The 225,412-nt window shown below is 37.1% G+C and overlaps 12 protein-coding genes across 16 annotated transcripts; 9 read left to right on the top strand and 3 right to left on the bottom strand.

The window, feature by feature from the left end:
- Window positions 1-18,372: 18,372 nt before the first annotated feature.
- LOC128860689 (whirlin) lies at window positions 18,373-129,286 on the top strand. 2 transcript variants are annotated; one of them, XM_054098349.1, is made up of 15 exons: window positions 18,373-18,463; window positions 49,123-49,931; window positions 50,018-50,150; window positions 54,207-54,337; window positions 63,032-63,327; window positions 63,409-63,729; window positions 63,796-63,967; window positions 64,368-64,478; window positions 65,026-65,055; window positions 72,842-72,919; window positions 107,699-107,704; window positions 113,993-114,079; window positions 118,743-118,934; window positions 119,013-119,105; window positions 119,178-129,286. In XM_054098349.1, exons 2-15 carry the CDS (start codon window positions 49,134-49,136, stop codon window positions 119,304-119,306), a joined length of 2,577 nt encoding a protein of 858 aa, XP_053954324.1. In that variant the 5' UTR covers window positions 18,373-18,463; window positions 49,123-49,133; the 3' UTR covers window positions 119,307-129,286. The 2 variants fall into 2 exon arrangements, with proteins under 2 accessions (XP_053954324.1, XP_053954323.1); XM_054098348.1 differs by lacking the exons at window positions 107,699-107,704; window positions 113,993-114,079; window positions 118,743-118,934; window positions 119,013-119,105; window positions 119,178-129,286 and having other exon boundaries at window positions 63,044-63,327; window positions 72,842-73,069.
- LOC128860691 (uncharacterized) lies at window positions 74,001-101,554 on the bottom strand. 3 transcript variants are annotated; one of them, XM_054098351.1, is made up of 2 exons: window positions 101,188-101,525; window positions 74,001-74,748 (listed from the first exon to the last, which is right to left on the bottom strand). In XM_054098351.1, the coding sequence occupies exon 2, from the start codon at window positions 74,686-74,688 to the stop codon at window positions 74,458-74,460; it is 231 nt and encodes a 76-aa protein (XP_053954326.1). In that variant the 5' UTR covers window positions 74,689-74,748; window positions 101,188-101,525; the 3' UTR covers window positions 74,001-74,457. The 3 variants fall into 3 exon arrangements, 2 of the variants coding, with proteins under 2 accessions (XP_053954326.1, XP_053954327.1); XM_054098352.1 differs by lacking the exon at window positions 101,188-101,525 and adding an exon at window positions 78,125-78,186; XR_008454287.1 differs by lacking the exon at window positions 74,001-74,748 and adding an exon at window positions 78,672-78,808 and having other exon boundaries at window positions 101,188-101,554.
- On the top strand, window positions 119,406-124,419 carry LOC128861965 (serine/threonine-protein kinase fray2-like). The gene is made up of 2 exons (XM_054100340.1): window positions 119,406-120,427; window positions 124,359-124,419. Exons 1-2 carry the CDS (start codon window positions 119,406-119,408, stop codon window positions 124,417-124,419), a joined length of 1,083 nt encoding a protein of 360 aa, XP_053956315.1.
- A 284-nt stretch (window positions 129,287-129,570) lies between the features above and the next one.
- Window positions 129,571-131,849, top strand: LOC128860690 (tetratricopeptide repeat protein 36 homolog). Its single transcript, XM_054098350.1, has 3 exons — window positions 129,571-129,983; window positions 131,419-131,591; window positions 131,689-131,849. Exons 1-3 carry the CDS (start codon window positions 129,662-129,664, stop codon window positions 131,758-131,760), a joined length of 567 nt encoding a protein of 188 aa, XP_053954325.1. The 5' UTR covers window positions 129,571-129,661; the 3' UTR covers window positions 131,761-131,849.
- A 185-nt stretch (window positions 131,850-132,034) lies between these two features.
- On the top strand, window positions 132,035-135,514 carry LOC128861964 (uncharacterized protein DDB_G0283357-like). The gene is made up of 4 exons (XM_054100338.1): window positions 132,035-132,095; window positions 132,143-132,280; window positions 132,913-133,128; window positions 135,303-135,514. The coding sequence occupies exons 1-4, from the start codon at window positions 132,035-132,037 to the stop codon at window positions 135,512-135,514; spliced, it is 627 nt and encodes a 208-aa protein (XP_053956313.1).
- A 21,994-nt stretch (window positions 135,515-157,508) lies between these two features.
- Window positions 157,509-177,647, top strand: LOC128860687 (zinc finger protein sens). The gene is made up of 4 exons (XM_054098346.1): window positions 157,509-158,513; window positions 159,146-160,344; window positions 174,905-175,055; window positions 176,515-177,647. The coding sequence occupies exons 1-4, from the start codon at window positions 158,342-158,344 to the stop codon at window positions 176,730-176,732; spliced, it is 1,740 nt and encodes a 579-aa protein (XP_053954321.1). The 5' UTR covers window positions 157,509-158,341; the 3' UTR covers window positions 176,733-177,647.
- A 17,595-nt stretch (window positions 177,648-195,242) lies between these two features.
- LOC128860685 (glutactin-like) lies at window positions 195,243-197,618 on the bottom strand. Its single transcript, XM_054098343.1, has 7 exons — window positions 197,341-197,618; window positions 197,129-197,281; window positions 196,440-196,955; window positions 196,225-196,360; window positions 195,958-196,148; window positions 195,561-195,882; window positions 195,243-195,503 (listed from the first exon to the last, which is right to left on the bottom strand). The coding sequence occupies exons 1-7, from the start codon at window positions 197,563-197,565 to the stop codon at window positions 195,376-195,378; spliced, it is 1,671 nt and encodes a 556-aa protein (XP_053954318.1). The 5' UTR covers window positions 197,566-197,618; the 3' UTR covers window positions 195,243-195,375.
- A 2,815-nt stretch (window positions 197,619-200,433) lies between these two features.
- On the top strand, window positions 200,434-205,626 carry LOC128860684 (Golgi apparatus protein 1). 2 transcript variants are annotated; one of them, XM_054098342.1, is made up of 7 exons: window positions 200,434-201,329; window positions 202,072-203,166; window positions 203,233-203,745; window positions 203,893-204,261; window positions 204,331-204,700; window positions 204,775-204,881; window positions 204,974-205,626. In XM_054098342.1, the coding sequence occupies exons 1-7, from the start codon at window positions 200,637-200,639 to the stop codon at window positions 205,142-205,144; spliced, it is 3,318 nt and encodes a 1,105-aa protein (XP_053954317.1). In that variant the 5' UTR covers window positions 200,434-200,636; the 3' UTR covers window positions 205,145-205,626. The 2 variants fall into 2 exon arrangements, with proteins under 2 accessions (XP_053954317.1, XP_053954316.1); XM_054098341.1 differs by having other exon boundaries at window positions 203,233-203,757.
- Window positions 205,627-206,740: 1,114 nt separating this feature from the next.
- On the top strand, window positions 206,741-209,794 carry LOC128860681 (E3 ubiquitin-protein ligase NRDP1). Its single transcript, XM_054098339.1, has 6 exons — window positions 206,741-206,844; window positions 206,904-207,220; window positions 207,326-207,468; window positions 207,552-207,996; window positions 208,060-208,225; window positions 208,293-209,794. Exons 2-6 carry the CDS (start codon window positions 207,131-207,133, stop codon window positions 208,394-208,396), a joined length of 948 nt encoding a protein of 315 aa, XP_053954314.1. The 5' UTR covers window positions 206,741-206,844; window positions 206,904-207,130; the 3' UTR covers window positions 208,397-209,794.
- A 1,048-nt stretch (window positions 209,795-210,842) lies between these two features.
- LOC128860682 (uncharacterized) lies at window positions 210,843-212,009 on the top strand. The gene is made up of 2 exons (XM_054098340.1): window positions 210,843-211,129; window positions 211,228-212,009. The coding sequence occupies exons 1-2, from the start codon at window positions 211,024-211,026 to the stop codon at window positions 211,749-211,751; spliced, it is 630 nt and encodes a 209-aa protein (XP_053954315.1). The 5' UTR covers window positions 210,843-211,023; the 3' UTR covers window positions 211,752-212,009.
- Window positions 212,010-212,085: 76 nt separating this feature from the next.
- On the bottom strand, window positions 212,086-219,302 carry LOC128860680 (U5 small nuclear ribonucleoprotein 200 kDa helicase). The gene is made up of 9 exons (XM_054098338.1): window positions 219,119-219,302; window positions 218,544-219,001; window positions 218,245-218,479; window positions 216,501-218,180; window positions 213,369-216,432; window positions 213,133-213,307; window positions 212,774-213,056; window positions 212,459-212,701; window positions 212,086-212,383 (listed from the first exon to the last, which is right to left on the bottom strand). The coding sequence occupies exons 1-9, from the start codon at window positions 219,161-219,163 to the stop codon at window positions 212,141-212,143; spliced, it is 6,426 nt and encodes a 2,141-aa protein (XP_053954313.1). The 5' UTR covers window positions 219,164-219,302; the 3' UTR covers window positions 212,086-212,140.
- Window positions 219,303-220,801: 1,499 nt separating this feature from the next.
- On the top strand, window positions 220,802-223,865 carry LOC128860678 (phosphate carrier protein, mitochondrial). The gene is made up of 4 exons (XM_054098337.1): window positions 220,802-220,909; window positions 221,213-221,633; window positions 222,397-222,737; window positions 222,817-223,865. Exons 2-4 carry the CDS (start codon window positions 221,256-221,258, stop codon window positions 223,163-223,165), a joined length of 1,068 nt encoding a protein of 355 aa, XP_053954312.1. The 5' UTR covers window positions 220,802-220,909; window positions 221,213-221,255; the 3' UTR covers window positions 223,166-223,865.
- Window positions 223,866-225,412: the final 1,547 nt, after the last annotated feature.

Raw genomic sequence — 225,412 nt, 5'->3', positions numbered from 1 at the left:
TGCCATAGCGTTTGCCGCTATTAGAAAAATGTTTTTCTTAATTTTGGTCTTTCACCGAGATTCGAACCTACGTTGTCTCTGTGAATTCCGAATGATGGTCACGCACCAACCCATTCGGCTACGGCGGCCGCCTGTTTATATTTATTCCTTCTAAATAAAAAACAAATAAAACTACTCCTTCGCTGCTGCATGCACCCGCTATCCATGCAAATGACTTTCCATGCAAATATAAATGTGAATATGTATTTATGTTCTTATGTGTTTACGTATTAGATTTATGTGTAACCATAGAGTCATACAACCAGAAAATGCATTTTAGGAGTCTCAGTGCCCATTGAAGAGCACTAATTAGGGCATTTTGCCAAATTCTGTACGCAGGCACATTTTTACTTTTTTTGCGCCACTGATTGGCCACTGGCAATTCTGGCACCACAAATGTTGGCCGCTAATTACATGTTGCCCATATATTTTGGCTATTAAATACCAGTCTTGTGTAAGAATGTTAAATATGCAAGCAGACATTATTCATCAAATTAATAGGCACTTATAGAAAATAATATGTAATAATTACTAGTAGTTGGGTTGTAATAAAAAAGTAAGAATGAAAACAATAAATGAATGCAGCCGAAAGCCTCTGTAGATGGCACTGCGTTTCTTAGAGTTTTTATAATGATTTTTTTTTTGTAGAATAAAAAAATAAAGCATAAAAATAAATAAATGAAAACCATTAGTGTGCCTGCGAAAATGCGACGATTAACCGTTATACTTAGCAAATATACCGGTGGATACAAGCAATAACCACCTAACTGGACTTATTGCGAGACGGAATTGACAAACAAAAATGTATATATGCCTATTTACGTGCAACCTCTGTCTTCCTTAATATTTTTGTTTATATTTTTGACATAAAAACAGCCTCGTCTTGAAAGAACGATTTTCGACTTAGGCGGTTAATCCTTATTATGTCATAGATTTTTATTAGAGTTTTTTGTAGCAAATCCGTGAGTTAAAGTTATTTTCATTTTTTTTTTTTTTTTTTTTTTTTTTTTGTCGGGACAACTAGCAAGTGCAGCACTCAGACATTAATTGAGTCCATTGTACTACACTTGGATTCCCTTTTAATTTTCTTTAAATCTACCCGATCTCCGAAGAAATCTGAGTAGATCTTGTGGTGCCAAGGAGCCAAGATGGTCGCTTCTTAACACATCAGTGCCAAAGACCTCAAGACACACAGGAAGTGGTCCGCCGTCTCATCCTCCTCTTCACAAGCTGGGCAGAATACACTGTCTGAGATGCCCAACCTTTCCATGTGCTTTGACCACAGAAAGTGGCCCGTCATCAGTCCAACCAGCCGTCTGCACTCCCCTCTGCTTAATGACAGAAGGGTTTGCGACAGTCGATCGGACATGACAGGTAACATCAGTTTATTTTCATACTCAAACGCTATAATTTAGTGAAAAGAGGCATTTTTTTAATTTTTCCTGGATATACAGATAGTATTATTTTATTCGGCCAATTTTGATATATGCATTAATGCAATATTCAAATAATATTTTTCTAATTTTTCATTGAAACAATTTTCCCTGAGCTTCCATAAAAAGTAGTTTTGTGGTGAAATCGCTACAAAATTAACAGAAACAAAAAATTCATTAAATGAGATTTTGCACAGGGCATCCCTGGGAAGTTTTTTTTTCAATTTTTTTAATTTTTGATATTACTTGGAAGCCAAGATCGGCTAATTTGTTATTGCCTGAGGCCCTATGCCCCACCGGAGATGACAGTAATTGAGAAGAAGAAGAATTTGTTATTGTAAGATTAATAACAGAAAAAAAAGCTGACAGTAATTGAGAAGAAGAAGAATTTGTTATTGTAAGATTAATAACGGGGGAAAAAGCTCCCTGGGATAGCTGGCTACCAGGACATGGTGCAGATCCAAACTAATATAGTCAACTCCTGTAAGGAGGAGCTCAAATTTCTTGGACTTGCAGGTAACATTTCTCAGATCTGGGTTCCAGGAGATAGGAACATAGAGAGAAATAAAATTACTGATGAGCTTGCAGGAAGGGGCCCACTGAAGACCTCCTACCCCGGGAAATTGCACAGATTATTTCTCAGGAGACCGCAGAAAAGATGGAGCTCCCATTCTTCATTTGCTATTTCGAAAATTCTTTTCCACGCCGTTCAATTTCCAAACTCATACCTATGTTTACCGGTTATTGGACGATGGGCACACAAGTGATAAAGCCCATTTCACCATTTAACCACGGTGGCAGAAGCTGTGGGGACCTTTCAAAGAAGGAGACTGCTGAGCACTTTCCCTGTAAATACCCGAGCCTGACAGCTAGGCGATCAAGGCCATTTCTTCGACAGCCTGGGGCTGTCCTGCTTTAATGCTACTTGGGGAGTGCCAGAGTGGTAATTCAACCATTTCACTCTGGTTTAGTTATTTTTATTTAATTATGGCGCACGCGGACTTCAAAAATGATAAGCTTCAGACACGCGCTTTAAGGTCGAGCTGATATATGAACTCGCCTTAGTTTTCTCTGATCGATTTGCAATTTTGACACAATATTCTAGAGATATTTTAAATTTATTTAAAAGAAATTAAAAAAATATTTAAAACACCTTACCGCCTTAAATACACGACTTTGAATGGCCTTCTTGATATGTACATGGAGAAAAGGTAAAATGTACCTTCTAGTCGAAGAAGCAAGAAATAAAGAAATTTCTCGAATACTTAGTTGATATTTCTAGTAATAATATTTTTTAGTAAAACTAAAATAATTAAACCAGCCAATAGTGTTAAAGGCCTATTCGGATTTCGTGTGTGGTTGAATAGTCAAATTCCAGCTCGCACTAGTTTTTATACTGAAAGCTTTTAATATAATTTATGTCATAAACACTCATCGCCACATCTTTTAAAAATAGCTTTTCCGATTTTAAATAAAAAATACTCGAATTCTTACTCAAATTGTTTTAAATTGTCTATTTTCAAATATTTAGTTTTATTAAGCAAACTCTAGGCCACCCTCAGCGGTCCATTAACTTTTCCTGCACACTGTTATTAATTTCTACTGCACCTTCTACGCTTGCTGCAAAGCCTTTATGCATAAGTTCAGTCTTTGATTTTCGAAATTGGCAATGAAGTTTATTCACAACATTGTTGGCGTACTTACTTATCAACCTTTGGTGGCTCAGTTAAAGTAATCGTGTTTGTATAGGTTTTGGGGCCTGCATAGTATACAAGTTGTATGCTCTCTTGTCGGTGTTTATTTGTATTTGGTTTGGATTAGGTTGTACCTAAGAAAATGAAGGTTAAGGTGATTCATTCACGGCTAGCGGCATCAAGTGCAAGCGCGTGAATACTCGTGTAAGACATTGGGATTTCTAAACATATTTATGCAAATTTGGGCCAGAAATTATACTCACATCACAGTTTTAGATAAGTTTTGGTATTTATGATACTAATGCATGGCGCAATTTAAGTAGTAAACTTGGAAAGAAAATATGGAATAAAGTAGTTTTTCGGAAATTATTTTGGAAAATGCAAATAATTCAAGTAATTATGAATATAAAATAAATAATTCGGAACTTTCATAGCATTTTCTTATGACGAGCAGAAGATTGAATAAGAGCAAGACTGCTTCGACGAAATTCCCAAGTCACAAGGCTCAGCTGATTAATAAAAAAATAAAACGAGATTAATATATTTGTTTAGTTCAATTTTGTTTTTAATTTTGAGGTGTTTTTTTAAAGAAAAATTATGATTGTTGTTTTTTAATGAAGGGTAGAGTATAATTTTTGAGCATTTTTGCAGTGAAATTAGAGGAGGAGGTTAAAAAATATCGATCAGTAAACATTTTATACTCAATTTAAGTAAAAGTGCATTTTTCCCATGGGATTTCCATGGCAACTTTTAAAGGTATCGAACAAATTTTAGAAGGAGAAGGAAAGCTTCTTTGGCAACTGAAGTGTAATCAACTCACATACTTCAGATTCAATTGAAAATTACTCAGGGGGGAATTCTAAAAATCTACCTTCCCAAAATGTAAACAGCGCATGCTGCACTTCATCTTTATCAAAAAGTTCCCGGAATATATTTCAAAAATTTGAAATATAAGTTTATTCCTCAAAAGTGATATTATCGCCTTCAAAGTACTCCCAATAAACTGGAACGCTCCCTCCAGAATAACTCCTTGCCTTTTGTGGGGAGCCCTGAATTGATCCATTGTTTCATTACTTTATAAGAGTGAAAATGCTGATCGATCGCAGCAATCGTTAGTCAGAAGGTGTGACCTCTGGGGAGTGCGACAGGTAATGTAAGATCTCGCATTTCTGTATTTCAAAGCTCACAACCCATGAGTTTTCACTAGTTTCAGTCTCAGTCTAAGCACTTAGAAGTGTTCGATGAGCTTGAGCTGCAGTTTTTTTCGAATGGTAACTGAAAACCGAAGCTTCCCAGAATTTATGATAATTTGATAGAAAATCTGACAATTTTGACAGAGTATAAAGGCTTGAGACAGCCCAGATTATGCTCATAGATGTCTAAGTTTGTATGTGTAATACATAAACTACATATTCTGTTTGAACTAACGCTTGCCCCTGCAGTCGGCTATTGAAACAGTGCCTTCGGCGCAAGCAAGGCAATTTTATAAGAGTTTTAGTGTTAGGCACAGAAGTTGTATTTCCGAAAGTTCAAGAAAAGTGTGGCAGAAAATAAACATTCTCAAATTATATTGTTGCCTTGAAATATGAAGCTTGCGCAGAATTGAGTTTAAGAAACGACCTATTTGCAATCACTTAAGGGGGTAAAAATACAACTACTAATAGAAATGGGACTAGATGGCATTGAACAATTTCTATCACTTAAAATCTTTTATCACTTAAAAATCCTTTCCTCCATACATATCGACTACTATTTACTTACTTCAAGGATGCTTGTAAACCCCGGTGTTCTTCATGTATGCATGCGCGTTGGTATATACATACATACAAATATCTTCTTATGCATTTATTCAATTTCATTTGCATACACTTATAGGCTAGCAGTGCGCGAAAACTTTCTCTCACTACTTAATAAACTGATGGAATATATTTTCCATTTCTAAGAACATTGATCATATATTCAGAATTCTAAACGTTCCAGCAAATCCAGTGTCGCATCAACAAGGAAATCCTTTCAGAGTTACACAAGCAGATTGCAAAGTATTTCGTTTGCCAACCAACTATGCACATACATCCAAATACAAAAACAAATGTAATAGCAAATTCTTTCAATTTAAGCAAACAATTTTCTCTGACCTTTTCCAATTGAACGGCACGGCAGGCACGGGCAGGTTGACACGTACTCTTCTCCTTAAGCATTCAAGGCAGTACCTTTACAGAAGTGGCGCATTTGGCATCAGGAGTTGTTAGGCGGCATTTCTGCTACTTCTTCGCCATCCCAACGCCCACTTGTGTGCCACTCGGCCGCACTTCAATTAAACTTTGAAACTACGCAAGTGAACCCTCAATGACATACTCAACGCCGCGATTGCGATTACGAGTGCAATATTTGAAAGACGAGAGAAGATATTTAGTAACAACTGGTAACAACGGCAAGAACAAAAAAAAACATTATACTGCATATATGTATATACATATGTAAGAATGGCATGTGGAAAATGGGTTGTGGGTTGATGGGGCGTATGAGTGACTGACAGACTGACGTTGCAGTGATTCACTACTTCACAAGTTTGTTCGCTGCTCGTGATTGCACTTGTACGATTACGTGCATATATCCTTTAACATGCGCGTGTGTATGAGTACGTGAGTGTGTGTGGAGGGGGGAATTGCATTTGTAAGTGCCAGCTGCAGGTGAAAGAGGGTTAACCGTGACGTCATTATGAGCTGGTACACTTGTTTATTCATTCAAACACAGTAGTTAGCAAAAAGCAATGGCCTCAGTGCATGTGAGTGTGTACGAGTGTTACATAGTGTACGTGAATTAGTTTTTGTTGGCTTTGGCTTTGGTGTTGGTGTTGATGTTGCCGAGGGGGTGGCCCATTTAAGATTGCCCCAAAAAACTATTTCGTCATAAACAACAACTACACACATGTATACATACACTAACACAAAAAAGTATATACATTTACTTGTGTTTGTGTACTATTCTATACAACAACCCCACATACTTATGCGCAGACATGGAGGCACCTCAGTAATGGCCGAACACATACGCATTCACAAATGCACGCATATATGTGAAATAAAGCATGCTAACGCAACATAAAAAGAATCAACAACAACACCAAGCACTTCTAACGCTTACACCAAATATCATCAACAGCTATAAAGCAACAAAAATCAATAAAACCACAGACAATGTGACGCTGTCGAAAAATAGTTACTTATAATGAGGCGAGAGCGTCACAGTAATAACCAGAATATAGCAACAATAACAGCAACAACAGCAACAACTATATATCAGAAAGGATTGACACTAGTACATGTACGAGTGTAGGTATATAATTATGTTGCAAAACCCAAAAGAGCAGCGCATCGTGGTTTGAGGGAAGCAACCATAGAGTACAAATATTGGTGAGAGGGGAATTGTAAACTTCCGAATTTAAGAGCATTCGTTTTTGGAAATTGTTTCATTAGGAGATAATTCAACTAACACGTGGCACCATGCCGATATTCTTTACTTCGAAGGTTTTGTGCTTCACCAGTGACAGCTCAAAAATTTTAAATCATGTAAAACATTTCAGTTCATCTCTATTATTTGTATAGCTGGCGCCTCGTTTATTTTTTTTTGTCTATATAATTTATTTAAAATGAACTATAGAGGTTCTTACTGACTAAAACGATATCTTAGAACTAAAGTGGAAAAGCACTCAATAATTTAGAAAATACATTCTTGGGCAAAGAAAAATCGAGCAAAACAGAATTTGAAATATCGTTGAGTTCTCGAAGTGAACGCACCAATGGGGCATTTCTTTCCTAATTCGTACTGAGTGTTTTGGGATAGAAATTAAAAATTAAACGAAAACGAACGATTTCAACACTCCCGAAGCCATGCGCAAAAGACAAGGAAAGCAGAGTACTTCTGCTTTCGAGGGACTTAAGGGGTTATACGCAGTTATGAAGCAAATAAAAGACGGGTTGTCAAGGATTTATCCTGAAGAAACTTCAGAATATTTTAATTTGAAAATTTTTGGCGGTTATAAAAGCATCCTTCAAGAACGTAGCAAAATTTTTTATTTATGAAAATGTTGATTATAGAGCGCGCTGCAGGCGATTTCTGGAACCTCCTTTAAAAAAGACGATTTACGGTGTACATCGTAACTCAGGATTGGATTATCTGAAATCAAAAAACCAAACAAATTTTGTTAATATATTAGATTATCTAGTAATTAATCGTTCGGCTAATCAAAATAGTGAATTTTCACAAAATGGCAGCTTTTAAAAGAAATGATTTCGATTTTTACGTTAAAATTTGGCCGTAAATTGATTATAAAATGGAAAACAAGTATCAGATTTACAAAAGAAACGATTAATTAATAGAAAATGTATCTTTAAAGATTGAGTTAAAACGGTTGACCGATCAAACAAGCCGTTTTCGAGATATCGTGTACACCGACTTGAAAAATGCCGTTTTGAAAAAACACGTTTAAAGTTTCAATACCGGTTGAACGTGCCTTAAAACGTGCCGAGGCATCTCTACATATTTAGGTATAACTCCGAAAGTATTGCTTAGATCTACTTCAAATTTCGTGCGTATACTTTTGAATATATGTACATTACAAAAATGCAATAAAAAAAATCGATTTTTTTGAAAGTCATAACTGCGTATAACCCCTTAAGGTTAATAAAAAAAGGCAAAGGTTAATTGTATGGAGGGTTGGGAGTAGAGAAGTTGGAAGGAAAGTCGTTTGAATACTCCCAATTATGTCAATAGCACATAAGAATAAATATTATCAGACCAAATCGGCTAAGGGAAATGATTACCTTTGAATGTGCGGTAAAGTTAAGCCATGAACTACCAGCATATAAAAATTCTTGGAAATGAAATCACGCTCTACCAAGTCATAGGTAATAATACAAAGTGTGTCAGCCAGTTTGAGGTACCCACTTTTGAAGTTTTCTTATTGAAATTAAAAAAAAATGAAAAAAACTGTTTAACTGCCAAGTCTGCGTAATGCAAACGAATGTCATTGCTACCTGGCACAGTTTGTGCCATTACTCTATGTACCAAACTTGATTTGCTCTTTACATAATTTACTGTTATGTTTTATTCAAACTCTTCAAAATTTATCTGAATTCACTTTTTAGGGCTATGTGTATCACAATTTAATACCAATAGTGGTTGTTAGGCAATAATAAGACTACGCACTATTTGAGTGGGTCGCGGTATTAAATTTATGATTTTATTTATTTATTTATTTATTTATTTAATTAATTAATAGTCTAAAAATACAATATTTCTTACAGACTATGAAAACAGATTAATGCTGAATAAATTAATCAAAGTAAAATTAAACTTATAATTATATTAACTAGTTTCAATTGTAATGAGTGAAAGAAAAAGAATACATTTTTTATAATTTACAGAAGAAGATTAGATTAATACTAAGAATTTAGTTCAACAATTCATTTAGAACCAATTTGAAGTGATTCTTTGTGGAACAGAAATCCAGGCCAGTATGATTTGAAAGCGAATTAAAATCACCCAGAGTTCTAGAAATCGGAGCATTGGAAGCATAATTAGCTCGTGCCATCCCTAACCGGAAAAAATCATGATTCCGTAAACTTCGCTGAGGAATATTGAAATTGATTTTCTCGAGTAGCGATGGGGAGTCAATAACCCCGTTTATCAAATCGAAGAGGAAAGTAATGGAGAGAATAGTCCTTCTAATATCTAGTGATTTTAGATTTATAAGCAAGCACCGACTTTTATAGGATGGAATTGGATCAGTGAAATTTAAAGAACGCAATGCATTACGCACAAAAGCTTTCTGGACACGTTCAAGCCTACTAATATGACAAGCATAATATGGTCTCCAAATAAAGACGGCATATTCTAACTTGGAACGCACCAGAGACGTATACAACAACTTTAGAGTATATGGATCAACAAAGTCTGAACTAAAACGTCGAATAAACGCAAGTACGGAATAAGACTTTGAAATAGTGTGATTTAAATGTTTTTGAAAAGAGAATTTAGAATCAAATACCACACCAAGATCAGTAATTTCACTTCGATGAGATAAGCTAGAACCACAAATGTGGTAGGAAGTGGGTATAAGAGAACAAGATTTAGAATAAGAAATATAAAAACACTTGCTTATATTTAAATCTAACTTATTTCTTTTACACCAAGAATCAACGTTATCTAGATCAGATTGAAGGTTTAAAGAGTCCACTGTACTTGCAATCCTCGAGTATATCTTTAAATCATCGGCATACAAGAGAAAATTTGCGTTATTAAAACAACTAGAAATGTCATTAATAAAAAGTATAAAAAGTAAGGGGCCCAGTATACTTCCCTGAGGTACCCCAGAGGACGCAATGAAAGAAATAGATGACACACCATCAACATTTACAACACATTTCCGAGAGGAGAGATAGGATTTAATCCATTTTAAAAGAGTGGAATGGAATCCTATAGCACTCAATTTGGAAATTAAAACCCTGTGATTAACCTTATCAAATGCTTTTGAAAAGTCTGTGTACACAGCATCAACTTGAGTTTTTTTTTTAAACGATGATATACAATATTCAGAGAACACAGCAAGATTTGAAACAGTAGATCTACCTTTCATGAAGCCATGTTGGTCTACTGAAATATAACGACTAACTACGAAATAGATTTTATCTTTCACTATTAATTCAAATAATTTTGATACCGTGGATAATTTGGCAATTGGTCTATAATTAGTAATATTGTTTTTATTTCCACTTTTGAATACTGGATTAATGGTTGTTACTTTCCAGGCATCTATGAATTCTCCTCACTGTAATTCTCAACACGCTAATGAAATAATTTGTAGACATGAGTTTTGCACACTTCGAATGGCAGATTAACTCTCAACACTCCCTATTAACATAGCTATAGGGTGGGCCATGTATTATTATTATTAGAAGGCCATTACGCACTGCGACCAGAGTTGATCTATTGTGCAAGACCTATTTTTGTAACCCTAGAGTTTAAGGCTTTTTATAAATTTTAGCACTATTGTGGGTTTGTTGTTCCAAAGATTACATGGAGATACTACGATACCACCAAGGTGGTGAAGTCTTTGTCTGCCCAGCGCAGGACATTCACAAAGCACATGTTCTGAGCTTTCTATATCCATTTCGCAAAAGCGGCAGACATTGGTCTCTGATAGACCAATGTTATTTAAATGATACCTCAGGCTGCAGTGACCTGTGAGGTATCCTGTTAAAAGACGCAGATCTACTCTGTTTAGTGAGAGTAGCTTGTCTGATATTCCTTTGGTGGGCCATGTAAAATTTGCTTTCTGAATCGGCTATAAAAAAAATAATCAATATTTTTTCCAACTTTTTGTTTTATTTTGAAGATTGAACATTGTCATTTATGAATGAAAAATAATATGCCACGACTGGCTTTACAGTAGGCCATTCGATCAACCCAATTTTTAAGCACATTTTCGATTGTTTGGGCTCCAATTTCATGAATCGCAACTTCGATTTCGTGTTTTAAAGCATCAATCGTCTCCAGATAGTTCGCATAGCATTTGTCCTTAACGGCTCCCCACAAACAATAGTTCAACGGGCTTAAATCACAGCTCCGAGGCGGCCCATTGATATCGGAATTTCGGCTAATTATTCGGTTTTCAAAAACGGTAGCCAAAAGTTCGAGTGTAACTTTGGCAGTGTGACAAGTTGCACCGTCCTGTTGAAACCAAATGTCGTCCATGTCATCCTCTTCAATTTTTGGAAACAACTCGTTGAGCATGTCACGGTAACGCTCGCCATTTACTGTAACCGCGGCTCCTCGCTCATTTTTGAAAAAAAAAATGGCCCGATGATGCCGCCAGACCAAAAACCGCACCAAACAGTGACTCGTTATGGATGCATTTGCCTCTCTACAGTAACGTGTGGATTTTCTGAGCCCCAAATCCGACAATTTTGCTTATTGACGTAGCCACCGATGTGAAAATCAGAAAAGAAGAAGAAGACTCACAACTTTGGAAATAGGTTTTCAATATTTCCCAATTTTGTTCAAGCGTATAGCGTCTCATTTCGTAAATGTCAAACCTTCAAGTAAATTATGAACACATTTGACATGTCATTTGTGTTACCATTCTCAAAAAAATAGGTGGTTCAAAAAGCAAACGCTATATGGCCCACCTCAACAAGAATCTTGGATTGGAGCCACCTATGGGTTTTGAAGCAAAACTACTTATCGTTATTTTGGCAAATTTGAACGTCTATTGAAAACAAAGCAATGTTAAATGTTTTCTATTTTTTATAAACTGATACATTTTTTTATAAAACGTTCCAAGTAATACTCTTTATTTTTAGAGGATTAATAATAAGGGTAATTTTCTCAACCAACTTCTAATTTCGATATTAAGCCCAAAAATACATTTTCTTTCTCTCATGAATTTACTTAGCTTGTCGCCTGCCGTCTCCCTAATATTTTTAAGTTAGTTGATGTGCTGTTTACTGAATTTAAAAGACAAGAGTTAAGCAGTACTTCAAAGTTAGGCATAGTTTATAGGCTCGGTTGGTATACCTCCCTTTACTGGGTAGAAGAGAAAGCGGTACTTCGAGTGGAAATCTCGCACTACGACAGGACTTTTGAAATGAAGGAAATTCATTTGTTCTGTCAACTAAAAAAGTATTTTACGAAAACAACGGAAGGCATATTTGCAGCTTCCATTGTTCCATAAATTATTTATTATTATTATATAATATACATACATATGTATATTTTCATATTGCAAACGTTATTGTTAGAGTCCTTCAGCCAAGTTGCCCTTAACATCCAACGCCAGCTATAGAGCTTCATTACGCATTGCATCACCTTCACAAAATATTGCTTCTCCATCCGTACCAGCCATCTCCTTAGCTTTCCTTCTTCTATTGCTCCCCCTACCGCCTTCTCCCTCTCTCGCTCTACCGTGCTCATTCACACGTTCACTTTGGTTCGTCATTGATGGTTTTGCTTTTGATTTTGAGTTAATTGCAATGCAGCGGACGATGCTGTTTTGACATTTCGATTGCAGGCGAGTTCAATGTTTGATGCAGTATCCCAAATGAATTAAATTCAACAAGAACAAGAACAACAACGAAAAAGCAATGAAGCAATAAAGCAACAGCAGTGGTTGTGCCATCTAGAAACTATTATTTTCAAAGCACATGTTGCCAGCTGCAACGTGCAACAATGCGCAACACATCGCGATGTGGTTTGCAACTGCTTCTCTCCCACCACTCGATTAAAGCAGTTGATTGCCAGTGTAGATTTGTTGGTTGCATACTGGAAAGCAAAAAAACGTAAAAAAAGGAAAATTAAATTCCGCTGTTGTCAATAGCAACAAAATGTAAGTATGTAAATATTTCACGTTGGTGGGCATAGTCTCCGCATTTCCACATTACAGCTGGTCATCTGCCAATCGCTCTTCTGACATTCTCGCTATGCTTCCATATTTACAATTTCCTTTTCCTATTTCTCGCTGTTATCCTGCTCGTTGTTATGAAAGCTTTCCACCACTACGTTAACTCGTTGCCGCTCAGAGCTCAACAGTTATGACTTCTCACATTCATTTTCACTCTCTTGCTATATTTTCACCTGTGCGTACTTAGTGGGGGCTCAATTTGGATTAGGTCTCGAAGTATTGAGTGTAAGTGGGTCGAAAACGGTAATTGGTGGGGAGTTCTTACCATTAACAAGGGACAGTCGGAGGAGTTAAAGAAAATTAGAGCTCTAAAAAAGTGCTGTTAGAAAAATTATTCACGATTTGTTAGAACTATGCTGCTGTATACAAACATACATCTATTTTAAATCAAGATAGTGATTGAAATAACTTGTGTTTTAGAATGAAGCTAAAAATACTGCTTTCCAAACCTCCATCTAATAATAAAAATTAATTTTTCATACTCATATTTAATGAAGTGAGTGTAGCTTAATACACTTTTAGATAAAATTATCAAATCTAACTGCAAAACAAAAAACAACACTAACAATCTATGCTAAACTTGGTAGGCACTGATATCTGATAGCTTAAACACATTAAGGGTACAGATTTTTCCGGACCTCTTATATCTCTTAGCTGATATTGAAAAAGTTGCGATTTCGGCATCAACGCCCACTTGCCATCCCAAATCGTCCTAGTTATGCACTGACGAGATTTCTCTCTTCGTCAAATGCATCATAAATATTGCAACATAAATTGTTTTCTTCTTCAAAAACTGTCCTAGGGGAAGATTACAGACTTCTAGACTTTTGAGGACGAGACATCCAACTTCGGCATTTCTATATAAATTTCAGTGAATAAATTGATTGCAGTTTAAACTTATTGTACGATCAGCTTATTTTGTGTAGAATAGCAGGTGAGAGTGATTTTCAGATTGGTGAGAGATATTTCAATAGTACATTTCGAAAAATTTCGCTTTTCCCAGTGTACTCCCAGTAGACACTTACCAATAAGAAAATAACTTTTCACAAAACAGTATTCTAATAATCCGAAATAGTAGCCATTCGAACAAGCAACTGGCAGACAAATGGGCAGACAGGCATGCAGACGGCGAGGGGCCATTGAGCAGTCTAACAAAGCCAACGAAGAGTCAACGCCAGCCTCGCATAGCTCTCACTCAAGTGGCAAACGCGACAGGAAAGAGCTTTTTCTCGGTTGGAACTAGAATTACGCTATGGCCAAAGTAGTTGGAGTGGAGGAGCCTAACCGTTAAGACATGCATGCGATAGACGGCAATCCAAATTCGATGCAAAAAAATATGTGCTTGAAAAAAAATTAAAAAATCAGATGCAAATGTGTGTTTGTGTGGAAAGAAGTGTAAATTGAAAAGTCAAAGCAATAAAAAATTCAATAAATCAATGTAAAATTGCACGAAATGCATGCAACGTAAACGTGAATAAGCGAAGAAACGAGGAAACGTGTGTTGACGAGCGAGAAAAATGAAAAAAGGACATTTACGAGCGCGAGGACGCAACGCAGGCAATAAAAATTGTGACAGAAGTTAAAGAGGAATAGATACAAAGTTTCTATCAGCAGCAAGCAGTAGACAGCTACGCTAATAAAAAAGGAGGACGAGAGGCAGTCAAATTTCAAAAAGTGCTGTAAGAAGAGTGAAAACGATAGGCGCGGGCGAAGGCGCCCGTGAAGGCAGCGAAAGAACGAGAACGAAACCGAGCGGCTAAGGGGCGAATAGTGAAAGCGAGGTAGAATGCGGTGCTGCGCGCTCGAGGTGTACACCAGCTGAAACAAAGCTGCAGAGGCGCAGTGCCTGCTGCGAGGCGACACATCGTCTCCACTCCGTACAATCCCCTTAGCGCAGAAGAAAGAAAATAAAAAATCGCTGCAAATGTAAACGTGAAATGAGCAGCGCGACGTAATGAGCCAAAAATGAAGGAAATTAATAGGAAAATGCAAATTTGCAGAAAAAGACGGGAGTAGGCGAGGCAGATGAAAGGTTTGAGAAACTGGTAAAGATGGAAAAAATCACATTATTAGAAGTTTTTGGAAAGCCATGAAAATTGCGTTGCATGAATTCGGAAAAACCCTTGCGAAGGCTACGCTGGAACGAGAATGTTGTGCGAGTGAATAAGGAAGAATAGAGCTTTTTGGTTATAGTGAGGCACAGTTTTTGTAGGATTGTTGTGCAAAGTATATTCAAACTAAATACATTCTTGCACAAAAGTAATAAAGAAAGAACGCAAGCTACTCAAACAATAAATATCAATCAATTATGATCGGCGTGCATGAAAGCCCAAATGGGGAACAGAAAAGCTGTTAATGAATACACACACATACATGCCCCATTCAATTGCTTCTTCGTTGAGTAACCTTGACTGTGCATTGCGGGTATGTTGTATTGTCAGTGGTGAGGAGTAGATTCCGGGGGGCTTGCGGCGGTAAAATTAAACTGCTAAAATACCAAAAGATGTGATTGAAATTCTTCGCAATCGCAACCAAAGCAGTTGCAGGTACAGTCATATGTCGAACGGCCAAAAGTAGGCTATGTAAATTTTCAAATATACAAGCATCTACTTGAAAAGGAGGCTACCAAACAAACGCAAAGCACACACTTCCCTTAGTTGCACCAACTTGCTACTCTGGCAGGAAGTTAACCAGCAACAAGCAGCATCATAACGCTACCCACCCAACTCACTCCGATGACGCATTCCATCAGCAACAGTCTGCTGCAGAAGGTTATCTCGTTGCGTGAGGGTATATGTGCTACAAGCTGCTGTTCTCAGTACAAGTGTGGCTGCTTTTTTCCCGACGTCTACTCCGGTTGCAGTGTGAATGCTGAATGTGCAAGCAGAAGACGTGAATTCGAAGTAGCCAAGCAACTGAGGAGTCTGCAGCAGCCAAGAGAAGAAAGCCAAAGAAGAGGCGAAGAATACGCAGGGGCAAGTGAAGTAGCAGAAGCAACAACAGCTGCCCATAAGGACTACAAGGAACCTCGAAGCAATTCACAACAGCAGCAACTTGTATGCACCGAAAACACTGCGAAAGCGAGCCAACATTTCAGCGAACAGCGAATTCGGCTGTCCAATGAGCCTGTGCACCAGCGTGTCGCGGTCGCATTTAAACACGTCGGTGAGCGAATTTCGTTCTTTTTTGCACAACTTGAGCTACATTCAATATTCAAAAAAATTGGTGCATTGTCTTTGGTTATGTTAATATTTCTACTGCTGCTCCGTACAGTAGCAAATGCGACGAGTGAGAGAGCAGCGAGTACGTTGGCAATGGTTCACTTTCTACTGCTTTCACAGTTGCAATTTAACATTGTTGATAAAGAGATTGATGAGAGTGTGGTGAGTACGAATTTATCAAAGACAGCGGAAGCTAAAGAAAGTGATAAATGTGGCTATGTGAAACAAAACCAACACCACAAACAGCAGCAGTGTGTTTTAAAGAGTAGATGAAAAAACGTTAAAAATGAGAGCGAAGAAAGGACCAAGAGAGAAGAGTTGAGCAGAAACAGAAAAAACAGAAAAACAAAAAAAAGCAATAGGTCAGGAAAAGGCAAGATGAATAAAAAGTTGACGTAAGAAAAATGAGCAAAATACAATAAAATGAAAAGAATGGCAAATGCACAGCATTGTGCAGCGGATAGGGATATTAAAAAATACAAAAGTGTGGTGAATGTGAGAAAAAAAGTGTGAAAAGTTTAAAAAAAGATTATGGGATCAAAAAAATAAAAGTGAAGCATAAAAATAAAAGAACTAAAGTGAAAAAAGCGTAAAATTTGCTCATAAGAAGTGCATCAATAAAAAATAAAATATAAGGGAAGAAATTAACTAAACAAGAATTAATTCAACAATGTGAAATGTACTCTACGAAAGTGAGTTGAAGGAATTAAAAGTTCAAACCATTTGAAAAGTTAAAGCAAATTACGCTACAAAAATTATCTGGCATATATCGGAAAATGAAGTGATATTTAAAGTGTCGAATACCTATATGCCATTAATGAAAGCTTAACAAGTATTTCCGTTACAATAAAAAGCAAGCAGAATTACTTAAAAAATACTAACATAACTAAAAAAATATTTTCATTTAAGCACTTGCCATTTTGTTCAACTGCTACTACTACTCGTAACCTGTATAACCTGCTGCCAATTCCAAGCAATCCAAAAACACACGAAATTATCAAAATATATTAAAGCACCGCATGAAAGAAGAAAACAGTTAAAACCTTCGACTAGCACTATTTAAAATATCTACAACCTAAAATACATACCGGAGAACTTTCAAATTCTATAACAAAGTCTTTGAACTCTTAGTCATAAACTCTTTGAACTCTTAGTCAATTACAAAATATTCTTTCCTCTGATGCTAATCACTCCGTCGGTACGTTTTCAAGGATATTTCAAAATAACAAACACTACGTTGCCCAATGCATTGCAGCCAGCCAATAAGGGAGAAATGCACGGAAATTCAATGCCCATGAGGTTGGGAGTAGTGGCCTTGTAAAATCAAAATCCATTCCAATACCAACCGCCAACTAATTTTACGATCTATCTACCCATCTATTACTTGCTTGCCCTTTGGCGCAACACTGCGTCAGCATTTTTAAAATTGTTTAAGCCCTTGCTTGTCGTAAATAAAGTGCTACAAATAGCTGGAGCAACAACAACGAACAACGAACAAGAGCAGTTAGCAATCGTCGTGGTTGTCGTCTTGTAATTTGTTGTCGTCGCAGCAGTGATAAACATTAAATTTACAAAATCAGGAAACGTGTCAGTCAGTGGTCGCTGCATACCGTCGTTCAGCTGCTCGGTCAGTCAGTCAGCTAGTTGAGAATTGTAGTTGGCTGCAGCAGAACGGTGACAGTTGACGCTGTATCATTGTCCGACACGTCCGTTATGCTTGAAACCGGTGGCAAGTGGAAGTGAAGGCGGAAGGAAATAGGCAGGAAAGTAACACTTTGCATACCAACGGCAGGCGCTGAGGTAGTGCACTGCATGGTAGGATAACGGCAACGGTGCAACAACAACAAAAGCAACTAAGCTGGAAAAGCAGTAAAAGTTGCAAAAGTTACAGTTACAAAAATAACCGTAAAGTGAACAAGTGACTCATGCGAAAATAAGTGCACAATAGAAGTAAACAGCAACAACAGCAACAACAAAGGACGACCAGTAACGCAAGTAGGAGTAAAACAAGGTATTGCAATGTTCTTAAATTAACCAGAACAAATACATTTGAAATAGTTCAGCGATGCCGCGCTGCTGGTTTTATGATGGCAGCGAACCAAGCAAAGCAACCTACAAAAAAATTAAGAACACTTTCAACAAAAACTTTTGCAACAAAGAATTGGAAACTTTTGCGAGTTAAGCGTTTAATGAAAGCTTTCAGCAACCAAGCGTCGCCGAGTTGTCGTCACAAGTTGAAGAAGTTTCAATCAAAAGTAGCAACAACAACAACACAAATACTCCTCAACAATGGAAAAAATACTAATTTTGCTGAATTTGTTGAAAAGTAATCTGATAAAACAACAATGCAATAGAGAATAAAATGATAAGTGCAGTAATAAATTCACCAGAAGTTTTGAAAGAAACCAGACTTATAACAGTGAAAATTATGCCTAAGGCAGCAACCGTAACTTGAAAAAAACAAATACTTTAAAAAAATGCAGCTTACGAAAACAACATTAGTGAATAAAAATATTGTTGGTGAAAGCGGAAATAAGTAAAATAATAATAAATAACATAATAGGAGGAAAACAAGGCACATAAGTCAATCATAAATAAATTATTAAAATAATTAAGGTAAGTGATCACTGACAATATTTGTGTTAAGTTAGTTAGTTAAGTAGAAATCAAACTGCGGCAAAATTTGCAATTTATTATTATTATGATTTTTTTAGAACCAACACTAACGTTGTAGGTTGTCCATTCTCAATGGGCTTCAGCTAGCACATGGGCTGAAAAGTACCGAACACCTTCTTAGTTTTATTTATCAACGTTATTTCCATCAAGAAAAAAGTAATCATTCCAGCGTTGTTCTAACATTTCAACACCACTTTTGTAGAACGATTTATCTTTTGTCTCAAAATAGGCGTCAGTTTCAGCGATAACCTTTTCATTCGCACGAAATTTCCAACTGGCAAGCATTTTTATAGGGGTTTGAGCTGCCAGTATCTGGCGAATACGGTGGATGTGGGAGCAATTCGAAGTTCAATTCTTGTAGTTTTGCCATCATCAACACGTTCTTGTTTTTGGTCAGCAGTGAGCAAACGCGGCTCTCACTTTGAACAGAGTTTTCTCATAGTCCAATGCACATGCAATATAATTTATATAATCCATTACCTTTACGAGGTCAGCTAACTCACACAACTTCACTGTTCGATCATTCAAAACGATTTTGTGAATTTTTTTATGTTTTCTTGTGTTACCGCCTCCTTTGAACGTCCGCTACATTGTGCATCATCGGAGTCTCTACGACCGAGCTTTAGGTCAGCAACCCATCGTTTTATTGTTGTTTCTGATGAAGCGGAGTCCCCTTAACAATTTTCAAGCCATTACTTCGCTTGAAACGGTATTTTTTCCCACCAAGAAGCAGTGCAAAATTAAACACCAAATTCTTTTTCATCGATTGTTTTGAAATAACAAAAGTAACGTCACTCATCGCACAATAACTCACGAATTAATAAATGGAATATCATAAAATTTTAACAGCTGACTTTTAGGGTTATTATTAAGTGCAAAGGAGGTGAATGCAATAAAACTAGTACGATCTACATACATATGTGTTCGGCCCTTTAGGGACTTTTCAGCCCATGTGTTAATTTTATCCAATTTTTTCCAAGTTTTAAACCTATTTCTACGAAATCTTTGTATTTTTTCATTTACAAATAATCAATAAATCGCTGGCAGACAATACAAATTTATAATCGAAATATACCCTTTCTCTTAAAAAATAGTAAATTCGTAAACTACTATTTAATAAATAACTCACTTTTTTCCTATTGCTTAAAAAAGTCCATGCGCACAATACCTGACACCAGTTCTGATGGTACCAAGCAAGTTAGTCTATAACATTTGAAGATTAGTCCTAGATCGAACGAATTTCGCTTCCAATATTAATCGTTGTAAAATCCTAAAAAATGATTAAAGTATAAGACATGGCTGCTGACTACAAGATGACAAACTAATGAATGGAAAACTATAATTTTCGATAAAAAATGTATGTAGGTATATCAAATAAATGTATCTTAAATACTTGAGTGACCAAAAATGTGAATGCATTTCATAAATTTTCATCGGGTATGCATTGGAGTTCCCCCCTGTCGCCTTTCCATTCTTCTAAGATCTCTGGTATAGTGACATCTGTTGGTATACGCCGAGATCTTTTGCGGTGCGCTGTGACATCTGTTGGCAAGATCGTAAGCCATTCACAGTAAAATAGTTTTATATACAATATAATATTAAAGTTTCATGCTTATCGAATCAATGCAATAACGCATTTTATGGGAAAAATATTTAATTTAATTATTATTATTGCGTCCATTATTAATTATGAGTATAAACTTATATTTAATTTTGATTTTGAGGTGTGTTTATTTAGTTATATGCATTTATTCTCTAAGTGGGGAAAAGTTAATCTTTTTCTATTTCAATATAAATCCAACATTGATCATTAACAAGCCTTTGACGCCTTTGAAAGATTTCAGTTTCCTCCGCCGTGAGTGAAAAAATTAGTGTTTGAATGGGGAAAATTGAAAATTAAGTATATCAAAAAAGTAGGAAGTTTGAGGAATTTTCATATTCTCTCCTAATATAAATTTCAGTCACTGACCTTCTTTTGAACAACCTTTTCAAGCTGTAAGACGATGAAGGGGCTTTAAGTTCTTCGGTTTCCCCCTAAAATTGAACAAGATTTGATTTTTGACAAGTAGAATGCCTAATTTTTTTCTTTCTGGCGGCCGCCATTTGGAATTTGGAGTATGTTGGTTCGAATCTCCGTGAAACACCAAAATTAAGAAACAATTTTTCTAATACCGGCCAACCCTCGGCGGGCAATGCCAAACTTCCGACTGTATTTCTGCCATGAAAAAGCCACTCATAAAAAACTATCTGCCGTTCAGAGGTGGCTTAAAACTGAGGGACTTTCTATTTGTGCAACAACATCAATACGCACGCTTCGACCAAAGACCGAACAGAAGTGTACGCGCTCATTATTTATTTATATAATACTAGCTGACCCGGCGAACTTTGTTCCGCCCTAGAGACAATAAAAAATCAGATGTTTGATTTTATTAAGTAAATTTTTTTATTAATCGAGTATTTCAATGAAGCTTTAATAGATTGCACTCTTCAGTTAAGCACCTTGTGATACACGACATTTTTTGCTTTATTATCAGGTGCAAGAACAAACAACGCAGATGGTTTTCCGACCCGTTAACATGCCACATATAATTGACCATGTCAGAAACATTGATTTTCTAGATTCAGACCACAAACTTTCAAGGATTGGCCTTATGATTTGTTAATGGTCATGGTGAATACAAGACAGATCGGAAATTGAAGTCTTTTAAACTCAAACGGAAGATCGGTTGGGATCATCGGGATCCTCGGAATGAGAACTTCTTCACCTTCGAATTTTCCTTTGAGTATCGTCGCGTAAATCACATTGTTCATCAATTTATTTACCACCAAACGCGTACCGTTGCAAAGATTTAGTGGGCTTATGTTTCGAAGCATGATTACTACGGAGCCAACTTTTAGGTGTGAATTGTGCGGTGATAAGCCAGGCACATCCAAGGAGTTTAAAAATTCAATTGGATAGTTGGTGACTTCATCTTCATTTGTTACACAGTCAATGGATTTGAATGAATGCATTGTTCCAACGATATCATTTTGAATTATGTAGTTTAGGTCATCTACATCTTTATTCTTAGCCGCTAAAATTGCTCGCTCACTCAACCATTCATTATTTTTGTAGTTATTAATGATGTTTGGGAATACTTTATTGATAAGTTCGTCTTTCGGTGAGACAAAGTTACAGAAATTCTGAGGAAATGAAATCAATCCGCTCGATTCGTCGACAGGTACTCGAAAATTACCGATAGTCAGTAATTGCTCAGAGAAATCTTCAGTAGAAGTATCATTAACTAATGCAACTTGTTGTCAGCTGAAGTTTCTTCAGATAGCGTCATAGATTCGACGTCAGCAGCCGTTGATCTTGGAATTACTGGCAGTGTTTGGCGGAAGTCGCCAGACAGTAAAATCATTGCGCCTCCAAAAAAGTCAGTAATGGCAATTTCACTCTTCCACTAAGGCAGCACAATCCGGGCGTTTCTCCGGAAAACTTCAATGCGCCACAATACTCGCAAACAACGTTCATTGGCCCAATGCAAACGCTAGGATGCAAGCAGTAACCAGTGTTGCAATCATATCGAAACGCTGCTCGATTCAAATCAGCACTTGATAATTCTCCTCTTGTGCGACGAAAATTATCTACTTGTTGATCTCTGTTATTCGCTCGACGATTTCGCATTGCCAACCGAGCCGTTTCACGGACTGCCTCGCTATGCTCTTGTGATTGAGAAGCACGAAGTTGAGCCATACTAACGCGGCGCTCTTCACAGGCAATTCCTTGTGCTTTTTCAGTCGTTTCATTCGCAATGTTTCTTATCCTTCTTGCATTACGACTTTGTCGGGAAAGATTCGATTGTCTTGGTCACGGCATTGATAGTGATGATTCAAAGAAAATACAAATTACTGTGATTATATATTTCTGACAAAATTTATATTATCAAATTTTCTACTTAACCATAGACAAAATTACGTTTAGCGGTCATTTGCGTTTTGTTATTCCATATCAGATGCGTTTTTGTTATAGCACATTTTATAGTGACTCGAGTTATAAATAGTGTAACTAACATTACTTGCTTTTATATATATAGATGAATAAAATGATACAAAAAATATGGGAGATAAATTAAAGAAATGAAGCTATTAATTATTTGTTAAGATAAAATTTGCACTCAAATCGAGACACTTCGATTATCACTCATAACTCTGCCTAACTGAGAGAATAAAGCGTAAAATCTACTTGGTTTAAAAATCTTAATTTAAACATTTCTGACATGTACGAGTTAGCAGTTTGAGTTCCAAAGTTTCCGTTGGCAAAAATATACCAAAAAAACATCCGCACACCCAAAAAATAACCGCACAAGAATGCGATAAAGCAAATTTCGAGAGAGGAAAAGCTGTAGAGAGGTTGTAAATGACTCCAAAAAACTAAAGAACGTATTATTTATCGTGAAATTTTGTCCATTATCGCACATTGTTTTTGCCCGAGATGAAAACTGGAACTTAATACTCTTAAGAGTATTACGTACGAATTGGGTACGAATTCTTGTTCTTCTTGATTAGCGCGATAACCGCTTAAGCCGTTGATAAGAGCCTTATAAAGTGCTAGTTTTGTTCTTCGAGAGAGGATTTTAGCACTTGTTGGTTAGAAATTCTTTGTTGGATGTTACGGCTGACAGTGTTATCACCAATATCAATTAATGCTGGGGTAAGAATTATTATGTTAAAATAATCCAAGAAAATATACGACATTAAATTTGGTTGTAAATTTTCAAAAATGCTGTATGAAAATTGTGACGATTAGGCGCAAAACGGCAGGTGGTCCAATATTCTATAGCTCTTCGTCTTTCTCAATTGAAATATCGCATTCTTGTCTTTTTTTTTGGCTGTTACACGCTGAAATTGTTGAGTGTATCTTCTATGGTAGAATATCTGTCTTTACAGGTTGGTGCTTCTTGTGAATGGTAACTGGCTTCCATGAAAAGCCCTTTATAGTAGAAAGCCTCTTGACCCGCGAAATTAGAAGTGAATCCACATTCTCCGGACTAACTGCCGATTTTACGAACCCTGCTTTGATTTAATGCGGTTTTCCATCAACGTTTTTAAATTTTGAAAAGAAAAAACACTAGCTATTGGCACTAACACCTGACACCCTAACACCCATCGCGCGACCATAACCATGTTTATAGGTTCGCATTTGCACATTCACATAATTTATGTGACAGATGAAGGAAATAAACAGAAGACCCACAAACCAGTGAAATATGTGAATACCAAACAAAGGCGATACATAATGCATATTGTATTATTTGCGCAAATGCACGCATGTACATACATACATACATACAAATACATATGCCACATGTACGAGTAAAAGGTACATCGACCAATATGAATGTTACGTTAAGTGTAACTAACGTTTCGTCGGATGTTACACCTGTACGCAGTTAAATACTCATACGACATGTGGCATGTGTCTGACAATTCACGCACACATACTTACATGCATCACACATGTGCAAACTTACCGTTGTTATTAGTTGACATAATGGATGAAATGAGAATGCAAAGGCAAATGGACATAAAAGCGAACGAATAATGCATAGACGAGCGCACATACACACACACAATCGCAAGTATGCTTGGGTAATATCTAAACAGATGCGCATTGTATGTGCATTTGTGTGTACTCACCTACGTGCAGTACTCATTTGAAATGCTCGCTTGGCTGAGTGTCATTTCGCAACAGCGGCATTCGTCTGACGACCGGTGTAATAACGCATTCATGCAGAGCCTCCATTGTAGTTGCACAAACGAATAAACGAACAACTACTTCACACACATGAAACAATGAAATGAGAAATATTCGTGTATAACTTCAACATTCTTGTCCTATTTGTACAGCGTGTAACTAACTAACTAACTAACAGACTCCGCTACGACTACATATTTGCTCACATACATAAGGAAATTTCTTAGTTTAGCACGAATGTCCTTCGCATTCGGTGCTGGGCTATGCATTGCGGTGCCACTTAATTACTCTCTCACTTTTGTATTGCTATTGTTTTTTTGCCCTCTTTTTTTGCATTTCAGTAATGTTTCTTTATTGCGCCTACTTTTTCCAAACAATTCAACCTAAACTTGAACAATAAAATTAATTATCCAAGCAATACATTCCACTGTAGTCAAATAGTTCAACTTGTTTCTGCTTTAAGCGACTTTTTTCAGCAACATTCTTGTCGTTTGCTATGTATCCCATGTCCTCGGGTGCCATTATCTTTATTTAGCTTTCTTCTATTTTTCGTCTAAGTCTGTGCGTCGCACTTGTGCAAACATAGAGAAAAAACTACTTAGGAGCTACGCCTACTGTCTTTAATTTCTTCTACAAACGTGCAACGGGATATATAAAGAGTGAGCATCAGACTTCTTTGCAAAAATACTGTATAAACTAAGTGCAATACTTTTAAGTTATTTTTGCTTTATTGGAAAGATTAATTATGGAATAGATCTTCACTAAAATGGCTGTCTCGATTGGCATACTCAGAAAACACAATTTTCTGAGACTTAGTTCACGTACTCCCTGGGACGACATCACAAGCGCTGCGTTGGATTGGAATCCCCAAATAAATCAAATTATAATCTGTTTGTGGAGGCCCCAGGATCCACCTAGCAATCTCCAGAAAATATATAGGTCGTTGAAAGTTTCTGGCTTTATCTCACGAGTGCGTTAATCTGCACCAGGTTGATCTAAAAGTTACAGGAATATATTCAGAAAATTCCAAATATAAGTTTATTCCTCAGAAGTGATATTATCGCCTTCAAAGTTTTCCCCATAACTACAACGCACTGATGCCAGCGTGTGATCCAGCTCTCGAAACATTTCAGGAATTCTATTTTCGGTATAGCCATCAGAGCGGTTTTCCCTTACTTCCTTTCGGCTGCTGAAACGCGTTCCCCATAGTTTTTGACTAAATTACTCATAAACCTACGTCTCGCCTCCAGTAATGATGAGTTTGATGAATGTTGTGGCGGACTCAACTTGCCTTTGGCGATATCCACGAGGCTCCTTTTTTGCATGAAATTCAGGTCCTTCAGGTCCAAACTCAAATTATTAACTACAGTACAATGCCTTGGGCGCATCCATAAGCAGTAGTAATATCCTTTACCCGCTCTCTGATTGTTAATTTACGGTTATTGATCAACTTTTCTTTCACTTAATTGATGTTTTCATCAGTTTTCGATGTCGACGACCCGCTACTATGTTCGTCATCCTCGAAAAACTCACAATCTTTTTTGAACGATCTGCAGCGCTCATGTCACTCGTAAGTGGCTGTTTTCTTTAAACTATTATTGCCGAAACAGTTTCCCATTCTTTCTGAGATTTTCACACCATTGGATCCATTTTTAACGCACAATTTACTTTAAATATATTTAATATATTTTTAAAACTGTAAAAATCGAAAATATATACGTGCAGAGGTAATTCGATTTACTTCAGACGGCGCAAGTTTTACAAATGCCAAGCAATCGCGATACGATTTTTATAGGAACGTTAATCAGACCTGTGGCAACCTAACAAAAAACAAAAAAAAACACCTCTCAAATCAATCGGCTAGAGGAATCACTTGGCGGTGGTTGTATCCAGAACTTTTGTATCAAGGTGGTACTTCATCCGAAGTTGTTCCAATTTTTTAAATCCTTCCAGTTGTGGGATTCATCTTTAGGATCTGAGTCGTTACTGGATTATCTACATAATATAAATTTTTCATGACAATTCACAAATAAATTCCAATGGCATTGTCAAAACAGCTGATAACACAATAAGTGAAAACCCTCTTCGATGTTGAACAACGATTGCTTGCTTGGTGAGCTGGGTGGCATGGCACGTCATGCTGCTGAAACCAAAGGCTAAGCTCTCTTTACCAATATTAGTTCGTCCACAAAACTGCGGTAAATACGGCTCAGGGATCAAAATCTTATTCAACAACATCCCCGAAAAGTGTTGACTTCAAAATTCATACCAAACTTTTACTATCTGGGAATGTATTGTATGCATGTATATATTGGATTTTCAGTCATATAAAGATACTCCTATCTTCAGATGCATCAACTTTCTATATTAACATAGCCATCAAGATCAAAACGTATCTCGTTTAAAATTTCTTTTCAGTTCTTATAGTCCAATACGAATTTTTGAAATTTAAGTACGTTTATTTTCAACATTTTGAAACATTTTTAACCGTGAATCTATGGATTCGTACTGCGGATATATGATATTATTATATTGAGTTTCTGTAATTTCTTTATGCACAAAATAGCTGCCAATGCCAAAATAATATGTGACTTAAAAATAATCCAGATGATGGCCCCCCTATGCATTTCGCAGAAAAACTAAAATTCCTTAATTTTGTTTGCCGCGTTCTTAGTTATCCAATAGTTTGTGTCAACGTGCACTTCTTCGACAATGAGGAGACATTCAAGGTCATTATTTTTGGCTCAATACCGACTGTTCGCCCTGTGGGGTAGCTGAAAAGTTGGAAGTGTGAGAACGGAGCTATTTTCCAAGAAAACCAAAAATAGTTGGAAATAAATATGCTGCCAAAGTCTAATTAGCTTGAAATGACACAGCAAGCGTTCGTAGAATTATTTTACTAATCAGTTTACCCAGAAAAAGGGAAAATGTTTAGCTTGGAATTATTTAGGCGGTTTATTTGCTAAATTTTAAGCAAATTAAACGCTGCTTAGAAACTTTGTGAACTTATTTTGTGAAACCCACAGCGCAATTACCAGAAACACGAAATTTTCAAAATACATGCACAAATAATTTTACACAGCAGTACAAAGAACTTTCAAAGATAAGAGACCGCACAATTTTTGCTTATCTCATTTTATTTTACTGCGAAAGTTTTGCCATAAAAGCGTGTAAATTTCAGTGGAAAACAGCAATCGCGCTTGGTAATAAACAAAGAGACTGAAAAATTGAAGCTTACGATTAAATTTAACTAAATTTTGTGCACTGATTACGAGCTCGAGATTTTTATTTCTTGCCGTTCAAGCACTAATTTGGCCGCAGGGCTGATTGGAGTGAAGATGCGTTGAAATTTGAAATTGGAAATATTTTAAGATGGCGAAACTGAGATCGAGATTTTTAGTTCAAACACCGCTTGGCCGCAGGACTAATTGGAGTGAAGATGCGTTGAAATTTGAATTATATTTTAGATGGCAATACCTTAAGTCAGAATTCGTGCCACTGGTTACGTCATGCCACCTAAATGGGATCTAATAATCCAGTCCTTAAGGTATAAAATGTCCTACACGTTGTTGGCAACAGAGAAAGCGTTTTGGCAATGCCAGCCGAAATATGAATTGGCTCCAATTGATATTTCTAATTACCGTTAGTTTTGTGAAACTTTCTGAGGTCGATGGAAATATATTAACTTTTTTTTAAAGTAAATGGTTTTAGCTTATAATTAAACTTAAGTCTAACGGTAATTTACATATGTTAATCTAATTTATCTATTTCTCAGCCCGTTACGTAAGCTAGGTATCCCTAGCGAAGGAAAAATTTGGCTGTGGCTATGTCGAAATACCTCCACCAAACGGTTACTAGTTGCAAGGTTGTTCTTGGTGAAATGCTTTGGGACTATCTTCAAGGGCAATTCTAGTTTGTGGCCGGTCCGGAATAAATTGGGAAAATGGTACATATGAAGGCATAAAAGTGTATAAAAAAGTCGAAGAAAAGTTAAGTAAGGAATAACTTTTTCGAAAAAAGAGAGAGTCTCATTTAAGTTTAATTAACTTCATCCAAGGTTTCTCCAATTTGCTAAATTTTCCAATCGCTTGAATCCCGCCGCATAAAAATATTCCTTGTAGGTTTCTCTCCATAACAGTGTGCACCTGAATATTAATAAAGCAACATTGAATGTTAATTTTTTTCCTCTTCGCGAGTTCTTCTAGTCTTAAGCAAGCATAGAGTACAAACAATGTTTAGTTTTTGAAAGGAAATTTCAGCCCACTCAATCTTTCTAAGAAAATTGCTGCCTCATTGTGCACTGATCTTCAACATGTTCCGTTAGGACCACTAGAAAGGCTTTCACTATGAAATCCATATAACTGTTAGCTCTTACACGCATTTTTCGTTGCTGTTTTAAAGATGAGTTCATAACGCAAGTCTTCGGATTTATATTTGCAAATGTTCCATATTGACTCATAAGGAATAAATATTTGAAATATAGTGTACCCAAAATTCATCTTAAATGTTCCTAAAGCATTAGTTAGTTCACGCAGAGCTGTAAATGTCGAGTCATTGCTGACGTGAGCGCCTATTGTGAACATTTCCATATCAAGACGCTGAAGACTGAACTTGAGTATTCCAAAGTGTATGCATGACCCATAAGTCTCTCCTCTCTTTTGACGTGATAACGTCTTATAATTCGATTTAACAGGCTGCACGCACGAAAAAATGTGTCGTTACCTTGCTCATTAGTGTTACCTTGCTCTTTAGTGTTACCTTGCTCATATGTAATATAGTTACCTTGCTCATTAGTGTTACCTTGCTCTTTAGTGTTACCTTGCTCATTAGTGTTACCTTGCTCATTGCATTGTATGAACTGCAAGCGAAAGCGCAGAACGAACGACAAAGCAAACAAAGCAAACGAACGGCAACGTTCGACATCTTGCTCTCTCCTACTTAAGTGAGCGTATATATGTATGTATATGCGCATATGTACATATATAAATTCACGTATGTATTTGTATTTGCATATGCCTTCTTATTGATTATTATTAATTTGATTCACTTGAAGAATTTAAAATAAAACCAAGTTTGTTAATAATACCTGTTGTTTTAATGTTTTAATGTTATAATTATTAATTTTTTTATTATAAATATATGAAGGAAAAAATGTATTTTAATATTTGCCATATACCTTATAAGATATGTTGTCTATACTAATATTATAAAGAGGAAAACTTTGTTTGTTTGTAATGAATAGGCTCAAAACTACTGGACCGATTTTAAAAATTCTTTCACCATTCGAAAGCTACATCATCCACGAGTAACATGGATTATATTTTATTTTGGAAATAGGGCTCGAGATATAGGTCAAAACGTGGACCCGGGTAACCTTCGGATGTATACGTAAAATATGGGTATCAAATGGAAGCTGTTGGTGAATGCTTTAGTCCAGAGTATTTTTCATGCCGCTCCGTGACTAGGGTCTCGAGATAGAGACCAAAACGTGGACCCTAGAATGTGTTTGTACAATATGGATATCAAATTGAAGCTGTTGGTGAATGCTTTAGTACAGAGTATTTTTCATGCCGCTCCGTGACTGGGGTCTCGAGATATAGAACAAAACGTGGACCCGGGTAACCTTTGGTTGTGTATGTACAATATGGGTATCAAATGAAAGCTGTTGATAAGTGCTTTAATACGGGGTAATTTTCATACCTATTGATGACTAGGGTCTGGAAATATATGCCAAAACGTGGACCCGCCGTGTCTTTGCACCGAATTAAACCAAACTTACACACATTGTTAAGGAGGTATTGAAGATGGTTTCCGTATAGTTTGGATACCTATTGGTAGATAGGGTCTCGAGATATAGGTCAAAACGTGGACCCGGGTAACCTTCGGATGTGTATGTACAATATGGGTATCAAATGGAAGCTGTTGGTGAATGCTTTAGTTCAGAGTATTTCCATCCGCTCCGTGACTAGGGTCTCGAGATAGAGACCAAAACGTGGACCCTAGAATGTGTTTGTACAATATGGATATCAAATGAAAGCTGTTGATAAGTGCTTTAATACGGGGTAATTTTCATACCTATTGATGACTAGGGTCTGGAAATATATGCCAAAACGTGGACCCGCCGTGTCTTTGAACCGAATTAAACCAAACTTACACACATTGTTAAGTAGGTATTGAAGATGATTTCCGTATAGTTTGAATACCTATTGGTAGATAGGGTCTCGAGATATAGGTCAAAACGTGGACCCGGGTAACCTTCGGACGTGTATGTACAATATGAGTATCAAATGAAAGCTGTTGGTGAATGCTTTATGATATGTTATGTTATGTTATGTTATGTTATGTTATGTTATGTTATGTTATGTTATGTTATGTTATGTTATGTTATGTTATGTTATGTTATGTTATGTTATGTTATGTTATGTTATGTTATGTTATGTTATGTTATGTTATGTTATGTTATGTTATTTTATGTTATGTTATGTTATGTTATGTTATGTTATGTTATGTTATGTTATGTTATGTTATGTTATGTTATGTTATGTTATGTTATGTTATGTTATGTTATGTTATGTTATGTTATGTTATATTATGTTATGTTATGTTATGTTATGTTATGTTATGTTATGTTATGTTATGTTATGTTATGTTATGTTGTGTTGTGTTGTGTTCTGTTGTGTTAATGTTAACTCATTCTCTATATCCATACAAAATATCTATCAAACAAATAAAATTAAAATTTTCTTTTGAAAAATGCAACCATTCAATCAGTATTTTCTTATGACGTGATCACGTTAAACTATCGTCAGTAAACCGACTTTACAGACAACCTCTCTTTTTCATTAGAAAATCGATGCCTTGACCAGTGCCACACATGAATGACAAAAAATGTTTCCCGGTCTCGCCAATCTAACCAGTGACTATATCGCTTCTAGTCTCTAGTCCTATGAGGATCATGGTTTTAACTTTCTCGAAAACTCATGGTAAGAAGTGATCCCATGATTATATGACTTTGAATGATTTATAAAATTTGGTTACACTACAGCTTTTCTTTCCCAGGTTGAATATTTAAAAAATGGAGGCATGCGGGCTCGCTTAAAATTTTCTGTTATAGTATATTTATTGAGGCCAAAACGAAATATGAGCTTAAAAATACTCTGCAGCATTGCTGAAAATGTCAGTTAATATCTATTGTAAATGAAAAATAATGAAACTTTTCAAGAGAAGAACAAGAAAGACTGAATGCAATGCTTATTTGCACTAACACATTCGAAATGTCAATAAATGTTTTGATATTTCAGAGCAGTTAGAGAAATTGCAATTTGAGATTTTTTTAAATAAATAATTATTTCTTAGTATCAGGGCAGCTAATCCCCGTATTTGTTGCCTGCGGTCCATCTTTTACTGACAAAACTATCCAATAAGCAAATCGGCTGTTCACTAATTCGTGTAACAACCATCTGTCACACTACAATTTTGATCAGGATTAACTTCACCGGTAATCCCGATTAACGCCGCCGTCTATCTAGGCTATTATACGCAATTGAATATAGATCCGAGGCTAGATGATAAAAAAATTAGTTGCCGCTTAGAGAATTTCTCCTATTTTCCATTTTCACAATCGCATAAAAACACAAATAAACATTAAACATTCATATCAGCACACATCAGCTATTAAAGCAACTATTAATTCGAGTGCTCCACATTTCCTTAGTCAGAATTGGTTCACCAAATATAAATTTTTATACATGTAGGCCATCAAAAAGCAAAAATAAATAAACAGAGTCATACTCGGATGTTTCAAACAGTTCCGTATGTGCCTTACACAAACAATATTAATATCTCACGTATGTATAGGTAAGCACACACACATAAATCCACAACTTCTGTTGAGGTCCTACTACGAATTTACTTTGAATTTCGAAACGGCGATTAATACATTTGTAAAATCTCATTGAACTTGGCACTTCCACAAAAGTGGAAAGAAAAGAGTAGGCAACGAAAATCAACACTAAATAGGCACCAACACATATCCATTTCTTTTATTATATTCATGCAGCAGGCAAGTAGTAGTTAAATGGAAAATTAGAAGTCATCGCCCAACTCACTTCCTGCCGCTTACAGGCGCCTAAGAAAATGAGTATAATCTGTAATACTTTCTGCTTGCATAGATCGGAGAGAAGAGGTGTGCGAATGGGGAAAATTCTCCAATAGTACCGAGAGAGAAAAGACGTAAAATCCAACGAAGACCTAGCCTAAGTGGATAGACTGAGGGGCACCCGAGTACACTGATTGTTATGCTGCGTGTATGCGGGCCATTTGTATGTTTTTATTGTGCCACCAACTTTAATGTCAAGCATTTCCTGTATGCTAGTGCAGAGTGAAGGCTGCCGAGTGTTAGTGAGTCAGTAGCGGTCAGCATGAAGATGCGAGGAAACAAGGAATACATACAACGGAAATATGTAAGTTGAGGTTGGTTGAGTTGATTTGTATTCGAGTTTGCTGAGTTTGAGTTCAGTAGAATAGGATATGAATATTTGTTGTCGCTGGCAACGTACACGCATGCATATACGTACACTTTGGCGTACTTGTATACAAAAGTTTGTGCAAATACTTGCTGAAACTGTGTGTGTGTGTGTATGGAATTGTGTAAATACCCAAGCACCAGGCACATACATACATACGTGACGTAGAAATTTTGTAAAATATTACTGCCAAGCATGGAGACGAGCATTTTTTCTATTGCCTATACCCACATACATACGCACAAGTGTTCACTCGCTGTTATTTCTCAAGTCTTCAAACTCGTTGGCCGTCGGTATTTTCGTAGTGAAGAAAAGTGTGTGAGTTTGACCCACTTTCTAAAGTCACTGCCTTCCTCCTTAATGTCGTCACTTACATGCCATAATTTCGCTTGACATTCTCATACTTGACTGGCTGTATGTAAGTACATGTATGTATGCATGCTTGTGCTTGTGTACAAATTGATTCGGGCAAGCAAATCAATAGTTCTGGTAAACGTAACAAGATAGTCATGAATCAAATACGTAATAATAACCTTCAAGTATTAATTTCATTTTCACGCTTTGCTCGCTATGAGTGCACTACATATGCATAAATGCGGGTGTGCATTATCGCGTTCCATGTTTTTCGCCGTCTTGTTCAGTTTCACTTTTCTTGCACTATTAAAATTTATTTGCTATTTTTATGCCTCCACGCCAAGTGTTGTAAAGAAGGACAAGCGCCGCTGTTTAAAAGTCACAAAAGTAGGAACTACAACAGCCAACTGACTGCGAACTAAGTCTTTGCGAGAATTACACTGCTGCTTTCTCTCCCGCTTTCTTTTTTTTTTTTAATTAATTTGTGCTCTAAGTGCAAACTTTTTCAATAACGTCCCAATAAGCTTGCAAATGTGCCACAAGTGTGTTGCATCCAGGTGGTGAAGGTGGGACCTTTCTGTGGTGCTCACTCGCATGACCGCACAATTGTATGGAACTCTTTGCTGGAGTTAGTGCAAGAGGTGTACTAAGCCATTTAAGTGGCATAATTCATATTTTATGGCAACACTTAAGGTATGCGAGGGCACTTTCTTACAATAGCACAGAGAAAATTGAAAAACTGTTCGTTCTTTCAAGCACAAACAGCACACTCAGGATGCCATCTGAAGGCAGAACAGCACTCACATAAGCAAGGTAAACAGGGTAAATCTTCCTCGTTGGTATTTGTTGCCTCTCCCGTCAGTGCATGTAAGCACCGAGGTCAACTGATGTTACATCTTCGGAGGTCAGTGGTTATTTGGTGGACTGGTAGTAGTGCCATTCCTTTTTCACATTCGAGAAACCAATTGACCAGATGAAATGCATTGCTCTGTGCCGAGCGAAAAAATCGTCTGCAGTGAGATCTGAAAACTTCCAGGGTCCAGATTGCTAACAGTGTGATCCCTAATAGTCCTAGGCAAGTGGTTCGGCAAATGGTAATTATGAAACTAAAACTCTAGGGAAGGCAACTGATACATAGCGGTATTACTCCGCTTGGCAATCAAAGTGCCAAAGATGTCGTACGTTTTGATTATATCTTCATTGAGAGTATTCCAACGGGGATTTCGGCGGTCACCGCGGCCGAATGGATTAGTGACTACCATTCGGATGTGCACAGGTTCGAAACTTTGAGCATGGAACACGAAATGACAGAAAAAGTGTTTCTAATAGCAGTCACTCTTCAGCAGGCAATAAAAATCCTCCGAGTGAATTCCTGCCATAAAAAAGCTCCTCATAAAAAATCATGTGCCGTTCGGAGTTGGCTTTAAAACTGGAAGCGCCCCATTTGTGGAACAACATCAAGAAGCATGCCGCAAAAAGGGTGTAACCACCAATTATAATTATAGTACCGCTAAAAGCTATTTCCTATAAAAGTAACAGTGAAAGAGGCAATTAACATTTTCGTGTAACGAAGAGCTCTGCGTACGACCCTTGAACCGCATGTAGAACTAGCACAAATACCTTTAATTGCACCGCATCAACCCCACCATAGCCATTATCTGCGCTGCAGCTCTGAATGCGAAAGGGCTCTACATAACGGCAACGACCTTTTCACGGGCCCGCTTAAGCCCGCTGTAATACTTATTCGCCTTTGATTCTTTTCAGGCATTTTTTCTGCTCCTGTTATGAGACGCTCACAACACTTGACAGTTTCACCGAACTAAGTAACACTTCCTCGTACTGCTGGTGCAATATTCTCAACCTAAATAAAATCAGCTTCGAAAAATTTAAGAACCACCAACTAGTTTCAATTTCGTGGCTTCAAAAATTTAAATATATATAGTGTTTTCAGTGTTTCAGTTCCAAATTGAGAAAAAGCTTCCTTTCACATGCGCTTGAAAAAAATTACTTATCGCCGTGGTGGCTGGTGTTTGTATCATATATCGATAAAGAAGGAAGAAATTTGCGCAAAAGTGCATGAAAACCACTGTTACCCTATCTTGTGAGACTGCCACTTTCACACAAATACAGGTGTTAAATTACTAAATCGCAGGGCCGCATTCGACCCCAGTAACTTATATACATCTAATACACGTACATATATTTATAAGACTAACGCCTGCTTCATAGCAAATAGCCTAATTCCATTTCAAAGACTTCTGCGTATACCTACACACATAAATATCTTGTCCTGTACTCGAACACATTTAACCCTCTCACACCCATTGCAGGTTAAAGTGTGTGTGTAATGCATGTATAATCTCATAGCTCAACTCATTCAATTCATTCCCACCTGCGCATCTGTACTTCAATATTTTCTATTTTATTCCACTTTCTTTCATATTTACTGCGTCTTAAGTGATTTTTGCAACAAGGGGCGTTGAAGCCGCCACAGGCAGAGCGCACAGGTCAGAGCGACATTGCAGATGGCGTCCTTTTACTTATATCTATCTTCATATACCTTTACGAGGGTTGGCTGACGGCTGTATGTGATGCTGCATGAATGTATAAGTAAATTGCGAATATGTGTACGTCTTACACATAAATTTGTGGTTATGGTTGCGGCTGTGGCTGCAACGGCGGTGAAGCCGAAACCGAATCTAAAGCTGAAGCTGAGCCTGCCGGCGCATAAATAGAAAAGGATTATTTTCAATGTGCGAGAAAGTTGATTTTTCTTACTTTCACTAAGCTATAATGGGGTTGTTAAGATACCTATTTAAACAGTTGGCGCTTTTTTTTTGCTGAGCTACTATCGTATCGCTGTTGTTGTTTTCCTTACTTAAGGTTTAAATATATTCTGCATATTTTTTTATCTCCTGCAGATCTCTTTGGTGCGCACAGGTACTCTGTAAAATATGCAAGTTTATTTGCCTATGTAAAGTTGCAAAATGTATAGGGTATTCATGAAGGAATAGTAGGGAGCAAAGCTTAAAATCGAAATTCAGTACATGCGACCGACAGTCGACCATTCTACCTGGGTGTGCACGTAGCTACCACTCAGGCGCGTAAATGGGACATTAAAAATGGAAATATCCTACTATGCGATTGAATGCGTTTAGATGGCATAGCTTTTATCTAGTAAATATTTACTAAAAGTAAAATGGAATTTATATATTAAATTAAAAAAAAAACTACGGTCCTAAGCTTAAAAGTATACAAAACTAATAATAAAATCCATCCTTTCTTCTGCAAGTAGTTATTTGTTGCCATGATGACTGAATGACACCAATTCACTTTAAAATTGCAGGAGTTGTCAAGCTGTTGTCAAAGAGCTAAGTGTTGGATGAATGCATTTCTATTCTAATAGGCCGAACGAAGAGGCTTGGGCTACTATGGATTGCTTAAAAAGGGTACTTCAGATTTCAAATAATGGTCACCTTGCTCGTGTGTAAGCATCTGGCCGGCAACTCATAGGGATGAATGAAAGGAATGTTACGTAGTAAATAGGGTATTTATCAGAAAGCACGAAAACTGTAAAGAGCTTTTCACATATAGCTTTGCGGTATAGAGTTACCATATTATCTAAAAATATTTTACATATAAATATTTTACAATGCCTCAAGTGAAGCCTCACAAAGTATTTACTTTTTACAAACTCCCACTAATAAAAGTCCTAAGGTGTGATACCACACTTGGTGGCCAGTCCGAGACCGAGACGAGAGATAAATTGTTCACCGCAACGACGACGCAGTAAATCCATTGTTTCACGACCTGTACGGCTAGTAACGCCATTTTGTTGGAGGCAAATGTTGTGGAAATCACGGGCTTCACTTTTCGGCATCAAAAAGTCATATATCATGGAGCGATAATGTTCGCCATTCACTGTTACATTGGCGGCAGTCTCGTCCTTGAAGAAATATGGGGCCATGATTCGACCAGTCAATAGGCGATTATTTTCAATAGATTTAACGGCTGTTTTTGAATGGCTTCGGGTGGCTCTTCAACTCAAATATGACAATTTTGCTTGATTGCATTGAGCCCAAAATGGGCCTGAGCGCGCGATGAACACTTTTTACAGAGCGTCGATTTTCGAAATGAAGCGTAAGTCTTTCCATGATGAAATGTTAATAAATACTGAAAAAAATGATGTATTTAGTTTGACAGTAGTCACGTAGTCTGTCAAAAACCCCATCGGGAAAAGTATCTACAACCTGATTACCCTTTACTATGAAAGGCAGGCCAATATGAGACTAAACCAAACGAACTATATGTGGTTGGAGAAGGTTTTGGGGAAAGCGAAGAATAACGCTGTCAATACTAACCGCAGATGGAATCAGTAAGGGTATTAAATTTGTAAGAAAATTTGGTTTCCGATTCTAAGCGAATTGAAATTTATTTAACTAGTTTTAACTTCATCTTCTTTTGTGGTTCTGCGACCAGTTGCCATGACTTGACCCTTTCATTGCGCGTGTGGGCGCTTGCATTGCCCACGCAGTGGTGCCAAATGGAAGTTCGATCTAAATTACGCAAAATGTTTTTAAGTCCTCGGGTAAAATATATATAAATAAATGAAGTATGAAATTCAGTTTATACTTTAACTGTAAAAAAAGTTAATTTCATGCGCAAACAATAACCAAAAGTTGTAAAACTTCAAAAGACTTAGACATTTTCAAACCTAATCAAAACTTTGCCACAAAGTTTGGCAACTGTCCCAAAAATTGCTGCTATGTCGATAGAAATTTGCTTTTCTAATACCATTGCATTTGAGGTCTTTAGTCTTTATTTGCGTGTATTGACGGCGAGCAGCCAAGCCATAACTTTTAATTTAGTTCACACCTGTGCTTCATATTTTTCTACGTCGCCAAAAGAATAACCATTTTCATGTATAGGTAAACAAGCTGATAGAAAACTTGGAGCACTTATGAACATATGTATATATGTATGTACAAGTGTACAATATTTAGGCAAAGGAATTCAACTGTAGCACTCGCCTTTAAGTACGCGGCTATGAAATGCCCAGCTGCGTCTTTGATATCAAAGAAATGTTAAAAAATTAAAAAAAGGAATATTAAAGAGTGAATTGGAATATCCGTAAACGGTGTGCTGGTGAAATAAATTGTTTTTGAGGCAAAAAAACATAAAACATTTCAAATGAAAGGTTTGCATGGCGGCAATTCGGTTGTCAAGTGGAGGCAGACCCGGTCGAACAGGCAACCAACCACCAAATAAACCCACCAACTAAGGCGTATGGAACAAATTGTAAAAACAAATCCAAAAAAATAAACAGTTATACAGTTGGTTAGGGTACAGTTGGGGGTGGTGGTGCTGGCACCGTAGCAAAGCAACGGAATGACGCATAGGATGAGATACCATAGTAAAAAAGTAATAACTTTCGTGACATATAGCATTGTAGGCCAGCCAAACAAAGTCAGACACACAAACACGTGTGCGCACACACATAAATTCGTTCATGAATATTGCACATTCATAAGCGGAGATACACTCATTTCATACTCATAGAATTGACAACAGCAACAACGTCAGTCAACTTTTTGCCATGCCGCTTCAAATTATGCCGCGACATGCTATGCCACTCCATGCCACGTCTACTAGTACACATCAGTACACGAGCACTGTATTCGATATTACATAGACAAAGCACCATCCTTCCGTACTAGGTTGAGTAGTGAACTCCTGGCGTTTGTAGCCAGTTCATATGAAGCATGTCGTGGCGTTCTTGCCTGCGCGCTCCGCTTTTGACAGCAGATGTACATTGACGCGATTCGGGTGCCAATAGAGAGACAACCGTTATTTGAGTATCTAATTGTGCACGCGCCCGGAAGAAATGTGGAGATTGATGCCTGGCTGAACAGGTTTTCGATAGTCGAGACTGAATGTGAGAGCGAAATTATCATGCGAGTACTGAAAACAATAAAAAATATATAAATATAGATAAGACACAGTTCTCTCATAAGATTTTTGGAAAGGAAGTTACTCCTTGAGCTTATAATTTCTTGGAGATTATCTTAAAACGGGATATAAGAGCATAGTTCAAATAATTTTTATGAAACATTCACTCACCGATATTTGACACACGTACATATGTATATTATGTATGTCAGTATTCTTTTAATAATGTCGGAAGTAATGGAGAGCGGCCGCCGTAGCCGAATGGGTTGGTGCGTGACTACCATTCGGAATTTACAGAGAGAACGTAGGTTCGAATCTCGGTGAAACACCAAATTAAGAAAGACATTTTTCTCATAGCGGTCGCCCCTCGGAAAAAAATGCAGACCACCGAATGTATTTCTGCCATGAAAAAGCTTGTCATAAAAATATCTGCCGTTCGGAGTCAGCTTAAAACTGTAGGTCCATCCATTTGTGGAGCAACATCAAGACGCACACCACAAATAGGAGGAGGAGCTCGCCCAAACACCCAAAAAGTGTGTACGCGCCAATTATATGATATATATATATATAATGGAGAGCGGCAGTGATCTTACTGATCTACCATTTAATTTAGTAAGTCATTTCTTATTACAATATACGCAATATTTTTCATTTTTCAATATTTTTTCGTAAATTGTTTATGTTTTTTTCGTGTTTTCTTACATAACGATCAAAGTTCCAACTTTGTACAAAATCCCCCAAAACTTAACAAATTTCAAAAAATGTTCAACTTTTTAATCAACTTATTTAATTTCAGTATAACAAAGTGTAAGTTTAAAGTCGCTTAAAAATGACGTTGACTTTTGAAATTTTCATTTCTGCATGAAATCCAACTCTGCAGCAACTTGGCGCAAAGTCAAATAATTAACTACAACGTCCTGAGTGAATTCATAAGCCACGTTTTAGCCCTCTGCCAGCTCTCTGATGGTTATATATTGATGTTGTTTCACAAAATGGCGCAATCTCCAGTTTTAAGCCGACTTCGAACGGCAAAAGGGTTTGTCATGAGGAGCTTTTTCATGGCAGAAATACACTCGGAGGTTTGTCATTGCCTACCGAGGGACGACTGCTATTAGAAAAACTTTATCTATCAATTGGTTTTTCATGCGCGGGGTTTGAGCCTGTGAACTTCCGAATGGTAGTCACACACCAATGCATTCGGCTACGGTAGCCGCAGGAGTTTAGTATTGAGATTTATTTGGCGTAATTAACTTACTTTGATTGCATGAGAATACTTGACTATAACTCCCTTACTTGGGACCTTTCCATGGTGGGACTTATATACCCAAAGAGCATTTTATGTGAACGTTAAAAGCACTCATTAAAATAAGCTGGGGCATAACAAATGTGGTTACGCTAAGTTTTTATAATATGCACATAAAACTTTTTGAAGTTATTATTTTCCCCTCTATAATTTTGGTATTCCATGCATGCACGAGAACTTTCGTGTAGTCACTTTGGCGTGCGAGAAGTTCATTTCTGAAATATTTTATTTTTTCTAATATAAGTAACGAGCGGAATTTACCGGTGCTTTTTTCGCCAAATATATAAAAAAGCTGAAAAGAACATCGAGCAAAAATTCACAGTTTAGAATTTGTAGTTTCGTGCCTAACGACAGGCGGGCAGCCAAACATTCAATTGTTTCCTGTTGAAATATTTCTTTTCGCCTATACTAATGTATGTAAGTGCATATGTGTACAGTTATAAACAAGAATTCAACTTTTGCTCATACATTCTTCTTTCATTGTGTCCAAAATATTTTCTTTTTACCGAAATATTTATTGCATTTTGTTACATTTCCGAATGACTTTGTGATTCTGGTGCACGTCGTGAATACTTGTAATATCGCTCAAGCACGAGTGTCTGCTTCGTAGTATAACACAAGTATGTGTGGGTATGCAAGTGTATTTCACTTAAATTTGTTTGACTTGCTTTTATTTCACGTCCTGAAACATCGTAATGCATAATTTTAAATTAATGTACTCGCACGCACACGAGTACTGGATATCTTCTCTTTTACATAAATAGTAATTTATTATCATACGCATTGTTTGTATGTGGTTATTTTGCATCTTTATGTAAATGTAAGTCCTCGTTTCCGCAATCATATCCGTGCATCCGCTCTCCACATATCCACTTCCTGCGGGTGGTGCAGCGTTGCATGAAGTGGCTGTGGTATTACCAATTCGTAAATTAGTAGGCGGCCGCCAAATACCTGTAAATGGGAATAACTTTAACCGAAACACAAGCTTTTGCTAAGCAATCGTTCCTACAAACATACAGTGGCGAGCACAACTGAGACCAGGTTGAGTTTTTTACATTATTTTTTATGTTTTTCAAGATAGTATTTTTGTTACTTATGTTTAAATATTGTTCAGTTTTTAATCAGAACTATATAAGTCATACTTTCCAGCCTCATACAAAATTTAGCGCAAATAGGGGGAGGAGCTCGGCCAAATTTCCAAAGGGGTGTAAGCGCTAATTATTATTATTATTAACATTCACTAATGATTTTCAGGTGCTAATTCAGAAGCATTTTCAAAAACTTGCATTTGCTATTGACTGGAATGCAGTGTCAAAAAGTTTACTCGAAGTGTGAGAAAACTACGCTCGGAACAGTCTATGCCAAACTATGGCTTAAAGTCAGCAATTCTCTATACTTCTTTCTACAGTTGGGGAAACATGTCATGGCCTTGTTTGGTCACAGAGTCCAATGAGTTAATGGTAGCGTCTTTAAAGTCTTCCTTTATTTCTCTGTCTAGTCGCATTTTTATTAAAAGATCATGCACAGTTCCTTCGCAGGATATTCCACACTGTTAAGTACTAACACGCACTAACCTCCTCGACTTCCTCCGATTTTCAGTCGCCTGGAGCGCGTCATTGGACATGAAAGGTAACAAAGTGGTTGACCTGAAGTTTTTGTGGTGTACATTTACCATCCTTAGACTTACTTTAAGTAGAGCTTTCTTCACCTTTCTTAACAAAACTATAGAAAAGCACCTCCTTGTTTGCTCGAATTACCAGTAAACGTCTCCAAAGGGCACAAAATACCATGCTGCCGAAGTGCAAACCTCGAAGTAATCTAAGCGCTTCCATTTAAACCAACCTTGGGGAAAAAAAATTTCCTAGAACACCGAATCAATAATTATTCCGAACTCCGAATCAATAAAGCCGAAATAAAAGAAGAAACAACGCAATGCTTTCAAACCCATTTAAAATTAAATTTTTTCCGCAAAAGTTTCATGAATCGCGGTTCAATACAAACGCAAAGTTTTTGCCATTGTTATTCATGTAATTGTATTTTCCAGTTAAACAAAATCAATGTAACCCACTTACAGCGTGTGCATAAGGTACATCAGCAACTAGACAACAGCAACAGCAACAACAAGCATTGCAAATAATAATCAGCAAATATTGTCATCTCTGTCTTGTTTTCTTTTCCGCTCCTATGATGTGTTGACTTGTACAGAGATTTGTATTCAGGGTGCGGCATAAGGAATTGATTTTCGTTGTTGTTTTTATTACTTTTAATTTCTCTGTTATCTTCTGTTTTCAAATACTAACCGAGCTTCGCTATCTGGCCATCTGCCGCTGGTCGTCACGCACGGCAGTTCTTGTCAACCACAATGGCTCGCGGTAATCTTATACTTGCCTAACTATACATGTGTGTGTGTATGTGCGTTTAAAAGTACTATTGAATGCCTACATTTTGAGGTGGAGCCTAGAGTGGGGCTCATCCTACGACTGCGCTGAAGCTCAATGGCCTCTTGCCTCTTAAAGCTTGCCTGGCGATGGCGCCTTGTTTTTGACCTCAGCGTTCGAGTTCATTTTCCGTTTTTGAGTTCACAGTCGTGCAAGACGTCTTACTTGCAATTTGACTGCTTTCTCTACCTATTTACTGCTTTTTGCCAATCTTCGTATGCGGATGCATATAAATGTATATGCCTTTGTATGCATATTTTATTTTGCTTTTGTTTCTTTCTTTTTTTTTTGGCTTGCTTTTCACGTACAATTTTTTTCGTGGTTCTTTGGCTTGTAGTCACATCTATGCCTCTTTCTGCTTCATTAATATTTAATTAAAAAATCAATATATGTGTCGTGTAAGTCCCACATTTCTGCCATTTTTCTGGGCTCCTTGGTTTTACAAATAAAAAAGAAGGAAGGAAAAAAACATAGAATATGGAGCGCCTTTTCGACGCCTAACACATTTTCATTTTTACCGGAATGCTTTGTTAGCTGGTTATGGCATTAAACTGTATATTTTGCATGCAATTTCTTCAGTTTTTTTCTTTCATTTGACTTGCTGAGAAGCCTTTCCATTTCTAGGCGATTTGGTTAAGCTTTTCGTTATGTTTTGCTTCGCGTATCATTTTTATAAATGGTCGCTGCCATATCAGCACTGCTCTGCTATTTTCTTGTGGCACAGAAATTTATTGCTTCAAAATACTAGCTGCCGTTATTTCATACTGTTTTTTGTTTTTTTTGCTCATAAATTCTTAATGTAATACTGAAAAGTATGTCGAAACGCTTTCGGACTAATACTTGACTCTGCTGCGGTTGAATGCTTCTGTTGTTGAAGATTATCTGATGGTTTTTTAATTTCAATTTTTTAAAAGAAATATGAAATAACTCTCAGCAAAAAAAAGCATTTAGAGGATAATAAATTTGGCGAAAAACCAAGAAAAAAAATGCAAAGAAAAATTGTGGGCGTCAAGAATCCAAAAACAAAAAGTATTTACGTTGCGTTCACAAACAGATTCTACTCTCTTTTTTTAACTCAAGTTTTACAGATAAGCGACAATTTTCGAAATTTTTCAAATGTAATAACTGGTCTGTTTTCTAATTCATAAATGTACGAAATCCATGATTTAAATTCATACATCGATCATAATAAGGAACGTGGCTTGGCGAATATCGGAAATGGGGCACAACTTTTTATTTTTTTTTCTTTTTTCTCTTAATTGTTTTTCCTCAACATGTTGCTCACGCGCGCACGGCTTAACGACTAAGGATTACTTCTAAGAGTGCCTAAAGCGTCCTTATAATAACTGCCTCCGTCATGGTATAAAAATCATCGTCGGGGACTTCAACACCAACATGTCCAAGGATGGGCTTCTGGCTATACTGAAGCCTGAAGCTGATTGACCTCGCTTTGCTCCGAACATGTTGTCTATAACATCAGGCTATAACATAAAATTAATGAATAAAATAATTGATGCTGTTTAACACGAGGAAGAAATTACAGCTTCATTTAACTCAATTAGGAAGAATGAGAAGAACTTGTGAGCTTTGGACCACATTAAAAATGCTAAGATATCTTTAGTTTGTGTGCTTATCATACAAATATTCAGGGCGAACTCGAGACTTCTTCCTTTTTTTTCTTCTTCTTCAGTTGAAGAGCAAATCCTCTTATTCAACAATTAATGCAGTTACTACAAAAAAACAACTATTACAAAAATAATAATAAAAAATATATTTGTAAAAAATTATTATTAATTTTCGGTATTAATTATTATTATAATTTCGAATGGTGAACGTCCTGGTGGCCTCGCCGTCAGTGGTTAACCCATCATCGTGGCTTTGGCTAGTCGATGGTCAGGCATGTTTTGCACATGATTTTTCTACTCTCTTTTGCGTCTTCTGCTCCACCTGCCAATGTCTTGCATATCGCATATTTCTCTGACTTCTTCATGGCGTACCATGTCATGTGTTTGCTCGCCCATCTTTTGGCGTTGCTCCGTTATAACAGAAAGCAGTGTGCTAAAACTGCGCTTATTTTGGCTTAGTAGAGATTCTGTGTGCTTAGTATTGAGAGTCGGACCTAATTGTCGGGCGATTATGCAGGTGGTTTCGTAACATCATCTTTCATTCGCTGCTCTTACGATTTCTTCAAAAATAAGTAGCCTACATGTTCTTAAATGTTTAAATGTAGATATCATCTTCAGGTACCGCATCACACTGTAACAGTGTCACGGCTTTCATTACAGCCTGAAAGTTTAGTCTGACAGACACTACATTAGTCGGGAAGCAGAAAACTGAACGAGATCCCCAGATATTCGGAATATATGGACACCTCTGCCCACCCTGCCCTCGAAATTCGGAGATGGACCTGAAAGCAATCTAAAGCCAAATCCTTTCAGCTAGTCTTATGAAAAATGGAGCTACCATAAGAGTCTTAGCATATCATTAGGGTCTGCACATAGCACAGACTCTTTTATCAGCCGAAAGTTTCATCGCGCTAAACTACTTGGGCGCACACTATCAAAAACTATCAAAAAACATTAATAGCTGTATAACTTTATGTTATTTACTTAATAGTTACCCTTTCCTTCCCACTTCCTAATTGCTCTTTTTGTGAATAGTTATTTGTATAATTATTAGAAGCGCTAAAAGTACACTCGAAGTGTTATTTCCTTCAAGTTGTACTTTTTATTTTTTCTGGTTGCAAGGCAAACTCTCCTTCTACTTCCAGACTCTCACGTCGCTATCATTTACACGCAGCATTTACTCAAGCACTAAATATTCTTTTTTTTTTTTAATTTTCTTCATTAAACGGCAAGCATTGACGTTGGTGTGCTGGTATAGATTATGCAAATTTATGCGCAATTATCTCGCTCGTCCATTCACAAACCGACTCGCAGATGAACCTTTGAATAATTTGAATTTTTTGCTTCTCACTTCTCAATTGATTGCGCTTTCTCTTAAGTACGCATAGATATTTCTAAAGCGCAGATTTTAATTATGTTTTACATTTAATTTCCGTCTGTTTTTTCTGCTATTTTCCTTTTATATTTCATCAAGTAATTTCATTTTCCTTCGCGTGTACAATTAGTATTAATTTATGAATATATTTAATAATTAGTTTCTACATTATTATAATTGAAAAGAGCGCAAATAGCAATTGTCATTATAAGTATGACTCGTATTTGCATTTGCTAGCCGCGTGACTTGGCAGACCCAGGGATAATTGGTGTGTGCAACAAGTACGTCGCACTGACTTGGCATGCCAAGAAGGTGTAAGGTGGCAGCATTACGAGTAAAGGGCACACTCGCCTCTCTAGTAGCACCATTTTGTTCCACTCAAGCATGCTTACTACTAAATTTCACATTTTAAATGTCACGTTCGTGCTTTTTCGCGCTAAGCTGGCTGAGATTATTTGGATACAGTACATATTTAAACAGCAATATTAGCAGGGCAAGCAAAGCCAATCTAAATTTTATTAGACCACATAATGTTTGCGTTTCTATGCGGGGTATGTCACATTGTCCAAAGTCAAGCATTTACAATTGCGGTTTGCTTCACGAAGAGTTCAAATGCTTGCTGCTCGACCGGTTGTGCAGTGGGGCGTATGAGTAATATTTCGTCGGTACATAACAGCGACACTAGTCCTCTGGCAATTTTCAACTTAAAACACGCGAATGCAGCGCGTAAATCACAAAAGTATGTTATGCCCACCATTTTTATACTCACTATCAGCACAGGGAATTGCTCGGCGGCATTGTTGTTGCAGTTGTTGGTTACTACGGTTATATTGCTGCGGCTTTCGATGCACTGCGGCTATGCGGTTGTGTTGCATGTCATCTCGGTAGCCGCCGTTTGATAAATACTCCTATTGCAAGGCACAAGTTCTGCTCGTCTGTGAACTCGTGTGTGTGTGTAGGTACATGTGCCCATCATTTTGGCTTTCAAACGCATTGCAAGTGCTGCGTACGCCAAGCCCACACACTTTATAGTTCAAATGGAAAGCTCACGCATTTGGCTGCGGAGCCAAGAAAATGTAATAGTATAGGTGTTTGTAAACATACGCACTCGCAGTACTGATACAAATGTCTAAAATGCAGCAAAAGTTGAGCTCAGCACAGACAATAAATCCTTCGAGAGTGCTTTACTTCACTTTACACGCTTCACGCTTCACTCTGCGCGCTGCGATAGCTTTTTGTTACGCGGCTAATGCATATATATCTATGTGTATGTGAGTAAATGTGTGCGAGTGCTTGGTAGTTTGTATTTGCCTTCGCATTCGCTCATAACTAAGAAATTATTCAGCGCTTTTAATGTTCCAACAGATTGATTAAGCTGTTCTCTGCCCGCTTGGGACCTCTTAAACACTGGGTTAGGATGTCATGTTCGCACAACTACATAATACACACTTAAGTAAATACGAGTGCAAAGATTGGTTATGTTACCGTCTATGCATTTACTACTGCGCTGAGAATTGTGATGGTAAATAGTGTGGGTTTATTAGTGATTCATATCCAGATATATGGGTTTGACTTTTGATTGTACTAAGCGATGTTAAGTAGGTTAAAATTGAAAAAACGAAAATTATTTTTAAACTATTTTTTAATATTTCATCCACTTTTATAGTCCAGAAACTCAGAAATATTAGCATGACAGAAATTCGGAAACTTATTACATCACTCCAGTACTAACTTTGCATCTACATATGTGAATTACCTCAATTAGCATAATTATAAAACATATAGGGTAGACGAAGTTGTAATCTGGAATAATTTTCATTGCGCTCAAAGACTGTAGGAGAAAATTCTTTACATTGTGACCTCACCCGAATATTTTAACATGAAGAAGGTATCTGCATTACTAATAAATGAGTCGATGTCTAATAAAGTTGTGAGAATTTATACAAGAGAATTGGTAAGCGTGGGTAAATATCATTAATTGAAAGGTAGTCCCATTTTATTGGGACCTTAACTCTCGAGCCGAGTCTTTCCAGTCCGTGGATAAGTCCATAAGTTCCTGAAACTTAAAATGGTCGGCATTGCCACTTCAAAAAATCAAAATACACGTCAGAGGAATGTATGAGTTGGCATCATAAGCCACTGGTTCACTTAATTTCAGTGCGATTGTACCACTACGAGTTGCGATAAATACTTAGTATGGCATTGGATGATCAGCGAGTGAAAGTACAGACATCTGAATTGACTACAGTTGCTGTTTTTTTTGGAACAGTTTACTTAACGCTGCCAGTGTAGTATAGTCACCCATCGTCTTCGTCTAACTCATCTAACGGTAGGTCCAACGTACTGTTTTGATAAGTTGGGTGAAAAGGTGGTTAAAGGAACGCGGGTCTCGCGAGGCAACTGAAGCTCTTCGTTTGCAATGGGTGGTGGTTGGACTCCGATAACGGCATTCAAAGATTGAAGGCTTAGGAAGGTGGTCAGGGTATTCTGATGAATTTCGTTTAATGTCTGTCTACATACTGTCAGATCCAGTAGTTGCAGTTGTGCTTTGTCCTGGATCTCGCCGTTATAGTTGAAAAGATACCTCCTCACATGTCTGGGTTATAGCTCAGACTCTAGCAAATGTCTGCAGGCGTGATGCCTTCGGTGACTACAGTGTTATCATATGGCTCAGCACTTTTAAGAAATATAAGAGAAAATAAGAAATAAGAAATAATAATATTATGTTTCTTATGGTCCGGTAGACGAGAAGAGCACTCTCTTGTCAAATAAGTCTTACAAAATCTTGCGGAGACATCCCAGATGAAAATAAAAGTAATAACAAACTTGATGAGTGGACTTAATGTAACATAGGAAGGGAACAGAGACTGTATGTGACATCACAAACGAACCTAATACCATCCCATGAATTGGAGAAAACTACTTTCTTCGGCCATTCCAAGCTAATGAGAAGCTGCATTCCACCATTCTCTTTTCAGCTGCAAAACTTTTCATAAGACAAATTCATCCCCTTAGTTCTCTTGACAATCTATGACAGCCATATGAGAAGTTGTTTAAACTGTATTTAGTAATGTAATGTAATAATAATAATGTAATAGGGTTACGAATTTTTATGTTATTTTCCGCGGCACACTAAAAGGTCTTCTAAGCCCCTAAGAGCCTAATATTCGTATTTACTCTATTTTACAAGCTCAAATATAGTTCATATTTCTCATTGCACACTAGAAAATAAGCAAATATTCCGAAGCTCCAGCTCATTAATAACTCCTTAACTTATATTCATTTTGCAGTGTGTCTTGTAATGCGCCTTGGGGGCGGCTTACCATACGACGGCGACCCCCCGACAATGAGCGCAGCTGGAAATGATTATGCAGAATTATGCGATCTTGGACCCTCACGATGGAGTTCGCGTGGCTATTATTATGCACCTCCTGCACATGCGACCGCCTTGCATCCTAGTGCAGCGCCTGGCCTACAACAACCGCAATCCTCATCGAGCGTACCGACTGGCAGTTCAGCCGGCCTCAGTGCGCATCCACTGCGCACACCAAGCAGTTACGAGGCGGAAGACGTTTCGTTTGGTATGATAAGTCCACCGCCGGGCGTGATCGGTTCGTCGTCGGTTGGTCTTAGCGGTACATACGGCATTGGTTCGCGTATCGGCAATAGTACGAGTTCATTGCGTGGCGGCCGTTCTGGTCTCTATTACTCACCGCCCGGCACGTCGTATACGATTGTGGAACGGCCACATTCGCCACACTACTATTACAATACGGCAGGCGCGCCAACCAAAGGTGGTTCTTTGCCGGGTCGCGGTTCGTCATATCTATCAGCTTCAGCTACTAGCCACATGGCGGCCACCGGTGGTGGGGGCACACTGCCCAATTCAACGGCGACTATGGGTGGGCGTGCACACAGCAGCATGGGTATGGCAAATGGCAATAAAAAGCGACCGATCTCACCGGAGCAAGTGCTACGTATGTTTGGTGCGACACAGTCGTCTTCAGTTCCTACAAGCAGCTACCACTACAGCAACGGCATAAGAGATCGTACCGGACGACGCAGTCCGGCGAGTAGTCCACCTTCGACCACGCATCAGGTAGGTGAAAGAAGATGCAATTTTATTTATTTCTGTACGTTGGTGAGATTTTAGAATTACATGTGGGCTGTATTTTCTCTTTGCAGATGTATCGTGAGCGAGATCGAGATCGTAGTATAACGAATATTCATGAATTAACCACACGTACCATTAACATGTCGCGCGATCAACAGATCGACCATGGTTTTGGTATTTGTGTCAAGGGAGGAAAAGACTCAGGTAATTACAAAAACAAGAAAAAAGCAAATATTTACAAAAAAGCCATAGCCATGAAGCTCACACTGAAGTGCCCATTTCCCACAGAAATCTTTTCTGGGAATGTCTGTTAAATGTGAATCTTGCCAGGTTCCAAAATTTGTTAGAAATGCTTGTAATGTTGAATAATATCCACGAACTTTCTGCATCCGAGTTCGTTACTTTAAGCCTTTAATCCCGCTTTGATTTTCGTCCTTATTCAAACGCCTTCAGCTTTGGTCTGACCTTGATCGACGAAGATTGTCTTTCACTGCCTTTCATAGGTCCTCTAAAACGCTTCTTAGCACGTTTCAATATACAAGTACACTGCATACATACACATCTGAATAAGTGTGCATGTGCGGGTGATACAGTTGAATGTAATTCGATATTCTTTGTTTTCCTTTTGCGCTTTGACGTTTTTCCTTTGCATAGTAGTCAAGCAAGCAGACAGACCGAACATTCTTGTACATGAGTACACTGCGGCATTTCACAAATGCATAGAAGGGAAGCAAGCAGGGCAAGTAAAAACAATAATGCTGGCAACAACAAGAGTATTAACCACAAAAGTGCCAGCAACAACAAAAGTAATGCTCGTACGTACGTCAATTGCAGCAGCAGCACCAGCCACCAGCTACCAACCACCAGCAACCGGCACTACTGTTGTCGCTTTTTGTTTTTTATTTGGATTTGTGTGTGTTTGTCACCCTCTTTTGGTGTCCTTCAGTTATTGTTAACACACCCACACAAGCAAGCAAACAAAAACAAGCACGAAAGTCGCAGTGATATCGGAAAATACACATTGTGTAGCAAACAAGAACAAAGCAGAGCAACACAATTGCAACGAGCCGCAAAGACCGCAAAAAACGAGCGCGGGCCGAGTGTTGCAGCTGGGAGAGAAGGGCAAGCCCATATAAATACGTGCACCTATAATTACGTAAATATATATTATATTAATGCAGCGCCATACTTTGGTACTTACATACTTAACTTAATGCCAGTTATATTTATAACCGTACGGCGTTGTTGTAATTTTAAAATCAATAAATTTTATTATGGCTCGCAGGGGTTCGCTGTCATAGAAAAGACACCGCTCAGCTACATTACTTCAACTGTACTTAGTATTCGGGGCGAAAGTGCAATGATACTAAATATCTGTTACAAAGGCATTCATGCGCGTACATATATACATACAAATGTGTGAATCCATGGGTCTGCTTCGAAGCGGTTCAGCCACTATGGGCAGCGCGGCAGATAATTGTGACCCACGCACGCACAATTCCTGCCAACTTGAATGGCATACCAAGCTTGCAACTGTCATGAATGTGCATTCAACGGCAAAGAAGGCTTAAGGCTACATTTCTTATAGAGCAAACGGGTCACTCATACGCCGTGTTGCAGCGCAAAATGCACTACTGCACTTATTTCTTTATCCCACCACTGCCCCCAATTTCTTCTTCTTTAATGCGTGACAATTGCTGTCGCCTGCTTGCCATAATCTGAAGCGTTGCACTTACGTATTCCATTTTTAATTACTGCAATTTGATATAAATCGCAAAATCCAACCTGTTGGCCCAGTCAGCCACGAAATACAGTTGCGACCAGCGTCCGTTGGTTGGTGTCTGGTGACGGTTTAATTGAAAAGTATTTGAAGCAAAATACAATTTTTTTTGTCCTCATTGCTGAAGCTGTATACCACGAATATGAATTATCCTCATGGGAGCGTACTCACACATAGATACATTTACATGCAAGTGGGAAAATCCATCTGGCATTTATTGACCTATATATTGTTGTTTTTAAGCAATGTTATTGTGTTGAGGAAATTGAAATGTAGTTGATTTTAATTGTAGTAATAACTCCTTATTTAACAAACACTATTAACAACACCGATTGAAGCAACCACACCGAGCTCTTAAAGCCAATTGATTGAAAAGTGAATGCTGTATTGAAAAATAAAAACTAAAGGTGAACGATTTTATCGACTTTACAAACAGCGCTCTGGCTATCTGGCAAAATAATAACAGGGAGCTAAAAATAAATATTGGTACATAATCGTATGTCATTATTTAGGATGATTTTCATGTGCCCCCAGTTTTTTTTTTTGCATTTGAAGAAGCTTCCATCTTCTTTGTGACATGATATGATATATAACAAATCGCTCACACATAGTTGGTAAGCCAAGGATTTTGTTTTACAGTCGTTGGATAGAGTTGATGTACTTTTGGCTAGAGCATTTCCAAGTAAGCTTGAGCGTCTACCCTTGAGATAATATAGCTTATTTAGTGTCAAGTCAAGCTCTTTCTGTTTTTTCTTGACATGAGCTTTCCAGCGCAGTCGACGTACGGTATTATCGAAGCATCGATGAAGATTGATTTGCAGGTAGCTTTTTTTAGGAAAAACACTATGTGGGCAGGCTTACTTCTGGTTAGTTGTATTATCTGAGCCCATTAAGAAAAACGGCTGAACATACAATACTTTTCTTTCTTTTGCATAGCGCTTTTAATGGTGCTTACGAATCTGGTTATTTGAAATCAAACTGGTGAATGTGAATCAGACGTTTATTTTCAATGTTTGACAATAAATGAGTACTAAGCAAGACTATTTTTTTAAACAAGTTCGACATTACTGGTAACACAGATATTTACCAGTAAGATAACACATACATTGGCGTTTCGTTGGGTGATTTACAGGTTTAGGTGTCATGGTAACTTCGGAGGTACGTATCTCGTACGTAAGGTTAGGTTAGGTATATCTGACGATCTGAACAGATCACCCATAGATCACAAGGGTCCGGAGTGTTACCAGTGTTTTTGGGGTAATGTTAAGCATAGTTCGTGACAAATTTCTTGACGAGCTTTAATAAACAGTTTAAACTTTTGTCAACAATATCCTTCAGAGAGGAAGAGTATACCGATTCAAGGCAATTGTAACGAGTTTTACTTTGAGCAGGACTTTGGCAAAGGAGATGCTCTAGCGTACCCTTTTCTTCTTCGCATAAGTTACACGCGCCGCTCTGGACCAATCCCATTTTAGCTGCGTGAAATGGAGTGCACCAATGTCCCGTTAATACTCCAACCAGTACTTTACGTTCCTTCCTTGGGAGTGATAAATTAAAGTTCGTTGTTTTCGTACCTAAGGCTGAGGCACTGGTTAACGAAACTGGTCAAATAGTCAATGCAATTTTCAGCCGTTATTATTGTAAATCAAATCCGGAATACTTTTTTAACTTAATTTTGTTTATTTCCTTGCCAACTTCTTTTGGGGTCAGTGGAATAATATATTCATTGCGCTCAGCCACTTGAAACTTCCAGTTTCTTATACTAAAATATAAAATACTATAAAACGGCGTACCGGGCGTACATTTTTTTAATTCATATTAAAAAGTATGAAATTTTGATGCGCATTTTTTGAATTGTTGTAAGACCTATACAAAGCTAAAAACTTAAATCAACACCTCTGATACAAAATAAACTAAATTTTTTATAAAACAGTAATTTAAATTAGCTGGTCAACGGATGGTGATTTTATGATTTTGGTTTGGAGTACATAGTAGAGTCATTGGGTTTGAAATTATAAGGCTTTGAAAGCGATTAAGAATAACTTAGGGAAACATGTTATTGTAGAGTTCCCTGGTACACATATCGCTCGAGTCACAAAAAGTTTGATTTTTTTTGTTTTTCTTGGCATTCATTTGAAATGCTACTTAATGACAACCACTATGCTGATATTAAAATCATTTGAGTTAGTTGGAAATGTTTTCTCCATAAATTTTAAGGTAACCTCAATAGCTAACGTAAGGTATACGGGCATAAAACCCATATTCAATTGGGCATGAGAACCTAGTTTTCAATATACAAGCAACTGAAATTAATTTATTTCCTCTTATCTTTCACCACTTCTGCCTCATATCGCTTTCAATTACAAAACAATACCAATTGTGCATCTAATCACCTCAACGAACACGCAACTCAACGATTTAATAACTACACTAATACGCAACGGAAACGTGGTGATTGTGGGAATTGTGGCACACGACAGGATTAGGCGTCTATATCTCACGCATCGAAGAGAATTCAGTGGCAGAGCGCGCCGGCCTGCGCCCCGGTGATACAATCCTAGAGGTGAATGGTACGCCATTCACTTCAATAAATCACGAGGAGGCGTTAAAAGTGAGTATGATACCGGCTAGCAAATATTATCACCACTAACCTAAAACATATCTATAACCACTCGCTATATAATCGAGTAGTCAGCCAATCAATCAATCGAACTATCATGCCATCAAACAATCGATTGATCATTAAGCATAGACACATACAAACACATGCTCAAATACACACTGCATAGCTCATTCTTATAGCAAAAGTTCGCTGGAGTAGATTTGTAGCAAAAATTAGTGCATACATACACACACGCATTACATGACACTCAGTATTTTCATAATCAACCATTTAACAGCTTCAAGTACGCACACATGCGCACATACTATATACATGTATGGCTCTGCATACGGTTTCTATGGGTAGCACAATGACAATAGTTTTCCCCATTCATGATGAATTCAATGTGCCACTCGCATACATATACACATAAATTATGCACAAAAGTGTTGCCACATTACAGCTATCATCTCGCCATAATACACTTACACTCATGCACACATGAAAACATGCACATGTCTATGAATGCTACTTTTACCATATTTCATATCTGTATGTATGTACATTTTTGCTATAAATGTAGTCCATTTATACTCCTACATTATCACATACACACACCCACACTCGCACACACACTAATAACTCATTGCTATCCAGGCTTAGCAAAAGCCATTAAATTATACTAACAATGAAGTTAACGTTGAGGAGCATTGTAAATTTTTTAATGTTGTTGTACACTTTATTGATTTTTAATGTAATTTCCTTTGCATTTCATACCAACGTCACACACATACACACCCCACGCGCACATGCACACGAGATGTTAATAAAGCCGACGATGAGCAGATGTTGTGATACTCTACATTCAACAGTAATAGCAGTTGTTGTCGATCAGCTCACACACCCGCCAAACGTTTACCCACTCACAACAATAACTATTCATGCTCATATTCGCCATTCACTTCATTTATGCAGTTCCTATAGATGTACGTATGTAGATTTTGTGTGGATGAAACCATCTCATCTATTTAACTGAGTCGATTTATAAGTTGCATATCTGTCGGTGGTATTCGACACTTGAGTTGTTGTAGTTGTCACTGCAACTGGAAGGACAATCCGTTATTTGCATAAGTATGTATGTACGTAAGCATGTGAGTAATAGTGTCGGCTGCTGTATGCAGATACTTTGTGAGCTACCAGGACAGAATAATTAGATAACAGAAAAGGAAGAATTTGCGTGGCGTTTGCAGCTTAGTTAACTATTTACTGTCGAGGGGGTAAAGTGTTTTGAAGCAAAATTACGAAGATAACTGTCAGCCTAAAGTTGTCTAGTGATGAGAAAAGATGTCAAGGTGAATGATCCACAGACTCGACAAAATAACTTTTTATTTGATTTAGTAGTAAAATATTTTAAAAGCCAGGAGCTTTATACACAACTGAGGTTACACAAAAACTCGGGATTAAAAAATCGAGTCCACTTCCCCATTCATCGCAAAGGAATTGGAATAGAAACTTAAGGATTACAAGTTAATATTTAATTTTTATTCTTCTATTTGAGGTTTGGAAACTTTAAGTTTCTTCCACTTCAAAAACGTTCAAGATGTTGTAGTAGATCTTTGATGAAATAGGCACCCAAAGTGTTTAAGCAAATGCTGCTGAAGTGACGTCCTTGGCCGGTTCTAGTTCCGAATCGTTCCCAAAATAGTGTTGCAATCTCTTTAGCAGATAGCTAAAAGAGTAGTGGTTCCTAGACTACTTTTGGATGAGTGGCTCGAGCCCATATGTAATTAATTTAAGCATTAAAAAACTAGTACTTTTTCAAAGTGGTTATCCTTTTTAAGCTTCTTTTGAGTATTTGAGTTATTGGTGTTCTTTTGCCTATGGAAGTTATTGTTAAAAGTGTAGATGTTGGTGGTGCAGGTATAAATGGTGTTGTAGGTGCAACTATTCCAAGTACCGCTCAACTTGAGTCCACTGCCGTGGACTGATGTTGAGTGGCGATATGTACCGTCGCCGGCAACCTTAAAATTGGTTGTTAGCTATGCTCCGTTTAGTCCGACTTTTAGGTTCATCCCAAATCTATGGATAAAATCTTACTAAGATACTAAGAATTTCACAATTTCTATGTATGTACCACCGAGCTTCTACCGGGCTCACACTCACCTTTTTCCATTCAATCCCACTTCTTTGCGTTTAATTTATTGGCCTTTTCATTCCAATGGGCATCAGGTGGGAACTTCCAGCTCCGAATTCAGGAGCGCCTCTAGCCAGGTGCGAAATTCTCTAATTAACAACTCAAACTGTGTTCTAGTAGTTTTTTAACACTAAAATAAGAACTATTCTTTAAAACAAGACAAAAATTGCTTTCGTTTGAATTTTACATTACTTTTCATTGACTCGCCTACTATTCGTCATTGAATGTTATTTCTTACGTTATAGCCATGTTAGAACCAATTGTATTCGTTTGTTTTAGTATTCGCATTGATGTTTACAAATGGATGAATGATACGACTCTGACACGAAACGAGCGTTCGCATCGCAATAGAGAATGATGGCGCATGTTTTCCCGAGTCAACTCAAATTATTTCATGTTGTTATTGTGGCAGCTGTTTGCAAAACGAAGGAGTGGAATTATTGCCCAATCATCTTAGATTCCCTGCTTTCGCCAGGCTAAGGTTCAAAGTGTTGGTTCTCCCTCCTTCAACACTTCTGATAACGTATCAGTAATGACTCTCAGCTGCCCTTGCAATTTTCTCACATTTCTTTGTGACTTTCAATGTTCTTCTCCCGTTATATTCAGCTGTCGAAGCGACTAACATTGGGCAGACAGGGCTAACCTAGGGAATTGACTTTGAGTCAACCTTCCATTTAAAATTTGGTCCTCTTATGACAAATTCTGTTTATCTGCTCAGTTGGAAAATTTGTATAAAAAATTCCAAACTATTTTTCAAAAATATTTAGAAATACTACGTTTGAAAGTATTGTAAGGTAAATGAAGGCTGAATAAATGAAGTCAAGCTAAAATGAAATCGTTTCCTAATTAATATAATTTTTTTTTTGTAGCTCACTAACTTCATTTTGTTTTCGTACCTTCCAAATTGGCGTGACTTTTCGGCTTTATTACAATTAGAGTTTAAATTAAACCTTGTTAAATTTTTTTTTGCAATTTTCCAAAGAACAAAAATTTCGAAATACTTTTGTAGATTATTAAACGTGCATTTGTACATGGAAAATTCGGTCACTGGTATGGGAAAATATATTTAATCATATGCAATTTTCAATTATCTTCAAAACCTCACAGTAGTTTACTCATAGCAATTTCACAAGCAGTAAATGCAAATATTTAAATTTGTTTATTAAAAAGTGTATCGCCTACATGCATACTTAGGAATATACACATGTACATACGTACACATTGCATGTGAGTGAATGCACTCGTATATAAGTGAATCATTTGTTATTGAAGTGCAGATATTTTCAAAGTGCATTCACACACAAAACCAAGAAAAAAGACTTGAAAAACGGCGTGATAATAATAAAGCGCTGGTGTCAGACGCCATTAATGCAACATAAATTTGAGTCGTGAACGCAAAAAACCGCATGCGAATTTGATGCGCCGTTTGCACACACAGAGCACTCAGTTACATTTGAATGCAATTTGCATACATATTTACACATGAGTAAATACCTACATCCATGGCATTACAAGTCGCCACATTCCCACGTACAAATTTACACTTACTTATATATGTACGACTTGAAATATGCAGTTTGAGGTGCGATCGAACGCATTGAAGAAGAAAACAAAAATTTGCCATGAATTCAAACAGTTTTTCCAAAATTTAATTTTCATTTCATTTAAAGCTAGGGATAATACCGCAAATACGAGAGTTATTTTGTTTGCATCGCCTTTCCAATAAATTGCCCAATCATGAACTACAATAATTTGTATGCGCACTGCAAAAATGATTGAGAGAAACTGATAAAAGGACTACTTCCTGTATGTCAGCTATCCTCAAGCTAGTGCAAAATGGAGGCAAAAAGATTTGGTTGGATTCGACTGTTGCCCCATATTTTACTAGTATTATAGAGGCATAAATGTAAGTATAAGTGCATCTAAGGACCAGTTTGAAACTAACGCAAAACAAATGTGAAGTCTACATACAGCTATGAACATGAAAATAGCAGTGCACTTACAAAAATAATTTAAAGTCATGCTTTTTATTCCTAATCATATGGGGTTATGAAATTTCAGATGTATAGAGTTTATCTGAATAAATCTGGGAACTACTTAAATAACGGTTTCTTATTGGCGTCGCTACGTTTTTACGTGCAACATTGAAATAGCAGTGCCTTCAGTTTTTTAAGGTTATACAAGAAATATTAATAAAACTGTGCGCAGATTTAGATGAAAGCACGTTTTTATTGATTATTTATATGTTTTCTAAATTTTGGTGAGTGTCATGCTCATATTTCTTCGAGCGAAACGTTGCACCACTGAGCAACGAAAGCAGATTCTGAAATTGGAAAATCTTACAAAGAAATATAAAGTATACTTTCATGACTGATTACAAATGCAATCAAATTTGTGGAGAAGCCGGGAAAAAGAGGAGGCAAACGAGAAATTGCCTACAAGCCGATTTCAGGAAAAGTAAGGTGCTCCAAAGAGGCTCCTATGGAATCAGCCATACAAATTAAAAAAGAAGTGAACGTAAATGTTTTTGACATGACTGTACGTAGAAGACTACGGGAAGTTTGGCTAGCAGGTTGTAGCCCACAAAAAAAAAAGCCACTCCCGACCCCAAAACATTGGGCAAAACGATTTGGAACTTGTAAGAAAATATGCTAGCTGAACAAATGACTTAATATTTTGAGGGCTACCAAGTCGAAAATAGTTTTGTATGGTGGCACGAGTTCAAGGCAATATATTACACGTCCACCTGACACCGAGAATCAGCTACACACTTTAAAAAGCATTAAATGTGGCAGCTCAAAAATAAGGTATGGGGATGTTTCTCATATTTTGTCGCAGACCTCATACACAAAATTGATGGCATAATTCGCACCAATATTGATGTAGAAATAATGCGTAAAGTTATGTTGCCGTATTGCACAGAGGAAATGCCAATAAAATGGCTCTACCGGCAGGATAAAGATCCTAAATAAACGAGCCTAAAGGCTAAAGATTGCCGCGAAAATTGAGGTTATGGCATGGCCAGCTCAGTTCCTGGGCCTCAATGCTATGGAAAATCTGTGGGAAGATTTAAAAAAGGCTGTACACAATGACAAACTGAGTAATAATCAAAAACTTTGAGAAATTGGGTGAATTCTTTGCCAAATTCTGCTCCGCCGTTGTGCTGCCATAATAAAAAATTTTTGAAATTCAACTAAATATTAGTTTTAACTTTGTACCTATAAATTTTGTCAAAGCATATTTTGTTATATTTTTTTTATAAACTTGGTCAGAATGCAGTACTTACAGGACCACTGCTATTTTGATGTTAACCCTGAATTTCTACCTTTGTTATCAAAAGTTTGGTTTTTCGTTTTAGAACTGATTTAAATATGTGTTCAGTTAAAGAATAGAATAATATTTCAAAATGATAATAAAAACTTTCTAGTCACATCGTAGATAAAATTATTTTGTAAAAATCTAACATTTTTCTGTTACTGCTATTTTCGTGTTAGCAACTGTAGATATAGTTAGTTGAAATAACCTTGTGCATACTGTGTCAGGCCTACTACTACTTCTAAAGAGACTAGTTCGACAATACTTTTGTGACAATGTGGCTTCCTGCTTGGTATTTAGAGGCGCCGAACACTTCCAGCAAAATATAAACGTGCAAATATTCACAGAAGCACTTATTATTTTTTAGTTAAGCAATGGCGCGCTTACAAACCTATACAACTATACACATATGTATGCATACATGTATGTATATGCATAATTGTATTGTAGTTTATTTCCCGCGGAATCAGGTTAACTGTTTAACCAGAAAATTGGCAGCAGCTGACCGAAGTTGTTCAAAATGTCGACCAGCGAAAGCCCAAATGGCCCTCCAAAAATATGAAAAAAAGAAATAAATGCCATTTGTGTGTTAATTACGAGCCAACGTTTCATAATATGTATCGATGATGGTCATAATTAGTTTATTTGCATATTTTATAAAAAAGAAAATATGCGAAAAATGGAGGTCAAACGACAAATCTTTGCCAAGCTGAGCGCCGGTGGATTGTAAGGTTGAAAGTTTTTCCAATATTTAACTTAATAATTTTAGTGACAATATAGGGAAAATATTTGTTAATTTGATATTTCTTAAATAAGAGCATTTATTAAATAGGAACACAAAAAACGTCTAGGTGCAGTCTGCCTAGAAACTTTTCGTTTATTTCTTGTGCTGACCAGCGCCAGTTGGTCACACCAAGTGAGGCCTAGTTCTTTTCCACCTGATCTTTCCAACGCAGGAGGCCTTCCTATTCCTCTGCTACCACCAACTGGTACCTCATCGAATACTTTTAAAACCGGAGGGTTTGTTTTCAATCGAGACGACATGACCAAGCCAACGAAGTCGCTGGATCTTTGTTCGCTGCGCTACGTCTATATCGCCGTAAAGCTTATACAACTCAATGTTCTATTAATTTAGTCCCACTCAATCATTTTCATATTAGTTATAAAATCAAAGCAATATTAAATATATACACTTCTGGCTTCATTCCTCAAAATTATAGAGGCAGTTAAGCATTATTTAGGCTTTCACTAGATTTAGCAGCAAGTAGTCATTAATATGTAGTTTTTGTGTAATAAATCACCATTACTAAATGCAAAAATGTTCTTATAAAGCTTTCGAAAAATCAAAAAGAAAAAAATCATTTCATTGTCCACATTCCAGTCATTCACCAAAGTACTCATACATCCCATTTGCCACAATATTTATATATTTTATTAAAAGTACTGATATTAATAATATGTATTCAAATAACAAAACCAACCAATTTCCCTGCGAAAATTCCAAATTCGCTAATTTTTTATTCAAATGAGTTAAATTTTAATTGACTAAACGATTGGCCATGTGACACAATTTCCTTTGACACTTCTAATACACAATGAGAAAAAATTGGCAATAGATTAGTTTTCATTTGTTTATCAATGTCTATTTGATTAAGTTCTCTGATTTCTATTCGATCTTAACAAATTTTCGTTCAATTAGTTCAATTTTAAAGCTTTCGTTCTGTTCTCTTTGCAATTTTCGTTAACAAAGGTTAGTTTATGGTTCACATGGTTGCAATACAGTATTACTAATAGTACTCGTACAGCATAAGTGATATCACACTTTTAAATTTTGCACTAAGAATAGCACTTACCTGACCTAAATGTGTACTCGTTTTCTAAATGGCCTGCACCAAGCATAAAATGTCAAAAAGTTTGTTTTTTGAAAGCTTAAGTAAACTTAACGCTATTCGTCGATAATCATAAAAATTACATTACTTTTTAAATCTTTACAAACTAAAAAAACATAAAAAGTAAGTAACAAAGTATTAGCCAGTCAGGTCAAGAGCCGGTAAACTTATCAGCTATACGTCCCAATAACTTCAGTAACTATCAGCAACAGGTGACGGTCGATATTTATGGAAACTTCCTTTCGCTAACTAAAGGTCACCGCAAGATATGTATTTTCTGCCTGCTAACTCGAAGCACTAGCGTAGGGTATTTGGCCCTCAGACTCTCAAATTACAATCTGCAGATATCTCATCTCCACTGAAATTTTTCAGTGCTGTGACCCTGAAAGTTATAATTTTTTATTAAAAATCTTAGGTTTAACGTAAGAAATTTTGACATGTTTTCTATCTAGTAGAAGTTTCAAAGATTTCGTCTTCTTGCAAATAGTGAGCCAAAATATGTCGAATAAAATACTGACTTTTTTCTTGGTCTTGCACTGAATAAAAACGCAACTAACTCCCTAACGGAGTTGTAAAGCACAACCAATTACTCTTAATCTGAATCTATTGCTAGAGAAACGCTTTCCGGAAATTGAATATTTTTCGAGTTTATAAATTGTAGGTACAGCTTTTCTAATTTTGTTTTCGATAAAATTTTTATAAATATTACAATTCTTATAAAAAGCTAAAGCTTTTGTAATTTTGTTCGATAAAAAGTATTCAAACAAACCAGACTTTTTACAAAAAATATTTTTTCTCTATTGCTACGTATTAAATAATGCATAACACAAAGGTATATAAAGATTTATTGAGTCGAAATGTGGGCATTCTTAAGTACCCGGGTTCCTAAAATTGCCGCCTTCGCACTACTGCACTGCACTGCGTTACTTTCCAACTCAGACACTAACACCAATACATAGTTTAAGTACATATAAACAAATAGAACGACCGCACGGCACAATCACTAAACCAACCACAGGCGCTTAAAGCTATTTTACAATTGAGTTTTTTACGTATTTTTATTATATTTAGTTTCCTTGTCCTTTGCCGTTTATTTGATTGATTTGACATAGTTTCCTTGAATCCTTGCTTTTGTGTGTTCTTCGTTTTATTTTTATTTCCTTCTACATAATTTAATTCCACTCGATATTTTTGATTGAATTCGGGATTGTGTTTTTTCATTTTCGTTTATTCGTTTATTCGTCTGTGCTCCTCCTTCTCTTTTCTCTTTTGTCTCTTCTATTGCCAAATTTTTTCTTAACGCAGAGATGTGTGCAGATATTGAAATCATCACGTCAAATCAGTATGACGGTACGTTCGCCACCGACGCTAAACTCCCACGCGCCATTACATGGCTTCGGTCCACCTTCATCACGGGATCCCATGTATGCATCGATGGCGCCACTACTACCACAATCGGCGGCCGGCTTACCGCCCGGAGCGACGATGATTGGTGGGGGCGGTTTGCCATTTCGTCAGACATGTTCCTGGATGGACCGACATGGTCGTCCCGCATCGCCACCCATGGAGTATGGCGGACGGCATACTGAGCGTCGAGAAAGGTTAGTTGATAGAGACATACTATTCTAAATATTATCGCATTCAAAGCTCAACATATTTACCCACTCCATTTGGTTGTTTAGAATACGACGCGTAGAGCTGCTCATTGAACCGGGGCAATCGTTGGGTCTGATGATACGCGGCGGCGTTGAGTATGGCCTCGGCATCTTCGTCACCGGCGTTGATAAGGACAGTGTCGCTGACCGAGCTGGCCTCATGGTCGGCGACGAGATACTCGAGGTCAATGGTCAGTCATTTCTTGACGTGACCCACGATGAAGCGGTCAGTCAGTTGAAATACCATAAACGTATGTCGCTTGTGATACGCGATGTCGGTAAAGTGCCACACTCCTGTACATCCATTGAAATGGAGCCTTGGGACGCGTATAGTCCGACGGGGACGAGGTGAGATGTTTAAGCTCCTTAAATTGGAAAATGCGATTTCAACTATTTAACTATTTAATTTTACAGAGCACGTCGAAAAGGTCAAGTAACAGCAATGGTCGAGGAGAAGGCACGCTCTCTTCTGCCACGACATCAATTTGCAAGTCTCTCGTACTATATCGCTGAATATGCTGCGAGAGCGATGACCATAGATGCCTTTGTTGCCGTCTTATTAGAAATGTTAGACACATACGAGAAAGTAAGTGCACACGATGGAATAAAAGGGTCGGAGTCAAGGTTAAAAGAATTGAGAAGGTATGGACAATAACAAACCGTCATACGGCTCTCAGCTAATTTTGATTTGTTTACAAAAGAACTAAAATTGTGTTAGTGATATGCGAAAAAAATCAACACAATATCGCATGGTTGCCGTCTGAGCAACGACTGCTTGGACGAGTGTGTGAATGAAGTTCTCTCACAATTTAGTTTTTCACCATAGTTATTGGCCAAATCTTGTAAATCAATTATCCTTGACTCAGAGTCATTGTTGGGATAAAGTCGAATTTTAAAATCGAAATGACAATGTCTTGTACTTCTGTCATAAAACCAATATTGATTTTGGAATATTTTCTAATTTGAATTTTTTCATGTTTTTGCAGCATACGTTGGTGACGGAACTACGCGAACTCATATACCCAGAGGATCGTGCGAGATACGATGAGCTTGTTTATCGTAGAGAACGTGATCCGTATAGCGTGGAGAGGCACAGGGTGAGTGAATATTCTTCTGTAGTAACTTATCGCAAATAATTATCAAATTTTGCGCCGAAGACAATGGCTTGTCATTGATGGCTCAAACTTGATGCTGTTAGCTTTTAAGAGCACGGACTCTATTGAAATATAACAAGTCAGGGAACTACAGGCAAAGCGTGCCGATGAATAGAAATTAAGGGATCAGAATCAAGAGCTTTTTTAAGGCAGATCAACTTGTTTATACTTTGCTGGAAGTGCGGCTGATATTTTATATCACTCAATTCGATTGAATAGTTAGTTACTTGATCCATGTATGAAAAATTATATAAAACCAAAACCAAATTTTTCTAAATAAAAGTTTTGGTGTTGCCAATTGAATGTATTGGAGAAATGCATCAGCACTGTTGATCAGATAGTAGGGTTTAATGGCAGTCAGTTTTCTTCGTATTTCTATTCTAATCTAACTCCTTATACATGCAGGTCTGGTAGTTTACTTATCAGAGCAGCTTAAATATATTTTTACATAATTTTTCTCTCTTTCCCCTCTCTTTATTGTTCTGTACAGCGTAAAGGGGAACCCGCACGTGATTTACCGGTAAGCTTTTTAGAAGATTTATTCTACGACACAGACACTATTTACTATTAGAAACCTCATCAAAGTCTATAAGTGTTTTCTGCTAACTATACGAAAAGAATAAACAAAAAATTTAACTTAAATATTTTTATACTCTCAGCGTTCGTAATACTATTACCTTATTAGCCCGTATACTAAAACTACACTAACAAATATACAGTGGCGGATAAAATTATTCACACGAAAGGAAAAACAAGCAAAACGGATGTTTTTATTGAAATTTATGATTTAAAAATAATATAAACCGAGGATAAGTTTATTTTACTTAAAAACATTATTAGTATAAAATAATGGCGTCTTCTCATTTAACGAAGACAAATATGTGCACACTATTGGTTTCATGGAAAATATAACTTAAACAAAAAGATTGATACTTAGTGGGGATTCCATTTTATTTGATAATTTGCCCTCATCTTTCAAAAATGAAGTAAATTTCTGAAAGGTTACCCGGATGGATATTAGTAAAACCAGAATCAGGCGCAATTGTTCATACAAAAATGATTACTTTTTAATATTATTAAATTTACTAAATATTTTCTACTAGCATAGTATTAGTAAAATATTAAAATCGAGAATTTGCAAGTAGTACTATGTTCGAATAATTTTGTCCGCCTCTGTAAATGCCACTAAAATATATATTTGCTTTTCAATAATTTATCAACACTAATTTCTATATGTGTGTCATTTAACAAAAGGCATGTTACCTATAATTGTTGTTGTAATCTAACTGATGTATTAGTAAAAATATATATATATGTGTAACCGATATTCAACAGATAAAAAAAATTATCTCACATTTTTTACGTTTAAAAGTGTTACACCTCTTTTATTATTTTTCTCCCATTGTAACGAATCTGCCTACTACTCTAACTCAATTTAAGCATACATTTTATTGTTGTTGTTTAAAATGATAAAACAATTAATAATTTTGTAGTTCTGATTGCTTTATTGTTAGTCTTTACATACCAAATACAAAATACAAAAACAAAAATAAACCTCACCTTTAAACAGTAATCAAACTAAAAACTACTTCAAAGACAATAAGAAAGACAAATCAATATAGAATACACAGAAAAACTAGAAAAAATGAAGAAATATAATTTAATTTTAATTACAATGTACACAACAGTATACACTTATTATCACAACAAATACTTACATAGCAAAATGTGCATAATTTTTTCTTAGCATTTTCCTTAACTCTACCAAATGTACTATTTTAATATACTAAAGCCAGCGCTTACCAGCTGATCACAGCTCAAATTGTCAAAATGCTAATTAAGCGCTGAAAATTAAGATGCATTAATTTTGAAGGAAAAGCGAAAAAAGTTTATGAAAAATAACAATAAAACAAAACCACAAGCCGATACTACACGTTATAATTATATACATACATACATAAATATTTTCAATAAAGTTATGCAAATTTAAAGACGCCAACAATGAGTTTGAACAGTCCTTGAGGAAAGTATATTATTTAGTATTTCAACGATCATATTACACACACACCATTTAACCTTCCATGTAGACAATCGATAAAGACTACAAAATGTTCACCTGAGTAATGAATGCATAAAACCAGTGCACCAACAATTTCCACAATGTCTATGTAGTGATAGTTGCATCCAGGCCACTCGACAGTGCGTAATTATTCGAATGTCAATTTTTATGTTCCATTTCGAGTTCAGTAAATGTAAATGCGTAAAAATATTTGCAATTTTTAATATTTGTCTTAAATTCAAAATTGAAATCCTAAGTGAAATATGTAACGATCTCATTGTTTCAAGGCATTCATATTTTACTACCTCAATTTTCATGACTAAAGTCTTAAGAAATGTTTACTCAATATGTGTATTTGTATTAAAAATACTTTTCGGAATATCGCTTTCCTCTTCTGATACTTTTACAGGCTTTTCTTCTTATGCAGGCCTTATTCATGAAGCTCATAAATAAATGTTTTCCGCACAAAAGAATTGCAAGCGGCAGAGTAGTGGGCGGCATACAAAAAGAATATAAAAATTTGCAATAGCTGCAAAAAGAAAATTAATCCACTATAATTCACAGAGTATACAAAAATTATAGATGTGTATTGGACAATTCCTTTGAATGTATTGGTGGACAATTTTCATTATGTGCAATAGAAAAAGTTTTAATTTTCATTTCAGGTTCGTGTATGTAAAAATTATCTAGTGAATTCCAAGTTATTTCATTTCCGATAATTTACACTCAAAGAGAAAAATCACAAAAAGTAAACATTTTTTCAGTTGAACCACCTCGTATTAAAATTAAAAACACAAACCAGTCTAGACTATATTGCCAAATTAGTTGAAAACCAAGAAGTAAAAGCCTAAAAAAAATACATTCAGTGCATTCCATTTGTACTTCGGAAATTGCAGCAACGGAGACTGGAGGCTGTGGTTCAGAAGTACTTAAAGTACTTACCTCTATATAATTTCAAATAAACCTTAAGTTAATTTAAAGATTTAAATTTAGAACTTTGACCCAATTCGCAAATTCCAATTCGTGTTTATTTTTTCTTTACGATCAGCTATTTTTCTCACTTGCAAATTCTGAAGGGGTTATATACACTTGTAAGGCTGAAAAATCACGTTTGTTTTTAAATTTTTTACAAAGAACGATTTTATTAAACAAACACAATTTTTAAATATTTAAATAATGTCTACTTTAAAGTTAATTATAGCACGTAAAGTTAGTGAAAATATTGAAGTGCACGGCTCCTGCAGATGATCTTCCAAGCGTTCTCCAAAAAAAGCGTTCGGCGGTGGATAAAATATCTCCGGTTTGGATTATCTGAAATTGAAAAACCAATTAGATTATTTTTGTGGATAGACAAAGCTAGGTATTAATCGAAAGAATAGGCAATATTTTAATTTTTGATAAAATGGCGGCTATAGGAAAAAAAATCGAATTTTCTACATAAATGTACGCGAAAAGTTGCCTAAAAAATAGAAAAAATCATCAGAATTATTATTTCTTCGATTAATACCTAGAGAATATATCTGAGAAGGTTGTGTTAAAATTTCACGTCGATCGGTTTAGCCGTTTTTGAGAAATCGTGCCCACCGACTTCGACAACACGGTTTTGAGAAAAACGCTTTTAATGTTTGAAAACCATTTTACATAGGGTAGAAATTCTCTAAAACGCCTTTTCAAATTTGCGTGTAACTTCCAAAAAATTTACCGGAACGATATTAAATTTTCTGTGTGCATTCTTAAATATATGTACATTAAGAAAATAAAATAAATGCAAAATCGATTTTTTGAAAATTCTAACTGTATATAACCCCTTAATTCTTCCTAAAAAAATTTATGCAGTAAAAACTTGCAACTTCACCTCAAAATGAAATGTCATTTTGCACTCTTTCTTTCCCCTACTATGTAAGTTTTTTGGATACATGAACAACAAAATCAATTGGTACTAATTATTTACTTCATCAATAGGCCTATTAATGGAAGCAATGCTAACAAATATTCCTTCACATACAGATTGTCAAAAAGAACTGTTCCATTGGCTGGCTCCCTTTGTGCACTGTGCTATAAGTGAGTGTATCGCACGTTTGCTAGAAGAATGTGAGAGCTTAAGGAAATTTGAGAATAACGGCATTAAAGTTTTCAATTTACTGTACCTATCTAACCACAACTAAACACATTTTTTGTTTGGTGGAATATCATGAATTTTCACACAATATGAAAGAAGAGCTGGCTATAATTTCTGCATATTGTATATATATAATTGGCGCGTACACCCTTTTTGGGTATTTGGCCGAGCTCCTCCTCCTATTTGTGGTATGCGTCTTGATGTTGTTCCACAGATGGAGGGACCTACAGTTTCAAGCCGACTCCGAACGGCAGATATTTTTATGAGGAGCTTTTTCATGGCAGAAATACAATCGGAGGTTTGCCATTGCCTGCCGAGGGGCGACCGCTATTAGAAAAATGTTTTTTCTTAATTTTGGTGTTTCACCGAGATTCGAACCTACGTTCTCTCTGTGAATTCCGAATGGTAGTCACGCACCAACCCATTCGGCTACGGCGGCCGCATACTTACCTAAAAAATATAAAATAGTTATGACGTTCTTTCCGCAAACGAACGATATGCACAAACTACAAGCCAACAAAAATATTTCGAAAAAATACAAAACCACTCTCAAATTGAAGCCACTCAGCAACTGGTGCTTTAAAATATTTTCCATAGCAGTCAATTATACCTAGTCATATTGCAGAGCATATTAATGCGCCTCACTTTGTTCGCGGTTTCATGCTGTTTATAATGCAATTATTTTTCACCACATTTCTCTTGCATACATATTTTCTTAATTTGATTTCATTAATTAATAATTTACTCACCCTCGCAAAGTATACGCACTCATTTAAAATAATTACCGCTAAATCACCTTTAATATATTTACTCACCTACGCAACATTTCGTTTCACTTCCGCAAAACCAAAAAAACCAAAATCGGCAAAACCTAAATTCTTCACTTAGCGCACAAAAATTCGCAAAATACAAAAAAAACATATACTCGTATTTATGTATTTTGAAATCTGCCGTCTAAAAATATCTTAGTGCACTTCAGCCACCTTCACCTTTAGTACCGTAACAAAAATGCACCGGCCTCATTGAGTCTTACACCATAACCAAACGTATTTAGTGCCACCACATTGAGCCACTTAAACACCTACATATGTACATTTCACCAATAATGCTGTCCTCTTTCTTCTATTCACTATCCTACTTTCTGTAGAGGTTTGTTGCCGCAACCTAAGAAATACTTAACTAAATAAAATTTATGAAAAGAAAGCAATCATTACTAAGTATTTAAAGCCTATTCTAGCCATACGCACATGCATTCATATAAATACATACGTACAGATATATGTATGCGGGCAATTAGGTCGTGCCATTGACAGACTCAATTCAGTTTCGTAAATGCTTTTGTAAAATACTTGAATTGCCTTACATATCTGCAGGTAACCGATGTTGATTTGGAAGTGAGCGCGGCCACCGGACGCAGTCCATCGTCAGACTCTGGGCTGGGCATGACAGTGTCGGACATGAAGAATCGGTACAAAAATTAGAGAAAATAAAAATGCTGAAAAGTTTTTCATAACAAAAATTTCTTTAACGTTTTGTTTTCAAATCTCGAAATGTTTTCTTTCCTTTTACTCCTTACTCTCTTTTTTTCCGTATGTCCTTTTGAATTGAAAATTCCTTGACATTTTCCTCATCTTCTGTTTTTCGGAAACTATCCGAATGGGGTCACTATGTGACATTTGCACTTTGGTGACCCACATTTAGGCCAGCGCTACAGTTGCCTTATCGTCCCATGTCTGCCGGCCCTGTACTGCATCGTTCACCCCACTATTACCATCATCCAGCGTCATATTATCCACATCCGCATCCACCACCACATCATCATTCATCATTGCGTCATCTGGGAGGCACAGCTACAGCGGCGCAGCGAGAAAGGGAGCGAGAGGCACGTTGTGCCGCCGCCGCCGCCGCTGTCGTAGCCAATACAAAAACGATCGGCACCAATACGCCTAGCAAATTGCCATTGCAACAACAGCAACAGCATACATCGTCGTCGTGGGGAACGAACAATCAATCAAATAAAATGTATGCCACGGGCGATAGTAACAAAACTGACAATCAGCATCAGGTGAAGAAAATATGAAATGCACAATTTAAAAACAAAAAAACTACAAAAACAAAAATTTTAAATTCAAAATTTTAAATACAAAGCCGTAGAAATGCAACAAAGAAAAGAAAAATATTTGAAAACCAACTCCTACTATTGTCTCATTCCAATGCACTGCAAACAGCAAAGCAACTAAGTATAGATTACTACTTGTCTCGCTTTCGACTATCTAACTTTATATTGTATTTACCTCACGCTTACCTCCTTGTGCGCAGATACTTTCTCTCTCTGCTTATGTATTTGTTTTATTTAATAAATGCTTACGTTTCCCCTCTCACAAATAGTTCTCATTATGATAAGCAGAATAAGTTTTACATATTTCTCCTTCACCTATAGTTTTACCTACCTCACTGCCTTTCAATTCACAACTGAGCAGGTTATCGAAGAAAAATACAGATGATCGTTAGAACGTCTGTAGTTTCTTAATTGATTGACTTGAAAAATTGACATTCGATTTCCGTTAGTGTTCCGTTTCTGTTCTGCATAGGCGAAGGTTATGTGTTCTATGGAGCCCACTTCATTTTTTCACACTGTGGTTTTATTTGACAGTTAGTACGTTACTACGTTTATGCGGAGAATGAATGAATCAATAAAATTTTATGGAACCTATCAAGGCGAATCTATTAAAGGTGGTATCAGTAAATCAGCTGATTTATTATTTTCTTTCGCCGTGTCAGTACTTTGCCGTGACAGTCAACAAATCAAAACATTGTTGTTGGTCTAGCGCCACCAATATGAAATAATATGAAAACTGTATTGAAAGCTTTCTATCTAGAATATATAACCGACTTACGCAAATTCCGCATAAACGTATACATACACTATGTGTACATATTTCTTTTAAGATCGTGTGTGTGTGTGTGTCTAATTCGACTTAATTTTCTTTAAATTTAGTGTATGCGCCTTCAAATGTAAATTTAAAATTTTCAAGTTTTCAAAAATTGGTTCTCATACACGTAAACCCAAAAATAATTATTTTATTGATGTATTGGATGTGTATTTTATTTTGTAAAAAATTGTGTGTGAACTGGAATTCTGTTGAACACTTTCCATGAATATTCATTGCTAACAGAGTTTATAATTATAAGAATAATTTATATTCGAAAATAATATTCAAGAGAATCCCAACTTATTTAATATAAATATTTCAGAGTTCTTGACAGTCAGCAATTCACTGGTTTCAATATACTTATAATATTTCTGTTATTGCAGCTCCATTTGGAAAAATTTAATAATCTTTCAATAAGTTGATCACTTTTGCGTCACTCTGTACTTGCAAAGTGATTCGTGATGGATTATGAGCCATGCCGTACCTTAGTCATAACCGTAACCATAGCAATCAGCTGTTCTGTTCAAACATATGGGCATCACTGTAAACGATAATAGGTGCCGCCCCATAACGCCGTAACCCTAACCGTAGCTGTATGTATATATTGAATTTTGGTTTTCCCCCGAAGCCGTAAGCAGCTGTGAAATACTTTACATTTGCTTTGATATTTACGATAAAAAATTGAATATTAGAAATGAATGACGAAAAATTAATTAATTTTCCTCCAGAATTAACCGTGTTTTTATACAATAACAAAATGCAAATGTTGTCATTAATTCTACTTCAATACCAGCTGTTTATAGTGGGTTACTTTATTGCGGGTATGGTAATGGTTACGGCTATGACATTATGGCAACAACACCACTAATTGCAGCTTAAGCTTGACGCAAATCTGCTTTAATTGCAAAATTAAAGGAGTTCATTTAGCTAAAATTAATAGTCCACGACGACACTCTTTGTTTGTACTGAAATATAAGCATTTTCGATGTATCTAATAAATAATAATAAAAATTTAAATTTTAAATAAAATGTTCACGGAAAGTTTTCATATAGTCGGATTTCGTACTAGTCCTTAATTGTGTGTGTTATGATATTTGTTGTTTTAGTTTGAAATACAGTACTTTGGTTGATCATATCATTTGTTTAAGTGCATTATTTTTCGTTTTCAATCATCAACTTATTTTTATGTCTCTAGGAATACGGCTGTGATGACCATAGGTCCCGTAGAGGCAGTGAAACTCAAATACCACACTCGGAATACGAACAAGATGCGGTGAGTAGCGAAGTGCATACACACACAATATACATACTTACTAACACACATAACTTTGTAAAACCAATATAAGAATTAAGTGAAATAGTGATTAAAAATTAAGTTACTTTGCTTGAGTGTCTCTGAGTTCAAGTATTTATTTACCTCTGGACTGCCAAACACTTTTCATGTGAAAGAAAAATTACTCACAATTATTTATTGCATACTTTTTGGCACTGCGTTCTAATGTGCAATTAATGCGTAAGCGATCAAAAGCAACGATTTCTTTGCAAGCTATTTAATGTGCAGGTTAGGATAAATGGTTGCCCAAGCGAGGGTGTACTTAGGCAAAGAATCAAATTCGTCCATTGTGATGCCATACAGAGGGGGAAACACCAAACAGGGGAAAAGAGGAAGTATGGGCTTTGATTTGGAGGAGGATGACAATCAAACGTTGGCTGATTACATAGCGTTAGTCGCTTCAAGCTGTTGATCATTCTAATGTTTAAATCTGATATATCCGCAGGGTGTAGCAAATACGTGAGAGCGCAGCGCTCGCTGAGTTGACGCGAAGCGCATCTTTTCAGGAGCAGATCACAGGTTGTCAAAGGAAAATGCTAGACTTACGCGGTGACTAAATGCATTTCCATCTTACGCAAATATGACTTCCGTCCACTAAACGGGGCTAAGCGGCTTAGCCTCTTAATTGGTGTACCTTTTTTATGCTCTAGAAACTTATGGGTAATCTTGGCTTAACGATGATCGAGAATTCTATTTTACCAATTTGTAAACATCTTCTTAATACAATACTAAAAGCGAGCCCTATGCATCTGTGAAAGTTGTAGGCGGAGCTACTCGTCGTATATATTTTATGCGAATCGATTTTTCTCCACAAATGAGGATATTTAGAATTTACGCCTGTCGCGAGTGATTAATGCCCAAATATTTATTTTCCACCATTTTCATTTCCCATTTTCATGCCTCCAAGAAGAGTCGAAGCAAAAACTCTTTCACAGAAGCATAGTTGGCTAAGGCAATCATAACCGGAGCTTTAAACATCTGACCTTAAAAATATTGTATGGCGCATTTCTTATCAAATAAAATCAACAACTTTATTGAATCGATATTCATAAGCTACAATAAAAATACAAAAGTGCGAAAATACTTAAATTCATACAACTTATAAAAATACGTGAAACATATTTCGTTAAAGATCGCTTGCGATATATCCATATATGCTTGCATGTATGTGTGTATTTATATATATGTGTGATATATATATATATATATATAAAGGTTAATCATAGCGTGCTTAATATTAATCCTACTCCAATTTCATCGTCCAACTCTTTCCACTTCCCAACATTGGCTCCCACCATCCCTCTTTATATGGTCTAAAAATTACTTTCGCACATTTCACTCCTTCACTTGATATTCTCCAATTGCCATCCATCTGATTTCATTAATTACACCAATAAAAAACATTAAGATTACGTCCTTTTCGTTGCTGTACTTTTCGTTTTTCTTGTTGTAATAGCCAATGGTTGCCGTAAAGTCGCTCACATTTTCTCGTGCAATGTTGGCCGGAATTCCTCCGCTCCACCTTGGCAGCTGCGATTCGGAGGCAATGTGCTTGTGGTGGTGATTATCTCATTGGTTGGCAAATGATAGTCGCGTGGTGGCGTGAATGGCCGTACCAGGCGATGCCAGTGGTTCGGCGGACTTCCATTGGGCTCATATTTCGGACGAGGTATCCGCAATTGTTTGATTTCTGTTAAGTAAGAATCCATAGCGACGGCTTGTAGCTGAGCTCGTAGGGTGGGCAGCCGATAGAAAAGTGAGTGCGAGTGCTGCAAATGGAAGAAGAAAATTGCAGAGCAGGTTTTAATAAAGTGAGATTTAATAAAGTGATGTGTGACTGAATTAATTGCTTTAAAATTGCGTTTTCCCACCAAATTGAATTAGAGTTCATTTTAATTGGCGATTGGGTATTTGCAGTCAATAAAAGTTTACGATCAAATATTTGGATGTGCGAATATTACTTTCCTATGAGGAGTTTGTGGCTGCCACTAGGCTAAGTACAGGGTGTGCGGTGGCTAAATTAACGGCAGTTTTAATGAAAATGGGCTTCGCCACTTTAAAAGATAGCGTGGACCATACGAAATCGCATCACCATATTTCGCAGAAATTTGTACGCAAATTGTAACCGTTAAGCTCAAGCGCTTCCATGATTGGAATTTTGAAAGGGAGAAGCCTAAGATCCTTCCTCAATTTTTCATGCACAGTAGTTTTTGGAAGTACCAAGGCAGCTGCTCGCTGGCGCACGGACTGAGGTGGATTACAGTAGCGACTTGTGGCGACGAGTTCAATATTTTCACTTGTTTTTGAAGTCCGACTAAACACAGACCGTGGTCCGTTCGCCGGCGAACTTGCTACCCAGAACCTTCGCGCCCAAGAGTGAATCAAATCTTCACTTGGGGCATCACATAGACTTCGAATATTGGAATATGATCAAAATTTACGACAAGCAGTTGCACATGATTCATTAGCCGTGAAATACGCCACAGTTAGGAACGCACGCGTCGGGTGAACACTCTACTGCGACATCGTGACTATGTATATAGCCCGTGCGAATAACGAAGCAAAGGGGATGCCTTCTCCACTTATACACAAACTTGATATTTAGAATCTAATTCCGCCTGTACATACATTTTATAAAAGCCATTTTTCGAAGATTCTAGTTTAACTTGCTGCACGGGCAAATAAACTCTTTCAAACATTTCCTATCGAATATCTACTGGGCACGCAACAAGGCTGAAACGCCTAACCTTTCTTGGGTGAAACGAGCGTTTCAGAGGGAGACTCTCTCTTTGTTCCGAACATATGAAAATCAACGTCTTTTGCAGATCGGGAGATATTCCTCTAATTGACGGGCATTGCGCTTCCTAAATAGTGGGACCTAAAATATTTACCTCTATACAATATCTTGACATCACTAAGTGCCAGTGCTGAGCAGTCGAGTTAAGCTATCATTAAAAATGATAAAATATATGTAGCATTAAAATATAAAACACTTGCAATAAACCTTTTCTATTTGTCATAGCTGACAAACGCTAATATCATAGCCGGTTCTAGTGGCCAGTACTCGCATATTTTAAAGAGGTCAGCATGTTTGAAAGAGCTACAAACCCTTGCTAACACAACAGTATATATATTTTCGAGTTTTTTCTTAAATTGCAAAACTTAAACGATCTTCATAAACTTTATTAGAGTAATAAAAAGGTTCGTAAAAATGACATAAAAACCAACGAAAATTTTTGCTGTAAGAACGTTTTATGTCGGAATTTTTTTGATTACAGGATATTTGTATGTTCGGAAACCACTTCAAAGTGCATAAAAAATTAAGATTTCAGCAAACAAAAGTGTAAAACATTTCTCATGAAAACAGCTGCAAAAATAGTTGTGAGCCAATTACAGAAATTTTAAATGAAAGCAAATAAAATACTGCAACGCAGCAAAAAAAGTACGCTAATGAACTTATATATATATATATATATATGTGTTTTTGTATGAAAATGGGCATGGCTGCATGCAACGTACAGTTGTATAGGCTCAGCACCCAACTCAAAACCCACTTCTGCTACTAATGCACCGTTTAAAATGTGTTAAATGCAACGAATGAAAAGTGAAAGTAAAGCAACGGCTAGCAACAATAACTACAAATACGTAGAAGAAAAACCAAAACAAATGCACAACCCGAAACGGAAAAACAACAAGGAAAACCGATAAATGCGCGCTGGGAAACCACAACAACATCAACAACTCAACAGCTACGACCACTACAAACATTTGTGCAACTTTAATGGCAAACAAAACACAAACAATAAAAAACACGATCAACAACAACAAATTAGTAGGAGGTAATAGTAATATTTGTGAACGATAACGGAGCAATCTGCAGCTATAACAGCAATAATAAATGACAGCTAAATTTGAGGACAGGCAGGCAAGCAGGTAAGCAAGCTGCCCCCAGTCAAACTGTCGACGCCACATCAGGCCAATTGCAGCCGACACGCAAACCGGACGACTGACTGGGTGTATGAGCGAGCGTATGGGTGGCTGAGTAGCCGAATAGCTTTCAGTTAGTTGCGCTTTCTATCGTTCCGCGCGCCAATCGGTTCAGGTCGTCGGTTGGCATTTGCGCAAAACTGCGCCCTTTTATCACACATCATCCATAAAAACTGCAAATATAGCGCAACATGCACACGTGAGCCACGCAATAATGAAATAAAAAACAACTGCAACAACAGCAAACAGCCCTGCCAATTCCCATAGCGCAGTGAGTGTTGCACTTAAACTCACTTGCAACGCAATTACATTAATTTCCGCCACCGCAACGGACAACAATGACGCGTCGCAGTTGCCGGCAACTACTTGCCACATGGCACCAACAACAACAAGAGTAATGTGAATCAAAAGTCAACAAGAGTATGCATGCACTGTGTCAAAGCTTAGTATGCGTGTTTGTATGGCTGTGAGGTCGCCATAGATGAGCGGCTATGCGCGTGGCTATCATTTGGTTGATACGGGGCTCGATGCCCACTGTGAACATGAAACATGCGATGCAGGAACAATTTTTCTAAATTTCCACCTAAAACCCATCTACCATTCGGAGGCGGTAGATATCTTTTACTAGGCCAGCAACAAGGCACACAACTCAATTCGGAGAAGCAGCGCGGCCAAACTGCTCACAAAGAATGCATGACTCCGACCCAGCATAGTGTGCCATCACCGACTTCACTCCTTTCTGTTGTGGGCAACCACATTGGCAGCGCGGCGGAAAATGCACTTCAGCGATTTTCCGGTTTTTACGCCAGCCCACAGCTGGTTTTCGTTTCACTTCATTTTGTTTCGTTTTTTATTCGAATTCCTTAACTGAGCTTTGTTTTCATTTTTTTAGAGCTGTCACTGTTATATGGAGCTCGCATTATTGTTGTTGTTGCCGCTTTCCACCAACACAATAAGGTCTGAACATGTTTTGGTGCCCGTGTTTGGGCGGCTAACATTGAGTGGCGCGTCAAGTTCAATGCAACTTAATTTTTGGCTTTGTTCGAACTTTTGTAGTTCATCATCATTACAAAGCAGAATTGAATTAGATAAAATTAAATATGTTTGGCAACCATAAAAAATACTTAACGTTTCATGTTTACTTAGAAAAAAAATTACCTAAAAGGGATTCAAGAGCGGAGCCATTTCGCTGCTGGGCCAACCAGGCAAGTTTTCACAGTGAGTATTCACATAAATATGTACGTATGTGCAGTGGATCTCTGTTTATGTGTGTGTGTAAATCGATGAGTTCTGATGCTTTTTGTGTTCCAGCCAAACAAATTGACAGTTGACCTCAATTACCGAATACTTCGTGCAGTTGAAGCAAAGTATGAAGCTGATAACCGAGATGGTGTTGGCGATTCGGGAGGCGTTTCTGTTCTTGCTGTGGATTTTCAATCATCTGTTGGATTCTAACGCTCGTAGGTCAAGTCAGGGAAAATCGATTTGCCAGTAGCATCATTGAGCGTTAAAATATTTCAAGCATTTGGAGGGAATTAAAAAATTCCTGTAATGAAAGTTGTATCGCAATGTGTTGGCCATATATGTACATACAAATACATACATACGGCCACTTGCATGAACAATCACATGTCCGTCATTGTTTATGTATGTCTATGACCGGCTATTTATTTCACAGTGATTTTCATTTATTTTCCTCCACAAGTTGTGAAATGACAAGTGAATGTATATATGTAGGTATACTTCCATCTGTGCCGCTTTGTAGTTAATTGAATTGTTAACCTATTTTCGCTACTAACTACTTAGTTGATTGGAGCGTCTTCCCGCTGTGAATAGATAGCGCTGCGAGGGGAAAAGGTAAAAAAAGCTATTAAGGGAGGCCCAGTACATGAAACCAAAATATTTCCTTTTGTTTACACATATTATTTTGTTTAAACATTTTCTTAAATATAAAATTTAATAAATTTGCTTAACGTAAGATTCGCAAAAAATTTCCACAACTGAATAAAAAATTAACATTGTATAAGTAGCCATCAAATATTTATTGAGAAATGCTAGCGGTGTTGCAATGAGGACTTCAATCGCAATAGATTTAAAAAAAGAGACAAAGAGAGTGCCTTTATACATGAAAACGAATGTTAAAGGTAACTTCAAACAGAAGAAGAGAAATAAAAACTGACCCTGTCCTTTCGATCTATTAAGCCATTAAATGAAGTTCAGCGGAGGCTCTCAACCCAAAGCCCGTGAGTGCGATTTTGGAAAAAACCTGAAAATTCTTCCTGAGGCTCGATCTATCACAAAATGGCTTAAGAGCCAGCACGTTTTTTCGAGCCCCTAGAAGCAGCGATATTTTACCTACCTAAATATCTGCAACGATAGATTAAATATCAAAAGCCCTGTCAAGATATACGATTCTTTGCGATACTTGGACAAAAGTTGATAGTTGTCTCTGACTTAAGGAGTAGTCGGCGGGATGCAGCATTTGAAGTTAGAGCATGGCAAACATGTTTGCAGATGGCTCCAAGTTGGACGGAAGGGTTGGTGGGGGTGTATTTTACGGGGAACTCCCCATCAAGATAAAATTTATTCTACCGAACCACAATTAAAGAAGCAGTGAATTGGATGCTTACTTCTACAATTACTGTAAGGGAGATAAATACCGACAGGGCTCGTTGTTTGTGCATTCGAAATTAGTCGGGGGAATACGTGATTTCACTCTCGACTGCATCCGAATATTTTTCTATTGGGCTGATCAGTGGCATAGCGGAAAACTGTTGAGCTGGTGACGAGCAGAAGCTGTCTGGAAGGCGAGATGGAATCATCTCAGCACCTTCTTCTCAAGTGTCCTGCTCTTGAGTGGCTAAGGAATAGACATCTGGTGCCACACCTGCAGATATAGCAGGTTTAAACGTTACACATCAAGTGAATTTTTTCAGCAGCTTGATGGGGTTAACACAATATACTATAATTAGTCACCGTTTGGTCATCATCTTCCTATCCAAAGCGCCTTCTTCCCCCTTGTTCGATTTTTCCCCCTCTCCGTTTCTCCTCTGTATGACATCACAAGGAATAAATTTGATTCTTTGTCGCTTGGGTAACCATTTATCCTAATTGAGCCTAACTCTGGCTTAAGTAATACTTTTACAAGACTTATTCAAGAAACCCCGGAAAGCGTCAATTTTAATGATATTTATTTTTACAACTAAAAATTCCAACCGCGAATGAGATTTTAGACTTAAAGTTGATGTGTTGAATGTTGAATGTTGATTGTAATGAATGACGATTCGCGTTAAGCTTTTAAGCGAACTTTCTTACTAACGACTCACAATATGGCTTCCAGTTTTTGGCAAATAGAGATGGCTATGAATTTCTATACATTTACATGTAATCGGATACATAAATTTTCATTACAATTTATTTTATATTAGTTTGAATTAAATTCTAGAACAAATTGACATCACAAGCCAGTCCACTTAGTAGATGAATTGACCAAAGTATAAAAACATATTTCATTGAAATCTGATAATAACTAGCGTATACGTGGCAATTATGTACTACATATTCAGCCCCTAACACTTTATTCATTATGAGACAAAATTTATTTTATAATTTTTTAAGGAGATTAATCAAATTATCCAGAGCTTAATTTTTCATTTAAGGACCGAAAATTAGGGCTATACTGTCAGATGTCTCAATGGGCTCATCATTGCAAAATATTTCTTGGAGGTTTTTATTATCTGTTAATAATATAACAGCTGCTATCTATTTACATACCTATGTAGAAAGAAAGTCAGAAAATGATGTTGTCATGCAATATTTTAAAAATATACTGAAAAATAATTAAACCGAAGTTTAAAGAAACTCTTTAAGTAAAATTTTCAAATATACTATACCCAATAGTGTGTGTATAAGTGCATATAGATATGTATGTAAATGTGTTAGCATTTCTAAAAAGTATCGCCTGTCAATCGTTTATCTCTTCAAATCATCAAATCCAGCTGTCTCACACATATCACCTCATCCAACGCATTTTCTAATGAATTTCGTAAAATCAGCCAAACCCATTAGCTTTTGAAACCAAACTTTTACTAGTCTACGCAAGATATACAAACAGCCAAGCACACAAACATATGTCTGCAACATAATTTATTGCCGCAACAGCCAAGCTACAGCGCTGTCCAAAGGCTGTTCACTTACATGTAAGGCATTGTTGGCACCGCTTGCCACAGAAAGTTCCGGGTTGTCTGCTCTTGCGGTGACTACAACAGCAGTGGCGGCGATGGCGTTGGCGACCCATGTATTGTGTCCACAACGATTCTCGATTCATTTACTTTTTTGCTACTTACACCACCCACCTCATTCGCATTTCGCGGGTTGCGTCAACCATTCTGGCCGCACACGCCCAACGTGCGTCCCAATATTGACACAGTTTGCAAAGACCAGTTTTGGACAACTCTCAGCCCCACTATGAAGCGGTGGTTGGTGGTGTGATGTGAAGTTAAGATTGCGGTGACGCAGCTGGCACACCACAGCAGTGGCATCTGACTTTTCTAAATGTGCGTTTTTTGTTTCAAGCACATTTGGTAGCACGAATTTACGTGGAAGAAAAAAACAGAAAAAAATCAAACCACAAAACAAATAAAAAAACTTGGAGCGTAAAAACTGGGTCACTGGTAAGCACAAATGGCCACAAGCAGCTGCTCCAGCAACGCGGTAGTGATTGGTTGCTAATACGGCAAGTCAATGTGCGCTGACTAACCTCAGCACTGCTGAACCGCCTGTAGCAAAGAAGGTGGCAGCGAGAAGAAGCGGGAAGTGGAAAAAAGTACAAAAGAAAGTGCAAATGTTGAGTTAATTTTCAAGTGAATGGCCAGCAGCGTCATCACTATTGTAAACTGTCCCACACACACATTGGCAATATTTATCTGGTGTATTATTGTTAACTTCGCTGCAGCGAGCCCCAACGTACGCAGTGGCAAAACGAAAGACTCAGGCAACAAACTTGGCAGACGTTACCATTTTACAACTTTGGTTAGCTTGTATACACTTGGACAGTAGCGGTGGGAAGTGGATGCAGCAAAATTTGTTGCTTTTTTCCTTCGTTGTGGTTTTTGCTTTGTTTGTTTTGTTTTTGAAGACAATTGTTATTGTGGTCAACAGTGGCGTGGAGTGCAGCGTGAAGCCTGAAGGTGAGCGATTGTTATGTCTCAACCCTCCAAACACTCCTCCGCGCCGCCCCAACACCAGTCAATCGCACACTACAAACTCAAATAAATACCAGCAACAAGCAAAGTCAAGTTTTCTATGCGTCACCTTGTGCTTGTCTGCACATGTTTCACCCCGCAACTTATTCTTCGCCATACACACATACTTACTCGCATACTTGTGCATAGGTACTCGTACATTGTATTTGAGGCGAATCACATGTGGCATACAATAGCGTTTCAGTGCCTCTATCACCACCTGCTGCTGATTTTTGTAAACATTTAATTTTGTCTTTTCACTTTTCACTTTTATTGATACATTGACCTAGAATTCTGTATCTTTATTAACTTGACTGCGTCTGCTGCCTAATTGCTGACCTTTGGCTTAACAAAAGCGAAATTTGAATGAGAAAAGGCAGCCAATGACACCCAAAGTGTGTTAGTGGAAGATTGATGTGGCTTCAAAGGTTGTTGTGAATGTGGAAGTTAAAACATGTCGAGATTTCACTTTTCTCCACTTATTTTCTCCTTTCAATTTTTGTTCGCTGGAATATAAACTTACATAGATAATGTGTGTGCATATGTAAATGTAGCTGTAGATGTCTTCCGCCCGCTTTTCACAAATTGTGGCTTTGGTGGCTTTTGCATTTTTAAATGCAAATTTCTTTTCAAACATCTTTTTATTATCATCGCTTTAACTTCACTGTTACTTCTCCTCATTATACATTTGATTGCCATATTTTTTAATTTTTTTTCATTAAAATTGTATGAAGTGCAAGAAACACTTGACCTCTTCACAAAGCGAGTGAATAAAATGCTAAAATCTCAATTGATGCCACAGCCCTTGAGTCATATTCACATAATTTATTGTGTTGTTGTTGTTTTGTTATTGTTCACAGCATCTTCCGCGATCAGGGTCATTGGCTTATTGAGTGGCATCTATTTACAGTTCAGCGTGTTATTGTATGAAAAAATTAGGTTTGTGGTTTACAATTTTGTTGCTTTGGTTGTTATTACAGTTCAACAATTTCTATAACTCATTAACTATTTATTTACAATTTTTCTTCTTCGTGAAGTTGCCTTGATCTATTATTTGACCATTTTGCTAGCGATTAATTGTAAACTTTATTGGGTAATTGCCATATTCAACAAATTCTTGACGCTTAGTACTTATACAGTGAATACCATAATTGATTGCCGATTGTTGATATTGAATAAAAAAAGCAAAAATATTTGAACATTCTAAAAAAAATCAGCCTATAGCTTCTCACTTTCACTGAGTCACAATAACAATTATTTTTGCAGTTTTTTTCTATTTGAAGATTTTCAAGTTTCAAAAAGTATTTTAAGCTGTTAGGCTTGTTGTTCTTAGATTATATTTTCTTTTTAATCAACTTCTTTTAGTGATTGATCCATTTAAGTTGCAGATGGGGCTTTGCTGCGATTCTCTGTGTATTGAAAAGTGGTGTCAATTAATAAATCCATATATAGGCATCCAGAGGTTCCAGACACAAATGGGTTTTTCATTCGTTATTTACATATTGAGTGGGAAGCCATAGATTTTTTTGCATAGCCCAGAATGTTAAGTTGACAAAATTTTCAATAGAAGCAGCGTCATTCACACGAATAAGGTATCGATATCGTTGAATCATTAAATGATTGACAATACTTATGCTACTGCAGCCTATACCGTAATATATTACTCGTACACTGTACCACTGTAAAGTTGTATAAGTATTGTCAGAACTATTAGGAGAGCTCAACTTGACCATTCTTCACATGAATTTACTTTAGTCGATTTGGTAAAGTTAGCTACATCTAACTAAGCCTTCTGTAGTTGAATCAGCCAGAGAAACCTTTTTTGGAATTGTTGATCAGCAAATACTGAAATTACCGATTATGCGATTTAACCCCAGATAAAAAAGTTAGAAATCTTTACTCGAAGCATCAGACTGAACGAATGCTCCCCTTGGACTATGCCGACTAAAATAGTGCAAAGTTATGGCAGAGCTTTCCAGATGTGGAAGAAGAGAGATTTCTTCCAAATATTATAAAATTATTCAGCAATAAAATATATTGCATTTTATTAATATATTTTTTCAATTTTATTCATATATATTTGCGTTGAAAACTACAAATAATTACCTTGGGAAAAAAATGTTAAACTTTAATTTGCTTATTCAATAGCTGATCGTAATTACCATCAAGTAGCATACAGACCCTTATGTCTGTTAGATACAATGAACGCTTGCAGAAATACCTAGAGAGGCCAACAGGACTTGCGGAGCGATAATTTGGCTTCAGGCGAGCAAGATGCACTGTCGACGTCATTCGACTGGTGGCCGAAATAGCGAGCGAGACTATTAATAGGACAGGTGGGGCATAACGCTCTATGAAATAATGCGCTGTCAAGATCGCTTTCAACTCAGCAAAAAACTCAAAAAAAAACTCTTTCGTTGCTGAGTGGTCTTGGAGTGCCCTCGTACCTGCTTCGGATTATCCGGAGCTCTTTCGATGACAGATTCCTTGAATACGGCGCCGATGACGGTCCTCAGAGATAGACAGTGACGAGAGGTATCGCGCAAGGCTCAGTTCGTGGTCCTACTTTGTTGAATGCAATCTACGACGAAGAAGCAGAATGAAAAAAGCAAACAATAGAGCTGTTTCAACAGCGATTGCTGGAGCTAAAAAAATATCAACGCCCTGAGTCGCGTCTGATCACCCGAACTTCCCGAGAAGTGCTGAATTGAACATGAAACAGTGTTCCAGAGGAGGTCGACTCAGACGCGCCAACGACAATTACAAATGCCTGATTTAATGACTCACGCAGCCGAAGAGGGCAGGTCTGTTTCAGTTGAAGCATGCCCTACATATAATTGCGGAATCAATAAAAATGTTTCTGACATTTTTGTCGTCCCCTTCCAAAAGCAGGAAAAAAATTAAGTATCATAACATAACCGACTAATTTATATGTGTGCATGTATGTGCAATTAAAAAAAAATGTATTATTACAACTCAGTCTAATCTATTGGTTAATTATGAAACCGCATTTGTGGCGTCACTTCGATTTTTGCGCTTTTTTGGCAATTAGCTACGCTTAGCACAATGAATATTGACAATAATCGCCCATTTGCCAAAAGAAGTGGCAGACTCCTCGAGTGCCAAAAACCTGAAATATTAACCCCTTTTTTATGTTGCTTATTTTATTTTTAATTTTTTTTCTCAGTAAATCAAAACACAAAGTTGGCTTTAAAGTCGCGCTTATTATTGTATGAGAAAATGCAGCAATAAAGGCCTATGATTTGCAGTTTATTATATTATAGGTATATATATATTTATGTGTGTATACGTAAGTATAGGGTTTTCCAATATTATCCAGTCACTGATGCTAAGTCAGTGTACTAAGTGCTTTGAAGAGGACACTTGAATTGGCCACCAAGAACATGCGATTTGACGGTGTAAAAGTTTTCCTTGTGGAGTTCAAATGAGGCACAATCAACCGATCCGGATGCCTGAAAATTTAAAATAACTGATTGCATTGCTAAAACTCAGCCGAGTTTATGCAGCAGCGCAATTGAAAATTGCATCTCTCGGCACCATTCCATCATGTGAAGCCGAGACGTGCTAAAAGCCTGTACAGGCATTACAAATATAAAAAATTCATTAGTACCTCACACAGTTTGTTTTACCCCAATCCGATTCGCCCTTATTGGACAACCCTATGTATTATTTACAACTAGTTACCACTCCGTGCCGCCGCGTACTTTGCAAATTCAAAGCAATCGCCATTGTCGCTCTGAAATTGATTTTAATCCTATTTATTTCAATGCCACGAATATTGTGTGATTACAAATTAGTTACGACTTACACGCATACATATGCACACAATAGCCACATATCGTAAAAACTGAATTTTGCAGCAATACTGCGACAGACATAAGCTTTAGCTCAGTGTTCGGCCAGCGGCGAAAACAATGATTGATTCGTCTCGATGACTGAAATATTTATTTGCAGGTTTTCTATTTATATTTTAAACTTATATGTATGCCTATAAATATACAATAGTAATTTTTTTTGTTGTTTTCTAATCCGGAGCACAATATTTATTTAACTTATTTTTATTTACAGCGAGCTTAACTCCCACAGGCATAAATGTGTGGCCACTTTTCGTCACTTAATGCGATTTCACATCTTGGCGTGACATCATTGTTACTAAAAAATAAAATAAAGATATGAAATCATACACATCATACATACATACATATATGGTGTACAATCTTGCTCTTCAACTGAACTGAGACGACCTAATTGTTAATGGCATAAATATTTATTTTGCACAATTTATGCGCTCAAATATTTACCAACTTTCAGTACTCACAAAAGATAAATTTTGTGTAGCTGTGAAACCAAATGGAAACGGTTAGTCAAGTAATTAAATAGCGTTGATGCTTAATTAAAAATGTGATTATTCACTTTTTTGAAGTGTAAAACTTAGGGTACTCAATTCAGAGTTTCATGACTTTTTTATGTATGAAAAAAACAATAAAATTTTAACTTCAATGTCGCATTTTAAGTTGAAAGCAAATAAACTTCTAACACAAAAGCCAACCATAAAACAAAAACGATTTAAAAGCAAGTTTAGTGTGTAAAATTTAAAAATATGAAACAAAAACAAATAATACGAATACTTGATATTTGATATTTGAGATATTCAATAAATGTCACGTTTTCGACAGTGCACAGTTGATCAAATGAGCACTTTTGCAAAACTAAGAAGATTACATGTTATTTGAAGCTAACATCTTAGTGAAGGGAAAACAAAATGCAAAAACAAAATATAATAAGTTAACCCTTTCACGAGTCTTAACCCTGCTAAGAGCCAATGAGAAAAAAAGTTGGAGTGATTTTCATTTGAAAGCAATTAATTTTATATTAATCGAAAGTTAAGTAGCCGTAGTGCTTAGTGCGTAACTACCATTTGGAGGTACCTAGGTTCGAATCCCCATGCATGAAGCACCAAAATTATAGAACGTTTTTTTTTACCAGCGGGCGCCCCTCGGCAGGCAATGGCAAGCGTCCGAGTATATTTCGGCCATATAAAAAAATCATTTGCTGTTCAAAGTCGACTTAAGACTGTCCGTCCATTTGTGGAACAACATCAAGACACACACCACAAATAAGAAAAGAATCTCGGCCAAACAAGGAGTAAGCGAAAGTTACTATTTTTTTATTATTATGCCGCAATATTTTATAGAATTATAATAGACTATTTTTTCATAACTAATCGACTCTAATAGGCTTGCAGATCAACATAATTGGCGCACACATTTTTATTAAGTGCTTGGCCAAGCTTCTGCTCAAATTTGCCGTATGCGTTTTGTTGCTGAACTACAAAGCGAAATAGTTTTTATGAGAAATTTTTCCCTGGCAATCGGAATTTCGCAATTGCCTGCAGAAAACCCCTTTTTCTATCATTTTGTTTCACGCCCATTTTGCGCAGATTTAAGAGTATCAGAAGCATCAGCAACTTTTTAAAATATATCTGACAGATTTTTAGAGTCTGCATTTCAATTTCGCCACAGCAATTTTTCTGAAATCTCTGCAATTTATTACAATTTTGAGAAATCAATTTCAAGAAGGAAAGGGAACATATCAGCTGTAGACAATGAATTAAGTTTTTGGTAGTATTTTTATTTTCAAGCATCTGGTTGTGCCATAGTTGAATTTGTTGGAAAATGAAACTCATGAACGTCCAATCCCCAAAGAACTGTCCTTTCTGGATTTAAAAATATTTTTTAATTTCAAAATTAATTTCAGTAATATTTAATCCAGAATAGGTTTTTAGTTTACCATTTTCTTATCTTCCTGCTACACTCTTCAAATTTTGACCCCCTCTCATTGGCTCTCTCGCATTCCTTTCTTTCAAAGAGGTAATGACTTGGTCATCTAAACAACTAGTATACATTTTTAGATGTTTTGTAGCATTTCTAATGTAACTGTCGCACAAAAAGTGCATAGCGGCTCATGCGATTTTTTTTTTCAATTTATAGGGTTGCGATTTTCAAACTTAGGTTGAAGCGAATTTGTTTAAAAAGCCGATATTTGTATATATTAAACATTGTTGCAAATTACTGGTTTTACTGTGATCACTTAATGCAAACGCAAGCGGGCGAAATAAAGCAGTTAATAATATTAATAACAATAGAAAATGAAAGTACAGGAAAAAATAAAAATACAAACGAAAAGCAAAGCAAGTGTCAAAACTGCAATAACAATAAAGGTTGCATTTATTAACCCAACAGCATTTTGGAAAATGGCAAAAGCACGAAAATTTATTTACCGGGCCGATTATTTTACGTGCTCATTTTGTGGCACGAAGCTAAATTATTTTTTATACATTAATTGCATATTAATTGCGTTTGATCACTTGATCTATTTGCCATTTCACTTCCACTAATGGTGAACGCTGCAGATAAATATTTCTAAACCACTTCCTGCATGGTCGCCAAAGCCACTAACTGCGCTTGAGACCTTGCATTTCAGCCACTTACCGCTAATTACAGAATTAAACTGAATTTACACTAATTGAAAAGTTCAACAACAACTTAGACTTCAACAATACTTGTTAAAAATAAATATTTTATGTGCATACATACATACAAACACGTATCAAAATAAGCTTCAGATATTTCTCGCCACTTGAATACATACCAGCACTTGTATTCTCGCGGACTTCAAATATTCTTTTAACACAATGATTCAACTAAAAATATGGCGGCAACCAGTTAAACTCTTTAAGTGTGTCGCACACTTGATCCCGCCAATGAGAAGGCAAGTACCCCAATGGCCATTGGGCAATTGTGAGGCCGCGATTAAAATGATTCAGCCGCTCGTTGGCCGTGCGGTCACTCTGGTCGCATATTCAATATATCTTCAGATATTCAAGTGCCTAAGTGGCCGTGACTCTTCGCAAGGCTTTTGCGCAATTTCTACTTTTTGGCCTGCCATTTACTTTACTACTAGCAATTGACTGGGCATACTTTTTTTGCGCCTTTTGTAATTAAATCGCTGTCAGAGTTGGCCGAGACAATTCTTATGACTTTCTACTTGCCGGTGGTTATTCGTTTCTTATACCGAAATTAAAGTTGAGCAATAAAAAAAGAATTATATCATATTTTTCATTCTTGTGATTTATTTGCCCCAAGCGACAGACATACACAGCTACGATTGTACGCTTTTGTTTGCTGCTGCGTGAAGCTGCGTGCCACCGCGTCAATTCTGACAGCGCTAATGGCGGAAACTACGTAGTGATGGGCCAAGGCAGCTGCTCATACACACTTACATATATACGTACACACGTACTATAGTTGAATTGGAGACGCATTTGTGAAAACAACCGCTGATATGCTCTGCCGCTTGGCATTTTCCCTCCTCTTGCTTCACTTTGCTTTGCTGTTCGGCTTTTGTCCGCTTTAATTGACTTTGACGGCATGTTTTGTGCGTTGTTCTGCTCTTAAGCACATCATTTTATTTAGCTTGAACTTTGGTTGATCATTATTTCGCAGTTCTCAGGCAATTGGTACCATGCATTATTGTTGCTTAATCCATAGATACTATCAACGGTGTCATCAGCTATAATTTTGATGATGTATTGAGTTCATTAAGGATTTCACAACTGACCATGTTTTTTTTAATTAGTTCCTGAAAAGCACATATACATACATATATGCTTATATATATATTAACACATAATGTTTTGATTTTCATCAGCACGACTTCGCCTAATTAGACTTTCAATAACGCAAATAATCTTAGAAAAGTTTAATAAAGCCACTTGAGTAAGATGTGCGCCATTGAATCCCTGCGCCGAAACACATTTTCCTTCAAACACCCGAGGCAGGCATAATTGTGTGCTATTTGTGATTCTCTACCATAAAGAAGTAAATTAAATACGAGCAGGAATTAAACAGGAAAGGGCATGTTTAGCTATTCTTGAGCGGAAATTTTTTTTCACGAATTCTTAAAACAATTTCTTGTTAATTTTCTAGCCCCTCTCAAAGGAATACTTTTCAGCAGCATAAATTATGAACGAGTAACTCTTTAGCACTTTTTAACTCAAGTTACGGTTTAGAATCAAAGAAAATATTTCTCTCATGTTAGAACTCATGTCTTTTTGAAATACTATTTAAAGCCTCTGATTTTTTCACGAATCCAGAAAACAATTTCTTGTTAATTTTCTGGCGGCACTAGCAGCTTCAAACGCCTTTTTGTAATACTTTGGTGGCACGTTGTACCAAAATATACTTGGGATGGTACTCTCGGCTTTGCTTATATCCCATCAAAATCCTTATCTAGTAGTGCTAAATAAATATCCAGTTGAAAGTACTTTTGAAATATCTCATTACCAAACGTTTGCTGAGACGAAGACTGAAGATTTTATCAATTAAACTTCCTAGGAAGAAGCCTTTGGTGATGTAGGTATTAACAAATAATACCTGTTTCGAAGAGACCCAGTTTCCCTCATTTGTTCCTACCGAAGCTCTTTGTATATTCGCAGAAGGCCAGATAGAAAGGAAACACGTAAATATACTGTAGATTTTGCCCGACTTAATTCAAATAGAGATGGAAAATCTGCATATTATGTGAATACGAGGTGTGTTCAAAAAGTATCACGAATTCTGTGTTTTTTCAAAAACATTTATTTATTCATTAATATTTATTTTGGCCTCTTCAAAGTAATCCCCATGAGGTATTATGCACTTGTGCCAACTTTTTTTCCAAACTTTTTTTTTCTTGTTCAGCTCTTCCTTCGATGCCGTCTTTATCTCGTCAGTCGTAGCGTTGCGTCGTCCTTTCATGGGCCTCTTCAGTTTCGGGAACAAGAAAAAGTCACAGGGTGCCAGATCTGGGGAATACGGTGGCTGTGGCATCAGTGTGTTGTTTTTGGCCAAAAAGTCGCGCACAAGCAACGATGAGTGAGTAGGGGCGTTATGCAAGAGCCAACGTTTCTGGCGGATTGCTTAACGCATATTTGTAGGTAATATTCCTTATTGACCGTTTTATTCTGTTGCAAGAACTCATGATGCACAACGCTCCTGCAATCGAAAACCGAACTTGGCGCGCTTTTTTCGGTATTGGTTCGTGCGACAACTTCCATTGAGATGATTGAGCTTTGGTTTCCACGTCATAACCATAAATCCACGATTCGTCACCAGTTATGAACCCCTGGAACAAGTTTGAGTCGTCGCGGACAGAGTCCAACATCTCATTAGCAAAGTTTATGCGATGCTGCTTTTGGTCCAAATTGAGCAGTTTTGGTACGAATTTTGCGGCGACCAGTCTCATGCCCAAATCATTGAAAAAATCGAATGGCACGAATCGATATGTCTAGGTCCTCAGCAACTTCTCTAACGGTGATTCGACGATTGGCCAATACCATTTTCTTCACTTCATCAATTTTTTCGTCTGTTGTTGAAGTGCTCGGTGGTCCGGTACGCCGGCACGCTTTTCGTCGTTCACATCTTCTCGGCCTTCTGAGAACATTTTGTGCCACCGATAAACATTGCTTTGGTCCAAAGTAGCTTCTCCGTATGACACAGTCAACATTCGGAATGCATCCGCGCACTTAATTTCGTTTTTCACACAAAATTTGATACAGGTTCTTTGATCCATCTTTTTGAATAGCTAAACATCGAAGACGAGCCGTGCAAGCAAAGCAGCTGCCAACTATTAAATGAACATTCAAAATGGCCGAACTCGTCGGCATGAGTGAGAGACATGAATACTAATATAATAATATACGTAACCTGCGAAAATTCAACATTAGCGATACTAACTGGGTATCAGGAAAGCAAGTGAGATTATAACTCTTCGATACCGACTCTATCGTACCTGGATAGTAAAAGTACTTCATGCACATGGATAAATGCATATCCGTACTTAGCACTTGCAATAATTAGCGCAATCAAGCAATAGTAAAGGAGTTAAAAAGTGTAGATTGTTAACATGTTTTTTTTTATTAAATAACTGCTGTATGAACGGAAGTTTTAATTTAATTGTATTTTATAAATAATGATTGGCTGCACTTATATTTTCCTACTTGAAACCAAATTAACAAACCACGAAGTCAATATGTTGGTTGCACAAGTACGTACACACAATTATAATAAAGCATAATTGCACATTAGGTAGTAATACGAATGTAATTTAGTTGTAGTATTTCGTATTTAGAGTTATAACTTTTTAATTATAAGGGAAATAATATTTCAATTAACTGAGTATAAAGTAATAAATATCTATTTGCTTCACAACTTTTTCGCTATCAACTTTTCTATTTTCCACGAAATTTTTTTTTTTCGCTTCATATGTTTGAAGGAGCTATTTTTGAAAAAAAAAAAAATATACTTAAAATCTCCGCTACTCATCGTTTACTATTTATTTTTTAGCTTGGGAATTGTCGGAGCTCGCTTGTAAAGAGCAGGAGTGAGGAATTAATGTGAGAAGATATATAAATTCAATATTTGAAAGTTAGTAAATGGTGTACATTTTTTAATTCACTTAAGTTTATTTATTGTGCGCTGAAGTGGCAAAAAATAAAGGGTTTTTTAAAAGACGTGCCTAGATGTTGTTTTAAAATAAAACAGATAAACATTAAGATTCTTTCAGTTTTAGCTAGTTTTCGTTTTCCAAATTCCGCCTCTTAATTATGACATGTGAAAAATGGCATCATTTAAATGTCCATCATGAGCATCGACTGCAGGTAAATCAATCCTATAAGTAAAACAAACAGTCATTTCATGAGTACCTAATTGTTGAGGACGTCGAGATATCGATGTTGATGATTATTCAGCAACACTTTGCGCTACTACAACAATATTTGAAGCAGAACGTCGAGCTTTTAGTGCTAGTCCTTTTTCTATACTCGATAGAACCAGTTTCGTGAAGTTTTTCCATCAAACTTTGAATTAATGACTCATGTCGGCAATTATTTCCACAAAAAGAGGACAGGTTTTGCGATATGTTGTCCTTAAAGATCGATTTCATAATACGTTTCAATAATTTTAATGCGCTGCTCTATCGTAACAAATTGTCCACTTGTCTACTGGCTATGAACTAATATGGACGTCTGCAAAATAACTAAACAAACGTGGCCCAAGTTCAACAAATCCAGAACTGACGAGTTGTTAAGGAAGCCACAAGCAGGCACATTTAGAATTACGTCAACAATAACCGGCCACTGGTCTTTGAGAGATCATGCCCAGAAGATGGGGGGACCGTACAACGATAGATGCAGAAGCTGCAATCAGAAAAAATCTAAGGAAACCGTCTTTCATTATCTGTGTGAGTGCCCAATTCTGGGTGCGAAACAACATAGAGTGCTGGGGAAATTCTCGATGGTTGACTTGAAAGAAATTGCAAAAATGAGAATAAATGGCATATACAGCTTTATAGTCAGATCAAGATGGTTCGACTAAAAGCAGCATTCTGCAAATAGTGTATCAAAATGGCATCTTTTGTGCTAATTGGGTCTAGGATGTGTCACTCAGGCAACACAACCACCACGGAATATGACATTTCAATTATAATTTAATTTCAATAAATATTCCATAAAAATGTTAAGAAGTGCAGGCGGAAAATAAGAAGCCCCTAGCACAAATAGCAAACTTTCTGTTTAAAATTGATGAAACTTTCTATTTAAAATTTATCAAACTTTCTGTTTAAAATTTGTGAGAAAAATATTAACCCTCTAAAGAACCCTTTAAAGAACCTATATACAATGTAGGGTCAAACAAAACACCCATTCGAGCACAAGTTAGGTGGCAAAAATGCCCCAAAAGACCCCAGAATTTTATTACCAATTTCTGAAGGCGGTAATTATGTTTGAATCACTTCATGGATTATATTTCAAATAAATGAATTCCGTTTGTACTTTAAATCGGCAAGCAAAACTATTAAAGTACCCTGTGGAGATACAAAGTGTTTGAAATTAACTTGAGATATTCACTTAAAGCACTCCTCAATGTAAACGTAATTACGATCATGTTCCATACAAGCAGTTTGTTGCCTTATTCAAGCATACTGAGAGGGCTCGCATGCTTAGAAAATTGTATTATATTCAGAAACCCCAAAATTATCAAAACAGCATTAAAGCTCACCGTTATTTGCAAAATTAATATTGGTAAATTTTTTTCTTCTAATTAAATAAAATAGTTGAAGGAACTTCTTCGCTTAATTTAACTTTTTAATTAATAATTTACCTATTGCACCACAAGCTACATATGGACACAAGTAATTTTAGTTACTTTCATCGCCAATTACAAGGCATGCAACACTTATTTAAATGGTGTATGAATTCGCTAGCATGCGAGAGCACGATGAACTTCGAATCACCAATTACATTAATTAATTTAAACACATGCATAGCCACATACATATAAAGCTAAAAAAACCTGTATGGCATGCGATCGCAGGGAACAACTTTACTACACTGGTTTAATATTTTTGTCACGAATTGGATTAATTTTTTTATTGTTATTGTTATTGCTAGTATTTTTTGCCTATTGTTTTGTGGACCATGAAAATTTGGTTTGTTAGCTAATCAAAATTATTGACTGCGCCAAATTGCATTAGTATGGCATCTAGACATACATTTACACAAGCACATGACTGGATTTAGTACAGGGTTTTGCAAGTTGGAGTTTCTTTTTTACATTCAAATTAAGCGGCCACCGTAGCCAATGAGTTGGTGCGTGACTACCATTCGGAGTATGTAGGTTCGAATCTCCGTGCATGTTTATTTTCTAATAATGGTCGTCCTTCGGCTGGCAATGGAAAACTTTCGAGTGTACTGTTTCCCACCTGCCCGCGAAGCGATTTCGATAATGTTTGCTAATTTTGCGTTGATATTCAAACGTAATTCAAGATTTGAGCTTCATTACGGCAACTTCATGCCTAATGTATGTGTTAATCACAGAACCTCTATCTTTGGGAAAATAATCAGTAATTTTTTTTTGCCCATAACATCTGTCGAATGTGTTAGCTGTCAAGGCAAGGCACTACTAAAAACCAAAACTTGAAGGACCCTGTATATACCTTTATGTGATAATACGAATGCCATATGTGAGCCCAGCTGAGAGTTGGGTTAAGTAATTTACTTAAAACTTTGCTGTGGACTTAGTTAACTCGTTCGTTAGCGCACGCTCACAGTTTATGTGGTTTTCCAAAGTTTCTGTTTTTTATATACTTTTTTTTTATTGTTTTTGATGTGAGAGTTTGGTTGAAAATTTCATCAGATTTTCTGACTGACTGCTTAGCTTGTTGGTCGGTTACGAGGTTAGTTGCTTAGTTGGAGTGAATTGAATTAAGCTGCATTGCGTTTCACAGCGCATATTGTTTTTGCTTTCGCTTTGTTTAATTTATTTTGACTTTTTTTCGGACTCAAATAATTTATGTTGGCGCAAAAGTTGGTCCGAATTCGTATTTGGCGTTTGTGTCATGCAGTTTGAGGTTAATTAAATTCAAACAAAAGCCGGATGGTGCAAGGCGCCTGTAGCATCTCGCCAACAGCAACAATAATGCAATAACAAAATCCATGCAAGTACAATAATAACGTAAAAAACCTGTATGTATTACATGAAGTGCAGCATCTCGTACAATTGCGGTGTTACTTTATTTTGGCAATGAGATCTCAACTCTTTCTGTTGTTCTCCTTTTATGAATTGTGTGCTGCTGTTGCGCGTATTTTTTATTATCTCACTTTTAGTTATCGCTTTGTTATCTGCACTAACGATGAGTTCATTTTGACTTCTTTGTTATGTTGTTGTTGCTCTTATTGTATGCAGCACAGCAGTTTGTAGCCGTTGCTGTTGTTCGTTGCTGAAATTATTGGCTAATGAAGCTGTTGCCACCAAAAGCGCTGTTGCTGGTAGTTTTTCTTAGCCGTTTTGACACAGTGCTTGTTATTGCCGAGGCAAGTGCAGCAATCTTGTACCTCTGTTTGGCTATCATTTCGCGCAGATGGTGTTTTTGATAATAAATGCCTGATGTGCATACACACATCCGTGCATATAAATTCTCATATGCGCACAACTGTACATAAATATGCATATCATTGCGTGCAAAGTATCTCTGCGGAAGGTTTAACTTCCAACTTCACAGCCTAAGTAGCTCGTTAACCATCTAAGAGCCGGATGAGACGACCTGCTGTTTGTGAGCTTCCATGGCGAAGCGCCTTTTATGCTGAGAAATTTAATTAACGAGCCAAATGTAAATTTATATACCTACATACGTATATAAGTTTATGTATGCACTGCATTAGTTTATATGCATGTATCGGGTGTTTTGGTAGCTGCGTGAGAATTATCGATACCGATAACTATGGTTAGACAGCTGAGATTGGCAAACTGTGTTGACATTTCTGTTTATTAAGATTTGGCAAGTCATCATGAATTGTTCTTCCATTACGTAGGGAATTTAACGTAGGAATCTTGGCTTACGTGCCCTTAAAATAAAGCTCGTGCAAAAATGATCACCATTTGCGTCGCATTTTTGCTGATTGGGCTCATTTAGATTTATTATTAGGATTTATTAGAAAAAAATAGTCGAAAATTGCACTGATCAAGTGGACTTTGTAACTCGTAGCCGCGGCAGAAATTAGATTAGATTACATTTTCTACGAGGTTTGCACTTCGACCTCATGGAATTTGCCCTCTACTCATCACGGTACCTCATCCAGACCCAGTTCTCTTATTCAACTCAGAGAACTCATAGAACTGGCTTGGACTCCGCGTATGTGTCTTTCTTCTGGCTGCAGTTGGCGCAGCGGACATATGCCGGATATGATATTCCAGAAATAAATGCCACGAAATTATCTAGCGAATAATAATTAAAAAAAAAATGCAAACAAAAAATTATTATTATTATTAAGTTGTCAAGTTCTTAAAAAACACCCTTTATTTGCGAAGATTTTATTTGCCTGTCTCCTCGTTTGTTGACTGCGTGAATTGTCTTACGAATTTGGACGCGTGTATGTCGTGTCTGTGTATGTGTATGCGTCCATGCATTCGTTGTTCAGCTTTTAAGTAGCTTTGATAATATTTTTTATTGTCAATTTCTTAAGCGTAACGGCTGTGTTGCCACAAACGATTATGAAACAAAAGCGAAAATTTAAGACATGACATATTCAGTTGCTCAAGTGAATAAATACACCAGCCAAATTTTAAACAGGTATGCTTACACACACACACACACACACAAGCAAATATATACCACACAGCAATCAAATAATTCACCAGCACGTGAGCGAACACGCTTTCGGTTACCAAATAAAGACGGCCTGTCTGGCTGCCGTCCGTCGCCATACCTTCGCTTTTTTCGCCTATTCGCTTATTAGTTATATCACAAATTTAAATTGTTTTAATGCAGCTGAAGCACGCACCGTTCAACACTTAAAGTATCTTCAAGATGCTCTGCTTTCATTTATTTAGCAGCGCTTAGTATCGCACTTGAAATGTCTGTCTTGCGCAGTTGCGTCGGCGGTGGTGGCGTATTTTTGTGCAACGTTGCGTACGAATAGCGCCAAATAGAGATAACAACACAACAACTCCACCAAAGTGGATACAATAAAACTTTTTATAACTTACACACACATACACACATACGTACTTACTTACTTGAATTATGTATTAAAAGAAATCTAGCAGCGAAACAGAGCGTTGTAAGCAACCGGTTAACAACCATAAGAACAACAATAAAAAATAAAAACATGTTGAGAAATTATTGTAACTACATACAACGAAAAATAAATTTGAAGAAATATTAAATGCAAAAAAAAAAATACATTAGTCAATACAGCGGCAGTAAACCATAAACTGCAAACCATACAGTGGGCACAATGGTTACAGAGCATTTGATAAATAAATAAATAAAATTAAAATAAACTAATTTCTATTTTGATTTCAGGGTAACCGTTTTTACTTTAATAAGATTTTAATAATTTCATATTAAAACAATAATAAGGAATTTCATATTAAATTGTTCCGACATGAAATTTTTGAAGACCCAGTTTTTGTTTTTGCTTGCTTTACATTTTTAACGCGAAATTAAAGAAACTCAATAATTACTGCAAGTGCGTACTTAATATGACAACTTTTTGCTGGCAGCTTTCAAGAAGAAAATATTTGTAGTAAAACAAAGTAGTTTTGAAAAGTAAGCCGACGACTGAAGAGACTTACTTGTCTAGCGCTTTTTAATCGGCAACGCAAATGCCAATAGAAGAGGAAAACCCAATCGAATGGTGCAGAGTTGCATATAATTGGAACTTGAAACAAATGTACACATTTTCATTCTTACTCTCTACTCGTTTAAATCAAGTGGCGTTAACATTTTTTAGAAAAATTTCGACTCCAGTGAGAAGCTATCAAGAAAATTTTATTGCGATATTCCGAATAGAAACAAAGAGGTGAATACAGTTTTTAGAAATATTTATTGCGTCTCCAACGCCACCTGTGGCAACGTTTTTGCTCGATAGGCTGCAAGGCAGTTGAACTCAATCAAGTCATTAGTTTTCGAATGTATCGAGAATATACAGGCTTCAGACATCATTTAATTTTTGCACATGTATAGGTAAATTATTCTTTTATATGATTGGCTAAGCCTCACCCCCAATATACGCTGAGCTTTCATCGCCTCATGTCACTAGTGGACATCGAACCCAACACAAGTCGAATGGCAGTCACGCACTCAGCTACGGCTCTGTATATATTTTCGATATTTCACCTTTTACCAAAAGAGAAAGCACTTTTGCAACTATATGAAAATCAAACAATAATTGCAAACAAACGTTTGGCAAATCTCTTTCAATGGCGGCAAAACTTGAAGTAGGTTTTGTTATATAAATTTTTCTCGCAACAATGAATGTGGAAAATTTAAGAAGGCCAATAACATTACTCATAAACAGACGTTTGGTAACATATTTCTCATTTTTCTACAAAATTTAATTTGTCTCTATTGTAGTATCTAATAAAAGGATGAGGATTCTTACCGTTTGTATTATTTTTTTTTTTTTTTGTTTTTTTTTTTTTAACAATTTATTTGGGAATTTGAGTTTTAGTTTGACCCCGATGATCGACAGGTTATTGATTCAGCCCTCACGCTGCACGAAACTTGCAAGCAAAGCCACTTTGATTGATATTTTTTTAGTATTGATTTATATATATTTTTAGTATATTATTGAAGATATTTAACAATAGTTACCTCCAGACTTTTTTTGTATCTAATAACATGAAACTTTACTAAGGCTATAACCTATGTAATTATGTATTGACTAGGACTAGGCATCCCTTGCATTAAACTCGATTTTCTAAGCGTTTTAGACCAAATACTTTTGAATTTATTCTAAGAATGTTTAAACTCTTCCTTTTATTTACTGATATGGGTGCAGGCTGCGAAGAAATTACAGTGAGCAAAAGAAAAGGAGTCGTGGATATTTTGCTTACTACCATTAAAAGCTTAGGCGAAGTTAAAAATGGAAGAGCTTAAAGTTTTTTGAGGCCTCCTCCCAGCAACATTTAACGTCTGAAAGTGCGCTAAAAGATTAGCCTTTGCCTTTTTTAGTGCTCCTTGTTGAAAAATGCGGGAAGCCAAAAAACTAAAGATACAAGAACGCAATGTTTTTAATTTGAGCAATAGAAGTGATGATTTTATAAAAAATATGCAATTTTTGGTTTGAAATGAGATTAGTAGCTGGAAAGTCTATACGTATACAGTATACGGCAATATAGACTCCCCTCTTCGATTTAAGCCAAATCAATCGTGCTTTTCGCGCTTCCCATTTTTAATGCCAAAAAGTAATTAGTAAATCTCAGCAATCAACTCTTGTAGTGTAATCACCACTATTTCAATATCACTTTACTTATGTTATTTGTTTGGGGTTTGAAAGTTTATATGAATAATTTGAAAATCATCTCTGAAAGTCAAAGAATGTTTGACCTCGTACAGAATCAGAAAAGCGTCAACTTTTTCGCCTCTTATCCATGTCAAAACGGAGAATATCACCTTTTTCCTTTGCTACCAATACCTTTGGGGCAGGAATGTTAATGAATTACGGATGGAATTACCGAACTACGGGAATGACTAAAACTTAATCCGCTAAGCTATGCTTACCTCGTCGTCAAACTTATGCAACACACCAATCATAATTTTATCCTGCCGGAAGGTCTATGATTCATACTTATAAGTAGCAATCTTACCGAAAACTCTTTAATAATCCTTCTAGAAAAATCTGGTATTTATAAGTACAAATTTATTTTAAAAAAAGCTATAATATTTATAAGTATTGTAATAACAAAATTTATATGTACACATTTCTGTTCTTTAATTCTTAAAATTTTCTTCCATAATTAATATATTTTTATTTTATTTTACTTGTTTTTTTCGATTTTTGAGAGCTTTGATTCTTGGGAGCTTTTGTTGAGGGACTACTTCATTTATCTGGTTAGCTGAAGGATTTCTAAAAATTCTCTATACCCCTTAAAGTACAAAACCAAAACACTGTTCTCGAGCCAGTTCAAAATTTTTGTGGCTTGCAGGTTGTTGTTGTTTTTATTTTTGTTTATATTTCCACACCATATTCAAAGCAGCTTTGCTTTGTCTGCTTTGGGACTGCTTCAGTTTTCGTTGCCAAAAAAGGTAGCCAAAAAATTGCAATTACGTTTGACCAACAAAGGTAGTGCAAACTGTAGGCAAGCCAGCAAACCACAAAACCAGAAATAAAACTGACGAAAACACTGCGCTTAATAAATCAACACGTATCGCACGTTAGTGATCAAAATAAAAGCGATAGCCAGCCAAACAAAGTAAACAAAGCAACTGCGCCAAATGGATTGCATTAGCCGGAAGTTTCGCCAAAGCAAGCTTTTCCCACGTAAATTGCACGCATAGTATACAACAACATAAACAAAAAGACAAAAATCGCACATACGGCCAGTAAATAAGTCTGAACGTTGAACACCAACCCACCTGTTGATTGATTTATCGCGACGATAACACCAGCAACAAATACCACCGATAGCGCTGTTGATATAAAATTTCTGGATTTCTTCGATTGCTATTGCTGTTATCAATTCCACAAAAAATGTTGTGGAAGCAACAGTAATTTCCAAAAGAAATGTTTTCTATACTTTCTATGCGAGCTCTTTGCTTGTTTGTTTCCAGCCACTACTACACCAGCTCGTTACTGTTCGCCAAAAACGTTTCAAATACCAACGCGAATTGCCGATTGGCGGAGGTTTGGAGAAAACTAAACACCGCACACGGTAATCGACACCGAACGACTGATGGCTAGTCGACTATGTGACTGCCTTGAAAGCAAAGCAATACATGTACCGCAGCGCCAAAGAGCGACCACAACAGTGGAATAGTGGCTTTAGCAGTAGCCGCTTCAGCGCAACGACTCCATGGGATCATATGTGGAGCTCTTGTTGTTATTGCAAATACATTATGTTTTTACATTTTGTTTCTCATACGCTTTGGTCACAGTAGGACAAAAAATTCAGCTGCATGTAGTGGCAACAACAGTAATGCAGGCGCTCCTCAATCCAACGAAATTGTAGCCAAAAACCAAGAAACTTAGCACCGAAATCAGAGCAGCGTCAGTTGGAGCGTCAAATACAAAAACAACAGCAGTAACAAAATATAGTCAATTTACCAATCATCTATCCATACAGCCAAACAGCACGTCGTTACACTCGTATAGTCAGGCAGTCAGCAGCGACAGGGTGGTAATGCATGAACGTTGGGACAGAGTGGTGCATTGACAGATCTGTTAGAGAGCGAAGTCCCCTGTAAGCTCTGTCGTTGTTACTTTTAAGAGCTATCATGGATCTTCGCTGTACATTCGCTCTGTTCTATTTGACTCGGTTCTGATGTCGTTGTTTTGCTGCTAACAGCTTTACTCTCTTTTACGATAACACTTTTGTACTCTGTTATGGTTGCAGTGTTCCGCTCAGATTTAGTTCGTGAAGTATGGTAGGGATTGATGTTATACTTATAGTACACACATAGATAAAAATATTTCTTTCTATTTAGTTTTTTCCCCATAAAATACTAATTGGACATCACGAGAAAACGGCCACATTTAGAGTCAGAAAATTCTTGGTTCAAAATATCTTTAGTCTTTGCATTCATTGAGCTTAGTTTCCTAGATCATACGCAGACTTACATTTAAAATTAAAAAAATTTAAAAAATTTGAAAATTTCCTCTAGTATGTCGCATTTGGAAATAAAACATCTCATTTGGATAAATTTTCTGAAAACCTTTACCAATTAAGCAAAAATATTTTCTTAAATATTTAATCGCATTCATATCTTTAGAAATTAAATACAACAGCAGCACTAAAATGCACAAACAGCTTCCATTCTCTTCTCGGCTAATATTGATCCATTGAGAACTTATTTTCGTCGTTTCGTTGTCATTGATGTTGCGCCAACTGCTAGTGACTGCAGTTGACGGTGCTGTTGGCCCTGGACTCCGTTGTCGTTATTGAGTATTTGCTTTGTTCTCAAACAATGCAACCATTACAAGAACAGCATTAGCAACAACAATAAAAATGCGCAATATTCGAAAACAGACACAGAGACAAAGGGCACTCAGGAAATTGGACATAAAAGCTCCATATTTTATTGCATTTTGCCAAATACACAAACAACTCAGCATAAAATCAACAAAATCAATAACAAAAAGAACAACAATCGTTTTGAGCTGTGAGGAAAACAATTGCACTAATAAGAACATTCGCGACGGAGAATACATAGATGTCTCATTGTTGCTGTATACATACAAGCAGAATAAGCAGATGGAAATAGCAGGAAAATGGGAGAAAATCTGGACAATATTATAGATAGGAAGTAAACCTTTAGACTTGGTATTGTGGTTTGCAAAAGGCAAACAGAAAATAGAGCAAAAAAATAAAACAAGAATAACAAGATTAGCTGCTGGTCACCACAGTGAAAATGGTAAATGGTTCGCAAGAGCGCGGTGATGGTATGAAAATTACCGTAAGCACCAGATGCAAACAAAGCTGCATATTTATGTGCGAGTATGGCACGTTTCACAAAAAGAAATAAAATTAAAATAAATAAAATATGAGTAACGTTAAAATAACACAACATCAATGGGTTATTTCTACACTATTTACTTTTTACTGATATGTACATACATACATACCTACATGTACCGTCAATCGGAGGTATGGACTATTTGTGCAACATATACATATATATACGATCCATATGTACATATAGAAAGACAGCATTGCGAACACAAATACGAGCTGTCAATAACTTCTACCAACAAAGTTAGAATTATTGACGGAAAATATTCCTCTCACCTTAACAGAACATTTGGAGAACAGTACAAATACAATAAAAGGAAATTGATGTGATACTGATAAGAAATAGGCAATTAAAAAATACAAAGAAACACAGTTATAAGCTAATGAAGTTAAGTTAGTTATTTCAGGTTTCTTTCTACAAATGCTGTCATCTCTCTATTTATAAAAAAATTTAAAAGTACTGATAATGAAACAATTGAAATACTAGGAACGTCTTGTCAAACAAAAAATTATTAAAGGAACTGATAAGATGGCATTAAGTAAATGTAAGTCAAATGGAAGTTATATTCCACGTTATTACCTCAAAATGCAAGACTTGCGTGTTTACTAACCCACTGGCAATTTACAGGAATATTAAGAATATAATTTATTAGGAAGGCTAGTTGGAAGACTTAAGGTCATCAGCGATTACTTTCTTTCGGTTTCACTCAAGATGTAACATTGTGTACCCGCGACGCATTCCCTTGCTAACGGACAGTAGTTGGGGAGAGTAGGATTTAGAACGGTATTTTTTCTCTATCCCACATCTTTTATGGTAACCTTAAGCTAGAGCGGTAGAGGTTACCCATTTTTATACGCAGAAAACAAACTTAACAATATTCATTAGAGTCTTTAGCAAACTAAGCTAGATTTATTACGATAATTTTATATTTCGTCACATTTCTAATGCAAGATTTGCCATTAAAAGGATCAGATATTCGTAAGCTAATTATGAGAAAAATACATGTTTTAGGAATTTTTTTTTTTTCGATCGTGTTAATTTAGCGGCCACCGTAGCCGGTTGGGTTGGTACGCGACTGCCATTCGGAGTATGTAGGTTTGAATCTCCGTGCACGAAACACCAAAATGAAGAACACGTTTTTTTCTAATAGCGGTCGCATCTCGGCAGGCAATCATAAGCCTCCGAGTATATTTCTGCCGTGAAAAAGCTCCGGATAAAAAATATCTGCTCTTCGGAGTAGGCTTGAAACTGTAGGTTCCTCAACGTACGTACACCACAAACAGGAGGAGGTGCTCGGCTAAACACCCAAAAACGTGTAAGCGCCAGCTATTTATTTATTTATTTTTTAATTAATTTAGTTAATTTATTTTAGTTATTATGGTATGGAAATAATGCGCTATTTGAACAATATTTTCACAAATTTTCTTTGCAAAGAACTTGACTAATAGAAATTTGAAACAATTTGCACTGTGCAAAATTTCAAAACCAGCAGATTTTGAAAAACGCTTTCAAATCGAAAAAAAGTTCTGCTTTGAAAGTTCTTACTAATTTAGTACCGAAACAGAACCACATCAATCATCTCAACCCAAATGTTTAAGTAGTCTCCACTACACAACAATAGGATGCATTTATAAAAAGTATTGTTGCCTTAGCCTCATACTTGAAAACGACCGGATGTGCACAAGCACTGCAGCTTTAGAGGTGCTGTGTACCACCAACGAAAAAAGTTCGCCTATAATATTAACAACAGCACCAGAGCAAAACTCAATAAGTGGATTTTTTAAAACGCCTCTAAGTATAAATGGCAACCGAAAAAATTCCATCTTAATAACAAAAGATCCGTTCTTTTGTTTTTATTTTATTTCCATTTTTTACGTTGCGCCTTTCGCCTCTTGGCCAAAACAAAGCAGCCGCAACATCCGCAACGAATCGCCGTTGCTAGTGGCAATAAAAAATGGACCAAACTGATGAGTCTGGGAAAATGTCGGCAAAACAGCAACAGCAACATCAACAGCAATAGCAACGGCAGCTGGTTCCACCGCCCAAGCGGCGAGTCAACCTATATGCCAGTCCTCTGCGCACTTGAAAAATATATGCTACATAAATATGTAGGCTGTATTGTGGCATTGACTGCCACATTATGGACTTGTCGGCCGGTTTATCATCTGCAACATACATTCAGAACTTTAGGGGCAGCGGTAGAAAATAACAACAGCAACAGCTGCAGCATAACAGTGCTCGTAAAGCATAAGTGACTCCACAACGCATCGATTTACGCAATTTCTACATACTAGCACATGAACATACATGCATACAGCCATACGTGCATGCAATAGACCAAGTGGACGACTCTTAGCCGAGAGCAGCCATGCGGCAGATTTGCAGAGGCCCCGAAGCGCACATGTGACTATGCACGCGTGTAGGTACACACTCGTCCAAGAAGATATGCGTTGCGTGTGAGTATACTTAAGTGTACTCGCATGTCCGCATGTGCGGCTACAAAAACAACACAAACACCTTCTTCTCATATCCTTTACCTTTAACTTTTTTTGTGTTTCGCTAAAGTCCCATATCAAAATTGCGCCCCACTGTCGCTGAGCATTTCATAGCACACTCATTCACACGCATACTCACATATGTATGTATATATGTATGTGAACATACATACATACTTCTAGCTGTAGTTGTTAACTGTCAGCCTTATTAACGACTGACTAACTGGCTGGGTGACTGTCTGAAAAGTTGATTCTTGGCTGCCTACTTGGCTGCCTGCTTGACTGCCAGATTGGTCTCTTCATGGCCCGTCTGGCTGTCTGCCTCGTTGGCTGCTCGCTAAGCTTTTATTATTTGTTGTTGCTGTTATTGTTATTGTACTCTTACCAGTACTCGTCTTGTAACTTTTCTGCTTTATTGTTATTACATAGCTGGCTGCTTGGCTTGCCTTTCGTACATCCATTATTTGTTTTGATTGCTTCTTCGTTTTCATTGCAACCTTAACACTGGGACGCCGAACATTAAAGGAAAATGAAAAATGTGAAATTTGAAATGTGTTGTACAAGCATGTAAAAAGTGGCAATGAGTTTTTTTGTTGTCAAGAGTGGTGGCTATTCAAAGCACAAATTAATCGATAAAACGAATTTATTTGGTATGTGAAAGTTCTTAGAATTTCCGCGGCCGTGATTTTCTAAAGAGCCCTTATTTCCATATGGTATACAAGTTCAAGGCGTTTTGATTGGCAACTACGCTATTTTCTTCCCGGGGTGAAAATGGAAAATTGACTAAGTCGAGTTAAGTAAAATGTCAGATAAGAATAAACATCGCTTCGCAAATCTAGCAGCAGAAAGTTCAATTATTAGGCATGATTTTTCTCAAAATTTTTTGAAGAAACTTCTACGTATCTTACTCAAATGTTTCACGAAAGTTCTGCTCACGCCACTCAAGCGAGCAAGATTGGTGGAACTAAAAGTTTCAATCTGTAAAAACATACAACGGGGAGAAGTTGTCTGCTGCTACAATAACAATAATTGCAGGCCAATGACTGCTCAGTACTACTGACTATTTCGCAGTTAGTTGAGTTAATGAGTAGATAAGATATATAGTTCTCTCTAGCAGTATCGTCAGCCACGCTTGATACTAATACTTATACATTAGCTACATCTGAGAAAAATATTGTAGTTCACGTTTGGTTCCAGTATACTCTCTTGGGAAACCCGCTGCTTATTCATATACAGAATTTACTCAAACATTTTTTTGAGTTTTTGGGGTTTTTTTAAGAGCTTGAGATCGTTGGTTAAGCGCGCTTTATGGCCAAATGCGTCGTGTTATTGAAACCAAATATCGTCGATATTCAAGTATTTAATTTTTTAAAGCAAAAATTCAGTCAGCATGGCTCGATAGCGGTTACCCTTCACCATAACGGCAGCTCGTTCCTCATTTCGAAAGAATTGATGCAGCCAGTGCTCAATGAACTTCGAGTACAGATTTATTTTTTTTTAGAAGTGTTCTGCTGGCGATTCGTGATGACTTAATAAATCTCGCTGAACAGAAATGTCAACACAGTTGGCCATTCTCAACTATCAATCTCAATTTTCTCAAATGATATTTGAACAACATCCATGGCGCCATCCCAGCTCACGCCACATATAACAAATTGTGTGAATACAAAAATTTTTAACTTTCAAGTGAAATTAAAAAAAAAAACAATAAATGACTTTGCTTATTTCACAATATACAAACTAAAATTCTCATAATAAATAAGTGCAATGAACAATATAAAAATTATTATCACAAAAACTTAAAGAGCCAATATTTATATGTAAATTTTCGAAAATCTATTGTAACTTTACCGCTTTCTCTTCTCTCTCTTCTAATATGCCACAACCCACTGCCGCGGACTTCTTGCGCATCTCCAATGCAGGAGCAGGTAAGTTTGCATCACTTGATTAGGCAAGAATCCCAATCCCTTTGCTCTAAGTTCTATGCCTCTATCTCAACTAAAGCTACTAAAAAATGATGAAACACATCTAAAACAAAACAAATGACATGTATGCAAAGCGATACAACCAAACTTATGGACTTTTTGAAAAAATTGGTGTTTTCACAGGCAAAAGGGATAACCAGAATCTGTGTAGTAAAATATTTTGCATAGAAGCAGAGTTCTGTAACAAAACAAAAACAAACATCGCACTTTACTCATTGATCAAACAAAAGAACACTACGAAAACAAGTTAGTGCGCCAATGAATGTGTTAGAGTAAAGAAAAAAACCCAGGAACAAAAATAAATTAGGAAATAGAAAATAGAGAATTAGTTAATGATATTAGACCGATTTACTAGTTCCATGCGTTTCTACAGTAATTGAGGTGATAGGTTGAGAAAAGTAGATAATTTTATTTATTTATTTTTTGTTGTCTTTATTTGTTGAAATATTCTTGTATTAGAGAGTAACTACGTTAATGTTTAAGAAATTGTTAATCAATAGTTATGAAATCTGAAAAACATAATTAACTAGCAGCTTTCGATGGAGTAAATGAGTTAATAAATGTGTTAGCATATATAAATACTCGTATATACATACATTTCTACATGTCTAATCCCAACCATACATGCCAACACATCCACAATGTATAATACATACATACAAGTACATATATAAATAATTATAATCATATCGGCTAGTGTTTCTAGGCTGTTGTTGTGCCATATTTAGACCGTTCTTTGGTACATGTTGTTACTCTACTCACTGTAAGTCTACATCAATTCAATCACAAACCTTCCAGTAGTGTCTATTCTACTCTATTCATGTCTATTACTAGTCTTTGATTACCTGCTATTTGATTTACATATACATATAGATATACATACATACATACATGAAACTGTGATTCATACCTCTGTTAGTACTTACTTATGCTATTTACTTACTACTACCTTCTAACTTAGACTCTATATAGTTTATTTAGTATTAACTTTAGTATTGGTACGAATAAACCTTAAAATTATGTTAGTAAAAATCTAAAACAAGAAAACCAAAAAAAAAATAAAAAATAAATAAAAAAATACAAGAATCGTTAAATCTCTCTCAATTTGTTCAATTTCGTTTTTTAATTCATATGCATTTTCTTTCTTTCCTCTTTCATACCTTAACTTATGATTTCCCACTCCCAATTCGACCGAAATGAAATTTGCATAAAACCAAATTAAAACAAAAAACAATCCTACTCGAAACCAATCAACCGTAATAAATGCTGAATGAAATTTTGCAATCGATCAAATCAACCAATCCAACAAAAATCAACCAAATCAACCAAAAAAATATGTGTGTTTGTTTTTTCTTTTTTCTCGTTTATTCATTGTGCATTTTCAGGGTGGCTACTTAGATGGACTACGTTCACATTTGGGTGGTTTAACACAACGTGTCAAATCATGGTATTGGGGACGGCCTCTTGTAAGTGCAATTGTATTTTTCATTTCCCATTTTTTCCTTTTGCAACCAGCAACAACAAATACAAACAAACAAGAAATTTATTAAAATCCACAAATATAAACAAATTTATAAATTCTTATTCGCCTGCAATGACTATTAACACATATTCAACTTAACCTAACTTAACTTAACTCAACTTAATTAATCAATTAACTTAACACGAATGTTGAACTAAATCTAATCTGAATTGAGTACCGTTAACTGCGTAAAATTAATAATTATATCATATTGTTGCATTGATTTGTTGCACTGCATTTACCCTTCAAATATTCTTAAAAAAAACTCAAAGAATTGTTAATTGTCTAATTTGCACTGTCGTTAGCAAACTGTAAACTGTTTGTAGGCTTGTTTGTAATAGAGTTTGTCAACTGAAACGCCTACAACATCCATCCTCTATGTCCTTACACTCATACACGCCCACCGCAAGTTTGTTTCTTAAGTCTTTTGTTTGAACGTTCGCTGCTTGATTACAATTTCAAAAGGTGCACAAGCACAAATTTACAAACCGTACACAGCCATAAGCCACAAACCACGCTCCATACATACATCGCTGCATTCACGCATACATACATACATTCATATTATGTGCATATAGATTTTTTTATTTCTCCACCTCCATGACTCATGTCCACGCACCAACACACAGACACCTCTGTATATCTCATCTACATACACATAAGCATCTGCCTTCTTATTATTATTATTAATTTTTCTTTTGTTTTTGTGGTGTTCCAATCCACTCCATTCCATACCATTTCCCATTTTATTGACTCTTAAAAGTAAAAAAAAAAATATTTCATAAAATATGCAAACGAATGTAAGTATTAAAAAAGTTGTATTCTTATAAAATAAAAAGAATTTAATCAATTTATGCGCCATTATTGCAAACTAAAAAATCACGTTGCATACGTAACTATGTTGTAATTAATTAAAACACTCGACAGCTTGAAAAATATAATTGCACAGTTCAGCATGAGTCACCCAAAATTACCGGAATTCCTTAAGCGACATTGGTTTGTAGACAACAAAGCGCGGAGTGAACAACTTTGCTTCGCGAGTTGGGCCCTAATTAATTTCTGCTGCAAGTAAAATGTACAAAAACATTAAATTAATTTAAAAAGGATTCCATTTAGTTTGAAATAATACAAACTAAAGACTTCTGACATTTCGTTTAAACATATCACTCAGTTCTCTGCAGTTTCTTTATTCCATTACTTGAAGTGAATAAATGAGAGAATGACAAATATGTTTATAGTTATTGTTTTTTTATTTTTTGCATCAAGAGCATAAACTAGGTAAACAACTGCGATTTCTTAATACGCAGTCAAGTCATGCCAGCTACTTACTTTTTTAACAGCGCTTTCGATAGAGCAGCTCACAAGTTGACGTCCAAACTTTTATAATCAGAACTTTCGTGTTGCATTGGGAAGCCCAGCTAGCGTGGGCCAATGAGTTTTCTGTATTTCTATAAGGTTTTCTCTCATAAAAGAAAAAGGGTCAATTTGTATCTCGATTTATGAATATCGATAAGTCCCCTCAGTGCTGCTCATGACCATGGCCTTCATTTTTAAATTTTAATTTGCGCAGTCCACCGTCTTTGCTAGAGTAAACGCAATAGAACTGACTTCAAATTCAGAAATTTGCTACCCGAACAACTAAGTCGATTCCTTCTAGGAAAAGAAGAATTGAAAAAAGCATTCTCACCCTGAAAATGGATAAGAAAGAAATAGAAAGGAGGAGAACAAGGCTCGTCGCAAATTTAGGACAATCTGGACGAAATTGGTACACAAATAATAAGGAATTTTTAATATAAAAAAAGCAGAACCATATAAAATCACACTTTTGAGTCCTGGAACCCGCGTTTGCCTACTCAAGATGAAGTGACGCCTCCATAAAAATCTCAGTCATCAAAATAAATTAGTAGTTTTCCCATTGCATCCGGCCTGTGACAGGCAATGATAATTTTCCAGGTGCATTTCTGCTTTGAAAAATCTTTAATAAGCAACATCTGTTCTTCAGAAGGGACACAAAGCTCCAAGGCTACCTCTTTGGAGGATAGCATCAGAAAAGCGCACTGGAATTGTGGTACTACTGGATAGCTTAAGGCGGAGCGACCAGGCCAAATCCATAATTTTTGCTGTCAATGGCTATATTAGCATCAGCCAACTCTGCTCGCCTTTATGTCAATGGAGAAGCTCCACTAGAGAACTGAAATGTCGTGATTCATATGAAAATAATTATGGCCCACTCAACTGAAATCTTAAAAAGTCATTAAAAGTTAAAAACATATCACTTTTGCACCAACGCATTTTACAATTTATTTCTAATATTCATTGTGTTTACTTATTTTTAGTATTTAATATTTTATTAATTATTTTTAACTACATTCTAATCTGTGTACGTTTAGAATAGATTTAGTTGCTCCACATTTAAAATTAGTTAATCACTTATGATTGTGTGCCCTTTTTGTTAGACGCGGCCTTTTGGCATCTGACACCCTAGTTTGAGTTATGAATACTATTTTTGGTAGTTGTAGTTGTAGTTATGTTTATAAAGCAAGTAGCCCAAATTTTAGTTAGCGCTTTTAGTTTAGTAAATGTTTTAGATTCACTAAGTACAAAATTGCATTAGCACGACACAATACTTACATGCATACATACATACATACTTACTGCGCATTGCATCCACCTCACTTAGTCGTGCATCAGCTCATCTCAGTCAAACGATAGCAACTGTCCGCATATCATTTATCAGCAACACCTTCATTTATCACAAACGAAAATTATGCAGAAAAAAATATTTACCTTACATATACATGCGCTTGTGAGAAGCGTAATTGTGCGAAAGAAAAACTGAGAGAAAAATCTAATTCCGCAAATTCGTATGAGATTTGCTACAATGAATTTCAGGTTCAAATGTGGAATTTCACTAAAATACCAGCGAATATTACTTAAAATGCTTAATTCAAATAAAATAGAAGGAATTTAGTTTGCTAATAATCAGCCTTACAGCGAACTCCAAATACTCCAAATTCTCATAATTTGTTTATATTGCATAAAACTTTATTATGAACGATTTGAAATCGCTAGAAAATGTTTGTGGCATTTCCGAATTCGCAGTTGTGTGCCTATAAACCGCCGATCGACCGATGACCTCACAGTCAACGTAATCCAGAACGACCTCGAAACCTGCAAATATTTTCGCCTGGAGAAATAGAATAGTATTGTTCAAGCAGAAGTTCTCGGGATAAGGGACGCTTGCAGGATATTTAGAAACCATCTACGACAACTATTGGAAGTTTGTGTTTTTTCAGATAGTCAAGCAGCCATCTTAGCTTAGAATCACCTATAGCCAATTCAAATATCTTCAGACAACGCAAAGAAGAACTGAAAGCTTTAACGCGAACGAGAGAATGATGTCTCATCTGGGTACCTGGCCATAGAAACATAGAGGAAAATGAGAAAGCTGATGAACTGGCTAGACAGATGGCATCCTATAACGAATCTGAAGCGATAGAAATTGGCTGTCCCCAAAGCGTGCGCAAAAAGGAAGATCTTCTCCCTATTCCAGAAGCAGGCCGTTGACAGATGAACTAAATAGCCGATACATGGAAAAGAACTAAACAAACGTGGCCCAATTTCAACAAATCCAGAACTGACGAGTTGTTAAGGAAGCCACAAGCAGGCATATTTCCTTTGCGAGACGATAGATGCAAAAGCTGAAATCAAAAAGAATCTAAGGAAACAGGTTTTCACTATCTGGAATTGCAGAAAAGAAAATAGACGACATAGGCAGATTCATAGTCAAATCAAGATGGTTCGACTAATAAAAAGCAGTTACTTTAGAAGTGGTATATCAAAATGGAATCTTTCGTGCTAATTGCGTCCGGGCTGTGTCACTCCGACAACATCTCCACCACCACCACCATGACCATATGAAGGTCTTTAAATAAAAGAAAAATTTCGTTAACTTCTCACACGCAGCTCGCTTGATATCACTTCTTACGAGTATAATTTACTTTTGAGTAAACGGTTTCAAAAACTTAACTTTTATAAGTCGTTCAAAAAAGCAATTAAATTCGTAATTCTGAACGGCTTTGTTTTGTCCGTTCGCTGTCTGTCAACCGTCTCGTATTTGGCTACTTTCAAGTTATTATTCAAAAATTTACGATGTATACATTTCGCTGTAAATTTCCACGTCACCAACGCTTCTTCAGTATATAAACAAAATATTTTTTTCTCTGCCCAAATAGTACAGAATTTTCGAAAAATTTCATTTTATGCATAGATACATACGTGCATACATACATACATATATGTTACAATAAACACATAAGAATAATTTTTCAGTCTCGAAACCACTGCAAATTTTTACAAAAAGTTCAAAAAAAAAATTTAAGATATTAAAAAAAATTAATAAAATGTAAAAACTTTTTTCTAAAAAAATGCATTATTCTTGAACACTTTTTGTTGAACTCACCATTTCTTATGCAAAAATATGTCTTTATTACTTTTTTATCTTCAAATTTTTGCCTACTCTGCAATTTGCATACATAAAAAAATTCACACACACAAATGAAAAAATCTTCAACTCAATTTTGAACACAAATGTAAATTTGAAACGAAACCAATAATTGGCCTAACGAAATTTGCAATTTAAACCAAATCTTCAACCAACACAATTCGATATTGAAAATCAAAAAATACAAACCAAAAACGCAAAATAGGAGTTGGCCACAAAACTTTCGAGAAGTTTCGATATGAAGGAGGAAGGAGGCACACTGCTGGGCGACAAGGGTGTACGCAGGCATCAGGTGAGTGCTGGCATGCCAGAGGCGTGGTAAGAAAGTTAAATGTTAAGCGAAAACTTACTTTATTTTTAAATAATAAAACTAGTACAAATTTTAAGTAAATATGAGAGAAAACTTGCAAACATTCGAAGCAGCGAAAATTAAAAAAAAAAATTAAGGAAAATTTGCAAACATTCGAAGTTTTGAGTAGGGGGGCGTCCATAAATTACGTGAGGTGTTTTTTTCAATTTTCTGACCCTCCCTCCCCCCCTGGTGAGATGTCGTGAGATTTTATTCAATCCCCTCCCCCATCCCCCAATCTCACGTGAGATTTTTCAAACTGTGGGTTTCTTATGTAAACGCGTTGGATTGTTATTGTAAAAAGAACAAAAAGTTGCTTCGTGCTTTTATTTACGACTAGTTAAGACTAGTAATCAATATTGCTGAGAGTTATAAGTGTAATAAAAATTTAACAATAGAAGACTTAAATCGTAACTACTGCGATTAAAAAAAGAATATCTACTCTAATTCAGTCCATGGAGAATCATGCGCGGTTTCAAAAGAGACTATTGGGACCAACATGTCCATATGATTTTCAGTAAAATCATGTGCTCCTTCAACTTCGTTCTAATCTAGCCACTCTAAGCCGTTGACGCTTGCGCACAGTAACTCATTAGCTCGTCTTGTGACAATCCGTGAGGGTCGCACTTTGCGGAACATACGCGCTTGCTTAGCTGGTGCAATGTGAGCTGCTCCCCTGTGCTCTGCAGCTCTTGTGATAGATCCGAAGTAAATACCGCATGTACTCCAGCATATTTTCTCTAAATCATCACGTATACTTGGGCAATAGAGATCAATAGGCGTGCTGATGAAGGCATTCAGCGGTTCAATCGGTACGCGTATTAGAAATGGAGCAAATGATTTTCCGTCATGTTCTTTAAAGTCCGGAATTGTCAAACGTCAACCTAAGTGATAGGGCGTTCGGCTCATAGTGGCGCGAAAACAACCGACGGGCTACACTGTACCGCAAATTCAGATTAAATTGAGCTATTTGGTATAAAACAAATATGGTGGTTTGACAGTAGTAATGTATAACGTCGAAGTATGAATGAAATTATTTTCTTTCGAACGAATTAGTGAATGATCTTGATCATACTACGATTACGCTTGAGATTAAATCTTAAGCATGTACAATTTTTTTGTTTCAATCAGAAAAAAAATTGCGTGATATTTGCCGAGACCCCCCCTCTCTCCAACGTAAGATTAGATGAGATTTTACTCGACCCCCTCCCCCCCTTAAACATCTCACGTAATTTATGGACGCCCCCTAGTGAAAATTAAAAAAAAAACATACCTTCTGCTCAAATATGAACGAGACGTTATCAATAAAACGGTCCGCGGATGGCATATGGCAAAAATAAATTTTTTGTTTTTTGGTAGGACTGTTATAAGCTTACATGGCAAATTTTAGCGTGATATGTCACATAGTTTGTTTTCTGTGCTACTGTAAACAAGTCAAGCTCGAGTGTGTTCTTCGAATTTAACGATGGAAATTCAAGTTGAACAAAGAATTTGTTTGAAATTTTGTTATTCCAACAAAATTTCGGCTTTAGACGCCTTAAAAATGTTGCAGACAACTTACGGGGACTCTGCTCTATCGCGTGCACGTGTTTTCCAGTGGTACAAATCGTTCAAAGAGGGCCGTACATCGGTTGAAAACTTGCCTCATGAACGTCGTCCAGCAACATCAGTAAACAACGAAAACATCGGAAAAGTAAAGGAAATTGTGCTTGAAAATCGCACAAATCGCAAAATTGGTTAACGCTGAATATTATTTAGACGTTTTAAAGCGTTTGCGCGAGAACATTCGTCTTAAAAGGAAGGAATTGTGGGACAACAAGTCATGGTTCTTGCATCACGATAATGCACCAGCTCACACATCACGTCTTGTTCGCGATTATTTGGACAAAAATAATGTTAATATCGTTCCGCAAGCACCGTATTCGCCTGATATGGCTCCATGTGACTTTTTCCTGTTTCCCAAGCTCAAGTTGCCGCTCCGTGGAAAACATTTTGAGACAATTGAAGTCATAAAAGAGAATTCGAAGAACACACTCGAGCTTGACTTGTTTACAGTAGCACAGAAAACAAACTATGTGACATATCACGCTGAAATTTGCCATGTAAGCTTATAACAGTCCTACCAAAAAACAAAAAAATTATTTTTGCCATATGTCATCCGCGGACCGTTTTATTGATAACGTTTCGTTCATATTTGGGCAGAAGGTATATTTTTTATTTAAGACGAAATCATTTTTAATAAACTGCTATGTGAGAGATAGAAACAAATCACTTTTTCAAAATATGAACTCACACGGCACTCACTACATAACTCACACAAATTAAAAAAAAAAAAACGAAATTTTTTTCCATACAATTCTCAATCGTTTAGTCAGCCAATCATAGACTCATCCGCAGCCAAACGTCATTCGAAGACTACATTTCGCGCGCTCTCTCTCTCTATCTCTCTCTTCCTGCCGCCTTCACTTTTTCTAACACAATTCACTAATTTTGCATCCGAATATTTTCAAATGATTTTCAGAAATTTATTCAATAATTTAGTTCACTGCATTCTTCAATATGGTTTTCGTAAATTTTTGTTGGCATTGAAATCGGCTACGCTTGTCTAAATACAAATTTTTGTTGATGTTCAAAAATAAACACCCTGTTATTTTGATTATACAAATATATTCCTTAGTTACCAATTTTGCTGCCTGCTAATTTAATTAACCAACTAGAAAACTCTCACCTATATTAGTTAGTCAATATCTCAGCCTTACTAACTAGATTTATTATTTTGTCTAACTACTTATTTTTACTTATTTGTAACAAGAATATCCACACACTGCTACACCTACAATTTATAAAAAGAAACAATCAGCACCAAATTTGAAATGAGGCTGATGGAACTTTTTCAAAATCTGCACAGCCGTTTTAATGGAGCAAAAGTGCTTAACTGCTCTTAGTACGCCTAGGGCTGATTAAAGTTTTTTCAGAGAAAACAATTTCATTTATTATCAGAAGCCTTTTATTAGGCACCAGTTACGCAAGATCTATAATATGATACAATTCGTTATCTATCTCGTGATTTGCCTTCGCTGATTACTTTTAGACCTACTTCTTTGGAACAACAGTAATGCCTCGACACTCTGTCACCCAATTTTCTGAAAATGTGCACTCGCAGGCCTACTAAATACATTTTTTAAACTTCTTGGAGTATATTGATAGCTAGAAGGTCCAACAAGTTCTTCTCTGTTGAATAATACATAGGTATTTTATTTATTGTATTTTTATTTTTATTTGTTGTCGAAACTTACTTTGCTTTTATTTATTTGACGATATTTGCTGTCCCGAACTAATCTATAGTCGATTGGACTCTCAATCAGTATATGCCCAGCTAGAGAAGGTCTTGACGACCAACATACAGGTCCGTTGCGATGCCATATGCGACACGGGAACCTCATTTATTTTTCTTCGTCGACCATTTTGTGGTTCTTATGAAGCGCAGCATTGTCCTACACCAGACAGTTCCGTAAGAGAATTGGAAAAATATTTCCCTAGAAAACCTGCTCTTATTTCAGCTAAGGCTGGAAAATGGCAAAGGAAATGTTCACCTGTTTCTTCCTCTTCCCCATCTCTACAACTTCTACAATATTCATGGGACAAAGCTACTATTCTTAAGGAATGCCTTTGTCCTTCGAGATATCGTTTCTTGAAGGGAAAACTTGTTCCTTTGCCTTTTTCTTATTTATTTGCGGCCATAGCAGCCTAGCTGTTACGCCTGTCCATTCATCTCTCCATGCCCTATGGGCTTCTTGAAAAATGTTATAATGTAATAGATATCCACCATTGAGCCTAAAGCCTTCGAAAATACTCCATAGCCAAATCGTCTAGCTAGGAGCCATCTGTATAGAAATTTAAGATCGTAGTTACGGGGTTGTGAAATATCTGAATCTTTAAGGTGTGAATTGTATTTTTCAATTCCTGCTAATGTTGGATAAGACACCTAACTATCTTAATGAGGAGCTGTTTTTCACCTTCATGATCTGTTTATACCTTATACAATTATCGAACCTCTACAAGCTGTGTTTCGTCGACGCTATCCAATTCTGTAGCTCTGTCCGATTTGAAATACGGAGAGGCTTAAGTAAGAGTAACTCCAAGAATGTGCTGTATTCATACTTTCGTCGACTCCTCATAAAATCATCTGCCGTTCGGAGTCGGCTTAAAACTGTAGGCCACTCCATTTCTGGAACAACATCAAGACGCACACCACAAATCGGATATAAGGCAGGGTCAAAGAATTTCATCACTAATTTTTAAATCTTTGTCTTAAACTTAAAAAAAGTATGAGTTTTTACCAATTTTTTGTTCTGAGTCCCTAGCAGTTTAAAGGGAATGGAACACGGTCTGCCTTATTTGTTGTTAAAATAAATTTTGTAAATAAATGTAGTTGGAACCTGCCCCATTTTCAACGGCATCCAATCCCCTTAACGAGTATATGCAGAGTTCGCTTTATACAAAAAATGCATAATAAACTCAAAATAAGTGCACGGCAATGCACAAATCCATCAATATAACATATTTCTGTTGTTCTTGTTCTCTTTCCGTTTTTTCAAATTTCCAGTCCATGCAACGCCTTTCAGCGGAGCAGAATGGTTCAACGACTGAACAAACACATGAACACAATCCAAACGTCGTACCTGATCATAGAGGCAACTTACACATTACTGTTAAGAAAACTAAACCAATTTTAGGTATTGCTATCGAAGGTGGTGCTAACACAAAACACCCGCTTCCTAGGATAATAAATATCCATGTGAGTCATTAATTTGCAACATCTATGTATGCCTTCAGGAGTACTAAACTAATTAATATGCAAACGTTTGTTACTCAGGAAAATGGTGCCGCATATGAAGCGGGCGGACTAGAAGTCGGGCAACTGATACTGGAAGTGGACGGCAATAAGGTGGAAGGCCTACATCATCAGGTATGTTTGGTCGCTTTCACTTATGTATTTCTTTTGCATTTCGTCTTTGTTCAATGATCTGTTCATATGTAGGAGGTTGCTCGCCTAATAGCCGAATGCTTTTCGAATCGTGAAAAGGCTGACATAACCTTCTTAGTTGTCGAAGCGAAGAAGTCCAATCTGGAACCAAAACCAACAGCGCTTATCTTTTTAGAAGCCTAACATTTGCTTGCCCTGCCGGCTAATGACGACCCTCTGGAACGACAAAAACTCGAGTTCCTTTTCGAATGGGGGATCGATTTAACGACAACGCCAAAACCAATGCCAACACCAATACCTTTAACAAAAGCTAAAAATCCACCGCCACTGCCACTCAACATTAAATCCATCAATCCATCTCATCATTCAACATCGGCGACACAACGCACGACTATGACGGCGCCGCATCAGCAATCGTCACAACAACACAGTGCCGCAGCAACAACAACTAGAACACATACACCACACACGCCACAAACTACGCAGCCGTCAATGGGGGCGACAGCATCACATGCGACGAGCGTCAAGTACACGAAAAGTCCAACACAACAGCAGCAGCATCAGCAACAACACCAGCGTACAACGCCAACATCGGCAGCGCATGCGACCACAACAACACCTACAAAAAGTACACATCAACAACAGCAACAACAAAGACTGACACCAGGCGATCGCACGAGAGCGGCCAGCACAAAAACAACAACACCAACAGCATCGGCGCCGACATCTCGGGAGCACACACCAACACGCAGCACACAATCACAATTACAGTCACAGTCACAGTCACAGTCACAGTCACAATCGCAATTACAACAACATCAACTTCAGCGTCAATCATCAACAAAACGTCACCAAACATCACACACAACACAACAAAAATCACAACAACAACAACAATCGCACGAGCAGAGACGCGATCTCGATCGAAAAGACTCGCAACGCGAGCGTGATCGCGCGAAAGAGCGTGAGCATGAACGCCAGCGAGAGCGTGAAGATAATCGCGAGCGCGATCGCGATCGTGATCGTGCACGTGAAATGGAGCGCGAACGTGAGTATGCTTACGAGCGATCGCGTGATTACCAAAGCGAGCGCGAGTATGCACGCGAGCGTGAGTATGCTGCACGAGATCGTGAATATGAGCGTGAATGCGAACGCGAACGGGAGCGTGAGATGTCACGTGACGCACGCCAATGCGACTATGAACGTGAACGTGATTACGCACGCGAACGTGACTATGAGCGAGAACGCGACTCTGAGCATGAACACCCACCGCCATCAGCACACACACAACATCAACACCAACAGCAACAACCACATTACAATAAAACAAATTATAATTCCGTTTACCAGTAAAAAGAATGCAACAAAAACAAATACAATACTAAAACCAAGTACGAATTTGAGAAATTTTTGCTAACGAAATTTACCACCAACAACAAAATCGAATGCTTGAAAACTGAAATATCAAATGCAGTAGCAACAACAACAACAATAGCAACATGGTACAAACATAACAAAATTAACAAAATTTTAGAAAACGGTAAAAAATAATAGCAACTGCGTGAAATAGGAAAAGGAAATAAATTTGAATTGTGCAAACTTTGTAACTTCCCTGCATAAAATAAATATTTTGTAACTCCCTACTGCAATAGGCCAACCCAACTCTAGCAACAACTCCTATAGCATCCCAACAAATAAAACAAACTGCATAGTGCCGCCGTTCGTTTCACTTCAAGTTTCCCATTCCAATGACGCGCTTTAATTTTTATGCCTAACGCTCTCAGATAATCGCTTCGAAATTCTCTTTCATAGAAAAAAATATACAAAAAAATTAAAAAAAAATGTTTTGTGTGCCCAAACGGTTATAATTTTTAGCTTTTGTACACTCGCTAAATATATTCTTGTTTTCATTTCTTTTTTTACAACACTAACAAGCCACACAAGAGATACTCATCAACGTGGACATTCATTTTAAAGATTTTTTGTGCCTGAAGCCTTACAATTGGATGCTTATAGTGTTTTAGTGCTAATGCTTTAAATGCTTCAAATGCTTCAAATCACGCACACGTTAACTGGGATAGCTATTTTTCAGAAGTTATACCAAAAAATTTCTTCTACAAATTTTTTATAGATTATATGCCATAAAATACCAATCGGGCTGAGGCTCTATTTATTTCGGATTTTGAAATGCTCACAATCGACCGGTTTTAGAGCAGCCAAAGTTTTAAAATTTTTTTTCTCAGTATAAACCCAGCTCCGTGTGCCGCTTTGCTTTATTGAATATAAAACTTTGGAATATATTCGTATCAATGAAACACTGCCACGAACAAAACAAAACAGTTTACACTTTTACACGATTGAGTATCTCAAACAGACACGAAACTAACAAACGAACCCAACAAGCATACTGAAACACTGAGGCAACTGAAACAAGAAAAACAAGCATGTAATCCAAATACAATAGAAAAAATATGCGAAAAAGTAAAAAAAAATATTAAAAAAATAAAAAATTACAAAAAAATGCATAACGTACACTAAAACAACAACAACCCTCAACCTGAAAACCCAAGTACTTCTCCACACTATCTAAATAATATCCCAAATTTGTTAAACGAAGAAATTAACCTTATTTACTGTAGCGTAGGTGCTCTTCATATATGCAACGCTAGACTCTACTATCTATGAATGTACGCCATAAGCTAAACTACTATATATTACTTATGTATGCGTAATTATGTAAAACTAAATTATATTCTATGATTAATTATATTTATATACATGTATCAGTTAACTGTAGTTTGTACTTGTATGTTAAAAAAGGGTAGATTTGTGTGACTTAAACTGCACACTTCAACTCCTTGTACTTTGTGCTTCGTACTCTATGTATACTAACTTAGTTCGACACTTTGTATTCTCAATGAGTAATCAAACAGAAATACAAAGGATATGCTTTGCTGCGCAGTAATTGCCTAAAGAGCGCTGAAATAATTTTCAATTTTATTCAATGGTAATTGATTGCATACTTATTTAGTGTAGCATACTTTTAGGCATCAAGCTATACTGGGCAGCAATTGAATCCGCTACTTGGCCTTGGTAACCAAAAAAATGCCAGGCACAACTCAAACGCACTGCAAATAATCACAAAATACAATTATACACCTCCCACACACACACACGCACCCACACAACCGTCTGCAGTGCTCAGCGAAGAAGAACAAACTTTTATATTGTCTGATTACTTGTATGTATGTATGTAGTTCGAAGTGAACACTAGCAGCTTTATACAGGTGTGTATGTTTTTGTACTTAAGTGAAAATGTTTTGCGGGATAATTTGTGGAGAAGACGTCAATGCATATAACGAATAGTAGGAATGAAACAAGGTAAAAAAGGTTGAAGAAATGCAAACTGCACAGGTATATACATAAATAAAACGAAGAAGCAAAAAAATATCCCAATGCTAAAGCAAAATCAAACAAACAAATATTTATTAAAAAACCCACCTAAAGACATTACTTAAGTGAAGCTCAGAGACCGAGGAGGAAGGCAATGTCGATAATATGTATGTAGTAGTATATAAACCACACACCCTAACCCCACTAAAGCAAATAAATAATTAAGCGAACCACACACTCACAACCACACTCACAAAAACAAAATAAGAAAAATTACAAGTAAAAAAACCCTTAGAAAGCACCACCTTAACCCCTATTAGTATGTGAAGCAAATAATAGGACAAATATATTAGTCTAAAAATAGTTATAGTAAATGAAAATAATTAGCGCGAACGACTGCACGAAGATACAAACGAACGATAGGCAAGTAGAAACGCGGGAAATGAAACATTTCTGAGGGATATTCGGAATTAAAATAATAATAATCGGCGCGTTGTAGCACAAAGTCAGAGTTACAATTAGAAACCTCTACTTAAATAAATAGCATAAATACCATAAAAAATTCACATACAAATCTTAGTACAATTACGCACTGCACTTTCAAGAAAAACGAAAAACAAGCAAATTTCGCAAAAACGCAAATATTCGCTAACAGAGCAATTTAGCAAAAAGCCATAAGGAAGTAGTAACCAATATGTATTTGCAAGTATCTCTCACTTGGTAAACGAGTTATAAACATTAACTGAAAAACTAAATTTAGAAACTCTAAATACATTAATCAACAGCAAACAAAAAAATTATCGTACGTACATCTTAAAAAACGCATGCAAAACATCAAAGCAGAATAAAGGCAGATAAAGCAGAGGAAAGCTGAATAGCTGAAAGCTTAAAAATAAAGCAAAAAAACAAAAAACACAAAGAAAAAGAAAAACATGCAACAAAATGAGGTTGATTGGCATTAGAAAAAGGTAACAACAAAAACAAAAACGTAATCGTTAAATAAGAGAATTGCAAAATAAACAGCCGTCAGGGCGCGAAACGTAACGCTCAACAGCAACAGCAATATTAAACACCAACAACAAGGTTAGTTGCAGCCGCAACTAATTGTAATGCAACCGCTTTGCTAAATTATGTAGGAAACAGAATAAAATTTGAAAACAAAGGTAGCACAAGTAAAAATTCGAACTTGAAAAACTTTAGTGACAAATGTATTTCTTAGTTGAAAAATCAGAAAAAATTGAAATGTAACGTAACGAAAAACTGGCAACATTTTGCCACATGTAAACATTTTTTCCAAATTTTATGCGCTTTTAATGTCACCGCAGACGTCAGCATGCAAGTACACACGCACACACACGTGTGTCATGCTCATATGTATGTGTGCGCAATGTTTGCGGTGACAAAAAACTCCCACAACCCCACCTCTCCTCTAATCTTGTTAAATACTACCAACTAATCTTGAAAATTTTGCTGTCCATTTATTTTACGTCTTGTAAATATTTTCGGCTTTTAGAGATATCGCAACAAAGTTATCAGAAGAGGGGAAATAGATTTTTTAACAATAGAAAAATAGCATTTCGGTAAATATTTCAATATTTCACAATTTGGGAAATCGAACAAATCTAAACAATCAAAGTAAATGCGTTTTGGTTGAGTGTGTTTGTGATGAAATGCGAAGTGCTACAAAAGCAGCAAATGTGGAAAAATAAGTTTCTCATAATCCTATCAACAAACTTTCCCTTAATTGGGGTGGAATTCCACTTTCTGCATTAGAAATATTAGCCATTATTTTAACCTCAGAATTATCAATGAATTTAAATCAATTTGGTTTTAATATTTTAGTTATTTAACTTGTTTTGGTAATGGTATGGATAATTCAGGTCGGCGTAACCGCATGGGTTGATGCGTGACTACCATTCGGAATTCGTAGTATGCAGGTTCGAATCTCCGTGCATGAAACACCAAAATGATGGACAAAGTTTTTTGTAATAGCGGTCGCCCCACGGCAGGCAATGGCAAGCCTCCGAGTGAAAAAGCTGCTCTGCCATGAAAAGCTTCTCATAAAAAATCATTTGCCGTTCGGAGTTGGCTCAAAACTGTAAGTCCCTCCATTTGTGGAACAACATCAGGACGCACACAGCCTTGATATCGATACTTTCACTTGTGTCTGACATCGGCAAATATCGGTAAAAAGTGTCGCGCATACTCAGTAAAGTTTTCAGCAAATACATATTTCAAATAATACATTTCAGAAAAATTTTGTTTTTAATTTCTATTATTAAACATAAACTAAATTTTTTAACTTTTGTTTGAATTTCACAAAGAGTATTGCACAAAACTTAACTTTTTTTACATTTAATTATGTTAATATGTCATAAGAAAAAAATATTTGATTGCTTGGCTGTTTTATTTTTGTGTGTAATTATATTATATTTTGAGAAAAGTTTTTCACGCTGCAAGTGTATTGGAGTAAATTTTTGCGAAGTTTATCCAAGCGGAAGATATTGGAGGTCTTTCAAAATCTCCATTTATCGAAATCAAATTACGTACAAAGTGGCGATTATTGGACGAACGCCAGCGTAGAGCCCAAGTACAATTTTGTATGTAAAATTGTATTCGCAAAATAGTTTTTGATCTTTGAAGAAGATAAATCCATATCAAATATCTACAACAAGTTAAATAACGATACCTAAACCCATCACTTTAACGTAAGCCCTAAAACTACCCAAAAATCGGCAGTATTTTATGCTTAACTAATTTCTTAATTTCTTAACATGAAATACTTTTTCATCGCGATTTAGTATTGTAAATAGGAGACATTGAAATGGAATCGCATATGTAATGTAAGACCAACATTTGTATAGTACCTAATCATTGCGAATTTTGTTTTAATTTTTGGAAAAAAGTTTAATATTGAAATTTTACAAACAAGAAAATTCTAAAAGCAAGCAAGGAAAAGCAAAAGACATGGAAAAGTAAGATTGTTTTACCAAAGAAAAAATTATTTAGATAAAAAATGGTATTAAGAATAATTTTGTTGACTATTCATACGGCTAATTATTATTATTATGAATTATTGTCATTGAAGTTATTCTCTATGATAATTAAGCTAAGTTAGTTATGTATGTACATTTGAGGCAGAGGCAAGTGAGTGTCAGCAGAAAACTCTCTCAGTCAAAGGTTGATATTAAATTTTTGAAATTATAAAAATACCGAAATTAGAAAGAAAGAAGGAATATTGAAAATAGGTGAAGCTTTTGAAAATTGCACAAAAATTATTAATTAACTCGAAATAGTCGAATGGAATTTATGGTGAAGACACGAATAGCACTGCTTAGAATTTCGCATGCGTGAGAGGTAAATTTTAGCTTATACACATACATATATCTTCTATACATACATGCATATGTAAAATATTATGCTAACGTAAATATATAATTAAAAATATGTATACTTTAGAGTAAAAGCTACAAATATAATAAAACACACAGGAAGCCAACGGTAAAAGAAAACCAAATTGAGGAAAGCTAAGCTACTTAAAAATTAGATCAAAAATATAGCTAAGTAAATACTAAACGGTATACAGCAAAAACAAAGGAGTATAACAGACGCGTATACACACAAATATATATACAACTGGCTTATATTGATATGTAAAGGCGCGCTTGTATTTGTAGTGGAGTACGGCATGCAGAGCTCTTTATATGCTAGAACTGTACATGTTTACTTATACATACATACATATACATATGCAACATCAGCACTAAGTATGTAATAAGCAAGCAAATACATACATACATATGTAAAATGGAATGCAATCGCTACATCTAAAGAATTTATTCAATTCTTAAAAAAATATATATGTATAAGCAATTCTCAACAATTCTCAACGCAAAAACAAAGCAACAAAAAACAAATTAAACTCTTTATTGATAAACGACAAAGATACATATTTAAATGGGCAAATGCATTTATTCATAACAAAAACAACCAAAGCAAAAGCAAATAATAAAAACAAACAAAAATTCACAAAATCGAATTCGTATATACATACATATACATATATACTTAGTTGCATGAAAAAAAAAATATTTATATATGTAAGTATATGTAGACGCTAAAAGATGCATGCATACATTAAATATACATATGTACATAAATAGTAGAAAGAAAGCCTGGAGCAATAACAAACTTAATATATAATAAATAAATATATTTAATGTAAAATAAAATCAGCTGTATAGTAAAGTAAAAATGATTGAAAACAGAAATTTAACCCTTGCGATGCTGTAGATATGTATGTGTACTAAAGGCAACAAAAAATACAGATATTAAATATTTTTGACTGCAAATTAATAAAAAAAAATTTTTTTTTAATAACTATTTAATTTTAGTATTTTTATTTTTATTGGTTATTTTGTTTTGATATGTGAAATGTAGCTAAATTTTTTGTAGCTTAAACTGAAAATTAATAACTTTTACTAGTTTATCGCCTATTGTCTTAATGTAATACTTAAATTTTATTTATTTGGCTAATTTTTGTTTTTTGTTGAAGTTGTGAAGCTTGATAGAAAAAAACATTTTTGCTGAAAATAAAAATGTTTCGGTTTTTAATTTTTTTTTAATTAATATTAAATTTCTTTTAGCTGCAAATTATTATTAGTCCTTTGTTACTTTTTTTCTAATATTCTTCTCCTTCTTAATTGACGCGATACCCGCTTCTCGCGCATCGAATACTTTCAGAACCGGAGCGTTTGCATCCATTCCGACGACATGGCCCATCCAACGTAGCCGCTGAATCATTATTCGTTGTACTATGTCTACGCATCGTAAAGCTCATACAGCTCATCGTTCCATCGCCTGCTATACTCGCGGTTGCTAACGTGCAAAGGTCCAAAAATCTTCCGCAGAATCTTTCTCTCAAACACCCCAAGGGACGCCTCATCGAATGCTGTCATCGTACAAGCCTCTGCGCCATACGATAAGACAGCCATGACAAGAGCCTTATAAAGTGTTAATTTTGTTTCCCGGGATTTTACTAATCAATTGCCTACTTAGCACTTGTTATATCGGCTTTAGTGCTGGTTTCTAAATAAACGAAGCCTTTTACAACGTCAAAATCATAACTGTCTACAGTGACGTGGGTGCCGCGATACGCGAGTGCACCGACTGTTTATTTGATGACAGGAGGTACTTCGTTTTGTCCTCGTTCACCACCAGACCCATTCGCTTTGCTTCTTTATTAATTTTGGAAAAGACAGAACGAACAGCGAGGTTTTTAAGGCCGATGATACATTATTATTATTTTCTAATATTATTTTAGCGCTTTTTTAAAGTATTAATACTTTTATTTTAATTTTTGCTTGCAAGAAAATTTAATTTAATTTCAAATAAATTACTCGTGCCTTGCTTTAGTTTCGAATTGACAAACTTTTCTCTGTCAATATATTTATTCATTTATTCTCATGATTAATTTATAATTTAAATTACAAGCTAATGTGCTCAAAGGAGCAATGGCAATGCAGGGTTTCAAGGGTGTTTCCAAGCTGTCCCCCATCCAAGTACTAACCGCGCTCTACGCTGCTTAATTTCGATGATCGGATGAGAACCGAAGTTTTCAGCGTCGTATGATCGGCGTCACTCTTTGATAATTTATCGTTTCGCTTAGTAAAGCAAACTCTGTAGACGAGATGAGAAAACGGCCCAAGTCATGTCAGAGATCAGTGAAAGGTAGTGCGCATGGAAACGAGAGACTTGGAACACAAAGCTATTATGTTTTTGAAGCGCTTGAATCATAAAAGAGGAAAAGCCAAGAATGAGCCACGAGCCATAAGATGAAGCTTTTCAGGAAAATCAAGACTCGAAGCAAATTTACAGAAAAGGCGGTTTGATGACAAAAATTGAACAAGTGAAGTGAAAATGAATTTCAAGGAACCTTATATTTTTTTTCTGCTCTCAGATAAATGTAATACATTTTTTTTATTCAAGTTAAATTTTGTTTTGAAATTATAACTAACTCAGCAGCTTAACCAAAATTATTTAAGCTATTAATTTGCAGTTATGTAAACTATAAACAAAAGATATTATAATATACACATAAATATAAATATTAGTAAATATATATAAATATAAATATGTAATAAATGCGGAAAGTATATATTATAAAAAGCATATGTAAGAGTAACTAAATATTTAAAAATCTCAAAAATTAAAAATTATATAAAAAATTAATTAATTTCGTAAAAACTGTATTTAAAAGTTAAAATTAAAATTAAACTAAATTAAATCATTGCTGATATTATATTTACTAATTAAATAGGAAAATGTATTAGAAGTGGCAAAACGTACATATATAAATAGCAAAAAGCATTAAAATAGCAATGAAGTAAACTTAAAACTAATGACACAAAAAACAAAAATAATATAAAACTGAACATACACATATATACATATACATATAAAGTGCTGATTTACTATTACCGAATTATATTATAAAGATAATAACTATAATTGATATTACAATTATTTTATTTAATATTTAATTCAAACCAGATATCCGGAACAATGCAAGCAAATAACAAAAATTACGATTAATCACATTGTCCTTGGTATTTACATACATTCATAAGTTCAACAGAAAAAATACAACTAGAAAAATAAAAATAAAAGCAAATACCGCAAAATATAAACAAGCAAAATAAGAAAGAGAAAGAAAATGAGAAAGCAAAGATATTATTCTTAACAAATTAAAAAGGGAAAAATTAATAAATTGTTTTTAAAAAATAAATATTTTTTGTCGTCTTCCTCATTTTTACCTAATTACCACATGAAAACACATTGGAAGCTCGTGGAAACGTTGCTCACACTGAATTTTCAACAAATTCTAATCAAAACATTTGCTTTCATTAAAGGCAAATCGTGCTTTCGAACCAGTTCCGCTGCCTGATTTGCATTACCGGCTTTTCAGCTGAGTCAAAGCAACTAATTTGTTTATCAAAATCAATTTGTGTAACTATTGCCCTCACGTACACTGTAGCCGTTTTTCAGTTTTCTTCAAAGCTGCCATTGAGAACAACGTATTTTCGTGACAAAAAAACAAATCGCAGGCAAATTTTTATAAAATTGACATATAAAAGCATCCCGAAATGCCGCAAAACTTTACCCGCAACTGCCTTAATGCACACGACCAACAAGTACTTGATTCCATTTTTAATCCCTTGGAGCTGACCTCGAGCGTGGCGCAAGTAATTCAACCCGAGTCTAGTGCCGAGCTGGTCGATATCGAAGCAGACAGTGCAGAGGTGCACCAGTCCAAAGCTCTCGAAGTGAGCGCAATCAAATTGGCAGAGGAGGGTCAGTTGTCGGAGGCGCTACAGGTGTTTGAACATGCGTTCAACGTCGCGCCAACACGCGCCTCTGTTTATAATAATCGCGCACAGGCGTTGCGTCTGGCAAACCGAGATGAGGGTGAGTGTTTGGTAGTAAGAGTAGTAAGCCATTGACACTAAGTAAGAGATGTGTTTAAAAACAAAAACAAAAAAACAAATCACAAGCAACAAAACGGTCCAGCATCTATGTGTCTACTAACTTTTCTCTGAACTTTTGACAAAACCACTCTTCTGACTTTGGCACGAGCCAAAAACCATGGGAAATTTTTATATTTTTTTTTTAATATTGCATTAGACTACAGAAATGTAATACTTAATAGAAAGTGCAAAGTCGGCTCAAATTGTTTTGTTAAATGTACAGATTTGTGCAAGTGGCTTGCAAAACATTTCGTACAACGTGGCTTTATAAACCGGCGCAGTTTGGTGGGCAGTGTACTACAATCGTTGTTCGGTTGGGCGCTAGATACAACAATATAATTATACTTACTGGGGAGCCATCTAGCGTTGAGTAGCTGCAATTTTTCTAGGGTAAATAGTGGCTGTATGACAACTTAAAACTTCTGGAGAAAAACCAGGCATGTAACGAAAAACAAAAAATAAATAAAAGGTAGCATAACTTTTTAAAAAAAATGTCTTACCCAAAATAAATTGCGCCAGCCGGGATTACAGGCACAGGTAATTCTGATTAAAATTTGTTACGCGGGTTAGTGAAGAGCTGATTTGTTTATTGTATAGTTTTGTCACCAAATAATGGATCGCAGGTGATAAATACGGGTATTAGTTGCCCTGATACTAAGAAATAATTATTTATTAAAAAAAAATCATTAAATTAATTTCTCAAACTGCTCCGAAATATCAGAACAATTAATGTAATTTCGAACGTCTTAGTGCAAACTAGCATTGCATGCAGTCTTGTTCTTGTTCTTCCCTTCAAAAGTTTCAAAATTTTTCATTCATAATAGATATTAGCTGTTATTTTTCGGCAATGCTGTCATCGAAAATTCGTGATTCCTGATACCTAATTCCTGAGATAATTCCGATTTAAGTCCTTAATCCCGAATAACGCCACCGCCTGTCTAGGCTATTGCGCGCTCTTGATAAGTAAATGGAAATGATTTGATACTTTTGTGAGAGTTTTTTAAACGGGTGTTCTGTACCCGTTTTACAATATCAACCGCCATTTTATATTAACACAACTGGAGCTAATTATTAATCATTACCTCCCATCTTTAGGGCGCTATCGCAACTGAATACGATCTCAAATCAATCAACTCTCTCACTGTTCTTTTTAGGAAGGTTGAAAGTGGAGAGTGTTGCGGAGACGGGAGTCTGCTCTTATAATCTTTAATGCTCAGACCACATTCAATGAAAATATATAACGGCATATATTTCTCTATATATTCGAATTCACTTACAAACAAATCTAGTCTCATTCATCAAAGTCACCTTTACTCATTGTTACTTTTATTTGTTACTTTTACTACATCTTTCTTTGCTTTCCGTTGTTTCACTAGATGCTCTAGCCGATCTCAACAAAGCGATTGAACTCGCCATCGAGCTCCCGCGTACTAAATGTACTGCTCTGTGCCAGCGAGGTGTCCTTTACAGAAAGCAGAATAATTTGGACGCGGCACGTAAAGATTTCGAGGCGGCAGCGCAATTGGGCAGCAGTTTTGCCAAAACACAGGTACTTACATTACATATCTACATATGTGAATGTATGCGTTCCCATATTACATATTTATTTATAACATTTACTTCATTCTATGAAAAATCCTTTCCAGCTGGTGGAGATCAATCCATTTGCGGCACTTTGCAATCAAATGTTGCGTCAGGCATTCGATCAATTGAAGTAGAATTTATTATTGATACGGAATTTAGAATAAAAATGTGGGCACTCCACAACAAGTGAAGAGGAATAAAATGAAGACATTAACTATTTTAATTACATAATACGAGTGTTTAAATAGAAGCGAATTAAAAGCACTACTTCGAAAAAAATCGTTTGCACTGCCTCCTAGAATGCCGCAACAAAAGCGCAACAACAAAAAACTGAAAAGAAAAAATCAAAAATGTCGCTGCTACTAAAATAAGTTGCGGTAAATTGTGGTTATCTCGGCTATCCTTTTCATGCTTTACCCTGCGCGTGTGCGCGCCTTTAATTCACCTCAGTGGCCGACTGACTGGCCAAGTAAACAGGCTGCCTTTGGTTTTCGTATTTTTTGCTTGCACTCACAGATTGTGGCAAGGTGCGTTTTAACAATTCCGACAACAACAATAACAACAACATCAAACTCAAAATCAGCACATCAGCAACAGTTGCAATCGACACTCAGCAAGTCTCGGCTGCCGACGCGTCCCAGCAATTGGCACGTGGTATGCGCGCGAGCTGTTGGCTCAGAGCCTTGCGCTACACGAATGGCCTGCGATGGCAACTAGCCGCATGCAACATTTAGCTTTTGCTATTGCTATTGTAGCGTTTGATGTTGTTGTTAATGTCGCTGCTGCTACAGTGATTATGATTAAAAGGCATTTACGAGCAGCGCGTTGCCAGCCACGCCGCCGAATGTCGAATGTCGGAAACTGAGCGCCGTGTGGCATAGCACTTCGTATGAAAACAACTGTTACGGTTTTGCGGCCACAACAACAAGACCAACCACAGATACCTTAACAGTTATTAAACGCAACACATGCCACAACAACAAAAGAAACAATCACTACATGGACGTCGGATATACGCACATACATACATACATACATAGGTGGCAAAGCAAAAAATCCCAAAACCGGCGGAGGGAATTGGTGGTAAAGGCGCAGCAAATTGGTACATACAGACGAATTTATATTTACATATCCACGTACGTTTGTATGTATATTGGCATAGTGTGTCAAAAAGGCGTCTTAAATGAATACTTATGAAGGTAGTACGAGTAGCACCGTTCTAAATATGTAATGGTAATGGCAGTGGTAACGATAAAGGTAAAAGAATTGATAATGGTAACGGAAAGGTGCTGGTTATAGTAATGGTCCTGGCAATGGTAAAGCTAATCGTAATAGTTATGGTAAAAGCATTGGTAAGAGTAATGGTAATTATAATGGTAAAAGTATTGATAATGGTAATGAAAATAGTAAAGATATTGGTAATGCTAACAATAAAGGTAAAAATATTTGTAATGGTAATGGTAAAAGTTTTGGTGAAGGTGGTGGCCTAGGTAAAGGTATTGGTGAGGTCTTGTGCTATTGGTGCTAGTAAAGTAATTGGAATCATATTGAAAACAGTCGTACTAAAGGCTAACGGTAACAGAAATATAATAGTAATGGTGATGGTAGCAGAAAAAGTCTAGAAAATGGCTATCCTATTGGTAAAGTCAGTGATTATAATAGCGGTAATGGCCATACTTTACGACGACATAGTCATAGCGCAGCGAATGAAGATCTAGCGGCTACGTTGGCTAGGTCATGTCGTCCGAATGGATACAAACGCTCCGGCTATGGAAGTATTCGATGCGGTACCAGCTGGTGGTAGCAGAGAAAGAGGAAGGCCTCTTTTGGCGTTGGCAAGATCAAGTGGAGAAGAACTTGGCTTCACTTGGTGTGTCCAACTGGCGCCGGTTAGCACGAGAAAGAAACGGCTGGCGCGCTTTCTTAAACTCGGCCAAAATCGCGAAGAAGATAATGGCCATGGTAACTACTACCGCCGAATAAACCACGAGCTCTACGACGATGGGGACATAGTTAAGCGCTTGTCCTAGCTGGGACACGTCGACGTATGGATGCAGAAGCTCCGGTAAAGAAGCTGCTTAGATGAGAAGTTATAGAACAACGACGTAGGGGAAGACCATGCCTGTTTACGGTCATGATAATGGTAGTTGCAAAGTATCGATAATGGCGACGCTGATGAAACGGAAGTGTAATGAGAATAAAAACGACAATACAGAAATTAATAATTTTTTGTGGTAATTGCTCCCAAAGATCATGCCAAGAATGCTAAAATAGCCCACTGTGCCTATCATAGACGTATGTACATGTGTAAAACACAAAGCACACCCCAGACCGCAACAGTTGCAATCGAGTAGTGGCAACAGCAACAGGAGCAACCTCTGCCGATAACAAAAATTGCTTAAATAAACGAAAGTGGTTTCTTAACTTTTTTTGGTAAAACAAATAAAAAATCGACCGAGCCTTCGCTTGTGGGGCTCTGCTTCCATACCGCCTCTCCTCGCCGCACATACATACATGTCGTACATATTTGCCCCAAAAGCTGCTGGTGCGCAATGTGTCTACCCGGACTATTGTGTGGTGCGGTATGTTGCATGCCTGCGCCCGTGCCTGTGCTGACGCGTCATGGTGGCACGAGTTGAAATCAAAAGCCGACGAAAAAATCCCAAAAACCGCTGTGCTATATCACAGAACACAGGCAATGAGTGCTGAACTCGAATCGAATTGAAGTTGAAGTTGAAGATGAAGACGAAGATGAAATCTCCACTACAGGACACTCGACACAAGTGCCTTCGACCGCAACTGCTGTTGCTATTGCCGATATTGCTGTCACTTTTGTTATTGCTCTGCCTGTTCAGTGGCAGCCGCCGCAAACTACAATCTCCTGCCTCAAAGCGATTTCGCTGAGAACAGTTTTTCTGCTCGCGCGAACAGCAGAACAGTTAGCCATTAAAATTGCCTGCACCGATGAATGGTAGGTAAGTGGCGCACGCTCGCTCCCCACCGATCCAGACACAGCGCACGGCGCACAGTGAAGATCCTGTTTAATGCATCTTTAGTGGTTTAGTCGGTGTTGCCGCTATTGCTGTTGTTGTTATGGCAACTTTGTGGAGGCATACAAATAATGGTGCGATTGTGGTTAAACTGTTGTATGCATCGTCTTGGCCAACGTCAAAAGAGCAGGTGCAGCTCTTAAGGATAACAAATCAACAACAAATGTACAGCGGTCGAAGGCCTTAACTAAAAACGGAATGAAGTACGGTTGTGGATAAGCAAACTAAAAATCACATTTTATGTCAGTAGTTTGTATTCGTATTTCAATATTTATGTTTACAAATTAAGATGTTTCAATGGAGTAAAGTTAAATCAGTGGCACGAAAACCTGCATTGAGCAACAGATCAAATTATTTTAAGGAAACTTTCGCTTTTACAAATTTTTGGTATCACTTATCAACTAGCAAGAGTTCCAGTGCTAAGAAATAAAAACAGCAGCTCATTGCGTATTTGTTGGGCACAACAGTTCACATTCCGCGTTGCTACCTCATTAATAACAAACATTTATAAATGTTGACATTCATTAATTGCCACTTGATTTACTGTCCATGAAGTCTGTATAAACACGCAAAGCGAAGAATAAGAACAACAGCGCGAATATGTGCAATTTACACCTTGTCCAAAGGAACTACGACGCCTCCACGCAGTTGCGAGTGCTTCTGCAGCAGCGGCCCATACAATACCACTTTACTTGCAGTGACGATATGGAAGAGTCAACAAAGGCGAATGGCGCCTGCCGACATGAATAGCCAACGAAATCATGTAATTATGTTGCCTTTTGTCAAGTTGGACAACGCAATGCAACCCAACCAACAGAAGAAGCAGCAGCAGCAGTAAAAAGAGAAAAAGCAGAAGCAACAGGACGCCAAAAGTGGCATCCGCAATGGAAGTGGGCAATGATGCGCTGTAGTTATCTATTTTTATGCAAATCGCTACTGACAGCTGCTGAATAGAACAGCCAAGTACTAAACTACTCTCGAGCAGCGAACGTGCCCACCTCCCAAAGAGCGCACCGTGCAGGCCGCCGCAGTATCTGCAACAAGCGTAGAATAAAATCACTTGAATCAACAGTAGCGGATTTGAGCTTGCTGCATTAACTAGCTTTCCTTCATATTGTTACATACATACATACATGCATACGTATGTTGAGGTGGCGTTGGCGGAGTATGATTGCATGTAGCTACGAGCCGTTTCTGCGCCGCAAGCTGCTTTGATGTGTAGGCAAGTCGCACGCGCAGAAGCCGACTAAGTTAGGAGAATCACAAATCTGTGTTTGCTACAGCACAATGGGCTGACAATTCACAAAACGGTTGGTAAAAGACAAGCCGACACACTACTCCACTTCACTTCACTTCCGATTGTTATTGTTGCATATTTGAAGTTTACTACTGTTGCGCACAGGTCTTCCATGCTGTGCCATCTATACATGGGAGGACTAAGAAAGGTTTGCTTAGTTTTCGCTATACTAGCAATATTGAAATTTTAGAATCTATAAGATCTGTAATATTCCTTTTCTGATACGCGAAAGGCACTTTAGACCCTTTTTTTGAGCCACTTTTGATATATCAGGTTCACTTTTCTAATACTAAGATAACTGTTCACTTTTTGACCCTTTTTTTGAGCCACTTTTGATATATCAGGTTCACTTTTCTAATACTAAGATAACTGTTCACTTTTTGAGTTCGAGACAAGCGACCGAATGTTCTTTGCCAACTCAGGCGGACATTTTATTAAGACTTGATTAAATTGACAGACTATAACCATTTTTCTGTTGATATAGGTACTACAATTTGGGAAACCCTCCGGGTTGAAAGGAGAGTTCATTCAGCTGATGAAAGAGGTAGCCATTGCGTTTAACAATAAAAAAATAATGAGGAGTCTATGTAGAAAATGTTAAATTTCTCTTGCGGGATCGGTAGATACTCGAATAAGTTTTGCAGTTTTCTAAGCATTGCGCAGCAACGTGATTTCTTTTTATTTTTGTTTATTTTTTTCTTTCTCATTGGATATTACAAACATATCGTTATCAAGAAGTTAAATTACAATCAACGGTTTAATTGAGTAGAAAAACATAGCTTAGACAAAATAAAATCTAATTCAATAGAATTCGAGATCTCATTGAGTTCATAAAGAGGGAAAGGAGTAGGAGCATGGTAGTCACAATTTGTTCTGAATCTATTCAAATGGAACGGATATTTATTAAGTAGATAGGGACCGACAAGTTAATCATTTTTAGAAGAGGGGAACAGTCAATTTCACCCCTGATAATATTAAACAAAACAGATAGCGACAAAAGCTATCTTCTACCTTTTAGTTGCTTAAGATTAATTAGAAGTATGCGAGATTTATATGACGGCAGAGGATCAGAGAAATTCAGGAAAGAGAAAGTATACTTAAGAAACACTTTTTGAACTCAATTCTGCCGATAGAGAATTTGTGGTAAGGTCTCCAAATAAACACGCTTTATTCTAATGTAGATCGAACAAATGCTGTAAATAGTGACTTACGAGTATAAGGATCAGCAAAATCCAAGCTATTCCTTCTTATAAAACCAAAAATAGAGTTCGCTTTAGATAGAATAAAGTCTATATGAAAAAGAAATGTAAAAGCTGCATCAAAAGCAACTCCTAGGTATTTGATTTCTTCAACAAGATCTTTGATATCATCAACGAATAGATAAGAAAAGGAGAATTGCTCAGCCTTTCAAAAAAGAACATCTCGAAGGTCGTGGCTTGTGTCACCGGTCATTGGCTGTTAGGTAGGCACTCTTTTAGGCTAGGAGTACTTTCTCATGAGTACTGCAGAGGTTGTAGAGACGAGAAAGACGAAGAAACAGTAGAACACTTCCTATGTAATTGTCCAACCTTTGCTAAAACATAAGTGAGACAAGTCTTATCCCACATATGTGCGAAAACAAAGAAAGCTGGAAAATTACGAACCATCAATACGCGAAATAAGAACCTTCAATACGCGGAATATGCACGTAGGCCTAGAAAGAGCTCCTTAACACAATGTACAGAACAGAATGACAATTGAGTAATAATATACTCACAACGGCCTCCTGCCGTACTACTTAACGGTGAAGTTCCAGGAGGACATACCGTAGGACATAAGGGGGGGTTTAGTTGAGTTAAAGTCCTACACCACGGCTTTGGCCATAGGCTTTTGATGCTTCCCCTCTTCCACAAAAAAAAAACCTTAGCTGGGAGTAGAGCAAAGTTGTTAGGAAAATACTCTTTTGAACCTCTTACGGAACTATTCGGTGACACTGGCACCCGCTCTCAAGTGATTCCGAATGAGTTGAGTGGGATAGCTTTGTATATCGAATATGGGAATAGGCAGGGTAAAAAGTCTTAAACGAAATTTCCGGAAATGTTTTACTTGGATAGTGAGAAATTTTCCACCGAGCAAACGAACTTCTTTCATGCCTCATTCGCATTGCTTTGTTGTCGCGTTCACAATTTTGTTATGCATCATTTCCAAACCATAAGTAAAAGGTGACATTTCTAGTTGGCGTTGGCATAAACTTTGGTTTGCTATCTTTTTATTGGGCGAAAAGTGTACAGTACCAGTACAGTTAGTAGGAATATGAGAATTATATTTTTGCATTCCTCCCTCCGAGTGTAATTTCGACATGAACAAATTTCCAATAAAAATGTAGTATTCCCCATCTGTAAGATAAAAACAACGAACTGGAGAAGAAGCTTGGCCTAAACACCTTTTAGAAGTGATTTTGCTATGCTAATTAATATTAATATTATTAAAATCCAAGCAAGGGCAATCTTCGGAAACCGGCTCTTCTACACCTCCTTTTTCCTCTCTCATATGCTGCATAGGTTCATATAACTTCTTGGGCTTAATGCACACAATCCAGTGCCGGCTTTTATCTTGATTGTATAACTGCTATTGATACGAGTAAACCACATTATCTAATGTGTGCCATGTCACTGCTCAGCTACATAAGGTGGCGCTTCAGAAGAGATATCCTTTATGGTCTTCCACAATCAACTTAATTTTCATTTGAGGTTTCCTTGTCTTCTGCCAAATGTACATGCACACATACATAATTTCCTGCAACTGTGCACTATCCTATGTTTACACATATGCATGACCATCGTCTCCACATACACACACACACACCACTTTGGAGCATTCCCCGTTCACTCCGCTAAAGTAGTTGATCTGTATTTGGTGCCGTAAAGGAATTTGCTCGTATTCGCTTATTTGCGTATCAAACGCACCTTTTTGTCTGCCGCCAACTGGCTACCAACCCACCAACCAAGCAACCAATGTAACTCCCAGTCAACGGGTTCCAGTTGCTCCAGCTCCAATTCGGCTCCCAGCTCAGCACTGCTGCTATTTCCATGATAAATGTTTCTGCCATCGCCCGTGTCCACAATTGTTTGCAGTTAATGTTGTTGATGCTATGCTGTTATTACTGCTGACGATTGCTCACTCGGGCTGCCTAGCTGGCTCGCCGGCTAGTTGGCTGACTAGTTGGCTGGTTGGTTGGTCGTTCGTTTGGACAGTGGCGCTCACTGTTGCGTTGTATTTGGTAAATTGTTTTATTGCGATTGCAATTACGGTGACGCGTTTGTACGCTTATAGTTGTTGTCAGCTTCCGAGGAGGTCCCATATGCCGGCATTGTAGCCAAACAACAACAACATATTGGGGCTGCAACAAACAAACTCTGCAATATGGCAACATGTGACGTCCGCGCTTCGGCTTTGGCTTTGGCTTTGGTTGGATTGCCTTTTTCTGTACTTTTATTACTTTTTATTGCTTTTCCATTTGGTTTTTTTGCTTGATTCATTCACGTGTGATATTACACAAATAAGTACATTGATTGTATGAGCATTCGTTGGCGTTGAGCCCATCTCTGCCAAGCATGTCCAAGTAGGTAGTATCTATGTACATACGTTGACTGTTCCCTGGTTACCCGCATAGACGCAGATTGCTCTGCCAAGCCAAACTTAGTGTACGAGTAAGACAACATCGCGTCGATCTGTCTGATCAGAGACAGTGAATGGAAATGGTTTAGGAAATCAGGAAGCTTTCTTTGCTTGACCTATAGCTAACAGACGGCTTTATTGTATCATTTCGGGACAATTTGGAAATGTTTAGAATGCAAATAGATGGCTTCAAGAAGCTACGCAAAATATACTCACTCATACAAAGACGCAGCAAAGCGGCAGTGCTTGCAAATTAATATTTACGGGCAAGCATGCTGAGTCAGAATCAACGAGGACCCTTGCACAAACAGTCCTAAAATATAAGTTTGAGAAAACTGTATTGAACTATATGAAGATATTCATCTACGCAAATCAAGCGAGCGTACTACTCGTGAAATATGATGCGCGGAAGTGTCATAATGTCATAAATTTCAAAAAAACCAACTATGAGGGGAGGTCAAAAAGGCTGTGAAATGGGAAAGTTTAAGAGATTTTGTGTTTCTTAGCACTACATGGCAACTGAGGAAGCTAATGAGTGAGATAATAGCAACTATGAAGGAAATTTTGTTAAGTACGGAGAACATATCCAAATGGAAGAAATGTGAGCTGTTTAAGGGAGTTTTTCCTAGGAAAAAAAAATTATTTATGATGAAGAAAGTCTATTAAAGATGGGTAGAGATATTAAATTTGTAATTTGTAGTTTATATATTCAGTCTATAGGTTATACTTACAAACTAACACATGGGTTGAAAAGTCCCGGGCCTAACGCATAGAGTGCAGTTTCACTGCTTTTATCTCTTTTCCAATTAGTATATATATATGTATATAATTGGCGCGTACACCCTTTTTGGGTGTTTGGCCGAGCTCCTCCTCCTATTTGTGGTGTGCGTCTTGATGTTGTTCCACAAATGGAGGGACCTACAGCTTCAAGCCGACTCCGAACGGCAGATATTTTTATGAGGAGCATTTTCATGGCAGAAATACACTCGGAGGTTTGCCATTGTCTGCCGAGGGGCGACCGCTATTAGAAAAATATTTTTTCTTAATTTTTTTGGTGGTTTTACCGAGATTCGGACCGACGGTCTCCCTGTGAATTCCGAATGGTATCACGCACCAACCCATTCGGCTACGGCGGCCGAATTATTACTAACCTTAAAAAGGCAGCTGTTAAAGTTTCATGATATTCTATTCTTTAGATCGTCAGTTATTGTGCTAAGAGTGACCCAACTTTTGCTATTTTCAAAACAATGGATCAACTAGAAGTTTCTGGTTTAAATTTGCACTGCTTCTTGATGGGAAAAATACAGCTCAACCGAAGTAATGGCTTGAAAAGAGTTATGGGGATTCCGCTTACGAGAAACAACAATAAAACGATGGTTTGCTGACTTCAGACGTGGTTGTAGAGACACCGATGAGGCGGAAACTCCAGAAAATACGTTCTGGCACGGGACCTGTCAGCCCATGTGTTATATAATTTAATAAAGTAAATAAATTTAATTAAATCTAGATATAGTAATATTAAAATTCATCTGGTGCGCATAATTATTACACCGTCTTATGCCGCTAGCATTTGGTTCGTTATAGCCATAATAGTGTTTGGAATAGTTTTTGGAATTCCCCTGGAAAGGCTGACGCAGCCTCATTTCAGAACGAGCATCGATTTACTGTTCGAGGGCTCCCTGCCTCCTCTCCACGCGATAAATCCTAAGCCACATAATTAATAACCTTACACCCTTTTAATTAAAATCACTAATTCTTATTATATTGCTTGATTTAACCATACCAAAATTGTTGTAGTTTAATTTGAGATAATCGACTTGTTAAACCACACAGCTGGTTTTATCTTATCGGTTTTTGTTATTGAAACGGGTTACGAAATAGCAAACCCTTTAAACGTAAGGAGAGATAACAGTGCGAATGTCGTTTAAATATGTTTGTGATTTCCACTACAGGCATCCTTCGTTGAGCGCATGAGCTAATCGATTGATTACCATAACCAACGAGATTACTTTCTGTAGGCTTATCTAAAGTACTCGTATGTCAAAATTGGTTTTCACGATTTTATTTCATTGGAATAGGAATGACAAGAGAACTGTCAACTCACTAAGGCTGTTGTCAGTATTTTCACGTTTGAAAACGCAGCACCCTATATAAGTAAAAATAATTCTAAATTATTTTTCGACAATAAATACATTATTTTAAAACTTGTTACAAATAATACTTCTTATTAATTTTAAGAGCATTATTGAAAATTCACTACTCTACCTAAAAGATGAAAGATAATTAAATGCACTTTAAAGAAAAATCCGCTTGTGCTGCTAAGACGACAAATAAACAAGCAATTCGCTCATAAAGGAGGCATAAATCCGGAAAATTAAAAGCGTCATCTGTTTGCAAATGTTTAGTGTTAGGGTGTCAATGACAGTCAAGAGGGATAACATTGCAACCACAACAATAGCAACACCACAAGTATTGGCCAAAGAGAAGAACAGTCGATCGAGTTCACAACAAAAGCAGCCACAAAACAAATTGAGAAACCAAAGGAAAAAGGCAAACAAAGACGAACAACGATGACGACAGCCGGCACGCGCTCAGGTAAAAATGGGCAGTTAACCGGTGCTAAGAATAAGTAATACATGTGTACGCACCTACACATACACCATCCTAGGCATATGGATGAGACTCCTTCGATGCGTCTAACTGCATAGTTTGCTTGCTAAATGGACTCTCGAAAATATCCATTCTGAGAGTTACCAAAGGGTACTTAGAAGCAGGAGGCGAGACAAACAAACAATTGACTTCGTGAATCAAGCAGCCGGTGCTGGATGGCAAGCTGAGAATCAAACTGTGATCTAAAATGAAAAAGGTGAATAACCAGCGCCGCGCTTAGGGTCAGTCACAAAAAATCCAATCTGAAGACATACCAAGAAAGGGTGTAAGAGCTTGAAGCTTTTTTAATTTGGATTTTTTTTATTAAAGAGAGGAAGCTGCTACTTCCACCACTGCTGCTGTTGCTGCGGCGGCTCGGCGGCTGTTGCAGGAAAGAGTCCCGATAGACATCTAATATCTTGCAAGTTCGATCAAATTACAGTTCCGTTTTGAGATCAGGTGAGTGCGAAAGTCAGAGCCCTGGAAAAACACAAGCGCAGAAAAAAGAAAGGAGCTGGGTATTGTTGGTAAAAATGCAGTATTAGGCAGACACGCGTTAACTGTTAATAAAAAAGGATTTTAATTTAATACCAAATACTTACATGCGCACACGCACACTTACAGAATTCCCCATTAAAATTTTTTCTGCACAAATTTTTGTATTTTCGGTGCAACTTCCCGATAAGTGCGACATGTGTTGAGTGTGCGCAATGCGCATTTCTTGCCTCACCTTCTTCTGATCCTGTTTTTGTTTGGCACAACTGACGCCTTCGCTTGAACTCACAATACAAGGATCAAGGATATGATACATTGCATTGCGACCGTTGTATAACAGTTGAATTTATAGCGGTGGTGGTGGAGTGCTGCATGCCACTTTGATGCCTTGTTTGCTTCTTGCACTCCCCTGGCTTTCATTGCTGCAATTGAAAGGAATTATTGACGAAAGTGGTTTAATGACTTTGCCTTTGAATTGTGATGAATGAAATAATGATCATCCTTTCAAGTTTTACTCGTCAAATGACAGGTAGTGAGCGAACATTTTAAATGCACAGAAACGAGAGGAATTTGGTGGATGAAAATAGAGAAGGAATTAAAGTGCACATCAATACATTATTTTTAATGCACTTCTATTGTATTTATGTACAGATATAAATGTTTTCTTCTTCTTCCAATACCATTATTATTGTCCAATCCAATTTGGTTCATATTTAATAAGATAGGGAAAGTCTTCTTCATTTCTTTAGAATTTCTTCCCACAAATGCCTTTGCACATTATTTCGAAAACTTACTGGAGTTTTAAAATTTTTGAGGCATCGCACCACTAAAATATGTGATATATTCGAGTTGCACCTTAGTTCTTCAAGGTTCAGGCTGCCCAGAAAATCTTTCCTCTAGCCGATGGGGACTCTTGATTTACTCATAGATTTAACCTTCATGCCGGACGGTCATTTTCACAAAAATTGGGTCTGAGCGATTAAGTTCCGCGGCTCGCATGATCTTTTCCAGCATCTGGTTAATGAGGTCACACGACAGCGAATTACCCTGTCTCAAACCTCGTTTGATATCAAACGGCTCGGAGAGGTCCTTCCCAATCCTGACGGCGCTGCTGGTATTGAGCAACATCATCTTGCATAGCCGTATTAATTTTACGGGGATATCAAATTCAGACATCACCGCATATAGGCAACTCCTTTTTGTACTGTCGAATGCAGCTTTAAAATCGACAAAAAGATGGTGTGTGTCGATGCTCCTTTCATAGGGTCTTTTCCAAGTCTTGGTATGTTGGACACTTGCATAATACGAAAAAATCCACCCAAGCTTTCCTTTACTTTAATCAGATTGAATTTACTGTTGCACATAACCTCACATATTTTATAGCATTCAGCATCGTCCGTAGCATCAAATGAAATCAAATACAATAAATTTATTACCAAATTGCAGCTACTGCAATTGCACAGAAGCTCTGTGTCCTAAACTATGGAAGCTATGCTTACCTATATTTTCTCCGCCCCTTTGCAACAGCTGGCAATGTGAGGCATTCATGAATGTATATCGAGCCTCGTGCTCTAATGCACTCACGATCATATACACACATTCGCACACACAAAACTGCAAGAAGAAATGTATCGTGAAGATTGTTGGCAATTATTAAATTGATAATTGCACAAATCTGGCTATCAATTGACGACCATCGAAGGACCTTCCAAAGCCAAGCGAGTATATGCCGCCAGACCAACAGAGCTGTGTGCCAACGAACAAGCGATAGTAGCCACAAACAATACAAAGCGGTTAATAAAGCAGGCGATTGTGCAGCTACAATCGCACACATTGGCAACAACTGTTGTCGCTGCAGCGACAGCCGCTTTAGTGCATTGGCTTATCAAACGCTTGAAGGCCCAATAAGACGACGCGCAATAGAGGAAAGAGCGCTGAAAGGTTTTCGTTGACAATTGGCTTTTAATTTAAGGTAACAACCAACTGTTGCCTAACTATATATTGTACATATGAGCGGCGATGCTTGTGGAAGAAAACGCACGCAGGCACAAAGCACATGCATATACATACATATCTACATATAACATCATGTGCCTTTGTGTGCATGTGTATGTACAATGAATCTGCGTGGACGCGTATTGAAAGCTCACGGATGTGTGCCCCGAACTGCCACCCGCTACTTTCGATCGCGCACTGCCTCCTCGGCTACCGTATCTGTACTTGGTACATAGACACAGCACTAAAATTACCACAAAATAAATAAATTTTGATAAAATTATTGTTTTTTGTATGCGCCAACAACGATTAGACGCAGCTGAGGTTGCAACGCCAGCTAGAAAAATTGAAATCACAACAACAATAATAGAAAAAAGGCCATGCAGACAAAGTAAACTGATACAGGGGCGCGACCACGGGGCATTTGAAGACCACATGCGGTGATCGTTTGTTTGGCGGACCATGAGGTAGCTCAGAGTCTGCGGTTCTGCGTTTGTGCCGCCCAGCTAATGGGGCGCGCTATGGCATGGCTGGCTGAAAATCCAGACGCTCCACAAGGAGTGCGTTCACATGATTGAAATCAGCAAATTTGTGAGGCGTACACAGAAGCTGCTGAGGCAATTGGACAATATTGCGTTGACGATGCAGCCTGCGCACATGTTAGACGCTTTGGCTACCTACGGTTAGACTGCCTGCTGATTGTCGATGCCCTACGCGAGCCGCTGGTCGAAAACAAATCGCAATAATTTGCATTTCAAAGCGAATTTATTTCAATTTTATTTGATATTAATTGCGTATAAGTTTCGAGATTGCAGCAAAAGGAGATGCAGCAGCATTTGTGGCAACTGTGTTTAACAATAACAGAATTAAAGCAAAAAAAGGCAAGCCCAGCCGCGCGATTTGCTATAGAAAAGCCAATGACGACTACGCGCTTAGTTCTTCTCGACAGCAGCGCTTGCTGTGCATTTACACAAATACATACATATACTAATATTTGTAAATTGGCTGTGGCGAACAGCTGTCCACGTGGAAATGCGCCCTGCCGCAGGTATTGAAGCCACGGCGCTGTTGTTGGCAGTTGACCTCGCTACCAGTATTACTAGCAATCTGATTCTTTCGGTTTCCGTTGTTTTGGCATTTTGTTGTTGTTATTAGTAGCAACATTGCTGTTAACAATGTGAAAAATGTTCTGTGCTGCTCCTCCTGACTGCACCGTGGTCGAAACGGTTGTTGGTGGCGCCTTACACGCGCGCCCAGCGCAAACTTTGCGCCCAGCTTCCAACCAACTAACCAACAACAATACATTTGCGAACAAATAAGGCTTGTTACGAATTGCTAACATGACCACACGTAGCGCCTGTGCCGCACACAAATCTGGTAACACTCTTTTGTCACTGCCCATTTGCTGTTAATTATTTGTAGTTTGCCACGCTGTAGGTAACTGCCGCCTCCAACATACTTCGCTCTGCATATGTATGCATGTTTGTATGTATATGTGAGTATATCGCTGGCAATTACAATTTCAGGTACTCTTCTGGTTTTCGGATTTTTCTTTGCAGTTTTTTTGCTTTGCAGATATTGGAATGGATATTGGTTGCCAAGTTGTCTGCTGTAATTAAATGCGATATTCAGTGACTTATTTGTTACCATTTATGGCGAAGCGTTAATTTCGGTGCGATATGTCTCCACTTCGTACAGTATTTGTTGTGCTGCATATTTGAAATTCAGCAAAGTCCCTTCTAACATTTTGCACAAAGTGTCTACAAACATTCTTGGTATCTGAAAGAATTTGTTGACGTGAATAAATGCGAATTACGCCAATTACAATCGACGACCCTTGAGAGGTCGCAATTCTAATGTTGATTGTACCTGGATTTCGAATTGCTCCATTTATTTACATCCAGTTAACTGTAGTTGAGCATATAAATGAGAGATTTAATAAATATTTTATTAAATAAAATATAAAAATATTATGCATTATTATTTATTTAACAAAATTATAGACATTAACATTTGGTTTTTTTTTTTTTTCAAAATACCATAAAACCTCAAAGGTGCCGTAACACCAATTATATGAAGGGCACACTGCCACTAATACTACAAAATCCTCCGATCTCGACTAATTCTACCCTCGGACCGCAAAAGTATTACATCTCGATAGAACCGCAGACACACCAGCTACTTACGCCCAGGTTCCTCTCCTGCAGGCATGTGAAGGCTATACGCCGTCTATAGTCCCAATTACTCCCACTGTGCTTATGGATGGTTCTAAAGTAAAGGAAAAGTTGCAGTACTGTTGTGTTAACCTACTACCGCCCTGACTTCTGTACGATATTGTATTGAGTGTTTCACTCAAAAGTATGTGCTTGCCGTCGATGTCGATACGTCAGAAACCGTCCGCCTTCTCTGCTGCTGCTGTAACTGTTGCTGTATCGCCTTGCGCTCCCATTCAAAATGCGGAGTGGCGTCAGGATCTTACCCAACATTTGATGTTGTACGTTTGCATAGCACTTTAATTTGAAACTAAGTAAATTCATTCAGAGTTTGTTCGCTATATTTTAAACAATCACTAATATAGTTATAAAGAACAAAATAGTTATTTCCTCTGAGGATATTTAACACCTGAGGTCGACGCAAAACTGATAAAGTGGAACGTATCTTCAACGACATTTAAATTGCAAACAGTACAAATTGACGATTGGCATTATGGCAATTTATCTAATCTTAATAGACCAAGGGAATACATTTAGAGGGGGATTGATATCTACACTATTGAATAGTTTGGTCTACTTTTTAGCCCACTTCTTTCTGCCTTGCAGCTTCGTCAGCCAAGATGTGAGGGAGTCTGTTTGCCGGTAGACTAAAGCAAAGTGCAATACAAATAATTTGGGTATAGAGAGTATCGAAAAACTCCGGTAACAATCCTGTTTCTAGGTGCAGCATATAGTTCGGCGTGTTTAGAGGTAGAAGGATTCACTTTTTTATAATTATTCGGAGAAGTTTCCATACTGGCTCATATCTATCCTCACCCTATATCTGAGCACCGTAAAATATGATCGACCTGGACGCCGCGTAGAAATTTTCATTTTTTTTTTTACTATTTATCCTCGGACAGCTTATGTGTTTCAGCCACGTGGCTTTTGTTGCAGGTTTTGAAAAAAAGTGAAAAATTTATTATTAATTTCCCACCGAGTTGGTATCGAATACTCTATGTGAGTTGCACAATAAATGTGTGACAAAGCCTTTCGGTTGTACCGAAGAAACAACCACGGCATCGGTGTAGAAAGGATTCTAAAAGTGCTTTTGTTAAGTCTGTCTCTTTGAATATGTTTTTCAATAAAAACTTATTTTCGAAAATAATTCATTTTTTGATTGAATAAATGTAAAATAATAGATAACACTGTGCGACAGTGAAAATATACTTTTATAGAGACCTAGTACAACTTGTAGGTATAGTAAAACTAAGAAACATGGTATAGGAGAAATTTCCAATACACCCCCAAAATCTCATTTTATGGCCATAAAACCGTTTTTCAGTAGGTTGATGTGAACAATCATTCCTAACTTCGCCAATTTCCATCCGATTTCGAATTTGTTTTTTTAGTTCGAAAGAACAAAAACAAGCCTTTTTGACAGTGTGTTGACATTTTTTCTGCAATGACAACTGACGAGACTGTAGACGGAAGTATTTGGATTTCTTTTATTTTCTCTCTATTTTTTCAACTTTGACATAATTTTTACTATATTATCCGATATTGAGGATTTTTTTTAGTACACTGCTGTTATAGTAAATTTAATTTTGCGTCGAATGAGCTATATTTGACTGTAATTGAATTAAAATTAATAGAGTTGTGTGGGTTTTAAAATTTTTTCTTTTTTTTTACTACGAGATTTGGTATGCGTTCCGAAGCATGAAAATGATAACAAGTGTCATTATAAATACATAATATTTATTGGAGTATTGTGCAGTGCAGCACTGTACGGTATAGTACGGTGCAGTACACAACGGAACTGGTTCCAAACTTAAAAATGCATTGGAAACGGCCCTTTGGAGTTTAGTATGGTACGGTACATTTGTCATTCTCTTCATTAGTTTTGAATACTTCTCTGTAAGAAATTCGATCATCATCATTCATCTTAAGTCGTCATCAACTAAATTCCATTGTTTAAATCGAGAAGCGAGCGTTTCAGATTGTCTTCCCGATAGAAGTAAATCACGAGAAAGATCCTGAAAATCTGAATTTTATACAATGTGTCGTTCTGAAGACTTAGATCCAGACGGAAAGTACTCTTCATCATCAGATTTATTGTTATCAGTTTGATCATCATCAGCAATGAGTTGAACTTCCTTCAGTTCATGACTTGCAGTTGAGTCAATCATATCGTCCAAGACTACGGGGTTCTTAACAGTTGCAACACCAGCATACTTTATGTGCTTTCGAGTTTTATAATGATGACCGTTTACGTCCGTTTTACAAAAATAACAATCATCTGGTTTATGATAAGGCTGATGATGCCACATCATCCGAGAATATTGAGAAATTCGACTTTTCTGGCAACGTTTTGACTAATATTTCTTGAATTTCAATGAAACAAACAATAAAACTTTGACGTTTTAATAAGGTTAAATTATAATAACAAACTTCTTTTGTTAATCAATCTACAGTGTGAACTTTGGTACACTTGGGAGCTTTTTCATATTGCTATTGAAAAAAAATGTGCTATAATATGTCAGATATTTTCGTAAGTTCTAACCAGTTCTGTTGTATGCAGTACAGTGTACTCTTATGTATACATATACACTCCAATAAATATTACGTATCTATAATAACGCATCAAAACACGTCCTTATTCCCATTTAGCGTAAACTATACCTACATACCAAATTAGTAAAAAAAAAAATAAAATCTTATAACTCACACAACTCTTTTAATTTTATTTCAATTACAGTCAAATATAGCTCGTTTGACGCAAAATTAAATTTACTATAACAGTAGGGTACTAAAAAAAATCCTCAATATCGGATACTATCGTAAAAATTATGTCAAAGTTGAAAAAACAGAGAAAAAATAAAAAAATTCCAAATACTTCCGTCTACAGTCTCGTCAGTTGTCATTACAGAAAAAATGTCAACACACTGTCAAAAAGACTTGTTTTTGTTCTTTCGAACTAAAAAAACAAATTCGAAATCGGATGGAAATTGGCGAAGTTAGGAGTTATTCTTCACATCAACCTACTGAAAAACGGTTTTATGGCCATAAAATGAGATTTTGGGGGTGTATTGGAAATTTCTCCTATACCATGTTTCTTAGTTTTACTATACCTACAAGTTGTACTAGGTCTCCATAAAAGTATATTTAATTTTTTTTTTTTTGTCACACCGTGTAATGGGACCGATCAAATAAAAATCAGTGCAAATGTAGAAGTATCATATTGCGTGTATTGAGGATTATACGGAATGTAGGGAACATTATTTATAAAGAGCATTAGCTTATGAACCGTCAGTTGACAGGAGCGGATTTCACTGTAAGACATTGCCAATGCTGAAAAAGGCTATGTTACAAAACTGGTTGCGATCTCGGGCAGATAAGGCTTGAGGGTCTTCCTTTATACTACAAACTGCCAAAAGGAACAAGTAAGAAATTGTTTTTGGTTATTTTAACAGCTTCTTTCTAAGAAAAGCTTTCATTTTATGCTTTCAACAAAAACGTCCAAGTTGGCCATTTTGCTTTAATTTTATATCTCAATCTCTTTCATCTTTCTAATAACTGTTTCTCCGCACTCTCAAAATTAACAAATCCCATACGTCTCCAAATGTAATCAAAACTCACAACTACTACAAAAAACTGAGGTCTGCGCATTATACACTTAACTTGCTCTACCACACACCAGTACTTCGGTGTGGTGAATAAGCCGAACCAAAACAACGCAAATCAACGAATACAGGGCTGACTAACAAAGTGTGAGAAGTATACGCCCCACCATGCAAGCCAGACAGCCAATCGGAAAGCGCCAAAAAGACACAGACGCAACAACAAAAGTAAAGGTAAAATAAACAAAAATAAAAATAAATAAAAAAAACGCGCCAAGTGAGCAAGCACGCGAAGACAATGCAATTGAATCCAAAGTGTGATGGAATTTTATTTGTATTTTACCCACATACGGCGACGATGTCTACAGATTGTTGTTGTTGGTACTCTTTAGTTTTTGTTTTTTGCTTAGATGGGTTTGTTGACGATGACGGGGAAGTGCTATGGTGTATTTACGTTTGTTTAGTGACATAAATCGTAGAAAAGGCAAATGTTTCTCATTAACTGTTTTTAAAAACAATTAAAAGCAATGTAGAGGGAACAAACAAATACGAATAAAGCGAATGGATTAATGTTGAAGCAGTTTCTGATTAAAATTTTAAAGAGACTACCATCTTTAGCACCCTTTCCGTCATGAACTGTTGTGTAGCTGCTACTTGACTTATAAGCAAGCCGATTTTTGACTGTGTTGGTGGCAACAGCATACGGTGTGTCCGTTACAAAAATTACGATGGTAGCTTATCGCAAGCAACCTAGGTTACCGCACGCGCTGGCAAGCGAGTGAGCCTTCCTAACCCCTAACACTGACATTCATCAGTCACTTTCTACATTTAATTTGCGTTTTTACCGCAATCACCCTCATCGACTTGACACTGTAAATACCCTCTCAGCATATAAATAACCCAAATGCACACATAGGTTTGCACATGCACATATACGTATGCATCTAAAAGTTCATACCTATGACCCGTCATGTGGAACTGAGCGCGCGCTTTTTCCGCCAACTAGTTGCCCCGATAAGGCTGTAAAAAAATTGTAATTACAGGCACACTTCACATCGGCCAGTGATAAAACGAAAACCGCTCTAGCGCAACATCTTCCTTCTGTGAGCCTTCTACATACAATACATACATACGCATGTACATACAATATGTATGTGACGTAGGGAAAATGCCAAGTGGCAAGGAAAGTGCGCCAAGGAAGTGTGTCTGGCACCCGCCTAATTTTAGTTTTTTGTGCTAGGTACTTGCAGTTATACTGGTATGTGTACATACATATGTACACGTATGTGCATACGAATGCCAGTATAATATTCATGTCCATCTCTAAGAGGGCTAGAGCTCGTCTTTTCCTTCCCTATTCAGACTATGTACTTTGAGCATAAGGAAAACATGTAAACTCCTCACGCCGAAGCCTACTTCCAGCCATTTTCGTACTCACTTTCTTATGCATAGTCTTGCACATGCTTAAGGAAAAACTGGCGCGAAAATGTCACGGAAGTGCAGCGTATCCTTTTCATCGCGATGGTGTTTTTTACGCCATGCAATGTCTCTACTTATATTTTTTTTGTTTTTTTTTTTTTGCTACCAAAAATACGTTACAAGCACAAGTTGTTTAAATGTGCACAACCCGCATAAATTCGACTAGTTTTATAACCATTGTAATCATTAGAATTTCCCCTTTAATTGCTGGCGCATACAAAGGCAAACGCATTCGATAGATATTTTGTTAGCTCAAATGATGATCATTTCGCTATTCAAGTCACACAGGCAGAGCAGGTGTCTTCTTTTCAAAGCCTACAGTGGAGCTCATTAGAATAATTTATTTTTGCTGTTTGTAAGGTTTAATAGTTTCTATCGAAGCTGAGCAGATAATACTTGAACATAGGCAATCGAAGTGCATCTGTTTTTGGAAGAAAAGCGCGCGCTCATTACAAAAAACTTTCATTTGTTTCTTTAGAAACCCATGATGAGACAAATTGAGCTATGCCCTTTGTTGTTGTTTAAATTGAAATTTTGTTTGCAAAAAAACAACTAATTCATCTATGCTAAGTTGAATAAATTTAAAATAAATTTGAAATAATATTTTTAGGCTCCTATTAATGATCTTTTGCCACTCAGAGACCAGTGAGAGAGATGCTTTGAACTGCAACGCTATAATTTCTTTCTACTCTAAAAACTCTATTTGTTATCATAAAATAAATATGTGCGAACAACTGTTGTATGAAAACTGGCTGGCCTTGAGAAGAAAACAACTTTTTTTGCGTAAAATGTATTTTATTTCCGCTCGGTAGTCCCCTTTCAGCTCGGTACACTTAGCCCAAGGTTTTTCTATCATGTGTTGCTTATGAAGCCATTTTTCATATTTAAAAATAGAAAATAATCGCTGGATGCTAAGTATGGAGAATTTGGTGGACGAAAAGGCTATTTGTCTCTTAACTCATCGAATTTTTGAAGTTAACAAACGTGGATGTATAATGTCAGTTGTGAGCAATCCAGGCACCCGCCTCATAGAAAGATTTTTATAGCCAAATGATTGTTAAAATATTTTGAACACGTTTAACTGAAGTACTAACAATCTGGATCATCAAAAATGTTTGTACGGCCTCATTTAAATTCAGCTGTTTTATAGTTAATAACGCAGGAGCAGAGACCCCGTAAATCCTTTTTAGCTCCTTTTTAAATTCAGCATTGGGTTTCCTTTTCAAATATAAATATTTACCACTACTCGATAAGCAATTTTTCCATTCAGGAAAGTCATAGAATTTGTTTTTTAAATTGTTGTCATTTACAAATTAAAATGCCCAGTGGTTGATCAGTTTGGCAGAAATGTTGTGAAAGATTATGTTAAAAAAACATGTCACTTTTCAAATATCTTTGACTTAGGTCAGATCATCATTATCCTACCATAAATGAGTTTCAGTGAAAAAAGCCATAACGAAGTCTTAGAATTTTTTTCTATCGAAAGCAGAGTACATCAAACCTAATTGGTAAAATGATGAAAGACATAACAAGCCTCGAAAGCGATGATCAAAAACACACAGTTCTCTGAGTAAAAGATGAGTTTTGTATGCATATAAAATGCTTAACTTTCTAGCTCTTAATGTGCGTGGGTATATGAAGATGTACTGAACTCATCTGGACAAATATTAAAAAAAAGTTAAAATCTTTTTTGGCTCAGAAAACTTAATCAGACGAAAGCTTTTTTTCCAGTGATCAGAACCAACGCTATCAAGTAATATAATATATGAATATATAAATGTGTATAAATACTTTTTGAAAGAAGCAAAGCGATGCACTTGAAATAAGTAAATCAATTCAGCTACTTGATTGCTTTTTTTTGGAAAGCCAACTCCGAACGGCGGATAGTTTTTTATGAGAATCTTTTTCATGGCGGAAATACGCACTTCTGAATGATAGTCACGCACCAACCCATTCAGCTATGCCGGCCGCCTTTAAGATATTACTTTGGGATAACTAAACTCACATATCGAAAAGCTATTGTATTTAATGAAATTTTTGATAGGCGCGCCTAGACGGCAGAAAAAAGTTCGGGCTTCTGATGCCAACAAATTTTGAAATTAAAAACAAAATTTCTGTTGGGTCCCATGCTACGTACCTGTTTTGTAAAACCATAATTACAACGAAGAAAGTTTTAGCATGAAATCTCTAAAATTAAATCTGAGAGATGACAGAAATACAGAGAGTTGACATTCTTAACATTCTGGAGGGGTTTTATAAAATCACTCTGTTCATTTTTTTATTTGTAAAGGAATTCACTTTATTTTCTTATGAATTTTTTAATTAAATTTTAAATATTTTACTAACACATACGCGAAAAAAATTTAAAAAGAAATCATTCCAACTACTTACCTTCAAACTACCGCATGCTAAGACTGACAAACGCCAATACATAGAAAAGTCTTTACCAAAAAAATATTACAGTCGAACTTCCATATAGTGAATTCGCACGGGACCTGAAAATCACTTCACTATATAGAAACTTCATTATAAAGAAACATTGATTTTTTATGTAATTTTATTTAAAATAATCAGTGAGTTTGGTTTGAATTACAGTCTTCCATTTTTCATTTTCAATAAAAGCTTCCAAATCATGTAGAGAGTTGAAAACATTAATCGGCACGTCACTCCTCATTTCCACAAAGGTTCTAATTACGCTAATGGATGAAGCAGCTTGTATCAACGTAGGTAATGCCTCCTCAGTTTCTGCCAATTCTTCAACGGTCAAATCGTGTTAATCGTTATCTGAAATAATATTTACATATTAAATTTTCGTTTGACTATAAAAAGATAAATGCTTACCAGGTTCAGCTGGAACTCCGCGACTTTCAAAAATGCTGTTGAGAATATCTTCTTCGCATGGGTTGTCCCAAGTCTGCACACCATTATCAACATTTACGTAGTCATCAAACGATGCTTCGATATTTGCTACTTTTTTAATATAAATGAAGACTGTAAAGCAGCCAAATCCGATATTGAAAGAAGGTCCTCTTCATCCCAATGCTCAAATGGAATCTGCATAGCATCTTTTGAAAATCCAGCCTTTTTAAAACAGTTGGCAATTGTTTCTGGTTTAACATAGACATTCCATACATTGCTAAGATTTCGAACTGCTTGCAGCAAGTCTATGGCCATAACAGAATTTCCCTCATCCACTTGAGTCAATATATTCGTTAAAATTCGTTTTCTGTAATCTTGTTTCATGTTGTAGATAATGCCTTGGTCCATTGGTTGCAGTAACGAAGTCATGTTGGGAGGAAAATAAGCGAGATAAATGTTTCTCAACTTGTCTCTTACATCTTTAGGGTGGGCAGTGCAGTTATCAACAAAAAACAACACCTTTCTGTTTTGATCACAAAATTTTTTCTCGAGTTTTACAATCCATTTCGTAAAAATCTCACTGGTTATCCATGCTTTTTTGTTAAGCTCATAATCGACACCTAAAGATTTTATTCCCTTGAAGCACCTCGGATTTTTGGCCTTTCCGATTACCAGCAATTTTAGCTTTTCTGATCCAGTCATATTGCTTCCCACCAGGACAGTTATTCTCTCCTTGCTTTGCTTCCCACCAAAGCATTTTTCATTTTTGAATGCCAGTGTTTTAGTTGGCAAGCATTTGAAAAACAAAGCAGTCTCGTCGGCATTAAAAATGTCGTTAATGTTGTAATTTTCATTTAATTTTGGTAAGACGTTCGTTACTCATTCATCACCGTTTTCTATGTTGGCGTCAGCACTTTCCCCACATAATGTCTTTTGAATAACGCCATGCCGACTTTTGAACTTGTCTAACCAACCTGTACTTGCCTCAAATTCGTGGTGTCCTAGTGCTTTCGCAAAATCTTTGCCCTTTTGCTTCAATAATGGTCCAGATAAAGGGAGATTCTTACCACGTGCAACGAGTAACCATTTCAGCATTGCTTCGTCAATATCCTCAAAATGACAAGGTCGAAGTCTTTTGCGTTTGGTATTTACTACCAAATCCTCCGCATTTTTTAAAATCACTTCCTTATTTTTTAAAATATTTGATAAAGTGCTGGGAAGAACTCCGAATTCATTGGCAATATATTTTTTTTTTCTTTCCTTCATTAACTTTGTTAATCATTAATAACTTTTTTTCAAGCGAAATGCTGCTTCGATGCGTCATTTTAACTTCAATCACTGAATAAAACTGTAATAGCTCAGCTCTTTCTGTTTCAATTTTGGGATTCCCCTCATTACAGTTTGTCCACATCTAACTGTAATTTTTTGCAACAGAAAACTTTTGAAAAAATTCACTATATGGAGACAAAAACTTAGGACGCTTGAATTTCCAGCTGTAAAATTTGTTCATTATATAGAAAACTTCACTATATAGAAATTCATTACAAGGAGACAAAAATACACCGAAAGTAGAACGAAAAAGCAGTGCCTTCGAAACCAGTTCATTGTAAGGAGAGCTTCATTATATGGAAGTTCACTGTAGAGAAGTTCGACTGTATTTCCAACAACAAATAGTACTAAAAACCAACAACAGCAATATGCAGCGGCAATTGTTTTTAATCATTATTGGGAAAGCAGAGGAAATTTTCAAACTCTATTGATATAAAACGATCTGAATCAACTTTAAATTGTTTCGCTTAGTCAGCAACCAATGCGAGAATGCCAACCACACTCACATATACACATCCCCACACATACTTGCCCGTATTCATGTAAATAAATATCGATGTATTCGTTGCAGGCCCAACATTGCAACAAAATTCGGGGAAATCGACATAGGGAATCAAGCGGGGGTGCGCGCCTTGCTTTGCTTGCCAGGTTAAAAGCGACAAACGAACGCTTAACTGCACGAAAGCGAGCAACAGCCGTTGCCGTCAGTTGTTGCAAGCAATGTAACAAACGATTAAAGGTTCATAATAATAACAACAATGAGAACGGTAAACGTAGTGGCTGCTGGAAGCAACAATAACGAATACAACGGCTCTCCAAACTGTATACCAATTAGTAGTAGTAAGCGCGTGCTGCCTATAAAATCAGCAACAACAAAGATTACAAGCGATACATACACGTAACAACAACAAGAAGCCGGTACATCAGCGACCGTGCGTCAGATAACTGTGCGTGCGCTGTGACCCTTGCGGCAGGACGCGGCCGAAAAACAACAACCAAGAAGTGCGCGCTCGAAGCCAAATTAGAGCGCAAATGAGATGAAAAGGTGAAAACGCAAACTGCACAGTCGCCAGCAGATAACAGAAGGCAATGCAACAATAACAACAACAGCATTTACCAACAATATACAGCCCTTATAGACTACTGCAATGCGTTTTGATTCAATTCACTCACTTACATACTCGTACTTGCACGAGTATATTCCTAGCAGAATGATTGCTTTTGTTGTTGCTTTGTCGTGTGCTTCAATTTGCTTTGCAACGATTTTTTAAGCTTGAAAATCAACCACTTCAGCGCTAAGCCACCATCAAGAGCGTCGATTGTTTTATTCTCCACACTGCACACACACACGCGCGTAATACATAGTTTTACAGCCAACCCTACAGAAACAGCCAAAACCACCACCATTATCACCACCAACAACAGCAGCAGCAGCATTGAAAGCGACCAACAACTGGCACACAATCACCGTCAACGAGCCAACCAGCTAACATCCATTCTTACCAATACCAGCACAACTCTCAGCCGAGTTTAAAACAGACTGTATGACTGACTACGCGATTGGGCTCTGGTCTGGTCGTAAGCAGCCAACGAAGAAAGATTCAGTCAGGTGCCAAGCACCGTGCAACACGGACGTGTGTTCAAGTGGATTAAAACTACAAATAAATGCCAATACGAATTTTATAACAAAGTGCCTTCTAACTTTTTTAATTGTGCATTCTTGATAAAATGATTTAGTCAAAGCTCATGAAAGTTCAAAAGTGTTCAAGTACATAAATCAAAAACTTCTTCTGGCACGCTGAAAGGACAGACGGGACGTATGTCGTGTATTATTTTAAGCCGCAGCGCAGAATTGTAATATTTAAACAAGTGCTCTTACGCAAAATACAAAAATGTATTAAACATTTTATGGTTTTCCAAAGTTAGTTAATAAAATTTGTGTTAAATCAGAGATTCAAAATTTCAACTCAACGTACAGGCATAACCTGTGCGCGCAGCTGTGCAAATTCGAGGGGAGGCACAGTCAAAATCAAGAAATATAAACAAAAAACTCAAAAATAAAAATACAAATTTTTCCACACACGGCATTCAAAATGAATCACCTTTCGCCTCCGCTCACACCGCATTCGCAGAAACCAACACAATCGCCATCGTTGGCGACATTCGCAAATTCTTCACTTGATGTGAATCTTGACTCCACGAAGAATTGGATACAACATGCGTCCACTTTCAATTCGGTTATTGCATCGGCGCAGAAGTTAAATAGTAAGTTGCTAAAGAGTGTTATTTCCAGCGAGATCAGCTTTTTTGGGGAAAAAATCGGAAGTTTGTGAAATTGTTTGGGAATTTTGAATTCCCAAGAAATTAATTTAAAAGTTGTCTCTAGACAAGCAAGTTATTTAAATCACTCACCAAGAATTTAATTTATCAGTAAACGTTATTTAATTAGAATTACTCTTTACGAGTTTTTAAGGTTTTTTGAAAAACAAAATTTATTTAACAAATTGGCCACAAAAAGTATATATCGTTTGATGAAGTATAGCTTGAAAATTCATTGCTGAAAATGTACACTTAAAAACTATTGGTTATGGACCCTAGAGCAATATATAAAAATTATAATCCTTATTTAAAGACCCTTTATTATACTAGCTTTTACTATAACTTCAGCGGCTTTATTGCCATTAATTCACCTTAAGTGTTGCATTAGTTGCATACTCCGCGTGACTTAATTTAAACCTTTAAAAACTTTTTTAACTATCGTAAATTTTATTTCAATCGCATTTATCAAAATTACTGTTGTCAATCTCTTTCAAATATAACGTTTTATGTACTCAAATTTACCCAATTTTCTTCTCGTGTATTTATTTCTCGAATTACGTTCCAATTTCCTCCCACAGATCTTCCCTTTCCATACAATTCACTTTTCTACTCCAGCGTCTTATGGCCACAATTCCTGCTCTCCTCTACAACATCAGCGCTTGGCACACCCACCACTCCTACAACTCCCAACTCTCCCGCGTCGTTCGCCAACAATCGTGACTACACACTCACCCCCGAAAAGGATCAGGAAAATGTAGTTGCCCCGCTGCAAGATAGCAGCAATGGTGAGGATATGCCGCTCAACCTATCACTTAAGCAAACGTCGTCCTTGAAAAAATTGTCGCGCTTCAGCCCCGAACGAAGAGATGAGAGCAGCGAGGCTGGCCAAGTTACTGCCAATGCTGTCGCGCAAATTACAAGCACACCGCCACCATTGCGAGCCGTCAACCTCAAAACCACCGTACCCAATCCCACCGAGAATACCTTGATCAACAAACAGGAACAGCGTTCACCGACAAAACGGCGCTCGCATAGCTCGCTCATCTGGTCACCGGCAAGTATGTGCGAGAAAAGGGAAGCGCCCGAGCCCGCAGTAAGCGTCGACTATAGTGGCACGTATGTTATCGATCCAATAGTGCGTAAATTTAAATACGAACGTCGCGCCAACTATCCACGACGTTCGATTGGCGCGGGGTCTGGTGATGTGTCGCTCGAATCGCCACTCTCCTCCACTACAGCTTTGGCCACGCAATTCAATACTGCTGCCGTGGCAGCTGCAGCCCGTGCGCAAGATCTGAAAGCGGCCAATTTGGAGTTGGAAGTGGCTGCGCAACAACAAATCTACGCGCATCGTACCGCCTTCATGGCCGGTCTGGCGACGGGCAATAATTTTGAAATGTTGCAAGCACATCTGAAGGAACTGCAGAGTCGAGCGGATGCTTTCGTGCAAAACAACAACAATGAAAATTCCATGGTAAGCAGGAATGCAAGTCGCCTGGGAAGGGGTGGCAGCTACGATAGCCACGATGACGGCTTGGAACAACTGAAAACAGAAGAAGATGCGGATATGGATATGACGGAGGATGCGATCCGTTACTCACCTAATGATTCGGTATCCGCGCACGAGCAACAGCAACAGCAGTTGCACCAATATGTTGCACAACAACAACACCAACATCCGGACTCGACGGCGATCATTAGCACAGCAGATGTTCATCACCGCTCGTACAGTTGCAGCAGCGAAGGCGAGGAGAAGCGTGGGACACGCAACTTTCAGGTAAGTGGCGAAAATTTATTTAAGAAAACTGTGAGGCTTAAATGAAGAGGTTAAAATGAAGCATTAAGGAATGAGGTTAAAATGAAATAAGGAAATTCTCAGGAGTTTGCCGAGTGCGAGAGTTAGTGAAAGGATATGCAACAGTCAGCCGTGTGAGATGAGAGTGAAATTAACATTCCTCCCGATAGTCCAGTTGCATACATATATGGAATGACAATTGAATGAACCGATCGTTTATAACAAAAAAGAAGTACGCAAATGTAGGTTAAACATAATTTTCGATTGTAGTTATTTTAGAAATTTGCTAAATGATTAAAAACCCTGATATCAAAGCGATGGTCCTTGTTTGGAATCCTTTGCTTCGAATCAGTCCGATATCATAGAACCGACCATTGTGTATGCAATCTGGTAGCTGGAAAAATTTCTAAACACTAAAAGAAAACAATTTTAAAGTGCATCGAAAGGATGTTAAGAAAATTTGTTAATACAGTGCACTCGCGATAACTCGAACTAATTAAAACAGGCGCTGTTCTATTTATCGAATTTGTTCGACTTATCAATTGAGTGTGCTATGTTAAAAAAACAGTCATCGATATCGATTTTTTTCAATTAAATTTATTTATTTATTTTCATATCAAATATTTCGCAGTCTTTGTGTCAGTTACACAAAAAAGTCAGCTTTAACAGAAAAGTTAGGCCGAAAAGAAAGTTGTAATGTGTGTTTGTCTTTTCTTGCCTGCAGCAATGTTGAATATGGCTTTTTCACGCAGCAATTGAAGAGTGTTAACCTTTGCGGGGCTTACTTGTTCAGTTGTGGCCCACTGAATTACCTTATTGATAGAGCTAACTGCCTCCTCTGATGATATCCGCTCACATGTCTCAGTTGTGTTGTTAAACTCAGACTCAGAATCACTAGTTTCAATTATTACTTCTGTGTCGGTAAATTCGGCACCATCATTCCATTTGTTAACATCATGAAGCGTAAATTCGACCTGTAAATTATGTTTTTCATAAAGAAGTCAAAGTTTTAAAACATATATTCCAGTCCTGTGGGGCTAAATTGTTAAACTTATTAAGAAGAGAGTCTTGTTTTTTTTAAATGCTCAATGGAATATTATCTTCATCAGAGTGGCCTAAGTTGGCAAAACTCAAAATGTTTTTCCAACATTTGGATACAGTTTCCTTTTCTAACCGACTCCAAGCTGCATCTAAGAAAGTTACTGAGTCTCTTAAATTAATTTTTTTCATAGATTCGGTTATATCGCAATTATTGTTGAAAATGGAAGCCAGTAGAAAATTTCTGTAGTATAGTTTCGTTATACGAATTACATTTTGGTCCATTGGCTGGATCAATGGTGTCACATTCGGCGGCATAAACATAGTTAAAATTAAACCATCCTCGGACTTTAATTCGATTTCGTTGGGATGTGATGGGCCATTATCAATTAGATGAAGAGCCTTCTCAGGTAGTCCCCCATCTTTCAAATATTTTCTTACCTAAATATTAAAATCATTTAACTTGGTTAAAAAAATTGTTTTAATGAATCTGGATTTTACCTGCGGCACGAACGAATTATGAAACCAGTCTTTGAAAATCGCCGAAGTCATCAAGGCTGATTTGGAATTTTTGTACTCCACCGGACAGTTAAAATTTTTGAAAACACGAGGATTTCTTGCTTTGCCAATAACGAGAAGTTTAAGCTTATGGTTGCCGGTAGCGTTAGTGCATGCCATAAATGTAAAACGCTGCTTTTCAGACTTTCTTCCCGGTGCTTGTTTTTCCGACAACGAAACATAAGTTTTCTCAGGAAGAAGTTTCCAGTACAATCCGGACTCGTCGGCGTTATATATTTGGTCGGAACATATCTCCATTTCCTTTATTTTTTCTTGTATAGCCATTTTGAAAGGGTCTACCAGCTCTGGCTGTGATGACAGTTTTTCTCCAGAAATTTTTAACAAACGTACTCCATAACGTTTCTTAAAGTTTTGAAGCCACCCGTCACTGGCAAAAAATGTAGAATTTTCCCCACACAACTGGGTATGAAAAGCTTTCACTTTTTCTTTCAAAATGAGTCCACTTATTGGGTAATTCTTTTTTCTTTGGGACAGAAACCATTTGTATAAAGCGGCTTCCATTTTAGGAAACTCAGAAGCTTTTAAAGTTCTCCTCTTCCCAGGACCCAAAAACGTGTTGTTTACTGCTTTTAAAATTGCCTTATCTTTCTTTTTTATAAGACTTATGGTGGACTTGGCTACCCCATATTCCTTCGCTAGAGAAGTCACACTACGTCCACGTTTAATTTTGTTAAGGATTTCAGCCCTCTCTTTTAATGTTAAACACTTCAACCTTTTACGATCCATTACTCACGTGCACTGATACACTACAAATGACAAATTTAAAGCAATTTGGTCAATGCAAGATGTTGTTCCCAGAAAACTAATGGGATATTAACGCCGAAATATTCATATGGACAATACACTAGTATACATACATATAATTTATATACATATACTATTACATATGTATGTATGTACATACATATGTATGTATGTACAAAATGTTTGAAAAGAATGTGTGTACAAATAAATTTGTTTTTTTGTTCGAGTTATAGCGCTTTTTAATATTGTTTGAGTTACAAAGTAGTCAATAGGGAAAAAAATGTGTTCGAGTTAGCACGTCGTTCGACTTAGCGGCTATTCGAGTTACCGCGAGTGCACTGTACTTATTATATTGACAATGGCATATTAATACGCAGGATTTATACAATTTTATTTTTCTACAACGACAAATCAAAGAGGAATAGAGGAGGAAATTTCCCTCACAAACCGACTTTCAATTATCATTCACTTCACTTCACTTTTCAAAATCCTTCGGAACGGCGTTTGATTAACTAATTGCGTGATTTTATTAGGGAGAATAGCTAACCCACTTATTTGAGCACGAAAAATGCAGCAACAAATGTAAATCATTAGTTTGAAGGGCTGCCGCCAGCTTTGAGACCACCAAATAACCCATGGGACAGCACAGGCACAAACTAAGCTATTTATTATGGCTAAAAAAATATCAGAAATATTGACTAATTAACACGCATAGCGACACTTAGTTGAAGTACCTGCAGCAAGGTGCCCTTACACTTAGAGCGATTCGCAGGGTGTACTGGCATGTATGTCTGTATGTCCATATATTGCGTATTTATTGCAGTTATACTTTGCGGCTATGAATTGTCGATTAATTTGCCTAAAAGGCAACGATTTCGTAATACAAGTATCTACGAGGGGCGTTTACAAAGTCACTCACCATCCTTCGTCTAAATGGTGACGCGCGTTTTTTACCCAAATTTACTAAATAAAGAAATAAATAATTTGCACGTACACTTCTGTTAGGTGTTTGGCCGAGCTCCTCCTCCTATTTTGTGCCGTCTTGATGTTGTTCCATAAATGGAGGGGCCTACAGTTTTAAGCCGACTCCGAACGGCAATTGATTTTCTATGAAGACCTTTGCCATTGCCTGCCGAGGGGCGACTGCTTTAGAAAAAACATTTTCTATCATTTTGTTGTTTGATGCACGGAGATTTGAGCCTACGAACTCCCGAATGGTAGCCAGGCACCAACGGCGGCCGCTCTGTACCGCTATCCTTCGTCAGGATGACGACGCGCGTTTTTGTTTTCAAGTGGACTCATGTCCATCATTTACTAAACATAAAAATAAAATGTATGTATAAGTCCCTCTTAATCTAAAGGAACAAGAATGACATTCCAGGGTAAAAAAAAATATTTATTCAAAAAATTTAGTTTCCAACAGAGTCTGTCTCTAGCTCGTTATCCTTTAGTCAACGTTTCTACATTTTTTAATGCGATTACGCGAACTCGATGACCGCTATATTTGACCCAATTCTCTTCCTATGTACTTACAAACATAAAATAGTTAAAGTGACTAAATTTATAGAAAAATTGGATCCAACTGATATTTAGCTTTTTTATATCCAAATATTTTAGAAATCGCTTGCTCACGATCATTAACTCTTCAAGTTCACACACCTTCTCTGCCAGGTCGTCTAATATCATAAAGTGGAGTTTGTCGACCATTTCTGGTGTGATGACCCGGATTGCAAATAGCAATAAAGCAATCAATAGTGAAGAGTTCTCATAATATTTTTAAGATTTTTGTTTGGTTTTCTCACCTAAAAATTTTGTTTAATTAATTTTAATCAGTTTAACAAACCTTCAAAGGGATGTCACACCAAAACTGTCAGCGCGAATATTACAACGCGTTCTTGTGAAAATTGTTGGGAAATGTTTGATTTGAGGTGGCTACGTTGTCTGTCCAAATTTTCAGAGACTTATTGATTCGCCCTCGTATGACTTCGCTCCAATTACTTTTCAATATGCCAATATCGCGGTTGATCATTTGCTTTTTTGTTTTGGTTATCGGAGAAATATGTACTTACTTTACAAACAGTTTATGTTGGTAGACGCTTCCTACGATTTGTGTCACGATATTAAACAATTAAACGAATACGAAAGTGATTTCGTGCATTGATCGAAAACATAAAAACAATTTAATTAAAAAAAACGAAACTTACTTGAAGGATTTGGGGCATTTTTGCTAGGCTCGCATACTGATTGCTCTAATCAAATGCAACTATCTATTATTCTAATGATAGTTAGAGGATTTGGCTTCTGCTGCCCGAACAAATATTTGTAATATGGACGATACCTTTGCCTGCTTGTATTGATTGGAATCGGATTCACAACCTGATTCACATGAACGAGAAAGAGTTCATTTCAGCGTTTATTCAATTACTTCGCGTAATTTCGATTGTGTGATTGCTTGATTTCATTCCTTTCATTTATGCGTCTATTTGCAGTTTGATGATATTTTATGAGCCTTGCAGTGCTTGAGTTTTATGTTAATTTTCAATTTGCTTAATTTGTTCGCTTGCGTGTCGGTACAATTTACACCCTCCAACCTTTCCTTGCGCTCAAAAGACGCTTAGTTGTGTGCATTTATTTACCCATCAGCGTTCACTGTATTTGTTTTGGTAAATTCCTGTCTTAATTATTTATTTGTACTAATTATGATTGGTAAATGTTACGACTTTGACAGCGCTGAGTGTCAAAGCAAAAGGAGTCATATTGAAATTATTTGCATAACCGTACATAGTGTCCAGGAAAAGCGATTGATTGACACTATCGACTACTATGTATGTATATGTGAGTAGATAAAGGCAACTGATACAGTTTACATGAAAAACAGAGGGCGAAAGGTGTCTGCACTTAAAACGAAAGGAGACGAGTGCGACTTATGTGGGTGGATGGGATCATAAAAGCGAGAACAGATAGGGTTATTCAATAGGTGCGCTTCAACTTTTTTCCGATAGGGAGGGCGAACGACGCAATATTTTCGCTTGTCATTTGTAAACTTCATTAGTATACATTTCATCATGGAACGCTACAAACTTGAGCAACGATTGCAAATCGTGCAAATTTTTTATGAAAATAATCGTTCTGTTGCTGCTACTTTAAGAGCATTACGGCCATTTTACGGTCCATTTAACAAGCCGTCCCGTTTTGGGGTTATGTGAAGTCATTGGTCTACAGTAACAAGCCGGCGACGATTTGTGAGCTCAGAGCCAATATTGAACGCAAAATTGCTGGAATTTCGGCCGATTTATGCAAAAGAGTGGTCGAAAATTGGGTTCAACGATTGGACTTCGTAAAACGTGCACGCGGTGGTCATGCAAAAGAAATCGAATTTCATACTTAAATGTATATGTTCAAACTCGATAATAAAAAAAAATTTGTTAAAAAAGTCAAACCGTTTGTGTTTTATTCAAAAAAGTTCAAAAGTTGAAGCGCTCTTACTGAAAAACCCTATACAATTTTATTAATACTATTTTTATGCTTACCAAAGGCATTAAAAATTTTCGCGCTACTGACATTTGTACTTATCTCGAATATACGTTTCTGTTCTTATTGCTTTATGATCCAACGGAAATAAAAAAACTTATACACACACTCACCGATTACCCACATGTAGCACTCATTAAACACCTAGAATGTTTTCACCTTCGATTAAACATTATTTTCAAGATGGCCAGGCGCACGACCGTTAAGTGATCAGTGACGTTTAGCACGTATGATCACCTACAGGCAATTCATGGTATCAAATTGCAATTATTGTTTGAGTTATCAACGCGTTTTCTTAAATTTTTTTCTTATCCTATAAATTATATTGGAACTGTCAATATCGTTAGCCATAACGCTTTTGTTGTAACCTGATATGCTTGAAGGGTTTCGTCCTTCCAAAAGCATGCGTGCACTCTTTCTTTTTTTTACTTCCTCGCACTCTTTCGCTTTCTCGTAACACATACACCTTTCGCTTACTGCACTTTCAAGGAGCAGCAGATGGTCGTGCGGGATTTAATGTATGTATGTATGTACTACGCTTTTTTGACCATTTCGGCGAAGCGTTATGAGGATTTTTATTGGGAGCGAAAAACATGTTTGAACATACTTATATAAGTATGTATGTTGACAATGTACATCGGCTGCGCGCATTTTTTTATTTTTGTTTTTTTTTTGTTGTTATTTTTTGTTTGTTATTTTTTCGAATAACAAATTTTTACATCTGTTGTTACAGTGGACAATGGGTGGCAATCGAAGGGAACAGATAAAAAATATTCCTTTCTTAGGTTACTCAACTCGAAAGTGTGCCTTATGGCTGGCACACTTTTTTCTTAAATAAATCTCATGATTTTATCCAGTTGCTTGAGACACATTAGATCTTAAGATCGGAGAGCAGTAATAACAATAATAATCCAGTTGATTACACTGCTGCCAAGACATTCGCGCATGTCATCTCAATATATTTAGCTTACAAATTTTTGAGACACCTTCGCTGAGTCAGTTGGACATTTTCTTTTTTGAATCACTTCGACACACCTTTTTCACCCAAAAATAAAAATAAAAATAGAAATAAACGAAAATCGTCGGTCTTCCCCAACTCATTTAGATGCATACCAGCATCCGTTGGCGAATCATACTTCCGATTTCACTTCCTAACCCCTGGCTGAGCGCAGATCGCATCTGCATATTGCAAACGCCTGCGTGTTGTCGCAACAATGGTGGCTAATTAGCTAAACAGTTATATTGTTTACAAGTCACTCACAGATTCCAACAACAGCATCAGTGCGATCGGCAATAATAACGCTGACGGAAATACAAAGGAGACACTTGTTTAATAAGTCATAAATAAGTTCGTGCTACAGTCGAAACCTCATAGGCAATAAGTATAAGCCCAAATATGTACGTATGTAGGCCTATATAGGTAGCGGAAGAGGTGCGCTATGTGACAAGCGTCAGCATCAGCGACACACCGTGTGTCAACAACATGCGTACAGCAACCAAAACCTATTCTCGCTCAGGCGTATGTTTCAATACCAAAAATATGTAACTACTCAAGTAAACGTATGCGCGTACTCTGAAGATACCAACACTAGTCTTAGGCTTATTCTTGGAAAATCCCGCTCCGATACGTTCTATAAGCAAACAATCATGCTACACGCGCATTGCAGCAGCCATAGTACGCACTCACATAAATTGGTAAATGTAGCAAACACTTGTGTCAAGCTACTGGCAACTGATGTCAACTAAAGCAAAGACTACTAACAACAAACATATCTGAGCATATGAATGTGTACATCTATTTGTAAGAACAGTAATTAATCTTTTGGCGTATTTTTACAACATTTAAAAAACTGTCTGCCGTAATCCCTCCTGACCGAGCAACACCTTCAAGTGGTCGCATTCAACTCTTTTGCCCACATATGGTACGGCAAACTGTTTAAACATTTGAGTTTGTGCCTGATTTTTCATGCGTTCACTGTGTGATATCCCGACACGATCATTTCGAGTAAATTCCATTATGCCTTTCTACATATGTACATACGAGTATGTAATACAGAGAGGCGTGATGAAAAGTCTTTTTGTTTCATTAAAAAATGTCTTAAGAACAAATATTGATTTTTATTGGGAAACAAAGAGACATTAATAAGTTCATAGACATAGAAAAACTAACAAAGTGTTGTAAAGGCGAAGAATTCGGATTTTTTTACATTTTAATAGCTAATTATTTTGATTCGTTGCTCGGCAAAAGTCGTCGTGCGGTTCTTCGTACTTTACAAACACAAAATTCACCAAATCTAAAAATCTACCGAAAGACGAACTCCAACACCAACAAGCTGGTGTAAATACTCTTAATATTTTCGAGTTTGTGGCTATTGGTCAGGTGTACATATTTGAGCATTTTAGCCAAAATTTAAAAAAAACATTTCAATAATTTCAAAACCCATGTAACAGGAAATGTCTTTACGAAGACACAAATACTTTTCTCAACTAAAACATAATAGGTAACTATTTCTCCAAGTCAAAGTAAGTAGTTTGCGGAAAAATAAATCAATTATTTTTGCGTAAAATTTTTGTTTGGAACTTTAGCTCCTGGCCGATGCTACGACTACTAACATGTCGGTCAACTTCGATTATTTCTGTGACATTATCGACATTTTCGAGATTATCGACATTTTTTAAACATCAAAATTGTCTAAACGTCATCGGCGAAATCCAAATTGCACGTAATTAGCTATTACAGTATCGACAACATGAACACCATTCACAATTTCAGCGACTTGGCTTGCTTTTTCGCCTTTATCAAAGAAAAACCATAAAATGTCCTGAATTTTCTCTTTGTTGACTTCCATGAATAAAGCAAACAAAAAACAGCAAAGTAATATTTTTAGTGTGAATAGTGTGTCATATTGACGACGAGCATAAACTTTAAATTGTTTGATCGATACCTTACGAGATGTCGATCACTACAGCCATCTACCGAGAAAATAATGGATTCCTTTTTCCTTAAATTAATATTTTAAATTTCTTTTGAGTAAACTCTCAACTCATTTTGAATGTTAATGTTGATTAAACAATTTTTCTAAAACGTTTAACTCTGCTTCCTTAAGACTCCATTCAGTAAAATTGTCACTAATCCACAAGTGGCTCATAAACTACGGAGTCGCACCAAAAAACATACCGGATGTATCATTGCCTAATACTTTTTCAAAACTGAATTTAGAGCTAAAATTAAAAAAAAACAAATTAGAGCTATTTTGGACTCTACTGGCAAATAACGACTTTTTGACTACTCACGCCAATACCAATCGTAGAGATGATGGATTTTTTCAGCAAATTAATGCAATTTGTACTTGTAATTCAGCGCGCCGAACTATTTCTGTACTAAGATGAGGTTTTGGTGGCTGAGCGCTCTCTTCTGGAAAAGGGCCTGTCACTTGGCCGTCAGTGATATAATTGTTTGATTTTACTGCTATGGACTCTTTTTTGTAAGGTCAATGCTGATAAAGTAGCTTTGATTGATAGCTTACCGGAAAAAGTCGTACGCAAGTTGTGGACAGGGTCGCTGTACGCCTGAAATTATTTGTAGCCGCTAAATACCACAAAATTCAGGCTATAAAGCCGAAAATGCTCATTTGATCACTTTTTACTGATTCCGTTTTGTTTCTTTTTTTTCAGCAAAGGTCTTTATAGAAAACTAAAGATTATTAGCCAAAACGCTTAATAAAAGTACTCTCATTAAATTACTCACTAATTTCACCCATTATACCATTACGAATAGTAAATCGCTATAAATTTAAGCTACATCCCCTTAGCAAATCGAGAAATTTCACAACGAGTAAAACTTAACAAGAAAAATCATTAAGCACTTTTCTATTTAAATCAAAGAATTGAATAAAGAGATCTGTTCTAATTGCGCACTTTTCTGTGGATTTGTTTTACTTCGCAAACAAAAACAAAGTCGACTTTATACAATTCTGAGTTATTTACGCTTTGCTATACAACCATACGATTTCAGTTGATCTTTTCTTGCTTCATTTTATAAAATTAGCACAGCTGTATTTGATTGCACTTGTCGTTTGCCATAAAAAGTTCATTTTCGTTGAGAAAAAGTTAAATCGTACAAAACACATCAAACCTAGGTTGTTAGACGCAAACAATCCTACAATTAAGCGCAATCTTTTCAAAAAGCTGTATTTCCCTTCCCAACCCATCCTGCTCACTTTGAGTATTTTTCTAGACATCTAAATTCCAGCAAATAGTTTTTATGTGATTTGGTATTGCTGCTTCATTCGTTATTTGTCTATGCACTCGTATTTGCATAGCTGTTTCATACGAACGCATTGCAGCTCGAACAAAAACATTGTGGATTCACGGAAAATCATCCACATGATTTCAAACGGAAATAAAAAAGCGATGCGCTTATAATTGTTGAAACAAAAAAAGAATGCAAATAATAAAATCAGGCAATGGCGTTTAAGTTGTATAACTACATATAAATATATATAGTTTGCAACATATTAAACGTTGTCTACCAGTCTCGACGAAACTCAAAGCGCGTACCACCTTCCGCGCAAGCGAAGCAAGGCTGTGAATGTTGTATTTGCGAAAAAAGAGACTTTGCATTGGTGTCATCTAAAACCCCTCAGCTATAGAATACTCATCTAATAATTTATATATTCAAAACCAAACCTAAAGTGAATAAGTTTCAGTCAACCTTCATAAGGTGGAAAATATTTTTGTGATAAATCGATGCAAGCCCTTCCGAGCAAGAACGACAAGACATTTTTCTGAACTGATTCATGCTAGTCCTTTTGAACTACATAAGTACCGGAAATTGAAAACTGCTGAAACTCGCTCATGAGCATGTCGGACTAATGAAAATAAGTTACTATTAGGTTTGAGATTTATTGCAAATACGTAACCATACTTGAATATTACAAAATTTAAACGGCATTGGAGAAAATTATATACAAACGTTTACAGATTTTAAGTTTCAATTATATAGAAAGTGGGCAGCATCATTAATTTCTTTAGAGTCTTTTTGCATATTTCTGGAAAAGTAAACCAAAAATTGTCTAGCATATATGCAATACACCCAGCAGAAGTGTCCGGCCAATTTTTGTTTTTATTTTTTTTAACCAGAAATATATTATATTCGAAAAAATATTCAATACGTACTTACATACATACATACATAATTATTATATTATGTAGAATATTCAAATTTCCTTTTCATACAAGCCAGTCGGACTTCTGTGCCTCTTCCGTTCATTTACCATAAAAATCTCAATTTTCAAGCTCATGGAAAAAATAACGACCATGGACAAATCGACTAAATTGAAGCCTCTACTCCGAATCACTTCTGAAAAACGTTTATATGCATATACCCTTTCTGGGTATTTTGGCCGAGCTCCTCCTTCTGTTTGTGGTGTGCATCTATATGTTTTTCCACAAAATGGAGGGGCCTACAGTTTTACGCCGACTCCGAATGACAGATGGTTTTTTCTATGAGGAGCTTTTTCATGGCAGAAATACGCTCGGCGATTTGCCAATGCCAGCCGAGAGGCGACCGCTGTTAGAAAAAACTTGTTCTATCATTTGTTGTTTCATGCCCGGACACTCGAACCCGAGCACTTCCGAATGTTACTCAGTCGCCAACCATTCGGCTACGTATGTATTCGGAATATATATGTACAAACTTATTTGTTATTTATATGTAAACATGTACATACATACATATGTACATACATATATGCCTATATCTGACATACTTCCTTTAGCGTAAACAATGTTATCGTTTCATATGCTAGTTCATACTGGTATTGCCAAAGTTATCTTATGAAATTTCTAGCAGCGAGCTTTTTTGTGCCAACTCTTCCTTTATTTGCCTACATACGAGGTCTGTTAGAAAAGTATCCGACTTTGTTTTTTATTTCTAACACTTGACAAATTTGAATTACGCGCGCTTGCATAAGCAGACCTGTAAGCTTCCTGTACGTGTGTGAATTTTTTCCCGCCTGTCGCTAGCGTCAGGTGCTGTCAAGCAGTGTGAAATGTTTATTGCTCTCGTCGGTTTTTGAATACAAGCAAAATGACGGAACGATTGGAGCAGCGTTACTGCATCAAATTCCATAACATCCATAAACAGTGATCCGGACTTCATGAACACCATTATCACTGGTGATGAGTCCTGGGTGTATGGGTACGACCCGGAAACCAAAATGCAGTCGACACAAATCACCAAGAAGTATTCAAAAACCGACGAGAGCAATAAATACCATTCACACTGCTTGACAGCAACTGACGCTAGCGACAGGCGGGAAAAAATTCTCACATGTGCAGGAAGGTTACAGGTCTGCTTATAAAGGGTGGTTAAGTTCCAAGGGCCGGTGTTGATTTTGAATAAAATACAATGTTTTTAGGAAATTACTGTCATTTCTCTTCATTATGATAATATTGGTATGGCTCAATTACGTATGGAACAAAATATCGGCCAAATGGTCGCCGCGGGGCCTCGGCGGCACACCTCCATCCGATGGTCCAAATTTTCGATGGCGCTGAGGCATAATTGAGGTTCTATGCCGTTAGCGTGCCGAAATATCTCATCCTTTAGCTCTTGAATTGTTGCTGGCTTATCGACGTACACCTTTTCTTTCAAATAACCTCAAAGAAAGAGGTCCAACGGTGTCGTTGACGTTTAGGTGTGGTTCACATTCAACATCGGCCCTTGAAATTTAACCACCCTTTTCAAGCGCACGTAATTAAAATTTGTCAGGTGTTAGAAATAAAACACAAAGTGGGATACTTTTCTAACCGACCTGGTACTTTCCTACTGGCTTTCAAAGTGTGAGTATCGTCGATCCAGGTGTTTATTTAGCTGCAGTAAATATTGGCCAGTGTGTCTGGGTTTAAAAATTTCCTTAAGAGATTTGTTATTTTATTTACTAATTCGTCTAATTTAGTATGTTTTTGTGTAAATTGGGATAATTACACGGTGCTACAAAATAAATAAAAAATAGTTTAAAAAAACTAAAAAACACGCTTTTATTGCTAATCGAACTAAAAAGTAGAAAATAAATTTTAATGACAAAGGGACCTATAATGAAGTAATAGCAAATCGAACGATCAGTCATAGTCAACTACCTCAGAACAGAATTATAACAAAAATTAAGATACAAATAGAATAATTCAAATTAGAGTTAAAAGCGTGGGATGCTTTATATAGTAAATATTACAATCATTCTATTGGCAACTACCTATGTACAGAAGGTTATGAAAGTGAAGCAAAATGCATCCCACGCTTTTAACTCTAATTTGAATTATTCTATTTGTATCTTAATTTTTGTTATAATTCTGTTCTGAGGTAGTTGACTATGACTGATCGTTCGATTTGCTATTACTTCATTATAGGTCCCTTTGTCATTAAAATTTATTTTCTACTTTTTAGTTCGGTTAGCAATAAAAACGTGTTTTTTAGTTTTTTTAAACTATTTTTTATTTTCTACTTTTTAGTTCGATTAGCAAAAAAGCGTGTTTTTTAGTTTTTTTTTTAAACTATTTTTTATTATGAATGAAAATTATTGTTATCGTTGCAGTCAGTGAATAAATGATTCGATATATCCGTGTTATATTTAATTCCTTTCTTATCGACTGTGAGTCTAAAGCTATGCAGTTATCGGCCGTGATAAAGAAGTAATCGGGATGAAGAACTTATTTCGTGGAGGGAGCCTAAATAAAGATTTTTCATTTTACAACCAAATTCACCTTACTTTTTGCCCACAGTAAAAAAAAAGAAAATATTAATCCTGGCAATCCTAATAAGGATAATGGAAAACTTTTATCAAATTATTGCATTGTCATCGGCCCTTGATAGGTGTACAAAATTTCAAGTCGATCAGATTTTTAGAAGCCAGTGAAAATTAAGCTCAAAGATTCCGTTACATACATACATACATACATACATACAACCCGAGCTAATAAAAGTGTGTTAAAAAGGCCGGCTACTTTCAAAACGGCATAGTAGACTTTGTACATCTGGTCGCGTACAATACAAAACCATGTTTCAAATTCTCCATAAACTCCCAAAATGCATATTTATTAAAACAAATACCGATTTTTCGGTATTTGCTGCATTAAAAACTTTTCGACCGATTTAAAAGTTAAATAGGGTTGTATACAGATGAGGTTTAAGCTCTGATTAGCTCAGTAATTTTTTAATGAAAGGCATAAACCTTCCACTTTATAAACCATCTCAAAATCTTAAATTGGTCAAAAAAGAGCGAAATTATCGGTCTTTCGATGCAACGGCTACCGAAAAACCAGTTTTTCAGCAATAAATAAAGTATTTGGGGGTATACGGAAAATTCGAAACGAGGTTTTTCGATTATATCTAAAATGTCTACTACGTCATCTTAAAAGTACAAATTGGTTGTAGCACAGTGTTTTTCTTTATTTTATTTGTTATTTTATTTCGATCAAAACATTTGCATAGGTTATTTTTATTAAAGTACAAGTAAATACGTACATTTAGTTAGGTATAGATAGTTTCTACTAGTACTTCTATATTTAGCTTATCAAGTTTATTGCTATGGATATTATCATTATATTTAGTGCTTATTAATGGAACCGTTTTCTTTTATGTTTTTTACAGTGCAAACAATGTGGCAAATCCTTTAAGCGTTCATCGACTCTGTCTACACATTTACTAATACACAGCGACACTCGGCCATATCCCTGCCAGTATTGCGGCAAGCGATTCCACCAAAAATCCGATATGAAGAAACACACATACATACATACAGGTGAGTTGAAGTGCACATGCCCTGTTCAAATGCATGCCCCGCATCGTGCATCTATAAATCCAAACGCCTGCCGCCAAAAACTGTAATTTTAAAGAAATTTGTAAGTGACTTTACAGTAATCGCTTAAGCCCACTCTAGAAATTTCTTTCAAATAATTATACAGTTAGTATAGCAGTAGTAGTAATGAGGGTATCTTGGAAGAAATTCTCTGTCTTTGCAATTGTCGTCATTTTAAAAAGCGCTAGCATCGTTTTTCAAAATTGGCACTCAACAAACCCTCCAAGAAGACTGGAACATATGGCCTGTAAAAGTGATTGTATAAAGTTTGTTTTTATCGCCGCAATCTATCAGTCATTAGTTGCAAAACAATCAGGTTTATTGAGTGGACAATTGCATAAACAGGGTGTTAAAGCAAATATGTTTAATGTTTAGCTGTAGAGGATAAAACATATACATAGTCCTGCCATAAGTTCTAGTACAGGTTAAGTCTGTTATAGATATGAAATTACATGTGATACTTTTTTTAATGAAGTTAGTTTTACTTAATCATGTAAATATTTAAAAACAAATTAAATTTTCATTCGAAATGGTCACCACGTGCTTTTACTCAGGCCTTAAAACGATTGGGCCACTCAGCTATTGCAACACGCACAGTTTCCATGGATATTGACTCCGCTGCTCGAACCAAAGATTGTTTGAGACTCTCCAAATTTCTGTGAGGTCTTCGACAGGCCATGTTCTGTTCTTCAATACGAACGAAAGCAAAAATAACGGAACTTTTTTCTGCGAATTTGTTCTCGCCGTATGCATTGTAAAGTTTGTCACAGAATTTATAGCAAGACAAAGTACAAGACCAACTCACACTAGCTCACACCTTGTAACGCTGCACTTTTGCGCTATTGCTCTACTGCACTGGGAACTAAGAACCTGACAGGGTCACCCTCAGTTCTTTCATGGCAAAGCGCGGGTCACGTGCCACTCGAGCGAACAATATTGTCGACACTTTGCTAACAATTAAATCACTCGGCCATGCATTTGGACGCATATGCACACATACAACGACACGCACACACACATATGTACATATGTGGATATGTATTAATGCATACCAGTGTTATCTGATTTAATTTTACTAATTGCGTGATTTTGTTGCACAAGTGTAAAATCATTTGTTGCACCGGCCACCCTTCATAGACCAATAAGGGACATGCATGCAAATATGTATGTGCATATGTTTATCAGTGTTTGTATTTATTTTTGTATCTAAAGGTCTTCCCGAACCAATTTTCCGCGATATAAAATCGACAAAGTTATTATATTAATATTTTTAATTGCTGCACCATGAAAGCCCACTTTTGCTTCTTCCATATTTTTTGTTCAAATAATGATTTTATTTTTTATCAACTTGTCATGAATTTATTGATTAATTCGTTATTCTTGTTGTTCTGCTATTTTGCAGGTGAAAAGCCGCACAAATGCACCGTTTGTCTTAAAGCTTTCAGCCAAAGCTCCAATCTCATCACACACATGCGCAAACACACCGGCTACAAACCTTTCGGCTGTGGTCTCTGCGACCAGTCATTTCAACGCAAAGTGGATCTGCGACGTCATCGCGAGAGTCGTCATGAAGAGAGTTTGGCACCTGTGAAAATGGAGGTGAGCAGCAGTAGTTGCTGAAGACACGCCTATGGGCCGGAAGAGGCTCAGAACTATAACGAGACTGGTAGTTTGTCGATCATGCCGCGCAACAGGTATCCGTTATGGATTGGATAAGCGAGTGCGGGTTCGAAGTATCAGAAAGTGTCATTAATGTAGTGATATTTCGTGCACACATTTGCAAACATTTCGTACATGCATACATAGTATGCTTAGAATATTTATTGAAGTTATTTAAATAGTGTTTATATATAAAGACATACACACACTTAGTTAACCGCAATTAGTTTAGTTTACTTACGTCACGTATTGTGTGGGCCCAGTTGGTCTGATGAAATACTAAGTCGTTTAAGCCAAAGTTTTGTACACACAAATATACATACATACATACATATGTATATAGCATATATATATGTTAAGTCGATGAAGTTGAGCGTTTAGGCAATATTTTAATATATTTTTAAGCAGTGAATATGTGTCAGTGTGTGTTATTATATAGGTCTATAAAATGTTCTAAGCCTTTGATTTTCTAACTGTTTAAGTGTTGCGTGTAAGATATTTCGTTTAAGTAATTAGCAGTAAAGTTAACGTTGGATGGAAATACTTTAAGAGGAATACCTATTTATTTTCCAGCCATTGTCTAGTTATATATTTTTGCTCATTTATTTTGCTCGAATAATTGGAAGACTATTGAAATAGTCATAATTGTACATACAGTTTTATAAAAAATTGGACCTTTGAAAAACATTTGGCCTTCTACAACATAAAGAATTAGAATACTAATGTTAAAGCAAAATTTTGTTAATGACGTCACAGCTAAATAAACCAAAGAATGTATTTAGTTTTCTAAGTTGGAATTAAACATTATTCAAAATTTCGCTAGAATTTCAAATTTTATGAACTAATACCAATTTGATGATTTTATTTTATAATTTATGTGCTAAGAAAAAGATTGTATTATATGTTTTAGTTAATTTAGTTTTTATAATTTAATGTTACGCATTAATTTTGGCTTACTTAAAACTTATTTATTTAATAAATATTTTTGAAAAAAAATAAACATTTTGAAAGTAAAAAAATAGTTTCTTTTTTAACCTTATAACTCTACCCTAAGAGCCTCTGATCTCCAAACGCTGCAGATTTTCACCAATCGTTGTCTCCGCAAAATATTGAGAATTTTGTGGGCCGACACGATCTCAAACACTGACCTGTGGAATCGTTGTAACCAGACACCAATGTGCCTGGAAATTCTGAAAAGTAAAGGGGGCTTGCAGGTCAATCCACTGGAACCCTCAAGGCAGCTGTCGTAGAGGCAGACCAGCACTGACCTGGAGTAGGGATTTGGAAGCTGGCGTATTTAAAACCAAAATCTGGAGCAAAATCAAGTGGTTGGCGCATGACAGAGGGAAATAGAGGAACCTTGTCCCGACCTTTTGCTCCCACGCGAAGCCATAGGACCATATATATACATATATCTTTCAATTTGTTTCATGCGCCTATATTTTTTTCTATAAATAGCAGTTCCTATAGTTTTTAAGTCAATTCTAAGGGGTAGATGGTTTATATGCCAAGATTTTATTGGAAAAGCATCAAAATAAGCGAAGCTGCTTGTCTGTCTTGGCGCAGCCGCTATTAAAAATGTTCATTCACTTTTATGTTATTGCTTCGCTCAACGCTCCAGCGATAGGGCATGAACAAAAAATTTCATTCAATTTCATAATCTTGACTATTCTTGTCTGAAGTATTGATATTTAACCCACCCAATCTTCGAACTAAAATTCTAACAGTCCGATTTCACAACAGCTGGATGTATTCTACCGAAATAAGCCGGTTTTGAATCCATTCGAGGGATGTATTGTATAAGAAATATTTTATACTGTTAAAATCATAACACAACCTACCAGCTATTCCTATTCCACAATGATTGAGCCCAAAAGTGTTTTTTTAAACCCTCCGAAATACTTTCTTAAGGCAGGTGAGTCCAAATAATACAACTGCTAGTTTATTTTAACAGTAGTCAAAATCCTCTGATAATTTACAATAAATTATTTGGAAACTTCTTTGGGAGACTCTTTTTCGAGTCCTTATGATGCAGTACTTAAATTAATTGTCAACAAATTGCATACAAATTGCCACCGTCAGCCAATCGGCCGCATAAGCGAACAAACCTGATTTCAACGAAATATGCGTGAGTTAATAATTTTCACTATTTTGCGACAATTTTGGCGGCACCACAGAAGCCGCAAATAGTTACCGCTTGCGGCAGTCCTTTGATCTCCATCTCCACAATGTCAAATATGCCACTTTGTAAAAGACCGCCGACATTACAACTACGTCCAAAATGAAATACAAAAAAACTCTCAAACACCTTAAAACACTAATAACACCGTAAAGTCCATCAACTGTTGTGCACCGGTACATTTTCATTTTTTCTGTAGCAAATTACAAATCACACAAAGTACTCGCAAATACAATTTTCGAAGTTCGTCCACGGCGACGTACAATTAACGATGAACTTCATTGATTGCTGATCAAGGCAACGATCAGCACAATCGTCATTACCCATGATAATAATTACATAAAATCGATCATAATGATCGATTGACAATGAAGAAATTCGCATCCTCGTTTATAGCGAATCAGTTGTCGCATTTCTACAGAAGACGCATGGGGAATTCAAAGAAGAAAGGCATTCTGTAATCACTTTCCAAGTACGCGAGTAAATGTGCCAAATAATTTTCGTAAATCTCGTTGGCTGTGTTTTATTTTATTTTTTTACTTTGCTGAAGAAATCAGGCACAAACGAGCAATGTTACCACATCAAACGCAGCAACAACTTCATCCCTCCGCTCTTCACGCAATGCTCCGCTGTGAAAATTCCCGAAATTGTCGCTTCGATCAGAATCGATCATAAAATGTTGCAGAGCGACGATCGTCGGTCGTTGTATGCATTTAGTTGGCTAAAGTGTTGCAATTCTTGTCTTAAAACTTGGTGCGCAACAAATTGTTGCACGGCGAGGGAAGAAGCAATAAAATGCGAGTGTAATGAAAAAAAGTAGCTAAATCAATTTGAGGTCCAGTCGGGCATATACAACATGCGTGGCTAAAGCCACATTTTTACATGTCTGTCAAGGACTTTTCGCTTTGTCTCTTTGAATTCGGCAGCTGACTTGTGGCCGCCGCCCCTCGAAATTGTATTTGTTGAAAAGCCGACAAAGTGTAGGGCAGCATGTTGAATGGCATTATTGGCATTATCGACGCCGCCTGAGACGTGACAAAATGCTTTGATGCTACAGCGACACTTGATCATGCCTTGGCATAATTTGTAAATAAAAGGTGCTTTGATTTTCTAAGTAAATTTCAACAAATGGATATTTACCAGGGCCAAGTACATACAAGAAGCAAAATGTTTTTAAATTAATTTTTAATTTATATTACTCTGGTCAACATGTAAATGTGGAAATGCTACTCCTGAGTGTTGATAGGTACGGGCACGGGCAACCAGACGTTCTACTTTAGTGTGCTGATCAACGGTGAACCCTAGGAAGGAAAAGCATAGATCGGAGGCTAGAGAAGGATCTGCAGGATCTGCAATTGCCTCTCTACTATAGGAAACTTTCCGCAGAAAGTAACCAATAAGAGAGTCGTGATACCAGATACTTGATTCTACGCCAGGCCCGATTTCACGTGGTTCAGTTATTGACTTCAAATCTGTTTGAATATAGGCGAGGGGGGTGGACATAGAAGGGAGAAACAAAGATACCCCTGTACCATAAAGCCACTTCAAGCTTCTTTGCTTGCATTTGACATTTTTAGCCTTTATTCTGATATTTGTTCTTGTAAGAAAACAAAAAACGCAAAACTACCTACAAGTCAATTACTATAAAATTAACGCGTATGACAGTGAACGCAAAAGAGAATGAGGAAGCGGAGTATAGAGAGGAAGAGGATGTAAAACTGGACTAATAAATGTGAAAAATAAAGCAGTCAGATGCTGATCTTTCAGCGAGCGGTTTGCGTGTTTTAATTATTTCATTCGCCTAGCACTCATATCTGAAATTCTAATTAAGTTTACAAATAATACAGAGCCTTTGAGCTGTACTGCTCACCTCGCATCATAAACTTGAGTTCATTGGCTAGCCCTTTTATCTACATTTCTTGCTAGACTCATAAAACGAAACGAGAATCTCTCTTGCCAACAAGTGTTACTTTGAACTAAGCACGCAATTGAGTAGTACGACGAACAAAACGAACACTCTATAAGGCTCTCATCATGTTCCCCCTAACGTATGGCGCAGGGCTTGGACGATGGCAATACCTGATGAGGCGTCCCATAGAGTGTTTGAGAGAAAGATCCTACGGAAGATTTTCGGATCATTGCACGTTGGTGAAGGCGATGGAACGATGAGCTGTATGAGCTTTACGACACGTAGACATAGTGCAAGGAATAATGATTCAGCGGCTATGTTAGATGGACCATGTCGTCCGAATGGCTGCAAGCGCACCGGCTCTGGAATTCTTCGATGTAGTTCCAGCTGGTGGTAGCAGAGGAAGAGGAAGGCCTCCTCTGCGTTGGAAAATTCAGGTGTAGAAGGACTTGGCTTCACTTGGTGTGTGCAACTGGGTCCGGTTAGCACGCGAAAGACACAACTGGCGCGCTTTGTCGAACTCGGCCAAAATCAAGTAAGCGGTTATCGCGCCATTCAATAAGAAGTCGACTAGGTGTATGTAAAAGCATCCTGGGTCATATCTGAGCCCTGTTTAGTTGTCCGAATAACTAACAAGCCTACGAGGGTGATAATATGAACTTCCCTGCAGCATCTACACAGCAAGAGCCTTCCTTCTAATCCTCTTACTTACTAGAATTTGAGGCCTTGGAAATAAAAATTAGTATGTCACATCAGATAAATCAAAGTAGCTTCTCGCATTTCCTCTGTACAATCAACTTCCGCTCTCCATAATCTAAAATTTACTATAACGCAATGTCCTAAACAAATTTAATAAATCGGCACCAAGGGAGTTTGAAGGGTTCATTGAATCTTTATTATTTATTCATTATATTCAAATAGCTTCTACCAACAGTAGCACCAACATTTCCCTTATTTCTACGTAGTGAATTTATAGAAATTGTTTGACGCATATACTCGTAAATGCAGGTATTACAGCAGAATTCGTACAGAAATAGTCAGCATTGGCTACAATATGTTGATATCGTAAATTCATTAAATAAACGAAAGGAAAATTACGAGTGTAAGGGGCAGCAGAAATCCTTAATAATGTAACTATGCGCAGAAGTGTAGCAGGTGAAAAATAATTGTCCCTCGAACCTGTTCATCCACGAAAACTGTTTGTATGTCTTCTTTTATACATAACCTCGGATTTGGTTATCTTAACGCGCTAGTTTTCGACCGATGGAATACTTGAAGCGAATGCCTAAATATCTAAACAACCTTTGCTGAGAAATCCAGCTGACTGCGAATGGCATCTGCAACATACAATTTCCGATCGAAGAAAAAACACCAAAACGAAGAAAAAATCAAAATACAAAAAACGCACAAAATCCTAAATTAGACGCGTGTCTACGAAATAAAATCACAAAATCAACTCATCCTCACTGCGCCATGTCTGTCCGCCTCAATTGCATATTGCGTGAATGCTCGTAAAAGCAGGCGTGTCTGTGTTTGTGTACGTCGCTTATATCCTTTAGGCCAGACTTTCAGCTGATGCACAGACAACAATTGTGGCAGCGAATTGATGCAGGTACAAATGTTGAGATGTGCTTTAGATGTGCTGCAGAGGGGCTTGTTGCAGGGATGCGCGCTACGGCTAAATGACGGTCCAGTGGTGCTACAAATTAAAAATGCGCACACAGCAAACCGAACATTTTTATGTTCGCCTTTTTTTGTTTTTTATGTTTTTCCTTTTTTATTATTGTTTTTTGGTGAATGAGACGAGTATTCCTCACAAAGCTGCAGCGAGAAATTTTTCAGCGCACCTTTCGTTGTCTGTCGTTTTGCTAAAGCGACAGGTGCGCGTGATGCAGGCGTACAACAACAACAACAACAGCATTAACAACACGAAGTCTTTAAGACAGGAGCGGAGACAAAACAGCGGCGCAGCAACAGTAACAGCTTAGAAGTCCTAGCAGCTCCTCAATCTATGCATGTATCGAATGTATGTGTGCTTGTGCAAGTGAGCTGCTCATTGTCAGAAGGAGATTCGTGTCCTTTCGTTGTGCAGCTAAGCCGGTGAACGACCACTGCGACCGTATGTTGTGGCTGCTGATCCTGATTATTGGCAGCACAAGTCAATTCCAGTCAAGCGCCGCAACACAGAGTTGAGGGATATATTTTGCACTAGATTCTCATAGCAATGCGTTTATGCCCTTCCGATATTTTCTTGTTGTTTTTATGTGGCAACTGCTGCATTGCTGTCCTTTTTGTCGCCGCCAACACAACAACTACTGGTGTACTACACAATCATTTTCCACTCATCTATATTCGCAACTGTCTGTGCTTGTTGTTGTTATTATTACTCTTATTTACGGGTATTTCAAGATTCACAGTTGCAACTGCAGTTGCATATTGAATGCCTTCGGATGTTTGCGCAGAGTGGCCAGCAGTCGACGAACGACGAACGGCGAATGGGAAACAGTCGACGAGAGGACAAAACAAAATTAATTCCTTGCCATAATTTATAATTCAACAGATGACACGAGCCAAGCCACAAGGCAATCGGACTGGACGATCGATGTGGAACGCACCGACGCACAGTAGACAACCGATCAGCGGCCAAGCGGTGACGCGCGGCGTGCGACGAACAGTTAGCAATGAGCCGCGCGTCACATGCACGATGCACGATGCGGCCTTAATGTGCGGCACATGCCGCACAGGTTGTTTGCAAATGTTAGCGGCAACTGTTTTGCGTGCCATCCTTGTGTTTGTTGTTGTGCCAGCTTTTGTTATTTATACTCTACGAGTAAGGGAAGGGTAGCGCGCCCTTTACGTTGAATCCTTTGTGCCACTTTGGGCCAGCACAGACCTGCAGAATGTGTATGTTTGCATTAATGTTTGTTTTTGTGTTTCTGTTTTGCAATTTCGTTTCCCCTTCTTGCCCTTCCATTCAGTATTCAGCTATTTTGCTGAAAATATTGCATACAGCATTTATTAGCTTATGCCCATTTGTTTTGCAACATTTGAAGTTGTTGTCGCCGATGTTTTTTTGTCCGCAAACATCAGTTATCGGTTTGTTGAACTTTTGTGTCACCGTCGTTGACCTGTTAATCGGTTCATTCGCCCAAAGGATTCTTCGATCAGGCGAACACACAGCCGATCGTTATTTAATTTACTGTCAGTTAACAGTTACCCACCATTGTTCTGCGGTAGCATTGTCAAAAATTTCTCTGTGATGTTATTGTATTTTTTCATTTACTGTTTACAGCTCAATGAGGTTAGTTACCTATACGAGCAGATTGGGGTTCTTAAACTTTGCGCTGCTCAGTCGTCCTGTAAGCTCCTGCACCTGTGCTGCTCGGCTGGGTACGCAGGGCATTCCACGCGGACATGACCCACGTAACTAATTTATTGGTTCTATACGCAAATAAAATATTGTCCTTAATTGAAAATGTTTAAATTCAAAATAAACGTAATAAATAAGAACAGACGCAGATCAGTTCGAATTTGAGGGCAGAGGTGATGAATTTATCGAAAATATTCGAGTATTATTTTGACTTCTGATGCCTTAAGCGACTGCTTTGTTTTGAAAAGATTTTGTTCGACACACATGTGGGCATTGAAGCCCACCCCCTTCAAATAAATACTCCATTGCGAACTTTGCGTGAACCTGTGTAGACTCCGGACAATGTAAGAGAGATAAACGGAAATTTTGGAGGGGTTGGTTCTATATATTCGGCTTGAGCGCAAAACAAAATATTTAGCGCTTGTTAACCAGGAAGTAATTCTGATAACTACATACGGAGGTCTGTATTGAAGCAGGAGACTCGCAATATAAACTGTATATAAAGTTGAGTCCCAGGCCTCAACGCAAACTTCGGCTCGCATAGCCATATCCCACGAAATTCGATAAAAAAGCCTCAAATGAAACCTACCGTTTTGTATGACTGCCTCTGCAAACGTGCAACACGCCATGATTTGAGGATGTGTACATTAAATCTACAGTTTCGTAATGACAAAAAAGTCGATGTTAACCAGAGACTGTTTTAGCATCTTCCACTGCCAAATTGGAAAGAAGCCACAGCCTCTACACAGAGAAGTTTGAAACTATCGCTTTAAGTCCTCCCCACTAGTGTTCTTCTCGTGAATATTTAGAGCACAAGAGAGAAATGCTCCGATCAACAATCAATAATTTCAGCCTTAACAGAATCCCATTAAAACAATGAGACTGGTTGATTTCATCGGCGCATGAAACACGAAAACTTACGAAACATATAAACATATAATAATTAGCTTAGTGGAGCCAAGTCTCGCACTTCCTAACAAAACAAGTTAAACGGGTGATAATATAAGCATAAAGGATGTACTAAATAGTCCCACTAATTCCTTTGCTACGTGTTTGGCAAAGCTACTCCGCCTAGTTGTGGAGTGCGTCCCGAAGTTATTCCACAAACAAGTTTTATGCCGCCTCTGAACGGCAGATAGCTTTTTCTGGGAAGCTTTACATGACAGAAATACGCTCGCTTTTTCTATCGTTTGGTGTTTCATGTACACAATGAGCTTCGAACCTTACCAAATAGTAGTCACGCACAAACCCATTTGGCTACGGCGGTAGTCAGGTATACAAAAAAGGGATACTTTATTTAAATAAGTGTTCACGTTAGAATAAAATTACAGGAAATGGATTATAGCAACAATTCAAAAGACGAGAGAATAGTCCGTAAAAGTTAAACACCTGGACCCACATGATTTGTCAACTTTTCCTTGTAAAGCGATACAGATTACCATTTCACCCTTTCCACAGTTTTCGGTAAATATTCATTCTAAAAAGCATTGGGCTCCTGGCCTTATGCGGGCGGAATTCCAATTATTAGTTGACGTTCACTTAATATCAACTCAGTAATTAAACGAACGGAAACGCATTGTCTACCTAGAATAAGAAAATAAAACTAGCATTAAATCCAGGACAAGTAAACGATTATTAAGCTATTAGTTACTAGACGTAGGGGGCAGCGGATTAGGGGAGAAATGGCAGAGTTTTTTGTGGTTGAATGTGGGCACAGCCGCCAAGTCATTTGTAATGCTTTGCCTCAAACAGGGGTTAATGCGCTGTTCTAATCCTGACCCTCGAAGGCATTGTCCTGCGCAATGCACCTATGGATAAAAAAGTAACAACAAAAACAAACTGTATGAAGTGGCAAATAAAGTGATGGCAGCAATGTCCCAATCGGTATGCGCAGGTGACTTTTTCGAAAGGGGAAAAAATCGTCCCTAAACCAGCCAGCCCTTTTGGCAGAGCACGCCGCCGCTATATTAACAAAAATAATAGTATCAGTTAATAAAACAAAAGAGAAGAAAATAAAAACAAACCCGACTTAGTAAATTAAATGAGCAAAGGAACCCAAAAATGCAGAACAGAAGTGAACAGAGTGACGAATAGTGGAAGAGCGGAGGCCATCAGCATTCTGTTTGTTTGTTTTCGCTGCTAGCCGAGCGAGCAGGTTGGTTACTACACTAACAGAAAAACAATGTCTTAGGTCAGGACGCGCCTTACAACAAAAAACCAAATTGAATTCAGCGGCAACAGGCAAAGCAGCAAAGCAGGTGGGCAGGTGGCGGTTTTGACCGCGTTCGATTTCGAGTTTGTGATGTTCGATTTGAGATGCCACGACAGCAAGTGGTTGGTGTAAGTGATGCAAGCGAGTGGAATGGAATGAAGAAGCGCGCGCGTGCGCTAAATTACCAAAAAAGCATAACGAACAGCACTAAAAAATGCTTAATTGTAACTAAAGGGAATAAACCTTAAGCTGTCTACATACATATCGATATATTTTCAAAGTTATTTATAATATCTACATCTAGAGATGTTACTTAATGGAAAACACCTGGAAATATAGAAATGGAGAAACAAAGTTTGCGTATTGAAATTGAATGCTCAAGAAAAATATAGTTCAGAATGCAGAAATATATCAGATCTGGAAAATATAAAATGTGGTTACATATAAGGAAAATGCGATGCAAGCAGCTACAGACGTTATGTACGACAATGAATTATAAAAAACATCTCAGATCTTTACGCTTGAAGTTTCAGATCTTCAAAATAAGTGATTTATAGTAAAAAGTGTAAACCCTAAACCCTTCCTAACGATCGCACTGACTCATAACAGCAGCGAAAACAATACAGGTTTAGGGCTCAAAAGCCTGAGATCCGAATCATGAACGTTCATAACATCCAAAATGGGATCGTTGATTGCTCGAGAGTTATATTTTCCGAAACAAATAAAAACGTATTGAAATGTCATAGTAATGGCAAAATCGTGTTATCCAAATGAGACCATACCTCCTTTTCTCAAATATTTACAAAATGGAAAATAAATTAATTGATCTATGTTTCAATTGGCGTTGCCTCGCCTGAGAGCTAGAACAACTACTGATTTACGGAAATCATTGAAAATAAAATGAAAGTGATAGAACAAATTATGCTTGTCTTACAGGACGTACATTCTGAACCGTCATCTTCGTGAACATAAAGTATGAAAAAAATTGCCTAAAAACTGTTGCGCTCAACAGGCAATGGCATACCTACGAATGCATTTCTCCCATAAAAATGATAACTGCTATTCAAAGTCGGCATACAATTGCCGGGCTCTACATTCATAGTCGATATCAGACCGCACAGCAGAAATTAAAAGGAAACCCATTTTAAGTGTGCATGTCAGTCTATTGTCATGTCTATTATTAATATCTTGATTCAAACAACTTTTTGGTTAATCTTTTGTGGCATCAAACATCATCGTAGCCTTTATGTTGTTATTGAAGTTAAGTAAACATTTGCATTTCCACTTCTGTACCCTGAATATATTCATAGCTATATACGAATACTCAGTTTCTACTTTCTAATGCATAAATTCTCGAAAACTAGTCAAATGAAACTAAAACTATCAGCTCTATTTCTAACTAAACCACAGCTGAATGTCACCATAGTTTTAATATCTTTTTAGTGATAATTTTTTGTTATTTAATTCTTGAAAAGCTCTCTCAAGGAAAAATCTTATAAACTTCACCAAAGGGAGTTGAAAAGTTATTGACTGTAATACAGGTGGGTATTTGTCCCCTATTTCTCGTCTTTTGTATTTTTTATTCAAATACAAGTACACATATAAAATCTCGACAACGCCTATGGACGAATCGGACGGGTTCGGAAATTAGTTTTATTTGCTTTTCGCTTGAGCGTCCCTTCTTCCCCATATCTCACTGCAGCCTTTAGCACCAAAATATACGAAAAAATCCAAGAAACGGTTTTCGAAAACTTTTTCTACTGATGAATACAGGCTAAATTGGAAGTTATCAATGCTTTGCCAAGCCCCAACTCTAAAAAATTTTCCTCCAACGCAGTTCAATTTATGTAGCCTTTTACTATAATTTTTATTAAGTGACTATAAAATCTGTCAGTAGTAACGTTCTAAATCTTCATATTAACTATGTATGTATGTTTACATGCATTTCTGAACCAATTCAAAATACAAAACCTCAATAAATCATCGACTGAGATTTGTTCATCCATCTCGCAAAGCAAAGCAAGATACACAAAAGCGAAAATTTCCAAAAAGATGAGCAAAAAATCGATGATACTTAAATTAGGTCAAAACGATTGCTGTAGCAAGAGAGCCACCGGCAGCAGGCATAACAACAACAACATTAAAGGAACAAATGAAAAAATAACACATAAAAACCTCCGAACGAAAAAAATTACAAGAAAAAGGTAGCAGAATTGACGACAGGTGTAGCCAAAGTGGCAGCAGGTCAACAACAACAAAAAAACTTTATTGGATTGCCAAAGGAGAAGACCTGATGAATGCGGTAGAAGAATGGGCAGAAAAAATCATATCGAAGGTGCAACAGCCGTTTGTCCGTAAGCTGATAAATTTAAGTCCGAACATTTGTTAGTGAAACTATTTTCTGCTCTCAGCTGCAAAGTGAAATACTAAAACAAATTTATTTACAAGCATAAATGTATGATAAACACTTACTTAGTGTTGTGATTTGCAGTTTAATTCGGTTCAAATTGTTTCTAAAGCAATGGCATGCGACACGCGTCTTTGCTGCGTCTAATAGGAGTACTGAGACGACAGCAGGACGATCTAAAAAACCAGCACATCAATGCGATGGGAGGCTTATACTTGGCAACATTGGCAAAGCGGCAGTTTTTATTAGTGTAGTGTAGTTTTTATTAAAAGTCACAACCGATTACAAGCAATGAAGGGCATATGGTTTTTACCACCTTGCTGACCCTACACTCCCTTGAAGTGTCCTGTGCTCACTAAACCGGCTATAATGGCTAATGTTGTTGCTCATCATTGAGCGGGTCGCTGCTAAGATTGTATGCAGTTACAGCAGTCAACACAGACAACTAGTCAGTCAGTCAGTCGTCAGCTAAACTAACAGTCATTCATTTTGACCGAGAAAGAAGCCAAGAAGAACAACGGCGACACCCAGGACTCATTTACGAAGACAGGTGCAGATTCCTTATACTGTATGTGGTATGTAATATTTACAGCCAGAAAAAGGATATCAAGAAAAAATTCTGATGTATGCACATGCTCACACACACACCCAAGTATACGCCCAACCAGGCACACACACTTACATACTTTGATATTTGCACTTCTCAATGCAGCGCACTCTCTCCCAGCTTGAGTAACAGCCGGTTGCCGATTGTCGATTGCCGGCAAATCTTTTCGATACAGTACAATAAACGTAAATTGTGTCATAAAAGATAGACGCTGCGGCAGGTTGCAAGTTACAAGAAACGAATGCACTTGGAAGACAAATTAAAAATCGTCAAAATAAAGATGTGCTAGTATTAACAATTATGGCTGTGTTTTTAAGCAAATAGGGAATATATTGTGTAACCAACTTAGAAAATATCTGAATATTATGGAGAAAAGTACCTAAAGACTTTTTCTCAGTCGCATAACCAGGCTAAACGAAGGCTTTAGCGAACTACTGAACTACTTAAAGCTGGTCACAGTTGAGAAAAAACAGAAGGTTCCGAATATCGCTGTACCGCTACTCGACTCCCAGTGAATTTGACAAAACCAGCTGTGGATTTGTTGTAAGGAGGCCCTTACTGAGGTTTAACGTAGGTATTACCAAAATCTGATCAAACGTAGATTTTCCTCGTTTGAAGCCACGCTCACAAGAGCAAAATCCAAAGAAAAAGTACTCAGGAGCATACAAATAAAAACTTCTGCAAAAAAGTTAGTAGGCAATAACAGGCATTTTCTATTCACCACTCTGCTCGCTTTCTTTTTGCTCGACTAACTTGACGAAAAATTTGCATGCGAAAGCAACAACAAAGTTATCGAGCAAGGTTCACCGCCAGCGAGCATGGTTATACCTTGCTAACACCCCTCGGCAGGCAATGGCAAGCCTCCGAGTGTATTTCTGCCATGAAAAAGCTCCTCATAAAAAAAATATCTGTCGTTCGGAGTCGGTTGTTGGCCCCTCTCCTTGTGAAACAACATCAAGACGCACACCACAAATAAGAGGAGGAGCTCGGCCAAACACCCAAAAAAAGGATGTAAGCGCCAATTATATATATATGATTGAGTAAAATCGTGCGGCACTTCATTGAAACCAGACGAAAAATTTGCGTGTATCACTTTTCGGCAACGGATTTGTAAATCGAAAAAGGGCGAAGTTGTCTAGTGATGCTCTTCCGATGCCTGTCGAAATTTTGCATTGCTGGAATGAGTCCGAGCCGACCCATCCTTTGGTTGAGGCTTCTACGCAAACAGAGTAAATTTTTTTTATTTAAAAAGTGTTAGTTTTGTTTAAACGAATTTTGATTTAAATCATATACTGATTGATGTGTGTTGCACCTAGAAAGATAATTGGCCCATCTTAAGGAACGACGTGTTAAAATTGCTAAATTCAAATCCAACGTCAGGAAAATAACCTCTGAGGGGCAGATTAAAAAGTTGAAAGGCCCAACCAAAACAATAAATTGGGCTTGGAATGATATGGCACAGGCAATATCCCAAATTCGTACATAGATTAACAAAGATCTTCTGAGAATGAAGAAAATGTATTTTTGGTGAGAAACTTATAATTTTTAAGATGGTCTTGACGACCATCTTGAAACTTAGCTAAAGTTACAGAAATTGTTAAAATCCAAGAACGAAGTTGGAAATACTAACTTTTTTTATTTTATTTTGTTATTCCTACATTAATCATACATCTGCCATACTGACATTTAGTACATTTTTTAACAATTAGTTAGGAAAATTATTAAATATATTTCATCATGACCAGTGCCAAGACGAATGCAGCGATTATATTTTAGGAAAACAATTAGATTTTATATAGAACAGTTATTTTAGCATACGAGAATTAATATTTAATTTAATAGGTCAATTGGTCGGTTTCTCTTCAGACGACGTAAAGTTCTTCTTTCAAGTTGTGAGAGTGCATTGACTTCTCTATATTTGTGCTGGTTTATTTCGTTAAAATTCCTTGTTGATATCGCTTTTATTTCTTCGTTGTTTAATGGTATATTGAACATAGTATGGATGTCATCATTTTTTGTGTACCTGTCGGACATTGTTATTATACGTAAGATTTTTGATTGTTGTCGCTGTACTTTGTTTATGTGAGTTCTTTTTGCAGTTCCCCACACTCGAAGTCCGTAGGTCCGGATTGGATTAATGACCGCCTTGTATACTAAAAGTTTGTTGGAAATATTGAGCTTAGAATTTCTGCCTATTAGCCAATACAATTTTCGAAATTTTTCCTTTATTTGTTTTATTTTCTTTTTGATATGATCTTTCCAAGCTAATTTTGAGTCCACATGGATTCCAAGATATTTTGCAGATGTTTCAATTTGTATATTTTTATTGTTGAGCTTAATCGGCATAGCAGCAATCTCTGTTCTTGTCGTAAATATTACTTGTACAGATTTGTCCTTGTTTACTTTTAAACTCCATTTGTCAAACCACTTCTTTACATTGTTGGTGTACATCTGTAATTTTGTTGTTGCGGTTGAGAGGTTTTTGTCAGATGATAATAAAATTGTGTCGTCTGCGAATGTTGCTATAGTAGAATTAGTTTCGTCTGGGAGTGGTATGTCAGAGGTCCTAGAACGCTGCCTTGAGGAACTCCTGCTGTTATTGGATGTATATGTGAGTATTTGTCATTGTATTTAATGTAGAATCATCGGTCAGTAAGGATATTTAAATAATAGTCCAGTGGTAATATTGTCCTAATTTTATGCAAGAGGCCTTTGTGCCAAACTTTGTCAAAAGCTTTTGGGGCATCCAAAAATACAGCAAGCAATATCGTTTATTTTCCATGTCTGAAACTATTTTTTGTGTAACTCGATGTACCTATTTGTTGGATAGTTGAGTGTTTTTTTCGAAAAGCGAATTGATGATTTGGAATGATGTTTTTCGTGTCAAGTATTGGGGTAATTCTGTCATGTAAAAGTTTTTCTGCAACTTTAGATATAGTCGGAAGTAGGCTTATAGGTCGATATGAAGTTAAAGCTGTTGGATTTTTACCCGGTTTTGGTAGCGCAATGATTTCTGCGACTTTCCATACTTTTGGGAAGTATTGTAAGCGAAACATTGCATTAAATACGTTTCTAAGGAATAGGTAAGCCTCAATTGGTAGCTCCGTAAGTGATTTGCCTGTCAGCATATCATATCCGGGTGCTTTTTTATGTTTAATTCGAGTTTTGATGCAAAATATCACTTCTTGTGTGCTTGTTTTTCTTATTTTTGTGATGGTATCAGTATTAACATTACTAATCGTGTCAATTTGTTTATGTTCACCGTTCGATAGGACATTTTCAAAGTAATTTCCAATTGTCGCTGCTTTTTCATCATTTGTAAAAGCTCATCTTTTCTTAGTGGGGGTTGAAGCTTTATCTGGTTTTTAAGTTTTTGTTGTACATACATTTCCACAAGGAATAATTTGTGTCATGTGTAGGAGTTAAATTTTTTAGATATTTTTCAATTTCCTTATTTTTTATGTCACATAAACAAGCCTTCAAATTTTTTGTAGCTAAGTTTAACCTCTGTTTGTCTGCAGGAGATCTGGTTGTTTGCCATCTTTTACTCAAATTTCTTTTTTCCTTGATTTGCTTCTTAATAGAAATGTCATTTGAAGTGTTTTGTGCGCTATGTTTTTGCTGCGGTGTGAATCTGAATCCTGCGTTAATAACTATGTCGTTAAAATGTATGATGCCACGCTCAATGTCAAGTTGTGTTTTCAAAGATGTACTTAGAATGAGTTGTTGGGAGATGTGTTTTCGATACTCATCCCAGTCAGTCAGTCCTCTTTGTAAATATTTGGGGTGTTATCTCTATAGGGTCAATTTTTGATGTATAGTTAAGTATTATCGGCGAGTGGTCAGATAATAGTTCATAACTTGGTTTAAGCTTCAGTTGGTTATGGTTAATATTTTTTGTTATACAAAAGTCGATTAAATCTGGAATTTTTTTAACATCCGTAAGCCAGTAAGTAGGTTCACCCCTACTTATAAACCTGCAATTTTTTTTATGGATTGCGTTAATTAAATATATACCTTTTTTATTAGTCAACCTTGAACCCCAGTCAGTATGCTTTGCGTTTAAGTCTCCTCCAGCAATGAATCTGTTGTGTAGTGTCTTAACACTAAACCTACCGATATTTTATGTATTCCTATTCCTACCAATGTGGGTCAAATGACCCGTCTTTAAAATATTATATATATTATATTATTAAGATCACATATATTTCTCGGTAAAACAATTAGCAAGAGAATAGTAAATCTTGCAAAATACATTCGATGTATTTTTTAATAAAAGTCGTGAAGGAAAATGACGATTTAATAATGTTATTTCTAAGAACTTCTGACAAAAAGTTTAAAATGGGTCATTTGACCCGTCCGTGGTAGGTTTAGTGTTAAAGTAATCATCATATTGATCAGTCTTTATCAAGTGTCGTGGTGGACAGTAGATAGAAGATATTGATATGGGTCCATTGTTGTCAACAATTTGTATAGACATTGCTTGGATGTGAGGTGACACATAAGGCAGTCGTTCAGTATGCTTTATGTTTGTTTTGATGATAATGGCTGTTCCTCCATGAGCTTCTCCATCGGGATGATTAGTTGCATATAATTTATATCCGAGAAATGTTAAATAACTTTAGTCTCTGAAATGTGTTTCTGCAATTAAATCAATTTATCTGGCAATTAAAAACCGCTTCAGCTCTTAATATTGCCGAGTTAGTCCATTTGCATTCCTGATAAGAATTTTTGTGTTATTACTTTCGTCCATTCGAGTTATTTATTAACTATAATATTATTACTAACTAAAGTTGTATTTTATTTCTTTATAAAAACTCGTTAACTAAATTTAAGTTAAAAATGTGAACAATTAAGTACCCTTCATAAAAGCACACAATTATTATATTTTTACATAGACCTTTTTTTCAATTTTTTACTACCTTTTCAGAAATGGGATAAACGTATGTTCTTTTTCCGTTACTTCCAAATTGTACGTCATCCATTTACATATGCCAATAAACCATCATTGATTTCTCGTTTCTTGCTAAATGTCATTGATTTTTTCCTACTGATTTTCTAATCCAACGCTTTTTCCTTAGTCGCGCATCGCGTTTACCTGTGAGCAATCGGAATCCATGCAAGTTTATAACAAATGCCAAGATTGGACTTGTTAATTCGACAAAACTTGTGCAAATCTTAATCCGTTTCGATAAAGAAAAGCCAGCAATACGCAAAACAACAAACGCAAAGCAGTCGATGACTTATGAACGGAGACAAAGCGGCCAAAGACCGCCATGACCGTCACAGCAAATCCAAGTTAAGAACGCTTAAAAAATCAAGTAAAATGAAATTGTAGAGACAACAAAATGCGGGTGAGATATGTACCGTGCTTGTACTAGTATGTGTGGGTATGTACATGTGTATGCACCGCTATTTGAATTCTGGGCGAGACTATAGATAAGGGTTAAATTAAAGCAAAATGGCTTAAATGCTGAATGGCAAAAAACGAGTGCCTACATAATACGTGCCAGTCGAAGCTAACAATGAGGGCTTAAACCCTTAACCGACTGTTAAGTCGGTGTAAACAGAGCAACAATTAAAATGGCAAAATCTAGACATTACAAACAGGCCAGTCCAGCGATTTCTTTTTAGTATAAATATATATGAATAAGTGTGTGTAACTATAAATATGTATGTGAGTGAAGTGCTTTGAAAGCTTAAGGAAACCCTAGAGTTGTTTACCCTCATCCAATCCCAAACAATACCAACCAACCAAATCGATAAAGAAATGCGAGACAACTTTTTAATGAAGCAAACATTAAAGCAAAAGATTTATTTAAGTTAACAAAAAATGGTAAGTGTTGCGAGTATTTCTAAACAGAAAACAGATTTTAAAGATAAGATTTTACATAGAGCATATTCGGCTTTTATTTTCATTTCAAAAGCTTTTATTAGGGCGATCTAGCTTCTTATTGTCCGGATCGTCCACGGTTGCGGTAAATTCCTTTAATAAGTCATCATCCATTTTAATTTCCTTATTTATATGGAAATAAGGGCCTCTTACCGCTGTTAAAAAAATAATAAGCTGATTGATATTATAGCAAATATTGCGACTACACTTACAATTCATGGGCAAAATTTCAGGCGCTTCAGCCGCTTTTGGCACCCCAGTCATTGCAAAAGATACCCACAAGGCCACCATCTTTTTCGACACCTCCGTGTCCAAAACATTTAGCTCTTTCGTGGGGAATAGGTAAAGCAATTCGTCCGTGTGGTGTACACCACCATTGAAAGGGTACTGCGAATTGCCCAAGTCAAATCCAAAATTAGTTTTTTCACCAGCATAGTCAAAGGTATAGAAATAAATGGGTGCGAAGTTTGCTTTGCTGAATAGCTTGTTTGTGAATCCAATCATGGTCGATTTGAAGTAAAGTATGTTAGCGAGCTTTAAATACATTTAAAGACGAATGTTGAAAATAAGTACAATTTACGCTATATGAAACCGAGACTCATGGCTCACATCAAAGTACGCGGGCAAGGCGCGCTTATGATCAACGCTGTGCCATAGATCCGCAGGGAATAGTAATCGCGTCAATGCATTGTTGGTTAAGCCGGTTGTATCGTTCATCCAATTCATCAAACCAGTGGCGAACTCTCCCACGGTAACTGCGTTCATATTTGCATGCCCCACTTTGAACTCGTCATAATACCCTTTTGCGAAGCGAGTAAGAAAACAATTAATTAGAAAACAAAAACATGAAACGTAGATGCGTATTTCAGTACTCACATCCCAGCACCAGCGAGCCATCATGCTTTGTAAAACCGGTCAACAGAGACACGCTTCTATTGGTGGCCTCAATAAGCTGAGCTGGATGCTGTGGAATCGTGCCATAATTATCGCCAATAATCAAGCCATACCGTTCCTAAATTTTAAAATACTTAGTATCAGTTTTACTTTCTGCAAAGAGTGAGGGGAGGGCAAGAAGCAGAGTGCGCGCTTACACTTTCCGCCGCCTTCAAAATATCCATCACAGCCGCTCGTTTCAAGCATCGCTGAGCTTCGTTCAAGCGCTCACACTGTTCACACTTCAATGCTCGGCAAACGCGTTCCACTTGCGCGCGTGGCTCCTGATTTACAGCAAATTTATCCACAACCGATCCAGATTGTATAATGAGGCGTTGGAAGGTCTGTGGTGGTGTTTCGGGACTCACTAGCAACGCCCCGCCCAATTCCCCACCTGAGCTCTCACCAAACACGGTAACTTGCGATTTGTCACCACCGAATGCAGAGATGTGTTGCTGTACCCATTGCAGCGCCAGCATTGTGTCCATGAGGCCAAGGTTACCGGGCATTTCGGGTGTTTGCGTGCCGGAAAAACCGAGTACACCGAGACGATATTGAATCACCACTAGCACAATGTCTTCCTCGAGCAAATAACCTGCTGGGTAATCTGAAGCAAAACCAACTTGTAAGCTACCGCCGTGAACATAGAACATCACTGGCTGTTTGGCTTTTAGCTATGAGGGACACATAATCAAATAGAATCGAGTCAGTATGTATATATGAATGCTCATGTAAAGAATAAAATCTTCAAAATCAATATAATTTGAAGCTCAATTTGTAGAATGTATATATGTATGTATAAACATATATGTATGTGTATGTAAGTGCATATTTAGATCCAACATACTTTTTTGGTAAAGATGTTTAAGGTGAGACAATCTTCAAGATCACCCTGTAGTTTATCAGCCGGCAAACGGTTGTATGTGAATAATTGCGGACAAATTCGGCCATATTCGGTGGCTGCAAAAGCTTCCGACCACGGTGTTCGAGGCACTGGTGGCTAAAAGAGATTAAAAACAGTAATTAATAATAGCAATGTGCATATATTTCGTTGTCTACTTTAAATCTCAGTTCTCCACTAGGTGACTCAGCATAGGGTATGCCACGGAATTGCATATAAGCTTGGCTCGTCCATTTTGTAGTATTCCAATTACCAACCACTACACCTTGACCACGTAAATTAACTCTCACATCACGATCTACAACAGTGTTTGACCTATCAGCATATCCCGCAGGAATAAGCGATAAGCATACGACCAGTAACTTATTTAAAATAGAAACCATACCGAATGCAACGATCGACTGAAGCCAACTGGCAATGCACTGTGCTAAAGTGGGCTACTAAGTCGTTTTCCAAGTTTGCTACGTTGTGATTTGTGGCGTAGATTATTTTTTGTATTTTTGTACTTATGTACTTATGTATATTAATGAGAATGTATGTATGAAATTTATACAACTGAGCTTAGAATACAGATTTTATGGGGATTTTCCCGTAAACAAAGCTTGCACACCGCAGAGATTGAGAAATTACTTGGAAGAAAAATAAAGCATTTAATACTCTTACAAATTGTGGCAAGAAAAAACATAAAGAATAAAATATTTCGCAGAAATCAGTGCAACTGTTGGGTAATAAAACATGAAGTAAAGTTAGTGCAGGCGGCCGCCGTAGCCGAATGGGTTGGTGCGTGATTACCATTCGGAATTCACAGAGAGAACGTAGGTTCGAATCTCGGTGAAACACCAAAATTAAGAAAAACATTTTTGTAATAGCGGTCGCCCCTCGGCAGGCAATGGCAAACCTCCGAGTGTATTTCCGCCATGAAAAAGGTCCTCATAAAAATATCTGCCGTTCGGAGTCGGCTTGAAACTGTAGGTCCCTCCATTTGTGCAACAACATTAAGACGCACACCACAAATAGGAGGAGGAGCTCGGCCAAACACCCAAAAGGGGTGTACGCGCCAGTTATATACATATCGCACTTGTTACGTTAAAGCGTAACAACTCAAAAAGTAAAGGAAAAGAGTAACAACTCAAAAATTTGTTATTTTAGCGCAACTACTAAACAAATAAGAATGAAACAACCGTTACATTGTTTTTAATGATATTTTCGTGCAATTACATATTTTTTTCCTTGTAATACCTATATTATTAATATTTACGGAAACAGTTTTTCGTCTCTACTGAAAATGTTCAGATTTTGAGTTGTTACGCTTTAACGTCACAAGTGCGATATATATGTATAGAAGTATGGATATCGATAACTAGGGTTTGACAGCTGACAATGGCAAACTGTGTTGACATTTCTATTTAGTAAGGTTTGGTAAGTCATCGTGAATAGTTTAACGGCAGATCAACGCTTCCGAATTGTGGAGATTTATTATTTTGTTTATCGCCAGATAAACGCTTTCAAATAGTGAAAATTTACTTTGAAAAATGCGAAGTTAATAGAACATTTCGTCTATTTTACTTGCGGTTTACACGCTAACTGCATCATCGGCCCTTATTTATTTCGAAATACAATTGGTTTATTGCAATATTAAAGCCACCACTGACGCCATGCAGTCAGATTTAATGGGAAAAGTTAATTGATCGAATGGACAATGTAACTCGTAGCCGGATATCATATTCAAAAACTAAATAACATAAAATCATCCAGAACACCAGATTAGAATAAAAAAAATGCATTCCAACAGTATTTATATTTTGTATTATCATTTTAGGCCCTCAAGCTCTTAAAAAACACCCGATGTATTCAAGAACTTTTAAAATTTCAGAGTATAAGTTAAAATCAAAAATTAAATTAAGGAAACTTCGAACGCGCGTACATCAAACTGTCTGGCACACTTTGTATTATTACAATATGGTTTGGACCTCAATTCCAATTGAACTGGTACAATTTTTAATACGCAAGCAAATTCTATGTAGAATCAATTTCAAAATCCAATTCTAAATGAAGTGAAATTTTCAATCAAAAATAACCATCATATATGACTGTTATTTCTAGACATCATTTTTAGTCATTATTTTATCAGTTTTAAGAGACATTAAATTTTTCGTTAATACTGATTCCTTATTTTCAGATTTTAATCGACTTTTAGCCATGTCTGTCCGTCAAGGCGAATTGAGTACTATGGTTGCGCCGTTAAAAATCAGTTACTTTATTTTTCGCGATTTTGAGAAGTCTGACGTCAGCTCAGAACGTCAACTCAGAACAAACGAACAGCGCGTTGTAAGAGCAAAGTTCGCCGTGTCGTAAGAGCGCATGAATAAACAAGCAAAAGGAAGGGGAATTACTTGTTTGTGAAGAAGAAGAGTAGTCGAAAGCAATGGAAACAACAAAACACAAAATATTATACACACACTCACATTCTTTCCTGCCACGGCATCTTCCACATTAAAACGCAAACAAACTGCATTTGGAGGCTTTATATTAATTTATGCTTTCACAATTTGGCACACGGCACTTGGTTTACAATAGTTTGATTAGTTTAAATTTCACAAATCACAAAAATACCAAGCCATTCACTGAATTTTCACAAACACATAAGTTTTCCTACTTTTGTTTGTTTTGTTCGTTTTTTTTTTTTTGTATTGCGAACTGTGCTGACGTCAGACTTGTCAAAATCGCGAAACATAAAGTAACTGTTTTTTAATGGCGCAGACAACGCGCATTTGTTAAAGTTGGTGGCACTAGACCAACAACAATGTTTTGTACGTTTGATTGTCACGGCAAAGTATTGGAAAAGTATAAACCAAAAATTTAATTCGCTATGTTTTATTCTGTGCTGACAGACACATTGACACACCGAAAGAAAAGAAGAAACAAATCAGCTGATTTACCAACACCACCTTTAATGGATTTGCCTTGGGTGCAACCATAGTACTCAATTCGCCTTGAGTTTTTCACAGAATTGCAAACACGTTGCTCTGATTTGTACCATATGAAAAGTAAACGTTTTTAACTTTAAATCGACAAAAAAATCTAGGAAATACCGTAAAGATAAAATACCTTTAAACAAAATAATTTATTTTATATGTTTAATGTTTACTTATTCATTTTCATAAATTAGTTAGTTGGAAAGGATTAATTGAAATGTAAACGAACAAACCTGTTGTTGTTATTTTTTGTTATTCTTATCGCAGTACTGTCATTCATCACTTTTGTGTTCATTTTCCTTTGGATATTCTTCACTTTTATGAAATTTCAGTTTATTAGAACCAATTGTAAATGTAACTTAAAAATATATATCGCGGAGAATCACGAATATTTTGTACACATCACCAAGTTCTCGTATAAAATTGTATATATGTACATATATGCAAGCTCTTGAGTAGAGGGACATTACAGATTGAAAATGCGCCTGCAATTTGCCTTGTTCATATTGCTCACAGCCGGCGCCACGCTGTCGAATTCAAGCAATTCGAATTCCTCGGTAGCACAACTGGAGCATAGCCTCATCGATAAAACCGAATGCAAGGAATTACGTTCACTTTGTGCACATTTGAAACAAACTGATAATATATCGGTCTTGGAGTGTGTTAGCACTTTTTCTTCTAGCCAATTGGAGGCAGTACCGGATAAATGTCAACATGCTTTATGGTTGCAACAACGTGCAATGCTGACAGATAGATGGGTAACGGAGCAGCTAGTGCCACAACACTGCAGTTTACAACAGCAACAGCTAACTTCCTGTATCAATGCGGTGAATTTGTGGAACTGCATTCATGAACGTGCAATGCGCATGGAACATAGCAGCGAATGTCGGGCATATATTTTGCGTGCCTTTGCGACATTTTTTCCCGACTTCGATCAATTGGGCGATTTTTTTATTGGTTGTGGATCTCATATCGAACAACTAGAGTGTGGTCGCTTAAACTTGGAGCGGCGGAGCATGTCTCAAATTGAGACTGTGCAGTGCTTGCAAGAGACAGCAGCCGATACATTGGATGTTAGATGCAAAGCTGAATTAACCCTTCTGGAGCAACAACGTAAAGATTTGGAATTCTTTGAAGTCTGTGGTGATGACTGGAGAAGGTTATGTGGGCAGGTGTGTAATTTTAAATATGCATATTTCCTTATATAAATCAAGTAAAGAAGGTTTATAGGACCGAACTGAATTTTTTTATCTAATCGCATTTTAGTAAAATTTAATTATGGCTGGCCGTTTATTTTTTGTGTGAACTTTAGCTTACAACATGATGACATGAATTTGATCTTAACAAAAAAAGTGGGTGGGCTTTTGTCCGATGTCCATAATAATTATGCCGGATCTAAATGACCGGTAAACTAGGTGTACCATGTTCGGACGAGTTTTATCAAGTCGTTATGGAGATATAAGCATTTAATCAAAAGTGGGTGTGACACCGCCAATTTATAAAATATTTACTAGCGTCGTATTTCTCTTCTTGGCTTAATCATATGCACGAAATTGCAGAAAATTTGCTTTGCTTATAACATAGACGTAATCACGTTTTTTTCTTCTTCTTTTTAATTAACGTTATATAGCAGGTGAGCCTGACTACTGACCGACTTTTAGTACCGAATTATCTTGTACAAAGAGTTTCATTGAAATATATAAGTTTTGCTCGAGTTAACGTCTGGGAATGGACGTATCTATTAGTCTATATCTATATCGATACCTTTACGTTGTTATATGGAACCGTTATATTATATTGCGCACAAGTGCGCCGGTATAAAAATATATGATTGCATATATACCTTTATGTATGTCTACATATGCACACACTTGTTCAATTTGGTACTTAATATATGCATTTTTTTATATTCAGGAACCGCCCGGCACAGCTGCTGCATTCAAGTGTTTAGTTAAGAATAAAGCAGATCCAACAATGACACGTCGATGTGTCGAAAAAATTTCACAGCGTGATCGTGAAATAGGTAAAGATTACCGTCTCGCACATGGCCTTGCAAAGGCTTGTAAGGAGGATATCAAGCAATATCATTGTCGCCGTGGCGTGTCCGAGGACAAACAAGTACGCCTGGCGCAAATTTTACTTTGTCTTGAGTCGGTTGTGAAGAATGGCTCGCTGGTTTCAGCCGAGTGTCAAACGGAAATTAACGATCACCGTCGAATGCTCATGCATGACTACAAGTTATCGCCGGAAATTCTTAGCGATTGCTCTGATGACATACCAAAGTTTTGCGGTGAAATTGAAAAGGTGCAAGCGGTCAGGGGGAATGCCATCGGTAACACAGACAACGGCCAAATCATCCACTGCCTAATGGAGCATGCACGCGCGAAACGCAGAAAGGATCGTCGAGTTACTGCTCAATGTCAACGTTCGCTTGAAAAGCTAATAAAAGCTGCCGACGTGGGCGAGGATTGGCGTGTAGACCCAGTGCTGCGACGTGCTTGCAAGCCGGTCGTAGACGTAGCTTGCCGGGATACAGATGCTGGCGAAGCACGAGTTATGTCTTGCTTAATGGAGCGAATTGGAACACCGGTAATGCGACCAGACTGCGAGCAGGCGCTAATGCTCATACAGTATTTTGTAGCGCGCGATTTCAAACTAGACCCACAGCTGTACAAGCATTGTCATGACGACGCGATCAAATACTGCCGCGCTAAACATGTTTGGGATGACGTTAATGACAATCAAATGGATCCTGAACGAGGTCCGCTTATACTACCTTGCTTACATCGTATCGCCTACAATGATGATGACAATTTGGCACTACGTAAAGACTGCTTTAAAGAAGTGAAGCGCGTAATGCGTCAGAGAGCAGTAGCTGTGGATCTTATACCTGAAGTTGAGGACGAGTGCATCGAGGACTTATCCATATATTGCTATGACCGCACACAGAAGGGTGCAGAAATGGACTGCTTGCAAACTAATCTCGAAAAACTATCACCGACGTGTAAAGTAAGTATAAGTAAGTGAATCAGCTCTCCAGCCATTTATCTGTGAAATTTTGTACATTACTTGCAGAAAGCCGTTTCGGCATACACTGAAGAAGAGGCGGAGCATATTGAATTAAACCCAGTCATTATGTCTGTGTGCATGAACGCAATGCAAACTCATTGTGAACACATCCTGAAGGGTGAAAAGGATAAAGGTGATATGATGGATTGTTTGATATCACATAAAAACGACGCAGATTTGCGTCAAGATCTTAAATGCCGAGCAGCAATTGAGCATTTTCAAATCATCTCATTGAAGAACTATCACTTTACCTACAAATTTAAGACAGCATGCCGTCCACATGTGACGCGTTTCTGTGCAGCAAGCACTACCAAAAATGAGGTTGTCGCCTGTTTGAGCGAAGTTATGCGAAATGACACAATACGCGGTCAACGTCATTCGATACCGAAAGAATGTCGCCAACAAGTAAAAGCTCAACTCTACCAGCAACGCGAGTCCATATTGCTAGATCCGAAATTGGCAAATGCATGCAAGAAAGAGCTAGAGACTTTTTGCGATGATGAGAAGGGGCCTGGCCAGGTGAATAACAATGCAAGTTACTTTTATATCACTTAATCACCACACATTTACTCATGTCTATTATGCTATAAAATAGCTCAATTAATCAATTATACCTGAAGTTGACCTCAAGTCAAGCCTAGCATTCTCTTTTTATTTACATTAAAGGCTCTAGAGTGCTTGCAACAAAACACACAGCGTCTCGGAAGCTCGTGTCACCACGCTATATTCCTAATCAAACGCTCACAACTTTCTGATAGCGGCACGGACTTCACCCTCGTCAACACCTGCAAAGAAATGACTTACAAATTTTGCAACAACGCCGACTCTGAGCACCTGCTAGATTGTCTTAAAGCGTACAAAGATGATCCGCTCTTCGATCCACGCTGTCATTTGGTTGTCGTAAATCGTATGATTGAGCAGAATACCGACTACCGCTTCAATCCATCATTACAACTAGCATGCGGAAAGAATATCGATCGCTATTGCTCGCATATTGTAGCCACTGCACAGCCCAACGAGGAACTAAACGGAATGGTAAAATGTAGCATATAATATTGAAAAATATTTAATGATTTTTTTTTTTTACTTCAAAACGGTTTTCAGGTGGTTCAGTGCTTAAAAGACAAATTTCGGGAATCCCGTTTAGATCACGACTGCACTCAAGAGATGATCAAAATACTGCAAGAACAAGCATTGAACTACAAACTCAATCCATTACTGCAGAATTTCTGTAAGTCCGAAATAGAAGTCCTTTGCAAGGCAAGTCTTCAAAGCAAGGAGCACGGCATGGTCGAGGAATGCTTGAAAACAGCTTTTCTGAATCACAAGATCATTAATCGTGACTGCCGCGTTGAAGTTGCTACACTGATAGCTGAAGCTAAGGCCGATATACACGTAGATCCCGTACTGCAAGAAGCTTGCACTGTAGATTTACTACGATACTGTTCAAATGTACAAAGTGGAAATGGACGAAGTGAGTTTACCAACAAAAAAAATTATCGCATTTTTTATTTGGTTTTCTTAAATCTGGATAATTTGCTGTTACAGAATTGAAGTGCCTGCAAGTCTTATTGAAGGATCAGTCCAAGGCAATGGAAGAGGATTGTCGCATGAAATTGCAGAAACGTATTGAAATGTTCCGCAATGCGGACACGGTAAAGAAATACATTCCAGAAAAATATTCCAGCATAATAATAATTAATATTTAATATTAATAACCTTATTTTGAACCTTTTGGAATTTTCAGGTACTGGCTGAACCTCCAGAAAATATGGAAGAACTTGTTAGTCAAGTAGTTTCTTCACCGGCGAAAAGATTTTTCTTAATTATTTTTATGTCTGCCGTTGGAATGATCTTTATGATGGGTATCTTCCTTGGGCGTATAACCAAACGTGCAATCAACACCAAAAATAAATAAGCTGTCCAATAGAATAGAATTTTTAACAAAAATCCTTCCCATTCCCCTTTTTCCTTTTTTAATTCTAAAATGTAAACTATTTTGATAACTGCACTTAGAATTTATATTTGCAACGTTTTTTTTTTTTTATTTGGTTTTTCATTTGTTTGTTGATTTTGCTTACAATGGAAAATTCTCCATTTAAACTTATTGCTTATTATTATATAACAATTTACTGGAACTAAATACCGGAAAGATTTTTCACAAAATTTGTTTCAGTAACGAAATGAAATTCCTTTATGTCCTAATATTTGTAAGAGTTTTTTTTAGGTTTGCTTCTGATTATATATTTTATATAACAGAATGCATAACAAAAGTGTATAATATATTGTTAAAAGTGCTAGTATAATAGAATATGATAAAAAGTAATTGGCATAGCAACGCTTTACATGAATAAATACTTTTTTATGAATTGTTTTATTTACTGAAAAACAATTACTGCATCACGAAAAGTTTGAAATTTTTAGCAAAGGAATAGAAATATTGATAGTTACCCCCAATTTTTTTTATATTTAAAAGGAAAATCTTAAAAACTCAGAATATAATTTTAGGCTATGCAAGCAATTTTTGTATCAAGAAATAATTATGAGGAACATTTTTAGTTTCCAAAAATTTATTATATTAAAAAATAGATAATTATATTATGTTGTTGTCAGAGCAACATAAAGCGTTCCTAATAACTTTTCGAGAAATGTGTTCTTATTATCTATAATATAAACCCCAATCGTTTTGAAAATCGAAAACAAAAATTCCAAGGCTTTGTTCGAATTGCAATCACAACCATTGTGACTGAATATAACACGTTTGAGTGGAAATTCTGACAAATAGCATTCCAACTATCAAAAATTCCACCACTGTTCTGCGCAAAGATTTTTAAATAGCTTTGATTTTATTCGAGTTGTAATAATGTGGTAATAGTGTTACTTTTCATCACGAAATTTCTGCAACAATTCCATTATCACGCGTTCTGTTTGTAAAAAATTGGCAATTAGATGCTCATCACAAACTAAGCAAGCGCATATAAAAGTTTTCATTGCGTAGTTGAAATAGAAAGAGGAAAATTAAATTTGTATATAATAATAGAATTGATTTGGAGAATAAATGGTGCTCAATTCGCCATGTAATCAGTACTACTTTGAAGTATAGGATTGTTTTTGGCAAAATGAATTTCAAATGAAACGAAGTTATTTTCCCATATTTTCAAACTATACGTTGTGCAATATTACGACATCTAATTAGCTGTGTATCAGCAACAGGTCTTCAAAAAGTAAAGGGAAAATATTTATATAAAAAACTAACAAGGAAAATATTATATAATATTTATAGAAAAAAACTGCATTATTTTTTTTACGTATTCCCCTCCAACTAACTATGCAAAAAATAAGTGCCGACTATCAGAAAAGTATCGGCTTATCATTCGCAACAGGGCTGCGAACTTTTATAAATGCTGTAATACCGCCGCTTTATTACATGCCTAACCTCTTTCAATTTTGCTTTTGTTTACAAAAATGTGGCACCTTTGCAAAGGAGTGACAATTAATGACGTTTTTTGCTCCCTTCTTTCTTGCCATTTTCACTTTGGCTTCCCTATTCGTAGTGGTGTTTTCTCGTAATGTTGGTGATTTTGGGTTGGTTGCGTTTGTCGTATTGATAATATAAAGGTTAGAGATTTACCAAAAATACTAGCAACCCGTTTAAAAGTATTCAATTAATTTAATAGAAACATCAACAAAACGAGATTTGCGCATAACAGAGACGAAAAAATTGTGGTTGGAAATAATTTGCAAGGGCACAGTCGAAAAGAAGAATAATAAAAGCTGAGCATACGAGGACAGAAGAAAAGGAAAGGTTGCGAAAACAACAGTTTTAGTTGCCCAAGCAACAGCACGAAATTAAGGCTGTAGCAGAGTGCCACAATTTCTGTTAGGTACCGGGAGCGAGGCGAAAATGGGTTACGATTTGCATCGCTTTCAAGGCGAAGTCGACGAAGAACTCACTTGCCCCATATGTTCCGGTGTGTTGGAGGAGCCGCTACAGGTCAGCGAACGTTTGGCAAAACCACAATTTAGACTAGTTAGAAGTTTCATCAAGTGGCTTTCCTAATTCGATTTATCCCCTTTTTCATATTGACTTTCTCCACAGGCGGCTATGTGTGAACACGCCTTTTGTCGTGCGTGCATTAACGAATGGCTCACGCGTCAGCCCACCTGCCCAGTAGACCGCAACGCATTAAACACCGCAAATTTGCGCGCCGTGCCGCGTATACTTCGCAATCTGCTTTCACGGTAAGTTTGCCAAAACCTACCGAAAGTAAAATTTCAAATGCCTTTACAAACGCATACATATATGTATTTGCACGTTCTTTCAGTCTTTCCATTACCTGCGAGAACGCACCTTACGGTTGCACCTTGGTACTCAAGCTGGACGCACTTAACTCGCATTTGGAAGAGTGTGAACACAACCCCAAACGTCCATTACCATGCGAGAAAGGCTGCGGCTTCGTCATACCCAAGGACGAGCTAAAGGATCACAATTGCTTGCGTGAGTTGCGTTCTATGATACATCAACAACAATTAAAAATGGGAGAGCTAAAGACAGAGATTGCTGATCAGAATTTGGTCATTAACGAACTAAAGCGTGAATTGCAACTTTTTAAAGACTTTATGCGCGCAATGCGCGTTTCAAATCCAGCCATGCGCGCAATTGCCGATCAAATGGAACGTGATGAGGTTATACGCTGGAGCTCAACATTGTCGCGGGCGCGTGTTACACGCTGGGGTGGCATGATCTCAACACCAGATGATGCATTACAGGTGGGAATGATAAATATCATGTTTTTTAATTTTTATTTCATTGCTTTCATTTACTATCTCTAGATGATGATAAAACGTGCTTTGTCCGAGTCTGGCTGCCCGCCACACATTTTAGACAATCTTATGGAGAATTGCCACGAAAGACGCTGGCCTCGTGGTTTGAGCTCACTAGAGACTCGACAAAATAATAGACGCATCTACGATAACTACATATGTCGACGTATACCAGGTAAGCAGATACAACAAACAACTTTATTATTCAAACTTGGATGGAAATTATTATCTGAAATTCTTAGGTAAACAAGCTGTGCTGGTTTTAAGCTGCGATAATGCTCACATGTCCGAAGATGTTATGGTCGAACCGGGATTGGTAATGATTTTTGCTCATGGCATAGAATAAATGCACACATACCAATATAGACACACACAATTCAAATGATTAATATGAAAAGACAAAATAGCTACGAAAAAGAATGAAACTGGAAAACGACATACGATTATAAAAATTTTTATGCACACAGCGGAAATATCTATTAAAACGGCAATAAAGTCGGCGTGAAAATAATATTTTTACTTCAATTGATCGATTATATAATCGTGCATGACACGTGCAACGTTAGCGAAATTTTAAGGAATAACTTTTGAAATGTTTACCTGGCTTCAATTGACTTAAAAAGTGTCGTTTCAATAGCACTTTAAAATTAAAATTAATTTGAATTTTTTGGTTCACGTTTACAATTACAAGCTCGAAAATTTCTAAATATGTTTGAGATTTATTGTCACCATACGATGCTTAAAATTAATTTTTATAATATTAGAATAGTAATGTTTAAAGTGTCTTAGTTTGGCATCAAAAAGCTTTATCATTTAGAAAGTATGCAGGGTTTATTTCGAAACGAATGTAGACGATGCTTCAAATTGCTGAAACAACTACATACTTACCTATAAGCTGTATTCACACCAAAGCGTGCATTACAACGTTTTGGTGCAACCTTAGTTTGGTTAAATGTCTTTGAAGTGTTTCAGGAAAAAAAGATTGGTCTACATCAGTTGTTCACACACCCAGTTTGCAACCCTCTTACACATAACATAAAAGTATAATTTTTAAATACGCTTTAGAAATAATTTTACCATTATTCCCTCATTATTATCATAACTGTCTCATCTTCAAAACTGTGGCTGATTTAGCGCTTGTTGATTTTTAAATATAATTATCATTATTTCAATTATAATTCAAATTAAAAAGACGGGAACTTTCATATTTTTTTCACCTTAAATTTGTATTTTTAGTCTTATTTAAGCGATCTCAGACAGGAAATGAATTATGTGTTAGTAAATAATATTAAAAATGAAATGTAACTTGTATGCCCAAAAATGTACTATATTATTTGCGCAGTTTTAGACGCATAAAAGTAGTTCTATATACTTATATAGTTCTCGCTCGCATAGATAGTTTAGAGTACACACAGATATTTCCTACATACTGCATCACCATTGGAAGACATACATCCATACATACATATGTAATAAATAATTTCATAATGCAATTTGTTCAGCCAGAAAGCAAATGTACTTGTATCGGGTTGCTGTTAAACATAGAATGCAATGACCGCAACAGAATTTTATGTAATGTTAAATATATTACGTATCTTGTAATGTTATCAGCTGCGCTGTTTTCGAATTTCTGTGGCTTTGCTTATTACAGCGGAGTCACGCAGTTTTGCTCTTATTATATACATACATAAACATATTGAAATAATAAGTCCAAATAAAGGTAAATAATACAATAGATCGTGTATTTAAAAAGTGTTTGGTTTGTATGAATACTTTCAAAAACTTTTTGCGAAGCTTTTTAAATTTAGCTCAATACTTTCGTATTTAAATTTTCCCTTATCGAAATTAGTTATTTGAAAGAATTGTTTAAATTTAACGACTTTAAAGTCATTAAAATTTCCATTTCCGATCGCTTATTTTTCGCTGTAATTTCTCTATTTATAGTCGCTCCTCTCACTCTCATTTCTACCGGCAGTCTCTTCCACAATCACATGTTTACTTAGCGAACTGTATACGATATTTGGCTTTTGTTTATTCTATTTATTTATTAAGCGCTTTCTTCAAAGGAAATCGAGAAACTAGTTTTCTTCCTTAATAACTCTGGGAAAACCAGTTCGCTTGATTGCTGGTCGTTCAGTCGCTCTGTCCATTTACGGGTGATGCTGCGATTTTGTAGTGCGGCGTTGCTGTTTATTTTGTCCATTATTTTTCGCTTTCTGGTTTGGGCAATGGCTATTGTTAAGGTTTAGCTATCGGTTGTGTGTTTGTTTGAGGCTGAATAACGTTTGTGGTCTTCCCTCAGCTGTCCGACAGGTTCGTTAGTAAAGCAATAAATTGCTTCAGGCTGCCGTGCGTAGTGTAAAGCGTAATCACACATCCATATGTATAATACACATTGTACATATGTATGTATGTAGGTATATGCATATGCACATATTTGATTGGGAAATGTCTGACGGAGGTTCGGATTTGGTGGCTGTTGAATATTTGAAATAAATTTGGTTCTGGTTTTTGAAATTTCATGCCTTTTTTGTTACTTTTATGAAAAGTACGATTAACAACATAACTGTCCAATGTCTGATCACGATTATGAAGATGTGTTTAAAAATCGCTAAATATGATACCATTGCCTTATTGCCTAATTCTGAGTAAACAATCAATTTAATTAATTTTAAACCATTTTTCCAATTTTATCCTAACTGTGTTTCATAACTTGCGGCCCTTTGTCATAATTTAATGAAATTTTAGACACTTTCTGCCTCTTGTCTGTTCAGCTATGCGGGTTAAGCCGCTCTTTGCTCCCTTTGCTAAGCCACTCGGCGTTTACCTTAAGTGGCAACTAAAAAAAGCGATAGTCATCTTCGGCTCAGTCAATGAATCAGCCAATAGTCTACGTTTGATCGTCGATTTGTGAAGACCAACTTGTTAGACGGTAGATAAAACCGTGAACGAAGCAAATATACTCAGCGTAATATGCATTTCTTAACATTTTCCACGAGCTTAATTCTTATCGCCGCATTCAGCAGCGCATCCAGTTTAAATGTGGTTAGTGAGGATAATATAGCCAGCGCACCGTTACGTGAGTAGAAAACAAAGGAATAAACACACTTTTCGATGCAATGGTAACGTAGTTATGTACTCAAAATTATTTGCTTTCTTCTCCATCTGCTCTATTAGCTGCGAATGGTGCTGCTGTCGATGAAGTGGTAGTGGAGTCTTCGCTTTATATCAAACCAAAATCCAATTTGAGACCTCAGGTTCGACGCGTGCGTAGCATACCCTTCGAGATGCCCTTGAACAGCGCTTCCTTGCTGGAACATGTGCGTGTCAAGCGTAGACCACAATCCCAACCGTTCGCTCCGCAATACGGGCAATCGCAGGCCATTGCTAATGCCGATGCTCACAATAGAAATGTAGGACCATTCGGCGCGAATACAGCCGATTCAAATGCTGGTTCACAAGCGTTCAATGCTTTCGGCCCTAATGGTTCGTTTGGCGCCTCCTCAGCGGGCACTATATCGCAAGCCACACAATCGGGTCCCTTCGGATCGCAAAATTCAGCCGGAGCATCAATGAGTCAATCGTATAAGCTGCCCAATGGACAAACAATAAACTTTGCCAGCACAAATAGCTTTGCTAATGGCCCATTTGGCAATAATGCCAACAGCCGTGGGTCGTCAGTGTCTGTCGGCCAGGCTTAGAGCTCAAGCTGCACTTATCGGTAATTGATAATAATTTAAATGTGCAATTTATTCCGGTTTAAGTTTAGTTGTTTGCCAAAATACCATTTTATATCATCAACAATTCATATTCTGTAAAGTGGAAAAAATTAAAAATGCTTGCAAGTGAATTAAAGACCCTTGATTAATTAAAATTGTGTAAGCTGAAGTTTAAATTTAATGTTGAAATCCTGCCAATTTGCGTACAAATAAATTTAAAAATGCCCAAGGTAAACATCATTTCGTGTTGTTTTTTGCGCGTGCGCATGAAATATGCAAATATATTCTAAATTCAACCAATGAAGTGGTCAATTAGTACTAATTGAAATCATTTATGTATTAGATAATGTTTTGCTTATAAATTATCAAATTTAATCTGATTCGCTTTCACTTTCCGACTGGAAATCGCCCACTTCGATGGAGAATTTATACTCTTGATCGCAGCCCAAATATGAATCGCTCATATAGTACAGCGTGTACTCATGTCTACCGGGGCTGGGCGCCACGAAATCCAATTTTATTTTCGCCTTCTGTTGTAGCGTCAGCCGCTTAATCGAAAGCAACGAATTAGTTTTTGGATCACCAATCACCACCCACCAGCCCTCCTCGCGTTTCTGTATAGGAAAAGAAATTTTGGTAGACATAAATATTTTAAATACATTCTTCCAATGGAGTTGCTTTCTTCATACCTGTGGGAAGAATGGCGCTATAACCGGTCCGGTAACTTCATCTTCGCGCTCCAACTGCACAACAACGTTTACGGTCGATCCAGAATTTATGCGATCCTTATCCAGCACCTCGAAATTCATTTCTATATTTGGGTAACGATTGCAGAAACGCGCTACGTCAGCCATTTGCGCATCAGTCAGTTGCAGCAGACGAGAGCGATCGTCATCCTCCAACTCCATGATATCGAAAACTGTTTCGATTTTCTGCAAATCAAATACATAATTATTTATTAACAAAATATTACACCGTAAACTCAAGCGCTCTTTATATTGTACCTTTTCTGTGCAACGCTTGATGATATCGGCTGTAAAGTGTGGTAGCTGCTTCAAATAGGAGTCTTTGCTCCACATTGCTTGTGTAACCATTTGCGCTAACTCCATAGCAGCCACAGCGGGCGAGAGCCAACCATTCGAACTAAGGACATCGACACAGGCCTGAATCAAGCGTATGGCTTTGCCCAAAATCAGCTCCGTGTCACCTTGCAATTCGGGACCCAATTGAAGACGTGATAAATGGGCTTGTAACAGTAAATTTGTCTTAATATGTGGATCATTGAATCTGTGTAAATAAGTAATTATTTTTAGAATAATAAAAAAATATATAATTTTTTTCGTGTTCTGTAAACTTTACTCACTTTGGTGCTGAATCGTTGGGGCCCGTCAATTTGTTGGGCAGCCGTTGTGAGAGTGTGCGAAGTATATTTTCTTCATGGTGGCGCACCACAATATCTTCATACTCCGCCGCCGACGAGATGATCTCAAGCAATCCACGCACTTTGGTTTTGCTATTCAATGACAAACTGAAGAGTTCTGAAATAATAATCAGCATTTATCAATTTAGCAAAGATTGAAATATATTCAGCACACATACCAATTGTAGTGTAGTTAATATAATAATAGGCAGCAATCATGCCCAGATTGAGCGGCAGAGTGTCCATGTCATCCTCAATGCTGATACATTTGGACTGCTCCAAATCGGATAATGTATTTTCGACCAATTCCGATAAGTGATCCGACAAATGGCGATGCGTCACACCTTGCAAATTGTAGTAATTGGGGTTTTGTGTCAGACGTCTGTATAAGAATGTCCAAGTCAGGTAATCAACTGCATCCTGCTTGTTTTCGATGGTCTTCGTGACCACCTCTACATTGAAGTGATCGTGTAAACGATGATCCAAGTGGCTTTCAATCGGCAAAGGCTCGTTTATAAATTTCTTGAAGAAGTCCTTCTTCGACGATTGACACATCAACACGCACTTAGCGTCTGCATCTTCAATTGGACGGTTGGCGCGCCCTATCATTTGCAGCACATCTGTTATGGGATAGTCCTCATACGAGTGATTCTTGCCGTTGTAGAATTGCGTGTCCATAATAATAACCAAGTGCGCTGAAATGCTCATACCCCAACAGAGATCTCGCGCCACCACCGCCACCTGTACGGCACCAGAGTCGAACAATTGCTCCACCAGGCGATGATCGGAAGCCGTCAGTCCCTCATGTATGTAGGCCACACCTTGAGATAGCGTTTCTTTCAGAGTTTTGTCGGACATGCGATCAAGGAATGGTTTGATGTCCTCTTCCTCGGCATGGAAGAAGCGATTCGGTTGCATATCTGATGCACTGTAAGTGAGTATATCGATTGCCGTAAGACGCGCTTGCTTGCGTGACGACACAAACACTATTACCGGCTTGTGTGGACTGTACTTGATAATCGCATTGTAAACAGGCTTAGACATGGAGGCAATGCGAGTCGCATTATGTGTGATATTATAGCCTTGTATGTGCAGCTCGAGTGGGATGGGACGCACACTCGGGTGGAAATTGAATGTGGCGTTGGCGTTGCAACCGAGCCATTGCGCCACATCACGCGCATCAGCCAACGAAGACGAGAGCGCCACAATACGAATTTGTTTCTCGATCTGCGATGAAATGTAGCGCATACGTGAGCAAACCACCTCCAAAACAGGACCATCTTCGCCGCCGACCAGTTGCAGTTCATCTACTATGAAAAGGTTAATTGCCTGCACATTTTTACGTTGCTTCCACCGACGAGACAGCACATCCCATTTGTCGGCGGTGGTGACGATAATTTGGCCTTTAGCTAATAGTTTCAGATCGGTACCGGTTTCACCGGTGAGTTTTACGACTTTGAGGGAAAGACCACCGAACTTGGCGTGCCAATCGGCAAATACAAGATCGGCGAGAGCTTCTTTCGATACCAAGTAGACACAACGGCCCTCGGCTTGCTGCGAGAACAAACGCATGATTGCAAACTCGGCTATGGTCATTTTACCGGATCCTGTAGGAGCGCCTACGAACACATTGTCGTCGCTATTGTATACCGCATTGAAAACCTGGGTCTGTATTGGATTGAACTGGGGGAAACGCTCTGCGTAGAATTCCTCAAATTTCGGTTTACGAAGCGCAGAGATGGGCAGCGGTTGCAAATCGAGCAACTCTGTTGGTGGCATATTTTTTTCTGGGAGTATTAAATGTCTGAAAGACACTGGCAGCTGAGTCTCCGAGCCAATCCAACGGTCAGATACGATGCGTAGGAAATATTGTGGCGGCAGCGGTTCGAAAACTGGCACAAAGAACTTTATTTGATGCTCGTCTTGCGCATACTTTTCCTTTAGCAGAAAGAATTCATGATGCAATATCACCTCCGAGTCCACATCTTCAATAAGTATCCAGAAGCCTTCCGATAAACCGTGCACCTTTTCATCCCATTGGAAATCGGGAGTGATTGTGAGTTCAACTCGCAAAGTGGCTCGTGTAATGGGTTGTATGTGCGTTGATAGCTCCAATTTTGGGAATTGATGCACAAATTTGTGTATTGTCTTGCCCAGCTTCGGCACACGTATCAGCTCTCCAATCTCATTTGGCTCTAAATCATACAAGCGTTCCCACGGGAAATTTTTCTTCTCTAACTTCTTGGCGATCTCATCGGGCATCTTCTTGAATTGGCGAAGCGGCGTCATAGATTGCCACATTCGGCGATCGATCATCTTGCACAGTGTTAACGTTTTGTCAGCCAACTGCGCCCAGCCTCGATGCAACACAATTTCAAAGATGGCACGCATTAAACGCGACGCAGACTGAGTTATGAACACCATATCCGACATGAGTGCGAATCCTTCCAGCTTCAGTTGGGAGATGTACGCTTGTAGCAATACATTCACCTTAGCGCTATGCTCCTCCATCGACTCTTTTATGGGAATGGGCACACGTTCCATCAATTTTTGCAGCTCCAATTTTTCCTCCTCGCGCACAGCAATGTGTTTGAACTCCGACGAGAGTGAGAAAACGCGAAACAGTTCGATCTCACTAAGTGTTTGCTTCAACAACTGATTATATGTCATCATGGTTTCGTGTGTGCAATAGTAATGGGATGCTATGCGACCCAGCTCCGTCACTTGGAACTGGCCGCTCTTGCGATCGTACTTGACGAGGCCGCTGCGGTCCAAATGTAGCGCGGCAGTGTGTATAAGATCGGCTCGATGTTGCTCCAGCAGTGAATCATCGCGTATAGCATCATGGGAAATTCCATACAAGGTGGGATTACGCAACATTCGTATGTAGAGATAGGTATATCCAAGCCAGTGCACAGCGTCTTTTAAATTTTGCACAGTGCCCAGTACAATTTCTGCATTTAACATATCGGGCATTTTAGAAATGAACTGCGACTCGATAGGCAGCTGCTGATTCAGGAGTGAGAGATAGAACTGTAATTCACTATGGTTGGTAATGAGTATGCCTTCGCCTTTGGTGTCGTATTGGGGGCGACCAGCACGTCCCAACATCTGAAGTACATCAAGAGCACTCAGCTCCACCCAGCGCCCTTTTTCCGGATTATAAACTTGTGTGCCCTTAATTATAACGGTATGCGCGGGCAAGTTGACACCCCAAGCCAAAGTTGCTGTGGACACTAAAACCTGTAAAAATTGTATTAAATTGTAATTTAGAAAATACATGGATTTTTCAAATTTCGGGAGACGCTTGCCTGGATATGTCGATCCGCGAAAAGGTCCTCCACCAAGGTACGATCAACGCGCGTCATGCCCGCATGATGTATGGCGAATCCGTAGGGCAACAGTTCTTTCAATTCCGTGTTCTTCACCTGCTCTGCCTCCGTCCGCAGCACTTCCATGCTAGCCGATCCTTCTCGCAGAAAACTGCCGAGTGTGTCCTTCTCTAAACACATATCACGCACTGCTCGCGCGGTCTTTCCAGTTTCTTTGCGCGAGTGCACGAACACTAAAACTTGGTTGCGGCCCGCGTGCTCCATTGTCTTCTCGTAAACGATTTCATTCATGACTTGGAAACGCTTCAATGCCTTCTTTTCAGTCACGCCAATATATTGCTGTTCCAGAGCCACTGGACGGAAGCTATTGTCAAAGTAAAAAAGGCCCTTATCTGGCTTGACGCGCAGGAAAGTCGCCACGTCTTGGTAATTAGGCAGCGTTGCGGATAAGCCGACCAATCGCACATCCTCCTGGGTGGTTTCAATATTTCTTATGGTACGTGCCACCAGTGCCTCTAGAACTGGGCCACGCTCATCATGCAATAAATGAATTTCATCGATAATCACTAGTCGAACTAGACTGGTGAATGTTTTTTCACCGCCTTTACGTGTGATAATGTCCCATTTTTCTGGCGTGCAAACTATTACTTGAGTCGCGGCAATTTGCTCACGTGTCAATTGGTGATCACCTGTCAACTCAGAGACGGTCAAATTATAACAAGCCAAACGACGACCAAAGTTGCCCACCATTTCCTGTACCAATGATTTCATTGGGGCTACGTAGATAATTTTAAATTCTTCCACATTAATTGTGCCATCCTCATTGATATGTTTACCAATTTCCCGCATCATTGTCAACAAAGCTACGTTCGTTTTGCCAGCGCCGGTGGGAGCACATAGCAACATATTTTCATCACTATCGAGAGCGGCCTTCCACAAACGACTTTGGATGCGATTAAGCGTTTTGAAACCTTCAAATACTGGCTGCACGTACTTTGGCAGTTTGTCAATAGACTGCAACTCTTCTTTATCTTCGAACGGCACCTGTTTTAAGGCCGGTACATGCACTTCCTCGTAGCCTTTACGTTGTTTTCGAAATGAACCGTCAGGTAGCTGGCACCTCTTATTTGCCATAAAGTGGGATCCTTGTGTAAATGCTATCTCTTCCAATTCGAGCACTTGGCGCACACCAGCCACTTGGCCGGCCATTCCTTGCCCAGAGTCATCATTTTCCTCCTTGCCCCGTTTATTAGCACGCGATGAATTGCCATAGTCGTCTTCTTCCGACTTTCCAGTATCTAATTGACGCAATATCTTTGCTAAATGGCTGTCATTGCGCATTTTTTCTCTGATACGCTGACGCTCGCTGTCTGTTTGAGCTGATGCCAACATGGTGCAATATAAAATCATTTGGCGATTATTTTTTAGCTGTTTGATAAAGTCGAAACAGTCGTAGCCAAGTAAAAGTACAAGTTGGTTTTCGCAATCTCGTTCGTCGGACGCGTCTTTGAGAATTTTCAGTACATCCGCAGCTTTACTCTGTGACACCATAGCGTCTTTATAATATTTACTTAGGCAGCGCTGCAACCAATACGCATCAATATCTAACGGATGCAAACCTCGCTCTTTCTTTACATTGGCAGCCTCCTCAGTAAGCAACTAAAATGCAATAGAATAAATATATAATTAATAGATACATTGACTAAGAAATTGTAATGGTTACATTTTCAGCATGCAGTGTATGATCTATGCGCGCCTCCTCGCCTTCTTCCTGCCCGTCATCGTCGCGTATCTCGCCGTGCATGTCGTTATCACTTTCTTCCTCTGATTCCTCAAATTGCACATTAATGCCATAAGTCTCGTCAATTTGTTCCTCATTGCCAGCAATGCTCAATGCGTTTACGGCATCCGAACCGAAATCTGTGATTTTCTTGCCTAGATTAACTAGCAAAGCAAACCTATTGGGGAGAATTGTCATGATTTTCTAGAATAATTATACTCGCCATTCTTGCGCAATCTTACCGCTCATCAGTTACGGCACCTAACAAACTATCTATTTCACGCTTCCGTTCACGATCTTTAAGTTTGTCGTTTTTTAGCACCGCCAAAATTTCGTCTGCCGCACCACACAGAATATCACGAGGTTGATCGCCTAATGCCTCTTGTATGAAACTTAACAACACCTCGTATGTCTGGCGAGTTTCTTGAGTTTTGGGACGGTATACAATGCCCACCATCTCATCAATGCCCTCTGATAATAAAGTAGCTCCCTTCATGCGCTCAAAGTCATACTGGGCTTCATCACGCTTTTGTCGTTTCGCCTTACGCTCTTCCATTTTTTCAGGCTTTGTGCGTTGATAGCGATCGCCCATACGTGTTCCCTCAAGCTTACCTACCAGCGATACTACTTCTCCCGTAGCCTCATCACGACGTGGGCGTTCAATGAGACGTACATCTGCTTGCAACACAAGATTAGAATTCTAGGAAAAATAATTTACATTACTTTACTTTCAGAATTTTGGGTTAAAACGTTTATGTGCGTTTTCACGTTGGCTTTTACAGTGAACACATTTTGATAAGAAACTTGATATACTTACCGCCTTGTACTCATATTGCAGCTGACGAGCTGCAGCATCCGCCATGGTTATAAATGTTTTTTAAATAATATGCACAAATATACACAAATTATTATTTTTTGCAAGCCAACAAAATTACCACAATTCTTTCTCCGGCTGCTAAAGTTAATTTTTGATTCTGCTTTTACACCATTCGCATTTATGATGGGAAATGTGATTAAGAGAACTACACACAGGGTTCCATTTGAGGATTGTATAAATATTGGCTTAGCTTGGCCACACTGAAAGCCGATAGGAAGAATGATAGAATACAAGAATGCGCCTTCCAAACTTGCAGTGATATCATCACTGCAGATCAGAGATAACGTTCTCTGCTCTTTTTACGTTGTATTTTTGAGAATAAGGAGTTACCGTCGAGGTAATCCTAGTAATGACATATTTTGAATTGAGTCAGTTGAATGAATTTAGGGGAAACACCGTCTAATTATTTTGCTGACGAAATGACAGTCTTGCGTTAACTTGTGGTCTCATAATGACAAAGCGAAAATTTACCCTGCTTACAATAAAAGAAAAAGCTGACATTCTGAACAAATTAAATGCGGGAATTTATATTAATACATAAGTTAAAAACGTTCACGTGTGTAGAGCAACAATAACTCATATTTACAAAAATGAGCAGTTTATAAAGAAGTTTGTTACGCGATCTGAAAGGAAAACTTTTAAGGTTTTTGAGTTTCCAAATGGAAAAAGCGTAGTTCAATTGATTAGCGAATCAAAGGGCCACAAAATTACCAATTACAAGCCAAGTTCTTATATGCCAAAATCCAGGAAAATCCTGGAGGCTACCACGCTATAAATCGATGGGTCGCAAACTTTAAAAAGAGACATGGAATACAATGGCTAAACATTTGCGGAGAAAAATCAAATGAGAGTGACTCCATGAACCCATTTTTGGACAAAATTAATAAAGCAATTATGGATTCAATTTTAACAAAAGGAGCAGGTAAATAATGCTGATGAGTCTGGCGAAATAAAAGTGCTTGGATGTCCTGAGCTTTTTTTGAAAAATGGTTTCACAGAACGTATGTTCCTTTTTATGTCAAAATAAAGAATCTTGTTTTAATAAAAAAATAATTAAATAAAAAGGTAACGAGAGAATCTTCCAGAATCTTCCTTCGTTCGCAGAATCTTCCAGAAAAAGCACTTATTATTTAAAATGCTCCATGCCATCCCAAAGAAGGCGTGTTAAAGATCTATTAAGGTCAAATATCGGTAATGTGCTTTCCTCCAAAAGGGGGTCATTGCGAAGCATTGGTCTGAAATATGCAATATGTTTTTTAGATAATGCGTGGGAACGTGGAATGGACAGAACAAAAAAAGGCTTGCGCAAACGATGTTACGACGCTGCAGAGGCTCAGAAAAAGTGGCGGAAAAAGTACTAAACAAGCGACTGTGTACAAAAGAAACTGAAATCGAAAATTTCTTCAATTTCAAATGAAATTTTGTTGAAAATATTTATCTATTTTCAGAATGCAACTTTTACAATTTTGGTGGTCTTAAAAGATATTCTCATCGAAATGCGTGCGTCGAAACTTTGGTTTCTCGAAATATTTGGACTTATAAATTGTTCTGAGAGGAAGCCTCAGACTGTTCTCAAATGAATTGGACCAGCTGTTTAATAACGAGTAGTTTTCCCACTGTGCAACCCTGGGTGGCTATCAACGAGTTTCTGGTTGGCGTTCATATGTCAATTGGAAGCAAGTATTTTTTTTCTTAAGTGTCTTTCTCGTGCCCCTAATTGGTGCTGACTGTGTAAGTTAATTTTTCCTAATTAAATTGCATAATGTGTAAATTTTCAGAACAATGTATTGGCCGAAATTATATATAATCTAGCACATTTTACTAAAAAATATAATCGGAAATAATGAGTTTAACGAAAAGAAAAGAAATGTGAGAAAACACGATCATGTGCAAATTTTTCGTTATGTAACCTCAACTGAAAAATTACTAATATGTATATGAGAGATGACTTCGGCTAACGATTCTGACGTTGTGTTGGATATGCTATAAATTCCGAAATTTAATTTAATTTTGTATTTGAATTTTTTTCCACAGTTTCAAAGGAAATCACCGAAGCAGCGAAAAGTAACAATCCACAATGTTCTCATCACTGTTTGATGCTGCCAAGAACTCCCCCTTCCGGACCCCATTTACCAAAGTCCAATGCGACAGCACCGGTAAGTCGGCAACGGGCCCATTGCCCGGACGCCAGATTCAGGCAGCTCCGACACCTAGCGGTGATTCGTGCGAATTCGGCAGCAACAAATACTTTGCGCTCTGCGGTGTCGGCGGTATCCTGTCCTGCGGTACTACGCACACCTTCGTCGTACCGTTGGATTTGGTGAAATGCCGTCTCCAAGTTGACCCCAAAAAGTACAAGAATTTGATCAACGGCTTTAAAGTTACCGTAGCTGAGGAAGGCGCACGTGGTCTGGCTAAGGGTTGGGCTCCAACATTCTTCGGCTACTCAGCACAGGTGAGTGAGTGGGCGAAGTAAAATTGTTATTAGCAAAGCAGACGTGTGAAGATGCACAACTAAAAGGGAGTTAAGAACATACTAAAAAGAATCGGTTCAAGTAATTTTTGTGCTGAAAACCTGCGTTATGCATTGATGCGTTAAACTCGGAATGAAACAACAGAAAAGTAAAGCGTCAAGGTTACACAACCACCATTCATTATTGGTTTATTGATTTTTAATGCTACAACGATTAGAATAATTCCCTGCTTCCAAATTAGTTTTCAATAAAGTAATTATAGGTCCCATTTCCTTTCCATTATATCAAATGCTAGAGAGTGTGCTGAAGTTTTTTTACTAACAAAAAGTTCCTCCCTTATGAATGTCTGTATTTTGTGGAAGTGTTGTAAGAATAGCGACTTCATTACTCAAGATTTTGTTATCATGTGATTAATGTTTATAGTAACTCAATTTTTTTGATAAAAATATACGGTGCATATCGTGCGTCTCTCAATTTTATGATTGACGCAGAAGGGCACTGGTTGACTCAGTTTTTTGCCATGAATATTCATTGGAGTACGTACATATATTAGGAATAGCAATTTTTAAACAAAATAAAATTTTGTTTATATAATATTTAAAAGTTGTCTTCATTTTCACATTAATCACCTGTATTTGCCAGGTAGTTCTAAATTAAAATCCAACGCTTGGAACAAAGTTTACTTATACTTATAGAAGCTTACTTATATGCCTTCATATATTTGTTTACTTATTAAATACTTAGGGTCTGTGCAAATTTGGTCTGTACGAAGTCTTCAAAGTGTACTATGCCAATATGTTGGGCGAAGAGAATGCCTACCTCTACCGTACCTGGCTATACTTGGCTGCCTCTGCATCGGCTGAATTCTTCGCTGACATTGCATTGTCTCCCATGGAAGCCGCCAAGGTCAAGATCCAGACCACTCCGGGTTATGCCAACAATCTGCGCCAGGCCCTGCCTAAGATGATCAAAGAAGAGGGTGTTTCTGCCTTCTACAAGGGTCTGGTACCATTGTGGATGCGTCAAATTCCATACACCATGATGAAGTTCGCTTGCTTCGAACGTACCGTCGAATTGTTGTACAAGTAAGGCAACCATTTTACAGTGACCTAAGACCTAAGTTTATATAATATTACATGATTAATTTTATTTATATTCACTTAGACATGTTGTACCAAAACCACGAATAGAATGCACCAAGGGTGAACAGTTGGTGGTGACATTCGCTGCTGGTTACATTGCTGGTGTCTTCTGTGCTATTGTCTCCCATCCTGCTGATGTCGTCGTTTCGAAATTGAACCAAGCCAAGGGTTCTACTGCCATCCAAGTAGCTAAATCGCTCGGCTTCATGGGTATGTGGAACGGTCTGATGCCACGTATCATTATGATTGGTACGCTCACAGCCCTGCAATGGTTCATCTATGATGGCGTTAAGGTAGCCTTGGCTCTGCCACGTCCACCACCACCAGAGATGCCAGCTTCTCTTAAAGTTAAACTGGAGGGTCAACAGTAAAATTGTTTAGATTTAATTCAACTCATCAGCAACTATCGATACGACTAAATTAAATAAGTTCAGCCAGCGATATTTAATCGTGACGGCGCCAAGTCGTCACAACTAAAGTATATAAACACAAAAAGTATAGAACGATTACCACAGCATTACGATTGAGCGCTAACCATACACACATTTGCTCGGGCATACGTAACGATGCAATCATAGGGGACTATAACTGTATAATGTAGCATTTACGAATGCTCACTCTCAATACTTCAAAACATTTAGTGAATAAGCTGAAAAGTACTAAACACACGCTAACTTTACTACAACCAAATACTCAAGGCATTTACAGCAACGTAATTCTGTCATTCCGGTGGATACTGTAAATGTGCCACCATAAGCTTTGCATTTCTCTTCAAAACTGTATTAACTAGCTAAACTTAAAAATTTATGTCAACAAACATTCTATATTCTACTGCTCTTAATTTCTGAAATATTTTCAACTTGTAAAGCATTTTTCAATGTATTTAAGCTAAAACCCGCTATGTGTGTTTGTGTATAGAAAACAATAATGCATTCGTTAAGTTAAAGCCAGTATGGAATAATTGTGCAGCATTAAGTATATAAAGTGTATGGAATGTATTTTGATATCCCCTCTAAGCAGCGTTGTTAACAATGTCCGAAAAAAAAACATAGTAAAATGTATGAAACTAAAGTTGTGTTTTTTTTAGCAACACAGAGGGTGGGTTCGCGGCAAAGTACAAGGTGGCGCAAAATTAAGCATCCAATTTTGTTTTTGAATAAATAATTAAAAAATTGGTTTTGGACGATCGAAATCTTGATTTTGACCTGTACGCGCACCATTGCCTGCCTGCTTGTATACTGCAATGGTCTAGTTCACAAGTGCCAGAAGCTATTGCCGTACGATGCAATTTGCAAGAGTCGTAAACCTTCCGATGGGGTGTTTAATTTTGCGATTACCAGAGGCAGGGATTTATGCGATGAGGTATTGTACTTACTCACGTGGCAACAATTGCTCCAGAAACACACTACGTTAAATATGAAACCCGTTTATTTTGAACGTTGTATTTACAGATATAAATTGCACAGCGCTTACTAAGCGCCGCATATTGGTATTGCTCTTACGCTAATACAGAAATAAAAATTATACGCGTTTCAAAATAAGAATACCATTTGCGCTTAGAATAATATGGCTAAGTAAAGACTAAAAATTAGTAACAACTAATTTGTTTTTATGTACATATTTACAATAAACTACTTTGGTTGTTGGCGTCTACATTCCTTATAAATGATAAAATATATGAATAGCGAAATGCGCTTATATAACAAAATTTTCGATTATTTTACGTTAAAAAGGCGAAAGTGTTGGAACATTCAATTTCTCACCGTATGTCAAGTGGATGTGATATTTATAGAAAATAGTTCTTGAAGGTCAACTACAACGCAATCTCAACATAGAATCATATTTTCTTTTCACAAATTCGTTAGGTTAAAACAAGCAGCACCATTGGCCTATTCAATACATTTGAACTTGAACTCATTTATGAATGATTTTATTTTTTCGTACAACAAAAATAGTTACTTGGATAACTGCGCATTTGAGCATTCATTAAAATCGCTATAATAAAAAAAATGTTGCTCAAGAAATTGCGTGTTTTTTATGTTCAGTTCATTTTACTCAGTAGTCGAGCGGCTGAATAGCTTTTGTTTTAGAAGGAATGAAATAATAAATAATAAAGTTAAAAAAAAATCTATTCATCGGTTCACCACATTTTTCTTTAATGTCTATGGCTTTTAATGTCTGTGGCGCAATTTATACAACATAACTTTATCCAAATGGCAAACAGTTAAGGTTATAGGTACTGTGGCTGATCTGTACAAATAAAATCTTACGTACATCCCTAGGGTCTATTGTGTTGCCAAGCCAAGGTTATAAGCCTATCATTGAAAATTGACAATGCTTCGGAAAAATCTCAATTAACGCTCATTTTGTTAAGTTTTAAAACCACTTAAATTGACTTAGCATTCTGTTCCGATGATGGTATTCAGCTCAACTCAAAAGTTGAAAAAATAAAATACAATTTTTATATGGGGATCGGAATTTATTATTCTATGAGCACAAACTGCTATATTCAAAAAAGTTCACAAATCTTATGTATATACCGTCCGCGCCAAAAGTAAGAGTACACGACATATTTACAAGTTTTGACTTTTTATTTTGTAATTTTAATTATTTTTTCA

This window comes from Anastrepha ludens, chromosome 4 (genome assembly GCF_028408465.1).
Source record: "Anastrepha ludens isolate Willacy chromosome 4, idAnaLude1.1, whole genome shotgun sequence".
NCBI classification, from domain to species: domain Eukaryota; kingdom Metazoa; phylum Arthropoda; class Insecta; order Diptera; family Tephritidae; genus Anastrepha; species Anastrepha ludens.
This window is presented reverse-complemented; position numbering and strand designations above follow the sequence as displayed.

What these genes read in the sequence shown, in the direction of transcription:
- LOC128860689 (XM_054098349.1), top strand. Translation starts at nt 49,134, where the DNA reads ATGCGCCTTGGGGGCGGCTTACCATACGACGGCGACCCCCCGACAATG. An exon ending in ATCACGAGGAGGCGTTAAAA is followed by an intron (nt 54,338 to 63,031) that starts GTGAGTATGATA and finishes TTCTTAACGCAG; the next exon opens with AGATGTGTGCAGATATTGAA. An exon ending in TGGAAGGCCTACATCATCAG is followed by an intron (nt 119,106 to 119,177) that starts GTATGTTTGGTC and finishes GTTCATATGTAG; the next exon opens with GAGGTTGCTCGCCTAATAGC.
- LOC128860691 (XM_054098351.1), bottom strand. Translation starts at nt 74,688, where the DNA reads ATGGATTCTTACTTAACAGAAATCAAACAATTGCGGATACCTCGTCCG.
- LOC128861965 (XM_054100340.1), top strand. Translation starts at nt 119,406, where the DNA reads ATGCCAACACCAATACCTTTAACAAAAGCTAAAAATCCACCGCCACTG. An exon ending in ACACAACATCAACACCAACA is followed by an intron (nt 120,428 to 124,358) that starts GCAACAACCACA and finishes TTAATATTTTAG; the next exon opens with TTATTTAACTTGTTTTGGTA.
- LOC128860690 (XM_054098350.1), top strand. Translation starts at nt 129,662, where the DNA reads ATGCCGCAAAACTTTACCCGCAACTGCCTTAATGCACACGACCAACAA. An exon ending in TCTGGCAAACCGAGATGAGG is followed by an intron (nt 129,984 to 131,418) that starts GTGAGTGTTTGG and finishes TTGTTTCACTAG; the next exon opens with ATGCTCTAGCCGATCTCAAC. An exon ending in GCAGTTTTGCCAAAACACAG is followed by an intron (nt 131,592 to 131,688) that starts GTACTTACATTA and finishes AATCCTTTCCAG; the next exon opens with CTGGTGGAGATCAATCCATT.
- LOC128861964 (XM_054100338.1), top strand. Translation starts at nt 132,035, where the DNA reads ATGCTTTACCCTGCGCGTGTGCGCGCCTTTAATTCACCTCAGTGGCCG. An exon ending in GTGGCCGACTGACTGGCCAA is followed by an intron (nt 132,096 to 132,142) that starts GTAAACAGGCTG and finishes TTGCACTCACAG; the next exon opens with ATTGTGGCAAGGTGCGTTTT. An exon ending in TGGCCTAGGTAAAGGTATTG is followed by an intron (nt 133,129 to 135,302) that starts GTGAGGTCTTGT and finishes CCTTGTCCAAAG; the next exon opens with GAACTACGACGCCTCCACGC.
- LOC128860687 (XM_054098346.1), top strand. Translation starts at nt 158,342, where the DNA reads ATGAATCACCTTTCGCCTCCGCTCACACCGCATTCGCAGAAACCAACA. An exon ending in ATCGGCGCAGAAGTTAAATA is followed by an intron (nt 158,514 to 159,145) that starts GTAAGTTGCTAA and finishes TTCCTCCCACAG; the next exon opens with ATCTTCCCTTTCCATACAAT. An exon ending in ACACACATACATACATACAG is followed by an intron (nt 175,056 to 176,514) that starts GTGAGTTGAAGT and finishes GCTATTTTGCAG; the next exon opens with GTGAAAAGCCGCACAAATGC.
- LOC128860685 (XM_054098343.1), bottom strand. Translation starts at nt 197,565, where the DNA reads ATGGTTTCTATTTTAAATAAGTTACTGGTCGTATGCTTATCGCTTATT. An exon ending in TGGCTCGCTGGTGCTGGGAT is followed by an intron (nt 196,149 to 196,224) that starts GTGAGTACTGAA and finishes GCTTCGCAAAAG; the next exon opens with GGTATTATGACGAGTTCAAA. An exon ending in TGAAATTTTGCCCATGAATT is followed by an intron (nt 195,504 to 195,560) that starts GTAAGTGTAGTC and finishes TTTTTTTAACAG; the next exon opens with CGGTAAGAGGCCCTTATTTC.
- LOC128860684 (XM_054098341.1), top strand. Translation starts at nt 200,637, where the DNA reads ATGCGCCTGCAATTTGCCTTGTTCATATTGCTCACAGCCGGCGCCACG. An exon ending in ACGAGGAACTAAACGGAATG is followed by an intron (nt 204,262 to 204,330) that starts GTAAAATGTAGC and finishes AACGGTTTTCAG; the next exon opens with GTGGTTCAGTGCTTAAAAGA. An exon ending in TGTTCCGCAATGCGGACACG is followed by an intron (nt 204,882 to 204,973) that starts GTAAAGAAATAC and finishes TGGAATTTTCAG; the next exon opens with GTACTGGCTGAACCTCCAGA.
- LOC128860681 (XM_054098339.1), top strand. Translation starts at nt 207,131, where the DNA reads ATGGGTTACGATTTGCATCGCTTTCAAGGCGAAGTCGACGAAGAACTC. An exon ending in CACCAGATGATGCATTACAG is followed by an intron (nt 207,997 to 208,059) that starts GTGGGAATGATA and finishes TACTATCTCTAG; the next exon opens with ATGATGATAAAACGTGCTTT. An exon ending in CATATGTCGACGTATACCAG is followed by an intron (nt 208,226 to 208,292) that starts GTAAGCAGATAC and finishes TGAAATTCTTAG; the next exon opens with GTAAACAAGCTGTGCTGGTT.
- LOC128860682 (XM_054098340.1), top strand. Translation starts at nt 211,024, where the DNA reads ATGCATTTCTTAACATTTTCCACGAGCTTAATTCTTATCGCCGCATTC. An exon ending in TATAGCCAGCGCACCGTTAC is followed by an intron (nt 211,130 to 211,227) that starts GTGAGTAGAAAA and finishes CTGCTCTATTAG; the next exon opens with CTGCGAATGGTGCTGCTGTC.
- LOC128860680 (XM_054098338.1), bottom strand. Translation starts at nt 219,163, where the DNA reads ATGGCGGATGCTGCAGCTCGTCAGCTGCAATATGAGTACAAGGCG. An exon ending in GGTGCCGTAACTGATGAGCG is followed by an intron (nt 218,480 to 218,543) that starts GTAAGATTGCGC and finishes TCTCCCCAATAG; the next exon opens with GTTTGCTTTGCTAGTTAATC. An exon ending in CCCAACGATTCAGCACCAAA is followed by an intron (nt 213,057 to 213,132) that starts GTGAGTAAAGTT and finishes TTATTTACACAG; the next exon opens with ATTCAATGATCCACATATTA.
- LOC128860678 (XM_054098337.1), top strand. Translation starts at nt 221,256, where the DNA reads ATGTTCTCATCACTGTTTGATGCTGCCAAGAACTCCCCCTTCCGGACC. An exon ending in TCTTCGGCTACTCAGCACAG is followed by an intron (nt 221,634 to 222,396) that starts GTGAGTGAGTGG and finishes TTAAATACTTAG; the next exon opens with GGTCTGTGCAAATTTGGTCT. An exon ending in ACCGTCGAATTGTTGTACAA is followed by an intron (nt 222,738 to 222,816) that starts GTAAGGCAACCA and finishes ATATTCACTTAG; the next exon opens with ACATGTTGTACCAAAACCAC.